Genomic DNA, 246,737 nt, shown 5'->3' on the forward strand with positions numbered 1-246,737 from the left:
GGCCCGTGAGCCATGGCCGCTGAACCTGCACGTACGGAGCCTGTGCTCCGCAACGGGAGAGGCCACAACGGTGAGAGGCCCGTGTACCGCAAAAAAAAAAAAAAAAAAATCTTGGGCTTCCCTGGTGGTGCAGTGGTTAAGAATCCGCCTGCCAATGCTGGGGACACGGGTTCGAGCCCTGATCCGGGAAGATCCCACATGCTGCGGAACAATTAAGCCCGTGCACCACAACTACTGAGCCTGTGCTCTGGAGCCCTCAAGCCACAACTACTGAAGCCCACGCTCCTAGAGCCCTGCTTCTCTTGTGCTCTGCAACAAGAGGAGCCACCACAATGAGAAGCCCATGCACCGCAGTGAAGAGTAGCCCCCGCTCGCAGCAACTAGAGAAAGCCCACGTGCAGCAACAAAGACCCAACTCAGCCATAAATAAATAAATATGTAAATAAATTTATTTTTAAAAAAGAAATAAAAGGAACTGCTAGTGGAAAAATTACTGTACGATATTAACAGTTTTTTAGATACTGCAGAAGAAAAGCTCAATGAATGAAGACATAGCAATAAAAACCATCCAAATTGAGAGACAGAAAAGACAAAAGATTGAAAAACATGAACAGAGTCACAGTGACCTATGGGACAATATCAAGTAGTCTAACATATGTGTAATTGAGGTCTCAGAATAAGAGGAGGGAAGGAGGCATGCAGAAAAAATATTGGATGAACTAAAGGCCAAATTTTTTCAAAATTTGGTGAGAACTATCAATTCACAGAACCAAGAAACTAAATGAACACAAAGCAGGATAAAAATAAAACCACAAGAAGATATATTATCAGCATCAAATTCCTGAAGTTTTCCTCCGCCATTCTGGTGTGTGCAATTGACTCTGTTCCTCACCATGTCTTCTCACAAGACTTTCAGGATCAAGTAATTCCTGGTCAAGAAAAAGCAGAATTATCCCATTCCTCAGTGGATTTGGTTGAAAACTGGTAATAAAATCAGGTACAACTCCAAGAGGAGACATTGGAGAAGAGCCAAGCTGGGTCTATAAGGGATCGCACATGAGATGGTACACATATTTATGCTGAATCAAGGTCATTTGCATCTTACCATCTCACCCTGAAAACCACTACTATCTGGACAACTGGATGTATTTTATTGGGAAAATGATTTTTCTCTGTTTTAGTTTATCTGCACTAGTAGTTTGGCTCAGAAATAAATATGTGAGAATCTTTTGTTGGAAACAAAAACAAAACCAAAAAACAAATTCCTGAAAACCAATGGCTAAGAGAAAATCTTAAGAGAAAGCAAGAAAAAAAAAGTCATTGAATATACAGGAAGAAAGAGTTACATTTCTTGTCAGACATTATGCAGGTCAGACACAATGGAAGTGCTGAAACTGTCAACCTAGAATTCAGTGAAGATACCTTTCAAAAATGAATGCAAAATAAAGATCATTTCAAACAAACAAAAATGAGAGAATGTGTCACCAGCAGAATGCACTGCAAGAAATGATAAAGAAAATTTCTCAAATGGAAGGAAAATGATACCTGATAGAAAACTGGATTACACAAAGGAATAAAAAAAAGCCAAAAGTGATAAATATATGGATAAATATAAAATACTTTTTTCCCCTCTATTTTTTTTTTTTTTTTTTTGCAGTACGCAGGCCTCTCACTGTTTTGGCCTCTCCCGTTGCAGAGCACAGGCTCCAGATGCTCAGGCTCAGCGGCCATGGCTCACGGGCCCAGCCGCTCCGTGGCATGTGGGATCTTCCCGGACCGGGGCACGAACCCGTGTCCCCTGCATCGGCAGGCGGACTCCCAACCACTGCGCCACCAGGGAAGCCCTTTAAGGGTGATTTTGAGTACATTTATTGCTGCCTGGCTTACTCCCCTCCCCCAGCCCCCTAAAGCTCAGTATCTTTTTTTTTAATTAATTAATTAATTTTTGGCTGCGTTGGGTCTTCATTGCTGCGCGCAGGCTTTCTCTAGTTGTGACGAGTAGGGGCTGTTCTTCGTTGTGGTGTGTGGGCTTCTCGTTGCGGTGACTTCTCTCTTTGCGGAGTACGGGCTCTAGGTGCGTGGGCTTCAGTAGTTGTGGTACGTGGGCTCAGTAGTTGTGGCACATGGGCTTAGTTGCTCCACGGCATGTGGGATCTTCCCGGACCGGGGCACGAACCCGCATCCCCTGCATCGGCAGGCGGACTCTCAACCACTGCACCACCAGGGAAGCCCTTCCCCTCTATTTTTAATGTCTTTAAAAGATCATTGAAAAAAAAAAAATCATTGAAGTACAGCATGGATAAAGGGGAAAAAAAAGAAATTTTACAAGGGAGAAACCTAACAAATACTACCTCTGATAGGCACTCAAAGTTAACATAAACTGTGTTGATAGTTCGTACCCTTGATGTGATGAGAATGGCTTTACTGCCATGGTCTTCCTCCCACAAACATATGACATCAGACAAATCCCAGTTGAGGACATGCTACAAGATACCTGCGCAGTACTCCTCAAAACTGTCAAAATGAAAAAACACGAACAGTCTGAAAAACTGTGACAGCCAAGAGGAGCCTAAGAAGACATGACACTAAATATCATATGATATCCTGAATAGGGGTCCTCGCACAGAAGAAAGACATCAAATAAAAACTAAAGAAATCTCAATAAAGCATGCACTTTAGTTCATAATTAAGTATCAATATTAATTCATTAATTGTAATAAATGTACCATGTTAATGTAAGATGTTAATAATGGGGGATACTGTTTTTACTGTTTAAAGTAAAATTGACTGTTTAAAGCAAAAATGTCAAAGTATTTTAACATTTATAACCAAAGTAGTAATAAAATTTATGACAAATAAAGCACAAAAGACATGTGGGGGAAATGGAAATATCTTACTACAAGTATTGTATTTGATGGTGGACTGCAATGCATTAAAATACATATGATAAACCCCAGAGCAACCACTGAAAAATAAAAAGATATAGCTAATAATCCAACAGTGAAGATAAAACGGAATCCTAAAAAATAACTCAATTAACCCAAAAGAAGGCAGGAAAAAAGAAATACAGAGAAGATGAGACAATAGAAAACAAAGAGCAAGATTGTAGACTTAACTCCAATCATATCAAAAATTACTATAAGTGTAAGTGACCTAAATATTCCAATTAAAAAGTCAGAGATTGTCAGCCTACATAAAAAGGCAAGACTCGGGCTTGCCTCGTGGTGCAGTGGTTAAGAATCTGCCTGCCATTGCAGGGGACACAGGTTCAAGCCCTGGTCTGGGAAGATCCCACATGCCACAGAACAACTAAGCCCGTGAACCACAACTACTGAGCCTGCGCTCTAGAGCCCACGAGCCACAGCTACTGAGCCCACGTGCTGCAACTACTGAAGCCCACGCACCTAGGGCATGTGCTCCGCAACAAGAGAAGCCACCGCAATGAGAAGCCCATGCACCGCAACAAAGAGTAGCCCCCATTCACCACAACTAGAGAAAGCCTGCACACAGCAGCGAACACCCAACGCAGCCAAAAATAAATAAATAAAAATTTTAAAAAAATACATCATGTTAAAAAAAAAGGCAAGACTCAACTATATGCCATCTCCAAGAAACCCATTTTAAATATAAAAATATAGAGATTAGAAGTAAAGAATTGAAAGAGATACACAATGCAAACACTAAGCAAAATAAAGCAGAGTGGCTATACTAATTTCATACAAAGTAGACTTCAGTACAAGAAGTATTACCAGGGATTAAATGGGACATTTCAACATGAAAATGGGGTCAGTTCACCAAATGACATAATGCTAAATCTGTATATCCTTAATAACACAGAACTGAAAGAATAATACAGGTACATAGTATGGAACTCAAAACAAAAAAAAATATGAAATGTTTGACACACTGACTGGGAGTTTATCTGTGAGATAAATTTCTATAAATTGAAGTGCTGGGTCAAAGTACATATTGATAAAAATCTGATGGATACTGCCTAACTGCTGTCAAGGGGAGATGGTGGGGTAAAGGAACAATTGCTGTTAGCAATAACCTAATAAGAATAAGAATAATAGCTAAGGGACTTCCCTGGTGGCATAGTGGTTAAGAATCCGCCTGCCAATGCAGGGGATGCGGGTTCGAGCCCTGCTCCCGGGAGATCCCACATGCCGTGGAGCAGCTAAGCCCGTGCGCCACAACTCCTGAAGCCCGTGCACCTAGAGCCCGTGCTCCACAACAAGAAAAGCCACCGCAATGAGAAGCCCGTGCACCGCAACGAAGAGTAGCCCCCACTCGCCGCAACTAGAGAGAGCCTCCGCAGCAACAAAGACCCAACACAGCCAAAAATAAATTAATTTTTAAAAAAAGAAGAATAGCTAAGATTTTTTTGAGTACCTACCATGTGCCATACTGTTCTCATTTATTAACTTTTTGCTCTCATGAGGGAGGCAGTCTGCCTCTCTCCCATTTTATAGAAGACTTCTGGGCTAGCAGATTATAAAAGGGAGTGTGAGTGCAGGGAGGGCGGATACTGCAAGTTATGTTTATCACAAATCCTGGAAATCTTCGCTTATACACATCTTTAAGTTTTCCTGTGTGACTGGGTAGCGAAAAATGGAGAATAGAGTAGCCAATTCATCTTCCACGACTCTCTCAGAGGATTGCTGTGTTTTGCGTTGCATTTTAGCTCTAGAGGCTGGAAACTGCCTTCCAGTACAGCTTTCTTAATGGACGTTGAAATGTGAATTTCATGTAGTTTTCATGCATCATGAAATAATCTTCTTTTGTTTCTCAACCATTTAGCCACAATAAAGTGCTTCACCTCAGTTGAACACCATACCCCTCCCTTTCCAAGATTTTCACCTCAGCACCACCACCCTGCCCCCACCCAGCTTAACATGCTTCCGTCTATTGTGAAAAGAAAATTCCATGAATGCAGAAGCAGAGACTCATGAATTTTCTTTTTTTTCCTCCTCAAGGTGCTTACCTAAGATGAGCTTTGTGATTGGAATGCAAAGGGGCATCAAACGGACTCCCAATCGCATTAGGGAAGATAAGCAGTTATCAGATGGTTTGACCGATTGGGTGGTTAAGTATTTTCCTGAGGAAGCCACTTTCAGTATTGCCTTCAGAGGAGCTTAACAAACTGGTTCTCGCCTCCTAAAGTTATGGTTGCTGACTTTTGCTTTTGCTATACTAATTGTTTTTCTGATCAGTTGTAGCCAACACAGGTTTTGATTTTACAAAGTAAAAGGGCTGGAAAATCTCCCAATTATTTTGCCCACCAAGGCAATCACCAAATCACTGAATGTGCTCGCCACTGTAATAACGGGTCATCTGTTTTCTAACATGAGAGTATGGGACAAAATAAGTTTCTTTTAGGACTTTCTTTCAAGATGAAGTCTTCCATTTCTAAAAGTAAAATTCTAAGCTGAATTGAGAGCCACTGGCAATGCCTCCTAAAGTGAAAATTCTTGGGGACTTAAAAAAAAAATTCTCAACCGCCCCCAAAACATACTAATCATTTTTAATCAACTTTTTCTTTTCTTTCTGACTACAGACATGCTCAGCATTTGGAAAAGTCCACTCACTGGACAAGTTGTAATATTCATTATAATCATAAAAATGACAAGGATTTTAAAAGCCAGATGCCAACCCAGTGAGAGAGAGCTTAACAGGACTTTTGGGCTGAGAAGCCCAGGGAGATTTTGAGTCTGCCGTGAGTAACTTGAAGGGAAATCCTGACTCCAATTATAAAGCAAAGACAAAATCCCCTCAATCCTTTCAATACATCCAACTTCTCTGGCCAAATTGTGTTCTTTCTCCTCCCCACACCCTACCCCCTCCAGCATTTCCATAAACAATATGGCTATCGGGCCAAGCCTCTTGGTCAGCAAATAAAGGCAGAGAGCTAAGTAAATTTGCTTCCCAGCAATTATTTTTGTGAGGTCACGGAGTTAAGCATTAAAAGAATACTACTGCGGATGGGGGTATTCAGTAACTGTATGATTTGTGCTGCAAAACTGACAAAAGGAGCCAGCCACTCTCCTACTTTTATACTCACAGAAATCATTGACTATGGGGTCTTTGTTCCCTAAATTCATCTAAGAGGAATCTTTCACATGAACGCCCCTGCATTCCTGCTAATCCCCTCCTGCACTCTGCTTCCCAAAGAAAGTCCATTTGGTCATTTGGTCTGAGTCTTCACCTGCAATTTATCAGGATAATTATGACCTGAAAAGAAAAGAAAGAAAATAAAGCAAGAACAAAGAAAAAAAAAAAAAGAAAAATCCACCAAGATCTTTAGCATCCAGAGCGGGAATGAGCAAACTTTTTCTGTAAAGGGGCAGAGAGTGAATATTTTTAGCTTTGCGACTCCTACAGTTTCTGTGGTGAGACTGCCCACCAATGTATGTGGAATAAAAACAGTCACCGACATCACTTAAGTAAATGACGGTGGCAGCTGGGTTCCAATAAAACTTTATGGACACCGAAATTGGAATTTCTGTAATTATGTGTCATACAAGTAGTATTCTTCTGATTGTCTCTTGACCATCTAAAAATGTAAAAACCATTTTTAGCTCATGGGTGGATTTGGTCCAGGGACTGTAGTTTACAGACCCTTGATCTAGAAGAATCTGGCCTTGGAAACCCCTTTTGGTCTGAATGAGGTCGTTCATGTTTGATGGGTCTTGCTCTTGTCACAGGCAGGTATGTCCACTTGACAGCACAGCTGGACAATGGTTTCTGGATTTTAATATCCTATTCAAAAACGTAGTGCGGAATTCCAGGAATTTAAGCCAGGAAACTGGACTTCATGCCACATACACTGAAAAATCCTCACCAGGATTTTTTTTTTTTAATTTATTTTTGGCTGCATTGGGTCTTGGTTGCTGCGTGCGGGCTTTCTCTAGTTGCGGCGAGCGGGGGCTACTCTTCGTTGCGGTACGTTGGCTTCTCATCGCGGTGGCTTCTCTTGTTGCGGAGCATGGCGCGCGGGCTTCAGTAGTTGTGCCTCACGGGCTCTAGAGCGCAGGCTCAGTAGTTGTGGCGCACGGGCTTGGTTGCGCTGCAGCATGTGGGATCTTCCTGGACCAGGGCTCGAATCCAGGTCCCCGGCATTGGCAGGCGGCTTCTTAACCACTGCGCCACGAGGGAAGCCCCTCACCAGGCTTTTAATTACAAATTAACCCATCCAAATCCTAGGAAACTTAGCATTCTGGTCAAACAGAGAACTGTCACCCAAGTGCCTTCCTGTAAACCATGTTTCTCAACCTCAGCGCTATTGATATTTGGGGCCAGATAATGCTCTGCTGTGGGGTCCATTCTGTACACTGTAGGATGTTGGCAGCATCCCTGGCCTCTACCCACGCTAGATGCTAGTTGCATCTCCCAAGTTGTGACAACCAAAATTGTCTCCAGCTGTTGCCAAATAACCCCCCGCGGGGGACAAAATCCTCCCCAGTGGAGAATCACTGATCTAAATCAACTCTGTCAGTAGGACTTTCTGTGATGATGGAATCGTTCTATATCTGGACTGCCTACTAACTATGAGACACTTGTGGGTACTGAGAACGTGAAATTTGCTAGTGCGCCGGAGGAGCTGCATTTTTAAATTTATTTAACTTTAATTATTTTAAAGTTAAATTTAAGTAGCTACGTGTGGCCAGCAGCTACTGTATTGGATGTGCTGCTCTAACTCATGACCACCGCCCACCTGCCCAACCCCAAAGTAGGACAGGAGAGGATGCACGGCTTTGAGTTAGGAGCAAGGACTAGAGTCAGACACTGATTCTGACGTTCGTTCATTTATTCCATCAACACGATTCATTGAGCACCTAAAATGTCTGGCACTGTGCTAAGGATATAAGATGAACAAGAGGAATGCAGTCCCTGTCCCTATGGGGCTTTCAGTCTAGCGATGAGAAGAGAGAAAAATATAAATTTAAGTAAAGTAATTGAAAGTCATGATAGGGGCTCTCTGCCATAGAAAAAGCAGGTTGGGGGAGGTTCTCTTTGTTTTATTTTATTTTATTTTTTTTTTTTTGCGGTACGCGGGCCTCTCACTGTTGTGGCCTCTCCCGTTCAGCGGCCATGGCTCACGGGCCCAGCCACTCCGGGGCATGTGGGATCTTCCCAGACCGGGGCACGAACCCGTGTCCCCTGCATCGGCAGGCAGACTCTCAACCACTGCGACATCAGGGAAGCCCCGGGAGGTTCTCTTTTAGATCAGGTGTTCTATAGATGGCTCTCCAAGAGATATTTAAATTAAAATTGCAATGTGAATTGTTTGACACAATACACAATGGAATAGAACAAAGGCCTAATGAATGTTAGCTGCTCTTCTTAAAAGCCAGCATTCATTTTATGACCTTTTATGACATTTCTTCCTTGCCAGGAACTCTTCTAATCCTCACAACAGTGTTACATCTAGTATCCCCATTTTACAGATGAGGAAAACTGAGGCATGTTAACTTGTTCAACAGTGCACATCTAGGATGTGATGGAGTTAGGGTTAGAACCCAAGCAGCCGAAAAGGGTATCTGTGCCTGCTATTAGATGAACTTTAGCAACTCATGTGAATTTTCCAGAGCACCCTGGGACCAAAATATACTGGTGTCAGTTTTTAAAGAGCCAGGCCTTACAAACTAGAGGTAGGGAAATAATAATAAGATGTGTTTTCCTGTCCTGGGGAAGAAGGACTTCTGCGTTCCTCATCTGTTGATTAGAATCTCCCAGCCACGGAGACCTCTATGTAATAAATTGTAACTCGTCTTGAGTGTGTGAAATCTCTTGTTTCTGGGTGCTAGGAAAAACACTGACTTTGCTGCATAATTTCTGGTGAAATATGAGGCACTGAGTCAGCTAGGAGACTCTCAGCTGAACATAAGTGAGAAATTTCACCTCTCCAGTAGTAGCCCTGAAACCTTGACCATCAGAATGAGGAGGCTCCCTCTTCTGACTGCATTCACACCAAGGTAGTCCTCAAAAGAGAGTCAATTCTCATCATTCCAGAAGTACATATTTTAGCCTAGCGACTAAAATGTATTTGTAACCCCCAAATCACACTCCCAGTTCTTTCTCGGTCTTTGGCGCACATGTGCAGAGCTGTCCAGACACGTGCTCTGCCTTCTCGGTTCAGCTCTCATACTGTAAATGGTGTCCTTTTTTCCATCCATTTAGTGCCATATTTCTCACACCCTTGTGCTTTTTGTTGATTTCATTGTTCAAAATGGTCCCTAAGCGCAGGGCTGAAGTGCTGGCTACCTACCTTTCCTAAGCTCAGGAGGCTGTGATGTGCCTTAGGGGGAAAACACACATGTGAGATAAGCTTCCCCCCAAAACCAGTACTCATCAGCAGTCACTCCCCTTCGTCCCCTCCCTCCAGCCCCTGGCAACTACTGATCTAATTGTGTCTCTGTGGATTTGCCCATTCTGGACTTTTCATGTCAATGGAATCACACAGAACATAGTCCTTTGTGTCTGGCTCCTTTCACTTAGCGTAACATTTTCAAGGTCCATCCATGTTGTAACACAAATCAGTACTTCATTCCTTTTTCTTTGTTTTTATCACTTTCTCCTTCTTTGTTTTTGTTTGTTTTGGCGTTTTAAAAATTTACCCTCTTAACAGTTTTCAAGTGGACGTTATAGTATTGTTAACTATAGGCACATCCTTGTACAGCAGATGTCGAAAACCTTTTCATTTTATATTTATTTTTTATTTATTTTGGCTGCGCCGGGTCTTAGTTGCAGCACGTGGGACCTTTAGTTGCGGCATGCGAACTCTTAGTTGCACAGCGTGCATGCAGGATCTTGTTCCCTGACGAGGGATCGTGCCTGGGCCCCCCGCGTTGGAAGTGCAGAGTCTTACCCACTGGACGACCAGGGAAGTCCGAAAACGTTTTCATTTTGTTCGGCTGAAACTCTACACCTATTGAATAGCAACTCCCTGTTTTCCCTTCCTCCTAGCGCCTGGCAACCCTAAACCTGGCAACCACCCTTCTGCCTTTGATTTCTATGGGTTTGATTACTTTAGATACTTTATATAAATGGGATTATGTAGTCATTGTCTTTTGTCATTGGTTTATTTCACTTAGCATAATGTCCTCTAGGTTCCTCCACGTTGTGGCATATGAAAAGATTTCCCTCTTTTTTTAAGGCTGAATAATATTCCTCTGTATATATATACCACATTTTATTTATCCATTCATCCATTGGTGGACATTTAGATTGCTTCCACATATTAGCTACCGTGAATAACGTGGCAATGAACATGAGTGTACAAGTGTCTCTTCAAGACCCTGTTTTCGGGCTTCCCTGGTGGTGCAGTGGTTGAGAGTCTGCCTGCCAATGGAGGGGACACGGGTTCGAGCCCTGATCTGGGAGGATCCCACATGCCGCGGAGCAACTAGGCCCGTGAGCCACAACTGCTGAGCCAGCATGTCTGGAGCCTGTGCTCTGCAACGAGAGGCCGCGACAGTGAGAGGCCCGCGCACCGCGATGAAGAGCGGCCCCCGCTCGCCGCAACTAGAGGAAGCCCTCGCACAGAAACAAAGACCCAACACAGCCAAAAATAAATAAATAAATTAATTAATTAAAAAAAAAAAAAAAGATCCTGTTTTCAATTCTTTAGGATATATACCCAGAAGTGATAGAGCTGGATCATATGGTAGTTCTGTTTTTAATTTTTTGAGGAACCTCCGTACTTTTTCCATAGTAGCTGCACCGTTTTATAATCACACCAACACTGTGTGAGAGTTTCAATTTCTCTACATTCTTGCCAACACTTGTTATTTTCTGGGGGTTTTTTGATAGTAGCCATCCTAATGAGTGTGAAGTATATCTCCTTGTGGTTTTGATTTGCATTTTCCTGATGATTAGTGATGTTGAGCATCTTTTCATATGCTTCTTGACCGTTTATATATCTTTGGAGAAATGTCTATGCAAGTCCTTTGCCCATTTTCTAATCACGTTGTTGTCATTGTTATTGAGTTGTAGGAGTTCTTTATATATTCTGGATATTAACCCTTTATCCAGTATATGGTTTGAAAATATTTCATTGTTTGCCTTTTCACTCTGTTGATGGTTTCCTTTCCTGTGCAGAAGTTTTTAAGTTTGATGTAGTCCCATTTGTCTATGTTTTGCTTTTGTTATCTGTGCATTTGGTGTCATATGCAATAAATCATTGCCTGTTCCAATGTCATGAAACTTTTCCCCTATATTTTCTTCTGGGAGTTTTATAGTTTCAGGTCTCATGTTCAAGTTTTTATTCTGTTTTGAGTTAACTTTTGTATATGGTGTAAGACAAGGGTTTATCTTCATTCTTTTGCATGTGGATATCCAGTTTTCCCAGCATCATTTGTTGAAAAGACTATCCCTTCCCCATTGTGTTATCTTGGCACCCTTTTTTTTTTTTTTTTTTTGCGGTACGCAGGCCTCTCACTGTTGTGGCCTCTCCCGTTGCGGAGCACAGGCTCCGGACGCGCAGGCTCAGCGGCCATGGCTCGCGGGCCCAGCCGCTCCGCGGCATGTGGGATCTTCCCGGACTGGGGCACGAACCCGCGTACCCTGCATCGGCAGGCGGACTCTCAACCACTGCGCCACCAGGGAAGCCCTTGGCACCCTTTTTGAAGATCATTTGACCATATAATGGGTTTATTTCTGGACTGTATTCTGTTCCATTTTTCATTCCTTTTTATGACTCCCTTGTATGAATGTACCACATTTTATTTATCTATCAGTAAGTAGATGATTGGATTGTTTCCACTTTTTGGCTATTAGGAATAATGCTGCTATAAATATTCATGTACAAGTTTTTGCATAGGCATATATTTTCAATTCTCTTGACAATATACCTAAAAGTAAAATTTCTTGGTCAATGGAAATTCTATGTTTACCATTTTGAGGAATCGCCAAACGGTTTTCCAAACTGACTGTACCATTTATATTTCCATCAGCAATGCATGAGCATTCCAATTTCTCTATATCCTTGTCAACACTTGTTACTATCCATTTTTTAAATTATAGCTACCCTAGAGGGTGAGAAATGATATTTCATTATAATGTTGGTTTGTACTTCCCTGATGACTAATGATGTTGAGTATCTTTTTATGTGCTTACTGGCCATTTATGTATCTTCTTTGGGGAAATGTCTACTCAAATTTTTTGCCCTTTTTTTTATTGAGTTATTTGTCTTAAAAATTTTTTTTTTTTTTTTTTTTTTTTGCCGTACTTGGGCCTCTCACTGCTGTGGCCTCTCCTGTTGCGGAGCACAGGCTCCAGACGTGCAGGCTCAGCGGCCATGGCTCACGGGCCCAGCTGCTCCACGGCATGTGGGATCTTCCCAGACCGGGGCACGAACCCGTGTCCCCTGCATCGGTAGGCGGACTCTCAACCACTGCGCCACCAGGGAAGCCCCAATAAAATTTTTAAGTTGCAAGAGTTCTTTATATATTCCAGATACTCATCCTTTATCAGATATATGATTTGCAAATATTTTATGGCAAAGAGTTAATCAGGCAATGAAATGATCAGATTAGTGTTTTACAAAGATGACTTGTAGGTGGCGCAGTGGTTAAGAATACGCCTGCCAATGCAGGGGACACGGGTTCGAGCCCTGGTCTGGGAAGATCCCACATGCCGCGGAGCAACTAAGCCCATGCGCCACGACTACTGAGCCTGCTCTCTAGAGCCCATGAGCCACAACTACTGAGTCTGTGTGCTACAACTATTAAAGCCGGCGTGCCTAGAGCCCGTGCTCCACAACAAGAGAAGCTACTGTAATGAGAAGACCGTGCACCACAACAAAGAGTAGCCCCCGCTCGCTGCAGCTAGAGAAAGCCCACGCGCAGCAATGAAGACCCAACACAGCCAAAAATAAATAAATAAAATTTGAAAAAAAGAAAAAAGATGACTTGTACAAGTTCATTCATCCTTAGCTGTTTACCAAGGGATAGAGTTTATAATGGTACCCCATGGATTTCTCTTTATGTTCAACTCATCAACTAGGAATAGTATGATTTTTACAAATATTAGTTGTGGCTAGAATAATGATACATTTATATGTATATGTCACCATTAGACACTGTCTTAAGCATTTTACATGTTTTAAACTCATTTAGTCCTTCTGTAATTACTCTCATCCATCCCATTTTATAGATGCAGAAATTAAGGTGTAAAGAATTTATGAACCTTGTCCAGGATCACACAGCTAGTGAATGATTAGAAACTCAGATTAGAAGCCAGGTTTCTGGATCCCAAGTCTGAGTATTTAATCACGACACTGCAGTGAGACTCGGGGGCAGCTGGGGATCTTTCTTCTCATCTGAAATCTCATTCCTAGTTTGTAACCTAAGGTAGGCTCTCAGCCTCATCATTCTAAAATTGGGTTATTTAATTAGGTAATTCCCAGTGCCTTTTTCTTCTCGAAAGTCTGTGATGCCTTGGCCACATCTCTCTGAACCAGGCGTTTAGAGATGGCTTTACAGCTCTCAATCAATCTCATTTACATCATCCCAGAGAGGCAGTTGAGTGATTTGGGGCAGTTTCTGCAGTCACATGTTCTCGGGTTCAAATCCCAGCTCTGCCACTTGGAGGCTGTGTGACCGTGGGCAAGTCGGTTAACCCTTCTGAGGCCCAGGATCCTTACCTGTGACTTGAGTGTACTAACAGCTGTGCCCCTTTTTAGGTTATTTAGGAAATTAAGTGACGTAATGCATTCACAGCACCTTGCTCATAGTTCACACCCAATTACATAATTGTAAATGAAAATAAATAATAGAAGTTTAACAACCAGCGACATAGTTATAATTGGTTTCATTTTACTAATAAAAACATTTGGGGTCAGTGACAGTGAGTGACGGGACAGTCCCAAGACCACGCTGTTGCTAAGTGTCACTTCAAGACTTTCACTCTAGCCTTCCAACACCAAATCTTGTGGGGGTTTTCCCCCATAAATCTCCCCAGAGGACGTAGGAAACAAACACAGAGTTCACCTACGAATTATTTATTCAGTCAGACTCTGGAAACACCATGAAGTCTTGCGTGACAAAATAAGTCACATACTTTTTCTCTATATTTCACTCAAGGGAACTATAAACATATGTTTTCAAGTTAAATATAAATGGTATTTCATTGAAAGGAACTATGAAAATCAAATCGGGATTGTGTGAAATACTGATATTACAATTTAATAGCAATGAAAAAATATCAATCTAAGATTCAATTATGAGATTTTTTTTTTTTTTTTTTTTGCGGTACGCGGGCCTCTCACTGTTGTGGCCTCTCCCGTTGCGGAGCACAGGCTCCAGACGTGCAGGCTCAGTGGCCATGGCTCACGGGCCTAGCTGCTCCGCGGCACGTGGGATCTTCCCGGACCGGGGCACGAACCCGTGTTCCCTGCGTCGGCAGGCGGACTCCCAACCACTGCGCCACCAGGGAAGCCCTATGAGATTTTTAAATTGAGATGATGACATATAACATTGTGTAAGTTTAAGGTGTACAACAACATGCTGATTTGATACATTTATATACTGCAATATGATTACCATCAAAGCCTTAGCTAATACCTCTGTCACATCACATACTTATCTTTTTTACGTGTGATGAGAACATTTAAGATCTAGTCTCTTAGCACTTTTGAAGTATATAATACAGAGTTATTGACCAATTATAAGGTTTAACTGAGGAAAGTTAGGAAGGGTCAATATATATTGTGATATATAGGATTTTCTTTAAAGAAAAAAAATTCCAAATGAGAAGGATATGAAGGATTAAATTATTTCCTTTTTCCTCAAATTATAAACTCCAAGATTAAACCTGAGGTATCTCTTCCCATTCCAGAGGCTGATTTGTTTTTTTGTGTTTTTTTTTAAACTGATTTATTTATTTTTGGCTGTGTTGGGTCTTCGTTGCTGCACGTGGGCTTTCTCTAGTTGCGGTGAGCGGGGATACTCTTGGTTGCAGTGCGCGGGCTTCTCATTGCAGTGGCTTCTCTTGTTGTGGAGCACGGGCTCTAGGCGTGTGGGCTTCAGTAGTTGTGGCTCACGGGCTTCAGTAGTTGTGGCTCTCTGGCTCTAGAGCGCAGGCTCAGTGGTTGTGGCACACGGGCTTAGTTGCTCCGCGACATGTGGGATCTTCCCAGACCAGGGCTCGAACCCGTGTCCCCTGCATTGGCAGGCAGATTCTTAACCACTGCGCCACCAGAGAAGTCCCCTGATTTGTTTTTCATCACTAATAGGTAACATACCTTTCTGCGGCAGGAGAAAAAAAAAAAAAACCCTTAGCCTTAAATGCAGCTTTCAGGAAGAATGTTGACTGATTAGGAAAATATCACTGTATTTATCTGCCAAGGAATCCTTCTCCTTGTTGAGAAGCAAAAGTCATTGCTTTTATTTTCTTTCTAGCAGCATCACTGTTCGGTTCCTCACCAGTGAGGAGAGAAACGTGAACAGTCAATCCCTAGGGTCCTTTGGTCCAAACTCAAGGTAAAATTGAATTCATGCCGGGTGGACCCGGCTGAGTTTCTCTGAAGTGAGCAGCTTGGCAAGGAGAATCCTCACAGGCATTTAATAAGGTTTAATGCAGCTTGTAGCTGAAGCAGCTTGGGCGTGTAAATTGCCGGAAGCACCCCAGAACTAAGGATGCGCCCTCGGAAGCTTTGTCAGGAAGGGGTGGTATCAAGGATCATAAATTGCCCTGTGGCTTTTCAGGATTTTATGAGCTCCCAGGCCTCTGGCACAATAGGCTGCAGGATGACTCTTAACACCTCATTAAGGTTGTTTTTTACCAAATGCTAATAATAAAAAGGAGCGCTAAAAGCCTGGCTCATTTTTATTCCGAATCCTCTCCTCTGGAATATAAAAAGATGTCATAAAATGGAAATACAATGGAGCGCCCACATCTTGGGTAGACTCATTAAAATGCTGGTGTTGACAGAAATCTGAGGAAGTCAAGCCTGGGCCTCTGGGTGGGAAACTGTCTTGCCCTCCTGGTCAAGGGGCCTCCAGTCTCTGGAGAAATGAAAGGCCAGAGAGGCCCATAATCCCTATATGGCTTCATCTCCAACTGCGAAATATCATTTCAGACTTTTTCTTTCTGATCACAGGACAGCTTTGCCAATGGGGCCTTTTCTTCAGCTGTCTCCAAAGTTCTTTTATTTATTGTATATTCTATGGTACCTATTAGGGCCAAAACTAATTAAAAAAAGAAAAGATCAGTGCTACAAAGAGGGGTGTATTCATAAATCCCAGGACAATGAGAAACATTATTGCATCTGAGCCCCAGAATTTGTTCTTATTTCTGGAGACTCTGGCGTGACGCAGTGCAGTAGAATTGGAGACACACTACATCACTGTCCAGCTGTGTGACCCTGGCACGGGACCTCTTCTCCCTGTGCCCTGTGTCCTGCTCTGTAATCTAAGACCGGGAGTCGCAATGCCTACCTCTGAGATAGGTTCTGAGGATTGAACAAGGTGATGCTGGTAATATGCTTGGTATGAAGCCTGGCAGACAGAAAACCCTCGATGCGTGGTACTTCGTATTCATTCATTCATGCGTGCAACATGTATTTCCTGAGCACCTATTTCGTGCCTAGCACTGTTCCAGCATCAGATGAACACAAAATCTGTACCCTCCTAAACTGACCTTTGAGTAATTGTGCTTCGAGGTACAGGAAGCTGAGGGCAGGAGGGATCTAATAGCTACTGTGCCCCTTGCAAGGCGTGAGATTCTAGGTGAATCCCTCAAGCTCTGGGGTGACAGGATCCATCAGAAACCGTGGGCCTTTTCTTGGTTTAGCCCAGCGTTTCTCAACCTCAGCACTATTGCCATGCACAATAGCTGGGGAAGAAGGGGGCCGTCCTGTGCGTTGTAGGACATTTAGCAGCGTCCCTGGCTTCTACCCACTAGATGCCAGTAGCACCTCCCCCCCAAGTTTCGACAACCACAGTTGTCTCCAGACAGTGCCACGTGTCCCCTCGGGACAAAATCGATTCAGTTTCCTCATCTCTGAGCTGGAATAACAATCTTATCTATTTCACAGATAGTGAGATGTGGGAAGGGAATGAAATAAAACCCTGCCTGGCGCACAGTAAGCCTCAATAAAGGGATGCTTTCATCTCTCACCTCTGGAGAGGTCTTTGGTGTAGCCAGACTTTCCTGTTGGTCACAGGTGCTCTGAACTCCGAGATATGCTGAATTTGGTGGGGAAATCTCACCTTGTCCTGTCTTGAGAGCACCCAGGCGGTGAGGCGAGCAGGAAGGGGTCTGCGCAGCCACGGCCAGGGTACATCTGTGAGTGATTTATTGACCACCTTTCCAACTTGGCCTTTGCCAGTGAAAAGGTCCAGACAGTTATAGAAAATTAGACTTGACTTTTGAACATGCAAACGCAGTTCAGGTGCAAGTCTGACCCTCTGGGGCCTTCTCCTGCCCTCCTGGTTAACGAGGAAAGCATGCTTGCTTCCAAGTCCTTTTTGGTGGGAAGCTTCTGGAAACCCCAGAGATCCCCATTTGTGCAGGAGGCCAATTAAGAAACAAGAGGAAAGAGAAATAGAGCAATTCAGAGCATGGGCTATGGAGACATGGATACTGTTTCAGTGTGACCTTGGGCAAGTCATTTCCACTTTCTGAGCCTCAGTTTCTTCATCTGTCAGATGGGAATCATAATAATACCACCACCCCCATTTGGTTGTGAGGATTAAAGGAGAAAAAGCAAGTAAAGAGCTATCTTTGCCTAACCCACAGTAGAACCCAATAAATGATAGCTAAATATGAAAAAAAAAAAAATGCCGTTGCCCTGCTGAGTCCCAGGTATTGCTTGTCCTCAAGACACAGAGGAAGTAGGTTGACCAAGCCACCCAGGTTTTGCCTGTGACTTTCCCAGGTTTAATCCCAGGAAATTCTTCAGTACCTGGCAAACTAGGGACAGTTGGCCACCCTAAGGAATGACTTTGAAAGTGATTTTCTGGTTCAGTGTCCTGGGTAGAGAGCCCAGTAGGGTAACACTGTGACTAGCTGGTGGTTTGGGAAAAGCTGTGAGCCCCTCACCACATGGGCGGCTCCAGGAGAGAAGATGCTTTGTTAGTTTCGAGGGGAGGTTTACAAGCACTCTTCTTGAAGGTTTAATGGTCCCAGGTGATTTATCTTATCTGGAGAGTCATTGCTATAAGGAGAAACCTGCTTCTCTGAGCTTCTGCTTTCCTTTACCATCAAACCTTTCATCTTCTCTGAGAGTCGTCTCCATCCTCCATAAATAACCTTATTACGGCCACACAAAGGCAGGGCCCTGCCGCCTGCAAGACTGGACTTCTCAAATCGTGGTTTCATAAACCAGTTTGACCAGAACGTGGGAATACTTCATAGGATCTACTGGGATATTTTAAATGCATGGAGAGATGCAGAGGCACTAGGGTGGCAGGTCAGTGCCGTAATGAGCCCAGAATCGCACACCACCTGCTCTCAAAAGTGGGGACTTAAGGAGAAGTTATCCACTGAACTACCTTCCCCTGGATGTCTCTGAGTACTTAACACAAAGAATGCCTTCCCACGGTAAAAATCCTACCAAATGAGGTAAACAACAAGGATGTTTGTATATCGTTGTGCTTTAAACCAGTACCGTCCAAAAGAACTTTCCACACTGACGGAAATGTTCTGTAATCTACCTCATCCCATGTGGTAGCCACTAACCAAAGTGACTCTTGGGCCCTTGAAATGGTGCCAGTGTGACTGAGGAACTAAAGTTTTAATGTTATTTCATTTTTTTTTTTTTTTTTGCTGTACTTGGGCCTCTCACTGTTGTGGCCTTTTCCGTTGCGGAGCACAAGCTCCGGACGTGCAGGCTCAGCGGCCACGGCTCACGGGCCCAGCCGCTCCGCGGCATGTGGGATCTTCCCGGACCAGGGCACAAACCCACGTCCCCTGCATCGGCAGGCGGACTCTCAACCACTGCGCCACCAGGGAAGCCCCTGTTATTTCATTTTAATTAATTTAATTTAAGAGCCACACGTAGCTGGTGGCTACCATATTGGGCAGTAAAGTTTTAAAATAATAAACAGAGATTTACAATAAAAAATATCACTGTGAAGCCTGTGCTTATAATTTCCTTTTCAGATCCCAAAAGTATGGAGGGAATTTAACAACTATATCAGAACAGTGGTCCTATGCTTTTGTAATGTTATGCGTGCTGGTCATATCAGAGTTACACATCAACTCAAAGTTAGGTATGAACCAGGTCCCTGGAGCTTTGCTTTGCTTTTCATACCTGTGATGGTCAACAGAAAATTTGGACGCTTAGAATGAATTAAACCTCAGAAAAATGTTTGCTAAAACATTATTAAAATATTAAATTACAGAATGAATGCATCTTGTATTAAAGATTGAAGAAAATAGTCAAACAATTAAAAAGGTATATAAAATGAAAAGTGAACAGCAATATATACCACCTGTAAATTATTTCAGGCTTTTTTTCTCCATACATTTTAAAAAATATGTGTATTTATGGAAAATCATATATAAATATATATCACATATATATATTTTATATATATAAATATATATTTTATATATATCACTTATATATATATATATTTTTTTTTTACAAAACTGGGATCAATTATGTGTATTGATCTACATCTTGCTTAGTTTAATTTTTTTTTTTTTTTTTCGGTACGCGGGCCTCTCACTGTTGTGGCCTCTCCCGTTGTGGAGCACAGGCTCCGGACGCGCAGGCTCAGCGGCCACAGCTCATGGGCCCAGCCGCTCCACGGCATGTGGGATCTTCCTGGACTGGGGCACGAACCTGCGTCCCCTGCATCGGCAGGCGGACTCTCAACCACTGCGCCACCAGGGAAGCCCCGCTTAGTTTAATTTTAATTTTAATAAGAAGTAGCTTAAAACTTTTCTGTTACAAAAATGTCAAAACCACATAGAAAAAACAGTCCACATCACAGCTCTCCTTTTTTACTCCCTTCTTAGAATCAGTATCGTTGTGGTGTGTAGTCGTCCAGATTCTCCTGTGCGTTTGTACCCATATAAAAATTCGTAGCTTTTTGTGTATTAAAAAATACATAAATTGGATCAAACTGTATATATTGTACCCTAACTTTTCTTTCTCACTTGAAAAAATGTTAGTAATACTTGGAGTATCCCCCATTCTCTTAAACTGCTTCACAGATTTTTTTGAATGTGAATGAAACAGTTTGTTTGGCTATATCTATCCATAATGGAGAGTTAGCTGGGTTCCAGTTTATCATTACTAATACCATGCTGCAACACGCACTTCGTAAACACCATGCTGCCTACATGTGGGAATAGTCCTTGTGGATATTACCCAGGAGCAGGGTTGCTGCGGGGAATGTGATCCACATTTAAATTACCTTCTCTACTGGATTGAATACTGTGCTCCTAAAATTCTTTTCCTTCCCAGAACCTCAGAAGGTGACCTTGTTTGGACATAGGGTCATGGCAGATGTAATTAGTTAAGATGAGGTCATACTAAAGTAGGGTGGGCCCCTAACCCAGTGATCGGTGTCCTTGTAAGAAGAAGAAAAAGAGACAGGGACAGAGACCCAAGAAGACACCATGTGAAGACAGAGGCAGAGATCAGAATGATGCAGCTGCAAGCCTGGGAACAGAACAGTGAGAGTATAATCTCTGTTGTTTTATTTTATTTTATTTTATTTTATTTTTAGTTTTTTGCGGTACACGGGCCTCTCACTGTTGTGGCCTCTCCCGTTACGGAGCACAGGCTCCGGACGCGCAGGCCCAGCGGCCATGGCTTATGGGCCCAGCTGCTCCGCGGCATGTGGGATCCTCCCGGACCGGGGCACGAACCCGTGTACCCTGCATCGGCAGGCGGACTCTCAACGACTGCGCCACCAGGGAAGCCCTCTGTTGTTTTAAACCACTTACTTCGTGGTTATTCGTTGTGGCAGCCCTAGGAGACTAATATACCCTTAAAATATTGACACTCCCACTAACCAGCATATACAGGTTCCTGATAGCCCTTAAGTCCATACCCTCACCAACACTGAGTGTTACCCCTCTTTTCTTTTAAGTAAATGTTTTATTTTGAAATAATTTAAATTTACAGAAAAATCGCAAATATAGTACAGAGTTCCCTTATGTCCTTCATCCAGCTTCCCCCAAAGTTAACATATTACCGTGTTATTGTGCATCTGTCAAAACTCAGAAATTAGCCCTGGTAAAATGCCACTAACTAAACTACAGACCGCATTTGGATGTCACCATTCCAAGAGCCAACCCAGCAAACCACATTGCATGTAGACTCTATTTTTTTTAATATAGATTTTCATTTACCACGTGGAGGAAAGCAATTTGAGAAGAGTCCTTCTTATCTTTTAACAAAAGGTTTAATAATCGTACATTTGGAACTATTTCACATATTCAGAGAAATGCAAACAAATAATGGAACAGATAGACCTGTTTTTACACCATCCAGATTTAATAAACATTAATACCTACAAATCCATGATTCTTTATCTACACTCACAGAATATAAAAAGCCCTGAAAACCAGTACCTGTAGCTGATGGGAGGCTATGTATAATCCTAACATTTCACCTAATTTGAAATACAGACATTTTATTGCAAATATAGCAATGTGTTTGATTACAGGCGATGCCCCAGGTTCCACGGGGAATATTGTGGATCTCTATCAGATTAGTTTCAAAAATCTTTTTATACAATTTTAAAAGGAAAAATATCATAACAGATAGCGCTAACCTTCCACCCACCTTTCATGAGCTCATTTCCCTCTATCCCTCCCCCAGGGAAAACCCCCAGCCTGAAGTTGGAGTTTCTCTTTCCTGGATGTTTTAATGATTTTTACTTACATATACTTATGAAAAGATATCATTTTGTATTCTTCACTACAAAAATAAGGCACACTTCATGAAGTTTCAGTTTTATCATTCATACTATGTCCTTTGATTAAAGTGTCAGAAATCAATAGCAAAAGGATGACTACGGAAACCCCACACATTTGGAACATTTAAAACACATTCTGAAAAAGTCGTGGCTAAAGGAGAAATCCTTATTGAATTGGGGAATTATTATAACTCAACAATAATCAAAATGCTACACAAGGGCTTCCCTGGTGCCGCAGTGGTTGAGAGTCCACCTGCCGATGCAGGGGACACAGGTTCGTGCCCTGGTCCGGGAAGATCCCACATGCCACGGAGCGGCTGGGCCCGTGAGGCATGGCCGCTGAGCCTGCGTGTCCGGAGCCTGTGCTCTGCAACGGGAGAGGCCACAACAGCGAGAGGCCCGCGTACCGCAAAAAAAAAAAAAAAAAAAAATGCTATACAAATCTTAGGGGTTGCGACTAAAGCAGTGCCTAGAAGACTGTGAGGGAATTAAATGCTTAAGAACATAAGTCAGAAAAATAGCAGAATCTTCTCAAAAAAACAGAGGAAGGAAATAATAAAAATAAAGGCAGAAATTAACAAAATAGAAAACAGATACAAAAGAAAGGATCAACGCAATCAAGAATTGGTTCTTTGAAAGTCTAAGATTGACAAATATCCAGCTAAAATATCAAGGAAAAAAACAGAACAGAACAAATAAACAATATCACAAGATGGTAACTATACATACGGCAAAGTTTTAAAGCACAAGGACATGAGGAACAACTTTATGCCAATAAATTTGAAAACTTGGATGAAATGGTTTAATTCCTAGGAAAATATAACTTGTGAAAATGAGCTCAACCTGTAGAATCAGATTTTTAAAAGAATTTAACAGGCTGATTCTAAAAGTTTTATGACAGGGCAAGTGGCCAAGACAGCCAAGGAAACTCTCATGGAAAACAACTTGGGAGAAATGCACCCGCCAAATATTAAAGATCATTTTCTAAATCTGTAGTTAATAAGACAATGTAGTATTGGTATAGGGAGAGAAAACCAAACCAGTGGGGTAGAGCAAAGAGCCCAGGAATGTAGCCATGGAAAAATTTTAATTATAATAAGATTTAATCTATTATTAAGATGATCGTGTACCTCTGTGGGGAATGAGAGTCAATGAATGGTGCAAGATAATTAGTAATCCACAGGAAAAAAAATAAAATTAGATCTTGTCCTCATACCAGACATAAAAATCTATTCCAAAGGGTGAATTTTGTAGTATGTGAATTATATCTCAAAACCAAAATATATTCCAGATGATTAAAGACTAAAATGTGAAAAGCCAATATTTAGGAGATAATATAAGGAAATATTTTTATAAGCTTGGGTTATGAAATGATTTCTTATGTAAGACACAAAAGACAATTCATAAAGAAAAAAATTGGTAAATACAACTACATTAGAATCCAATGAATTGATAAATACAACTACATCAGGGGACATCACGAAGAAATTGAAAAGATGAGCTAGGAGAAGATTACATTTATAGTTATTAGAAGATTATCCAGAATATGTAAAGAACTTCTACAAATCAATAAGAAAAGGCAAAGTTTAACTGAAAAATGGACAAAATACTTGAATGGGCATTTCTCAGAAGAAACATAAATGCCCAATAAATGGATAAAGGATGACCAACTCATTAATAATGAAGAGAATGTAAACTAAAATAACCAGGTTGGCAAAAACTAATAAATTTGAGAGCATCAAATGTTGGTGAAGACATAGGACAGGGACATCCCTGGTGGCACAGTGGTTAAGAATCCACCTGCCAACTCAGGGGACATGGGTTCGAACCCTGGTCCGGGAAGATCCCACATGCCGCGGAGCAACTAAGCCTGTGTACCACAACTACTGAGCCTGAGCTTTAGAGCCCTTGAGCCACAACTACTGAAGCCCACGCTCCCTACAGCCCATGCTCATCAACAAGAGAACCCACCAAAATGAGAAAACCGTGCACCGCAACGAAGAGTAGCCCCCGCTCGCCACAACTAGAGAAAGACCGCACGCAGCAACAAAGACCAACACAGCCAAAAATAAATACATAAATAAATTTATAAAAAATAAAAATACTCATGCCTGGGTCCCACCGAAGGGATTCCAGTTTAATTTGTCTGGGGGTGAGGCTCAGGCATAAGGATTTTTTGAAGTTTCCTGAGTGATTCTAAAGTGCAGAGGTTGAGGGAATTCCCTGGCAGTCCAGTGGTTAGGACTCCGAGCTCTCACTGCCGAGGGTCTGAATTCAATCCCTTGGTCCGGGAACTAAAATCCCACAAGCTGCACGGGGTGGCCAAAAAATAAGTAAATAAACAAATAAAAATAAATAAAGCGCAGAGACTGAGAACCTCTGATGGGAACAAATAAAGGCAAAGAGGAGAAGAATTTTGAAGAGAGTCCTGGGCACGCTACACATTGCCCACAAGGTCTGCTTTGTAGCCTGCTCTCCATTTGTCAGGTCTCATCTGCCCCTGTATCTCCTCTTCCTGAGCTTCTCACGTGGAGCTCATCAATATCATGGATGGATGAATTTACTGACTCTGAGGACAGTAGAATCACTGGGCCATTGAATCTCAGAGTTTGAGGTGACGTTAAAGGTCATGTCACCTCTTTGACATCCCCACCAGGAAGTTTTCAGCCTCTGGTTACTCCTATCAGTGGGGGACTCAGTATCGCTGAGATGAAAGTGGGAAGGAGAGAAAAAGTCAGAGAAGAGCATCCCAGGTAGAGATTGGGTGGCAAGCTGGAGGCAAGAGAGACCACTTAGCACCAAGGGCATCTGTGTGGGGACAAGGCAACACTCCTTGCCTTGTCCTGAGGAGTGTTGTTTCCTGGAATGAGGACTTTTCCAGGGAATATTTATGCCATTCCTGGAGACATAATGGCCTTTCCAGGAAAAGGAACTTCTACTGTCCTTTGATTTCTTTTCTGTGATCTGATGTGGTCCTGGCTTGTAAGTATCTCACCAACCTAACCACGACCTGTTCAGAGAATCTTTCCCCACCCTAACCTGAGCCTCAGGTCCAGGCCAGTACATTCAGAGGGAGCTCACATTAATTTAAACGAATGGTATGGGACTTTCCTGGTGGTCCAGTGGTTAAGAGTCTGCCTGCCAATGCAGGGGACACTGGTTTGATCCCTGGCCCAGGAAGATCCCACATGCCACGGAGCAACTAAGCCCATGCGCCACAACTAATGAGCCCGCGTGCTACAGCTACTGAAGCCCGCATGCGTAGAGCCCGTGCTCTGCAACAAGAGAAGCCACCGCAATGAGAAGCCCGCGCGCAGCAACTAAGAGTAGCCCCTGCTCATTGCAACTAGAGAAAGCCCGCGCGCAGCTACAAAGACCCAGCACAGCCAAAAATAAATAATAAATAAATGAATTAATAAATAAATAAAATAATACGGTATTTTAAATATTTTTACATAGAATCTTATGTTAGGGAATTCCCTGGCGGTCCCGTTGTTAGGACTCGGTGCTCTCACTGTGCAGGGCCGGGTTCAATCCTTGGTAGAGAAGCTAAGATCCTACAAGCAGTGCAGCGTGGACAAAAAAAAAAAAAAGAATGGTATGTTGGTAAAGCTTAGAGAAAGACTACTATACCTTTCTCTCCACATAAAATGTTATGATTCTTGTAAGGACCCATTATACTTATGCAAATCCAGCTATATTAGCTCGGCAAAAAACTAGATAGATCGATGGATCAAAAGACTGATTGATAGATGGATAACATAGATGATAGACAGATAGGTAGATGGTAACAATAATGACAAAGTGGACAATAATTTATAGAAGTTTTTCCCTTTCAAATTTTACTTGGCGATGCAATTTGGTCTTCTCAACAACTCTGTGGAAATCATTTATTTTTTTACCCCATTCACTGAGGCTCAGAGGTTTTTCATTGCTGAGTCCAAGGTCCCAGACCCAGAATTAGTAAAGTTCAGAGACAGCCCTGGGTCTTCCCACAGTTCTCCCCAGGGACCCACCTCCTCCCTGCTGAAAAACCAGAGGGTCTGCCATTGGGGCACAACATGAAGATTCTCAATGCACTACCCCTTTTGCAGCCCTGGAGTTGTGTTCGCAACAGAAAAAGGAGCAGAAAGACGAGAAACTGAGACATCCACACGAGGGTGCATGGGCTGCCAGCAAGTCCACAGAGGGTGTGACACAGTCGGCTAGCGCTCCGTCCACTTTTTAGCAGAAATAGAGATGAGCTCCAGCCGCCCTAAGTGATGCGCGCACGCCCCACCCACACTCCCGCTCTGCGGTCACACGACGGGCTGTGCGTGGGCGAGCTATGAGGGGCTCCCAGGCCCTTCCTTCAGGATCACGCCCTCCCTCCGCCCTCTCCCCTTCTGGAGGATGTGGAGGGGAGCCAGCTTGTACCATGGGGATGAAGGCAACACCCCAGGCATGACAGCAAGAGGGAAGGCGTGTCCCAGGCAATGGAGCTGCTAGTCCAGTCCTGCATTGCTTATATCTGGACATTGCTACGTTTGAAAGAAATTACTAACATTGTAGTTTAAACCTCTGTTATTGTGAGTCTCTGTCAGAGCAGCTAAACCCACATTTTTTTTTTTTTTTTTTTTTGCTGCGTTAGGTCTTTGTTGCTGCGCGCGGGCTTTCTCTAGTTGCGGCGAGCAGGGGCTACTCTTCCATACGGTGCACGGGCTTCTCATTGCGGTGGCTTCTCTTGTTGTGGAGCACGGGCTCTAGGCGCACGGGCTTCAGTAGTTGTGTCTCGCGGGATCCGTTGCTCCACCGCATGTGGGATCTTCCCGGATCAGGGATCGAAGGATCGAACCCTTGTCCTCTACATTGGCGGGGGGATTCTTAACCACTGCACCACCAGGGAAGTCCCCAAACCCACATCTTAAATGAATACCCACAGAAGGGCAACCAGTGTCGGTTCCCTAACTAATACCTTCATCTGACCTGGAGTCCCCAGTCTCGCCCCACCCACTCACAGGCCAAGTGATTCTCTCTATGCAGGGGTCAGCAAACTTCCTCTGTAAAGAACCAGATGGTAAATATTTTAGACTGCGTGGGCCGTACAGCCCCAGTTGCAACTACTCCACAGTGCTGTTGGAGCAAGAAAGCAGGCATGGATGACGTGTAAACAAATGGACACAGCTGTATTGCAATAAAACTTTACTTCTGGGCACTGAAATTTGAAATTTTCCATGTGATTTTCATGGGTCATGAAATATTATTGATTTTTTTTCCCCCAACAATTTTAAAAAGGTAGAAACCATTCTTAGCTCAGAGGTCACTAAAAAACAGGTAGGGGGCTGGATTTGGATGTGCTGTGGTTTGCCAACCCGTGAACTTATGCAGTCCCCTGGCCAGAGTGATTGATTTAGAGACGGTTGAGTAACCAAAGATGGGCAAACCCGAGTCAATCCTGGGATTTCTGTTGAAACTCTTGTAAAAGAGAAGCTCCTTAATTTCTTCTGGGGTTGTTGATGGGTTTGTCAGGTGTTGGCTTGAACGAGCCAGGAAAACAGATCCAGAGACTGAGAGAAGTTAGGACCTGATGATCCAGGTTGAGCCCCTGGATCCAGCCATACCTGCAGCCTAGAGGTTTATTCATTTATTTATTTATATTGTAGCAAAATAATAATAATAATGTGAGATTACACTCAATAAAATTTTAAGTACCCAGTACATTACTGTTTAAGCACAACATGGTACAGCAGATCTCTAGAACTTTTTCGTCTTGTATAATTGAACCTTCATACCCATTGAACAGCAACTCCCCATTCACCCCCTCTCCTCAGCCTCTGGCAATCATCATTCTGTTTCTATGAATCTGAGTACTCTGGATACCTTATTTAAGTGAAACTGTGCAGTATTTGTCCCTCTGTGACTGGCTTCTGTCACTTATCATTATGCCCTCAAGGTTCGTTCATGTGATAATGTACGATAGGATTTCTTTCTTTTTCAAGGCTGAATAATATTCCCTTGTATGTATTTATCACATTTTCTTTAGCTATTCATCCCTCGATGGACATTTAGGTTGCTTCCACATCTTGGTTATTGTGAAAAAGGCTCTTCAAGATCCTGATTTTAATTCATTAGGATAAATACCCAGAAGTGGGACTGCTGGATCATATACTAATTTTGGTTTAAATTTTGGTTTCATTTTTGAAGAGTCTTCATGCACCCTAGAGTTTTAATTCCTGGAGTTTTCAGTTGCATGAACCTGAACCAAAGCATTAGCCCAGAGGGGCAGTATAAGAGGCAGCTATTGGATTCTAAAGTCTGACTGCTGGATTCAAAGCCACCTTGTAACTTTGGGCAGTTTTCTCATCTGCACAATCAAAATTTACCTATTAAGGAAATATAATACTTACTGAGTGCTGTGATGTTTCTGACACAGAGGATGGTGACTAATACAGAAAAAGCCCTGCCCTCATGAAGCTTACATTCTGTTTGAAAAGGTAAGTAGATTAAAGAAAAGGAAGTAAAATATATGGCAACTTTTATAGAGATAAATGCTCATGAAAAAAGATTAAAGCAGGAAAGACTTATAGGAAGCCTGGGGGGGGTGTAAAATTGCATGTAGGGTGATCTGGGAAAAATCTCATCTTTAGATGCTGAGTTTTTTTGTTTTTTTGTTTTGGGGTTTCTTTGGCTGCTTTGGGTCTTTGTTGCTGCACACGGGCTTTCTCTAGTTGCGGTGAGAGGGAGCTACTCTTCATTGCAGTGCGCAGGCTTCTCATTACGGTGGGTTCTCTTGTTGCAGAGCATGGGCTCTAGGCTCTCCAGCTTCAGTAGTTGCAGCCCACGGTCTCAGTAGTTGCAGCACGCAGGCCCTAGAGTGGGCGGGCTTCAGTAGTTGCAGCATGTGGGCTCAGTAGTTGTGGCGCACGGGCTTAGTTGCTCTGCAGCATGTGGGATCTTCCCGGACCAGGGATCGAACCCGTGTCCCCTGCATTGGCAGGCAGATGCTTAACCACTGCACCACCAGGAAAGTCCCTAGATGCTGAGTTTTGAGTAAAAACCTGCAGGAAGTGAGGAGCAAGCCATACAGATACCTGGTAGAAAGGAACCACAAAGGTAACAGCAAGTACAAAGGTCCTGAGGCTGGAGCATGCATGGAGGCTTCAAGGAACCGCAGTGAGGCCAGTGTGATGGAATTGGAGAGAGTAAGAGTAAGACTACCAGGAAATTACATCAGAGAGGGGATGGATCTTGCATATCATAGTCAAGATTTTGGCTTTTACTCTGAGTGGGGTGAGAGCCAGGGGAGGGTTTGGAGCAGAAGAGGGATGCAGGCTCATTTGGGTTTTAACAGGATCCCTCTGGCTGCATGAACAGACTGTGGGGTACGAGGGTAGAAGCGGGGAGGTGGGTAGAGGAGGGAGGCAGTCCTACAGGGTGTTGTTAAGGTCAAATGGGTTAGTTCACGCTCAACCAGTTTTATAATGTGAAAAATCCCTGTCTGGCTTAATCTGTTTCTGTCACTTACAACCCCAAAATAAAACAGGCCCAATACCTCACATTCAAATACTTAATAACAGCTCATGGTAATTCCAAGCTTCTTTCTTCAGTCTCTCCTGATAGACACTGAGTCTCATAAGGACAGGGCCAGTGACCAGTGTCCAGGCCCTGTTAAGGGCCAGGATGAAAAATGACAGCTCCTAGAGGCTGAGGCAAAAGATGGTATGTGAAATGCTTCCCTGCCATTGAATTGTCGCCAGGGGGGAAATTTAAGAGTCAGTTTCTCCGGAGAGTTACTGCAGCCCCCAGCCCTGCTGCCGCTCGGCCCTCAAGAGAGAAACCTGGAATTCCTTTCTAGGAGAGCTTTCCTTTACAAATCCTGTTAATCTAAGGAGTCCTGTTTTCTCTATAAATAAGGCAACAATCCCCAGGGTGGCCTGGGCAGTATCCTCTCAATGCATATGGTATTTGGTACAAAATGGAGGTGAGGGAGTTTGTGGAAAGAAGCCGGGAAGATGTGGAAGAAAGCCAGAGAGCTTTTACTTTTGAAGAGCGTGATAGACTGTCACCCTTGAACCCCAATTATGCTGTTTGTTTGTTTGGTGGGGGCCCTTTGACAAAAGGCGCAGCATCGCACTCTTACTGACTGTGTTGATTAAGCCATGTTCATCCACTGAGCTCTTAGCCATCAAGAGCCCTGGGAGATGAGTGGGGATCACATATCTTCCTAAACATCTGCCAGGGCAGGGACGGAAGTTAAACAGTTTCCCAGATTTTCTCTCTCTTTTCCCTTCAGGATGAAATACTCCCTACCGCCAGAGGCCTAATTCTGTCTTTTCATCTAAACTGGGATCTCCACGGAGTCAGGGGTTATGTTTTATTTGTTTTTGTAATCTCAACAATCTGGCATAGAGCACCAGGCAAGGGAGGCACGAACGAGTGGATGATGGATAGATGGATGGATGGATGGATGGAGAGATAAGTGTATGGAAGGAAGGTAGGAAGAAAGAGAAAGAAGGAAGTTTGGAATGATGGGTAGATGCATGGAAAGGAAAAAGGAAGAAGGAAGGAGGGAGAGAGACAGAGAGGGAGGGAGGATGGATACATGGATGGATAGAGGGATGGTGAGTGAGTGAATACATGGATGGATGGATGGATGACAGGTAATAATAGTGAAATTTAAAATTTTTTATTTATTTATTTATTTTTGGCTGCACTGGGTGTTTGTTGCTGCACACAGGCTTTCTCTAGTTGCAGGGAGCAGAGGCTACTCTTCGTTACGGTGCGCGGGCTTCTCATTGCAGTGGCTTCTCTTGTTGCGGAGCATGGGCTGTAGGGCGCGCGGGCTTCAGTAGTTGTGGCACACGGGCTTAGCTGCTCCGCGGCATGTGGGATCTTCCCGGGCCAGGGCTCGAACCCGTGTCCCCGGCATTGGCAGGCAATTCTTAACCACTGCGCCACCAGGGAAGACCAATAATATGAACATTTTTAAGCCCTTATTATGTGCCAGGAAATTTACACAGATTATTTAATTTCATCTTCCCCACCATGTTCAATATATGGAAAAATAAGCTTCAGGAGAGCTAAGTCACAAACCCAAAATGACATAAAATTCTGCGTGACTCCTGAGTGAGCATGCTGAACCATTATATCCTGATGCTGAATATATGATGGTTAAATGAATGAATGATTTGTCTGCAGGCAGACTTTTCTTAAAGGATATACAAAAGCTAAACAAGAACAAAACTGATGTGTCCAGTGTTACCTTTTCCAGCAACAAACGGAAAGTTCTCTTCCCATTGCTTTGCAAATCAGACAATGGAGATTGGAGCATTAAGAGGAAAAAAAAAATATATATATATATATATATATAGAGAGAGAGAGAGAGAGAGAGAGGGGGAGAGAGAGAGAGAGAGTGGGTGTTTAAGGAGATTCCAACTTATAAGTTGTTTGTGGGCCCTTGACCATAAAAGGGCTAGAAAAACTATGGATGGAGCCGTGGTCAGAGAGCCTAGGTAGAAAGTGGATTCTTCCCCTGGTTGTCCCCATGTGACCATAGAACTCACCTGGGCTCTCCAGACCTCAGAATCCTGTGGGTCCAGTGAGTAGCATGGACTGGATGATTGTGAAGTCCTTTTCCCAGACTGTTCAGTTTAAGATTTACACTCACCCTTGGCCAGGACAGGACAGAGTCCCCACTGTGCCAAGAGGCAGTGATAGGGAAGTGACTAAGCCTGAAGCCTCCGAATCAATCAGCCTGGGTGCCTGATTCTGACTCTGTGTGGCCTTAGACTGCTGATTTCACCTCTGTGCCTCAGTTTTCTCCTCTGTAAAATTAGAGTAGACATTTATATCTTATAGGGTGGTTGGGAAACATTCTCACAGTGTCTGGCCACCGGTAACCTCAATTTAATGTTAGCTCTTGTTTTCTTAAATTTTTTTTTGCTTTGGGACGTCCCTGGTGGCACAGTGGTTAAGAATCTGCCTGCCAATGCAGGGGGCACGGGTTCAAGCCCTGGTCTGGGAAGACCCCACATGCCACGGAGCAACTAAGCCCATGTGCCACAACTACTGAGCCTGTGCTCTAGAGCCCGCGAGCCACAACCACTGAGCCCACGTGCCACAACTACTGAAGCCCGCGTGCCCAGAGCCTGTGCTCTGCAACAAAAGAAGGTCACCGCAATGAGAAGCCCACGCACCACAATGAAGGGTAGCCCCCACTCGCTGCAACTAGAGAAAGCCCGTGTGCAGCAGCGAAGACCCAACACAGCCAAAAATAAATAAATAAATATTAAAAAAAATTTTTTTTTGTTTCTATTATTCATTACAAAATTGAAGCTACATAGGTAATTCATCTTTATTTTAGAAAAAGTTATTCAAATATAGAGTTAAAGGTAAATCAAAGCGGGGGAAGTGGCGGGGGAATGCTGGTAGTGTGATGAGGAGATTGGGATTGACGTATATACACTAATATGTATAAAATGGATAACATAAGAACCTGCTGTATAAAAAAATAAATAAAATAAAATTCAAAACCAATAAATAAATAACTCAAAGCTTACCTTTAGTGCCCCATAGGCCATTACTCTCCCCAGAAATAACCACTTTGTGTATATCCTTCTAGAATTTCTTTTTACATGAATACAATCATTCCGTGTAAAGTATTTCTGCCACTTGCTCTTTTTACTTAGTTGTGAGACTTGGAGGGATTTCTGCAGGGTCGTCATGGATCTGCCTCACTATTTTTAATGCTGCATTGTATTTCATGGGTGGCTTGTGTTACAATTTATCTAGCTATTCTTCTATAGATGGACTTCCTCCTTTTCTTTAATTAATTTTTAGGTTCATTAATAATACATGAATATATTCTCTGCAAAAAAGCTAAAATATTCCAAATAGGACTAAAGTCCCCTCTGATGACCTGCTTGCCCATCTTCTTTTCCTCCCCGCCCCCATTAGAAACCCCAGCCATCCATTCGGAATGTAGGTTTCCAGGACTTTTCCAATGCATGTCCGTAATTATGCATTGTTTTGTGTTTTCTGTTGTTTTGTCTTGCAACTTGTTCTAAGTCATTCAGTAATATATGTAGAGTTTCCCAAGTCTATATAAACCTGTCTCTTTCTCTTTAACTCCCGCAGAATATTTCTTTATTCTAGCTAGAGTTTGGATATATCCCATGGCTTAATAGTTTAGTTCCCTATTGATTGACATTTAGGTGGTTTCTAGTTTTTCTCTCTCAGCCCACATCCCTATCCACCAGTACCAGGGACATTCATTCATCAGTAATTTGAAAGCAGCATATGTGATACAGAGTAACCAACCGATGAAAGCCCTGTGGTCATGGGACTTTAAACTTAGTTGCTTTTAGAATCTGGCGTATTTGTTTTCCGTCAGTTTAGACAATGTGACCTGGTGGGAAGAGAGAGGGCTGCAGAACCAAATAGAGTTCATTTCATCCTAGTCTTACCACCTCCAGCAAAGTTACTTCTCCTTCAGAGTTTTGATACCCTCAGCTGCACCCCTCATAGGACTATTGTGAAGGCTGACTTAAATACTGTGCGGGTCACCTGCCCCTTGGGGGACCCTCAATAGACACGGATTGTCACTGTTAAAATACAGCCCATCTCTTTCTATCTCCCAAAGGATCTGAGGTGCCTAGCTTAGACTTTTCATGCTGCTTTTTTTTTTTTTCACATCTTTATTGGAGTATAATTGCTTTACAATGTTATGTTAGTTTCTGCTCTACAACAAATTGAATCAGCTATATGGATACATATATCCTCAAATCCCCTCCCTCTTGAGCCTCCCTCCCACCCTCCCTATCCCATCCCTCTAAGTTGTCACAAAGCATTGAGTTGATCTCCCTGTGGCAACCTCTTTCTAAATTGACACTAAAATAACAAGCCAAAAGAAAATCTGAATATTCAGATTTCCTGCCAATTATAAATCAGCGTTGTGTGGTGATGCATGACCCTCAAGAGAGAAGGACACATCTAGGAGGCTAATTCTGACGATTTCGGGCTTTCCCCACTCACCCCAACCCGATAGTTAATAGGAGCCAGGAAGAAGCCCCTGTATTTCAAGTGCCGATTCCCGCTGTACTGGCACTCCAAACATCTGAAGGAAAAACAGTTTGTTAATTGCTGTCTAGACAGTTTATTGCAGCAATAAGATCAAAACCCAGAATCCTAATGTTTGTGGTATGAATCATGCAGACTAAACAATTGTTTTATTGCACTTACAGAGAAGTTGATTTATAACATCACTGGGTAATAAAATTCCTTCATGGTTTATCCAAAATTATTTTGCTTCTTTTACACCACTCTGTGATAATTCCACCTCTCTGGGCTGTTGAAATGTGTCCTCTGTCACATGTAAAGAGCTTCTTATCCGATGTCTTGTTGTCTTCAAGGGCCAGGGGTCCATCCGTCCCGGTAAAGCCTTTGTGAGAGCAGGCAGCCTGAATGGCGCGGTTGTCATAGCTGCATCTGCCCACGCCAAGACATCTGGCAGTCCCTGAACCTGACAACCTCTTGTTTGTTGGCAAAGGCCAATTTGATGGTTTCACCCCATTGACTAGTTCCCGGATGAAATGGACAGAACCGACCAGTTCTTTGGTGCCTCTGCAACCCTGGACTGATGCTCCCTCTGCTTGCAGCCATGTCCGCACCCTGATAGCCTGTGGAATATGAGAGAGAGAAGGAACAATCCAACCTGCATCCGTTATTGCCTCCCAAATCCCACAGCTGCCAGTGGAGCGGGGCTGCCTCGCTGAAACAGTGGCTCAGAAAGTCTAAGTGTCTCACTCAAGGTCAAATATTGGGAAGCATTTCTTCTTCAGGTTCTAAGTCCAGTGCTCTGTGACATGGGAAGCCAAGTGACTTGAGAGATTAGTATCGAATAAATTGTAATATCTTTCCTAAAGGAGATATGTCCGTTTTGCTCTTCCCTTTTTTATCCCTGCCCTGAAGACAGTAAAACTCCACAGTGAGGGGCAGCTCATCTCCAAACCCCTGGAATCAAATGATAATTTCAAAAATTGATGTGAAATTCATAGGACGTAAAATTAACTATTTTAAAGTGAACAATCCAGGGGCATTTAGTACCTTCGCAGTATTGTGCAACCACGACCTCTATCGAATGCAAAACATTTTCGTCACTTGAGCAGAAAATCCCATATCCATTAAGCAATTGCTCTGTGTTTCCCCCTCCCACCAACCCCTGTCAAGCGCCAGTCTGCATTCTGTCTCTGTGGACTTCCCTGTTCTGGATAGCTCACATAAGGGAATCCTATAACACAGGGCTTTTTATGTCTGGCTCCTTTCACTTACTGTCATGTTTTTGAGATTCATCCACATTGTAGCATGTATCAGTACTTGATTCCTTTTTACGGCTGACTAATATTCCATTGTATTTATAGCCCTCATTTTGCTTTGTTTTGTTTGTGTGTTTAATTTTTGGCTGTGTGTGGACTTTCTCTAGTTGCAGTGAGTGGGGGCTACTCTTCGTTGCAGTGCACAGTCTTCTCATTGCAGTGGCTGCTCTTGTTGCAGAGTACGGGCTTTAAGGCGTGCGGGCTCTGTAGTTGTGGCGCAGGGGCTTGGTTGCTCTGCGGCATGTGGGATCTTCCTGGACCAGGGATCGAACCTGTGCCCCTGCATTGGCAGGCAGATTCTTCACCACCGCGCCACCAGGGAAGCCCCCCTCATTTTGTTTATCCATTCATTATGTGATGAGAATTTAGGTTATTTACAGCTTTGGTCTGTCGTGCGCTGTGCTGCTATGCACATGTGTGTACACATATTCGAGTGCCTGTTTTCAATCCTTTTGAGTATTGTACCTAGAAACAGAACTGCTGGATCACATAGTAATTCTATGCTTAGTTTTTGGGGAACCACCAAACTATTTTTCAGAGTGACTGAACCACTCTGCATTCCCACCAGGGATGCATATGAGTTTTCAATTTTTCCACATCCTTGTCAACACTTATTATTTTCCATTTTTATTTTTGTGTTTTGTTTTTGTGAAGACAGCTGTCCTACTGGGTATGAAGTGGTATCCCGTTGTGGTTTTCATTTCCATTTCCCTACTGACTAATGCTGTTGGGCATTTTTTCATGTGCTTGATGGCCATTTTGTATATCTTCTTTGGAAACATCCTTTGCCCATATTTGTCCTTTTGTTGTTGAATTGTAAGCGTTTTTTTTTTTTTTTTTTTTTTTTGCAGTACGCGGGCCTCTCACCGTTGTGGCCTCTCCCGTTGCGGAGCACAGGCTCCGGATGCGCAGGCTCAGCAGCCAAGGCTCACGGGCCCAGCCGCTCCACGGCATGTGGGATCTTCCCGGACCGGGGCACGAACCCGTGTCCCCTGCATCGGCAGGCGGACTCTCAACCACTGCGCCACCAGGAAAGCCCGTAAGTGTTTTTTTAAAAATATATTTTAGATACTAGACCTTTATCAGAAATAGGATTTGCAATTATTTTTTCCCATTCAGTGAGTTTTCTTTTTCTTTTCTTTTTTTTTTTTTATTTTACCATTTAACAATAAGGAAAATTTATTGTATCACATTAACAGAGTGTGCCAAGTTAAGATGGCTCAAAAATGACTAACGTAGGGCTTCCCTGGTGGTGCAGTGGTTGAGGGTCCGCCTGCCGATGCAGGGGACACGGGTTCGTGCCCCGGTCCGGGAAGATCCCACATGCCGTGGAGCGGCTGGGCCCATGAGCCATGGCCGCTGAGCCTGCGCGTCTGGAGCCTGTGCTCCGCAACGGGAGAAGCCACAACAGTGAGAGGCCCGCGTGCCGCAAAAAAAAAAAAAAAAAGACTAATTTGGTATCTGAACAATGGATTAAAGATCCAGGTTTCCCTTCTCTTTCCATTCTGACGTCGTATGTGTCTACTCTGCTCTTGGTGGCTCACCTCACGATTGCCCAGTGTTCTAGAGCCACCCTTGTTCTAGAAATCACATGCAAACATGATGATGTCTAGAAGAAATATATTTCTTTTGTGAGTCTCTGAGCAAGAATCTCTGTTACAGAAGCACCCATTCCCAGCAGAAGTCACCTCATCCCTCCTTAGACAGGACTTCATGACATGCCCAGGCCTAAACTAGTCACGGAGAAGGCCGTCAGGACTTGGAGTTGTCTTTTTCTAGATGCTGTCCTTTGATGCGCAAAGCTTTACATTTTGATGACGTCCAAATTTATTCTGTCTTTTGTTGTTCATGCTTTTTGCGTCACGTGTAAGAATCCATTGTCAAATCCAAGGTCATGTTTTCTCCCACCATTGTTGGGGTTTTAGCTTCTGTGTTTAGGTCACTGCGTCATTTTGAGTTAATTTTTGTATGTGGTGTGAGGGAAAGGTCCATCTGTTTGGATATAGATTGCCAGATGTCCCAGCACAGATACTAAATTTTGTGGATACTCTTCAGGTGTGATTTTCAAAGGCACCTCTGAAGCCTGCAAAGGTTGAAGGACACCTCCTCCTGTGCTCTATGATTCACAATCCCATTCTCCCCCACTACAGGTCGTGACCTTTGCAGGCCACTTCACTTCAGAGCCTCCATTGCCTTAGCTATGAAAGGGAATTATACTAATAGCATATTCCTCCTGGGATTTCCTGGAGCCCCCAATAAGAGTAGGTGCAAAGTGCTTGGTGTGATAACTGAGACATGTTGGACAAAGATAGATAATTATTACTCATTCTTAGTATTAATAATTACATTATCAATAATTATATTATAACTATTGTTTAATTCCTACCACTGTTATCAAGGTGATGTGTTGAAAGGACCTTTGTCCTTTGAAATTCCAAACGCTGTTGCCTGCTAGTAATATGGAGAAGAAGTCTGAATTATCTTCCTGAAGGGAACTTGCTGGTTTTTCTGGAATAATCTATTGAAATTACAAAATACAAGGTCAAAAAGAAAGAAGAGGTGAGGCATCACTTCTTCTTAGCTTCACATATGCTTCCTTGCCCTTCATGATACAAATGGAGACTTGGCCAAACCTGGTCCCCTCAACATTCCCTGCTGCCAGCTCTGCCGTCATCTTTAGATGTTCTGGAGAGCATGTTTGGGAAATAATATAAACCGTCAAACTTTCAGAGACAAACATGGGAGAAAAGCTTCAGGATCTAGGTGTAGGCAAAGAGTTCTTAGACTTGACACCAAAAGCACAACCCATAAAAGGAAAAAATGATAAATTGGGCATCGTTAAAAGTAAAGAGTGGGCTTCCCTGGTGGCGCAGTGGTTGAGAGTCCGCCTGCCGATGCAGGGGACACGGGTTAGTGACCCGGTCCGGGAAGATCCCACATGCCGCGGAGCGGCTGGGCCCGTGAGCCCTGGCCGCCGAGCCTGCGAGTCCGGAGCCTGTGCTCCGCAACGGGAGAGGCCACAACAGTGAGAGGCCCGCGTACCACAAAAAAAAAAAAGGCTTTTGCTTTGTAAAAGACCTTATTCAGAGGATGAAAAGACAAGCTAGAGCCTGTAGAAAATATTTGCAAATCACATACCTGACAGTAGTATCCAATGTGAAGGCTCTCTGTGGTGGTGGAATATATAAGGAACTCTCAAAACTCAACACTGACATAAACATACCAGTTAGAAAATGGGCAGAAGACAGAGATTTCACCAAAGAGGATATACAGAGGACTAACATGCACATGAAAGATATTCAACATTTTTAGGTATCAGGAAAATGCAAAATAAGATCACAAGTAAATATCACTACTCACCTATGGGAATGGCCAAAAAAACAACAACAGCAAGGAAAAAAAACCACGTACCGAATGCCAGTGAGTGAGGAGAAACTAGTTCACCCATACGGTGCTGGTAGGAATGTCAGAAGTTACAGCCGCTTCAGAAAACTAGTTCGGCAGTTTCTTGAAAAACTAAACATGCAACCACAATATGTCCCAGCAAGGCACTCCTGGCATTTATCCCAGAGAAATGAAAACTTTTGTTCATACAAAAACCTGTACCTGAATGTTCATAGCCGCTTTATTCACTATAGGCCCAGATGTGCCTCAGCAGGTAAATGGTTAAACTGGTACATCCCTTCTGTGGAACAGGACCCAACACTGAAAGGAGCAAGCTCTTGATACAATCGACAACCTGGATGAACCTCCAGAGGATTATATGCATGAAAAAAGCCAATCTCAAAAGTTACATACTATATAATTCCATTTACTTCATGTCCTTGAAATGACAAGACTGTAGCAATGTAGAACAGATCAGAGGTTGCCTGGGGTTAAGGAGGTGGTCGCGGGAGTTTCCTGGTGGTCCAGTGGTTAAGAATCCGCCTTCCAATGCAGGGGACGCGGGTTTAATCACTGATTGGGGAACAAAGGTCCCACATGCCACGGGGCAACTAAGCCCACGCGCCACAACTACTGAACCTGCATGCTCTGGAGCCCACGAGCCACAACTAGAGAAGCCTGAGCGCCACAGCGAAGAGCCTGTGTGCCACAACGAAAAACAAAGATCCTGCATGCCACAACGAAGATCCCGCGTACTGCAGCTAAGACCCAATGCAACCAAATAAATAAATAAAAATAAAAAAAAAAAAAGGAGGGGGTCAGGCGGGAGGAAAGTGGGTGTGGCTATAAAACGACAACATACAGGATCCTTGTCAGAACAGATGGAAACTTTCTGTATCTCGACTGTATCAATGTCGACATCCTGGCTGTGATAATTATACTAAAATTTTGTAAGATGTTACCATTATGGGAAGTACTTGGGCTCTCTCTCTTTTTTTTTTTTTTTTTTTTTTTTTTTGTGGTACGCGGGCCTCTCACTGTTGCGGCCTCTCCCGTTGCGGAGCACAGTCTCCGGACGCACAGGCTCAGTGGCCATGGGTCACGGGCCCAGCCGCTCCGCGGCATGTGGGATCCTCCCGGACCGGGGCACGAACCCGTGTCCCCGGCATCGGCAGGCAGACTCTCAACCACTGTGCCGCCAGGGAAGCCCTGGGCTCTCTGTGTATTAATTCTTGCAACTGTATATGAATCTACACATATCTCAAAACTGAAAGTTTGTTTAAAAAACATAGAAAATATATAAATTTATATATATTTATATAAATATATACTACATAAATATATTTAAAAATACATATAGTAATGAATCTTATTGAATTGTGTTTATATGTCGAAAATGATCTAATATTGGCACTTTCGTATGGTTCAGCCTAATATTTTTTTTCCACTCAGCTGAACTGGTAGCATCCAAAACACGGTTTGGCAACTCACTTTTTCATTTCACTCCACCACGGAGAGAATATTCCATATCAGTCCAAACACAGATGCCTCCAGCTGCAGAAATACAATGCCATGTTATAGGTGACCATAACTTATTTTGACAGTTTCCTCTAATGGACATTTTGGTTGTTTCCATTATTTAGCTTTTACATACAATGTTGTCATGTATTTCCTTGAACATATATCATTTGTCATGTGTTGAATAGAGGGTCTGTAGGATAAATTTCCAGCAGAATAATTACTAGGTCAAAGGATATGTACATCTTTTCTTTTAGTAAATGTTTCCAAATACACCCCCAAGGAGGTTGAACCGATGTTTACTCCCAGCTTCCCACCCACCAAGGCCATCTATGAGAGCCCACGGCCCCATGCTTTGCAAAGACAGTGTTATCAAACTTTCATATCTGCTAATCTGATAAATGAAAAAAAAAGATATCTCATAATAATTTATATTTGCATTTTTCTTATATGCCTAGGTCAAGAATCTTCTCTTATACAGCCTACTAACCTAATCCACAGAATTCATTTGCAATCTCCTGAAGGGATTTTGTTTTATATTTCTCTTTATCGCATAGAGTATTTGCATACAGTGGAAGATTAAGAAATACTTGAAGATTAATTGTCACACCTGGAGCCAAACTCCTACCCCCCTCTGAGCCTGCCCCTCACCTCCTGAGGCTACAAGGACAGAATGACAAAGAGAAATCAGAAATGTGCCTTAAGATGAATAGCAAATGGAACTGGACAGCAGGTGGGGTCAGATTCAGTAGAAAGCCAAGTGTTGCTTTGCCTAAATTTTCAGGGATATTTTTATAGGCTTCTGGGGCACTAGATTGAAGAACCCACAGAGTTTTGCACCAGCTAAAGAAAATACAGAATTCATAAATGGGTACAAAATGTATCATTATGCTAACCGGCACCTGCCACTGACCTGGAGTCTTTCAATCCCCCCAAGAGCAAAAGATTCTGTTCTTAACAAAATCGATAATTGCACATTTAATTTTTGAACATTTCAAAAATTAAATGTATATCTATTATATGTGTATTATAGATAGATAAATTTACAGAGCTGTTTATTACACCTGGTCATTTAACACAAACAATGAGATATTCACTGAAACGCTAACATTCATTGCAAAGGTATTTACATGAATTTACAAATGCCCTGGACCTCTCTTGATCTAGAAGAAAATAGCAGAAGCTTCTTATTTTGAAAAATGCGTGGAACTCAGGCTGATAAGAAACCTTTCATGCATTCATGAATGCTAACTAGGAAGATAGTTGCGAACATTCCAGATGTTTATTCCTTTCTCTCTCTCTCACCTCCCCCCCTTGCGTGCTCCTTGATAACCAAGATGGAACATGGAAAGCTCTTTTATGAAGCTGTCCCATTGTATGCTAAGTTATGGTGGGCTCCAGACTGATCCCCTGACAAAAGTCCTTTGTTTGGGGATTCCCTCTATAAACTGGGACTCAGTGAATTATGCTGCTTCTAGGAAGCTTTCCTCGGCTGATTATATTTACCTAAGCAAGCATTATTTTCTGTCTTGTTCTCTTCTTTTTCTCAAGCATAATTCAGATCTCAGGAAAGCATGAGAAATATAAGGCAATTGCTGGCAAGACAACGAGGTATTTCCGGCTCCTCTACTCTGAAAACGATTGAGGCGTTTTTCGTAACAAGCATGTGCCACTTTTTAAAAAATTGTATTTTTCGATAGAATGTTTCCCCTGAGTACTAGGTTTGTGGGCTACGAAGTAGATGAAACGTCCTGATTTGGACATATTTTCCTTGTCTGCTGTTTCTGTTCACTTTTAGTTTTACTTAGTGTTATTTCCACAGTTGAGGGGTGGGGAAAAGAAGCATGGAAACAGCTATTTCCTATTCATTATTTTAATCCTAGAATAAGATCTTTATTGTTTTTTAAATGAGATGGGGGGATGGTTTAAGAGGAAGATTACAAAGATTTTTATTTGGGGTACTCTCTTTAAAGAAAACTAGTGGGACCTTTAAGAAAAAAGGTCGAGTCACATAAAATGAGAGAAGCAAAGGACAAAATGGTAATAAAGGGGGGGGCATTGGGGGATGTGCGTGTTCCGTTAGGACGGGGTCGGTCTCTCTTCTTCCATGCAAAGCAGCCTTCTTTTCGTGAGAAACCAAGCCCCTGGGTTATTAGATTCACAATGAGTTCCCCAGATGTAGTTCCCAGGAGTAAGGATTCTCAGAGGAATAAAGAGAACCCTAGAGGCTTCTGTTTGTTTTGTTTTGTTCTTGTTTTAGTAAAGTTTTGGCAAGGTAATGCTTCCAAGTGGTTCAAAAATCACAAGAGTATAACAAACAGTGAAAAGTCTCTCTTAACTGCTGTTCTGCAGTCACCTGTTTGCCTTCTCAGAGTCAACCCCTTCTAGTTTATTTGGTGCGTTATAATATCGGGAGATGTATTGTGCGTGCATCAGCAAATATAAACATATATTCCTTTTCCAACTTTCCTTACACAGCGTTAACGTACCTTACAGATTGTTTGGCACTTTCTCCCATGGACGACACGTTGATCTTGGCCATTGTTTCATCTCAGTACACAGAGCGCTCATCAATCTTTTCTATGGCTGCATACTGTTCCACTGTAAATGTACCTTAACCTATTTAACCGTCCCCAATTGATGGGCGTTTAGGTCGCCTTTGATCTCTTGCTATTACAAACAGTGCTGCCTTGGCTCATCTTGATGGGACGTCATTTCACACATGTGTGAGTAATTCTGCAGGGGCGGCCCTCCAAGTGGAAATGGTGGGTCAAAGAGTTTGTTATTAGCCCGTGGGTGGAGAGGGAAGACTTGAGATGTTCGTTGTTATTTATAGGGCTAGGTTTTCATGCCTTCTTTTTTTCCCTACCTTAATATTTACATTTAGGTTACCCAAATAATACATGAACACGTTCTCCCTGTAGCTTAAACCAATAAACAAACAATCCAGAAGGATACATGGTAAAATGTGAAAGTCCCCTTTGAATTCTCAACGCCCTACCCTTCACCTCCACATTCTCCTTCTCAAAAGCAATTCCCCTTCTCAGAGTTAACCACTGTGAGATAGTGCACGTAATTCCAGACCTGTCTATGCGTTTACATTTCGATTCACATACCTATTTCTGTGTAGGTCCAGATAGATAGAATACACAAATAGGTGTTCATATGGGTATATATAAATAGAAAAGCTTACCATAGTGCTTGTGAAACTTTTACGTGCTGAAAACTCACCTATGGATTTTGTTAAAATGCAGGATCTGCGGGAATTCCCTGGCGGTGCAGTGGTTAGGACCCGGCGCTTTCACTGCTGGGCCGGGTTCAGTCCCTGGTCAGGGAACTAAGATCCTACAAGCTGCGTGGTGTAGCCAAAAAAGAGGGGGAAAAAAAAGGCAGGATCTAATTCAGCGTGTCTGGGGTGAGAGCTGAGCTTCCCCGTTTCTAACAGTCTCCTAGATGCTGCTGATACTGCTGAATTTGGGTATCTTTTTGGTTTTTATTTGTTTTGTTTTTCTATAAATGAAAGCATACCTACTTATTGTTTTGGAAGTCACATTTTTTCCTGGCCAGGCCATTTGGGAAGGTAACACGGTTAAGGCCTTGCGAACCTAATGAACGGTGTATACGTATTGATACTATCAACTTTTATGAAAGAAAACCCATTTTATTTATTTATTTATTTATTTTTGCGTTACGCAGGCCTCTCACTGCTATGGCCTCTCCCGTTGCGGAGCACAGGCTCCAGACGCGCAGGCCCAGTGGCCATGGCCCATGGGCCCAGCCGCTCCGCGGCATGTGGGATCCTCCCGGACCGGGGCACGAACCCGTGTCCCCCGCATCGGCAGGTGGACTCCCAACCACTGCGCCACCAGGTAAGCCCAGAAAACCCATTTTAATTGATTTTTCAACCTGGGAAGCCTCTGAGACCTTCCTAAATTGATTCCATTGAATTCCAAGCATCAGTGGTGGTAATAGAAGCAGTTTTGTTTTATTTTGTTTTTTTTTTTTGAAGCAGTTTTCATTTGCTGATGAAAGTAAGCTTCAAATGACTTGAGAATTGTTTCTGATCGGTTCATTCTTGTATCTTGGCCCAGATAGTGTGTCTTTTGAGAATGCAACAGACACAAAGAGAGGAAATGCTAGTTTCTGGACATCATTCATGTCACTGGCCAAAACCACTTTCCACTGGGCATTTTAATTAGCATAGAGAAAACCAAAGAGGACCACAGAGTCTTTCTTCAACGAATAGACTCCTATGTCATTTCTCACCCATGCAAGGGAGGGGCGGATGGTTTGCATTTGGGAAGGTCACTGGAAGGTCGCTGCAGGATCTACAGTTGTTCTAGTTGCTTTAGCCGGAGGCCAGGGATCCCTCAGTCCTCTGCTCACCCCTGCTGTGCTCTATCGCCAAACCTCCATGCTACATCAGGAACCCATCCGTCTGCACCTCCATCGATCCCACCACTGTCTCAGCTATAGATTGGCAGGGACTTCCTCACTGGTCTTCCATCCACTCCTTTTTTTTTTTTTTTTTTTTTTTTTTTTGGCCACACCGCACGGCATGAGGGATCTTAGTTCCCCAACCAGGGATGGAACCCGTGCCCCCTGCAGTGGAAACGTGGAGTCTTAACCACTGGAGCGCCTGGGAAGTTCCTTCCCATCCACTCTTACTTCCTCCAGTGGGTTCTCCAACTGCAGCCAGGGTGGACTTGACTGAACGCAAAATGAATGAATTCCCTATGTAAGACCCCAAAGACGTGCCCCACCAGGGCTTGTAGACTGACCTCAAGGCCTTTCCCAAGCAGAACTGCCTCTTCCTCTCCAGCCTCATCACTGGACCCTCCTCCTTGCTCAGCATCCTCCAGCACCAAGGGCTTCAGTTCCTTTTACTCGCCCAGCTACCTACAGACCATGCTGTTCCCTCTGCCTGGAATGCTTTTCTTCACCCAGTTACCTCATCCTATAGGTTTCAACTCAAAGTTCCCTTCCTCAAAGAAGCCCCCTTGGACTAACCCACTCCCCCAGTAGCACCCTGCACCTCTTCTTCATACCAGTTATGCCAGTGTGCAGTGGTATCTCTCTAAATATTTGAGAGCGATTACTTGATTGAAATCCGTCTCCCTCCAATAGACTATGGGTTCCATGAGGATGGGAACCATGTCCACTTTTGTTCATTGGTGTGTCTCAGTGCTAACCACAGGGCTTGGCTTATAGTAGATGGTCATGTAATAATTCTGTTGTTCGAAGGAAGGGAGGAGGGAGGACTCATGGCACATCGGCTGTTATTATTGCTGTGGACACTCTAGCTAAAGTGACTTGGTGAAGATTCTGAGGAAGGAGGTAACGGTTTGGGGCAGATTGAGTTGAGATGGTGGAAGGGACCAGAAAGCTCAGCTAAAATGTTTCTTTGCGGCTGGACCAAAAGGAAGGATGGTGGGCAATGCTGGCATCTCAGGCTCACCTGGATTAGCACTTGACAGGGAGAAGGAACAGCCCCTGCCTGCATTTCAAGGCAATATCTTGACCTCCTGTCCACACATCAGGAAGTAAGAGTCAACCAGTCTCAACCAACCTTAAGTAACAATGTGTAGCAGGGAAGGGCACCCACCCGGGGGCTATTTGGATCCACACCAAGGTCAAATCTTATCTTGGCCACAGTCTTCTTTAACTTTGCAACCTCTCCCAGGTTACACACCAACCGTGCGTGACCTCAGCCTGGAAAGATGGTGACAGTCAAGGGTCTCACTTTACGGGCTGCAGCATAGATTAGAGTGGTCCATGCATCTATAGCACCAGGCATTGGTAAGCACTCAGGAAGTGGGATGTCCCATTGTCTGAGCCAGTCGTGAGCCACAAAGAACAGCCTGGGGAAGCAGAGTGAAAAACCAACCAAGGCAAAACTGCACATGAGGTCATTTAGTACCTCCGAAGGGAAGGGTTGGCAAAACTTCTGTTTCTAACAGAACCAACTGACCACCATAATATAGAGCCCTAAAATATGAAGACTTGATCATTTGTTCAGCTTTTTTTTTTTTCTCCCTATTTATTTGTTTTGTTCTCTGCTATATCCTCAGTGCCTAGAACAGTGCCTGGCATGTGTAGAGTTGAGGATGGAGCAAGGGAGGCCCCTTACCTTGGATGCTCTAGGCACCCTCTTTGCCTCACCCTAGTCCCCACCCTGGCCTGGCATATGGTGGATGCTCAATAAATAGCTGTCAGATGAATGAATCCAGGTATGTGGAAACAGCCAGATCTTTGAGTTGACCTCTTCTCCCAGGTGTTTTGACCTCAGGTTTGAGCAGCCTCAGGCTAACTTGATGAGTTTCTCTGATCCTTGCCTCCCAGGAAACAGACATGATGGTCAGGAAAACATCAGTGATAATACTGATATTCAGCCTTTCTGGAGCCCCCCATCTCTGTCCTCTACAGTTCTTCCCAGAACACTTGAAGGAGTTATATTTGTTTTTAATGCACCAGGACTGTGAAGTAGGTCATGTAGGCAAGTGGGAGAAGAGACAGAGAAAACTGCTTGACCTCCTTGATGAAGATAATTTCCGTGTAGATAAGGCAATAGGAGGGTCATCAATGTTTTCATCCTGCTCCAACCTGCTTGCCGTCTAATTTAGTTCTACAGTTAACCTTTACATCAGAAGCAGGGTTATGCTGTTATAAAATGTTGGGACATATTGCCTTTGCATTCCTGAATGCTTTCCTTCATTTCCTATGGTTTATTTAAAATTGTTTTTTGCCTCGCAATTTTTAAAGTTTTATTTATTTGTTTATTTATTTATTTATTTGGCTGTGCCGGGTCTTAGTTGCAGCAGGCGGGCTCCTTAGTTGCAGCTCGTGGGCTTCTTAGTTGTGGCATGCAAACTCTTAGTTGCAGCATGCATGTGGGACCTAGTTCCCTGACCAGGAATCGAACCCTGGGCCCCCTGCATTGGGAGCGCGAGTCTTAACCACTGTGCAACCAGGGAAGTCCCTGCATCACATTTTTTAAAAACTTTAAAATTTATATCTCCACGGAAGATTTTTTTTTTTTTCGGTACGCGGGCCTCTCACTGTTGTGGCCTCTCCCATTGCGGAGCACAGGCTCCGGACGCGCAGGCTCAGCGGCCATGGCTCACGGGCCCAGCCGCTCCGCGGCATGTGGGATCCTCCCGGACCGGGGCACGAACCCGTGTCCCCTGCATCGGCAGGCGGACTCTCAACCACTGCACCACTAGGGAAGCCCACCACAGAAGATTTTTTTAAAATAATTCAAATTGTTGAGTAGGTAATACAGTCACATGATCCAAAACCTGAAAAGAGTGGGCAAAATGGAAAGAGCTCCCCACCCCGCCCAACTCTTGTTCCTCCTCCACCCAGGTCCCCTCCCATCATTTCTTATAGATTTTTGCAAAATATCTCTTTGCAAATACAAATATGGATTCTTATTTTCCTCTGTTTCTTTTACATATGATAGCAGACTGTACACATTTTTTTCCCCTGCAGCTTGCTTTCTTCCTCTTGATCACATTATCTTGAAGATCATTTCATATCTCTTCCTAGGAGCTTCCTCATTCTTTGAAAGGACCACATTATAATGTACATAAATGTATACTGTATATAAGGAATTTAAGGTAAAAACTCTGCATCTGTTCCCAGCCCCAGTTCTTACTGTCTGGAGTTTTTAACTCACCACTATTAATAGTTTGTGGTTCTTTTTTTTTTGAAGTATAGTTGATTTACGATATTATATTAGTGTACAACATAGTGATTTGATAGTTTTATAGATTATACTCCATTTCAAGCTATTATAAAATATAAGCTATATTCCCTGTGCCGTACGTGACATCCTTATATCTCATTTATTTTATACCTTGTAGTTTGTACCTCTTAATGCCCTTGCCCTATCTTGCCCTCCCCCACCCCTTTCCACACTGGTAACCACTAATTTGTTCTCTGTATCTGTGAGTCAGTTTCTATTTTGTTATATCCATTCATTTTTTTATTTTTTAGATTCCACATATAAGTGAAAATGTACAGTATTTGTCTTTCTCTGACTTATTTCACGAAGCATAACACCCTCTCAGTCCATCCATGTTATTGCAAATGGCAAATTTTCACTCTTTTTATGGCTGAGTAATATTCCATTGTATATATATACCACATCTTCTTCATCCGTTTATATGTTGATGGACACTTAGTTGCTTCCATATCTTGGCTATTGTAAATCTGTGGCTGTTCCTCTAGACCTTTTTGCATTCCAAATATATTCCAATAATTGGAGAATATTTTTGTAAACATTGTATTGGAAATATTAATTTTTCTGAAACTTCTTAAACATAATAATATGTCTTGGGCATTTTCCGCCTATCTTTATCTATAGTTTTAGCTCCTTTTAACTTGGTTTTATTTTTTGATAGTGCATAGTATTCCACAGTATAACTGAAACACACTTTCTTTAACCCTTCTTCAATCGATCCGGCCAAAGATTTTAAATAATTTATTTCACAAGGAATAAAATTTTAAGCATATTATGAAGGATAAGTACAATATGAAAAAGGAGGAATTCTCTGCAGCAGTCATGAGGAAGGAATCACACTCAGTATCATCAATAGAGCTAAAAATGATAAGGATAATACCTTAACCAAGGGATGAGGTTAGCATCACAAATCCTATGACACATTCACAACACAAAGGCCTCAATAAGAAGTACTAAGAATACACTACTATGTGTAAAATAGATAACTAATGAGAACCCACTGTATAGCACAGGAAACTCTACTCAGTGCTCTGTGGTGGCCTAAATGGGAAGGAAATCCCAAAAGGAGGGGATAGATGTATACGTATAGCTGATTCACTTTGCTGTACAGCAGAAACTAACACAACATTGTAAAGCAACTATACTCCAATAAAAAAAAAAAAAAGAAGCAGCACTGAGAAAGACACATCACTTCTGTAGTATCCTTGCCAAAATTGCGTAGCATCTAATTATGAGAAAACATAAGATAATCTCAAACTAAGGGGCGTTTTACAAAATAACTGATGAGAATTCTTCAAAAGTGTCAAAGTTATGAAAGACAAGGAAAGATCAAGGAACTGTCACAGCTGCCATACGGGATCCTGAAACAGAGAGAATAAACCATCAATGGGAAAACTATTGAAATTTGAAAAATGTCTGTAGTTCAGTCAATAGTGTTGTACCAATGTTAATAGTAATATGCCAATGTTAATTTCCTAGTTTTGATCATTGCAGAGTGGTTATATAAAATATTAACATTAACAAGAGGGAAAAGTGGTGAAAAGTATACAGGAATCTTTGTAATATTTTGCAAAACATTATTTATATAAATTAAACATACGCAAAACAATACTGTATAGGCATATACATACATATGTGTATATTTAAAGATATACAACATAAATAGAAGATACAGAAAGTGGATTTGAAGGACTCATTTTAAATACACAAGGGTGGCTGTACATGACAGAAAAGGAAATGGGATTGGAGATGGAGATGAAGGGGAAAATTGTAAAATAATCTGTAAAGGGCACCAATATTCTACTTCTGTATATTGGTCCTCTGGCTACCCTTGTACATGTATGAAATTACATACACACATCCATATGTACAAAATTATACACACACTGCCCCATACTCACCAACCCAGAGCATTGCTTATAATCACAAAGTACTAGAAACAGCCTAAATACTTAGGTAGAGGTTAAGGGTTCTGACCACTTTCATCATGGTCCATCCATATGGTGAAATACTATGCAGCCATTAAAAAGAAGGTTGTAAATCTATAGGTGGGGCTATGGAATAAACTCCAAAATACACTGTTAAACAAACAAACAAAAACAAGTAAGAGAGTGTGTAAACAGAAAGGCATGTGGGTGAACATATGCATGGTTGTTGCCTGTGCATGAATTCTCACTCTCAAAAAAGACACAGAGAAACTGATCCCAGAGGGACCTGGGGCAGGGAGAATGGAGTGGCTGGGAGAGAGGGTAAGGGAGAGGGAGACCTTCTATCCCCATTACCACCTTTTGAGCCTTTTAAATTTGCTAACACATTCATGCATTGATTACATAAATAAATAATTTTAGGGACTCCCTCGTGGTGCAGTGGTTAAGAATCCACCTGCCAATGCAGGAGACACAGGTTCGATCCCTGGGCCGGGAAGATCCCACATGCCACGGAGCAACTAAGCCCTTGTGCCACAACTACTGACCCCACGCACCTAGAGCCCATGCTCCGCAACAAGAGAAGCCACTGCAATGAGAAGCCCACGCACCTCAACAAACAGTAGCCCCTGCTCACTGCAACTAAAGGAAGCCCACGTGCAGCAATGAAGACCCAATGCAGCCATAAATAAATAAATACATTTATTATTTTTTTAAATAAATAATTTTAGAAGCATCTTCTTGCGCTGAATGGAGGCATGTGATGCATTCCACTGTGTGCCCTGGATTCCTCAGAATAAATCCAAAGGCTCAGTGATAAAATGCAGACGATGATACCGGTGTGCATTTTCTTTCTTTCACTAGAGCATCCTTGGAAGAGCTCAGGCTCTGGAGCCCCCACTCCTGCTCAGTTAGCTTTGTGACCTTCAGCAAATCATCACACTCCTGTGCCCCAGTTTCCTCATCTGTGAAATGGAGACAATAGCGTGACCTTCCAGGTAGTGGTGTCGGGACGCTGAAATGAGATTGTGCACTCGCAGCTTTTAGGACTGGCCTGGCACAGAGCACCCTCCTAACGGCGCCACCTCTTCGTGTTTCAACACAGATGACTTCAGGAATCCAAAGCACTGAGCATTAGGAGAAAGAAAAAAATATGCCTAATTCCAGAGATTGTTCCAGAATCTGCTGGTGGTGGGGGGTGCCCTGGGCTCCCCCTCCTCGTCTCCGCGTGCTTTAAATAAAGAACCGAGTCTCTGGGTTTCTGCCTGAGGCCATCGGGCCAGGGCAAATCTGGGCCATTCATTCTCCCTCTTTCAGCCTGTTCCTGTGTTTACACTACCCTGTTTAGTTTAATGCACATCCCAAGATTACCCCTAATACACATTCTCAGAAATGTTTATGGAAATTCTTTATAAGCAAACGGCTTTATTTCCCTTGAGTAGCTGCAGATACAAAGCAGCGGTCACTTTTTTTTTATTGACGGGCTTTAAACACCTCGCAACGCTCCCGGCCTCCACCCCGAGTGGATCTGTCACCCCAGCCCACCCACGCTTTACATCGTGCGATACCGCAGTTCTCAGGAGCCGATGCGTGCCCATTCTAGACCGGTCCCGGCTTCCCAGCCCCTAGCCATCTTTCCAAAGCAAGAATCCTGACAGCTCTTTCAGACAGCTGATTCCTTCCTCCGCTGCTGGTTTTGTTCGGGCGGGGGTTGGGGGGGGGAAGAGGTAGCAGAGAAAGGCCTATCATTTTGTACTGGTTTCCCCTCCCCCTCCCCACACAGGTTTACTCGGTGCCTATTAGGCGCCAGGCGCTGTTCTAGGCTCTGGTGATTCAGCCATGAGCAAGGGAGTTCTCAGCTATTAGACAGAGAAATTACATTCTGATGACAGAGGCAGACCATAAATAAACAAGTATAGACATGTGGTGACTCCTGAGGGTAAGTGCTATGAGGAAAGTACTATAAAATGATACAATTCAGTGGAGGGAGCAGAAGAGCCAACATCATCAGGAAAGGATGGCCAAGGAAGACCTCTGTGAAGAGGCCATATTTGAGCAGAAGCCGGAACGGAGTGGGGAGGAAGCCAAAATTCTAGGAAGGGCATTCTAGGTGACAGGAATAGCAAGTGCAAAGGGCCTGAAGCTGGATCTCCTTGTTGTATTAGAGGAAGAACAAGAAGGCCCGTGTGGCTGGAATGTAGTGAACAAGGAGGAGAGTTGTAGGGACTCGTGAGGGAGAGGCAGGCAGAGGCCAGCTCATTAGGGCCCGGGAAGCCAGAGCAAGGAGTGGTAGAGTTTATTCTAATTTTAGTGGGAAATCATCAAGAGTTTTGAGAAGGAAAAGACATGATGGAGCCATGTTTTTTTTTTTAGTTAATTTTATTGGAGTAGAGTTGATTTACAGTGCTGTGTTAGTTTCTGCTGTATAGCAGAGTGAATCAGTTATACATGTACATATATCCACTCTTTAAAATTTTTATTTATTTATCTTTAAAAATAAATTTATTTTTAAAAATAAATCTATTTATTTATTTATCTATTTATTTTTGGCCGCGTTGGGTCTTTGTTGCTGCGTGCGGGCTTTCTCTAGTTGCGGCGAGCGGGGGCTACTCTTTGTTGCGGTGCGTGGGCTTCTCATTGTCGTGGCTTCTTTTGCTGCGGAGCACGGGCTCTAGGCGCACGGGCTTCAGTAGTTGTGGCACGTGGGCTTCAGTAGTTGTGGCACACGGGCTTAGTTGCTCCGTGGCATGTGGGATCTTCCCAGACCAGGGCCTGAACCCATGTCCCCTGCATTGGCAGGTAGATTCTTAGCCACTGCGCCACCAGGGAAGTCCTGTCCACTCTTTTTTAGATTCTTTTCCCATATAGGTCATTACAGAGTATTGAGTAGTGTTCCCTGTGCTATACAATAAGTTCTTATTAGTTATCTATTTTTTATATAGTAGTGTATATATGTCAATCCCAGTCTCCCAATTTATCCCTCCCCCCCTTCCCCCCTTGGTAACCATAGTTTGTTTTCTACATCTGTGACTGTATTTCTGTTTTGTAAATAAGTTCACCTGTACCATTTTTTTAGATTCCACATATAAGCAATATCATATGATGTGATCCACGTTTTTAAAAGACCCCTTTGGCTCCTATATAGAGGATGAGTTATAGAAGGCAAAGCCACTGCTTTGTTGAAGATACTGTGTGAGAGAGGATGTTGATGACTTGTTTTGTGATCTAACTGGGAGAGAGGGAAGGAAGGGAATAAATTCAGAATATGACGTGTCCTTGGAGGAGTGCCCATCAGGCTCACTGATGGAGTGATTGAAATGGGGATGGTGAGAAAAGAGGAATCACGAATGGCTTGAACAACTCGGCTGTTGGGTACCATTTTCCCTATGAGTGAGACTGGAAAAGGAGCCAATTAGGTAGAGGAAGAAGTCATCCAAATGGATGAGACGCTTGAAGTCATCCAAATGGAGATGGTACCTAGGAGGAGAACACCTTAGCACCAGAGCAATAAAAGCCCGCCCTTAGTCAACGCTGTTCATGTGCCAGGCACTTTTGAAGCATCCTCCCACCCATTATTTCATAACATGCTTGCTGTCATCCTGCAAAGTGATTGCAGCATTATCCCCATTTTTCCGATGATGAGATGGAAACACTGAATAGTTTAAATAACTTGTCCCAGGTGCCCCAGCCTGGATTTGAACTCATCTGTGTTGGACTTTGTTATGGGTTGGATTGTGTCCCCTCAAAAAAAGATATGTTGTCATCCTCCCCCCATCCCAGAATGTGGCCCTATTTGGACATAGGGTCTTTATAGAGGTAATCAAGTTAAAATGAGGGCATTAGAGTGGCCCTGATCCAGAATGACTCATGTCATTTGGGGGAAATTTAGACACAGAGACAGATATGATAGAGGGAAGTGATGTGAAGAGACACAGGGAAAAGACACCCATCTACAAGCCAAGGAGAGATGCCCAGGACAGACCCTTACCTTGCAGCCCTCAGAAGGAACCAACCCTGCCGACCCTTGATCTTGAACTTCCAGCTTCCACGACTGTGAGACGATACATTTCTGCTGTTTAAAGTACCTGGTTTATTACAGCAGCCCTAGCAAACTCTAATGCCCGTACTCTAACTACTGAGCCATGCTCCTCCTGTATCATGATTTCTTATTGAGCTGTCTGTCTTCTCTGCTAAAGTAGATGTTTCCTGGACAGTTGAAATCGTGTAGAGCTTGCACCTCTAGTGCCTCCTATGTACAAGGCACCTGATAGAGATGAAATATGTGGGGGTTTTGCCTACAATATTGAGCTTGACCTCTCTACAGGAAGCGTTTTCTTCCCATTGGGACAGGAAGCCACAACAACATAAAGGTTCAGGCTCCTCTAAGAGTTTGATTTCTAACCTTAATCCGATTTTAATAAGTAAGCCCATTTCAGGGTCCCAGCAAGAATGAGATGGCTCACTCCAACAGGCTAACAGGAGAGCTTAATGAAGGGCCTATTTGCAAAGGTGCAGGCAGGTGTAGAGAAGCCAGTAGGGGTAGGGAAGCACCCTGGGGCTGTCAAGAGCAGGGGGCTCTTGCCTCCTCTAGGCCGGAAAAGGCAAGAGGAAGGTGGCCAGGTTAGAAGCACCTGGCAAAAGCTGCAGGAGAGGGCCACCCCACAGGAGCTGTGCCTTCAGCAGAGGGACACAGCCACTCCCAAACCACGGCCGACCAAAGGGTCAACACCCCAAACTCACTACCTCCTGACCTCCCATCGCCAGCCCCTGCTCACTATTGTCTGAAGCCAACAGAAACCCAGATGTCACAGGAGCCAGGGACTACAGTCCCCGAAGGTCAGCCTCCTTGGCACAGAGCAGGAAAGAGAAAATGGAATATTCTGTACACTTGGGATGTCTGCAGAGCTGACGCTGGCGAGCCAACAGACCCCATCTCTTGAAAATCGTCGTATCCCAGCTGGTTATTTATGTTGCTACCCTTTTGCAAGAACCACATAAAATATTTTACATGCTTTTAAAACTCATAAATGTAATGAAGCCAAGATGTTTCAACAAATGTGCTTGACAAATCCTGCAGAAGGTTCACTCTTAGCTGACGTCAGGACCAAAGGCACATCTCACGACCCACAGAGCATCTGACATGGAAGCCAATAAATTCATCCCCTGACCCACTCAGCCCCCAAGATGTCCAAGCTGTGGTTGGACCTTGAGACTGTCTAGTCCTTCATTCACTTCCTGCCGTCCGTCTCTTGCAAATAATGACTGCTCTTTGAAAAGCGGAATTTAGCCAGTTGGAGATGCCTCGGTAAAGAGAGGTTCCTGCACTTCGTTCAGGCATTGTGCCTACAACCTCCAATTCAAGCTTTCTGAGACATTAATAAAGACGCATGCTCCTGAAACTTGGGCTGATCATCTCTAGGGGCTCAGAGTAAAAATCAGTAAGAGCTTAACGTGAAACCTGGTACATGGAAAGAGTAGCTCACTTGAGTACACACCGTGTGTACTCGATTGCAGTCATCCTCGTAATGGGTGTATAACGTATGTATTATTATCCCCATTTTACAGATGTGTAAGTGAGGCCCAGAGGGAGCTGAACCAACTTGACTGGGGCCACATAGATGGCAGACAGAGCCAGGAGTCAAATCCAGGCAGTCTGATTCCAGAGGACGCTCTTAACCTCTATGTAATATCATCTCGATAAATGAAAGGTATTCTTGGAAAAATAGGGCGGTAACGAATGTGTACGGCATGGGTTTGGGTACACGATAAATGGGTACGGATGGTATATTTTGAACCTCAGTCTTCAGATCTGGAACTCGGTCTGAGCTATGTTTCTGACACATGAGTAGGCCCAATGACTACAGCTTAGCGTACCTGCAAGGTGTCTGGCACGCTATACCAGGCACTGGAGATGCAAGATTGGGTAAAATAGATGTGGCACCTACTCAGGTGGCACCTTTAGTCTAGAGGAGATAGATCTTGGTCATATAAACTCACAAATAAGCAAAATTGTAGCTGTGATAAGCCCTAGTAGAGAGGTATCCAATTCTCCAAGGGTCATGTGTGAGGGAGCCTGAATTAGTCAGGGAGGAAGGGGAGACAGGACTGAAGACAAGATGCCTGAGCTAGGGCTCAAGTATGAGTCATTAACAAGATCAGGGAAGGCAGAGGGTTCCAGGCAGGGAGGTGCAAAGGCCCTGTGGTAGGGAGAAGATCTGAAAAGAAGCTGGTGGAGACTTGGAGGCTGAAAGTGGGGAGCTCATGAAAATTTGATGAGAGTTATGACTTCTTTTCCCGGGAGAAGGATATGCCGGTATGCACAAAATTTGTTATACCATGGCAGAGGCTTCATGGTCCCATCCACAGACCTTGGACTTCAGGTTAAAAATTGCTGCCTTAAAGAACAGCTTCATTTACACATGTAAAGGGCTCAAAAGCTTTGACAGAGAAACGATTATCATAATAACTGGTGATATTAAGTCACCTGATAAATTGAGCAAGAAGCTTCCACGCCTCCAGTTTAGATTTTTTTCAGCCACACCCAACAGACCTCAAGCAAAACACTAAAGGAATCTAAAAAATAGAGAGTGGGGAGGAGACAGAAATAATCCAGAGGATATTGAAATGTAAGCATAACAAAAGAGATCTCAGAGACCTGAAATCCCGAAAAGAGATTTCTTTGTCCCACCTTAGAACACACCTAAAACCCCACCTGGGGATGCTTCCCTTTGATTTTCCGGCTCAGAAACCAGAATCATTTTAGGTGACTGGCCTGAAATCATGCCTTAAAGCCAAGGCTGAGGAGTCTGGCTATGGAATGTGGCAGATCTGGGTTCCAATGCAGACTGGGTCCCAGCTGTGGGAACCTCGGAAGGTCACTTTACATTTCAGTGCCTTTGTTTTCTCATCTGTAAAATGGGGAGAATAGTACGTAGCACCCACCCTCTCCTCCTTCCTTTCTTGCTTACTCTGGGATTTTCTGGTATCTCTGCCAGACTAGTTTTCATCCTTCTGTTGCGGGAAGGGGAACCCCTTCCAGGGGCCAAGAGTGGGCTCTTGTCTAACCCTCAGAACTGAATTGTCCGAGGAGACACACGTGCTGACAAAGCAAGAGCCTTTATTGGGAAGGGGCGCCTGGGTGGAGAGCGGGAGGGTCAGGGACCCCAGGAGGACTGCTCTGCCATGTGGCTCTCAGTCTCAGGTTTTACGGTGATGTGATTAGTTTCCGGGTTGTCTCTGGCCAGTCTTCTGACTCAGGGTCCTTTCTGGTGGTGCACGCGTCACTCAGCCGAGATGGATTCCAGGGAAAAGGATTCTGGGAGGTTGCCAGGACACGTGGACTGGCGTCTCCTCTCTCCTTTTGACCTTTCCCGAATTCTTCCAGTTGGTGGTGGCTTGTTAGTTCCCTGTTCCTTACCAGGATCTCCTCTGTAAAATAACTCATGCAAATGGTTACTGTCTTTGCCTGGCGAGGGTGGGCGGTTTTAGTCAGTGTTTCCCCTAACACTTTCTCACCTAGCTTGCAGAGACTTTCATTCCAACAACACTCTCAGCGTCAAGACCCTTATGAATTTCCTCCCCCAAACCCTTGATCCACAACCCCAAATTAAACCAACTCTCCACTTTCTCCCTACCTAGTCTCACAAGTCCTCAAATCTCTAACTAGCTGCTCCCCAGTCCACACCCCATCACCACAAGTCATGATCTCATGCCCTTCATCGTGCGGGAAGGGGACTCCATCAGAAGGGGACACCCCCAACTTGCCCCAGCCCAGTACGTAAACCACTTATCCCTAGATGCATTCTCAGGCATATCTGCCTGGCAGTGTACCAGGCGGTGGGGCTACACCCCACCTTAGTAAACAGGACAAAGGCATTAAGAGGGGACAGATAAGGAATAAATACGAGCAAAATGCATGATACACGGCTGGACTGTGCTGGGAAACCCGAGCAGGACGAGGGCGTGATGCTTATGATAACAGGGACCTTGATAGCAGGAGGATGCCAATACCCAAGGGAGGCAGGGGGGTGTCAGGAAAGATCTCTGAAAAAGGGACGGAACTGCAGAGACTGAAGAAGTGAAGGACTGAGCCCCATGGATCTCTGCACATGTCCCAGGTAGAGGAAAAAGCGAGACAGAGGAGCCTGGTTGGAGGACTTGAAAAAAGGCAAGGGAGCAGGTGGCAGAGCAGAGTGGATGAGAGGCCGAGGAGGGAGATGGGAGATGAGCTGGAGAAGAGGCAGGGACCCACCGTGGAGGGACTTCACACCCTTGCAAGGTCTTCGGCCTCTCTCCTCCCGTTAAAGGACCTTCCACCTGAGACCAGCCCCGTCTCCCAGCCCCTCCTGACATCTCAGAACCTTCCTTACTCCTTCTCCCTCTTGAAAACTCAAGCTTTCCTTTTCCTTTTTTTTTTTTTTCTTAGTTCCTTGACCAGGGATCGAACCCGTGCCCCCTGCAGTGGAAGCACAGACCCCTAACCACTGGACCTCCAGGGAAGTCCCTCGAGCTTTCCTTTTGAATTGTATCCTTCCCTCCAACATTTAAATCTCTTCCATCTTTAAAAAAAATAATAGGGCTTCCCTGGTGGCGCAGTGGTTGAGAGTCCGCCTGCCGATGCAGGGGACACGGGTTCGTGCCTCGGTCCGGGAGGATCCCACATGCCGTGGAGCGGCTGGGCCCGTGAGCCATGGCCGCTGAGCCTGCGCGTCCGGAGCCTGTGCTCCACAATGGGAGAGGCCAAAACAGTGCGAGGCCCGCGTACCGAAAAAATAATAATAATAATAATAATACTCCCTTGCCCCCCATTCCCTTCCAGCTACTGTCCCATCCCTTTCCTCTCCTTAATATCCTCCTTATCAAAAGGCTTTTGCTACCATAGCCTCATTTCCCCTCACTTCGGCCTCCATTATCCGTGGAAACTGTCCTTACACATGTCACCAAGGGCGCTCCCTGGCCTCCTGGCCTTTATCTCTAAATACAATAGGCATTTTCTCCAGCCCTTATCGTCATCTCTCAGCAGCATCGAGATGCTCAGGAGTGTAGACAAGTCCTGCTTCCCTTCTGGAGAGAGCCCCTCCGTTAACCATCACTCACCCCTCTGGGCTCCGCCTCCTTTCTGGGACCACATCGAAAGCCCCAAGGACCTTGTCACCTCTTACTGAACACTCTCTCCCCAGGGCTCATCTGCTCCTGCAGGTTCTAAACCACCTATTAACCGGTGTCTCCCCAAGTTCTATCTCCACCCCAGATTTCTCTTTTAAGGTCCCACAGACTTCTCCAAAAAAATCCCTGCTGTGAGCCAAGCCCTGTTCTAAAGGCTGGGATTTAGAAGTGAAGGAAACAGTCCAAAATCCCAGCTTCTTTCTAGTGGACGAGACAAATAAATATGCAAAGAATACAGTGTCTGGTATGAAAATTTTCTGCTATGAAAACAACAGAGTAGTGTAAATAAAGACAGCAAATGATGGGGTGCCGTTCACTGCTGGGCTGCCCTGTGGATCTCAGGGCTTGGCACGTAGCAGGTGTTCAGGAAGTAGCTGCTGAGCAGGTATAAAGTTGTAGTGGTACAAGGAGAATGATGACATACAGAGTGTGTCATCTGCCCCACACTTAAGAAGAGTTCGGTCTAAAATATTGATTGATGAGATCAATATTTTACAAATGTTTATTGAAATAGTTTCTCTTTGTGGTGACGATGACATTTCTCATGGTTCCTCTAGTGGTCTTAATGCTCATAGTACACGTTTGGTGGCATGTACAGGGTCTCCTTGCATCCTTTGAGGAGTTCTTTCGGTTGGGTCAAGGTAAGCATCGTTAGTCTCAGAGTCAGGGGCCCTCTGGGAAGGACCGTGACTTAGGAAGGACTGGTTGAAAGTGGGGAGGGGAACAGCGCTATAGGGCAACAGGGCCGACATGCATCAGGGCTGGCAGCTGTTGTCATATTTCATGCCTCAGTATCCCCACGAGCCATCTAGAGCAGGGGGTCTCAACCAGGGGCCATGTTTGCTCCCCCTCTCCAGCAGACATGTGGCAATGTCTGTAGACATTTTTGGTTGTCGTACTGAAGGGACGGGGTGCTACTGGCGTCTAGTGAGTAGAGTCCAGGGATGCTGCTAAACATCCCATAATGCAAAGGACAGCCCCCGGACAAAGCATTATCCACCCCCAAGTTGTCAATAGTGTGAAGCTTAAGAAACCCTGATGGAGCGTTTAGATGTAGGACAGTGGGAGGGGCACAAAGGCCCTTTGAGAATCTCAGGAGAGCTTCTGGCCAGGAAAGTGCACCAGATTTGGTATACGTGGTCAGGAGGCTCAGTCATCCAGGGACCCAGCTCCTGAATACAAGGCTGAGGTTATGAGCCCTTCATTTCACCAAGGTCCTCATTTCCATAAATAATGGTGTTCAAAGTCTTGGTAACTATGTGACAATTTTTTTTAAAAAAGCAGATATTATGTTTTCCTGACAACTGAGCAATTCATTTCAAGACGTTTATTTATTTATTTGTTTGTTTGTTTGTTTGTTTGTTTGTTTTTTGCGGTACGCGGGCCTCTCACTGTTGTGGCCTCTCCTGTTGTGGAGCACAGGCTTAGCGGCCATGGCTCACGGGCCCAGCTGCTCCACGGCATGTGGGAATCTCCCAGACCGGGGTACGAACCCGTGCCCCCTGCATCGGCAGGCGGACTCCCAACCACTGCGCCACCAGGGAAGCCCCAAGATGTTTATTTATTATTATTATTATTTTTTTTTTTTTTGCCGTGCCGCACGGCTTGTGGGATCTTAGTTCCCCGACCAGGGATCAAACCTGGGCCCTTGGCAGTGAGAGCGCGGAGTCCTAACCACTGGACCGCCAGGGAATTCCCAGAGCAATTCATTTCAACATGGATTATTCTTCTATAACCAGTGAGACTTCAGGGCCAAAAAACACGAAAGAAAAAGTAGAGGAGGGAAAAAATGGCATAGAAGAAATGATTACAAATAATAAAAGAAAGGTCCATCCCAAAGGAGACCAGTCCCAGCCAGCTTTCAACCTTTCTTTAAACCTTGACACGAAGCTCACTCCACCTGGGGGCACTCCCTTTGACGAGACGGGAGGTACCTTTTCTCCTGTTGGGCACTGTCCAAGGACAGCGGCCTCATTTCTGATCTTCAACTTGCCCAAGCTCATTCCCGCCTCAGGGCCCTTGCTGTTTTTAGAACATTCTTCCATCAGCTCAGCAGCTCTGGACTCAGAGTGGTCACCCATGAACTTCCCAACTCTTGGGACTTCCTGGTGGTCTGGTGGTTAAGACTTTGCCTTCCAATGCAGGGGGTACGGGTTCGATCCCTGGTCAGGGAGCTAAGATCCCACATGCCTCGCAGCCAAAAAACCAAAACATGAAAGAGAAGCAATCTTGTAACAAATTCAATAAAGAATTTAAAAATGGTTTTCCACATCAGAACTTCCCAACTCTTGTGGTCTCCGTCTCTGGTCACTCTCTAATTATTTTACCCTTCACAGCATGTGTTTGCGTGTTGGTTACGTGCCTATTATCTGTCTTCCCCACTGGGCTCTGAGCTCCAAGAAGCTGGCCCTTCATTGTTGAATCTTGGGGCCTAGAACCTTCCTGCCCCGTGGGTTGCATGAAGGAGCAAATGGGTTACTGGCAGTCAGAGGAGCTGATAGAAAGCCTGGATTGGCTGCTTCCGAGATGTGTGCCCTGAGACAGGTTACAGTTATTCCCATCCTCGGTTTCTGCCTCTGCAAAATGGGAATAACAATACCTCTTTCTCAGAATTGTGAGGATAGTTACCTAAGGGCCCCAGCGCATTGTGTTTAATTTAGTTGGAACCCGATAAATACTGGTCTTTCCTGATAAACTCTTCTCAAAGGTCCAGCCTTCTAGAATCTTCTCCCCATCTGCCCATCCACACCCACTTCTTTTATACTCCCTATAAAAATATCCCAGAGGTATACAGGGCTTTCTGCATAGCTATGGAATTTTCTCTCAGGGGTCAGATACCGAGGACAATGGTGGATTTGCTTAGATTCAATTAGCACTCCCTGGGTTTATGCTGACCTAATCAACTCTCACCTCCAATAAAGTTTCTGAAACTGAACTCACCGCTTCTGACCCTCCCCATCTTGATATGCTCTGTCTTGGTGAAAGATGTTATCAATTCCCACCCCCACTTCTTGCCTCGTTCCCTCCTCCCACCCACTCATTCATTCATTGGTCCATTCGTTCAATAGCTAACATTTATTTTTTAATACCTTTTGGGTGACACCACCCACAAGATAACTTACAACCAGGTTGTTTTCAGTCCTATGAATTAGGTGCCAAAGATGATGAAAATGACAGCATCAGCAATAACGACTTGACATTTATTGAGCATTTCCTCTCCTGGGAGAGATTGGAATAGAATAGAGTTTGGCAAACATTTTCTGTAAAGGACCGGATAGAAACATTTTAGGTTTGCGGACCAAGAGGCAAAACTAAGGATATCATGTAGATACTCACACAAGAGAGAAAACAAAATTTTAATTGATGAACTTCCAAATGTAATAATACTTGATTATAATTTTTTTTTCAGTATAGGTTTGTGAGTGAGAAGAATGGAATTCTTTTGGAGAATAATGTTGCTTGATTGGAGTTCAAAGTAAATGTTTCTTATCCACAACGAGATGGTGAAGGTTCCCTCTGTAAAGCCCACTGTTAGCCTGCAGGTCATACAAAACCATTGTCAGGCTGGATTTGGCCTTTGAGCTGTGGTTTGCTGACATGGTCCTGAGGAAGTTGCTTAGTTCTGAAAGTTGGCCCTAACCCTGTGAGACCTTGGTTGAGTCATTTACCTTTCTGTATCTCAATCTGCTCCCCTGGAAAATTAGTCTGATAGTAATTGTAATTACCCCATAGGGTACATGATTAAATACATACAAAGTGGTTAAAACAGTGCCTGGTCTTGAATAACCAATTCCATAAACCCAGGTACTTATTCGACCCGATCTCCAGCCCCCTCCTCAATACCCCCAATATTCCTCCAGGGCCTTCTGGTCCCTCGTGGCAAAGTCTCCTTTATCCTCACCCCTTTCTCTGAATGTCCCCGCATAATTTTGCTCCAACTGACCCTGGGTTTTCCCCTGGGGACACAGCTTCCCCTCCGGCTCTCTCAAGGGGTAGCTTCTTCCCTATGACACCCAAGTCTACCAGCCTGGACTTGGGCTACCTGAGCTCTTTGCTTCTCTTCTCCTCAAACCATTCAGCCCTTGGAGACCCAGAATTCAGGTTTTCCTGTCCTCAGCCCTGTTCTCACTGCGTCCTCTGCAGACGTGGAGATCCTGCTGCTCAGCTTTTGAAGGTTTTGTTACCAGGCTCAGTATCTCACTCACCTGTAATAATTCTTGACATTTTCCATCTCTGTGAAGAAACCCCCTTTTTTTTTTTTTTTTTTTTTGCAGTATGCGGGCCTCTCACTGTTGTGGCCTCTCCCGTTGCGGAGCACAGGCTCCGGACGCGCAGGCTCAGCGGCCATGGCTCACGGGCCCAGCCGCTCCGCGGCATGGGGGATCTTCCCGGACCGGGGCACGAACCTGCGTCCCCTGCATCGGCAGGCGGACTCTCAGCCACTGCGCCACCAGGGAAGCCCGAATATAACCCTTTTGATTCCCAGCTGCTCCTTTCCTCGACCCCCCCCCGCCCCCCCCCCGCCATGAGGGATCTTGTCCACACCCCGCCGCAGTGCGCACTCCCGGGCTCAGACTCTCCTCGATTCCAATAGCAGCATCACCCCCACCAGCTCAATGTCAAGCATCTCTCTCTCTGACCCAGTACCTTTCTAGCTCAGTCCCTTGGGGACCCCAAGTCAACCAGTTCCTTGACCTTCCTGTAACCTCCACATTTACTGACTGTCATTGTTTCACTCTTCTACGCCCCTGTCCCATCCTATCAGGCTTGGGCTCTACGGTCCATCATGATACCCTCCTTCATGTTCACCTGGGATGCCACCGCTCTTTTCCTTCTTGGTGGACTTTCTGGGCTAAAACCCCATTCTGGGTGAAATGCAACTCTTAGCCCATTCTGCACCTGCACGGAAACAGCTGAAGAAGGTTAGGGGAAAACTCACAACCATGAGAACTGGCTTCTCTTACATGCATGACCCGCAGCGGGGGCCGGACCCTCCCCCGCACTTCCCGCTCCCATTCATTCTCCATCTCCCTGGAGGGCTGTTCTACCCCTCCTTTCTCTCCTCTGACACTCAGCGCTCTCTCCCCTTCTGTACTCTTGTTGGTGGAGGACTTCCACACACCCCCAAGCTAAATCAGCCCACTTATCTTGGTGTGGGCCCAAATGTTCTCCCTCTCTGCTGTTATGGGTGGACTGTATGGGACCATATCATAGGCCAACACCACATCCCTCCCCACCTCCTTTAGATCACTGCTCGGTAATTGTTCCTTTTCTCTCCTGCATTATCAAGAACTCCTCTTCGCTTGAATCCTTGCTCCCGTCCTCCAACACCTGCAATAATACCTCCCTTAAACTCATATTCCCCCTGAAGCCCCCCTTCCTGCCCCACTCCACCCTTCCCTCCGCCTATTTACCATGAAACATCTTCAAAAGGGTTGGTTCCGGCTTCCCTGGTGGCGCAGTGGTTGAGAGTCCGCCTGCTGATGCAGGGGACACGGGTTCATGTCTAGGTCCGGGAAGATCCCACGTGCTGCGGAGCGGCTGGGCCCGTGAGCCACGGCCGCTGAGCCTGCGCGTCCGGAGCCTGTGCTCCGCAACAGGAGAGGCCACAGCAGTGAGAGGCCCGCGTACCACAATAAAAAAAAAAAAAAAAAAAAAGGATTGGTCCTACTCACTACCTCCTCCGATTCCTTTTCAACCCTTTCCCATCAGCTCTTGCCCCTACGGCCCCACTGGAGTCTCTCCTGATGACTAGCCATCTCTACGTTGCCCAGGCTAACCACCAGTCAAGTCCACCTGCCTTGAAACAGCAGCACTGTGTTCAGACCGTGGGTCACACCCTCCACCATGAAGACTTTCCTCTCTGGGCTTCCTGGATGGCTCTGTCTTGCTTCTGATTCGGAGATGACTGCCCTTCTCAGTCCCCTTTGTAGGTTCCTCCTCACCTCCCCGCCTTTAAACCCCAATGTTCCCCAGCCCTCATCTCTGCCCTTGTTTCTTCCTCATCTCCCCTCACTCCCTAGTTGATCCCAACCAGTCCCAAGGCTTCAAATCCCATCTTACCCATGCAGATGGCTCCAGGCTCCTGGGTCTCACCCCTGAACTCCAGACTGGTCTATCCAACTCCTGCTTTAACGTTTCCACTTGAATCTACAATTGGTGTCTCCAACATAACAAGTCCCGAGTGAGTAATGAAGCCTCCACAGCCATATTGACTTCCCCCAGCCTTCCCTATTTCTGGATGCGGCACTCGTTTTCTTCCAGGTGCTCAGGTTAAAAACCTAAGAATCATCCTTGACCTCTCTTTCTCCCACCCACATCCAGTCTGTCAGCAAGTCCTATCAGCCACACAATCACAATATATTCCCGTCCAAACATTTCTCCCACCTTGAGCCAACCCTTCATCTTTGCCCTCCTGGACTATTGCTAGAGTCTCCACTGCCCTTTCCCCTCGAGCTGCAGTCCATCACAGCATTCAGAGTTCTCCTTCTAAAACCTAAGGGAAGTCACATCATTCCCCTGCTCGAAACCTTCCAACGACTCTTCATCTCACTAGACAAAAAGCAGTGTTCTTTTTAAAAAGGGAGGGCTATTTTACTGTGATTGTCTTAGCAGTCATATTAAGATGAAGCCTATCTAAAAATTTCGACTCTTACGTGTTTTTGGTGCAGGACAATTAAGACTTTCTTAAGCATTCTACTCGTTACCCTTTTTGAGTTATTCTTTACAACTTTGAAATGTCCTAGCAGTTATTTGGGTATCTATTTGGTAAGGTGCCACTGTGATATGACATTTAAAATAAATGGAAGGGGGGAAAAAAGAAAATAAAAAAATAAATGGTGGGAAGAAAAGAAGAGGTAATAGCAGCTTTTATGTGGGATAGATATATATAATATAGACAAACCTAGAAAAGTATACTCAACACGCTAATAATTAGGGAAATGCAAATCAAAACCACAATGAGAAACTACCTCACCCCCATTAAATGGTTAGTATCAAAACCCAGAAAGTAACAAGTGCTAGTGAGGATGCAGAGAAATTGGAACCATTGTATACTGTCAGGGGAATATAAAATGGTGCATCTGTTGTTGAAAACAGTATGGCAGGACTTCCCTGGTGGCGCAGTGGTTAAGAATCCGCCTACCAATGCAGGGGACATGGGTTCGAGCCCTGGTCCAGGAAGATCCCACATGCCATAGAGCAACTAAGCCCGTGCGCCACAATTACTGAGCCTGTGCTCTAGAGCCCGTGAGCCACAACTCCTGAGCCCACGTGCCACAACTACTGAAGCCCGTGCACCTAGAGCCTGTGCTTAGCAACTAGAGAAGCCACCGCAACGAGAAGCCTGTGCACTGCAACAAGGAGTAGCCCCTGCTCGCGGCAACTAGAGAAAGCCCGCGTGCAGCAAACAAGACCCAACACAGCCAAAAATAAACAAATTAATTTTAAAAAAAGGAAAATAGTATGGCAGTTTCTTAAACAATTAAAAATAGAATTATACACACTACTATATATAAAATAGATAATCAACAAGGACTTACTGTATAGCACAGGGAATTCTACTCGATACTCAGTAATAACCTATATGGGAAAAGGATCTGAAAAAGAATAAATATGTATAACTAAATCACTTTGCTGTACACCTGAAACAAAAACAACATTGTAACTCAACTATACTTCAATATAAAATAAAAATTAAAAAAAATAAAAATGGAATTATCATATGATCCAGCAATTCCACTTCTGGGTATATATATACCCCAAAGAATTAAAAGCCAGGTCTTGAAGAGATATTTCTATACTCATATTCATAGCAACGTTATTCACAATGGCTAAAAGGTGGAAGCAACCCCAGTGTCTACTGATGGATGAAGCTATAAGCCAAATGTGGTATATACATACAGAGGAATATTATTCCCTTAAAAATGAAAGAAATTCTGATACTTGCCACACCGTGGATGAACCTGAGGATATTATGTTAATTGAAATAAGGCAGTCACAAAAAGACAAATACTGTATGATTCCTCTTTTTGTTTATTTACTTACTTATTTTTGGCTGCGTTGGGTCTTCGTTGCTGCGCGCAGGTTTTCTCTACTTGCGGCGATCAGGGGCTACTCTTCCTTGTGGTGCACGGGCTTCTCATTGCGGTGGCTTCTCTTGTGGAGCACGGGCTCTAGGCACTTGGGCTTCAGTAGTTGTGGCACACAGGCTCAGTAGTTGTGGCGTACGGGCTTAGTTGTTCCACAGCATGTGGGATCTTCACAGACCAGGAATCGAGCCTGTGTTCCCTTCATTGGCAAGCGGATTTTTAACCACTGCACCGCCAGGGAAGTCCTTGTATGATTCCTCTTGTATGAAGTACTCAGAGTAGTCAGATTCACAGACAGAAAGTAGAGTGGTGGTTGCCAGGGCCTGGGGTGAGAGAGGAGTGGGGAGCTACTGTTTAATGGGTACAGAGTTTCGGTTTTGCAAGATGAAAAGAGTGATGGAGATGGATGGTAGTGGTGTTTGCACAGTAATGTGAATGCATTTAATACTGCTGACCTGTATAATTTTAAATTATTAAGATGCTAAATTTTATGTTATATGTATTTTACCACAATTTTTTTTTTTTTTTTGCGGTACGCGGGCCTCTCACTGTTGGGGCCTCTCCCGTTGCGGAGCACAGGCTCCGGGCGCGCAGGCTCAGCGGCCATGGCTCACAGGCCCAGCCGCTCCGCGGCATGTGGGATCTTCCCGGACGGGGGCACGAACCCGTGTCCCCTGCATCGGCAGGTGGACTCCCAACCACTGCGCCACCAGAGAAGCCCCACAATTTTTTTTCAATTGAAAAAAAAAAATTAGAGTCACGATCTCTAAGGCCATACATGTGCTTGCCCCCCATTACCTCTCACTCACTCCACTCCAGCCCCAGTGGCCTTTTTAAAGTTCTCCAAACATGTCAAACACATTCCTGCCTCAGGGCCTTTGTACTGTCTGTTACCTCTGCCTGGAATGCCCTTCCCACAGATATCAGCGTGTCTCTCATTTCCTTCATGTCTCCGCTCACATGTCTTCTTATCAGCGAGGTCTTTCCTCATTATTCCACAAAAAAAGCATCCTCTGACGTTCTCTGTTGCTTTCACTGTCTTCATAGCATTCACTTCTAGCTGACACATATTAAAGGTATTTGTTTACGAAATAGTGAGTGAGGTGACCAGGGCCCCTTCCGTCATGGAGTGACTAGTTTGCAAGGCGACTTATGCCTTTCACGATTTCATCCCATCCCAGCCCCACTCTAGGCAGAGTGCATGTATCCTAGACCACCATTTTTGCATGACCCAATAGTGTTGACATTAGCTTTTTTTGGCCTTTTTTTTTTTTTGGCCACACCTCTTGGCTTATGGGATGTTGGTTCCCCCACCAGTGACTGAACCCGGGCCCTCGGCAGTGGAAGCACAGAGTCGTAACCAGTAGACAGCCAGGGAATTCCCTTTTGCCCATTTTAGACTGTGACCACTTGAGTTTTTTCATCCTAAAATCCTCAGCACCCAGCCCAAGGCCTGGTACCTAGTGGACAAAATAATTCTTTGGTGAATGAATGAATGGCCAAGTAAATAAAATAACTCGGGACCCAAAACTATCATGTATGTTGCAGGTCTACTTAATATGATGAGATAAAAACCTTAGATAAATATTCCTGCTGTAGCCTGAAAAAATGTGTATGATGATGATACATGTCTCCCGAACACCAGTTTAAGCCAGAGGCTTTACGACAATCATTTCTAATTTTCGGGGCAATGCCACAAATAGAGATTAGTCTCCCCATTTACTGGGGGAGGAAACAAGATCTGGAGAGACTGAGACAGGCTGGAGGGAAATTACAAAGGCAGGACCCACACCCTGGCTTGTCCACGCTGCCCAATTTAAGAAATGAACTTTCAGGGAATTCCCCGGTGGTCCAGTGGTTAGGACTCTTTCACTGCTGGAGGCCTGGGTTCGATCCCTGGTCGGGGAACTAAGATCCTGCAAACTGCACAGCAGAGCTGGAAAAAAACAAAAACAAAACCACACAAACAAAAAAAACCCCCAACCCCCCAAAACACAACAAGAACAAACAAAACAACAACTTTCAGATCACCCTAAGGGTGGAAAATAGATGAAAACGTTCTTGTTCTTCCCTGGGCTTAACTCTCGTTCTGTTTCTCAGGAGTTTCATTCCTTCTCTTCTGGTGTCTGTATTTCTTCCCCTACACTTATCACCCCTTCCCCTCCCTCTCCCTCCTATTTTTCTTCTTCAGCCTTTGCTTATTTCTGCTCTTGTCTGCTCTCTTTGCTTTTCCCTCTTTCCCCCCATTTAGATGCCTCATCTCAGTCTCTGTAACCAGACCAGAGCCAAGTCATTTGTTTATTTGGGAGTCGGAGCTGAGAAAAGAAGTCAAAATCTCTCCACACATTAAAACCAAGAAAGGGACATTTTATATTCCCTTTCATGGTCAAAAGATGGTCCTTTCTTTTTTCCCCTTCGCAAAATCCATTTAGGTGTTTATAGACCAGTTAACTTAACAATGACTGTCCTTTGCTTTTCTCTCTGTGACAATTAACATTCTTAATTGCCTCGCTCTCACTGGCTCACTTTTTGCGTGTTGGGCAGAGTTCTCTGAAAAGTTTATTTTCAATTATAATTTATATTGCAGTGACAGATAGATATTTATGACAGTAAACTTTCCTGTGTGCTGGGCTTTTAGCTCTTAAAGGTTTGTTATAATAAAGAACGCTCGTGGCAAATGGACAGAAGCACCTCCTCGGTGATATTTTTTTAAAGACAAGCTCAGAATAGGTATTTTTTGGAAGGGGGAGGCAGGATGTGTGTCTGGTAGGTAATCAAAAAAAGAAAGAAGAAAAAGCAAGAGAAAACTTTTAGTAAAGGTTGCAGGGGCCAGTGCAGAAATGTTTAAAGAATGAATCACAACTGCTACAAAAGGGAATGCAGTGGAAAGCGTTTTTAGCAGAAAAATTGTTCAATCAATTGAACCTTCAACTTGTTTTTGAAAATCTATACATTTCTCCGGTCCAGTTACGAAATATGTGAATGTCCCGATAAGCATGTTTATGGTTTTACCCTTTTAGCTTGATCACTCACGTTACCCAGGCTCATGTCTTGCACAAGAGCCCACAAAGGAATAAGAGAGTAGTTTCAAAAGCTCTTGAAGGGTTGTGAATTTGTGAAACACCAACATTCATTGCAGAAAGACTCAGAACACGAGGTCTTAAGAAAAGAAATCCAAAATTTGGACAGAGCTGTGTGAACAGAAAGTTCATGGATTTTATTCTCTACAATAAAGACAACTCAAATATATAACAGGGATTGGGTAACTAGATTAAAGGTTCGTCCATGAGCGAAAAAAATTACATGATAAAACACATTAACAAAGATTTGTTTTTAGTGAGGTAGAAAAGGCTGATGATATCCTGTTGAAATGAAAGAAACAGAATGCCAAGATGTATTTTCAAATGGATCTCAACTCTGTAAAAGTTATGATATTCATGGAAGAAAGATCAGAAGAAAATTCACTCAAATGTTATCTTTCTCTCATCTGCAGAAGAAGCAGAAAAATTACTCAAATCATCCCAACGAGTGAATGTAAGATTGTATAATCTTTGAGAGAAAAGGCCAGTATGCAGGGCTTTGATTTAGTCGGGGGAGGTTGGGAAGGTTCCCCTGGAGAAGCCAAGGGGATTTTTTTTTAATTGAAGTATAGCTGATGTACAATATTATTATACAAGTTACAGGTGTACGATGTAGGGCTTCACAATTTTTAAATGTTCTACTCCATTTATAGTTATTATAAAATATTGACTGTATTCCCTGTGTTGTACAGTATGTCCTTGTAGCTTTGTAAAAAAAATTTTATTGGAGTATAGCTGATTTACAATCCTTGTAGCTTATTTTATACATAATAGTTTGTACCTCTTAATGCCTACCCCTTTATTGCCCGTACCCGCTTCCCTTTCCCCACCGGTAACCGCTAGTTGGTTCTCCATAGAAAATAAGAGGACTTTTAAAATTTGTATTTATTTATTTTTGGCTGCGTTGAGTCTTTGTTGCTGCGCACATGCTTTCTCTAGTTTCTGCGAGTGGGGGCTACTCTTCCTTGCGGTGCGTGGGCTTCTCATTGCAGTGGCTCCTCCTGTTGTGGAGCACTGGCTCTAGGCGCACGGGCTCAGTAGTTGTGGCTCGCAGGCTCAGTAGTTGTGACGCACAGGCTTAGTTGCTCCGTGGCATGTGGGATCTTCCCAGACCAGGGATCGAACCCGTGTCCCCTGCACTGGCAGGCGGATTCTTTTTTTAAATTTATTTGTTTTATTTATTTATTTTTGGCTGCATTGGATCTTCATTGTGGTGAGTGGGCTTCTCATTGCGGTGGCTTCTCTTGCTGTGGAGCACAGGCTGTAGGCACGCGGGCTTCCGCAGTTGTGGCTCAGAGGCTCTAGAGTTCAGGCTCAGTAGTTGTGGCATACGGGCTTAGTTGCTCCGGACATGTGGGATCTCCCCGGACCAGGGCTCGAACCCGTGTCCCCTGTACTGGCAGGCGGATTCTTAACCCCTGCGCCACCAGGGCAGCCCTGGCAGGCGGATTCTTAACAACTGTGCCACCAGGGGAGTCCAGATAAGAGGATTTGATTGTGATTTAGTACCTAGTTTTATTAGAAAGTGTTTTACTATTGGGAAAAAAAAAAGGATTAGGTAGTTGCTAATATGGCCTTGAAATCATGTTACCTATAGACCTGGTTTCTCAACTTCGGCACTACTGACATTTTGGGTCAGATAGTTCTTTGTTGTCTGGGGCTGCCCTGGGCTATTGTAGGGTATTAGCATGATCCTGGCCTCTACCTCGTATATAACTAGCACTCTTGTGTTGCCAAATGTCCCCAGTTGGGGGAGGAGGTAAAATTGCCCCCCACTGAGAACCACTGCCATGGACTCAGAGAGTCAACCTCTGCAGCATGTGAGTGCTCCAGACTGACCTAAAGACCCGCATGCATGGTCCACAGTGAGCCCAGCAAGGGACTGAGGGACCAAAAAACCCAGTCGTGTCAACTCTTTTATTCCTGGTCCATCTCCTCTTCAACTGAAGAAACTGCAGGAGAAATTCTCATTTCTGGAAATTCATTCCTGTTTTAATGAACTTGCTGGAATAGTTTTTTTTCTCTTTTTGAGTACACAGTTGTGGGCTTCAACTTATCAGGGGATATATTAACCGGCAAGACTAATTGGAGCTAGAAATTGTTCAGTACCAATTTGGGAGTGATAAAATGGCAACAAGCAGAGAGATATCAAAACGAGGAGGCGGGGGCTTCTCTGGTGGCGCCGTGGTTGAGAGTCCGCCCGCCGATGTAGGGGACGCGGGTTCGTGCCCCGGTCCGGGAAGATCCCACATGCCGCGGAGAGGCTGGGTCCGTGAGCCATGGCCGCTGAGCCTGCGCGTCTGGAGCCTGTCCTCTGCAACGGGAGAGGCCACAGCAGTGAGAGGCCCGCGTACCGCAAAAAAAAAAAAAAAAAAAAAAAAAAAAAAAGCACGAGGAGGCGGTATCATCAGTTAAGTGGTGATGATTGCAATTAGCCAGACTTTGCAATTATAAATCATCCCAGTAGAAGGGCTCTGGGCCAGGACACTCAGAAAAGTGGACGTTTGGCCCCATAAGAAAGCACTCCCAGTGAATTACAAGCATGATTTCTGAAGCAATTTTAGCTCAACTTCTAAATCTCTAGATTTGAGCAGCTGTTTCCAGACATATAAAGCCTTCTCTTCGAGGCAGGCAGATATCAAATCGATGAGTCCATAGCCTCCAGGAGGTCGGGCCATGTTGAGAAAAAAGCCACTCTTTATACTTCCCGAATCCAAACCGTGTATTTCCCAAATTAAAGCAGCAGCGGTTACCACATCGGTCCACTTGACCATTTCCTGGCATGAATACTTAGAGACCCAAAGGGGCCATACTTTTGCAGTGGCAGAACATGATTTATGGACACCAGCCTTGCCATTTCAGTTTTTTTCAAGCTTAAGATGCTAGGAATCCCACATAGGAGAAAAACCACACATGTAATTATGGCCCTTTCAAGTATAGGGACAACCAAGTATCTAATTGCCTTTTTTTTTTTTTTTTGGCTGCGTGGCTTGCGGGATCTTAGGCTCCCGACCAGGGATTGAACCTGGGCCCTGGTAGTGAAAGCTGCGAGTCCTAACCACTGGACCACCAGGGAACTCCCCCTAATTGCCTTCTTTTTTTTTTTTTTAACATTTTTATTGGAGTATAATTGCTTTACAATGGTGCGTTAGTTTCTGCTTTATAACAAAGTGAATCAGTTATACATATACATATATCCCCATATCTCTTCCCTCTTGCGTCTCCCTCCCTCCCACCCTCACTATCCTACCCCTCTAGGTGGTCACAAAGCACCGAGCTGATCTTCTTGTGCTATGCAACTGCTTCCCACTAGCTATCTATTTTACATTTGGTAGCGTATATATGTCCATGCCACTCTCCCACTTCGTCCCAGCTTCGTCCCTTCCCCCTCCCCATGTCCTCAAGTCCATTCTCTAGTAGGTCTGCGTCTTTATTCCCATCTTGCCCCAGGTTCTTCATGACCAGTTTTTTTTTTTAGATTCCATATATCTGTGGTAGCATACAGTATTTGTTTTTTTCTTTCTGACTTACTTCCCTCTGTATGACAGACCCTAGGTCCATCCGCCTCACTACAAATAACTCAATTTCGTTTCTTTTTATGGCTGAGTAATATTCCGTTGTATATATGTGCCACATCTTCTTTATCCATTCATCTGCTGATGGACACTTAGGTTGCTTCCATGCCCTGGCTATTGTAAATAGAGCTGCAATGAACATTGTGGTACATGACTCTTTTTGAATTATGGTTTTCTCAGGGTATATGCCCAGTAGTGGGATTGCTGGGTCGTATGGTTGTTCTATTTTTAGTTTTTTAAGGAACCTCCATACTGTTCTCCCTAGTGGCTGTATCCATTTACATTCCCACCAACAGTGTAGGAGGGTTCCCTTTTCTCCACACCCTCTCCAGCATTTATTATTTGTAGACTTTTTGATGAAGGCTCTCCTGACCAAAAACAACTTCATTAGATACGCTGTACATATCATAACATTCACCCATTATCAGTGTACATTTCAGTGATTTTTAATAAATGTATATAGTTAGGCACCCATCAGTTTGTAATTGCCTTTTTCCCCAATTGTGGTAAAATACACATAACATAAAATTTTGCCATTTAACCATCTTTAAGTGAACTCTTCAGTGGTATGAAGAGCGTTCGCATGACTGTGCGACCTCCAGAGCTCCTTCCATTTTGCAAAACTGAAACTCCACCCACTGAACAGTAACTCCCCGTTTCTCCCTGCACCCAGCCCCTGGCAATCACCCCTCTAATTTCTACCTCCATGAATCTGGCTTCTCTGGGTGCCTCATAGAAGCGGAATCACACAGCATTTGTCTTTCTTGTGACTGGCTTATTTCCCTTAGCACGATGTCTTCCAGGTTCATCCAGGCTGTAGCAAGTCAGAGTTTCTTTCATTTAAAAAAAAAAAATTTATTTATTTGGTTGCACCAGGTCTTAACTGTGGCTCGCTGACTCCTTACCTGAGGCATGTGAATTCTTCGTTGCAGCATATCTGTGGGATCTAGTTCCCTGACCAGGGATCGAACCCGGGCCCCCTGCCTTGGGGGGGCGTGGAGTCTTAGCCACTGCATCACCAGGGAAGTCCCAGAATTTCTTTCATTTTTAAGGCTGAATAATATTCCATTGTATGTATACACCACATTTTGTTTATCCATTCATTTGTTGATGGACTCTTGGGTTATGTCCACCTTTTAGCTCTTGTGAATAATGCTGCTATGAATTTGGGTGAACAAGTATCTCTTCATGTCCCTGCTTTCAGTTCTTTCAGATGTATATCCAGAAGTGGAAATGCTGGATCCTACCGTAATTCTGCGTTTAATTTTTTTTAAGGAACTGCCATACTGTTTTCCACAACGGTTGCACCATTTTACATTTCCACCAACGGTAGTTGCCTTTTAATACTCTAGTTTATTTTATTTTAAATATTTATTTATTTATTTGGTTGCACTGGATCTTAGTTGCGGCTCGTGGGCTCCTTAGTTGTGGCATGCAGGCATGTGAACTCTTAGTTGTGGCATGCATGTGGGATCTAGTTCCCTGACCAGGGATCGAACCCAGGCCCCCTGTATTGGGAGTGTGGAGTCTTATCCACTGAGCCACCAGGGAAGTCCCTTAATACTCTAGTTTATATTCAGGTCTCCAAAGTCATTCTCCAAATTCATTTATTGTGACTTCTGTGTTCTGTTACCGTGGCTAAGTGCTAAGGACATAGTGGTGAAGGTGTCTGCCCTTGTGGAACCTGCAGTGTGAAAAGTGATAAATACATAGACAATTCAATCTATAATTATAAACTTTGAACTATGCTATAAAAGGAAAGAACCAGCTTCTAGAAATCGACACTAATAGGTGAGACTGTTCTAATTTGGATGAGAAAACGCCGGTTTTAGGAAGAAAAATTTGAACTGAGACTGGAGGCTTAGTGGAAGTGGGCAGGTGAAGAGGCGTAAAGAGTAGAAGGGAAGAAAGTTCCTTGCAGAACAGAGCAGAGGTGGGATTTTGTGGACAGAGTTGGAAGGTCTGAGTTCCACAGAGACCTATACCCTTAACTGGAAAGTTCCTGAATTCATACATTCAGCCTACGACTGTTAGTACCCACGAGGCGCTGATGGGAGCTTTGAGTTTGTTTTGCCATGGATGAAATGGGAATAAGAAAGGATTTTAATGAAGCTGAAATGGGATTATGTATCCCAGATACCCTTAGACACAGTAAAGCCTCAATGTTCATAGACTGCTTGAGGAAAGATATAACAGGAAGTCGATTTCCCGACAATTTCTGCCCCGGGCAAACAGTGAGAAGGACTGGATTATACATAAACCCAGTCACCTAACCAAAGGCATTACAAAGTTTAATACCATCCTTTACAATGATCTTTTTTTTTCCCCCTGACTCTGATCACACCCAGGTCTTTTGGTTTTAGGGAATATTAAATCATCCCAAAAATTACCGTGGATTAGGGACTGGCCTTCTGCCCTGCCGTGCGCCATTTACTCCCCCCCCCACCCACTTTGTTCTAGGGTCTTACTTCACCTCCGGCTTACTAGCTCCTGGCTCATCAGTTGGAAGTAGATTCAAAAAGTGTACTGTGCCTTTCTTTTCTTAATATAATATTCATGGAAGGTTTTCCTTTGGGGAAAACTTCTCTTTGACTTTCTCCGTACAAGTTATTTCCACAGACTGTGGATTTTTCAGGACAGGCTTAATTTAACATATGTTTTCTTTTACCACAATTTTTACTTGTTTAGCTATCTTGTCCATATTCAGCTACCACTGAACGACGATCATTGGGATGTGATGAAAGAATTTTGAAATCGGGCTTAGGGATTGAGCGCATCCACTTCCTAATTAAGTTATTTCATGTCCTTAAACCTCAGTTTCCTCATTTTCAAAATGGATAAAACAATGCCAACCTCTCTTGGAAGATAAAAGGAGAAAGTGTGCATTTAGTGCAGCCTGTGGTACATACCAGGAGCTCAATTAATTATTATTATTATCACTTGGAGACTCAAGTGGCATAATTTTAATACCTTGTTCTAAGCAGAAACGGCATCGTGTTTTCACTATCACCAACTAAAATAAGTATAAACAACTATATCTTCAATTAAGTTTTCCTTAAACCACTAACATTTCTTGAGCTGTAAACCTAGTGCACATGCATTTAGATTGGTAAATTACATCTACCACACTACCTTACACAGAAAAGGTGTTGGGAATATAAGCAGATTAGTCAGTGAGGCAGGTGTTAATTGGCTTTTTTACTCAGTATGAGAATTCTAAACAGCTTCCATGTATTATTAAACCAAATTCTTACTTTTCCAACTTGGGCTGTTGACTGTAATTCTCTCTTTTTTGGTTTAGGGGACTTAAAACAATGCCAAGCATTTTCAAACAAAGACTCAAAAATTGGAGGTTAACCTTCTTTCCTTCAGTAAGTTTTATTGATGGCTATGAATATCAAAAAGATGATGAAGCTGATTTATTTTCTGCCTTGGGTTGTCCAAACACCCAGGTGAACATCTTTATCAGTTTAGCATTCTATTTTGCTTGCATTCCCGATGAGCTTACCAGAAACTCTAACAAGCTGGGAAGCTGATGAATAACTAATCAAGAAAATGCAATGCACAAATGTGGAGGAACGGTCTATAATTGCACAGTTCCTTACAATGAAGTAAATGCTAAATACACACGCATGCCCAGAGGCACCAGGGAAACACCAATCAAAGACTTAGAAGGCTGAAGATTTCATCATTTATTCAACATTTATTGAGCATTTACACCATGCAAGGCAGTTAATGGAATAAAATAGAGATTTACTGTAGAGGTGTGTATACATATAATATTATACACACATACACACTTTTAGAAAATTCCAGGCATCTCCATGTCAGGATGATGCAATCACTTTGAACTACACATCTTTTCCACAGTAAAGTCCATATTGCAAAAAATTCCGATAATGATTAGTTTGGCAACACCCAGTTACTATGACAACGCCCATTGCTGATCCATGGGAGATGTAAGAGGATTGTCTCAGTAATAAAATGATGTTATCAGACATTTATGGCTTGTGGGGAAAAAGTGCAGTCGCTCCTTGTTTTGATATTATCTCTGACTATACTTGCTTTTAATCTACCTTTTCTATATTTAGTATCCAGTCATTTTAAATTAAAAAAAAAAAACAAAACCCAAACCAAAAATCAAGGTCTGCACTGTGACAGTAAACCAAACCTTTTGAGTATGAATCCTGGAGGTTACTATTTAGCATTTAAAGGAAATAAATCATGGTGAGGGGGTAATCTGAAATTTGAAGGCCACCTGAAGAGTTGAAATGGGGTGGGAAGGTTGAATATACCACCATTTACCGTTCTTCAGATACCTCCAGACTCAATTTAAACATTTCAGTGAAAAAGGAGATGGGAGGGGACACGGGTCAAATCTCAGTTTTTTGTTTTGTTTTGTTTTTGTTTTTTTGTTTTTTGGTAGATGTAAACACTGAGCCAAAATATTTCACTGAAAAGACCTTCCTCCCCGGCTTGCGAGGATATCAACCTTACAAAAGTAATTTTTGGAGCACACTACCAAATACGCTCGTTCCAAAACTGTTACGGAAGCTCCAAGTTTTTAGTAAATACACGATCATTTTTCTTTTTCTCTCCGAGGATTCAGATAGCTGAAGCGAGGATGGGTCCCCCTCGGATTTCGTCCACGATCCAGCCAATCTGAGCCCGGATGCTAATTAGTTGCTCTCCCCCGATGAACACGCCTTTGTCGCTTGTAGGGCCGGACTACAAAGCCCAGAATGCCTCGCCCCTCCCTGATCAATGAGGTCTTATTTAAATGATCTCTGAGGTCTTGGACCCAGGCCAATCAGCTGTCAGGGCTCATGATAAATCGCAATGCATTATTGATAATAATAATTACTGGGACATGCGCGTTCCGGCCGAAGGGGGGTAAATTTCCCAACTCCAGGAATTTGTGGCGGAGTGGGCAAATAACCGCGGCTCTCCAGGCGCCCCGATGCTCGCACCATGTCGAGGCGCAAGCAGGCGAAACCCCAACACATCAACTCGGAGGAGGACCAGGGCGAGCAGCAGCCGCAGCAGCCGGCCCCGGAGTTTGCAGATGCGGCCGCAGCGGCGCCGGCGGCGGGGGAGCCGGGTGAGTGGGGCTGGGGGCGCACGCCCCGGGCGGGCAGTTTCCGGGACGTTCGCGGGACCCTCGAAGGCGCGGACTTTGGGGAGCCAACGGCTTCCACCGCAGACTGTGGAACCGAGATCTGGGGGCTCAGTTCCAGAGGAGAGCGGCAGCCTCATTCCCCACCCCCACCCTCGTTAATTTTACACTTCTCCCCTTTTATCGCTTCTCCCCTCTTGTGTAAGTTTCACCCCCAGGTCTCGCTCTTATTGTAAAATTGACCCCCAGCCTCTCCTGTGTCCCTCGTTCCTGAAATGTTCCCTTCTCCTTGTCCTCTGCCCCTCTCGTAATTGGTTCCACTCCCCTCACTAGTAGCCTCCCCCCCACTTGTAACTTAGGCTCCCCTCCTCCCTCCCTGGCGCTGCTTTTTAAAAGAAAGACCCCGGGGGTCCCCACTCTTTCCCTCACCCGTTAGGGTCTTTGTAGGAGGCTGGGGAAGGGGCGCACCCTAGGAAGACCTCCCGGGGGAGGACGATCTGTTGCACGCGCCCCTCCCGGGCCAAGAGGGGGGAGGGGGCGCGACCTCTCCCCACCCCCAGGAGCTGGGGTGCGGGCCACCAGCGCTGCGGAGGGGATTGGAGGGCCCGAAGAGGTGGAGGAGAAGAGCACAGTATTTTCCCTTTTTAAAAAAATTTCTTTTTTGGTTCTCCTCTTTTCTCCCGGGGCTACGCCGCCTGCCGATCTTCGCCCTAACCTTTCGGGGCCTGACCTCCAGCCATCTTTGATTTCCGACTTCCTAAAAATAAACCGCGGCCGGCGGGAGGGGTGTGGGCCCCCAGGGGCGGGGGTCGTGGGCGCACAGCAGCCCCGCTGGGGTGCACCAGCCTGGCGTTTTGCGTGCCTTTTCTAGGGCGCCCGGCTTTCCAAACGCGCGCCCCGGGGGCCAGAGGGGAGAGGTCGGGCCAGGACTGGGCGGTCGTGGCCAGGGCGAGCTCCGGGGGCTGACCCGGCCCACGCTTCCGCGCTGCGCGTCTTGAGGGTCTGGAGGAGTTCTGGACCCCCAGCCCGGTCGGGAGCGGCCAAGCAAACTCCTCTCTTCCTAATCATGTAACCCAGGGGGCTTTAGGAGCCAGTCGATTTCCCACTATCTCCCCTCCGTCCTGGCCCGCCAAATTGTCGCCTGATAAGTTTTTCGCGTACGCGTGGGGGGGAGGGGGCGTTTTTAACGTCCTCTTGGGCCTTGTTGGTGGCTTCTGTCCTCTCGCCGCCTGCTTTCTAGTTTCCCAGCCCGTGATGGGGGTGTGCGCGGCAACCCCACTCCGAGCTACAACTCCGATGGGAAAACGGTTGCTACGTTTTGGTTACCGTACCTTTTATTTCGGGGAGGGAATGTGGTAAATTTCCTAAATTTATAATATAATGTAAATCCCTATTTCCCCTCAAATAACATTTTTCCAGGGCAAATTAAAGAGATCTGCTTGACCGAGGGGGCGGCTGTGCGTTTTCGGGCGTCCGATGGTCAGGGCAGCGTGCACCCAAGGTCGGAGGAGGGTGGACTCTCTTTGTGCCTTGGGAGGGGGAGTGCGGGGGAGAATGGAGAGGCTTCGTTGCCTGGCCCACCTGGAACAAAAGGGTTAACCCTCTGCCCGCCCGCTTCCTCCCGAGAGGAGGGGCGAGCTCCTGGCTCTGACCCCTCCCCTGGTCCTGCTCTGACCTCCCCTTCCCCCTACCCGCTTCATTTTGGGTGGGCGCGCTGAAGTGGGGCTTTTGGTGGTGTTTGGCACCTTAGGGGGAGCTTCTTAAATTAACGCTAGCTGGAGTTTGCAATCAGTTAACCCGAGCTGGTTAGGATCGCGGGCCTTGGCTGTGCGCTCCCTCCACGATTTGGGAGGGGGAGTTGCTATTGATCGCTTGGGTTGGAGTGGACGGCCGAGCTGCGCGCAGGCGCCCCCTGGAGACCCAGCCGGGAACCTCGCCCTTTGCTGAGAGGCGGGTCCCTTCGCAGGTACCGGCTCACACCTGATGGGTGGGACAGGCTGGGGCTGGGGGATGGAGAGCGCTGGGCTGGGCTAGGCTAGGGACTCCAGTCGGTTGCTTGAGCTATCCCTGGCTGTGCCGGGTTTTCTTTGCCAAGTCTTTGGAATTCTTGGAAAGAATTCTTCGATCCTCGAATGTGTTTTCAGAGTCCCCCAGTTGCCATGATGGGACAGAAGGTAGTTTTCCCAAGTAGTACATTTTAACTGACGCATTTTGTATTTGAGCGGCCTGTATGTATCATTTTAAAAATCCAGTTTAGACTGGTCTTATTTTGCAAAGCCAATTTGAGACCCACTTATAAAGAATGTACTTTTTGAGGGAGGAAAATGAAGTACGGCAAAAAATTAGATCAGAAAATCTGCAGGTGGTCAGGGGACTCAGGCTACATACAGGAAAATTAGCATTTTCTCAAAAGAGTTTCAAATGCCCTTTGTGCTAAACTGGATTACAGCCATCAACGATTAAGATTCCCAAATTTCAAATAACTGCCTAGCCCCAGTTTCTAAACTGAAATGACCTACATTGGCGGTAAGGATTCTGAGAATAGGGCACTTGGGAGCTTATATTTTAATAGAGGGAGAGGGAAATCTTGTTGATCGAAGCGTTGGTTAATGTTGCAGGCTGACTTTCTGTGTTTCCATCTGAGTTTCTGAAAGGGGCTACAACTTGCCCACACCGCTTTTGTTCCGTCAAAAAGAAATTGCACAAGTCAATGCTAGTTGGTCCTTCAAGCCCCTGCAGCCTTCCTCACGGTGGGGAGTTGGGGAGCCATCTTGGGAGGGAGGGATAGAGTTAATGCTTCCTCTTTTTAAATGAAGTTAGGTTTTGGTAAGATTTTACAGTGAGGTGTGCATTCCAATCTGGTTGTATGACTTTCAGCTGTGTAACCTTGCTTTCTGAGCTTTTGGGTTCTTCCTGTGTACCATGGAGATGAAGCATGCTGTTTATTTAGATAGTTTCCACTATACAAGACCCACTGTGTGCTGGAAACGTGATCAGTAATTAATTTTGTTCAAAATAACAATGTTTTATTTTTTATTGTGCCAAGACGGCACTGAACTGCCAAGTTGAGATAATTCTGCAGTTTTATCTGTAGCCTACTGTGTGCCAGACACCAGGCTGGGGACCTCAACGACATTATCTGTAATCCTCGTTTTTACTCATTTCAGAGTAAACTTTAACTCCTGGTTGCAATGGCTTGCCCAGGGTTGCCTTGTCCTGTTTGATTTGAGCCTTGCTCTGAATCCAAGAAGCTGTGTTTATCGTGGTTTTAGAAGAGTTGGTTATGGGATGGGATTTTCTATCAGATGAGGGAGCTATGGTGAGTGTTCAGCTGGTTGAGTGTTATCTCTCCTCCTCCCTTTTAATTTTTGAGATGTGCCTCTGCAGGCTTTAGAATAAGAGGTCCTGGGAAGCAAGTCGAAAATAAAGCAGAGTTTGCATTTGGTGCTCTGGGCTTTACTGCCCTGGAAAAAATGATGGGAAGAGTTCAAGATATTCCCTTTTTCATCATCCTTAACCTATTGTGCTTTTGATTGTTTAAAAAAGCATCTAAAAATTTTAAAAGCTCTAAATTCATGTAAGAACTGCATCTCTGATCGTTGCCATCTATTTTTTTTCTTCTAGATTTCAAGTCTATGTCAGGCTTTGTTCTAGGGGGATCTGGGGAAGGAGGCAGCAAAAGCTCCTGCCTTCATGGAGTTTACAAATTGCTTAAAAGATGAGCTCCAGTTGAGGCGATATGGGTCGTATCTCTACAGCGTAAATAGCAGAGCTCGCACACCTTATAGCACAAAGAAACTTTGATTCTTTTACTTCTTCCTTTTCAGCAGACTTGAATTTTGATCCAAGACCATTTGGAACAAATTTTTTTGGTACCTTAATTAAATAGAAAGTTAATGGCTGCTCTAATTTGCCACCTACAAATTGAGTTAAGGGCTTGTTCCTTAAGTGTTTCCCGGGATTGCTGAATTCAGATGTAAAATTAAACTGGTAAACCAGTTTCTTTGAACTGGTTCAGTACTTAAGGACATCTCAATTTCCTTTTGTTTTTTGGTAAGCAGTTATCCTGCTGGTGGGGGTGGGGTAGAAGATGTTTATGGACTCTAGATAATCTGCTCATTGTCGTTCTTTTAATATAGGAATGGGGGGGAAGATAAGCTTGAGGCATAATGCTTTTCTCGAGATACACAGGTTTGTTTCTTAAGCATTTTCACTGGCTCCAGAATTTGATTGGCCTCTGGCAGATGAGCTTTCTTCCTATACAATAGTAAGAGTATTTTCTATCCATTTGGCAGGGATTGAATCTAAGCCCCCTGCTGGGCTTACTGCATTCTTCCAACTTATTGGATAACTAGATGCTGAGAGATAACATTCCTAAAATTCGGAGTGGGGGTGGGGTGGAAGGGTGGAAGATCTAGTTGCTGTGTAATCCCTCTGAACTTTGCTTTTTCCTTTTGGGAAGGGTTAACTTAAGCATACCCAGCAATTGTTCATAACAGAGTCGTCTTACTCTTTGGCAAATACGCTTTCAGTATTTGCCAGTGGTGGTCTGAATGTCGAAGTACTTTTTACTGCACCAGCAAACAGAGCTCCTGCTGTTTGAAGACTCAAGTGGGATGTTGCCGGTATTGCTTGGAGGCTACAGAAGAGGCAAGCCTGTGTATACAGTGCAGGCAAGCTGGTATTCAGGTTGTAAATCACTCTTGGGAACTGTTGGATCCTTCTAGGGCAGGGAGCTTAACCTTTTTTGCTCCACATTCACCCCTTCTCATCAGAATGTATTTAAATGCATACAATAAGATACATAGAAATACCAAGGAAATAAATTGCGTTGAGATAACACTCAGTAAAAGTAACATGGGCTTCTTTATGAACACAATAAAGGAGATCTAGCAGTCAGTCAGGTAACCAGAATTTCCAGTAATGCAACCGCATTGACATCATAGGAAAATACCTGCTTTCTGTTGATGACATAGGCATGGGTTCTGCAAATACCGCTGAGGTATGTCCCCCACGCTCATAATTGAAAGAAATGTTAAGTTTTAATTCAGCTGAGTGAAAATAAGGTCGCCATCTTTTTTTCCCTGTCTAATTTCATCAGCCCCAGTTTAAAGAGTTATCTCCTTTAAAACCTGCATTGTCAGTAAGGGAATATTGTCCCCAAGGGGGTGAAAATTGGTTTTTTTTTTGGGGTGGGGCAAAAATGTTTATTGATGTTACAGTGGTTTGTGGCCTTCCAAAGGACCATAGTGCATAAACAGATAATATAATATATTGGTGGTATTAAAATTTGGTGGGGGGGGGCGGTGAGTAGGAAAAAAAAGCTTCAAAAGCCTTCCTAGAGGGGTAAAATGAAAAAAAGTTCAAGAAACTGCTCTAGAAGAAACAATTATAAATCAGGCCACTAGCTTCAGTTCTCTTCAATAGTATTTAAGGCTATAATCCCTGCCCTTGTGTTTTACCAGCACGGCACCTTGAGGCAGTTATTTCTAAGCCTTAGTTTCCATGTTTGCGAATTGGGAACAAAGATGCTTGTTTACGTGGCTACGAAGATAAGTGAGTTAAGGTATAGGAGTCTGAAGTGAGTGCTTTGTTGCAGTTTGTGGAGGATGGTAGTAGTTTTGCTTTGGCCCTTAACAAGCATTTGTACATGAGCTTTGTTAGAGATTTCCAGAAGTAGAATGGCTGAGAAAAGGGGTGTAACATGCTAATTAAAAAGAAGCCAAAGTACAGAAGTGTATACATTGATTTATTTTTTTTCTGTGGTCACACTGCACGGCATGTGCCTCCCTGACCAGGGATCAAACCTGCGTCCCCTGCATTGGAAGTGTGGAGTCTTAACCACTGCACCGCCAGGCAAGTCCCAAAAGTGTATACATTTTAAAGTTTCTCTTCCACCCCAGGCCTGTGCTCCAAGAGGCAGGGACCAGCCACAGTATCTATTATTTCAAAAGTTTCCCACGTACATATTTATATCTTTATCCCCAGACACAAAGAGGGCGGAGCATGTTCTCTATACATCCTGTTCTCTACACTTTTTTTCCTCTTGAAATCAGTCTTGGGTGGTTGTCTTACAGATCAAGCATATATAATAAAGATCTACTTTATTTTAGAAGGCTACAAAGTAGTCATCCTTTTCGTGTACCCTGATTTATTCAATCAGAACCGTACTGACGGACCAGAGTGCATCCTTTTTTGTTTAGGCTGTTTGTTACTTTGAAACCTGTATCACTGTAACCTGTATTACTTTCTGGTATCACAGAAAGTAAACTCCTAACAAGGGAATTGCTGGGTGGAAGGAGAATTGCATTCAAATGATGATGTTGGTGGACTGTGCTCTGAAGAAGTTGTCTGTATTTATAGGCACCAGCCTACTGGTGTATTTCCCTCCCAAGAGAAACTCTTTAAGTTCTACTTCTAAAGTTCTCGACACATAATTGCCAAAATTGCACTTCCAGAAAGATTGTGCCCGTTTAACAACACACCCCAGCAAACACCGCATTAGAAGTCTTGGGAAAGTGTACCAATAGATACTATCTTAAGGATTCTGGGAATTGATGAATATATTTAACTTGATTCTTGGAAATTTTATTGCTTTGGAGCAGTTGTGGAGCCGGAAGGAAGGAGGTACCTACCTGCTACACTCCACACGGAAGTAGCAGGGGTGTATTGTGTCCTAAGTTAACCTCCCCACACGTCCAAACCTGACCCCTCAAGCTTTCCTGTTCCTCCTGGGGTTTCTGTGAGAGGAAAGATAGTTGCCAGTCTCAACAGAAGAAACATATGCTTAGGAGGAAGGGTATCAAGGAAGAGTTCAAGGGGACGGTCTGGGTCCTGCGTGCCTTGGTTTTAACGTTGGCTCCGCAGTTTACCACATGCCCTACCTTGGGGAAGTTAATGTCCTCTGTGCCTCAGTTTCCCCCTCTGTTAAATATAATAGTCTCTACCTCAAGAGTTGTTAATAACATGTAAATTACACCTGGTACATAGTAAGTGCTCAAAAGTTACCTATGACTAGATTTTTCGTTGTGTTGCCTTGGGTATAAGTCACATTACATCCAAGTCTGTTTTTCTTATCTGTAAATGGGGCTGATGTTAAATAGGGTTGGATGGGTATAGTGTGGAGCCCAGGGCACCTGGAGGTTCTAGTCTGGACTACAGGAGGCTCTTAGGCTGCTCATCTTTTCATCACCCCCTTAGCCCCTGCCTTGTACTCAGTAGGAGGCGAGAAGTCTTGTTAAACGAGTGAGGCTTTAAATGACTGGTACAAGGCTTATTGTGTTCCGCAGCCCTAGTTGCCCAGGTAACCAGATAAGCCGCGGAAATAGAAAAGGTGGAGAAACTGATGTTAACTGAATACGTACAGTATCTGCACTTTCAGGTCATAGGATGGTGCCAGGGTCACAGTCAGCACTCGACAAACATTGGTTAAATTAATCACATCACTTAACACAGGCATCTAACTTACGTGGTTGTCACAATTTTGCACATTTAATAGAAATCCTGAGGGGCAAGCCCACCACATCAAACCTGTTTTCCATGGATTGATCCTGACCCGTTTGCTTTCTCTTGGCTTACCCCCGACCCGCATACACCTTGCAGAACTTCTGATGATTATTTAGTCTGAAATTAGGAAAAATTAAGTCAATTTATTAAGGCCGTGCTATGGAAATGTAAAAGAACCAGTGTTTGAAAATCTGATGGAAAGTATAGATCTTTCTCGAGAGAAATACACTTTGTTGCAAGATCAGCCCCTCCCCAAATCGTTGACTGACTCCTCAGTCAAAAACCCATGCTGTTGGGAAATGTAATCACCCAAGGAATTGAGGCAAAATGGGTTAGTTGGCTTTACAAAGTGATCATTTTATTTAAAAGATAAGTGGATACTGCCTGGCCTTACCCCCATGCGTTTGTACATTTCAAATAGGATTCGTTTTAAACAAAAATGGTCACACCTTACAAACTATTCTGTAACCTACTTCCACCTAACTTCTGTCTCCACGTCAGGACGTACGGAAATTCTGCATCGTTTTTGTACTGTGGGTAAACCAAAATTTACCTTTTTTTTCCCCCCCTCTTTTGTGGCTCTAAACATTTCTGTTAAAAATATCCCTCTTCCTCCATGGATTTTTTTAAAAAAATAAGTTTATTTATTTATTTATATTTGGCTGTGTTGGGTCTTTGTTGCCGCACGCAGGCTTTCTCTAGTTGCAGCGAGCGGGGGCTACTTGTTGTGGTGGCTTCTCCTTTCGTGGAGCGCAGCCTTCAGTAGTTGTGGCGCACGGGCTTCGTTGCTCTGCGGCATGTGGGATCTTCCCGGCCCGTGTCCCCTGTGCTGGCAGGTGGATTCTTAACCACTGCGCCCCAGGGAAGTCCTCTCCATGGATCTTTGTATATGTGTGCAAATGTCTGTGGTTTGGATCTGCGCACCTGGAGTTGCTGGGTCTGAGGTGTGCCTATATGACTTCTCAGTGGTAAGGTGTACATATAATAGGTGAGGCAGGAAATGAGAAAAATAAAGTAGCTTAGAGGTTCTCCGCCCGCCAGGACTCGGGCATCTGGCTAAAAAGCACAGTCCCCCGACAGGCATTGTGACGTGCAGACTAGCAGTCACTGTGAAGGAAATAGGACCCAACTGCAAAAGAAGTCCAGGGACCGCTCATTTTCAGGAATAGAACTACCCAGAATAGGATGGTTGGTTGACTTTTGTGTAACAGAGTAGAAGTTGCAAACGGAAGGTGAGGAATAAAATCCATCATTCCCATCCCTTCCTTCCTTTCTTGGGCTTCTTTCTTTGTTTAATGGCTTATTAATCCTTTAATGGCCTGTTAAGGCATTTCTGTAGGTTTTTCATAATCAGGAAGGTCAGTGAAGTTTTTTTTCTTGGACATGCAATCTTTCCTTTTTTTTCAGTGTGTTTTTTCTTATTAATTTTTAGCACTTTAAACTTTCATTGTCCCTGGTGGGAAGGTACACTTACCACATTGTCTGAATGAGTGACTTACTGCAAGTTCACTTTCGATGGGCCCAGGATGGAGATGAGCGGCCATGAATTGAGCAGGTTTCCAACATCATTTTATGGTGGCATGAGATCCATTTGCCTTTCAAGCCAGCTCTCAGCTGGGTGAGGGCCAGAGCTCCAAGGGGATTATTTTAATGAATTGTATGCGTTTCCCAGGGCTGCCTTAATAAGTTGGCACAGACTAGATGGTTTAAGACAGATTTATTCCCACAGTTCTGGAGGGTGGACAGCTGACATTTAGGAGTTGCAGGGTTCCTTTTGGAGCCTCTGAGGGTGAGTCTGTACCAGGCCTCCTCCCTACCTTTTGTTGGCTTCCAGCCGTCCTTGGCTTATAAAAGCCACGTAACTCCTGCCTTGGCTTCACGTGGCCTGATTCTGTCTCATGTCCCTTTCTTTTCTCCTTAGGGACACCAGATACTGGGCTTGGGACCCACCCTAATTACAACTGCAAAGATTTCCCCCCCTGCCCCAAAGAAGGTCGCTGGCACAGGTGCAGGGGTTAGGATTGGACATTTTGGGACCTTATGATTTGACCCCCACTACCTAAGTGATTGGTTCATTTGAGACTCTTTGGGTGCCTGGTTCCCTTACACAGTTTTGTGCGTGTTGGGACACAGATCACGAAGACCTCTGGACTGTGAGCTGTGGTTTTTCCCAAGAAATCGCCCCACATCCTTTCTTGGGTAGAGTTCTTAGCTTTTTCTCTCTTGTCACAGGTACTCCAATGAACCCCCCAGGGAGTGGCGATGACGTGAACGTGGACGGAGCAGGGATAAAGAGGCCTCGGCGGGAGGAGACTCACATCTGTGAGAAATGCTGTGCCGAGTTCTTCAGTTTCTCGGAGTTCTTAGACCATAAGAAGAATTGCACTAAAAATCCACCTGTCCTCATCATGAACGACAGCGAGGGGCCGGTGCCTTCAGAAGACTTCTCCGGGGCTGTGCTGAGCCACCAGCCACGCAGCCCAAGCAGGAAGGACGGTCACAGAGAGGACGGTGGCAGCTCAGGGGACACGAGGGAGAAGCCGGGGGCAGAGTCCATCGTGTACTTAAAGACGGAGGCCGCCCTGCCACCCACACCCCAGGACATAAGCTATTTACCCAAAGGCAAAGTGGCCAACACCAACGTCACGCTTCAAGCGCTACGGGGCACCAAGGTGGCCGTGAACCAGCGGGGCGCAGACGCGCCCCCAGCCCCGCTGCCCGGCGCCAGCAGCATCCCCTGGGTCCTCGAGCAGATCCTATGTCTGCAGCAGCAGCAGCTCCAGCAAATCCAGCTCACGGAGCAGATCCGCGTGCAGGTGAACCTGTGGGCCTCCCACGCCCTCCACTCCAGCGGCGTGGCCGGAGCTGACTCCCTGAAGACGCTGGGCGGCCACGTGTCCCAGCAGGTTTCGGCGGCTGTGGCTCTGCTCAGCCAGAAGGCGGGGAGCCCGGCTTTGCCCCTGGACACCTTGAAGCCAGCCAAGCTACCTCACACCAGCATCCCTTCTGCTGCCAGCTCCGTGTCCCCAGGGCTGACGCCCTTCGCCCTGAAGCCAGACGGGACCCGGGTGCTCCCCAACGTCCTGTCGCGTCTCCCGGGGGCGTTGCTACCTCAGGCCCCAGGCTCTGTGCTCTTCCAGAGCCCCTTCTCCGCGGTGGCGTTAGACCCGTCCAAGAAAGGGAAAGGGAAGCCACCGAGTGTCTCCCCGATAGATGTCAAACCCAAGGACGAGGTCCTCTACAAGCACAAGTGTAAGTACTGTAGCAAGGTTTTTGGGACTGATAGCTCCTTGCAGATCCACCTCCGCTCCCACACCGGAGAGAGACCCTTCGTGTGCTCTGTCTGCGGTCACCGCTTCACCACCAAGGGCAACCTCAAGGTGCACTTTCATCGGCATCCCCAGGTGAAGGCAAACCCGCAGCTGTTTGCCGAGTTCCACGACAAGATGGCGGCAGGCAGTGGCCTTCCCTACGCGCTCTCTGGCCCTGTCCCCGTAGATGAATCCGGGCTCTCCTTAGACAACAAACCCGTCCTTGCGACGGGGACCCCCAATGTAGGGCTATCTCAGAATCTCTCTTCGGGGACTAACTCCAAGGACCTCATGGGTGGCCCGTTGCCCAGCGACCTGCAGCCCGGGCCTTCTCCGGAAAGTGAGGATGGATGCATCCTACCTGGGGTGGGGCCCAACCTTAACTCCCCGAGGGTTGGCGGCTTCCAAGGGAGTGGGACACCCGAGCCGGGGTCAGAGACCCTGAAATTGCAGCAGCTGGTGGAGAACATCGACAAGGCCACCACCGACCCCAACGAATGTCTCATATGCCACCGTGTCTTAAGCTGCCAAAGTTCCCTCAAGATGCATTACCGTACCCACACCGGGGAGAGGCCGTTCCAGTGTAAGATCTGTGGTCGAGCCTTCTCCACCAAAGGCAACCTGAAGACGCACCTCGGGGTGCACCGGACCAACACGTCCATAAAGACGCAGCACTCGTGCCCCATCTGCCAGAAGAAGTTTACCAACGCGGTCATGCTGCAGCAGCATATTCGGATGCACATGGGCGGTCAGATTCCCAACACGCCTCTGCCGGAGAATCCCTGTGACTTTACGGGTCCCGAGCCGATGATGGTCGGTGAAAATGGCAGTACAAGCGTTGTCTGTCATGATGATGTCGAAAGCATCGATGTAGACGAAGTCTGCTCCCAGGAGGCCCCTGGCAGCTCCTCGAAGGTCCCCATGCCCCTTCCCAGCATCCACTCGGCATCACCTACTCTAGGGCTGGCCTCGGTGGCTTCCCTAGATGCCCAGGGGAAGACGGGTCTCACTGGTCTTGTCCTGCAGCGACAGAGCAGCCGAGAAAATGGTTCCGTGGAGAGTGATGGCTTGACCAACGACTCTTCCTCCTCGGTGATGGGGGACCAGGAGTATCCGAGCCGAAGTCCAGATGTCCTGGAGACCACGTCCTTCCAGGCAGTCTCCCCAGCCAATAGCCAAGCGGAGAGTGTCAAGTCCAAGTCTCCCGATACCGGTGGCAAAGTGGACAGCTCCGAGAACAGCCGCACTGAGACGGAAGGTGATAGAGCTTTGGATTTAACTTAGGTCCATTCTGGGCACAGAGTCGTCCAGAAGGAACCTGGGTTGAACTTGACAAATGGAGAGTGTGGTATATGTGAAATAGCTCCCCTGTAGGGCGATTAGCCTTTCTGTGGGTACTTCTGGATAGAGGGCAATAATAACTACCTCTGTCGTAGTAGAGACATGCTTTTGTTTACGACGGTTCTTGCAAGCTGGGTGTGGACAGCGTACTTACTTTTGGTGGGTTTTTATTTTTGTGTTTGAGCCCTGTGGGGGCAACATGGGTAATCCTAAGTAAGTGCTCCAGTAGAAGAGTATTTGAGAAAGTGGGCACTGCTCTTTGGCCAGTGAGATAAGCCATAGTTCCTTGATTCTGAAACCTCACTCCCTTATGTAAAGTTCACAAATTAATAACTCTTGAGGGAGAGGAAAGAACCTAACCTATTTTAAAAGCACCCCATATAAATGGGGTGCCTATTGACGGCATTAATGGCAAAAATGGGAGAATAGCAACATCGCAGAATCAGAAAGATAGTGTCAGGGCTTACTTTATAAAGGTAACTGAATGCAGGAATTTGAACTTGGAATTGCATTGCCTGTGACTGTTGCTGATACCTTTAAAGCCAAAATAGTAACTTTCTCTGAAGTGCTGGAGTCATTCTCCGTGCAGATAAACAAGTAAAAGGAAAGCTGCTTGCAAGGTGTCAATTTCCTGAACGCTATTCGCAGGCTGTCAAACGGTGGGGCAGTTGGGGTCAAAGCTCCTTTCTTTTTGGATTGAAGAATGAATGACTGTAGGATGATAATTTGGGTTTTTTTCTTCTGTGCACGCCAGGTCGGAGCACTGGCCCACCGACATTTATCCGAGCCCAGCCAGCCTATGTCAAAGTCGAAGTTCCTGGTGCGTTCGTTGGTCCCGCGACCATGTCCCCAGGCGTGACACCTTTGCTAGCCATCCAGCCCCGACGACAGGCCAAGCAGCACGGCTGCACGAGGTGCGGGAAGAACTTCTCATCTGCCAGCGCGCTTCAGATTCACGAGCGGACTCACACCGGGGAGAAGCCTTTCGTGTGTAACATTTGTGGGCGAGCTTTTACCACCAAAGGCAACTTGAAGGTGAGTTCAAGCCTCGCAGTGCAGTCAAAAAGGAAAAAACAGAAAAAAGAAGAAGCAGACTTTCTCACATGACAACATCTCTGAAGTTGGGATTCTCGTTGTAGTCAGTGCCTGCATGAAATCGTTCAAGTCTGGAAACACAGATGATGTTTGTCTTGTATTGTAATGTAGTGTCGATAACTCCTTTACGGATTTGCCTGTGCTTTCAGACTTGATGACCACCCTGTACGTTGGTTTTTGTTTTCCTGGCCTGCTAGGTTGAAATAAATACCACGAGTTAAACATAGATACAGTGCCACTGGAGTTAAAGGAGGAAAGCCTCCAGGTTTATTGGCCTTTCTTTGAAACTGAACAGCTGGGTTCTTCCAAAGAATGTCGTGTGTCTATTGTTAGGATAAGTTGGTTCCACCTAAGATATTACCTGGGAGACTGTCCCATGTAAGGATCGAAAGTGGCCTGTGTAAGGACACAGGATGGGAAACCTGGGTTTCCCTCATGGTCCTGCCTCTACTTTGTTCCAGGCGTGTTCCTCTGGACCTCTTTTCTCTAACTAGCTCCCCAGTGAGTAGACTAGTTGAATTCTTTGTAATGAGAATGAAGGTTGAAACTTCATCTTAAAGTTGACCTAGAAGACCTCATGTTATTTTAGAAATTAAAAGTACTTATTAAAAAAACTATATTCTCTTAATATTTTAGTCTAGGTGGCAAAAATGTCAGGGGAGGAACATGGAAGTAATTTAAACTGTAACCCCAACTTCCAGAAATACAAAGTGTAAATTTATTCAGGGGCCTTGGATCAACCTGGGGAAGGTTTGGAGCTGCTTGGGCAGGTGGCTCCCGTGCCTCGGTTTCTCAGGCATGGGGATCATGGTAATGACCTCAGGGTTGCTTGGAGATTAATTGAGTTGTATGAGTGTTTCACGTGATGCCAGGAACATCTTAGTAATTTCTTGGAGTGATGAAGAGCAAGTGACGTCTGAGCCCGCTGCGATAACTGCTGACTTCTAAGCATGTCAGTGAAGTGATGTGAGAATGCTTGAAACCCAGGACCCATCACGTTCTTCAGCTCTTTATAAAGAAAGGGATTTGAAAACTCAAAAACCAGACCGGGAACATAATTGCAGATAGGAGGCTGGCCAGGTCGAAGCAGCAGTAAGTGGTAGGATCTCTTTCCTCTTCAGAAGAGTCCTTGCGTTGTCTGCTACCATAGATGAAATAACATTCATTCCCCGTGGCCTCGTGTAACCTTCCCAACTAGGCTTATTTTTCCTCTACAGCAGTGATTACTCTTGTTGACACACTTATGTATTTAGGATGTCACCTCCATCAGGCCAGGGTCTGTTTTGTTCAAAGATTATTTTTTTAACTCAAATTTTCTTTTTTTTTTTTTTTTGCGGTACGCGGGCCTCTCACTGTTGTGGCCTCTCCTGTTGTGGAGCACAGGCTCCGGACGTGCAGACTCAGCGGCCATGGCTCATGGGCCTAGCTGCTCCACGGCACGTGGGATCTTCCTGGACGGGAGCACGAACCCGTGTCCCCTGCATCGGCAGGCGGACTCTCAACTACTGCGCCACCAGGGAAGCCCTTTAACTCAAATTTTTATTCAAGTAATTGTCGATTCATGCAGAGGGAGAAGTCATCAGAGATGCTTACCCGCTTTGCTAGTTTCTCCCAGTGATAGAATTTTGCACAACTATAGAATAAATAATAACCAGGATATTGACACTGATGTAACCTACTGGTCTTATAGATTTTCCCGTTTTACTTGTACCCATGTCTGTATGTGTTAAGTTCCGTACCATTTGTTAACTGTGTAAGTTTGTGTGTTCACAAGTTGTAACCCTAGCACTTGAAACAACACTGCTATGTAGTAGGTGTTGACAAAACTGTACATGTGAACAGTGGTATGGGGAAAATTGGAGTGTGTATTCCCCACCTCGGTTGCCCTTACTTGCCTCTAGGCAGGAATGTAGATCCATGGTTGCCGGATGATCTGATTTTTTCTCCCCCCAAGAGAATAGGTATCTGTATTTTTAAAAAAAAATAAATTTATTTATTTTGGGTGCATTGGGTCTTCGTCGCTGCACCAGGGCTTTTCTTTAGTCGCGGTGAGCAGGGGCTACTCTTTGTTGCGGTGCGCAGGCTTCTCATTGCGGTGGCTTCTCTTGTGGCCGAGCACAGACTTTAGGTGCATGGGCTTCAGTAGTTGTGGCCACATGGGCTCCAGAGCGCAGGCTCAGTAGTTGTGGCGCATGGGCTTAGTTGCTCCGCGGCATGTAGGATCTTCCCGGACCAGGACTGGATCCCGTATCTCCTGCATTGACAGGCGGATTCTTAACCACTGCGTCACCAGGGAAGCCCAATATCTGGATTTTTTTAATATGAAATCTAATTTTTAAATATAAGTTTAGATAGACCAAACCCATAGGCAGACTTGACTTTGGTTTGCCCACATGCAATCCCATCTCTGTTTTGGTGGAAACCTTTCTGTCCCTCTTCCCACAGGTCCATTATATGACGCATGGGGCCAACAATAGCTCGGCACGCCGTGGCAGGAAGCTGGCCATCGAGAACACCATGGCTCTATTAGGAACGGACGGAAAGAGGGTCCCCGAGATATTTCCCAAGGAAATCCTGGCCCCTTCGGTGAACGTGGACCCTGTTGTGTGGAATCAGTACACCACCATGCTCAATGGTGGTCTGGCCATGAAGACCAACGAAATCTCTGTGATCCAGAGTGGTGGCATTCCCACCCTCCCGGTGTCGCTGGGGGCCAGCTCTGTGGTGAATAACACCGCTACCTCCAAGATGGATGGCTCCCAGTCGGCCATCAGTGCCGAGGTGGAGAAGCCAGGAGCTGCCGACAGCGTCCCCAAACACCAGTTCCCTCACTTCCTGGAGGAAAACAAGATCGCCGTCAGCTAAGCTACAGGAGAACGCACGTCGAAGGAGTAGTGCCGTGACCTCTCTAGAACTGTCCCTTTTTTGTTTGTTTTTCTTAAAGACCCCATCTCCTCCAGTTTTCTTCCTGATGTGCAAATAATGTTTACAGTTGTGACCACAACCTCAGGCACATCCTACAATCACAATGTTGCTATGCTGCTTTGCAAAAACAAACAAACAAACAAGAAAAAATCAAAAAAAAAATTCATACTAAAACAAATATAGACTAGTATTTTTTTTTTTAATTTTGGAAAGAAGCGGGTCTTGCAAAGTAGTTTTGTTACTTGCAACAAACTATATACATAAAACCTTTGTACAACCTAGAGTAACTGTTTCCAAAGACTGTGCCCTATTTCAAGTTGGAAGGTGTTGAACCACCATGGAGAAGACAACTGTTTTGCCTGTTTGGGGGGTGGGGGGAGGGGTGGGTGGGTACTGTATACTTACTTCTGCGGTGACTGTATGCGGGTAAATGGACAAGGTCTGTCGTCTGTTTAGGGACCTGTTTGGTATTCTCCCAACCCTACACCCATTTTTCTTTTCTTTTTTGAATGTACTTTTTTTTTTTTTTTAAAAGCCGAGGTTGTAGAATTCCAAATTTTTTTTCAACCTTGGAACCTGAAGTAGAATGCCCTCAAGTGGACAGATTTTAGTCCTTAGAAAGTCGGTGTGTGCGTTGCTGCTTATTTCAATACAGTTCAGTTGGAGCCCCAAGGGTGCCAAGGTCCTCCCTATGCTTTCCAGACGCCCTTCTTCTTCCTAAAACCAGGAGAGGCGAGCACCTGAGCAGGGAATCTCAGGTGACCTAATTTAGTTCACCGGTGCCTACTCTGAAGAGCTGGGTGTCCGTTCTTGAAGAAACAAACTCACAGGAAGGGCGTGTCTTATTATACACTAATAACTTCTTATACTAATTTGTACCAGAAGTTCCTTGATTGTGACTTATGCCAAGTAATTATGAAGATTTTTTTTTTTTTCTGAGTATTGCATGAAGGCTACCAAGTTGGAACAGGCAAGTCCTGGATGTGAAAGCTTTAATTTATCTACCTCATTCATGTGTTATTTTTGTAGCTATAGTCTCTATTTTCTTATTTGATGACCGCTGAAGTGTTCCTAGGTCCTGTCGTAAACCTAAGAGTTGATGTATTGGTGGGAGCAGCTGGAAGTTCAACATGTTGTGATTCTTTTTTTCTTAATCCCCCTTTTGTATATGTGATATTAAGCAGACGATGAAGCGTCACTCTTGAGGATTTAACAAGGAAGGAGAAAGAAAGACCCACATTTCTGGGTGAAGTCTTTGCCCCCTATGTGGAAAAGTGGATTGGGACTGTTCTCAAGTCTGTCTCTCGGTAATTGCACCTGACTTTAGGATCCAAAAAAAATTTTTTTTGTTTTGCCAAGTTGTGCCTTTCCTTCTGGAATTGTAAGTGAACACATAATAGTACCTGTTTACACTGTGAAGTGGATATTGTTACAGAAAATACACCAGAGGCTTTCTCACTTGTTAAGCTAATAATGCCTTGTGAATGTATGATCTACGGAGAAACCCCTGTAGTTTTTACCTGCTGATGCTGTCTGTCTGTTGGAGAATAAATTTTGGATGGTTCTTTTTTTCACCACCAGGCGTGTATGTAAGTTTTTCTGGTAGTTTCTGCTCTAAACTTGAGAATCCTGGACTTCCCTGGTGGTCCAGTGGTTAAGACTCCACGCTTCAAATGCAGGGGATGTGGGTTCGATCCCTGGTGGGGGAACTAAGACCCCACATGCTGTGCAGCGCAGCCAAAAAATTTAAAAAAAACAACGCTGAGGATCCTTAACTGACAATCGTTTCCAGCTCCCTTGGTCTCTCTAGGTCCTGGAATTGAAGCTGCACATCTGGTTACATCTGTGCTTGACCCACTACTCAAGCACACACAGCTAACTACTTGCTGGTTGGTATCTTTCTTTTTTAAGGCATTTTATTAGAGTCCTCTCCTTCTAGAGAACTTTGCTTGTGTTCACTTGTAACTGTGGAAAATTTATCAGGCCCTAGATGATCCCACATTTCAACCCATCCATACCTGGTTACACGTCACTGGGCAGAGAGACAGGTTCTGGTTTTTGTTTCTGATTTTTTTGGCCATGCCACACTGCATGCGGGATCTTAGTTCCCTGACCAGAGATCGAACCTGTGCCCCCTGCAGTGGAGTGCAGAGCCCTAACCACTGGACCGCCAGGGAATTCCCAGAGAGACAGTATTTTAATCATCTCATACTTACAGGCTGGCTGCTTAGAAGGGGATGGGCTGAGAATCACATAGGAGGTGGGATTTAATTCCAAGGGAAGAATCTTAGGGTGGTGGGAGAAGCGCTCTTTGAGGAGAGACACAAGGGCAGGACCATGGTAATGTCCTCCTGGCATAGTAGCCTCTTGTGCTGTGTTGTGTCTTTGCAAGACACGGCATCAGGCTCATTATGTAATGGATGTGGGTACCGCAGCATCCTGGAAAGGAGTCTTGACATCCAGGAAAGGTCTAGGAGTTGTGTCCGTATTGCCTTTGACCTGATGTGAGCTCTGCGTGTCAACTTCCTTTGCAGGTGGATGCCCTCCTCCCCGGGGTTTGATGTTCTTTGACCTCAACTCATCTAAATTTAGGGTAAAGCAGCCACTCTGTTGACTGAGAGCGAGATAAACCCAATCGTTTAGATAATTGAAATGGAGGAATCTAAACCAGGGGTCCCCATCCCTGGGCAGTGGACTGGTACCAATCCATGGCCTGTTAGGAACCGGGCCACACGGCAGGAGGTGAGTGACAGGTGAGCAAGCAAAGCTTCATCGGCCGCTGCCCATCGCTCGCATTACCGCCTGAACCTTCCCCCAACCTTCCCCCACCCCTCGCATTACCGCCTGAACCTTCCCCCAACCTTCCCCCACCCCTCGCATTACCGCCTGAACCTTCCCCCACCCATGTATGTGGAAAAATTGTCTTCCACCAAACCAGTCCCTGGTGCCAAAAAGGTTGGGGACTGCTGATCTAAACTAATATGGCCTGGTCCCAAGTATTTAGAATTTTCATCCTTTCTCACAATTGATGCTACCCTACAGCTAAGTTTTATGTCTTTCTAGATTCGAATGTATGAGAATTGTTTTACTTAAGTGGAAAATATGCTTTCTCCTCTCACATATTAGAGACATCTCTCCAAGGTAAAGCACATTTCTGGCTAATCCTTTTTAAATATCTGCAATAATACAAAAATGTTTAATCAGCTATTGCTGGACAGTAATTATGTTTCCTCCAGACTTTGGTTTTGATCATCTTTGTGGTCTAACTTTTCTTGAACTTGACTCCAGGGTGAATTCCTCCTTGAGGGATTGCTAGGACAAAGATTATGAATGTTTCCACGTGTGTTTGCAGTTGTTTTCGTAAGCATGTGTGTGTGTGGCTGTTTTCTCGGCCTTAATCTTTTTTTTTTTTTTTTTTTGCGGTACGCGGGCCTCTCACTGCTGTGGCCTCTCCCGTTGCGGAGCACAGGCTCCGGACGAGCAGGCTCAGCGGCCATGGCTCACGGGCCCAGCCTCTCTGCGGCATGTGGGATTTTCCCGGACTGGGGCACAAACCCGTGTCCCCTGCATCGGCAGGCGGACTCTCAACCACTGCGCCACCAGGGAAGCCCTCGGCCTTAATCTTTGAAGCCAGAAGAATAGGTTGTGAGCAGTACAGCCGCCATAGAACGTATTCTTTTAACTTGAGACCTGCCTGCGTTGTGTCTTCCTCTGTGGGTTCTGTGTATTCACAACAGTTTTTGATACTTGATGGACGATTTGAGGGAGTCCCAAAAGGCTTTTGACTTTAAGAATAAACTTCCCGTTGTCAGTTATATCTCAGTAAAGCTGAAAAAAAAGAACTTCCACCTTTCCTGCTGGCCCTCTGCTTTCAGTTGGCACGCCCAGAACCTGCTTAAAGACAAGTGTTCTGGGAAAGGATTTGTTGCGTTGCATGAGGAACGTGCATTTGCAGAGGGCCTGGAGAAAGCTTGGGAGAGGCCCACCTCCAGGTGGAAAAGTTGCACCTTTATGGCGGCAGAACTTGCCAAGAGCCCCTGAGTCAGGTGACAGTTCAGCTAAACCCTAACATCGCGGAAGGTGTTGAAAATCTGCACATTGACAGGAAGCCCTTCAATAGTTTCAAAAGTAACTCCGGTTGTTTACAACTCAGCAGATCCCTGAGCCCAAACAGGAAACTTATGTCAGGATACATAGAAAGTCCAGAAACAAAATCAGCGAGGAGTTAGATGAAACAGGTACATTTCAAATCGGGGGAAAAGAAGGGTTCATCGTGGGAACACTGGGTCTTCATTTGGGCAAGATGTCCCAGCTCAACACTTGGGCGGGGTGCCTGCCCTAAGACAAGATAACATGAAACCTTGGATATCTTGTCTGCAAAATGGGGATGATATTGGATTCATAAGACAATGGTGAGGTGATGCATTTTTATGCTCATCTAATCTGAGACATAGTACGTGTAAAATAGTTAGCCATCGCTATTTCCTGTTTAGTTCAGAAAATCAACACTATCCTAGTTGGTTGGGTATGATTTGTCCCAACTCTGGATCAGGCGGAGTCTCCTGGTTCAATCTTTTGGGACTGAGGAAGGAAGTCACGTGGGTCAGAAGCCCCCAGGCGGTGGGCAGCTCCTTTACCTTCAAGGTGATGTGGTTCTTTGCAGCTCATAACACGTGGGACATGCATGAAATGACATACATCATCATTCTCTGATTAATAAAATGTGAAAAAAGAGTAGGCTGGTGGGGTAGTTTCTAAGGTGGGTTTTCTGCGTGTCTTCAAATATAGATACGTGAGTAATGGTATTTCAGCAGTAGTTACGATTTCATTGGTTCCTACCTGTACACTTTACCCCCTCTCCACCACCGCCTTCGACAAATTACCCCAGGACATTTGGATGCTTGTGTGGTTGGAAGTTACAAAATGGCAAAAGGGCTCTCCAGGCCCTTTCTTGGTATTGGGAGCCTATGCTGAATCCATCAGAGCTATATCTGGCTAACCTTGTGACTGCGACCTTGTCTTGACGGAGACCTAAACACCACAGCAGCTAATTCATACCTTTACTTTCTTCTCTCCTTGGCACCACTGATGTTATGGATTCTGTAACCATGTAAATCATTTAAAGGGGCACTTTTTCCAGTGGAGAAAGCATATACTTCTTGTGGAGTAATTATTCTCAGTCCTAGCTATTCCCCCAGTTTTGTTTTCTTGTTTCCAAACAAAATCATTAACTGCCTAAATAAGGAATGCTCATTTCTCTTCAGAGAAAATGAGTGAACTCTCAAAGTTCTTAAAGTCTCGTAATGCGCTCAAAGAAGCAGCTGCTTTTGGTCGAGGGGTTTATTGCTCTTGGCATCCAGGGAAATTCAAGACTTTTGCCTAAAAAAAACAAAACACCAAAAACCCCCAGGTCCTTCCTTATCACTTTTCTGTGACTAATTCCAACTATTTTTGTTTTAATCCAACTATTTCTAAATAAAAGAAAAATGGAGAATTAGCTAAGCTAGGCCAAAATGAGGATAAGTAAATTTACCTCTCAGAAGTGGACTTTGCAGTCGTGGTATTAAGGTAAGACCCGGCAAAGGTGTTTAAAAGAAGCGTCAAGCTCCGCACTTCAAGGTCTAAATATGTGACCTTTCCGGGAGAAGAATGAACATCCCAAATGACTTGTGTTTCTTCCCCTCTCTTCAGCTCCCCTGTCATTTTCCACCCTCCCACCCTTTGTAAACAATCTATTGTTTTAAGGAAAGAAGTCAGTTGAAAGAAATACCAGTGTTCTAAAGACAAGGAATGGAACAAAGGATAGGAAGGTTTATTTTATCCTGAAGGGATAATTGTGGGTCCTTAAATTAAAAACAGTGAAACTAATGACCTTCTCAGGTGGTAAGTGCTGTAGGTATACCTGGAATAGAAGGGAATTGCTTAGTGTTGCCAACTTTTTATCAAGAAAGAATGATAAACAAAAGCACAATATCTCTTTCACATTGCCGTGTTCTGTTATCCACATGGCATTTTGCACTCTCTGAAATGTTTGCTTGTTTATTTTCTGTCTATCCTGTTGAAATATAACATTTTAGAAGGGGAAAATCAGGACTCCTACAAATGTAAAATGAATGTGTCTAAGATTGTATCAAGAGTTTTACAACTGGTTGAAAGGAGAATTGAAAGAACTCCCCAATTTCAGGCAATCAGGAAAGTTGAAGTGAATTTACATAAAGATGCAAAAAATGGTCAGTATCCACAGGGCTAGAATCAACTGCATTCCATTGGACAAAGTTCATTTGCATTTCTATGGAGAAGAATCATTTGTGTTACTATTGGGTTTTCTGCAAGTTAGAGAGTTGTAAGAGAGCTCAAAGACAAGGAAAGACACAGGTAACCCAGAAGAGTGTGCTAGACGGGTCATCTGGTCATCTTGCTGAAGATGACCAGTCTTTTCTTACCTCTAGGAACCAGCAGAGCCCCCAGCCCTAGGCAGCAGGGATCGTGTGTCTCTTCACTGTATCCCCAGGGCCTGGAATATTGTAGGTCCTTGGTGAAGATGACTTGAATGAATTGTTCAGGGGTGTTTTCCCTAAACTTCCTCTGTCTTTTTGGAGGTAAAAACAGTACCCTACAAACAAAGTAATGTTACTAAATCCTAGCTAGATATAGGTGCTTGTGGAAAGCATTTACAAAGTTCTTTCCCCAAAAAGGGGGAGTGGGAAGGTAAGATTAGTGTTAGAGACACAGTTTTACTAGAGATTTAGAAATGATGTAACATCACATTCTAGCCCAGTGGGTCGCAACTAGGGACAGTTTTGCCCTCCAGGGACAATTTGCAGTGTCTGAAAACATCAGTGGAGGTCACAACCAGGGAGGAGGGGGTGAGCTGCTACTGGCATGTAGTGGATAGAGATGAGGGATGCTGCTAACCATCTTACAATGCACAGGACAGCCTCTCACAGTAAAGAAATATTCAGCCCTGATGTCAGTAGTGCTGAGGCTGAGAAACTGTTTTAGGGACTACCTAAACGAATGCATTCATTCAGAGAGAATTCATTCAAGAGAGAAGATTCTAGGCACCAAAAGAACTTCTCTCCCCAGCCTGAGTTTACCCAAAACATTTTCATTAAGTCATTGTTCCTGTTTTCCCTGACTCTGTTTCACCCATTAGTGCCCCTGACTTCATGTCCTTTTACCACCAACACTCTGTAACCAGCTGCAGCCAGCTTGGTGATCCGTGAAAATGAGGGTTCAGCGTGGGCTGGACTGAGTCTCAAGATCGATTATGGTCTGGGCCCAACATCTGTTGGTGAGGTTGGGTGACCTCTGTGGGCCTCAGTCTCTCTGATTTCTGGAAACAAGAGGCTAGACTAGGTTGGTTTACCTGTCAAAGATCTTTCTGCTCCAGCTTTCTAGGGGTCAGTGGCTTCTTGGATGGGGCCCTTGGATGGAGATGGCTGTCAAGGGCCACAAAAGGGGCTGCTCCTCAGAAAGCAGGACCTGAGGTGACCATTCCTAGGACCACAGGGAGAAGAAGGCAGGGCTGGGCCCGGAAGAGGGATGCTGTGCCCCTCCTCCCATCCTCATGCCATCACTGCCCCAGCTCTGCTGCTCTCCCCACAGGCTCTCTGCTATCTCACGCAAGCATCTGGATCTCTCTCAAGAAGAGATAAAAGCCTTTAAGTGCCTCCTTTCCTGAGGGATTGCCTTGCTGGAAGGGAGTCTTTTAAAGTGTTTTCTGTATTGATTATAAAAGTGCACTGAAAGAAATTTGGAAAATGCAAAGGCAATAAAAATCGCCTCTTTTCATATGAAAATGTTATTACCTTTGGAGACTGAGGGGGCTCTTTGGTCTTTTAAAAATGTATTTACTTAAAGAAAGACATTGTAAAAGTGATACCTGTTCACGAGAGAAAAAGCAGAAAGTATAGACAAAACATAAAATTTTAAGATCCACTTGGATGTACCACAGTAATGCAAAATGTTAATACGGGAGACTGCTGGGTTTGGGGTGGGGGTGGATATGAGGTAAGGTGGGTATGGGATGGGATATGGAGCTCTCTGTACTAACTACTACAAAAAATAATCTAGTGACTGAATTATATTTCAAATATCTATCTAGAATCTTTTTGTCCAGAGACCACCATTTGATAACACTGTGGTGTTCTTTCTTTAGTTAGGAAAAAAAATAATATTCATTGTAGGAGGAGGACGAGAAATTGTAGTAGCTAACCTTGATGAGAATTGACCTTGTGGCATGCGCTGCACTAAGTGCTTTACGTGTTCCTATTATTGCCCTGAATTCTTCCAACAATCCTGAACTGCCCACATTCTCCCTCTGCGTATGCACTCTTCGAATTGCTTTATGTACATGATTGGCCCATTTAACCCTTCCAACAATCCTCTGAGGCTGGTACTATCCCCGTTTTACAGATGAGGAAACTGAGCCTCAGCAGTTTGTAAGTTGCCTCTGGTTCTACAGTTGGGAGATGGTGGAAGTGATACAGATCTCAGATGAGGGAGCCACTATTATTACTGCATATTCTAGACAATGAGGGCACAGCCTGACAAGGGTGGCCATGGGTGGGCTCCACAAGGAGCAGAGGGAGCTGGAAGATATTTGGAATCAGGATTAATAGGTACCTGGAAATCTCATGATAACTGAATCCGTTGGTCACTGGAGGGCATTTTTCCTGCCTTCTGGATCAGGAAAGACCGGGCCTGGGAGCCCAGCTGAGTTCTTTCCTAATCACGTTGCTTTGTGCAGGCCACTCTGAGTTTCTGTTTCCTCACCTGTGAGATGGGTGTGACCATTTAGACTCAGCTGGCAGGGCTGGGAGGATTAAATGTGGGATTCCACGTGTGTTTTAGGTGCTCGATTAAAACAAGAGCTCAGAAAACAAAACAAAACAAAACAAGACAAGAGAAGAGCTCAGGGCTTCCCTGGTGGCGCAGTGGTTGAGAGTCCGCCTGCCAATGCAGGGGACACGGGTTCATGCCTCCGTCTGGGAAGATCCCACATGCCGCGGAGCGGCTGGGCCCGTGAGCCATGGCCGCTGAGCCTGCGCGTCCGGAGCCCGTGCTCCGCAACGGGAGAGGCCACAACAGTGAGAGGCCCGCGTACCGCAAAAACAAAACAAAACAAAACCCCCCAAAAAGCAAGAGCTCACATTTACTCAACACCAGCTGTGTGGGGGAACTTGGATTAAAGGGCCACGATCTCTTCGGTCTTGTCTGTTACCTTCTATGGTAGTAGAGTAGAGAAAGGGGTCTGAGGTGGGTGGGGTTTGAGAGGGGACCTTAGGGGAGCAGGTGGGAGAGGGTGGGGCCTCCTCTGATGCCATAATTGGTGGGTCAGGATGTTTACATTTCCTCCACTCAATGAGCCTTTACTGAGAGTTGACTGTGTGTGTATCACGCTGTGCACTTAGCACTGTCCTAGGTACAGGACGCAAAGCAGACCGGGTCTGTTAGCCAAAGAATGCTGTTTTCCCTTCAAAGGTGCCATGCAGCAACGTCTAATGACATGCTTTTCTTGAGGAACTTCATCGGAACATGAGATAAGTCACACTTCTTGGTTTGGGATCCACTTCACCCAAGGCCCCAGACACAGACACTTGGTGGCTTTGCCCTTGTTCATCGCAAACAAAAGGCACCCGCATCCCGCATGAAATGTACTAGATGTGGCTACTTCAAAATTTCCTTTAGTTGCCGTAGGTTAGTTTACACGGCGTTACATTTTGAGGCTCTTTCATTACATATGGATTTTTAACTTCCTTCCCTCCTGCCTTCACCACTATTCATCATCTTTCTGTTCTTAAAATTTTATCGAGTCCTTGGAGAGTTAGTGGATCCAGGACACTGTGTAGGAGCGGATGTAGGTGCACGTGTTGGTCTGGGTGACTGAGAGGGTACGTGTGTCAGCCCCAGAGGTAGGTGAAGGAGTGTGTGTGAGAACGAGGGTGTGCAGGTGCGTAAGTGCATGCTGTGATTGTGAATCTCAGGGGTCCAGGTGGGAGAGTGAGGGTAGGGGATGGTGAAGGATGGTGGGTAAGGGAGTCCGGAAAGCGGAGTGAGGTAGAGCGTGGGGTCCCGGTGTGACTGTGATTCCTGGGGGCACACGTGTGTGAGGCCTGAGATCCAGGGCGGACAAAGGTGACTCATGGGCGTGAGTGTAGCAGGGTGTGTGCGTGCAGGTGTACGTGTGTGATTGTGAAGGTCGGATGCTGGTGCGGAGTAAGCAGGTGAGAATGAGTGTGCGTGTGTGTGTGCGAGGGTCGCGTGTGAACGTGCAAGGGTGAGCACGTGAGAGGATGGAGGCCGAGGGAGCGTGGCAGTGTGTGCGCGTGAAAGTGGTGTCGGCTGGGGGCGGGGATCGGGCGCGCGCGCGCACGGCGGGGCGTGGGCGGGGGGCGCGTGGCCGGGTGGGCGCGCGTGGGGGGCGCGCGGCGCGGGCCGGGGGCGGGGACACTGCGGCGGCGGCGGCGGCGCGGACACAGCCGGCCGCCCCCCGTGGCAGGCGCGGCGCGGGGTGAACGGGCGCGGCGCGTAGCTCGGGCCCATGGTGCGCCCGTGTCCGTCGGTCGGGCCGCGCGGGCGGCTCCGCGCGTGGCCCGGCGCTCGCGAGCTCGCCCCCTCGCTGCGGGCCCGGCCCGCCCGCTGCCGCCGCCTCCTCCCCCGGGGCGGCGCGGCGCCGGCGGGCGGTGGCGCGGAGGCCGGACCGGGCGGCGGCCCAGGCGGCGCGGGGGGCACGGCGGCCAAGGCGGGCGGCGCGGGCGACATGACGGACAACATCCCACTGCAGCCGGTGCGCCAGAAGAAGCGGATGGACAGCAGGCCCCGCGGCGGGTGAGCGGGACCCGGGGCTGGCCGCCCTCCTTTGTCCGCTCGCGGCCGGAGCCTGGCGCTCGGGCAGGGCGGGCCGGGCCTGACAGGTTGGCCGGCGCCATGAGCCGGTGGCCGGGCCTGGGAGGCCGGCGGGCGGGCGGGCGGGCTGGGAGGGAATTCGGCTCAGCTCCAGTTCCCGCCCGGGCTCCCGGCGCGATCGCGTCCCTTTTGGGCCCAAGCGCCCGGCTGCCTCTCACCGATGCCCACCTTCCTTTCGAAACCCCGAGAAGCCGGGCCTGCCCAGCGCTGTTTACACGCGCGTGGAATTGGGATCAGCCTTGCCTCTTAACCATTTTGTTTCCTGATTACTCCTTGTCGTTGTAATTACGATTCGGTCAGTATCAAACCTTGCTCTGCGCGTGGAGTCCTCGGAAGCCCGGATATGCTCAGTTTATTTGTCGGGGGAGGCATGGCTTCCTCCGCAGACCCGCCGGGGGGGGGGTCCCCATCAGTGCCTCCGGGTCTCAGCCCCCAGATGGCCGCCTTCCCCTCCCGGCCCCGGCTGGACCCGAACTAGTAACCGCAGGAGGGCGAGAAGGGTTCCTACTGGTCAACAGGAGACCCCCCCCACGGTTCCCCAGTTTGAGAGAAGGAGCCCCCTGGCAGGCGTAGGGGTTGCCACCTGCTGTGCCTTCCCGCATTGGCAGGCCCCTGGGCAGCCTGGTGAGGGTTTCCCTCACTTGGAGAGAGAGGACGGGAGGATGTTTTGCGCCCTGCCGTCTTCTTATTCGGAGGATGGCAATGACCTGTTGAGGTGTTAAGGGTCTGTGGCATCGCCTGCGACAGAGTTAGCTGGGGGAAAGGTTGAGGGGAGCTGGTTAAAATGCAGATTCCCCGGCCCCGCCCAGACCCGCCGATCAGTTCTTGGGGGTGGGACCTGGAAATGTGCATTTTCCGAGGCCGCCCAGGTGAGGCTGTTGTCGGGTGAAGGCTGAGAACCGCAGCTGGGCGGGGCCGGGCCTCTCGGACCCACCCTTCCTTTTGGCGTCCTGTTCTCTCTGGGCCTTTTCCCTGTGGCGGCCGCTCTTTGCGGCGTCAGTTACTTGATGGAGGGGGTGAGGAGGGTGAACAAGTAGGCTGGCTTCACCAGGTGTCCGTCGAATTAAGAAAAATGAAGAATGCTGCCAGCTGCCATTTTGTGAGGTCTTTGTCCCTGTCTTCTTAAAGTCTTCCTTAAATCTCCCGGTGAGGGGTCCCCTTTGACAGAATACAGAGGAGGAACCGAGCCCAGCGAGGTCGAGGACTGCTGGGAAGATGCTGCAAAATGCAGATTGCGCTCGGGCTCTCTGACCCCAGAGACCGACAGCCCTCCACCCTTTCACTGTTCGCGCGCGTTGTAATCCTGACTGCTCAAGGCTAAAGAACGATAACAATTAACTTGAGCCGTGAGCCTGGCATAGTGCCTGATGTAATATACACCCTCAGTAAATGTTTTTTTCCTCAGTGTTTTAATGAATTAATATGATCAGTGGACTCGAAGAGCCTCTAGTTATTAATTTGTGCCAAAAACAATTATAAAATGCCGTGTGTGTGTGTGTGTGTGTGTCTGTGTGTCTGTGTGTCTGTGTGTCTGTGTGTGTCTGTGTCTGTGTCAGGTGTCTGGGGTGCATATACGAATTAAACAAGCCCTGACCACAGGTGCATGCCTCCTGACCCTGCATTGGAATCACCTGGGCAGCTTAAACAATTACCATCCCTGCCCCATTTTAGACCTTTGAAATAAGAGTCTGGGGTGGGACCTGGCTATAAGCTGCCCTGATGATTTTAATGCGCTGGCATAGTTGAGAACCGCTGATTCAGTGCATGAGAGAAAAATGCAAATAATTATTTAAAAGTGATGATTACCATGATAGAAATATGCACCGTTGATACAGGGGCCCAGAGGGAGTGGTGCCGACAGTTGGAAAAAAAAAAAGATTTCTGTTTGCTATTGGCATGGAAGATCACTCCTTCTTTAGAATTTGCCACTTTGGAACTAATTGATTTCCTAAACAGTGACATGGATTCAAATTCAACTCATGTATCTGGAATTCCAGGTATTTGCGTATATGTTCTAGTATTTAATCTGCATTTTTAGGAGTAGCCTTGTCAAGTTGCGGATCTTGGTGTTGGGAAGCACTTTTGGAAGCACAGAGAGATGGAAAGGCTTCCTGCAGTTTAAGGTGGGGGGGGGCAGGGGGAGGTAAAGGAATAAGAAATATATTTGTGATGGGTCAGACTCTTTGCTGGGCACTTGAGATAAATGGCTGTGTTTAAATCCTCATAACAACTGTGTGAATTTTTGGAGTTAGTTTCTTCATTTTATAGACAGGGAAACTAAGATTCAGTGACGCTAAATAATGTGTTGGAGGTCATAGGGATACTCAGTGTGAGGAGGTGGATCAACTCTTTTTACCTAATGGCTCAAAGCTGTAGGATGGTTGGGGGATTTTGTGGTTAAAAAACCAAAAACATAGGTGCCACAGGTCCCAGGAGACAGAGTATAATTAATGCTGGGGTCACTCAGCATATGTCACCAAGACATGCAGTTTATTTGCTGGAGGAATCCCGTAGCCCAGAGCTCTTTTCTCTGTTGAGAAAGTTACCACATCCTGATGTTGAGAAAACTATTACAGTGGTTTTGTTTGGACACAAGGCATTTGCCTCACGTTGCTGGAAACCATTTTTCTGACATCATGTGCTTTCCTTCTGGCTAAATGAAGTTCTCCTCTTGGTGAAACACAAGAGATTTGTTAAGAGCGTGGGCGTAGGATTGGAGAGCTGGGTGCAAGCCTGGGTTTTGCCACTCACTAGCTGTGTGACTTGGGGAGATTACTTTACCTTTCTGGGGCTCATTTTTTCATCTGTAAAGTGGGAGTAACAGTAATTATGTATACCTCCTAGGATTGTTTTGAGACTTAATCCGTGTTAAGTTTGGAACACTAAGTGCTTAGTACCTCCGGGGTCTTTACTAGGACAGATAGTGATAATTAGGTCTTTGTGTAAGGTTTGCTTTGGGGGATCTCCAGAACGCTCCTTTGAGAGGAAGGACCTTTGATGGTAGGAAGTAAAGAAATATTACTGACTTCATTGCTCCTTCCTGATCAAATCCAGGAAATGATTAACTACATAAACCATTCCATCCAGGTATGTAGACGCCCTGGTGTGATAGATATTGTCAAAAGCAGCTCTGGCAGAACTGAGACTTTGCCTTCTCTTAGTGATAATTTGGGGTTTTGTGGCCAAATTGGACAAGGATGCTTTGATTTTTGATGTATTTGGACTTGGGGCATTGGGAAGTTTTGGATGAACTGGGTTAAGAAAGAGCTGACTAGGTACAGAGTCTATTTCAGCTTTTTTTTTTTATAAATAACTTTATTCAAGTATAATTTACATCACATAAAATACATCCACTGTTAATGTACAGCTCGCTGATTTTTTTACAGTAGATTTATAGAGTTTGTGCAGCCATCCCCACGATCCAGTTTTTGAACATTTCCATCAGTCCCAAAAGTTCCCTCGTGCCTGTTCGCAGTTCATCCCAGGCTGTCACTGGTCTGCTTTCTGTTTTCATAGGTTTGCCCTTTCTGGAAATTTCGTATAAATGGAATCATAAAATATGTTGTCTTTGTATCTGCCTTTTTTCACAGCTTTTTTTTTTAATTTTAAATTTTTTAATACAATTTTTAAAGGTTACTTTCTATTTACAGTTATTACAAAATATTGGTTATATTCCCTGTGTTGTACAGTACATCCTTGAGCTCATCTCACACCCAGTAGTTTGTACCTTTTGCTCCCCAGCCCCTATTTAGCACCCCCCACCCCCCACTGGTAACAACTGGTTTTGTTCTCCATGTCTGTGAGTCTGCTTCTTTTTTGTTAGCACAATGGCTTTAAAGTTCCTTTTTATTGCTTAATAGAATTCCATTGTGTAGATATACCATATTTTGTTTATCTGTTCACCAAGATGGACATTTGGATTATTTCCAGTATTTGACTATTGTAAATAACACTGCTAAGAACATTCAAGTCTTTGTATAGACATATGCTTTTATTTCTCTTTTCTACTGTGAGGTTTTTTTTTGGCTGCGTTGGGTCTCTGTTGCTGAGCACGGGCCTCCTCTAGTTGCGACGAGCGGGGGCTACTCTTCGTTGTGGTGCGCGGGCTTCTCATTGCCGTGGCTTCTCTTGTCGCGGAGCACAGGCTCTAGAGCACAGGCTTCAGTAGTTGTGGCACGTGGACTTAGTAGTTGTGGCTCGCGGGCTCTAGAGCGCAGGCTCAGCAGTTGTGGCGCACGGGCTTAGTTGCTCCGCGGCATGTGGGATCTTCCTGGACCGGAGCACAAACCCGTATCCCCTGCATCGGCAGGCGGACTCGCAACCACTGCGCCACCAGGGAAGTCCGGCAGGTGGATTCTTAACTACCGTGCCACCGTGGAAGTCCCAGACCACTGTCTTTTCCCTCCTGTGCCTCAGTTTCCTCTTCCGTAAAGTGGCGACATAGTAAGAGCCCATGTGGTCGGGCATCATGTATGCAGAGCAGATATGAGCCCTCAGAGAACGCCAGAAATTGTTCTTTGCACAGCCTGGAAGAGGGACCAAGCCTCATGCGGACTCTTGCACTGGGTAACACGATCTCCTCGTCTTTCTAGAACTTTGTAGAGAGTCTGGTTGAGTAAGAACTCTGGCCAGAAAATGGCCACAGAGGACTCGACTCTGCCAGAAGCTCTCTCAGACCTCACATGACTAAATCTGTAGTGGCAGGGCTGCTGCAGGCCACGTGCTCCTTTGCAGAGGTGCTCACGCCACGCCAGGACGAGGGTGCAGCAGTGATGTGAATTCACTGTTGATGTGGACGAACAGTGCCCGCGTAGGGAGTTCTTTATACAAATGTGTTTATTCAGTGGGAAGTTCTGAACTTTTGATTGAAGCTGTCACTTCTGATTTGTGATGTTAAAATGCCTGTCTCTGTTGACATCATGGAGGGTAGTATTAGGTATACAGTACAGTTGATTCTTATTACTTGCAGTAGTTTTGTTCTGTGAAGTCCCTGCCAGCACTGAATTAGCGAACAGTGAACCACAGCTCCTGGGGGAAATACAGGGTTAGGTTCCTGCGAGCCTTGGGTTACAACATTGCAGTCGACTGATCAGTAGAGAACCCTGTGTTCGGTATATTTCTGTTGAAAGACGTGGTATTTAAATATATTGTTGGTTCATTAACATTGAGCTCGTGACCAACAGCACTGCAGCTCATGCCTCGAAGGAAGCTTATATGTAACACATGTGTTTTTCTCCATGAGGCACATCACAGGCTTCTTGCTCTTAGGAACGCTGACAGTGCTGGGACCATTTTAAACAGTGATAACAGGTAACAAAAAGCACAGAAATGCAGGACACATGGCACTAAACAGGCCATGAAGAGGACACTTTTGTACAGTATGAGAGCGGAGACGAGAAGGCAGATCCTCGCCCCGTTCAGCCTCAGCTGGGAATGTGTGTGGGTGACTCGGATGGTTTTTTCCACTCTGAGCATGTCTGTGAATGACCACGAGAGTGCTGTGAGCATGGATTTTTGAGGTTACGAATTTTAGGCAGTAGGTGAATTGGCAAAAACAAATATCACAAATCAGAAGGATGGGCTGTATGTAGGGGTGCGTGTGTTTTCAGTGTCTTTCTGTTGGCACAGTGGACGTGGTATTAGTTTGCAGTCCTAATACCTAATATTAGGTATTAATATTGGGGGGTGGGGTGTTTTGGGGGGAGCGTGTAGGGAGATTGTGCTGGTGAATGAAATGCATAGACCCCAGCCCTTCCCCTCTCTGTGATGGAGTGGAGAGTTGCATTAACAGCTCTCTGCTCCCTTGGACGAGAACAGAGCAGGCGTTGGTAGCGGCCCATCAGGAAGTGCTCTGTGTGTCCTCTGCCAGCCCAGCTGCACTTGGGCCATCCACTTCCTGTTACAGAATCCCTGCCGTGGGCCCTCCCCTGTACTGACCAAACCCGGACCAGGTGCTCCCTGCCCATGCCAGGCACAGGCAGTGACACCAGATGTGAAATTACAAACCCAGGTGGAGATGCTGAAGGGTAGAGCGTGGATACAGGCGCCACTCTTGCCCGGGCTTCCCTGAGGAAGGCCAGTGAGCCACCTGGGTGCCAGTCCCTAAGGAAGCAGGGCGGCCATTTGACCTTGACCTCGGCCACCCATGCAACAAGTAGAAAGGAGGAGGCGGGGTGTCGAATGATCCGTCTTTGGACTTTGGGCTGTCACTTCTCAAAACAGAAGTTTCTTCTAATATCTCTACCCAGATGCACGTGATGAAAATCATTAACTAGGACTGGCCAGACTTGATGGCCACCTTTGGGAATGGACGTGAAGTGCCTGGAGCTTCCCTCCTAAAAGTGAGTGGACTTTGGTTTAATTTAGAAAGAAAAAGACTCGTTGTAACATATTTTTTGATGACTTTTACCTAAAGAGATAGAATGGTGCTGATTGTTTTTAAAGCTAGCGTCTTTTATTTATGTGACTTTGAAAGATTGATTGAGGTATTCAGAGCTTGGCCTGTGGGAAGCTTCGCCAGAGATCACTAGGTGGCTCGTGGCCAAACATTGAAAGGTTAGCAAATATGTTTATAGTTCCTTCCGTTTGTGCCAAGTGATACTTGTTTTCTCTTTGTAGTAGTGACAGGAAGATTTCTTTTAGAATACATTTCAGTAAAAAACACAGAGTTGATTTAAAAGTATGAAGTCAGTAATAGCTCGGTAGGTTTGTAGAAGTGCCCACGTCATGCCTGACATTTAGGAAGTGGTGGCCTGTGCTCATAACATGGTGCTGTTGGTCTAAAAATATAATGTTATTGTTACAAAGGGGAAAGAAAAGGGATAAGCTGGTTGTGCTAATAGATTAAAAATTCTTTTTTTAAAAAAAATTATTTTATTGAAGTATAGTTGATTTGCAATGTTGTGTTAGTTTCTGCTGTATAGCAAAGTGAGTCAGTTATGCATATATATATTCTTTTCCATGATGATTTATTACAGAATATCGAATATAGTTCCCTGTGCTCTACAGTAGGACCTTGTTGTTTATCCATTCTGTATATAATAGTTTGCAGCTGCTAATCCCAAACTCCCATTCCATCCCTTGCCCATCCCACCAACCCCTGAGCAACCGCAAGTCTGTCTTCTGTGTCTGTGAGTCTGTTTCTGTTTCATGGATGAGTTCATTTAGGTCATGTTTTAGATTACACATATAAACAATGTCATATGGTATTTGTCTTTCTCTGTCTAAGTTATTCACTTAGTATGATAATCTCTAGGTCCATTCATGTTGCTGCAAATGGCATTATTTCATTCTTTTTTATGGCTGAGTAATAACATTGTGTACATGTGCCACATCTTCTTTATCCACTCATCTGTCGATGGGCACTTAGACTGCTTCCGTGTCTTGGCTATTGTAAATAGTGCTGCAGTGAACATTGGGGTGCATGCATCTTTTCGAATTATGGTTTTGTCCGGATATATGGCCCGGGAGTGGGATTGCTAGATCATATGGTAGTTCTATTTTTAGTGTTTTGAGGAACCTCCATACTATTTTCCATAGTGGCTGCACCAACTTACATTCCCACCAACAGTGTAGGAGGGTTCCTTTTTCTCCACACCTTCTCAGCATTTGTTATTTGTAGACCTAAAAATTCTTTTTATTTTTCCAAGTTGTCCATGAAAAACATGATTTATTAAAAAATTTTTTTTGCGGTACGCGGGCCCCTCACTGTTGCGGCCTCTCCCATTGCGGAGCACAGGCTCCGGACGCGCAGGCTCAGCGGCCATGGCTCACGGGCCCAGCCGCTCCGTGGCATGTGGGATCTTCCCGGACTGGGGCACGAACCCGTGTCCCCTGCATCGGCAGACGGACTCTCAACCACTGCGCCACCAGGGAAGCCCAAAAACCATGGTTTTTAAACGATGGTTAGTTTACCCAGTTCATCTGGGACCTTAACGTTGCTTTAATCATTGTCTAAAGTTTGTGGGAGGTTTGTGGGAGAGGACAGTTGGAAGGGGCCCCATGGAAAGAAAGGCTTCTTGTGTGAATTGGAAAGCTGGGTGGGCTGGAGACTATTGCCTTCTTCCAGTTAGATCTCTGTGGCATTTGCCCAGTGCCAGGGAAGAGCCTGCTGGCTGCCCTTCCTGAGGAAGAAGACGCCTGTGGAGGGAACGGGGCCTGGTAGGCTCTCCCCCTCTTTGCTGGGCCATCTGCCGTGACACAAGATGAAGTAGGGTTTGGCCAGTGTAGACCTCAGGGATCCTCAGCCTCAGCACTATTGATATTTTCGGTTTGACAGTTCTCTGCCTTGGGAGCCTGTCCTGTGCACTGTAGGATGTTGGGCAGCATCGCTGGCCTCTACCCACTAGATGCCAGGGGCACCCTCCCCCCAGTTGTGACAACCCAAACTGTCTCCAGACATTGCCATGTCCCCCGGGGGGTGGGAGGAGTAGGAGTGGGCAGAATTGCAGCTGTTAGGACCCCCTGGATGAGTGGAATGTGTACACTCTATGAAAAGCCATGCCCCTTACTGTCCTTAAGGTGACTCATCCTGTCTTTAAAAAAAAAAAAAGAAAGAATGAAAAAAGAAGAACCTGCTGGGCAAGAGATTTATGTTTAGATTATGTTCTTAACTCTGAGTTCAGCTGCTCATTTAGCAGCTAAGGAAGTCTTGAGCTGTTGGAAGAAAGCATTTGGGAAGTGTCATGGGCTGACGTGTGTCCCTCTCCAAATTTACACGTTGAGGTCTTAACCCAGCACCTTAGCAAGTGACTGTAGTTGGAGACAGGGCCTTTAAAGAGGTGATTAAATTAAAACGAGGCCATTACGGTGAGCCCTTAACTAATCTGAGTGGTGTTCTAAGAAGAGGAGATTAGGACACGAAGAGAGATACCAGGCATGAGAGGAAAGCCCATGAGGACACAGGGAGAAGGTGGCCGTCTGCAAGCCAAGGGGAGAGGCCTCAGAAGGTAACAAATCTGCTGACACCTTGATCTTGGAGCTTCCAGACTCCCAAGCTATAAGAAGATAAATTTCCAGTGTCTAAGCCCCCCGGCCTGTGATATTTTCTTATGGCAGCCTGAGCAGGCTAATATGGGAAGCATCGTGTGGTTATTTTGGTAGGTGAGGAATCTCTCGGTGTTTTTAGTAAACCTTTATTTTAGACCGATGATGAGTTCTTTAGTGCTTTTCTTTAGACAGTCCGGTCTCAAGAATTCTCCATAAGCAAAGAGTTCTCCATGTTGCAAAGTCATGTCCACTAGAGCTGAATGCCACCCCCCACCCCCCTGCAACCTAAAACACGTGCCACATGCTCCGTAAGGTGGAGGTGCTGTCCCCAGATGTTTCCTTTTGCTTAAAGAGTTTACAGGGGTCACATTTCAGGTTGTGCTTTGGATGGTTGGTTTGTTAGTTCTTGTCACTTGGATTGTGCTAGATTAATTTGATGAGAATTATAATAGTTGCTGCCTCCTATTGTGTGCTGATTAGGTGTCCAGTGCTCTTCTAAGAGTTTTACGTGGACCATCCCATTTCATCCTCCTGACAGCCCTACTTTACAGGTGACAAACTGAAGAACGGTTTTGGTTTAGAATTAAAAGCTCATTTCAGTTTTTTTGAAAGGCTCATTTTAATTTGAATTTCTGCAGCAAATTGTATATCTCAACCTGTCTCTGTGCCCTTTCCTATTTGAGTTTTCTTGTAATGGCCATTTAGAGGAAGTGATTTTTGTTGAGGGAAGAGGAATTGTGGGTTTGTGAGCCTTCAGTGGTTTGGAGGTAAATATGTGTGTACCCCATTGTTCCTGGTAGAAGCAGAGAGCAGAAGTGATGTGACAGAGGAAAATTCTGGAAACTTCAAATTATCCCAATCACTGTAAATCCATCAGAAGCATAATATCTGTTTTCAGAGTTAGTTTCCATATTGATCCTTATTTTTTTTAATTCACTCTCTCTGTAGGAGAGACATTCATGCTAATGGCGGGGGTGGGGGAGTGCAGAACATCTATTTCTAAAATGTGTGTACTCACCCTGTAAAAGGAAGTGATTTGAATCTGAATACTTTTTAGCTTTTATACAGTCAGTCCCCATGAAAGTGCAAAGAAAATTTAAAACTGGAGAACCTCCCCCGCCCCCATCCTCTCCCCTCTTTTTTCTGTTCTCCAGATTAAAGGCAGTCAGAGGCTCTCATACAAGGAATGACGCAATTGTGTCCGGGTAAATCAAAGGACTAGGTAGTAAACAGACAACCCCACTTGTCCCACCTCGCAGGGTTTTTTCCCCTAAATAAGCTGCTTAAAAAACTATGCATATGTACACATCCATGCGTGTATATATACACACACAGGAAAGTGCACAGATCATAAACACACAGCTTGATGAATTTTCATGAAGTGAACACACTCCTGTAACTGGCAGCAGATAAACAGGCTCTGACCTCAGAAGCCTCCTCTTGCCTCCTTCCTCCCCTGCCTTGATCTATATCCTGACTTCTAACAGAGATTGGCTGGGCCTGTTTTTGACCTTTCAGTAAATGCAGTCATGTAGCAGGTACTCACTCATGCCTGTTAATTCTTGCTCCATGTTTGATTCATAAGGGTTGACCGTGTTGCATGTTTATTGTAGTTTGTTCACTCCTATCCGCCGTATGAAGTCAGAGTATGAATAAGTCATTGATCCTTGAACGATGAGGGGGAGGGGGTCAGGGGTGTCGACCCCCAACCAGTCAAAAATCCAAGTACTGGTACTGCTTGCTGTCTTTGCCTCAAAAACAAAGGAATTGATCAATGACTCACCCGAGAGCAGAAACTCAAACAGTTTGAATAGAATAAGGACTCAAACGCTAGTTCTTTTGATTTTACATGTTGTGATCTCTAATCAAACACAAACTTTTCCCCAAACTTAGTTAATTTAAAGATGTGTAAAATGAAAATACAGGTACGTTATTTATCGAGAAAAATCCACATATAAGTAAGTGGACTGGTGCAGTTCAGACCCATGTTGTTCCAGGGCCAGCTGTATTCTGTGACCCCTCTATCCCATCTCTTCCTGATGGACAAGTGGGACGTTTCCAGCTTGAGGTCTCATGAATGGTGCTGCTGTGGACCTTCCTGAGCTTATCTTGAGGACATGTATTATGTGGCTTTGTTGGGCCCTTGGGGATATTTGTGTTTAGCTTTAGTAGAAATTGATAGTTTTACAAATTGTACGAATTTGTGCTTCTCCACCCGGGAAAGTGCCAGATGCTCCACATCCTCGTCCACACTTGGTATTTGTCATTTTTCGCTTTAGCCTTCCTCATGGGAGCATAGCAGTATCACAAGAAATGTATTAAAAAATATATTTATTTGGGGCTTCCCTGGTGGCGCAGTGGCTGAGAGTCCGCCTGCCGATGCAGGGGACACGGGTTCGTGCCCCGGTCTGGGAAGATCCCACATGTCGCGGAGTGGCTGGGCCCGTGAGCCATGGCCGCTGAGCCTGCGCGTCCGGAGCCTGTGCTCCGTAACGGGAGAGGCCACACAGTGAGAGGCTCGCGTACCGCAAAACAACAACAACAACAACAAAAAAACAACAACAAAAATTTTATTTGAGAGAGGCTTCATTTTCTTGCTCTGAAGTCAAGTTTTAGACGTACAGGATAGCCACATCATGGTAACCCTGAACCTAAACGTGGCAAAATGGTCGCATCACAGCAGCCTTGCCTTTCCGACCAAGTACTCTCCTTTTATTTTTACTTTGATTTTATTTTGCCTCATGATAACTTTGCACCATAGCTCACACTAGCTCAAAGATTGCAGCCTCTGTCCTAACACAAATCCTTGTTTCTACCTTGATTCCTCCCAGTATATTCTGCAGCTTGATCTTTCTTTCCTTTCCTTTTTCTTTTTTTGCATTTCTTAGTTTTGATATTTTTTAATTGAGGTAACATTGGGTTGTAGCATTATGTAAGTTTCATGTGCACAACATTATATTTCTATTTCTGCATACATTACAACCAAACACCCTCCTCTTGAGTAGTTTTCATCATAAGGGAAACAATAAAAAAGTATAAAATTTACTTTCTGTTAATTGTAAAGTGAGTGCATGTGTATTAAAGATTGGAGAACAGAGAAAACTGATGAATGAGTTACTGGTGTAACTTTCCCTTCAAAGGCAACCACAGTTAACACAAACCTAGCATATGCTGTTTTCTTCCTGTCTTGTTTCCGTGTGTACATTGTTTGATGAATTATAACCATGTAGCACATGTGTTCTTATTTCCTGCTTTTTTGTCATTCAGCATTTTAATGTAAGGCTTTTTTTGTATCATGATGTGCTCTTTAAATGACACTTTAAGTGGCAACATATTATTTCTTTGAGGAGACACCTTTAATTTACATAACCAGGGCCCTGTGGTTTTACAAGTTGATTCTTATTGTCACTTTATAAATATAATGTATTCATTCTGAATGCTGGCCCTGCAAAGCAGAGGCACGCCAAAGACACACAAAGGGAAAGTTGAGGGAGGCCCAGGCCTGGGTTATGGTGATCTCATGTTTGCTATTTGGCTGGAGATGCTTTCGTTTCAGTCCTCACTGCCTCCCAGCTGCTTCGTGCTGCATCACTGAGATTTCTTGTGTTTCCAGGCTGTTGCATTAACTGGGGCTGAGCCTTTGTCAGTCACTAATATCCCCTGAGCAGTACTGGGATGTTTTGTGCCCAGTGATGTAACCAGGGGCCTGGGGGACCAGGGCTTGTTAGAGAACAGCCCCTGTACAGTCAAGCTGGAGACAGCTGCTGTGGCCCTGGAGGTACCTGACCCACTCAGAGCCCTCCCCAGCTCTGGGGCCCCACACGGGACTTTTTTTTTTTTTTGGCTGCATTGGGTCTTCACTGCTGCACGGGGGCTTTCTCTAGTTGCAGCGCTTCATTGTGGTGCACGGGCTTCTCATTGCGGAGCACGGGCTCTCGGCTCGTGGCCTTCAGTAGTTGTGGCTCGTGGGCTCTAGAGCACAGGCTCAGTAGTTGTGGCACACGGGCTTAGTTGCTGCAGGGCGTGTGGGATCTTCCCAGACCAGGGCTCGAACCCCTGTCCCCTGCATCGGCGGGTGGATTCTTACCACTGCGTCACCAGGAGAGCACCCCACACGGGACTTTTAAACACTAGCATTTTATTTTTTCTAGTATAAAAGTAATAGTTTCTGTTAAAGAAAACTACTGATTTCTCTTAGACAAAGGTTAAAGATGCAGTAGCTAGAATTTAAAGCCCGACTTTCTATTAACATTTAGGTATGTTTCCTTCTGATCTATAATTTTATCAGATGGCTATTGGGTGACATTATTTTCGTTGGGTTTTGCTGTTAGAAATTAGAACCTAGTCTACAGAGGCTATCTTTCTTCTTTCTTTCTTTCGTTTTTTTTAGCCACGCCATGGGGCATGTGGGATCTTAGCTCCCTGACCAGGATGGAACCCGCACCTCCTGCAGTGGAAGTGCAAAGTCTTAACCACTGGACCACCAGGGAAGTCCCTAGAGGCTATCTTGATGCATGAATTTTTGCTACATCTTGGACAATGAATTTCTGGAAGGGCTCTGCCATTTTACACCCCATGAAAGCCAGAATGGCCCTTGTTCCAGGGTCAGGATAATTTTGCCTTTTGCCTAGCGCAAACCCCCGAGATTGGGAAAGTTCAAAAAAAAAGAGAAAGAAGTAAAAACACATGCTTTCCTTTCTTTGTCGGCCACAGATCAGGCTTCCTGTTTATTAACGTGTGAGCCAGGTGGAGCTGGAGGGCAGTAGGGGCCTGTGGTCGATTGAGGACAGGCTGGCTCCGTGGTAACGCTAACGCTCTGTGGATGGACGGGGGGAACCGAACACCTCACAGTGGTGTGTGTTTGGTGGCTATGAGAGAGAACGGAGTCTGCAAGCATACAGCAAATGTTTGTTGAACGAATAAAAGGCTTTCTAGATCCAGTTTCTCTTGACAAAGCTGTGTGTAGACAACAGGGCCAAGGGCACGTCTGCTTCCCTGCAGAGGAGGGTGAGGGTTGTAGTGGGGTCGTTGGAGCCCAGGGTCACGTTCCCCTGCAGCAGCATCATTAGGAGAGGTGTGAAGTGCTCCCTGTGAGGGCCCTGCCACGCCTGAGCTGCCCTCGGACCAGCCCCTCAGCCCCTCTACCACCTGTTTCCAGAGGTAAACTCCTCCCAAGCGACAGGTGTTGTAACTTCTGGCGTCTTACAGGCGCCCTTGGAAACATCCCCCGTGGCCTTCCCGGGGGCTTGGTGCCAGAGCCACGCCCGGTGGGGCAGCGCCTTGGCCCCGGTCTCCAGGGGAGCGCGGATGGAGCTGAGTCCGGTTAGGAGGCGGGTTCCCGGTGGAGGGCTGGCTCCCCTCCGCCTGGCTTGGCTGCCGAGCACCTCGAGGGGCTGAGAGCCTGGATTCAGGCACCGCTGCCTCTGTCCACGTTGGCCTCCTCCTCTCACTGGCTATATGACCTTGGGCGAGAGAGTCCAGCTCTCTGAAAACGGGTATGATGGCAGTGCTGGGGGGGCGGCGTGTGAGGACTGAATGAGCTGATGCGTGTCAGGTGCTTAGATCCCAAGCGTGGGGCCCCCGGGAAGTACAGTAGCAGTGATAGCCGTTGTCAAGGATGACAGTGGGGTGGAGGGAGGAGCCATGCGGGCCTGGGCGGTGGCACTGGGGACCCTCCGTGTGTCCTGCTGTGTCTCTGTCATTGGGTTCCTCCCTAGGTGGTCGTCTGAACAATTCAGAGGTGGCTCTTGGAGTCTGCTGTAGTGTGAGGTCTTCAGGCGCCGGTTAAGAGCGATGGCTCTCGGGTCCACCTGCTGGACCCACAGCTGACTCTGCCCCCCACCAGCTGCAGGACTCTCAGTGTGGGAGGGGGGCGATGAGAGCGCCCCCGGAATGGGGGTCAGGATCAAGGGAAGTAATTCACATGGACAGCCGGCACACGCTGAGCGCTTTATAGCTGTTCTCGCTTATTGTCCTGGTATCTGGGGAATTGCCTTCCATGTAATCATTCAGTTCTGTTCAGTTCTCTGGCATTCTGTGGGCTGCTGCTGGGTGCTGCCGCACCAGACCTCTTCTAGAACCCGTGAGCAGATGGCCTAGTGAAAGTGTCCACATGTGAGTAGGGTCCCTGCACGCTGGGTGCCTGGGGCATGTGAAGGGATCCACGCAGAGCGACCGAGCACCTGCTGTATGCCAGGCCTGGGGTGGGAGGCGAGCAGTATCTGGTCTCTGACCCACAAGCTTGTGGCTGAGATTTAAGGCTGCAGACTGAGAGCTGTGTGCTGTTTGGGCAGCAGTGTGGGGTTTTTGGGTTCTTTTTTGGTTTTGGTTTTTAATTTAAAAAGTTTAATCACAGGGTCACATAGTTCAGTATTGGTTTTTTTCTTATAAATTTATTTGTTTGTTTTTGCTGCATCGGGTCTTTGTTGCTGCGCGTGGGCTTTCTCTAGTTGCGGCGAACGGGGGCTACCCTTCGTTGCGGTGCATGGGCTTCTCATTGCGGTGGCTTCTCATTGCGGAGCACGGGCTCTAGGCACACGGGCTTCAGTAGTTGTGGCACACAGGCTTGGTTGATCCGCGGCATGTGGGATCTTCCTGAACTACGGCTCAAACCCGTGTTCCCTGCATTGACAGGCAGATGCTTAACCGCTGTGCCACCAGGGAAGCCCCAGTTCAGTGTTAAAAGGTACAGAAGTGTGTACATTGCACACTCAGTCTCCCTCCCGCCGCTCCATTCACCTACCCTGTGCCCCTCTCCAGGCAACCACTCATCAATTTCTTCAGTGTCGTTCTGGAGAAACTTTAACCATCTACCAAAAAAAGTACAAGTATCTTATATCTATCTAGACAAACATGCAGGGATGTTTCCCTTTTTTATTCAATTATTAGTACACCTTACACACTACAACCTATTTTTTTCACTTAACAATACACCCTGGGCCTGTTCCATATCAGGACATAAAAAGCTTCTTTATTTAAATTTTTTCTTTAAAGTGGCTTAATTGGATTCCATCGAATAGATGTACTTTAAGCAGTTTACTACAGATGAGGTTTAGGTTATTTCTAGTTTGCTGTTACTAGATGTTATGGTGAATGGTCTTTATACCCATTTTGGAACATATGGAATATCTCGAAGGGGAATGGTTGGGTCAAAATGAATGTCCATTTGTAATTTTGATAGCTGTCGCCAGGCTTCCCTCCCTCAAGGTAACACTGATTTAGGCCCCTCCCAGCAGTGAAGGTGCCTGTTTGGCCATCCTGACCAAGCACAGGTGTTGTTAGGCTCTTTGATCTTCGTCATCGTGCTAAGTAAAAAAAATGATCTCTCAGTGTGGTTTTAGTTTTGCCTAGTACTTTAAAATTGAATCAGTTGCCAACATTTAAAAACTGAGTGTTTGCATCTCACAATCTTATGTTTTGTCTTTGTCTTGAAGAATTGGATGGTCTACTGTGCTGGGCTTATGTAGAATTGTATCCTGGTAGGATCTGGGGGCAGCTACTTCCTTCCCATGAGATCTGGTCTCCTCAGTGTGCCCCACCCCACTGGATCCTGTGTTTATTTTTGTTCATTTATTGTTTTCTGTTACTTTCTGGGCTTCTGTAGATTTGAGTTTGCCAGTCCTGGTCTAGAGAGAAACAGGTAAGTCTAAGGGAGAACAGAGCTGCTTCGTCTTCTCTTCGGGAATAACAGAGTTGGGTTTTGACGGATAAGTAGAAGTTGGGTGATGGGCTTGCCTGAGCAAGTCTGGTGTGGATGAGTCTTGCACAGGGGTTGGGAGTTGGAGAAAAATGAAACAGCCAGGGAAGAGCTAAAAGTGCAGAGTTCTGGAGCTCACCTGCCTTGGCTGCAATCGGTGGCTTGACTGTGAGGACCTGGGATGAAAAGGTAACAGGGGTGAACTTGAGTTCATAATTATTGAATCGTGGGGTTGGATGCAATGTGAGAGGTGTCATGTGCTCTGAGCAGAAAGAGACCAATAGGGGAAGACTTAAGGCACGAGAAATAGGGAGAGGCGACAGTTTGCATCATCCGTGACTGCCCCCTACCCCAGAGAACCAGAGTTAACAGTTTATGTGTGTGTGTGTGTGTGTATTTGTTTCCTAGTATTTTTTCCCATGCATATATCAGCATATATTATTTTTATTAAAATATAGCACAATAAATTGCTTATCTTTTGCTTGCTTTTTTCCTTCCGTTTTATCACTTGGATCTTGTCCTGCCAGTGTGTGTGTCTCTACCTTATTCCTTCCATTGTACAGGGGGGTCTTGCCGTAATGGGCATTTGGTCATTTCCAGGGTTTTGCTCTCTCTCTGTGTTGCTGCTGCTGGCCTCCTAGTGCATTTCCCGTTGGTCACCAGTACCAATATTTGTGTCCTTCTAGGTAGACTTGCTAGGTCAGAGGATCTGAGCTGTACGGTTGAAGAAGTTGCTGCATCGACTTGGCTTTTTTCATTGGTAAACAGTGGTCCCACCTTATCTGAGCTTTCGCTTTCTATGGTTTCAGTTACCCTTAATGAACCTGAAAATATGAAATGGAAAATTCCAGAAGTAAACAATTCATAAGTTTTACATTGTCTGCTGTTCCGAGTAGCATGATGAAATCTTGTGTCTTCCTTAGTCCTGCCCTGGACATGACTCATCATCGCTCTGTCCCGCATATCCTGCCGGTAGTCACTCAGATGGGTCTCCGTTATCAGAGCAGCTGTCCCAGTATCACAGTGCTTGTGTTCAAACAACCCTTATTTTACTTAATAATGGCCCCGAATAGTGATGTTGGCAATTCGGACATGTCAAAGGGAAGCTGTGAAGTGCTTCTTTTAAGTGAAAAGGTGAAAGTTCTCGACTTAAAGGAAAGAAAAGAAGTCGTATGCTGAGGTTGCTAAGATCCACAGTAAGAATGAATCTTCTATCAGTGAAATTATGAAGAGGGAAAAAGAAATTTGGGCTAGTTTTCGTGCACCTCAAACTGCAAAACTTATGGCCACAGTGTGTGATAAGTACTTTAGTTAAGATGAAAAGGGCATTAAATTTGTACATAAGGTATTTTGAGAGAGACCATGTTCACATAACTTTTATTACAGTATATTGTTATAATTGTTATGTTTTATTATTGGTTATTGTTATTAATCCCTTACTGTGCCTAATTCGTAAATGAAACTTTATCACAGGTATTTGTGTATAGGAAAAACTCCGTGCTATCCTCAGTTTCACGCATCCCCTGGGGGGGTCTTGGACCGTATCCCCTGTGGATAAGAGGGACAACTATCGTCTTGTTTCTTCTCCAGACAGTAGCATTCCTGTGGCCAGAGATACTTCAGACTTCAGTGAACTACTTCCTTCTTTGCATTCTTTCAGATCCTAGATTTTATATTCTCCTGGTTTAAAAAAAAAAAAAAGATCTAGCCACTTCCCTGTTTCTAGAACAAAGAGCAAAAGTTTCCCTTCATACCTTCCCTTCCATTCCTTCCAGTCCCCCCCACCTGCCCTCCAGGCATCTGTGCTTAACAGTTTGGGTTACGTCCTGCTAGACCTGCTGTCCAGCGTGGTAGCCACTAGCCGCATGTGGCTGTTTTCATTCATTAAATTAATGAACTAAAATTTAAAATGTATGTTTCCAGCGCTCAACAGCCATGTGTGGCTAATGGCTGGTGTGTTCGATGGTGCAGCTAGAGAACATCTTCCTCTGCACAGAAATGTTGGGGACAGTCCCGCTCTAGAGCAGCATTCTCAGACTTGGGACGGTTGGCATTTGGGGCCAGATAATCCTCTGTGTGGGGCTGTCTTGTCCACTGTAGGATGTTTAGCAGCATCCTTGGCTTCTACCCACTAGATGCCAGTAGCCCTTCCCTTCCCTGGACCTGCAGTCATGACAGCCAGACATCTCTCTAGACGTTGCCAAGTGTCCCCAGGGGCAAATTCACCCCCTACCCCCGTTGAGAGCTACTGCTGCAGACTATTTCTCTATATTGCTTTTTTTAAAATTGGGGTGTACTTGATGTACACTATGATACAAGTTTCAAGTGTACAACCTAGTGATTCACAACCTTTAAAGGTTGTACTCCATCTGTAGTTATTATATAATATTGGCTATATTCCCTGTGCAGTACAATAATATATCCTTGTAGCTTACTTATTTTATACATAGTTGGCACCTCTTAATCCCCTTCCCCTGTCTCGCCCCTCCTCACTGGCACCCTCTAGTTTGTTCTCTGTATCTGTGAGTTCTCCGTGTTGCTTTTAATTTTCCTTTACATTCTTCCTGGATCTTTCTGGCGTCAACACTGAGACTCTAGCTTCCTGGACTCCGGCTTCAGGGAAGGTGGCTACGTCATGCAGGCAATTCAGCAAATATTTACTGAGTGCCTGCTGAGTGGCACCAGGGCAGAGATGATCATTTCTTTGGGCGCCAGCTCCTTGTTGCAGTAGGTACGTTTTCCAGAAACATTGTTCCCTTGGCCTGTCCCTCGCTAATATTTGCTTTTCCTTGCATTTGGCCAGATTGTGTGAAAACACTGCACATCTGGTTGGCAGGCTATTGGCTATCGAAACCTTTGTTTCAGAGTCAAGTCATAAGGAACTCCACTTTGGTTTCCCTTTGTTTAAATTGTGTAAGCTGGAAGCAGCGTAGACGAGATTATTTCTAGCCTTACATCTTAGTCTAGTTGAATAGCCGTTGCTATTCAGGTGAGAAAATTTTCATGTTTTCTTTTTTCAATCTGGAAAAATAACGTAAGAGAAATAAGATCTACTTTTAATTGAATGCCTGTTATGTGCTAGGCATTGTCTTACACCCTTTATAGATAAAATCCTCAGTCTTCGTAGTAATTCAGCAAGGCGGGTCTTACTGTCAATTTACAGATAGGGAAAGTGGGGATCACAGAAGATGAATTGTCCAAGGGCTCACAGCTGGTGTGGAACGGGGCTGGGATTTGCGCACAGGCCCATCTGGTTTAAAAGCTGGTGTTTATTCCTCTAGCCCACGTGGTCCTGCTGTTGTGAAACTGAGACTCTTGCTTGTTACTTCTTTTTCAGCCTCTACATTAATTTCTCGCACTCAGGGGTTCTATCTTGTAGCCCATCTCCCCAGCCTGTCTAGAATGTGGGATAGCAGTTAATTTGGGAAAGTGACAGCTCAGTTTGTGTTGAGAAGCAACAGCAGGGTGACAGCTGCCACCCCACAGCTCCAGGCAGCTCCCCCTCTTGGACCTCCGGGGTGCTGACGTCCACCCCTGGACAGACGGGGTGTGGCAGCGTCGTGGGTATAAATCCAGATGTCGGGGGAGCCTGGCTGCCGCCTCTTCTGCTTTAACTGACCTGGGGGCCGGGGGAGGACTTCGTCACTTGTAAATTTGCCACCAAGCCCAAGGCTTCTACTGCAGGCCAGTAGTTCCCCAGATAGCAGGTGATGGCCCCAGGTGCTACAGTGATCCTGAGTAATTCACGGACAGGAAATAAATCACGTTGAGATGTATAGCGAGACACTTCCTTTTTCAGTTTTCCTTCAATATTTTTAACCCTGTCGGGGCCCACTTTTGAATAGCAGAAGAAACTGGCCAGCAGGCAGCAGGCTGGGGGCTGGGAGCCACTGTATCTGGAATTTAGTAACGTTTGCTTCTCATATTGTGTTGATTTTGATGTTTACCTTCTGTTTATGGCAAGTGATACTGGTTTTGCATTTATGATAGTGGTTACCTTTTAAGTTACCTTCTAAGACACATTTATGTACTGATAAGTAAAATCCAGGTCAGGAGTTCTCAACCAGGGCACAACTGGCATTTCAGGCTGCATCATTCTTTGTGGCGGGTGCTGTCCCGGGCTTTGTAGGATGTTTAGTAGAATCTTGGCCTCCTCTACCTACTAGATACCAGTAACTAACCCCCTTCTCCCTGTTGAGAATCGCTGATTTAAGGTATGCAAATTGAGGCAAACTTACGAAGTTAGAAGGTAGAATTAGTTGGATATGGTAGAAATCCCGTGTGTGTGAAAAGGGCTGAAGTTTGGGAAACTCTTTGGGCAAATTGCCTTCAGTTGTGGGGTCCACTTGCTGATGTTCCTGTGGCATTGAGGTTTGTTCAAGAGCGAGGAGGGAGGAGATGCCTTGAAAGAGCTGCTCTAAAGCAGCACCGTCTAGTAGAATCTCTGCCATGCTGGAATGTTCTGCATCCGCGCCGTCCAGTCCATAGCCACGGACCACCTGTGGCCGCGGAGCGCTGAGAATGTGGCTGCTGAGAATGAGGAATTTAACTCTTCTATTTAAGTAACTTAAATGTAAAGCTACCATGTTGGACATCACAGCTTTAAAGAGATCAGTGTGCAGACGTCAGGATGATAGACTGCAGGCTTTAGAAGCTTAGACGCGAAGACACGCAAACCAACAGGAAAGCATCTTATTAAGTACGGCCCAGCCACGTGGCAGACAGGACTATCAGACAGGAGATTTGGGGCGGTGGTTAACTGCACCCACTTAACATTGGCTTTAGCAAAGTAAAATAAAACAAAAACCAATGTACTGGTGCCTAAGACTTGAGAAGCCCAGGGAACCGACAGACCTACACTCGCCCCCGAGGTGGGCAGGAGCCTCCTGTGGTCTCTGCATCCTCCTTGTGACTCCATTTTCAGGCAGACTCTCCCTGAACAGGAGCAAGGTGGCTTCCTGCAACTCCAGGCTTGTTTTCTGCCACCTTAACAACCCCAGGGTGAAGAGCATGTCTTTTCTGGAATTTCTAGCAAAAATCCCAGCCAGGCCTCTCACTGGCCCTTTCTCTGAGCCCATCACCATGCTGAGGGCTCTGCTTGGCCAAGCCTGGATCCTGGGCTTGTGATGCCTGGAGCTCAGAGGTGGGGTTGGCCTCGGCTCAGTCAGGTGGAAAGATGGAGGGAAATGGACTTACTAAATTATAACTGTAGGCTATAGAAGAAAACTGTATGGTAGCCTAGGCTAAGGGACTGAATCTGAGGTAGGACGTACTTGGACGGGGGCCCCTCCCTAAGGCTGGGGTGCAGACCTGGTTGGAGACAGTGTAGTTCAGGCCACTGGATGGCAGGACCAGAGGTGGTCTGCAGGTGGGGCAAGCAAGAAAGCAATCCCAGGGGTACCGATGGGGTGGCAGGCACCGCTGATGGTTGACACATTGGGTGTACGATAGGAGTGAGGGCACCGGAGCTCACAGTGTCCCTGCTGGGACACTAAGGGCCACAGTGACAGGAGGACCTTGGGAGACAAACCTGGGGGTGAGGAAATCAGGGCCCTGGTGTGGAGGAGGCCTGGGGCCTGGGATGTCTATATCGAGAGGGCCCTGGGAAGGTGACCCCTGGGCCACAGTGGGGCTTGAAAGCCTCGAGGGACAGCATGTGCTGGGCGCATGGCTGGCCAGGGCACCATTCGATGGCCTCACTCAACGCACTGCTGACCCGCCCACTGTGCCACAGCCTGGAAACCACAGGTGAGCTTTTTCCTCCAGTGGTGTCCCTCCAGCGCCCTCTACTGAGAAGGCTTAGCATTTCACTGACTGTAAAGGAGAGGCAGAAAGGAGTCTGTCCACATCCCAGAGCGGGCATTGAAGGGTGACTGGGGAGCTGGGAGCCAACACATTGATATGAAGATTAATGAATGAGTGTGGGGGGCAGGGCAGCTGACGTGCACACAGAAGAGCTCCGCTTTGAGCAGCCTGAGAGCCCTCACTCTCTAGGGCCCCTAAGGACCTTTCCAATTTTATGTAATGAAGAGAGACTAGAAAAAAAAGAGCTGTGAAATAATTGCGCTGATGGGGCTGTCAGTGGCTGTGCAGGGTACTCTCAGGCTCTTAGCTCAGGATGTGGATCAGACAGACCTGGGCTTAAAGTTGGCTTCCACCACTCGGTAGTAGATGGAGCTGATGTAGCAGTAGATCTTGAGCAGGTAACTGAGTCCTCTCTGGGCCTCAGTTTATCCATCATGAAAATGGGGATGATGCTAGTACATACTGTGTAGGATGGTTGTGAACATTAAGTGAAGTAAGACATTATGTTTTAAAGAGAATACACTTCGACATCCGTAACATTTTGAGAATCTATCTTTCTCATCACCCCTCACCGCCACCACCCTAGTCTTTGCTTGCCTGGATGACGGCAACAGCTTTCTAAATGATCCTTCTGTTTCCAATTTTTTTGGTTAATGTACGGCTTGATTAAGATATAGTTCACATACCCTGCAGTTCACCTCTTTAAAGTATATAATTCAGCAATTTTTAGTGTATTCATTGAGTTGTGCAGACATCACCACAATGTTAGAACACTTCAGCATCCCCCAAAGAAGCCTCACACCTGTTACCTGTTTCTCCTTTTGCCCACGGCAGCGTCTTCTCTGCTCAGAAGCCAGAAGGACCTTTAAAAAAATGTAACTCGGGAATTCCCTGGCCGTCCAGTGGTTAGGACTCTGTGCTTCCGCTGCAGGGGCATGGGTTTGATCCCTGGTTGGGGAACTAAGATCCTGCAAACCGTGAGATGTGGCCAAAAAAAAAAAAAAAAAAAAAATCAGATCATGCCACCCTGTGCTTGTAACCCTTCAGTGATCCCCACTGTGGATGGAGTAAAATCCAGACTCCTTGCCCTGGTGACAAGGCCCTGTGTCGTCTGCCCCCTCCTCCTCCTCCGACCTCATCTTTTACCCTGTCCCCCGTGTTCCGGGCATTCCAGCCACGCTAGTCTTCTTTCCCTGCAGATGTGCGTCAGGCTGCTTCCCGCCTCTGGATCTGTGCCCTTGCGGTTCTGGTCTGCCTAGATGGTTTCTTCTTGTCACTCAGCTCACCTGTCACCCCAGCCTTCCTGACCACCCAGTCTCCCGGAGCTGCGCCCCTTCCCCACCCCTTCTCTTATCCCACGCCTTATTTTATTTTAGAGAGCTGTTTACTGTCTCTCTTCCTCCCCGTGGGAGGAGGACCTTGTCTGTCTTGCTCACTGTTGAATGCCCTAGGTGAGGACCTGCGTCCTGTGAGTGCACAGGACATTCTAGGTGAATGAATGTGTGACAAAAAGGGAGCAATGATCCCTTGTCGTCTTCTTCTTATTAGATACTCAGTAAATACTGTTGACCTAAAAGTCATTGCTTATATCCGGTGCAGGTAGAAAGTGAATAAACAAGGTGACAATCAAGGTGATTAAATGAGATCAGCTGGGGGCTAGTTACACTGGGCTCAGGTGACACAAAGTCCTTATTTTACCCTGTGCCAAATGCTTATTACCCTTTGTTGCAATGAGATTGTGAGGAAGTTAGAAGGGAAGGATCCTGTTCCAAAGTTAGGTCCCCACAGGAACTGGAATCATAGTTGGACCAGATGAGCACTTAATAAATGCTTACTGTTATGGATTTAGCTAAAAAGAAATGCACATTTAGTCCCATAGGTAATATATGTACAATGTGACGGAAGAATAAGTAGGAAAAGGCGCCCCTACTCCCTCCTTCCCAAAGGAAACCGGTGGCGTCAGCTGTCATGGAGGTTTTCTGCATTGGCAGGCATAGTCTGCACGTTATCCTCTTGCTTTCATGCAAGGAGTGGCATCCTGGACACACCTTGCAGCTCCTTCCTGATTTAGCATATCTTGCAAATGGGGCTATTCAGCGCATACAGCTCTATCTATCTCCCTCTTCAAAGACTGTTGAGCATTCCATCGTATGGACGTTCCCTGCTTATTTGACCAGCCGCCCTCTGATGACTGGTCAGGTACCTTCCAGTCTTTGCTACCACGTGCGGGCTGCCCTGAATGACCTGCCCCTGTGCACATGCACGCCTGCCGGTTAAGTCACGGAGCGTTTAACTTGGTAGCTTGCTGTGAGGAACCTTCTGCTAGGACAAAACAGACAAAACTCATAAACAGCCTGACAGTATGTCATTCTCTTAAATTCATTCTTCAGCTTTCATTAGAAACACTCAGCTCTGGGAGTCGTCATTACAGGATTATTATAGGATGGGGAGAGACTGGCTGGTCCACAGAAAAGTCAGTGACCGTGGGTAGGTATCTGCAGATTGAAGGGTGTGCTTCCGTCAAATGCATCCTCCCTCCCTCCCTCATTCAGTGCTTTGCGTCCACGGATGGCCGGCTTGGGTGACGCACACTCAAGAGCAGGAATGGGGCTGGACACCTCAAGGTTTCTGTATGTGTCTCTCGCCAACACGAATGAGTTATTAGAAGTGAAACCCATCCTCGTGAGAGCTACCACCATCCTCCCCACCCCAGCCCTAGCACTAGCTTACGGGAACCAGGATGCTATTTTGAAGAAAGAGCATCGTGTTTCATCATGGAAATTTTGAGCATCTGAGCAGGCAACTTGCTGGCTTGCTAATCTTTAGAGTCCCGATGCCCAGGGACTGTGTGTGCTCAGCTCTGCACCCCAGTACCTGGGCAGGGCCTGCCTGGCCCGTAGGAGGAGGGGGAGACGGTGGGTCTGCAGGTGACAAGTGACTATGTAAGTCATCATGGCCACATCTGGATGGGTTGCCTTCAGCTGGCAGCATCTCAAGGGGCTGGTAGGGCTGGGGCTCCTTCCTCCCAGCCTGTGGGGGTGGGTGGGGAGGTGAACAGTTCAGCCTGGGGTCTTTCCATGAAAGACCCTTAACGGATGCTCGTAATTCTCAAAATGCCTGTTTACAGCCGCTCCTGAAGGATGGGCTGCCTTTTTTTGGCACGAGTGAGGGTGGGCATGTGTGTCTCAGAGCAGCTGACTTTTGCCAGAGCCGGGCAGGTGTCCCTGGCTTCACACAGGCGACCTGAGGGCAGGCGTGCCTGGTGAGCTGCCCTCCGGGGGCGGCCCTGGGAGTCAGTTTGCCTACAGCTGGTACGCTGGCCTGTCTCCAGGTTATGCGGGGCGCCGAGTCATCATCTTGCTGGCGTGTTCCTCCAGCATGTTGCTAAAACGTGGAGCCGAGTGTGGAAGGAGATTCTTTCCCTTCTCTTTTTGTATAGTAATCTTGGTGTGACCAGCACCCTTGATAGCATGTGGGGTGCGGAGACACTGGGTTTCAGAATAAGATGGACCTGGTTCAAGGCCAGGCTCAGCTGTTTCTCACGTCTTGGTGAACTCGGGTGCTTTACTCAGCTGTCCTGAGCTTTCCTCTCACCTGCAGAATGTCAAAGTGATAACAGTACTTGTTGCTCTGTATTTACTTTTTTAACTTAAATCTTATTTTAAGATTTAACTTTAAAACTTATTTTAAAAACGAATCCTACTTTTTGAAATAACTTGGGCCTGGGGACAAAGCATCTTTGATGTGGACCACAGCTTCTCAGATGCCTCAGCTGTGTTTCCCCCTCTCATTGAAGGATGAAGCCTCGGATGGGGCTGTGGTTCTGACTCAGTGAAGATGCTTTAGAGAAAGACATTCTGGGAAGAGTGGATGGGTGTGGGCTCGGCCTTGACGGTGTGGGCGTGTCTTTCCCACAGGTGCTGCGAGTGGCTGAGATGCTGTGGTGCAGGGGAGCCCAGGCCCCGCACGGTCTGGTTGGGGCACCCCGAGAAGAGGGACCAGAGATACCCTCGAAATGTCATCAACAATCAGAAGTACAACTTCTTCACCTTTTTGCCTGGGGTATGTACGGGCAGGGGCAACATCGTTTTCTTCTTCCTACACCAGATGTATGCAGTGGTACCAGTCTTAGCAGACTGAAGTCCCTGTGGCAGATTTTGTGAACATCCCGTCTTTTCCATGTCACCTCAGCCACTGGCCATTCATCTTCCCTGGTCCTGAGCACCTGGAAGGGGGCTGCCTTCTGTCTGCAAGGCTGTGAGACTCCACTTGATTGGTTAGAATAACTTCACATTTATTTGGTGTGTTGGGCCTAAGAGTGAAAAAGATATTTTGAGGACGTAGCTTTGTTCCAAAAAAAAAAGAAAATCAGGAGGGGACTTCCCTGGAGGCGCAGTGGTTGAGAGTCCGCCTGCCAATGCAGGGGACACGGGTTCGAGCCCTGTTCCGGGAAGATCCCACATGCCGCGGAGCAACTAAGCCCGTGTGCCGCAGCTACTGAGCCTGCGCTCTAGAGCCTGCGAGCCACAACTACTGAAGCCCACGCGCCTAGAGCCCGTGCTCCGCAACAAGAGAAGCCACCGCAATGAGAAGCCCGCACACCGCAACGAAGAGTAGCCCCCGCTCACCACAAGTAGAGAAAGCCTGCGCACAGCAACAAAGACCCAATGCAGCCAAAAATAAATAAATAAATAAATTTATTAAAAAAAAAAATCAGTGCTTACATTCCCCCCCACCCCTCATTATCATGAAATACACATTTGGAACAGGAAAGTTGGGAGATAAAAGTGTAGAGAACTTTTTTTTAAAGGTAAATTTTAACACTATCATCCAGAGAGACTTTCTATTAACATGTTTGTGATTTTTTTTTTTTAATTGAAGTCACTTTTTTTTTTTTTGAATTTATTTTTGGCTGCATTGGGTCTTTGTTGCTGCACGTGGGCTTTCTCTAGTTGCGGCGAGCGGGGGCTACTCTTCCTTGCGGTGCACGGGCTTCTCACTGTAGTGGCTTCTCATTGCAGACCACAGGCTCTAGGCGCGCGGGCTTCAGTAGTTGTGGCTCACAGGCTCTAGAGCGCAGGCTCAATAGTTGTGGCACACGGGCTTAGTTGCTCCGCGACATGTGGGATCTTCCCGGACCAGGGCTTGAACCCGTGTCCCCTGCATTGGCAGGCGGACTCTCAACCACTGCACCACCAGGGAAGCCTGTTTGCTAATGTTTTGCCTAGTATTTTACTCTGCATTCATCCCTTTTGTTTGTTAAATCCATGGACAAGTACTCTGAAAACCTTGCCCCTAAAACACCTTTAAGTTAAACATCTGTTTTTATCTAGTGTGGCCTCCAGGATACACTGACTGACTTCAGAAGCAGCAGCAGCAGCAATCAGTTCGAAAGCTGGAAGAAAAAAAAAATCACTGTTTGATTTATTGAGGGAGAACATGGAAACGCAAATACCTTACACTGTAGCTTAAGGTCAACCTGAATGTTTTTTTAAGGGTTTTTTTTTTTTTTTTTTTGCGGTACGCGGGCCTCTCATTGCTGTGGCCTCTCCCGTTGCAGAGCACAGGCTCCGGACGCGCAGGCTCAGCGGCCATGGCTCACGGGCCCAGCCGCTCCGCGGCATGTGGGATCTTCCCGGACCGGGGCACGAACTCGTGTCCCCTGCATCCGTAGGCGGACTCCCAACCACTGCGCCACCAGGGAAGCCCTTTAAGGGTGATTTTGAGTACATTTATTGCTGCCTGGCTTACTCCCCTCCCCCAGCCCCCTAAAGCTCAGTATCTTTTTTTTTAATTAATTAATTAATTTTTGGCTGCGTTGGGTCTTCATTGCTGCGCGCAGGCTTTCTCTAGTTGTGGCGAGTAGGGGCTGTTCTTCGTTGTGGTGTGTGGGCTTCTCATTGCGGTGACTTCTCTCTTTGCGGAGTACGGGCTCTAGGTGCGTGGGCTTCAGTAGTTGTGGTACGTGGGCTCAGTAGTTGTGGTACGTGGGCTCAGTAGTTGTGGCACATGGGCTTAGTTGCTCCGCGGCATGTGGGATCTTCCCAGACCAGGGCTCAAACCCGTGTCTGCTGCATTGGTAGGCAGATTCTTAACCACTGCACCACCAGGGAAGTCACGAGCTCAGTGTCTTAAGTCAAGTGAAAGTTTATTTCTCATTCACGGAAATTCTGAGGCAGATCAGGCCATTCTCCTCCATCTCACAGCTACATTATCTGGAATACGTGGGCACCCACGTCTCCATGGCAGGGCAAGAGCGAGGGGCCGGACAGTGCTCCGAAGGGACACGTGATTTCTGTTCGTTGCCCAAAACGAGTCAGGGGGATCAGTGTCACTTCCAGGGCATGTGGGGGCAGTTGAAACTCTGCCAGAACCCTCTTGCCACATGGGATGAAATTCTGCTGTAGATATTGTATGACGTTGAGATCATACCATGGAGATATCCACTTATCTCACTCGTTTGATTCAGTCTTACAGCATAAGCATTTCCCACTAAAACCTCTTTAATAACATTTTGAGTGGCCTTTCCTGTACTTACAAAATAGTTTAAGAAGGGACTTCCCTGGCGGTCCACTGGTTAAGACGTTGCACTTCCACCTCAGGGATCAATCGTGGGTTCAATCCCTGGTTGGGGAGCTGAGATCCCACGTACTGCTCCGCATGGCCAAAAAATAGGAAAAAAAAAGTTTCCGACTTTCCTGTTGGCGCAGTGGTTAAGAATCCGCCTGCCAGTGAAGGGGATACGGGTTCAATCCCTGGTCCAGGAAGATCCCACATGCCGCGGAACAACTAAGCCTGGTGTGCCACAACTACTGAGCCTGCACTCTAGAGCCCGTGCTTCGCAACAGGAGAACCCACGGCAATGAGAAGCCCGTGCACTGCAACTAGAGAAAACCCGTGCACTGCAACTAGAGAAAGCCCGTGCACAGCAACGAAGACCCAACTCAGCCATAAATTTAAAAAAAAAAAAGTTTAAGAAATAAAATCTTACAACTATAGCCGAAGCCTCCAGCATACCCTCCCTGCCCGGAGGTCCCCACTGTCTTGAATCTAGTGTTTATAATTCCCACGTGTATCATTTGCTTCTTTACTTTGACAAATTATGTTTTCGTCACCCAGGTGTATTTTCCTATACAACATGTAGAGGTGTGTAAACTGTATATGTAGGTACCATGTGCGTTTTGTTCTTCTGGGGGGGTGTTTTGAAATGTCACTCATCCCCCTCTAAGCCCGCCCAGCTGCATCAGACCAACCTGAAGTGTCTTCTCTCTCCTCTCTCTCCATTCCAGGTGCTGTTTAACCAGTTCAAATACTTCTTCAACCTCTACTTCCTGCTTCTCGCCTGCTCCCAGTTCGTCCCCGAAATGCGACTGGGAGCACTGTACACCTACTGGGTTCCCCTGGTGAGTCAGTCGGGTCGTCCGTTCAGTAACATCAGAGGTTGGGCAGCACAGGTTCTTTGTCCTCCAGGCACCTGGAATGGGACTCGGCCTTTCAAGGGAGAGGACACCCTCAGGCCAACACGTTGGGAACCCCTGAGGTTTTCATGGTGAGACTCCGTTTCTCCCACTACCGGGATCAACCGTAGTGATGCCTGTGCTGCTCATTCCTTCTGTCCGTCAGCTGTTCAGCCTTTCCTTGTTTCAGCAAATATTTTTTGCATGCCTGTCGTGAATCCCTCGGTTCTAGGCTCTGGTGCACAGCGGTCATGAGCGAGGCAAAGCCTCCGACGCTGTGCACTGTGCTCTTTGAATCGTTTTCTGTTTATTATGTAGACTTTCAGCGTGCGGGGTTGACAGAGGAACAGATTCTGTGCTTCAGTGTGTATGGAGGGTGGTGGACCCGACGCCCCTCCCTCCTTCTTGTGCCGCCTTTTCTTTCTTCCTGCCTTTTTGGAAATGGTTATTGAACACCTGCTGTGCGCCAGCCACGGTGCTGGGCACTGGGGATGCAGCAGTGACTGAAACGTAGAAAAATTCCTGCCCTCGCGGAGTTGACTTTCAGTGGGGACAGATAGTAAAACAGTTGAGTGTAATTGTTTCAAGTTGTGAAACTGCTGTGAAGGTAGTAGAAGGTCGTAGGGCAAATGGGGCATCCCAGGCACAGTTAGTACTTGTTGAGCGGATGAAGGTGGGAGATGTGGAGGGGCAGTCTTAGCCAGGGTGGCCGGGAAAGGCCTCTTGAGGAGATGATGGGAAGAAAAGTAGGAGGGTGGGAGGATCCCAGGTTCAGGGAGCAGCAGTGCAAAGGCCCTGCATTCAGCACATGCTTAGAGTATTGGAAGAGCAGAAAGAAGCCCAGCGCGTCTGGGGCACAGAGAGGGTGAAACTGACATTTCCTTTCCTCCAGAGACATTATGAAATATTATTTTTCATTACACAGGGCTCGGAAGGAACACTTGGATTCTCTGTTCACAAATCTTGTTAAATTTTTCATTGGGAGAAGATTGTTAAGGTAGAAAAGGTGTTTCCTCCTTAAGGAAACAAAAACACACATTCTTTTGGACAGTAAGGATTTGGTGCACAGGCACTTAGGGAGCAGAGGAAGTGGATGCCAAGGGCCCAGGGAGCGGGATCCACACGCCATTGGTGCTACGTTAATCAAACAGGTCGTGTCAGCAGTTCCAGCCCTGGGAAGAGGAGGGGGGTTTATTTCTTCCACACAGGCGGTGGAGGTGCTTTTGGGATGTGGGAATCGTTCTTTTCTGCTCTGAGTCATTTGTGGGTGAGGCAGGACGTTGGGATAACAGACGTTCCTGTCTGCATCAGGGTGTGTGCTTTTGCACAGCGAGGGTCACTAACTCAGAGCCAGGCTGATAGAAGAGGGGGGCCTCGTGGCCCATCTCAAAGCAGAAGATGCTGCTTTGTTCCATCAGCTGCAAACATGGACGCAGAGTTGCCAGGCCCAAAAGGTAGAAACTTCAGAGTTTTACCGGAAGTACCCTAATTTTATTTAGTTTTTTAGTTCCACAGCAGTTTGCTACATACCTATCTAAAGTCAAACTGTAAGTCAGTTATTTAAGAAAAGTTAGTCTGCAATGTGTATAAAGTATCATCTATCGCCCTGCGTTTTACTGATTACGTTTTTAAAGTCTAGTTATTTGAAAGGTAATAATACAGTCACACGATTCAGGAAACGTGTGAAAAGGCACCTCATGAAAAATCTCCCTTTTATCCAGTTCCACCCCCAAAACACTGTCATTCATTTCTTTTTCCTTCTTCCAAAGTTTACAAACAATGAATAAGTTTTTTCTGGACTGGCTTCTGCCATTTACCATAATTTTTGAAAATTGAAGTATAATTGACATACAACATTGAATTTAAACATCTTGTCTTTTCCCTGCTCCCCAACGCTCCTTTTTAGAAAAAAGGTTACAAGATATACACAGTGCTGAATCATTTTTTTCTAATTTCCAGCATCTCTTTCCCTTGATTTTCAAATGTTGCTAACTCATTTACAGATTGTTAAAGCACTGTGTGGAGCGAGCACACCCCTTCCTTCTCTTGTGGTCTGTCTGCAGGCTGCCGGTTTGCAGTCTCTGCTCTGCTTGAGGCTGTACGGGTTTCCTTGGTACCTCATTGGTGCCTTCTGGGCTCAGGAACCCTCGACTGGGAGTGTGGGATGACCAGATCCCACCTCTCAAATCTTGTCTGTTGGGTTCTCCCCAGACCCCAGATCTTGCTGCGTTATTGCCTGCAAAACGCCCTCTGTTCATTTTTCTTTTCCTTTATCAACTGCGAAGGGACTCTACAAAGGGACTCATTCTTTTTTTTTTTTTTTTAAATATTTATTTATTTGGCTGCATCGGGTCTTAGTTGCAGCGTGCGGGATCTTCATTGCGGCGTGCGGGCTTCTCTAGTTGCGGCGTGTGGGCTTCCCTCTGGTTGTGGCGCAGGCTGCAGAGTGCACGGGCTCAGTAGTTGCAGCACGAGGGCTTAGTTGCCCCGCGGCATGTGGGATCTTAGTTCCCCAACCAGGGATCGAAACCATGTCCCCTGCATTGGAAGGGCGGATTCTTAACCACTGGACCACCAGGGAAGTCGCCCGGGACTCATTATTTTTGGAGAAAAATTTGAAGGAGAAGCAGCACAGCAAAAATCCCTACCTGTGCAGCCACCTCCTGAGATGCCCCATCTATGTTTCTGGTCTGTTTCCTTTCAGTCTCTTCTTACACGTGCCTGTTTTACATACACTCTAACTTACATTATAGTAAAGTATGTATTAGGTAAATGCAATTGGATCCCAAGGTGTTCGAGAAGGCAGCTGTGTGTCTCCCCCTCTCCCTGCCTTTACCATCTCAAGCATGATATCTGGTCTGTGCTCTCTCCCCTCGAGGTATTCATCTGCCCAGCCTGTCATATAAACCCATCGTCCAAACGATTTTTGGGGTGCAGACTTACTAGCACCCCTACACCCTTGTTCACGTTGGCATTGGCATGTGTGTTGGGGAGGGAACTTTGGCCATCTTTGGCATAAATTTTTCATTCTGTTAACCAAGAGTCATGTGTATGACTCAGAGAAGACGGAATTATGCAGGAGAAATAGTGGGGTTGGAAATGAGATCAGCTCTGTCGAATTCTTCCACAGTGGTTATTGGAGAGTCCCATGGACTGGAGGCAAAACAGACTGGTAGAGAAAAAAGATGCTTCACTAGAGAAACAAGAAAATGGGGCAAAGGAGAATAAGGAGCTTGCTTGAGATCATGCTACGGTGTGGAGAGGATGTGAAGCCCCACAGAGACGGACACTCATTTTCTTTTTCTAAGGACTGGGCTTTGGAATATCAGAAAAGGCTTTGGGGTGTGTGTGGGGTGTGTGTACGAGGGTATTCTTTGCAGCATGGCGTATGTTACTCAGACACTGGAAGCAAACAGATGTCCATCGATGGTTACCTGAACGCTGGTCCAGCAAAACTATGGGATGCTGCCCCGGAGTCAGGAATGACGAAGTCACTCCAGTGATGTCGACATGACATGGTGTGACTCATCTTTTTCTTTGCATGAAAAAAGTAAGTTTCAGGATAACATGGACAGCATACTCCCATTTTTATGACCCTTCTCCCCCACAAGAGGTATTTTTGCACACTTGTGCATGTAAATACATGGAGGTCTGGAAGGTTCTTCACCGCAGTTAGTGTTTATCTTTGGAGCTGGGGGTTGCCTTTTATTCTTTTTTTTTTTTTTTTTTGGCGGTATGCGGGCCTCTCACTGCCGCGGCGGCCTCTCCCGCTGCGGAGCACAGGCTCCGGACGCGCAGGCTCAGCGGCCATGGCTCATGGGCCCAGCCGCTTTGCAGCATGTGGGATCCTCCCGGACCGGGGCACAAACCTGTGTCCCCTGCATCGGCAGGCGGACTCCCAACCACTGCGCCACCAGGGAAGCCCACCTTTTATTCTTTTAAGTGTTTTTTATCTTTATGTGCAGAGATCTCTGTCTTAAGTCACCTCAGTGCGCCTCTACGGAAGGTGGAAAGGTACAGGAAACTACATAGATCAGACATGCATTCAGGGTGTTTGAAACCATTCAGAATAGAGTTGTTCCCTCCACAGGGGGAGGCCACATTGCTTCTTGGGGCTGGTGACCGAGAATCAAAATGTGGAACGCAACTTGTTGTTAGGTACTATACCCTTTTCTGTTCCTAGTATGTATTCTGTACGTTAGCACCGGTGATGCTGACTCCAGGGTCTCAGGAAATGCAATGGGGTGAACCGTGGGGCCGGGATGACCTGGAGGGCTGCCACACTTCTAAAAGAGGGCCCGATCCCGGTCCTAGCCCACGTCTCCTCTCTGAAATGACGCTCAGAATTTCCGGGGGAAGCCAGAAGGCCTGACTTCCAATGTAAGCAGCTGAATCACCTGGTTTCCCTGGGACTCTGGCTGTAGAGAGAAGACAGGTGGGTTACCAGCAGCCTCTGGCGGTCCTGAGGTTATTTATTTATTTATTTAGTTGTGCTGGGTCTTAGTTGTGGCAGGCAGGCTCCTTAGTTGCAGCTTGCCAGCCTCTAAGTTGCAGCACATGGGATCCTTAGTTGTGGCATGTGAACTCTTAGTGTGGCACACGTGTGGGATCTAGTTCCCTGACCGGGGATTGAAACTGGGCCCCCTGCATTGGGAGCGCAGAGTCTTAACCACTGCGCCACCAGGGATGTCCCAGTCCTGAGGTTTCTCACTAGCTTGTGACCCCTTTTATAGCCGAAGTTTCCTGTGATGGTTCAGAGACAGGAGGAGATGCTTGTCTTGTACAAGTTCTTCCTCTCTTTCCAGGGGCTGCCGAGAAGGGAGTTTGGGGTCAGACAAATTAGGTAGCATCTGTTTCTAGAAGACTGTAGCTGACTTCCCCTAAATCCCCTAGATTTTTATGTAGAGAATCAATTTCCCGTTCTTGGCTAAAGTACATTTTGAAATGTCTCCAACCACCCTGAGAGTCCTCTCATTTCAAACCCAGCCATGAACTCAGTGGTTCAGAATGAGGGCGGGGTGGCCAGATGGTTGAGCTCTTGCTGCAGCTTCTCTGAGAAGCTGTGTAATTGGAACAAGCTTTTTTGAGCCTCAGTTTCCTTACCTATAAAATAGGGGCGATCACGTCTACCCCCTCGGCTTGTTGGGAGGTTCAGTGAAGTACAGCAAGAAAAATGCTTCAAATAGCTCCTGACACATAGAACATTCTTGGGAAATGTTCTCATTTTAATGAAAAAATTCTGGTACTAGTGCCATTGTTCATTGTGTGGATTACGTTTTAGCTTTTGGTAACTTTTTTCTTGATAGTAATACGTTAGAGGGAGAAATTCCTCAGGTGACTGCTGAAATAATCCATAGAACTGTACGAAGACCAAATAACCTAGAATTTTTTTGTTGTTATTAAGATGCGATCTACATGCCATAAAATGCACAGATACTGTTTTCAGCTCACTGTATGTTAACATTCGTCAGCACCCATGTCAGCACCACCTTGGTCAAGACCATTCCATCACCCCGGAGAGTTCCCCCTTGCCCCTCTCCACTCGGCCCCCTCCCCAACCAGAGGGAACGGCTTTTCTGATTTCTTTCAGAATTTTGCTTTAGTAAGTCTATTTTTGACATACAACTTTATAGAAGAGTCTTAGCACCTTCAGAATTTCATGTCTGTTCAGCGCCACCACCTCTGATTTCCTTACAAGCTCAGAAAACCCCCCACTCGCATTCAGGCCTCTTTCTCAGTATCTGTGGCTCTTTAAGGACCTCCGAAGTTGGTTGGGTGGAATTTATTTCTGGACTACATGTGCAACTCTTCGTAAAGCAGTTTCTAGCTTAAGATGTGGCACGTCCCCTGGGATTGATGAGGACTGTGCGCGCGCGCGCGTGCGTGTATGTGTGTTCGGGGGTCATAGATACGGTGACTTATGAGGGGGTATTTATTTGTAGCGGGGAGGTTAGCGTCTCCTGTCTTTGTAGTGAGCACACACTTTCCATTAACATCAATGGGATTTAGCCAGGCCCATGCAGAGAGAAATAGAAACTGGAACATTTGAAAAAACAAACAACAAAAAACGTGGGTTATGGCCCAGAACAAAACAGCAGCCTGGGGGAGGGGGTGGGGATTCTGCAAAGCGGCGGGTGCTTTTCCAGAATGGGTTTTCTCTCACCTCTGTATGTGGTCTGGTTATGCGTTTTTTTTTTTTCTGAAATGTACCAGTTTTGCTTTGGCTTCAGTGTGTACTTTACATCTGAGTGGAAACAGGAGTAATCCTTTGATTGTAAAGATGTGTGGGCCTTTGGAGGAGTTTCACAGAGCAGCACATCTCTGGCTAAATTTACATAAGAGATTTGAAGTCCTTTGAATCTAACTTAATATATTGCATGGGATAAACAGTATGAAGATGAAAGCCTCAGAATTCACTACTGCTAACCTTGGGGCGATTGTGCTCTCTGCATTAAAAAAAAAAAAAAGACTTTAAAAGGAGGGGTGGCAAGTGTATTTTGTAAGAAAAAATGAATGACGGTTCTTGCCTTTCTTGATACAAGAGGAAAAATCTAGATGAAAATAGACTCTAGATATGGGTGACTCGCATGCCTGTGAGTATAACCTCTGTACCAGGTTTTTATGAGTTGGGGTATCTGACTTGGGAAGGTAGGGCAGTTTAAAATTTTCTTTTTATGAGTGTGTACTTACGCAATTAATACTTTAATATGTTTTCTTTATAGAAGTTTAAAACATTACAGGAAAGACTGAAGTCCCCATTCCATCTTAGCCCCCTACCTTGCAGAGGAATCTAACCAGTAGTTGAGGCCAGTGGAAAATCTTTAGCAGTACAGGAGAATCTTCGTTGGTGTTTATTTGAACAGTGTTAAATTGTTATGTTCCGGAAAGTTAATTTCCCTACTGAGAGGTCAATACAAACAGGGATGCATTTCACTTTGGGTCCTGGTGGACCATCTTACTGGTTCCACCTACCCAGGTTTCTCCAGAGGCAGAACATTGTGGCGGTTAAGCCTCTGGAACTAGATTCCCTGCGATATCACGTAGGAGCAAGATTATTCAGCCTCTGTGTGTCTCAGTTTCTTCACGGGCAGTGTGGTGATCTCAGCCACGACCTGCACTAAGGGGTGGAAAGCACTTCAAATGGCACCCGGCACGTGACGAGTGAGATGCAGACGTCAGAGGTCACCATCACTCAGCCCTCACCTGTGGCCGGACGGTTCTGGGGTTTCTGTGTTTTTCACTCTTAGGAACCCTGTGGTGGTGGTGACTGCGGACGTCCCTGTACACGTGTGTGTCAGTGAGAGTTTTTCCGGTGCATGAGATTCAGAGAAGTGGGTTTGCTGGGGCTTCTGCCCTTGGAATAATTAGCAGGTCCTGCCCTGCTGCCCTCAAGTGGCCTCTGGCCTTTTCTGTCCCCGGCCCCAGGAGAGGAAGGTGGCTTCCACCAGGGCTCACCCTCTCTCTGTCTCTGTGCAGGGCTTTGTGCTGGCCGTCACCATCATCCGAGAGGCGGTGGAGGAGATCCGATGCTACGTGCGAGACAAGGAAGTCAACTCGCAGGTCTACAGCCGGCTCACAGCGAGAGGTCAGCCTCCTGGCCCCAGTGGGGCCGCTTCCTGCAGCAGGGCCCCCAGTGTGTGTGTGGGGTGGCCCACAGGGTTGCAACTCAATCAGGGGCCGCTGACAGTCAGGGAGCAGAGTTCAAGGCCCGGGGCTGGCGGGTGTGTGGGTGCCCCGTGGCAGGGCAGTCACTCGTTGACGGCACCAGGGAGGCCAGCGTCTGCCCCAGGACCTGGGGTTACTCCAGCCGCATCCCTGGGCTGCCACTGCCCTCTTAGAGCCAGTCCTGTCATCTGACTTGTGTCTCATCAACCTGGAATTTAATTCTGTGTGCTTTGCATCCTCCCACACGCGTTTCCAAGGCAGTGCAGCTTTAAAAGATACTCTTTCAACATTACAAAACGAACATTACAACTTTGCAATGTGAGTTTTTAAGAAGGCACCAGACTTAATATAATAAAAGCTGCATCTGTGAAGGTTTCTTTGAAGCCATCTTATAAATCCTTAAGATGGAAGAGTGAAGAGTGACTAAATCTGACCCAAAGAGAAATTACTAGGTAACCTTTAATTTGAATTTTTGAAATGGGGGAATTTTAAAAACCTGCTCAAACACACCGTTGAGAACCCACAAAACAACCCAGCCAATGTCGACTTCTGTTTCCAACTACAAATTCTACCTAGATTTCCTGTAAGGTTGTATTCAGACTTGAGAGAATGTTACTGAAAGTTCCTCGAAGATTACTGATCCCATTCAGGGATTAATAATGTTTTAGGAGCGGCTGAGGGGAATAAAAACTGTGGTCTGCCTTCAGGAAATTGAGAATTCGGAAAGAGATAAGATAGATGCCCAAGGGAGCTTGCAGCCAGCCAGGTTGTGAACTGCTGTATGTTAAGTGCGTTAGTCTTCTGAGGAAACAGTCCGTCCATGGTTTCCGGGGTTTGAGTAGAATTTTCCTTCTCGGAAAAATGTTGCAGAAATTTATTTAACGCTCCAAATTTTTTTTAAAAAAGTATAATCCTGTGAGGGCATGAAAGTATCTTGTTTTAATGCATTGAAATAGATTTTCATAGTTGGTGGTCTTAAAAAGTTGCAAGTCTCTGGGAGAAGGGGGGATTTAGAGTTGGTATAGAAATGCTTTATTATTGCTAAACTACTGTATTTAGGACGTTTTGCTCCCTAAAGAAAGAAAACCCAGCGTAATCTTTGCAAAGGCAGGTGGCTTGGGCTTTCCATGTGGGTAATCAGAAGACCCCTCTGGAGTATGTTTTTTTGTGGTTTGTGTATATTAAATCCTCCCTTAATAACATATTCTGACTATAACATTTACAATGCTTGGCAGCAGACAAAAGCCCCATGGAGAGGGTGCGGTGGGTCTATTTAGAGCTCAGGAGGAGGGGCCCTGGGATCCCATTCATTCAGCCATCCAGGCTCCAGACCTTCTTTGGTTCTTTTCATATTGCAATTGCTTTTCCTGTGAGTGATTTTTCTGCCCTCCCCTGCAGACCCGACCCCCTTCTCAGCCCCTGCTTTAGCTTCCCTCAGTTCTTGAAAAGATCCAGAGGAGAACTGGCAGATGGCTGTAGCATTAAAAACTTGTCTTCCTTTGTGGGTCTCCTTCTGTGGCCCGTGGTTTCCATTGTCATGCCAATCCAACAGTAGGGGAAGACCTAGCAGAGTTTTGAATATTAACCCAGACCCTGGCTCTGCAATTTGTTTTGAAAGGCCCCAAAAGGCACTGAAGAAAACTGTCAGCTTGGAAAGTGAAGGAGGGGAGGTTAGTTATTTGATACCCTGTGGGGGGAAGGGCCAGAGTACGAAGCCCAAACTGGAGGATTTCAGAGAGAGGAAGAGAAAGAAGCCTTTTTTTTTTTTTCTTTACCTTACCATTCAATTATTTAATAATATTTTCTTGAGTGAGGCTTTTCAAAAGCAAAGGGAAACAGATACGTATATGTATATCCACGCAGGACTGTTTTCTCTTTTTATCACGTGGCATCTTAAAATGTACTTTTCAACACTAGTTTTGGAGTTCAAAAAAGTTTGGAAACCAAAATGCCAAGTCCTTGATCGTGAGATTATAAGCCATTATACTTATCTGCATTCGGCATCATTTCCTGTTTAATAACAGCAGTACTTGTACTAATATAGTTAAATATTTGGGGTGGGTGGGTGATAACTTCTAACTAGAAAAATAGTTGCAGAAATCACGTGGAAAACTCCTATTTGCCTTCACCCAGATTCATCGGTTGTTAAGCTTTTGTCTTTTTCATGCTTTCCCCTCACTCTCTCTAAGCCCTTGGAGAATTAAGTTGCATACACGATTCCCTTTTAACCTGTAAATACATCAACGTTTAATTCCCAGTAGGATGTTCTCCTTACATAGCACAGTATAATTACAAAATCAGGAAGTTTATCATTACATTACTGTTAATCTCATCTATACTTCTTACTCAGAATTCGCCATTTGTTCCTAAAATTTTTTTTTTTCCCCTTGTCCAGGAGCCGGGACAGGTTTGCCTTTTGCATTTAGTTGTCCTTTCTCCCTGATCTCTTCGAACTTGGCAGAGTTCTCCGGATTTCTTTATGACATTGACATTTTTGAAAAGGACAGGCCAGTTTTAGGCCAGTTACTTTGTAGCTTGTCTGTCAATTCATGTTTGCTCGAGGTCTCAAAATTAGATTCACAACAATGCAGGAATTTATGTCATTTTAAGAATGCCAGTGGCACAGATCCTGGGATGTTACCAAAGTTGTAGAGGCATTATGTTAATCGAATTGAAAAGGTTTCGAACTTGGAGAAAAAAAATTGATTTTAAACAAGTGAATTAAAAACTCTGGAAATAAGAAATTCACCATTGGGAGAAAAAAATGGATGATCTTTTTTTTTTTTTTAATTGCTGCTTCCAGTGGTTTAGATCATCTTATATCATTCGAGGTGTGTCTAAAACAACACATCAATGGATTAGTTTTTAATGTAATTGTCATAGTTTAATAAGAAGTATTTGAAGTATTTTAATATTGATAATAAAATTAGCCTACATGTAGAAATGACATTTTATTCATTCTTCAAGGATATTTGAAACTCCATCACTTTCCAAAGTCTGTGAGAGGTTTCTGTATTACAGAGATAAACTTGAGGGGCTGGGACTTTGGAAAATTAATAGTCCAGCAAGGTATCCAGGCATGTAAAGGGGATGATTACAAAATGTAACTAGTAGTTATACTTTAGTGGCATGAGTGTTGTGGTCCTTAAGTAGAATATCCCCTTTCGTGACCACCACGTTCCTGGTTCTGAGCACAGTGCCTGGTGGTTGGGGAGAGTAGTGGTTCTGAGTTTGTGCCTGGATTCAAGAGTTCTGCTTCTGCCTCCCGCCCTGCTGTGGGGACAGATCCCTTAATCTGTCAGTAAATTGGGGATAATAATAGTGCCTACCTTAGAGAGTTGCCGTAAATATAACTCTTGCAGGAGAAAAATTTAGCACTGTGCTGGGATTTGGTCTGTGCCCAAGAAAGGCAGTGCTGGTGGTATCGTAGCAGGAGTTCATTAAATATTGGTGGGTGAGTTAATGGAGGTAGGAACCAGAGGTTATGGGAGGTTACGGGAGCCCATCAGAGAGGAGCTGATGATGTCTTCCTGGAAGAGGTGACCTGCATCCTGAGTCTTCGAGGTTGGAACAGCACTGGCGTTATGATTGGTGGTGCTGAATGCAAAATGAACACTTGGGGCCTCCATTCAAAAATTATTCAAGATGGCGGCAGCAGAGCGTGAAACCAAGTAATGGCCCCTTCTGAGTGCAGGGCCCTGTGCCTTTACGGGAATCACATGCCGATGAAGTGTTCCTGGTAAAGAGTTCTCCAAAGGTCACAGGCTGGGATGGCTAGAGGCGTGGGCTACAGAACCCCAGGTTCTGGCTCTGTCTTGTTCTTCCCAATTCCGCCTTGTTTCCAGAGCCTCTCCTTCCTGGGAAAATAGAAGGAAAAAACATATTGGCCCGTGAAGACCTGAGACTCTGGGAAAGTTTATTCTGTGATCCAGGAATCTGTAATCAAGGCATGCTACAGGGAGAAGGTGGCATTGGATCTGTTTGAAAAACGCTGTCCAGATTGGGAAGCAGGAGAGAAAAAAAGAAAGATTTACCTACTATAAGCCAGCCAGGTGCTGGACAAGGTCTGGTCTGTAATTATTTTAAACAGCCTTATGGAGGTAGCTTTTACTTATGGGGAACTGAGGCTCATAGAGGTTAAGTATTGTGTCTGAGATGATGTAGCTGGTTAAGGGGTAGAGCTTGCTGTGAACCCCGGCTTGTCCGAATGTAAAACCTTAGCCTATAAGTCTAGGCTCCACTCTGTGCCTGGAGCTGAGGCTCACACTCTCCCATAGAATATCTCAATGATTGCCATGGCGTTCAGCCTTAATACATATGCTACAGAAGGGCTTCTAGATTTAAGTCCATTTTAAAACACTTCTTTTTTAATTGAAGTGTAGTTGATTTACAATGTTGTGTTAGTTTCTGGTGCATAGCAAAATGATTCAGTTATACATATATATGCATTTTTTTCATATTCTTTTCCATTATGGTTTATTACAGGATATTGAATATAGTTCCTTTTGCTGTACAGTAGGACAAAACACATTGCTGAGTCCAAAGAAATCAATCCAGCCCCCTCATTCTGAGATGAACGAAGTGTTGAAAGCCAAGTAGGAATGATGCTTTTAGATAAATAAGCATCCCCTCTCCTCCTACTTGGAATCCACATTTAAAGCTGATCAGAGACTTGAGAGGGTCTTATTGGACTTTTATGCATTCTATGACTTTAATTGTGGAGCTGTCCTTCCAAATTAATAGCATTCAGTGGCACTGCAAACACCAAAGCCGAAGAAGAGAGGGTCTTGAAGTAGTAACAGACCCAGCAAAACTTTGTTTTGTTACTTGAAAGATTTGGGTTGGGTCAGGAAAGAGTAATTAGTCAAGGAATTATCTTTCTTTATCCTTGTCCTTACCAAACCAAAACTTTAATTCTGGAGGGGGAATCTGCCTTGCTTATCACAGGTAGTAAGGGCAGTTGGATTTGCATTTTTACCAGATGAATTCCAGGGGTCTTCATACCAGGAATGTTTTCTCAGACTAACTTGTGATCAAGGGCTAAATGAAGCAAGTGGATAATTAGCCTTGAAGGAAAGTGCAAACAGAAGCAAAATTAACACAATTGCTGATGCTTCTTTCCTGCTGGGGACATCTGGGCACATGGTGAACCGTAAGTCCTAAGCCAAAGGTCTGTGCAAAATGGAGAGACTCCCTCTTAGTTTCAGCTTTTTAGCACATATGTGGTGTAAAAAACGGAACGGATATCTTTCCTCTTCTCCAGTTCTTTTCAGGTTGTTCCTTCGTGCTGCTCTGTTCACCCTTTCCCAGTTACAGAATAACCTCAAGGATCTCACTTCCATTTGAGAGTGATGTCTTTTTTTCAATTTAGTCCAAAATCCACTTTGCACCATTATTTAGGATTGCAATTAATGTGACTAAAATTTGAGGTCTAAGGACACACATGTGTTTCTTTTAGGGCGTTGTATTCCATTGGAGTTCATCAGAAGGTAGGATAGGGCAGGGAACATGTGTTCATTAACGGGGAGTTGTTTAGCTAATAATTAGCTAAACGAAAGCGCTGTATTCTTAAACACAAGTACCGTTTGTTTTCATACTCTGTTCAGACTTAGGATAACACTAAAACTGCATTATGCTTTTTTAAAAGAAGAGGGTTACAGTGATGGTCTTTTAAAAAATTTTTATTTTATTGAAGTATAGTTGATTTACAATGTTGTGTTTGTTTCTGGTGTGCAGCAAAGTGATTCAGTTGCATGTATATATATATATACTCTTTTTCATGTTCTTTTCCACTATGGTTTATTATAGGGTATTGAATCTAGTTCCCTGTGCTATACAACAGGACCTTGTTGCCTATCCATTCTATGTATAATAGTTTGCATCTGCTCAATGATGGTCTTTTTGATATTACTGCCGCAGAAGTACTGCAAAGGTCTTTACTGAGGATCTCAAATGCAGCTCAGTAAGCAAAGCATTCCCCTTCCCAGGCTTTCCTCATTAAGATTCAGAGCATTAGCTTTTACAAGTCTTAAAATAGGTCTTGCCAAACACTTTCCCATAATTCTCTGACAGATGTGAAGTTTGTTATTTCAGACCCAGAAGGTTCCTTTTATTCTTTCAAACTACTCAATTTGACTTTATTACAAATCGCTGGTGAACTGATCTATTGTTTAATTAAAAAAATTTAAAAAACCCTGAAAAAAAAATCTCAAATGCAAATTGCACTGTTATCTTTCCCAAAAGGTATTTCCCCCCTGCCAGGGGTGTTGGCCTATTTCATCATTATTGGGCACCAGAAGCAGGGAAGGGCCATTTATGTATTTATTTTAAAAGCCTCTTTTGCGTATACACTTGTTAAATTTAAACTACAGCCTTTCTTTTAAAGTTCCCGCTAATTTAAACAAAAGCCCCAGGAAGTGTCCCGTGGAATTTATAATAATATTCTTCCACCCTTTGCCTGTTTTCAAATAACAGTCTTTTCTTAGGCTTTGGGGAATGCAGACAACCTGATCGGAATATGAAAATTTCCACTTTAAACCTATGAACTCTGCAGGGTCTGCAAAGGCGTTTTCGTGTCAAGCCCAGGAAACGTACACATGCTGTAGAATTTACAACTCATCACTGTCACAGTCAGATTAGAGTTCGAGTTAAAGAGTTATACATTAACCAGGGTTAGTGCACAGAGCTTGCTGCTGAAGACCTGCAAAGGCAATCAATGTCCTGCAGGCACAATGAAAAATAGAAGTATAGCTGGAGGTGTTCGGAGGTCAAAAAATTGGCCCACACGTACTAGCGCTCCGGAATTTACTTTTTTTTTTTGGGCTGTTCTGCAGTGTGACTGAATTGTCATTTGCTTGTTTCGACTCAAGGGAAACATCTGGTTTCTCTCTGCAGTATAGACAAACTGCCCTTATTCTGAAGCTCTCATCCATGAAAAGCACGGTTTGGGCTCAATGGGTTTGCTTATGAAAGGCTTGGGGGTCCATCTCTGCAGAAACAAACAGCTCTAGTAATTGGAAGTTTGTTCCCCGTTATAAACTCTAGCTCAGAGGTGACCTGGGTGAAGTGGCAGAAGCTGAACGGGATGCATTTCTTTTATAGAAGGCGTTTTATGATTTAGGATGTGTCCGGCAGAGAATCGGCCACTTAACCTTTGAAAAATCTCTTACCCGACTTCTGTAGAGTTTCTGCAAAGATAGGTAAGAATCCCAGAGCCTAGAGGTTGGAGACTGGGTGTGACAGGGTCCAAAAGAAAAAAGAGGTCTGGGGGGCAAAGTGAGGAGTTCTGTGGCTTCGGATCTCAGAACACGGCCGGATCTTCCTGTGCACTTTATAAAGGAAATGCGAATGGGTGTTATTACTCCCGTTCAGGACCCGCTATGTAATTTGTGGGACTCAGTGCAAAATGAAAATACGGGGTCACTTGTTTAAAAGTTATTAAGAATTTGAAGATGATAACGGTAGGTCATTCACCCAAGGGTGAGGGGATCTATGTGAATACACAGGTCACATGCCCATGGGTTGGACTCTGCTTCTAGAAGTTTTAGGAATCTCTAGGGTAGATCACACACACACACACACACACACACACACACACACACACACGCACACACACACACACACACACACACACACAAAGTAGGGGTGCTTGGGAAGTATGTCTGCTAACTTCTCAGTGGGGTGTTGCGAGAGAATTTTCTTCTAACCAGATAATGGACTGTAGGGAGAGCTCCTCTCGCTTGAGGTAGGTAATAATCACTTCAGTGTGTTATTTTTCATGTATCGTATTCTCTTGCTAGGAAGACGGGGGCTCTGCCATCGTGCGCATGTTTCTTGTTCTTTTTTTGCAAGAATATTGGTAGAAAACTCAGAACAGTGGTTCACGTGAGGTTCGACATTATGTGTTTTGGGCCCTTTCCACAATTTTCAGAGTCTTGTCGTTCTGGAAGTTAATCCCAGCCACTGCGCGCTCAGCTTTTCTGACTCTGGTCCTCTTTCTCTCCTGCCCCAGCGGTGCCTCCCCTACCTACTCGTGGGCTTCTTAGAGAGGGGCGTTTCACTTGGACCTCGGCAACCAAAACCCCAGTAAACGTTGGAATCGAAATACTGGTCTCCGCTTCCCCTTCTCTTTCTTTCCTGCCGCTTTCCCTCCTTTCATTCTTACGGTTTTAATTTGCCTTTTCTCGTTCAGAGCGCACAGGTACACAGACACGTGCTAAGTGTGTGTTCTGTGTGCAGGCCTGAGCTACACATGTTTGATCACCCAGAAACGGTAGTGCGGCCCGAAAAGTCCCAGTGTGTGGGCAGGACCGTGCGTTGGCTCGATAGAGCGAGTGAATCTGAGAGTCTCCCTGTGTGGAACCTGCAAAGCTGAGGCTCATCTCCGCCAAATCCTAAAATGCTAATGAGGGAGCTGGGGCTGAGAAACCCCAGTGACCTCAGGGTGGTGTGGCCCCCGCTGCCCTCCTCCTGAGATGGAGCCAGTTACAGTAGGAGGGTTTGTCCGAGGGATCGGCCTGCTGGGTTTAGTCAGAAACTGCTCTGCAAACACAGCGGATTAAAGGGTTTTTGTTGAGGCAGAGCAGATGGACAGAGAGGCAGAGTTCAAATTAACCGATCGTAAATCAGGACCCTGCCGTGGAAGGGAAAAATCTGGGCCTGGTCACTTAAAAGTTTGAGCTAATTTAATTTATTATATCTTTTTCTTATTGGAAGAGCACCTCATGTTTATTATAAGAAAATTGTCGTGAAGAATTTAGAAAGTATTTTTGCCAAAGAAAGGGGTAAATCTCCTCTGTCCCTAGAAGGAATCACCCTTAACCCTTTTAGTATAATCTTCCTGCTTTGTCCTTGGTCTCACTAACACACACATATATCCATATGCAGTTATTATTTGATAAGAGTTATAACAGTGCTCTTCTTAGGGTTAAATATTAAGAGCAAACTTGTGAGCAGGTCTTGAAGATCAGAACACAGGCTCAGGGATGGTTTGGGTCAGGCCACCAGCATAAATTTCAGTAATAAAACCAAAGACAATGTGTAAATTTATGTTCGGGAAAGTTGGGGCGAGCTCAGGCGAAGGAAAAGCTCACTGGCTCAGGGGGTGGGGGGCACGATGAATTTACGATCTTCCCTCGAGGAAGGCTTTGATAAGCTGTCCAGAGAGAGCAGCGTATCTGTATGCATTTTTCCTGTTGCCCCCTCATTGGACAAGAAGAATTGTTCAGGTCGGAAGAGAATTCTGCGCGTGGAGCCCGCTCTTCATTCTGCCGTTTCTAACGAGCTGACTCGTAGGGCTCGCCGCCGTTCTCTGTTCCCTCTGCCAATAGATCGACACAGCGAACGCTTGAGGCTAGTGGGTCCCGAGGATGCCCAGGCGCAGGCCATTGGGTTGAATTCGTGCTTTACGAAAGCAGGGCCCTATCAGATGCTCCCGTCCTAGGTGGAGAGAGTCTAGCCGTCCTCAGAGCCACCTGCCACGTGTTTTCTAGAAGTCGTTTGTGTTCAGGAGCTGCCCTGTTAGTGCCAGGTCTTCTCACTGTTACCATGACAAAATTTAATTAAGTACAGACATTAGTTAAAAATCAAACCCTGTGGAACCTCTTAGAAAGAGTTGTTTCAGTTGAAGTCATTGGAATGCTTTGAAACATCTCATTTAGTGGTGAATTACTGAAAAGACCCATGGCATTAAAGGATGTGAAAAGTGTACGATGAAATAACTGGCGTTGTGCACTAGCTCCTAGTGGGTGAGTGTTGGGTGTTTGTTGAAGGAGTGAGTCCACGGCGGGGCAGCAGGTTCAGAACTCCCAGGTCACTCCTGCTCCGGGGCATATACTTTATCGAGGAGGACTGGGAATCATCAGTATTTTCTTCTCTCTTAGCTGAACATTTGTAAGTTAAATGGGCTTTATTACGAGACGCCAAAAACATGAAGGTTTTTATGGTGTTACTCCCTTGTGTGGGAATTTGATCCGTCACCAGAATAAAGACCCATGTCCTCCACAGGCTTATTTATGGGGTGCTGGACCACCTGGCCCCCCAAGCCCTTCCTCTCTTTCTGTTCCGGGTGATGCTTTCTCCCTTGCTAAAGGAGTTCCAGCCTGTGGCCACGCAGATGCATGTGCTATGCACGTGCGTCACTGTCTCCCATCTCATGCCTTCCTTTTTCCTGATGCTGGTAACCAGTATCCTTCATCTGGTTAATTGGGACCTCAGCTCTCCTGTAAAGCATTTGTCGATACCTCCCCATACCCCAGCCCGTTCATTCATTATTTGTCTCTTGCCTCCTTCCTGCCACTGGAGTGCGAGTCCCATGCATCCCACCCTTAGAACACCTGGCCTCCAGCAGGCATTCAGTTAAGGGGGCTTGAATGTGGAGTGAACAGTCACGAGCCTTCTGGGTGCCCGGCACTGTTCTTGGTCCTCCTTCAGTGGGGGAGGTCTCCTTTTCTGCTCCCTTTGCACGCTGGACTTCCTCCCATCCTTTCACACACTATTTTGCACTAACAGCATTTGTCTTGCTGTCTTTCTCACCAGTTTATGGGTTTGCAGACTACAGCCAGTGGTCCAAATTCAGCCCACCATCTTCGCTCGGGAGCCAAGAACACTTTTTACATTTTAAAATATAAATGTACAAAGGCTGTTTGCCTTTGGGGAGAAGAGTTGTTGGGAGAGTTGAGATTGTCCATTGGCTGCAAAACCTAAACCGTCTACCCTCCTGCTCTTTATAGGACGCGTTTGTCGACACCTGCGTGAGACTATGAGCTTTTTTTTTAGGACAAGGGGACTGTCTTGGATCTTCGAATTCCTAGAACATGGCACTTGAGTAAATGTGTTTTGAGTTGAACCGAAGTCCCTCTTTTTTATTCCATCCTCTGGAGTCAGATGAGGGTTTGAATCTTGGTGCTGACCTGTGAGACTAGGGGAAGACGGGGCCTCTCTGAACCTATTTTCTGTGTCTGAAAACTGGAGATAATATATTTTTCTGGTGGCCTTTGAGAGGAGCAAGCGAAGCCATCAGGATGTCAATATCTATACAGCGCTTAGCACAGTGTTAGTGTTTAATGTTAGCGGTTATTGTTTATCCAGATAAACATCCAGCCACAGTTATGTGATCTGATCACAATCATATAAACTGCGCGATAGAGCAATCGCAGATTTCAAAAGAGTCAGTCATTTTGGGTTATCCTCTTTCTCTCTTTTTTTTTTTTTTTAATCCTCTTTCTCTTTGATGGTGTTGAGAACTAAGTGTTGACCTTCTGTCCACGGATCTGACTCTGAATTTTCTTCCCCATTTCTGTGTGTGTGTGTGTGTGTGTGTGTGTGTGTGTGTGTGTGTGTGTGTGTGTGTGTGTGTGTGTGTGTGTGTGTGGCTGAATCTTTTATGGTGCTGATTTAGAATAGCTTCTAAGGTGCTGTTAAGACAGAAGATCTTACTCGAGTGAGGCATTCCAGTGCTCCGCAAAACGGGGATTCATTTTTGGGGCGGCCTCTGTGGTAGGTGCACCTTTTCTCGGAGAGACAGGAGGTGCTGCTGCCGGGCTCAGGGGCACGTGCTTCTGGGTCCGCAGGCTAGCAGACACCCTGCCGAGGTACGCAGACTTGGAAGGAATTCAGATGTGATATATCTGGGCCTGTTTCTTTGCAGGGACAGTGAAGGTGAAGAGCTCCAGCATCCAAGTTGGAGATCTTATCATTGTGGAGAAGGTGAGTGGGGTCTCGCGGCTCCTGACAGGTGCCGCGTGGGCGCGTGGGAGAGGGGCGTCACTGGCCCCCACTTCACGAATCCTGATGTGACGTGTGATTCGTGTATCTGGTGGCCGAACTGGACGTTTGCTTTCTGGGATTCTACCCAGAAGCTTTGCCTGGGGAGAAACATCTCTTTCCCATGAGAGAGAGAGAGAGAGAGAGAGAGAGAGAGAGACACACACACACACACACACACACACACACACACACACACACACACAGAATATTTTTTCATGGTTTCTGTGTGCTTCCAAGGTTTGATTTCCTATTTGATGTGCTTGTTGTTTTGGAGTCTTCTTTTAAACTCATCATAATAAAGTTTTTCCTAGAAGTCTGGGGGCTGCACAAGCACATAAAAATATTTGTCATTTACCTCTTGAACAATTTTGTCTCACATTTTTTCACTTAAATAACATTGTGCTTTTCTGTCATTTCATGGGGAGTAGGGGTTAAGTGAAACATGAGAACAGTCAAAAGGCCCCAGGTGCATTTTTAAAGATAGCGCTGTCCATAATGTTTGTTACTCCAGCACTCATACCTTTTCTTACTCTGTATGTTTGGGAGGTGTTGGATTTTGGGGGTGGCCCTGGAGAGTCTTGGAATCATATTTGATTAGAAAAGGATTGCATCTTAACTTGTTTCTGTAGGAAGTGAACTATGCTCTTTTAAAAGGATTAAATCCAAGAACTCACAGTTGATTTGGGGTAAAGTGAAGCTCTCCTGGGTGGCAGCTCAGAAGACCCACACACACTTCTTTATGTTATGACATACTTGCCTGTTCACAATTACATGAGGCCTGCTGTTGGCTTCCCTCTTCTTTTGAGAACGGCTTTGGTTGCTTCTTGCTACTTGACTTCCTTATTAAAATCCCACTCGAAGCCAAACATCAAGCCGGAAAATTGGTAGAAGCAGAAAGCGTGAGCCGAGCGTATGTATGTAGTTTCAGCAGACAGCCTGGAAGGAAGCCAGCTCGGGGAGCAGGCTTTGGGCTCCCGGGTCCTCTGGCTGCAATTTCAGGAGGTAATGGTTGGATTCGCCAGAAAACTAGAAGCTCTCTTTCCGAGATAAGATTTCAATAGGAGATTAGTAACGTAAGGGCAGCGTGCAAGAGTTTTCAGATTCAAAACAAAATAAATCCCCAGATCTGTCTTTGACAAAGGCAGACACTTAAAAGAGGCTGTGGGTTTGGGTTGCCCCCCTCCTCCCCCCCCCACCGAGGGGGCGGGGGCTTGGGGATGGAAACCTCACACAGGGGCATTCACAGTAACAGTCTCTCTGTTCATAACGCAGAACCAGCGGGTCCCTGCTGACATGATCTTCCTGAGGACATCAGAAAAAAACGGTAAACATCTGGGATCAATTTTGAAAATAACCATTAACCTTTCAGTGGTAATTTGGCAAAATAATCATTTGAAAATGTAACAGAAGCAGATGACCATTGTGGAGCCATGGAGGCAAATCAAGAACGTTTCTTTTCATAGAGCAGTCTTTAAAAAAAAAAAAAGGTTTTAGGTGCGCGCAGGTCAACAGATTTTGATCATAGCAAAGATAGTCGGACCCGTGCTGAATCCCAGCTGGGAAGGTCACACACAGTGGCTGTGCTTTTCCCCGCTGGGCTGCATTAAGCTCGGCCGCAGGAGTTGGCAGGACTGGGAAGTGTGTCGAACAAACAGAGGCAAACAGAAACTCCTGAGAAAATACTGGGAGAGTGTCATGAGATGGGGCGGTAGGGAAGCTGGGGGGAGAGGTAGGGGTAGGTGGCCTCTCCCCACCTTGGCTCACGAGTGGTGGGGCCGTAGTCACCCCTGCCCATCGATTTATTTGTCGTTACAGCCTATTTGCCTGAGTGAACCTCTCAAGTCTCTTGCAAGACCCCACTTCTCGCGATTACAGTTGTCTCTTGGTGTCCGAGGGGGATTGGTTCCAGGACCCCCGTGGGTACCCAAATCCACAAATGCTCAAGTCCCTTATATAAAATGACGTAGGACACTCGGCCGTCTGCACCCGCAGGTCCTGCACCCGCAGGGCAGGCTCAGGGGGCCCGGCTGCGTTTCCCACTGTGGCCGCCCCCGCTGCCTCCTGCCCTCCCCGTCGGTTGACTCAAATCTCCTTTCTTTTTATTTGTTGTTATTTAAGCTGTTTTGAGGAAACAAGGCTGTTTTTCTCTTGCCCATCAGGCATAATCAGAGATCTTCAAACGTTGGAAAAATCCGTATTTGTATCCCTTTGAGGTTGCTGCAGCCTCTTTTATGATGAACTGGATAAAAGTGCAGATGACATGAAATACTGATAATATGTTAAATCATCCAGAGAGGGGGTGGAAGGCACGCCACTAAAACAGTCTTCTTTTATTTATTTATTTAATTTATTTATTTTTGGCTGTGCTGCGCGGCTTGTGGGATCTTAGTTCTCCAACCAGGGATTGAACCCGGGCCCTTGGCAGTGAGAGTCTTAACCACTGGACTGCCAGGGAAGGCCCTAAAACAGTGTTCTTCTAAACACTGTAGCTTTGTCCTCGAATTGGTTCTTGTGTCCTCGTCAGTGAAAATGGAGTGTTATGGATTGGGGGTGCCAGATGTGCTCTCCCTTTGTTCCCCCCCGCCAAAAAAAATTAGAAGGGATCTCCTGAAAGTCCTCAGAAGTCTTAAGTGTGGTGTCAGGGAGTTCAGTACATTCTCTGTCTGATGAAATACAAAGCTGACTGATTGCTCAGACTGGTATAGGTCCGATTGAAATGTGTATCCACCAGATTTGCAGGTCGATAGTCACGGCAGACAGCGTGGTCCTTGGGGTCCTTCCCCTGTTCTGAGCAGTTTGCATGGATCAGCTCTTGAGGCCTCGCAGCATGAGGTTGGCGCTGTAATATCCTCATTTGTGCACTGGAGGAAACTGAGGCTCAGAGGGGAGAAGTAACTCCCTCAGGGCACAGCTAGGGAGTCGTGGAGGCTGAACCTGAACCCAGGAGGTCTGGTTCCCGAGAAGGTGCTTGTAACCCCTGCCCCAAATGGACTCGAATGCTGGTTGCCCCGTGCCAGCCGCCGTGCTGGGGGTATGATCACCCCTCTGAGTCCTTTACAGCAGGCTTGTGAGATCTGTGTTTCTGCCCATTTTACAGACCGGACACGCCGAGGCTTAGCAAGGTCCAGAAACTAGCCCAGGCTCCCACTGTGAGTGGTGGAGCGAGGTATTTGAACCCAGATCTTTCTGACCCCAGAGCTTATGGAGGAGATGGGAAATCGGGTATTTATTTATTTTTCCCTCTTGGTCGTTGGCCATTGATTGGCTGTTCTTACAAGTACTAGAGCCGGAGCTGCTCGGAGCTGCCACGGGAAGGATTCTTGAATTGCAGGTGAACGGACGGTGCCTCACTTCCCTCCACAGGCTCTTGCTTCCTGCGGACGGACCAGCTGGACGGGGAGACGGACTGGAAACTTCGGCTTCCCGTGGCCTGCACTCAGAGGCTGCCCACCGCTGCTGTGAGTAACTGTCCCTGCAGAAGCCCCACTGGCGCCTGTGTCACCTCAGGGCTCTCAACCTCGGGCCCCTCAGGGGCCAGACACGGGCCGTCAGGTGTGAGGTGGGGCTCCTGGGGGGTGTGGGGTTCTCGAGAGCCCCGAGTGCTTGTTGGCTTCAGGCCGTGTGGCCTTGTGAACGCAGACCTGGCCTGTTGGGATGGTACTCTTTTGAGGGAGGCTCTAAGAAACCTTGACCAGATACCTGGCATAAAAGTAAAACCCAGCGCAGAGCATGTTATCCCTCTGCTCAGAATCTCCAAAGGCATCTCGGCTTCCTGAGACTCAATCCTGCGGTCCTCGTCTCTCTGCTAAGGGCCTCACCTCCGCTTCTGGCTCTCTCCCCTCTGCCCGCCAGCCCCAGCCATACAGGCCTCTCCATCAGGCGTGCTTCTGCCCCCCGACATTTGCCCTTGCAGCTTCTCCACCAGGAACAGTCAGACTCACTCTTGGTTTTTGTGTACAAGTCCCCTTATTGGAGAGGTGTTTCCTGACCACCCTCTCCTTGCATTCCCACTCCACTCACTTCAAGGCAGTCTTCGAGAGCAGGTTTCTGTCGGTGTGTTCACGGCTGTGCGCCCAGTGCATGGAACAGTGTGTCGAACGGTGCATGGAACAGCGTGCAGGCCCTGTCTGAGGGGGGCGGCCACAGTAGTTGGAACCAACAGGCCCTCCGAGCTCTCCGGGGCCTCACACTTCCCCACCAGCTCCCTGTCACTCATGCCTTAAACTGTAGAGTGAGGTAGGGAGGGAGTCAAAGAAGAAGTTTGAACGCAAGCCACCTGGGCTGGATGAGGCCTGGGGAGTAGGTTACAAAATCACAAAATGTAATTTAAATGCCCAGAGACTGACATGCCCTGTGGGTGGTCTGAAAGGATTAAGCAGAGCGCAGAAGCTTTTCCTGGGCTTGTGGCCACATTGATTAATGCCAGTCCTTACTGCGTCCTGTGAGGAAGGGAGAGGGCAGGAGACAGTTCTGTGTCTCAGTGGAGTGAACGTCACAGTAAACGTGCCCGTGGTACTGATGATTTTTCATGGCCAATAAGATGGGAAATAGCACCATCCTTATTATTATTTGTTTAGACCAGGAATTCTAGTGAGTTTTCAGCTGTGGCCAGGAGCCCTGGGGAATCCTTGAGATGGGGCTAACCAGCGAGGGTCACTGCCGTGATTTGAGGGAGTCTGTTCAGGAGACAGTCCAGAAGAGTCTAGAATCATGAAGGTGCCCGCCGGTTCCATGGCTCTGAGTTCCTTTCTCGATGTGCACTTTGGAAACTTCACCCAGTTTCATAAACATTCGTCTTCTCCAGGCCTGGGTTGGGGTCCAGAGAGAGATAAGGTACCACTGTCTGTACCTTCAGCCTTAGTGGGCTGAAGGGGCCTAGTTGGCTAACAGCGTTTTGACAAACTCACAGATGGAAAGATTTACCTGAGGAATACGCGAGTATATTCTATTTAAAAAGAAACTCGAATTGGAGGAACAAGTGAAAAGTGTTGCTCACAGCCTCCTCCCCAGATCTTCCCTCTCTCTCCCAGGGGCTCTTGCGAATTCAGTAGTGATTTTTCCAGGTCCTTTTTAGTGCAGTTTCTTACAAATATACAACTGCACACTTGCTGGTGGAGTGTGGTTTCTCATAAATGGGATTGTGCTGTAATTATGATCCTGAAACGTTTTTCCCTTCACTTTCTGTCTGTGGGCCTCTTTTAGTTATCAGCACATAGATGCCGCATTGCCCACACGTCTGCATACGGGCCTCCTGGATGGGTTGCAGGGAGCTCAGGCCCTGCTGAGGGCGTGGCCAGTAGCCTCTACTCCACTCCAGGCCCTTGTTGCTAAGGGGCATTGTGGCCTGAATTTGCCTGACCACTTGATTTGGTTCCCCCCGCCCCGTCTTTCTTATTGTGGCAGAATATACATAAAATCGACCATCTTAGCGTTTTTGAGCGGACACTTCAGTGGTGTTCAGGACATCCACACTGCTACGCAGCCATCCCCACCATCCATCTCCAGACTCCCATCATGGGAACCCGCAGCTCTGGACCCGCTAAATACTGCTTCCGGTTCCCCCTCTTCCCCCAGCCCCTGGCAACCACCCTTCCGCTTCTTTCTCTATGAGTATGACTACTGTAGGTGCCTCAGATAAGTGGAATCCTATGGTATTTCACTTAGCATGGTATGTCCACAATTCATCCATGCCAGAGCAAGTGTCAGAATTTCTTTCCTTTTATTTTTTTACTAAAAAAATTTTTTTAACATCTTTATGGGAGTATAATTGTTTCACAACAGTGTGTTAGTTTCTGCTGCATAACAAAGTGAATCAGCTATACCTACATCCCCATATCCCCTCCCTCTTGCGTCTCCCTCCTACCCTCCCTAGTGAGTGTTTTGATTGGTATGAACAACTCTTGTAAACCAGAGTGTCGCAGAGGGGGATCTGCACTGTCACTTAGTTTTGGGAATGCTGGGTAAACACAGAGAAACACAGAATCTTCCCTTTAGGGTCTCAGTGTGTCTTGGGATATTACAGGTAGTGACTCCTAAACTGACTTGCTGGAAGGTTTCCCTCTTTTTTTCCACCTGCCCTGTGGTTTTGAGAGCTGTTTGGAAAATACACCTGCTTTGGAAAAAGAGTGGATGCTTCCTGAAATCCCTTTATAATCATACAGTGACTTCGTTTTACCTCCAAAATGTCACCCCCGTTGAACAGGACCTTCTTCAGATTCGATCGTACGTGTATGCAGAGGAGCCAAACATCGACATTCACAACTTTGTGGGGACTTTCACTAGAGTAAGTAAGCCTCGTGTGACGCGGAATCCAGCCTGGCGGGGCGCACGTCTGGGGTGAGGACCTGCTGCGCAGTGCTGACAGGTGTTTGTCAGGGAGTTGCTTTGTGCCAGGTGGGGTGACGTTCCCTTCAGAAGGCCCCACCTTGAAAGCTGACATATTGCTTCTCAGTAAAAGCAACACCACTGGGATTTTCTTCCAGCCTCTGAACAGCTCGAGTCACCTGACTGCTTGGAGCCAGTGTTATTGTAATGAACGTTAACTCTGGTGTCTGAAAGCAGTTACTCTTTCTGTCTGTTTCATGGGAGCCCCTGTCCTCTTTAATTCCTGCAAGTCCTATCTGCCAGGGTTATAATTTTTAAGCCATGTCCCAGCCTTTCAGAATAGAAATTGAATTTGAATTATTTTAGACCTGTGGGGTAATAGGTTTATAGAACCCAAATTGAATTGTTCCTGCTCTTGTTCCGGAGGCCCGAAGACTGACCAGCAAAGGGCTGTTTCTGTTCAATTTGCCTCTACATTTTAGCTCTTACCTTGTAAAATGTTTCTTTTGTGCTAGAAGCCTGCATTTCTTAAATCATGAACCATTGTTTTTCACTGGGGTGGGAACGCCAAGGATAAGCGTTTATGAGTTTGGCCTGCCTCTCCCAGCTGGGCTGTCGGCTTCCAAACGGGGGTCATCCTCTCCTCTCTTCTTGTGAAGAGCAGGCTGGAGACAGCCAGCGGGTCCGGCCCAGACCTTGGTGGGTCAGCGTGTGTCCACTTGTTCTTTTGCAGGAGGACAGTGATGCCCCGATCAGCGAGAGCCTGAGCATAGAGAACGCGCTCTGGGCGGGCACAGTCACCGCATCAGGTACGGCGCTCTTGTGGAGGAATGTGTTAACAATTTGAAAAGGAAAGAAAATCCTTTTGTGTAATGAGAATAATCATCTGTCAGTTGGGAAAATGAGCTGTCGGTCAAATGGTGTTTTCCACTTGCTCCTGCACCGCCGGGGAATTAAACGGCCATCTAATTGCCCCTCCGACGTTCGGAGACGTCTGGAGGAGAAGCCGCCCTGGCCTGTGGACTCAGCCACAGTGTCCGCTCTGGGAATAGCCCTTAATTGCCTCTTGAGATTGACGTCCTAATCTGTACCAGAAATTGGGTCAGCCTGGGTGTTCGGGCTGGAAGCTGTGTCCGCGAGGGCTGCCCAGCCGGTCCTGCCCTGGTGTGCGCGCCAGGGCCACGGGCCTGATAGAGCCTCAGTGTTTAAAACTCCAAGATGACACAGAAATTCTCTGGACCTCTGGACTCCAAAACAGAGTTTGCAAGATGACCTGTTGAGGTGCAGGAGGAAAAGATTTGAACACTGGTATGAAGCTGAGCAGAAGGGGCTCCAGGGGCTGAGCACAGCCTGCAGCAGCTGGGGTGATAGCAGTGGGGCCGCCTGTCTGTCAGGCACTGGGCCGGGCCCTTCCCTGTGTGTTTACGTGGTTCACTTAATCCTCCCAACAGTACCATGCGGGCAGGTGCTAGTATTGTCCCCATTCTGCAGATGAGGAAACCGAGGCTCAGTGAGGTTAAGTAACTTGCCCAAGGTCACACAGCACATGAAAGGCAAAGTTGAGGCTTGAACCCAGGCACTTTGCCCCAGAAGCAGAACTCAGTGTGCAGCTGTTATTATCATATGATATATGTTATATAATAATATATTGCTATTAATAACGTAATTCCACTACTGGCAGCTTTCTGTCTTTACCATGGGATGAATCCATTTTTTTCCTCCTCTCTCTCCTACCAACCCATTTTCCTCTGCTTGATGCTGTTTTGTGTTTCTTTAGTACAACAGATGCTCAGTCAGGATGCTCTATGACAAGGAGGGGGAATGACCAGCACAGACTCCAAACAGGCTGCCATCCACAGACTCACTTAAAGCCAGTGGACAGAGATGAACTCTCCCTTTTCGTTTTTTGCCATATTGCTTTTCTACTTGCAGCCTGTATTTGGAGCACAATCTAGATTGTCTCTCAATTCCCCTGGTGACTAAAGATGTAAGAAATTGGTCCTTAATATTCTGCACTGCCTGCTGCCCGGCCACACCAAGACCATGGCCATGGCCAGCCAGGGCCGGCAGCAGCCCTTTCACCTCTGCCTCTTCCTGGCCACTTGTCCACCCAAGTCTCTCTGAACTTGTTACTCTTCCTCACCAGCTTTTTTCCACTTTGAAGTCATTTGCTAAGAAGTAATTAGTTATTCTTTTTAATCTTTAATAATTTGACTGAAAAAGAATTTGTTTCAATTTGCATTTCCTAGGTTATCGGGAAGGTTGGCCACCTTTGCATATATCTGTTTTGTTTCTTCCTTTGTCAGTTACTTGTGTGTCCTTCAGTCATTTTTTTGTTATGGTCCTTATCTTTTTCTTAATCATTTGTAAGAGTTTCTCATTTCTGATGCCTAAACCTCATATCCTTTTTCCCCCATCCAATTTATTATCTGTTTTTTTTTTCTTTTTCAAAATTTCTTCTTTTTTCAATTGAGGTAAGTTGATGTACAGTATTATATAAGTTTCAGGTGTACAATGTAGTGAGTCACAGTTTTTGAAGGTTATATTTCATTTACAGTAATTATAAAATATTGGCTATATTCCTTGTTGTACAATATATCCTTGTTGCTTATCTATTTTATACATGGTAGTTTGTACCTCTTAATCCTCTACCCCTGTCTTGCCCCTCCCCCTTCCCTCTCCCTTCCCCCCACTGGTAACCACTGGTTCTCTATACCTGTGAGTCTGTCTCTTTTTTGTTATATTCACCAGGTAGTTTTATTTTTTAGATTCCATAAATATGTCATGTGGCTTTTAAAAAATTTTGTGGTGTATTTACTATGCAGGAGTTAAAAGTTACTATTTTCATTTGTCTCTAGTCTGTTAGGTGATAAATGATATTTTGTTATTGTTTTAATTTTTATTTCTTTGTGGGTATGGTTGAACATCTTTTCGCATGTAAGACCTTTCTTAATATTTTGGTCTATCTACTTTCCTTCTAGGTTCTTTTTTTTATTGACTTATAAGAATGCTTCATAGAAGAAAGGGTATCGAATTGTCATCTCTCATCAGTCACAAACATTTTCTCACAGTTTATTGTTTGTCTTTTTTTGTGTGTGGTATGCTTTGTTTGGTTGGTTTTTCCAGATAGAATTTCTCAATGTTGACGTCATCACCATTTTCATGGAAGTGGGATTACTAAGTGAAAGGGTGTATACATTGTACATTTTGATTCTCGGGGCAAACTTCCCTCTTCTGATAATCTTATAAATGTACCTTAACGAGCACCGTGTTCCGTTTGACTTTAAAATTGTTGCCCACCTATAGACATTGAATAAATATCTAACATATTGATATCCCTTTTAGAAATAATTTGTAAAGTTTAACAACTTTCTTCACACTTAAGGTTTGTTTGCATTTCTCAAAATATATGTACGGACTGCCAGTTTATGCCCTGTGCCCATTTTTCTGTTGCCGGGTTCGTTTGAGAAAACGGTTCCTAAGAACTCTTTATAAGGACAATAAGGATATTGTCCTTCTGTTTGTTACCTTCATTGCAATGACTATTTCCCAGGTGATCTCATTTGCATTTTGGCACAAAAGTTTAAAATTTTTATATAGGCAGACCTATTGATGTTCTTTCCTTATGGTTTCTGGTGTTTGTGACATGCTGAGAAAAATCTTCCCTGCTCCACCATTTTAATAGTACACCAGTGTTTGCTTGGAGTGTTTATATGGTTTTATGTTAAAATGTTTGCTCCATCTGGGATTCATCTTGGTTTAAGGAGTAAAGTTAGGACAACTAGCTAGCGAAGGGATCTTACCTCAGCTCAAACCCCAGCTCCGGACACTTGTGCCAGGTTGTGTTTGTGGCCCTGTGTAAAAAGACAGTGTGACGGGAAACAGAGACGTCACATGATAAAGCATGCACGTTGGGAGGGGGACATCCTGTGTCAAACGCCCATCTCTTCAGGTGGAGCAGAGAGAGGTGTTAAGGGAAATCAGAACAGACTGGGTTTTTTTAAAAAATTAATTAATTAGTTAAGTTTTGGCTGCATTGGGTCTTCGTTGCTGCGCGCGGGCTTTCTCTATTTGTGGTGAGCGGGGGCTACTCTTGTTGCAGTGCGTGGGCTCATTGCAGTGGCTTCTCTTGTTGCGGAGCAAGGGCTCTAGGTGCGCGGGCTTCAATGGTTGTGGCACTCGGGCTCAGTAGTTGTGGCTCGCGGGCTCTAGAGCGCAGGCTCAGTAGTTGTGGTGCATGGGCTTAGTTGCTCTGTGGCATGTGGGATCTTCCCAGACCAGGGCTTGAACCCGTGTCCCCTGCATTGGCAGGTGGATTCTTAACCACTGCACCACCAGGGAAGCCCCAGAGAGGGTTTAAGCCCTGTGTCATGTTGCACGTGGCAGAGACAGGACTGAAATTCAAGGATGCCTGTGACATACCCGTCTCCTTCCCAGGCAGTAATGTGAACAGTGCACACTTCATTTCTTGCAGTCAGGGTAGTGGTTACTTCTGGGTGGGTGGGGTAGGGGTGACTGACGGTTTGTTTGGTTAGGCACTGGTTTTGATAATATTCGATAAGAAATACATGTTTACATGTCTGGTGTTCATTCTGGTAATTTTCTTCTTTCCTTCCTTCCTGCTTTCCTTCTTTCCATGCAGCAAACCTTTATTGAGCACTTATTTATAATAATGCCAAGCTCCATTGCTAGGTCCTAGTGCTGTGGTATACCAGAAGACCCTTGTTTCCACCTTCATGGATTTATAACTTACTCTAAACTTAATATAAATTGCAGAGGAGATGGGAGGAAGTGGGAGTGAGTTCTCTGGATTTCCTCTGAAACCAGTGAGAAGGAAAGTGATTTAGTGAAAACGTGGGGAGTTTGGAAGGTGGAGGGAATGAGTGAAGAGGCTTCTCAGCCTCAATTTCAGAGATTAACAGTAATAAGTCTTATTTATCAGACACTTTTTATTTTCCAAGTGTTTTGCTTCTGTTCTCTTGTTTTGGTCTCACAACATTAAATGAGGACAATTAATGGAATGAAGAATTGAGTCTCAGAGAGGTCAAGCGACTTGCCTAAGATCACACAGCCTTGGAGAGATCATCTCCTGGGAGGAGGGGAATGGAAGGCAAATTGGGATCTTGAAGATGGAAAAAAGATTTCAAACAGTTCATCAGAAATGTACTGTGAAGTTAAAATATGCATTTTTCCACTTGTCTGAATTCTTCTCTTTGTGTTTGGCGATGTGGGAAGGGAGAGAGAGTGGCGGTTCCTGATCCAGTGGCACTGCTTGCCATGCCCTTCAGTGAACGTGTGTTTTCGAGTGAGTCTGAGGAGCTGGGCCGTTACCATTTCCTTAGCTGGCCTCAGTTTCCCCTGCTTCTCACCAAGTAGATGTCTGACTGCGCTCTGCTTCTAATGTAACCTCGGCATTAAATGCAAGCCGTTTCCTCCTGGGGCTCAACTCCAGGAGCAGCCATCAGGAGTAATCTTAATTATATGAGATTTCGCTTCTCTGTTCCCTTTAGAATCTAACTCCTGTGTCTTGGTCACTCAGCTGTTATCAGTTGGAAATTTAAAGAATTAAAAAGCTTGCCAGGCAATGCTAAGGGTCCAGCTGCATTGGCTGGCATCAGTCTGTAGAGGATGCAGTTGCCGTGGTAACCCCACACTGTGCTGCTAAGCTGAGGAGTCACTGGGGCGAAGATAGGGAAGGGGGTGGGGGAGGCCAGGGAGGTGTTGGCAGAGAAGGAGCCTGGGTATTGTGGATCCCAGTTCTTCTCAGACTCTCTGTGGAGGGGGACCAGTTTCTTGTCCCCCCGGCCCCACCCGTAATCTGTAGCAGATGGATCTGTGACCCTGCTGTGTGTGACCAGCATGCAGGTCACGCCACGTGCGTCTGATAATGCCCAGCTGGTCTGTACCCTGTTCCTTGGGGCTTGTCCCGGGATTGCAGGCTCGAACGTCAGAACAGCGTGTAGTTGCTGTCAATGTGTCGAACACTCTTCCTCTGGGGTTCGTGGTTTATCTTGTTGTGGGTGGGGTCAGAGGAGTCACAGTGTAGGTCTGACCCCAGCACCACCCTCTTCTGGAGGGTTCCGAAGGACTTGGGGAGATACCTGACCACAGTAGCCTGGCCGGTGGGAGATCCCAGCCAGCAGGTGGAGAGGATTGCCATGGTGGGCAGGAGGCAGAGGGTGAGAGTGAGGATAAGAGTGGTGAGGGTGAGGGGGGACCGCCTAGAAAGAGGGGTCAGAGGTCTGGGGGGTGGAGGGGCATGGGTTGGGAGGTCTTCAGGGGCTACGTGGGGACCGTGATGAGCGGAGAGCAGGGGCCCGGCTAAAGGGAGCGGCCGGGCTCAACATCTGCTGGTGACACAGTGAGGACCGAGCAGTCAGTGGCACCAGGTCTTCTGATTTTCCAGAAGAAGCCGGAAATCCCTATGCTTTATATGAAAGTTTCTGCATTTAAAAGTTGACACCTAATTCAAAACCTTAAGAGCGCTGAGCAGACCAAAGCAGTGCAGCTCTGTGCTGCTGGTGTGCTCCCTCGTGGCGGCTGAGGCCAGGGTTCGCATCTCCTGGAGACAGTTTTGCTTTTGGGCACAGGGGGTGTTGCAGGGAAGGGCATTTCCAGTAGCCTTTGAAGGCGTGGAGATTGCCTGGTGCCAAGTGGGGGATGCTGCCCTTGGGGGCCCCTGATATTAGGACCCTCTCAAACCCTGGATGTTGGGAATTGAGACCGACCCACGTCTGCCCCGGGATGAGTGCCACGGCCATGCGGCTGTCCCTACTCGGCCCAAGCTCGGCTCCCACCGTCCGACCATCTGCTGGGGGGATGGGCCTGCGCTCGCGGGAGCTGCCAGCTGCCCAGGAGTGGGCAGGCGCCCTCCCCAGCCCGCCATCTGCTGAGTGCCTCTCTGGAAGGGAATTGCACTGTGCAGAACGCTGTGTGCATCAAGTCGTGGGGGACCTCAGTGTCTCCTGCCAGGAGACACAGCCCCAGCGCTTCGTCTGGGGTTGGGCTCTTTTACCAACTCTGTTTAAACCTCTTTGGTGTTCCAAAAGTGAGGGGCCAGCAGAGAGAAGGTTAGGGCTTTTCTTTATCCAGCAGAGAGACCAGATTTTTTGTATTCCTGGGGTCTTTCCTGAGAGCCTTGGCAGGGCTGCCCCTTCTCATGTTTCAAGTCTCAGCTCAGATGTCCTCAACTCAGAGACAGCGTCCCTGGCCGCCCAGCACATGCCGGCAGCCTCCCCGGTCCCCTCCTGTCTGTCCTCTGCTCGTTTCATCGTGGTACCCACCTCTCTCCGTGGTTACCGGTGTCCTGCTTTCCTTCTTGACTGTCCGTCTTCCCCTCTGTGTGGAGTGTTTTCCTGGCACACACTGGAAAGGGGAGACAGATATACGTTTTTGATAGATATTGCCAATTTTCCTTCCAAAATAGGCTATTCCAATTGACACCTCAGCCAACAGCGGACATGACAGAGTCCATCCCCCCACCTCTTGGCTAACACGGAATGTTCTCAATCTTTTGAATTTATATTAATAGGATGGGAGGAAAAATGATTTATTTGGCATTTCTTTGGTTTTTCACTAGATGAAGCATCTTTTCTAATGTTAATTGGTCATTTGTGTTTCTTCTATAAATTGTTTACAAGAATTGATATCTTTTATTTTTAATTGTGCTGGGGGGAATGGAAAAGAGCGGGTGGGGAAGTTCTCAGGAAAGAATTGTCATCTGGACAGACATCCCCCAAATGCTCTAGTTACACACCGAATCCGAAAGGAATCAGACTCCCTGGGAAGAACGTGCTCTAATAAGAGGGGTGTGTTCATAAGTTTCCATAATTGTTTATGAAGTTCTAGGCACCTCTGGAAGTCTCTACCACCGTTCCTGCTATCGGAGGCTGCCGGACCCCACAAGCCAGCGCTGACCAGTGGAACTTTTAGCAGTAGGGGGAATGTCCTGTATCTTCACTGCCCTGTATGGCCGCCACTGGCCTTATATGGCTGTTGAACCTGAAATGTGGCTAGTGAAAATGGGGGACTGTATTTTATTTCATTTTAATTGTATGTAAATGTGAATGGCCACATGTGGCTAGGGGCTTTCCTGCCCTCAGCGCGGACATAGGTCTCGGTTGGCCCCGATGTAAACTTTGCAGCATCTCACAGTGTGTGGATACTGGTTTGAGAAAACCTCCTCCTCAAGCGGGTAGGACTCTTCTGTCTGTAAGCCTGCCTGTCTGTACTCACATGTCTTTGGGTCGTTTTTCTCACCTTAGGTACTATTGTGGGTGTTGTTCTTTACACGGGCAGAGAACTCCGGAGTGTCATGAATACCTCAAATCCTCGAAGTAAGGTGCGTACAGAGTCACAGGATGTGTTTCCTTGCCAGAACTTTCTGACCTGATGTAGTTGGATGATTGGCGTTGGTGGGGTGAGAAGCTAGATTTAAAAACAGGAACCGCTGACAGTGTGACTTCATTTACACAGACTATCTTCTCACGTCCGTGTATGTGCAGAGGTGTGTGTGCATATATAGATACGTACGCACAGTACATGAACATGTGTTCGTATGTACAGGCAACCTTTGGGGAGGTGATGGTTCTATTCCAGACCGCCATGTAAAGTGCGTATCACAACAAAGCAAGTTAAATGAATTTTTCGGTTTCCCAGTACGTTTAAAAGTTATGTTTACACTATCCTGTAGTCTGTTAAGTGTGCAGTAAAAGCATTATGTCAAAGAACCCAATGTACAGACCTTATTGCTAAAAAATACTTTATTGCTAAAAAATACTAACTTATCCTCTGGCAACACAGGGTTGCCACACACCTTCAATTTGTAAAAAACCTCAGTATCTGCTAAGCTCACGGCAGTTAAACAAGGACTGCTTGTAAATGAATACATAACGTTTTAAAAGCTTTTAAAATGAACTGATGAGTCCTTACTGTTTGCCACGTCTTGTGCGGCATCCTTCACTGCACCTCATTTAATCCTTACGCCAGCCTGTGAGCACAGGTGCTCTGCAGCCTCATCTTATAGAGGAGAAATGGCCTGAGAAGGACCACGCTCTGGCCAAGCTGTGTAGACCTGGCTTCGCACCCACGCTGAGCTGCGGCGGCAGGGCAAGCGGAGTCAGCTCTGCAGCCTGCCTGATGGCCCTGTTACTGCTCCCTTCCCACCGGCACCCTCCCTCCCAGCTCCACCCCTCCCCCAGTTTCTTAGAGTCAGAATATTGCAGAGTGGTCTTCTTTGTCAATGCTGTGAACAGATGCCAGGCATTTCACCCTGCCATTACAACCCCCATGACGACCTTTGTTATTACAACTATAAATGTCACCTATTTGATGTTTTAGCTGTATCCGGGGCCATGTTTCTGCGAAGTGATGGGTTTCATGAGCTGGTTCCATTTTTAAAGAATATACATTAAAATAAGTATGTAGTCATTAAAATACTAACGTTCACGAATGCAGCACCTAAAAATCAGGGGCCACCAGTGGTGTGTGCCCTGAATTTCCAGGCCATAGGGAATTAGTGCGTGGTGCGCTGCGCAGAGTCGTAGGACTGAGTCATCTTACAGGTTGCCGTGTAGGATGGTAGAGGCCACGCAGTGCACAGCATCGCTGAAGGCAGCAGTAACCCACTTATGTGATTCCAAGGCTAAATCTAAATTCATTAAGAAAAAATCGAAATCGGATTCATTGAAGTCCCTTGGATGTCTGTCAGCCTGTGGAGCCCAGCGTTCTCACCCAAAGATGTGGGGATCCATGGAGCCCACGGTCTTGCCCGAGGTAGAGGTGTTCACGGGGGAAGGACCCGTTCTCCGGGCGGGCTGTGGGTTGCACCAGCGAATCACAAGCTTCGCCCTGTGCGCTGTCCCACAGATTGGCCTGTTTGACCTGGAAGTGAACTGTCTAACAAAGATCCTCTTCGGAGCTTTGGTGGTGGTGTCTCTGGTCATGGTCGCCCTCCAGCACTTCGCCGGACGTTGGTACCTACAGATCATCCGCTTCCTCCTTTTGTTTTCCAACATCATTCCCATCAGGTAAGCAGAGAACAAGCTTGTGTGTAAGTGCTGCGACCTTTGCTTCTCTCTCTTCATCCAAAGGTCATGGTTTTGCGGTTTTGAGAAGGAGCTGGGCCCTTTTGTAGAGTGATGACCAAGGACAGGCAGGGTCAGGAGTGTAGGCGGCGCTCTGGCCGGAGCACTGGATGGGCACATTCCTCCCTGAACCATCCTTTCTGGAATTACTCTCTGCTCAAAAGATTTGGCCTTGCCCAGTCTCAGTGTACACTGGACATGCCATTTAGGTTTCATCTTATTTACCAGCCCCAGGAGGTTGGTGGTGACTGGTGGGAGTGCTGTGTTGGGAAGGATTCTGAGCCTGAGACAGGACTCACGGGGCTTGATTAGCAGTGGAAGCTTGGTGGCACATGCCAGACAATTGTTTGCCTAGCTCATTTGAAGGCTGAATAAATGGTTAAAAAAAAAAAAAAAATATATATATATATATATATATATATATATATACACATATATATATAATAAAGTAATAGATGGTCATAGTAGAAAAAAAAATTCACAGTAGCCAAAGAATAAAATAAAAATCATCTCTAATCTCACAACTAAGTGAAAATTGCTATTAATGTTTTGGGATATATGTTTTCTAGACGGCTTTCTATTTTAGAAAAAGGAGAATTTGCTCTACATAAGAATCCACTCCCACCCACCCCTTTTTTCCCTAGCAAAAGTATGTGTTGCAGATAACTTTTCACATCAAATATACTTGCACACCGTCATTTATTAGAACTGCTGTAGTATGTATTCTATGCCTGATAATTTATTTAGACCCGTATTGTTGGATGCTTGTTTCTACTTTTTCCCCATAATAAATGATCAGTAAATAATTATAAAACAAGCCATATCTCTTTCCCTCAGACTTCTAGTGCTTATAATCCCTCTCTTACACTTGATCTATTGCCCTGTATTTTGTCCTGCCCTTTTGTGTATTTACATCATCCCAGCTAGACTTTGTCTTTTTCCGAAGGCAGAGATTGTGGTTTTGGTGCAACAACGTGACTAGAAGAAGGAGATTGAACCCCAGGCTAGTGTGCTCTGGATGATGGTTTCAAAGAATAAATAAGTCTAATTTACTGCTAACAAAAGAGTGTTTGTGCTGTAATGTTGTGTATAATTGTAGTCTTTAGAGTTCTGTCTACAACAACTGAAAATCGGTGCATTGAATCTGCATACGGGCCAGGGCTAGCCAGTGAAATAGTTAGCAATTTAATCAGTTTATAGGATTATGAATGAATTTGAAGATTTCTTTTTATTGTTTGCAATGAAATATTTAAAAATGAGTATAACGGGCTTCCCTGATGGCGCAGTGGCTGGGAGTCCGCCTGCCGATGCAGGGGACGCGGGTTCGTGCCCCGGTCTGGGAGGATCCCACATGCCGTGGAGCGGTTGGGCCCGTGAGCCGTGGCCGCTGGGCCTGCGCGTCTGGAGCCTATGCTCCGCAACGGGAGAGGCCACAGCAGTAAGAGGCCTGCGTACTGCAAAAAAAAACAAAAAAAAACCAAAACAAACAAAAAAAAAATGAGTATAACACAGGGACTTCCCTGGTGGCGCAGTGGTTAAGAATCCGCCTGCCAATGCAGGGGACACAGGTTCGAGCCCTAGTCCGGGAAGATTCCACATGCCATGGAGCAACTAAGCCTGTGCGCCATAACTACTGAGCCTGTGCTCTAGAGCCCGCGAGCCACAACTACCGAAGCCCACGTGCCTAGAGCCCGTGCTCTGCAACAAGAGAAGCCACCGCAATGAGAAGCGAGTGCGCCACAGCTAAGGATAGCCCCTGCTCACCACGACTACAGAAAGCCCGTGTGCAGCAACAAAGAACCAACACAGCCAAAAATAAATAAATTAATTAATTTAAAAAAATGAGTATAGGACATAAAAAGGAATATTATTCAGCCTTAAAAAGGAAGGAAAAAAAAGGGAAGGGAATTCTGACACATGCTGCAACATGGATGAACCCTGAAAACATTATGCTAAGTGAAATAAGCCAGACACAAAAGAACAGATCATGTGTGACTCCACAGTACGAGACCCCCAGAGCAGTCAAATTCGTAGAGACAGAGAGTAGAATGGTGCTTGCTGGGGGCTGGAGAAGGGGAAATGGGGAACTGCTGTTTAATGGGTATAAAATTTCAGTGTAGGAAGATGAAAAGGTCCTGGAGATGGATGGTGATTATGGTCCCATAACGATGTGAACGTACTTGATATCATTGAACTGTACGCTCAAGATGCTTTAAATGGTAAATGTGATGTTATGTATATTTTACCACAATGTAAACCATGAATAAGGCATCAAAAATACATTCGCTCAGAGGACTACTATTTTTTCTTTTTTTAAGTAAGGCTAAAACAACTACCTTTTCGATATTTTAAAAGTATCTTAAATTTTTATATTTTATTTTGGTCCGTAACAGAATCGCTTCATGGAAATTTGATAGTGGTGTTGAATCTGTGGATTCAGCCCCAGCAGTGTGCTTCTGCAGGGGGTGATTCCAGATGTTATGGCACAAACGATGTGCATTTAGAGTCCTTGTTGAGATACAGGCAGTCTTACGTTTATCCCGTTAACCTGTGTGCTCTGGTTTTCTGACAGTCTGCGTGTGAACCTGGACATGGGCAAGATCGTGTACAGCTGGGTGATTCGCAGGGACTCGAAGATCCCCGGGACCGTGGTTCGCTCCAGCACGATTCCCGAGCAGCTGGGGAGGATTTCCTACCTACTCACAGATAAGACCGGTGAGTTTCCTGTGGCCCTCGCAGGATTCAAGGTCGAAGAAGGTGCCTGGAATCTCTTTCTGGAGGTGTTAGAGATGCATGCTGCTGCGCTTTTATTTTCTTCATCTTTTGATGATGACAGACTATTTGGTGATGATGATGACGATAGCAGCACAGCCTTACTTCCTGCTAATTATGTACAAAAGCACCGTTCTGGGTATTTATAGCCACTTACTTAATCCTCCCCCGGTGTTGGGAGTTCGGGGGTATTAAGTGACTTGGTGGTTAGGTGACTTGTCAGGAGCACATAGTGGCAGAAGCAGGCTTTGAACTCAGACAGTCTGGCTTCACGTCCTGACCTTGAAACCACACCTCAAAATACTGCTCCACAGTTTAACATCTGTCAAGTTATGAGGTTGTCGTAGTGGTTGAGAGCAAGTGTGGAGTGGGGAGACCTGGGTTTTAGCTTCCTCTCTACCATTCAGTGAGCATGGGATAAAAGAGAATCTATTGCAAAGATTCGGGAAATCAGAGCAAAACTAGGTTTCAGGAAGAAGAAGAACCAGGAAAGTTCTGGCTGTGTCAGCATCAGGACCCCTGGGATGGTCTCCTGACTTGACTCAACTCATCCTCTGTTGATATGCCCCTCTGCTCAAGGTTTAGATTCTTTCAAGATAGAATCTGATTGGCCTCGTGTATGTCACGTGCTGCCCTCTTGGCCAATGGAATGAGTCAGGCACCCTGATTGACGCTTCCTCTGGACCATCCCAGGGAATGAGGGTGATAATTCCCCCTGGAAACCTGGGGTTCTATTTTCAGAAGAAATTCTGGGATTCCAGGCTGACAAAATATCACAGGTGTCCAGCAGGAGCAGTGCTGAAACCAGTCTGTGACATATAGTAAACTCTCAAAAAAAAAGCCAAATAGCTACCATTACTGTTAATAACAATAAGAGCTCCAGGCTGTAGGCAGTTACTGATCTGTCTTGTGTTTCAGGAACTCTTACCCAGAATGAGATGGTTTTCAAACGGCTCCATCTAGGCACCGTGGCCTATGGCCTCGACTCAATGGATGAAGTACAAAGCCACATTTTTAGTATTTACACCCAGGTAAAGCCTTCTGTTTTGATACCCAAACAAGTTTTACATTTATTAACACCTATATTGAGAAGAAGTCATAATACCATATGATTCACTCATTAAAAGTGTACAGTTTGGTGTTTTTTTGTATACTCAGAGTTGTGTAACCATCACCACAGTCAATTTCATCTTCATCACCCCAAAAGGAAGCCCTGTACCCATGGACAGTCAGTCACTCCTCACTTCCCCCAACCCCACCTTTCCTTCCAAACCCCTGGCAACCACTAATGCTTCACGTTTTGAATAGACCTGCATTTGAGGTTTTTGCCCCATCTTCCTCATCCCCAGGGTTAATCTACTGAAATACTAATGGATACTGGGGAAAATATAAGAAAAAATTATTTGCTAGTAACTGGTGCCAGAAAGAACTTTGAGAACCTGATGGTTGGTTTTCCTTCAGGTTTACAAACATGCTTACTTTTTCCTTTTCCCCTGTTATGAGCCAAAACAGCATAATTAATGGGCTGCTTGTGACATAATCACGGTATAACCGATCAGCTTTAGTTCCTCATCTCTTTCCAACTCGGCAGTCTCATGGAAGAAATTATCAGAGATGATGGTCAACTTATCTGTTCCTGATTTTCCCCCCACTACAAGGTTTTTCAAAACCGGTCATTTTTTTTTTTTAGAGAAAGGTATTACTTGTAAGTGTCCTAAGAGTCCTGTAAAATGAGACCAGCGGGTCCCCCACCTTGGCTGCTCATCAGAATTACTGGCGATGTTTTAAAAACAGAGTAAAAACAAAACAAAAGACATTAACTTGGGTCTGCTATCCTAGAGATTCTGACTCATTAAGAGGACAGGAGAGTCTGGGCTCCTGTGTTTTAAAAGAAAGATGACAGTGGGCTTCCCTGGTGGCGCAGTGGTTGAGAGTCCGCCTGCCGATGCAGGGGACACGGGTTCGTGCCCTGGTCCGCGAAGATCCCACATGCCGCGGAGCGGCTGGGCCCGGAGCCTGTGCTCCGCAGTGGGAGAGGCCACAGCAGTGAGAGGCACGCGTACCGCAAAAAAACAAAAAAAGAAAGATGACAAAACAAACAAATCCCTTGGTAATTCTGAGACATACCCAGGGCTAAGATGGACTGCATTAGACCAGCTACATATCATGACACTTGTTTGGGGCAATAGAATAAAAAGGCCATGTTTTGCTTAAATTTGTCCAAATAGATAATGATTCCATAGTCAGAAGGCCAACTAAAAATGTATTCTTGTGTAAGAGTTAGAGGTGGACTGCCTAAATGCTTTGTGATACAATTATAGTCTCAACATTTAATTTTCCGGAATGTTCGTTAGCCTGCACACCTGGATTTCCGGGGTATCTCCTGAAAATGGCAGGGGAGGGGATAGTGTGGAAGTGGGGGTGGATTTTAAGTGGAGAACAGTTTGTTTGATCCATGTCACGTCATCACCTGCTACCAGCCACGAAGCCCTTGTCATTCATTCTTCTAGGCTCCCTGTGTGGGCATCGTGGCTTGTCCCCAAATGGTCCATTGTCCTTCTTCAGAGGTGGACTTTAAGACTCTTAAAAAGTCACAAGGACTTGGTTGGACTGAGAGGAAAAGCCACAGTCAGCCCCTGGTTCCTTTCTCTCTCTCTGACCCGTCTTCCTCTGTGAGGTGACGTGGTGTCCATGCTGGGCTCTGTGTGTCACTCTCTAGGGGGTTCCGGTCTTATCCAGCTTCTGTCACCTTACTGAAGCTGATGCCTCCCATGTCTGTGTCAGCCCGGCCAGGAGCTTCACCCTGGAATACACCTGCGTACCTGGCATCACCGCTTGTGGGTCACGAGGACGGTGCACCCACCATCCCGACATTTTTCCTGTACGCTTGCTTCTCTAAGCTGTTCTTGTTTTAGTAAGCACCACTCCCGTTTACCCTGTTAGCTCCGTCCAGGGATTTGGGAAGTGCCCCTGCTTCCTGCCCCGTGACCGCCTGCCTTCAGTCGTGGCCCTGCTCCCCCCAGATCACCTGTTTGGCCTTTCGTCTTCATCCCCTCTCGCTCTCTAGACAGGAACTACACTCTCCCTTGCCTGCCTGTCTGCAGTGACCCCCCTGCAGGCTTTCCCTGTTTCCCTCCTGGGAGCACAGGATCACCCTCGTACTGGCAGCTCCCTCGCAGGGTCTGAGGCTTCCACGTGGTCCAGCAAGGCCTGCATCCCCTGCTGCCACCTCTCCCGCTGTTCGCTCTCTCCTCCCGCTCACCCCGTTACGCCCCTGCCGGCAGCATTCAGGGCAAGGTGAGCAGCCTCGTTTCTGTGTCTGGGAATATTCTTCCCTCTGAACCGTCGGTCCCAGTGCCTCTCGGGCCGCTCTTGAGGGGCCAGTGTGTGGATCGTGATGCTCCTCAGCACCTGGCTGAACCCCGCCTGCCTCTCAGCCCCGTCTCAGTGGTGCTGGCTGCCGACGGGCACGGTACACAGCTTCGTAGACCTTGGGGTGCACCCCGGCAGGAGGCACACCCCTGCCTATGCTGGTGGTATTTTTTATTTTTTATTTTTTTTTGCACTACACGGGCCTCTCACTGTTGTGGCCTCTCCCTTTGCGGAGCACAGGCTCCGGACGCGCAGGCTCAGCGGCCATGGCTCACGGGGCCCAGCCACTCCGCGGCATGTGAGATCTTCCCGGACCAGGGCACGAACCTGTGTCCCCTGCATGAGCAGGCGGACTCTCAACCACTGCGCCCCCAGGGAAGTGCACTGCTGGTGGTATTTTTAAGGGCTTGTGGTATTGACAGAAGCCGTCCTTTCTCAGGATATTTGTGTAGTTCAGCTTTTGTAGCCCATTTTTGGTTTAGCACAGATAACACTGTGTAAAGTCTTAAAAGTTCTTACCGTGAACTCCTTTTTTTTTTTTTAGTTTTTATTTATTTATTTAATTTTTGGCTGCTTTGGGTCTTTGTTGCTGCGCATGGGCTTTCTCTAGTCGTGGCGAGCCGGGGCTACTCTCCGTTGTGGTGCGCGGGTTTCTCATTGCAGTGCCTTTTCTTGCTGCAGAGCACTGGCTCTAGGCTTGCGGGCTTCGGTAGTTGTGGCATGCAGGCTCAGTAGTTGTGGCTCGTGGGGCCTAGAGCGCAGGCTCAGTAGTTGTGGCGCATCGGCTCAGTTGCTCTGCGGCATGTGGGATCTTCCCTGACCAGGGATCGAACCTGTGTCCCCTGCATTGGCAGGCAGATTCTTAACCACTGTGCCACTAGGGAAGTCCTTAACATGGACTCTTAACTCATCACCCTTCCTCAGCGGAAGCTCGTAAATGGATTTGCCCGTCCCGGCCTTGGGTTTAAAGTAGCTGAGTGTGATGGGGAAAGACCGAGGCTGGTGTGCACACTCCACCCCCTGAGGCCACGTGCATCCTTCTCTCGGGATATCGAAAAGCCCTGCGGTAAACACATGACTACTTTTATGATGACAAGTACGAAGGCTCTCCTGTGGTTTTTAAACAGCTTTATTGAGGTAAAACATACATACTGTAAAATTCAGCCATGTTAACTGTAGTATTCAGTGATTTTTTTAGGTAAATTTACAAAGTTGTGGAACCATCCCCACAATCCAGTGTTAGACCACCACCCCAGATGATTCTCCCGAGCCCACTGCAGCCATTCATCTGACTTTTAGAGTTTAATAATAGGATGTTATAACAGTGTCTCCTAAGGTAGAGTATTTGGAACTCCTGGCTCAGATCGCTAGGGACAGAGACAGAATCTCTAGGAGTGGTGCGTGGACCTACAGTTTTAACAAGTGAACCAGGTGATTCCAAAGTAAAACAGAGTTTGAGAATAGCTACTGCACATCTGAGGTTCGTCCTTATTTTTCAGAATGTCCGTGTCTAAATTTGTGGACTCCAAAACAGAGTTTGCCAGGAGACCCATTGAGGTGCAGGAGGAAAAGATTAGAATGTCTATTCACATTTCATTTTCATCTTCAACATTACAGCAAAATTTAAACTTTACTAATAGCTTTAAGATTGACCCTGGGACCCCCACTCCATATATCAGATGAACTCTTATCAGGCACAGTCCTTGAGGTGTCCTGCGAAAGGAGTTGGAATTCTGCGATTGTTTATTTTCAGAACATTGAAATTCAGATTGTCTTTTATGAGTGTCCAGGTGACTGGTTTTAGGGATGTTATTTAACTAAAGTAATCTCGTAAAGAGGAAAGAGGGCAGGTGGCTTTACAAGATTCCTGCAGGGAAACTCCAGACGATCAATACAAGCCCAAGTAAACCACAAGGAAATGGCCAACACATTATGAGATAAACCCATGACAGGCTAAGGAGATGTGATGATTTTTCCTCTGCCTTATTCACTTACTTATTGGCACCTTTGAAAAACTGAGAGAGAATTCACAAACCATAACATTTACCCATTAAGTGTACAGGTCAGCGTTTTTTAGTATATTCTCAACATGGTGCAGTCGTCACTGCTATCTCATTTCAGAATGTTTTCACCAACCCAAAGAGGGACCCCCCGATCTCTTAAGACTCCCACCCCTACCCCAGCCCCTGGCACCCACCCGTCTACTATTTGTGTCTGTGGTTTGCCTGTTCTGGACATTTCAGATGAAGGGGATCAATCAGTACCTTTTGCACCTGGCTTATTTCATGTGGCATGGCATCCCCAAGGTTGCAGCACGTGTCAGCGCTTCATGCCCCTCATGACAGATATGACAGTTTGAATCTATAATTTTAAATAAGTTACATAATGATAATTTAAAATTTATCATTCTCAGTGCCCCTTACCCTGAGTATGTGTTATTTTGAGGTGTCAGCTAATTCTGTGAAATATGCTGTTTTCATTTTTATCATATCATTGTAGAATTTTGTTGTTGTTTCCTAATGCACAGTACAATATTTATACAATTTAAATATACACGTGTGGAAGGTACTTAAATTTTTTCTCAACACGTTCAAAGTATTTTGAGACGAATATTCTTTATTACCTGGAATATGTAGTCATCTATTTTATTTTACTCCCCTCAGCAAGTGGAAATATCTTTAACTTTTATTAATATATGTATCTGAACAAAAATGGATGAGTGTGGGAAGTGGGGGGCTCGTGGTGTGCTGTGTCAGAGAAGCCCAAGACCAAGAGCGCTCTTCTAGGCTGTTTTGTACATGTGAATTCTTATTTTTCAAAAAAACATAGTTCACAGTATTTCACGTATTTTGATCTGTGAACTGTGATTTTTCACTTAACGTTTTGTCTCTGATATTGTTTTAGTATTTGTTAGAGTTGGAATTTACTGAGCATTTTTTTCCTCTTCTTTTTAATGAGTGTGTTGGTGAATGTGTGCGTTTGCGGTTTACTTTCCTGCACAAGGTATATACACACAGGATGCATTCGGTTGGCAGTGCTTGCTGTGTCCCAGATAGTGTCCCTCTTGCTTTCTGCATCCATAGGAAACAGAGAAGGTTACGTTTTCTCGAGGAAGAATTTTTTGTGTTGTGTTTTTCTCTGGGACACAGAGCTTACTTTGTTTTTTACTGATTTAAAAAATTCCTAATACTTTCTTAGGGTACATTTTTTTTTTTCCTGCAGAAAAAATAAACAACATGGATAAGTACAAATAAAAAACACTGAAATCACCTGTATTCACATCACTCAGTGATAGCCAGTGTTAACACCTGGGTGTATAAAATGCCAAGCTGTTTCTCTGCCTTTGTGTCTGTGGAGACGTGTACTTTTGTTTCTCTCTCTCTCTCTTCCTTTTTTTCTTTTCAACAAGAAGGCATCAGATTTTTGTAATTCTTTTGAACTAGAGTTGAGCATCAAAACTGTAAAGTTTAAAAATATGTATATATGCCTGGGCCCTACTCTGTTCTTTAAGTGTCAGGGGCCCAAGCGTATATATATATATATGTGTATATATATATATACTTCTTAAAATCTTTACTGGTTATTCAGAGAGGCATTTCTGGTTAAGAACCACTGTTGGAATAACACTGTCCAGCTTCTTTCTTTTCACATATGTCATGATTATGATCCTTTTTAATGGTTTTATAATAGGGCCAGGACTAGGTAGGGTTAAGGAGAGTGAGGCATGCACCCAGGGAGCAAAACTTATCGAGATGGCAAGAAAACGCCATCATCAAGACAAATCATACTGTAATGTAGTACTTAAAAAACTCAAAATTCATGCGAAAAATCCAAATGTTAAATTGACAGTATCCAATTCAGCATTCGCACAGTTTGGCCTCACCATCCTAACCCCGGTTTTACGGTGGCAGTGGCTTCATGTCCGGTTCTCAGCCTTGGCATATTGACATCTGGGCTGGATAATTTTTTGCTGTGGGGACCACCCTGTGCACTGTAGGGTGTTCAGCAGCATCCTTGCCCTCTACCATCTCAATGCCTGTAGCATACTCCCCCGGCATCTGCTTTGTCACACCCTCGAGTATCTCCAGACGCTGCCCAGTGGGGGGCAAAGTCTCCCGAGTTGAGAACCCCTGTGTAATACATGGTTCAGTTTCAACGAATTGAAATCTGTTGCCTCTGTCGTGCGGAAAGCTGTGTACTGTTAAGCAGTAAACGTTGTGTTGTGTTTATGCAGTCACTTAGCGTGTAAGACAGTTGATTCACTTGGAAGTGGTAGCTCTAAGCCTGTCTCTGTGGAGGTGGACCTTTGAGGTTAATGAGTTACCAGCTCTGAGCTCAATTTGGGGAGTGAAGGGGGCCTATGGAAACAGGAATTCCTTCTCTTCAATAGTGTATTTTTACCAGTTGCAACCCATCCATCATATCTGGTAACGTTATGAGTGTTCGTAAGGGGTGATGTTTTCATTGCATTTGGAAAGAAAATTGATATTCACGGTGACTCGGCATTTAATTTCTGTATTACTGTTTCCTGAAATACAGGCTGGAGTTCTCATTGGGAAATGTCCCTGCCATGGATTATTAATGAGAAATAGAGGCCTGTTTTTTTCACTGAATCTCCATATCTCATTTGTTGGCTGGGCTGCCCTAGGATGACCAAAACATCACAAGGTGCGAGATATCCACCGAAGGGCCCAAGTCAGAGGCCTTTGTATACGGAGATCTTGATTCTTCACCCAACTTCTGACCTCACATGGGGCTATTTTGCCCTCCCTCCTTAAGAGGGCCAGTGGTTCCCCCCCAGGGAAAAAAGAGTTGTAACCTGTCTCTGTGGATACCACATCTGTTTTTATTTTCCCCTGGTATTTTTTAAGTAAGAAGAAATGTGTGTAGGTTAAAGGGCCTATGGGGAGGAGGCTAGAGATAAACACTGTACAATGTGAAACTCTTCCATATGGGGAATGTGAGGATGTTTGAGGACTGGGCCTCAATACGAATACTAGCTGAGCTCCTGGTAATTACCAGTGCCTTCATGATATATGTGGATTGCCATTTGGTGTGTGGACAAGCCTTTTATTTGCAAATTAAAAGAGAATTTCAGAATCAATGGTTATGACCCCTCTTCCCTGAAGCAGTAGGAAAGTGGAATAAGTATCAGTTTAAGAGAGAGAGAAATGAACGTGGAGATAGTAAACCACTCTGCCTGTGATGTTGGTCCAGTTCAATCACCATCATTTTCTAGTTTGTTGTCAAATGGTTCCCTGATCTGAGAGTGAGGTCTTTGCAAAACTCTGGGCTGTTTCTCTCTTTTGCCTTGCCCTAGTGTGGTTTCACCTGGAATGCAAAACCCCAAAGCTCTGTGTTATCCCACATTTGAGATATGAGTGGAAATACTTGACTTCTGTAGACAGAATCAGATTGCTTATAAAATCCGAAGGTTTGTGGAAGATGCCCTGAACTCAGCCTTTCATTCAAATCCACTGTTAACTAAAACTTGCCAGCCAGAGCAATTACTTTGTCAAAGGTCTTGTTATTGCTCCTAATGTTAAGTAATAATTTGGTCCAGGTGCTGGGGAATGTGGGCAAAAAAATGAAGACATGCATCCATGGCTAGAACATAAATTACAGAGTTTAGAAAAAATGTTCTCGATTTAGTCTCTCCCGGAGAGGGAACCTTTCTGTAAATCTTCAGTCCTCGTTATAATTTTAAAGTTCAATTCTTTATGATTAAAAGCACTTGGCAAATAATGATTCATTTAAACTGTAGTTCTGATATATTACTCTAATTATTGTTACCATGCCGTGCCCTTTGGCCTGGAAGTGAAACTCGTGTCCTCTTGACACCAGAGGTTAACAGAGCAGGAAGCCGGAGCAGTGTGTGTGCCTGCATGACCAGAATAATTTAGTAATTGTCTAATTACCTGAGGAGTATAATGCCACTGCTAAAAATAGTATTAAAAAATTAAATGAAAGTCGTTTTCTTGTTTCTCATAACCCATCTGTTCTCCATTTTGGGCAACCATGTGTTCATGGGTATGAAACGTGATTCATTCTAAAAGATCGGATGGCTTCTGCTCTGTTGGATAAAATATGTTTTTAATGGAACACAGCATTCAGTAACTTCACAAACATCTCCAGCTTCCGAGACTCAGTTGTAGAGGCAGGAAGACTATTGTAGGTCTTTTGTCCTAAACTGTGACTTAAAATCTGGAACTGATGTTGGTCGATTTTGATATTTATTTCTTCTTAGAAATGGAAAAAAAGTTCATGACAAATGAGGACATCTAACCAGTATCTTAGGAATATTAAGTTGTTCATTTGTTCAACAAATATCTGTTGCTAGTTACTACGGCCCTTGGTACTAGAATTCAATAGACAAGCTCTCTGTTCTCATGGTCTAACGGGAGAATTATCAGGTAAAGGATTCAGTTTTAGCCAGTGGAGACAATAACACACATGGTAATGTAGAAGCGTGGCTCCCAGTGGGGTGGGCACAGGGGGCAGCATGGATTAGGGGGCTCAGGGGAGGTGACTTTGAGGAGGAAACATTGAATGGAGACCTGAATGATGAGGTGGAGTGAGCTAGCTCTGCAGGGATGTGGGAAACAGTGTTCTAGGAAGTGGGTCCCGTAAGTGCAAAGGCCCTGAGGCAGGAAGGAGGTTGGACAGAGAGGCTAATCAGGTGGGTCATGGGAGGGCACCTGAGTGTTTTTTATTGAACACTAACTCATAGACTGTTGACAAGTGGTCTCTCTCTAGTGGTCTTAATTTTTTATTGTATTTTAAGGCAGTAGAACCCCTTTATTCAAAGCTAGGCCTTCATGGTACCCGGTGTGTAACAGAGATGGGTATGGGGTTGCTTGTCCTCCACGTTTGATGGTGCTGAGTGGGTTTCTCGGGATTTCTCTACTCAGCACGTGGGGTGAAAAGCACCCCCTAGCCCACTCCTCCCATTTGCGGGAAAAGGGCAGATGCCACTTGCTCAAGGTCACACAGCTGTTCACACCCACCCGAGAAGCAGGCTCAGATTTCTCAGCCTTCAGTACTCTTTTTACCTTGTTGCTCAAAACCTTTTCCCCACCTTAACCCATTAGGAGGCCAAGCTGTGTGTTGAAAGGTATGAATGAAGGAACGGATGAGGGCTGTGTAAGCAACAGAACTGCTTCTTAGACAAGAGTTAGGGTCCATGGCCAGTGTGGAAGGCAAAGCTTGAGTACATTTAAGTTTACTCTTGAAAATCTACCCTCAGTGGACTTCTAGGTACCATTTTGCAGTGTGTCCAGCCAGCCAGGCTTCTTTCTGGTTGTTACTGATATGCTCCCCGGACCTGCCCTTGGTTGCTCGTTACCCCCTAGAGTCCCCATCCATACTGTTGAATTCATTTTTTAAAAAAATTTATTGATTTTTGGCTGTGTTCGGTCTTCGTTGCTGCGCGTGGGCTTTTCTCTCTAGTTGCGGCGGGCGGGGGCTACTCTTTGTTGCGATGTGTGAGCTTCTCCCTGCGGTGGCTTCTCTTGTTGCGGAGCACGGGCTCTAGGCACGTGGGCTTTAGTAGTTGTGGCGCATGGGCTTGGTTGCTCCGCGGCATGTGGGATCTTCCTGGACCTGAGATCGAACCCGTGTCCCCTGCATTGGCAGGCGGATTCTTAACCACTGCACCACCAGGGAAGCCCCCTGTCTTCAATTTTAAACTGAGAGGAATGTCCATTTAAAACAGCAGTTCTAAACCGGGCATGATTTTGGTCTCCATGGGCAATTGGCAACATCTGAAGACAGTATTGTTCTCCTGTTGCAACTGGGGGTTGCGTCTGGCATCTAGTAGATGGAGGCCAGAGAAGCTGCTAGCCATCCCACTGTGCATAGGACTCTCCCCCTGCCGCCAGCCCCAACGGAGAATTATCTCCCTCAGATGTCAGCAGTGCCGAGGTCCGGACGCCCTGGTCTGAAGCAGCCACATCACTTGAAGTGTAATGGTGCCCCACTTGGTCAGAGGCCCCCAGCACCACCCAAAGGAAGGCGCGTTCCCAGGTCCCCAGGTAGCATCACCCACATTCACCAAGCTGTCGTTTTTTCCTCGATTTATTTTGCATTTTTGTTTTTGGCTGAACGCCCATGACCGGATCCCTGACTCGCACGCCCTCATGGCAGTGTTACTGGAGATACCCCCAGAGTGACGTGTGTTAGAGCAGCTGAAAGAGAAGCAGCGACTCCGCAGGGTCGTTCTTCTTCCTTCTCAAGGTCCTTCCGTGTCTCTGGTCATCTTCCTCGTTGGTTTCCTCTTCTCCTAGCAATCCCAGGACCCGCCCGCTCAGAAGGGCCCCGCGCTCACCACCAAGGTGCGGCGGACCATGGGCACCCGCGTGCACGAAGCCGTCAAGGCCATCGCGCTGTGCCACAACGTCACCCCCGTGTACGAGTCCAGCGGTGTCACCGACCAGGCCGAGGCGGAGAAGCAGTACGAGGACTCCTGCCGTGTGTACCAGGCGTCCAGCCCGGACGAGGTAAGCCCCGGCATGCGGGATGCCCTGCCCATTTCCCACCTGCTCCAGGTGGGGCCACCTGTCAGGGCAGCAGGTTCCGGGGCGATGCTGGGCCGCTAGGGAAACAGGCTGGCAAATGCCTGCAGCCCTTGATCTTCCTCTAGAAGGAGTAGCCTTGGACTTGAGATACATCCTGAGTCAGGAAGCAGCGAGAGATCTTGTTTGTGGTTCAGACGGGCAGCGCATAAGGGGCACAGGTCCCATGAAACCACATTCCTTTTTTAAAAAACAGCTTAATTAGGATATAATACACATACCATACAATCGCCCGTGTGACAGATACATACAGGTCAGTGGTTTTTTTAAATAGTATATTCACGGAGTTATGCAACCATTACCACAGTCGATTTTAGAATCGATTTTTGTGACACTTTTGTCAACCCAAAAGGAAGCACTCCGTGCCTGTATTCCCATAGACTCCCACCCTCCCTCCCTCCAGCCCCTGGCAACCACTGACCTACTTTCTATCTCTGTAGATTTGCCTGTTCTGGACATTTCATACAAGTGGAAAGACACACACACATTTGGCGTCTCACCTCTTTCACTTAGCGTGTATTTTCAGGATTCATCCACGTGGTAGCGTGTGTCTATATTCATGCCTTTTTATGGATGAACAATATTCCATTGAAGGGATAATACTGTGTTTTGTTTATCCAGTCTTTGGTTGATGAACATTTGGACTGTTGATACATTTTCTATGTGTATATATATATATATGTGTGTGTGTGTGTGTGTGTGTGTGTGTATTTTCTTTGGGGGGCTATTGTGCTATGAACACGTGTCCAGGTTTTTGCGCAGACATATGTGTTCATTTCTCTTGGTGTACGTGTAGGAGAGGGATTGCTGGGTCACGTTAAATTTATGTTTCGCCTTTTGAGAAACTGCCACACTGTTTTCTGAAGTGGCTGTGCCGTTTTAAATTCCCACCTGCAAGGTATGAGGGCTCTAGTTTCTCTGCATCTTAGCCGACACTTGTCATCGTCCCTCCTTTTGATTCTCGCCGATCTAGTGAGTGTGAAGTGAAATCTCATTGTGGTTTTGATTTGTGTTTCTGATACCAAAGGTTAATAACGTTGATAACGTTGAGCATCTTTTTATGTGCTTATTGGCCCCTTTATGTATCTTCCTTGGAGAAATGTCTATCCAGGCCCTCTGCCCACTTTTAATTGTGTTATGTGTCTTTTTGTTATTGAGTTGTAAGAGTTCTTTATGTATTTGAGATAAAAGCCTCCTGTCAGATATATGATTTCCAAATATTTTCTCCCATTCTGTCTTTTTGTTTGTTTCTTTGTTTGTTTGCGGTACGCGGGCCTCTCACTGTTGTGGCCTCTCCCGTTGCGGAGCACAGGCTCCGGACGCGCAGGCTCAGCGGGCGTGGCTCACGGGCCTAGCTGCTCCGCGGCATGTGGGATCTTCCCCGACTGGGGCACGAACCCGCGTCCTCTGCATCGGCAGGCGGACTCTCAACCACTGCGCCACCAGGGAAGCCCCCATTCTATCTTTTATGTTCTCGATGGTGTCCTTTGAAACGTGGACGTTTTAAATTTTGATAAAGTCTAGTAAGCCGCATATTTTTGTATCTAAGCATCAACTCTTGCTAAAGCTGAAAGGATTCGTGTAATTCTGTGTTCAAGAGCATAGGACCTGGTAATACAGTTGCCTGTGTAGTGTTTTCTGTAAGAAGCCCCTAACTGCTTTTTCTCTCAGGGTGCCATATGATAGGAACACCTTTTGTGTAGGTGTAGGCAGAGCACTCCCTGGCCCAGCATGAAAATGGTATCATGTCCTTTGCCCCCTGACTTGAGTGTAGTTAAGACACAGTCCGTGTTTTACTAGTCTGTTAACATTTTGTTTTTTTTCTTTCCAGTCTTCCTTCCTTTTTTCTTTCCTTAAAAAAAACTTTTATTCTGATTATGGAAGCAATTTTTTGTAGTGTGGAAAATTTGGAAATTTCAGAAGAATATAAAGAGGGAAATGGGTTATTTTCAACTTCACTCACAAAAGATAACAATAGGTAACTTCCCTTGAGTATTTGGTACACATCAGGTCCTATTTGACGTACTGTGTATTATTCATTAAATCTTCCCAGCAACTAAGAGGTACTATGATTATCCCCGTTTTCAGAAGAGAAAGGTCAAGGACAGAGAGATTAAATACTTAGCCTGAAGTTCCTAGTTTTTTGGTTTTTTTTTAAGAGTTCAAAGTATAGTGGCTTTTCTTTTCTCTTATTATTTTTTAATTGAAGTATAGTTGATTTACAATATTATATTAGTTTCAGGAGTACAGCAGAGTGATTTGATATTTTTAGAGATTATACTCCATATAAAGTTATTATAAAATATTGGCTATATTCCCTGTGCTGTACATTACATTTTTACATCTTCCCTGGATTTTTTTTTTTTAGACTTTTTAATTTTGAAATACTTTCAGATTTTTGGAAAAGTTGTAAAATGAACGCAAAGAAGTCCCCTTTACCAACACTTTACTCAGATTCTTCAAATGTGAACACGTCTCTGCTTTTGCTTCCTCTTCACCTTTGAAGAGTAAGCTTCAGGCGTGATCCCCTTTTATTCCTAAATATTTCCTAAAAATACTTTCCTAAATATCTCCCTACAAAACAAGGTCATTTATCAGAATCAGGAAATTAACGTTGATACAGTACTGTTATCTGACTTGCAGATCTTATTAAAATTGCATCAGCTGTCCCACTCACTTTTTTTTTTACAAAAAAAAGAAAAAAGTATTTTCCCCAGATCAGTAGCCAGTCCAGGGGTACACACCACATTCAGTTGTACCGCCTCTGGTGTCTCTTTTATTTTTATTTTTTAAATTTAATTTTTCTTTTTGGCCAAGTCGTGTAGCATGTGGGATCTTAGTTCCCCAACCGGGGGTCGAACCTATGTCCGCCTGCAGTGGAAGCTCGGAGTCATAACCACTGGACCATCTGGCGTTTCTATTAACCTGGAACAGTTCCTCAGCTTTCCTTGACCGTCACAGCCTTGACTCTGTTGAAGAATACAGGTTATCTGTTTTGTAGAATGTCCCTCAGTTTGTATTTGTCTGACATTTTCTTATGATGTTGACTCAGGTTATGCATTTCTGGCGCTGTCCTCGGTGCAGGGTATCCGGAGACGCATGGTGTTGGCGTGTCTAGGTCTCGGAGATGTTAACTTAGGTTTCTTGGCTAAGGTGGTGTCTCCCAGGTTTCCTCCTGGTAAAGTTGCCGTTTTCTGTGGCTGACTTATGTTACAGCACCAGTCCCGTAAGTGACAGGGTCGGGGCTTTAACCCAGGGAGTTTGTTTTCAGAGCCCAAACTCTTAATCCTTTTACTAAACCATTTTTCAGAAACCACTAAATATTAATTTTTATTCATTTGATATATAGCCCCTCCACTAGGTTTTCATGTATTTTTTTCGTAAAAAAATGAGCATTTTAATATAGTTACGGGTTTTGCCTATATTTGTTCTTTTTTCACTAATATTTTATCATACCTGATTCTCAATTTTCTCGAACATTACACAGTTTTTCAGATTCACTGCCTACGGTATGGACCCTAATATCTTCAACTGTTCTCGTATTATTGGAATTTAGGTTATTTCTATTTTTGAGCAACAGTGTTTATAAACATTTGCAGTGAGTATCCTTACACTTGCTATTTCTAGAAATGGTGTGACGGGGTTCATTAATTCACCAGGTATTTTTGAGTGCCTCCCTTGAGCCAGGCACTGTGGAGTCTACGTTAAACAAGGCAGCAGCTCACACCCCTTGGGGCGGCAGGAGTGAGACAGTTGCCTGAGCGGGTTCCTTATCCCCACTGTGTGTCTGTGACGTGGGACCCACAGGAGGGTGTTGTGAGGCCCTTAGTATGTGGTCAGTAAATCCTGTGGGTCAAACTGAATGAGTATGTTTAAGGCTCATGACGTAAATTACCAGAGTGCTTCCCGGGATTTTTTTTTTTTTTTTTTTAACCATTTTACTCTTCCACCAATGTTGCAAGGACTCCCAGTTATGATGATGATGATGATGATTTTTGTTCATTTTAAGAAGGAGGGACGGGCTTCTTTGGTATGTGAAGTGTTTTGGAGGTCTGGACTCATCTGAGAATATCCGTGAACCAGTGGTTGATGTGATCGTGCGGGCGGAGGTGGGGGGAGGGTGGCACAGTTAGAATCTTTTCCAAAGATCAGAAATGGCAGGACACTTGGGTGTGTCTTTCCCTGCCCAGTCTCTTCCTCCTTTTCTGGGGCAATGGAATGTGTCCCCTGGGAGACGACGCCTTCTCATCTGCTTGGTGTTTGTGGAAGAGCTCAAGCTGTGAAGCCCAGTTCCTCTGTTGACCACTGATATTTGAACCAGGCTTTTTAGGGGTGAAAAATCTGGTAACCCTTGGCCAAATTCGGAGATGGGAATTGTGTGCAGAGAGAAGGGGGAGGTGGGGGGTAGGTGCGGGTGAGCCTACTGAGACGTGTGCCCTGGAACCGGAAGCTGGTCATATTTGTCACCGTGTCTTAACCAGGGTTCGTCTGCTTGATCTCGCCTTTCCGTTTCGGAATGGGAGGATGATACCATTGAATGGTCCATGTGAGAAAGGACCAGATTTTTGGTAGTTACGGACTGGGGACCAGTAGCTTGTGGGTATTTCATAGCATTTAAATTAAATGTTGGTGATCCGGTCAGCACTTGTGCCTCTGGGCTCCGATTGGCTATTGACATGCATATATGACGGTCTTTAATGCCTGTCCCACACCCCTGGTTCCCACTGAACTTTGATATATTTGTTTTAGGGCTGTGCAAAGATTTTTCCATGAAGGTAAATCTTCCATGGAATGCTTTGTGCTTTTCAGCTCCTTTTTGTTAAAGAGAAGAGCCCTTTATCTCTGCTGTCCATTAATTGCCTTTGGATTCAGATTTGTTTTGGTTTTCTAAGATTCTGAATAGCAGTTTGCTTTTTTTTAAAAAAGGGTATTTTCTTTTGGTCTTTGGTGTCTTCACAGAGGTCGGTGTTACTTTCTTGGTTTCCTTTTCCCCACAGCTTTCTTTATTTTTTTTATTACACAGTCATTTCATGTTTATGATAGAATATACGAAAATGTAGAGAAGAAAAAAAAGTAAACCATCGTCCTACTAACTGAAGGTATACCCACTGTTAATATTTTACTCACCAGCCTTTTAAACTACTTCAAAAGATGCGTACCTCAAAATATAAATCTGTTTATGTAAATATACCGTCTGACAGAAAATAGGTTAAATCTAGTTCCAGTGCAATCTTTCAGAAAGCTGTACTGTTTCCAGATCCCTGTGGGATTCCACGTAGGAGTGGCTGGGTCTAGAATCCTACCTTTGAAATTCTATATCAATAAAACCTGGCTGGTGCGGGCAAGGTCAGTTGATGGAATACATACAGAAGCCAGTATCCTCTTTACGTTGGAGCTCCTGGAGTAATTTCTACCAGTTGGCCTAGGATTCATTTCCTGTAACAGAAAGCAGGATTTCCTAAATTTGTTTCCTGTGCACATTCCGCCTGGGAAGCCTTGAAGTGTCTGTATTCAGCTATTGATTACAGCCTGGGGGGCACTGCCCCCACCCCCCCGACCCCCCGCCTGTACAGTAAACTCCCAGGGGAAATGAGACAGATGTAATCTGGCCAGAGAGAAGTGGTCCTAAGATGCTCGGGCGAGCAGGCTTCAGCCCTGACAGCATCCCATCGTTTGCAGTATATTTGGCAGTGTTGGGGGGGGGGGGTCACCGTGACACAACTCTTAACGTGTCCTTCTTGGCGTGAGTGGTCATGGAAGTGCTCTCCTCCGAGCAGATAGAATCCACCCGGGGACCGTTCATTTGTCTAAAGAAGTTGGTAAACATAACCTGTAATTTTCACTAGGTAGTGTGATAACCACTGTTCATGTTCGGGTGCAGAGTTACCCAGATTCTTCCTGAATGTGGGCATACATGTAGAATTACAGTTGTATGTTTCTCTGGTACAGAATCACACTCTAGTACAAGGAGGGAAGGAGGGTGAAGTGAGTTAAGTCCCATCCTTGAGAAAGCCAGATGGTTTTCATGGTCCTGTAGGGTTTATGTGTGCGTGCGTGTACGTGTGTGCGTGCATGTCGGCACGTGTACATATGTGCACGAGTGTGGGTGTGAACACGTGCACGTGATGTGTGCACGACTGCTGTTGGAGCGTGTGTGGCGTGTGGCTGTGCATGGGTGTGTGTGCGTGTGTGTGAGTGTGAATGAAAGTGGCCTGCTGTATGTGGCTGTGCCTTGAGTAACTCAGTGACTTCAGAGCCCTTAGTTACAAGTTCTGAGTAATGTGTGGGATGTTCTGTGTGGCCACCCCTGCTCAGGGTGCAGTGCGGGAAGTCTATCTCCATCTTCCCCTGAGGCACCCCGCCCCCTCCTTTCTCACAGTCTTTACACAGGGCCCCTCCCCTGACCTCTGCCTCCGAGCTGCCCACTGTTTTCAATATCTGAGTACTTTGCAGAGATAATTCTTTGCATACGTTAGAATTTTCCTCACCCTTTAATTATTAACCTATTTAAAACATTTAAGAGCACAATTGTAAATTATAGATAAAGTTTTGCACCTTGCTTTGCGTTGCTCATCCTTCCAAAGCATGTCCGTGTGTGTGGTGTCGCTGTGTGGGACGTCAGCTGAGTTTTGCTAAAATGTTGGGTTGCTGTGTGTTCTGTCATCTCGCAATGGCATTTCAAGACCTTCATTACCACTAATTTTTCTGAAAGATGGGGGCATCGCACTACCCCTCCTTACCCCGCAGTGCAGCTGCGGGTCGTGTGTCACTGCCAGGGCGGACTTGATTAGCGGTGTGATTTTAAGCTGCACTCAGCCTCCTCGTAGGTAAAGAGGGGCTGATACATCACACGGAGCTCATGGCCCTTAGAGAAGAGAGGGAGCAGTGAGGGGAGCAGTGATGCTGCCAGTGGTAAGAAGGGGTCACCTGTTGCTTATCTGCTCTGTTCCAGGCACCGCGTTACGGGCATCCCTTACCACCTAGAATTACTGTGATCGTGCTGTTTGCAAATGAGGTATAGATTGGCTAAGGAATATTCCCAAGGTCACACGGCTGGCGAGATTAAAACCCGCAGCCCATGTCCAGAGGTGGGGCTCGTAACCCCACAGGACCACGTCCCTACCCATGGCATGATGGCTTAAAAGTGCTTTGTCAACTCACAAGTGTTGCAGAGAGTGAAGCACTTGCGTTTGGGGAGCTCAGGGTGGATACTGGGTGAAGTTCCAGAGTGTCCAATTATTTTTAACCGACTCCGGTCCCCTTGGGACACGTGCACTGAGCCAGCGTTGTGTCTGGGATCTCCAAAACTCAGTGGCACCTTTTGTGTGTGTCCCTTCCCTCTTTTCTCATCTTATAAGCTTCCGGGCTTGGTGATAATAACCGTCTTCTGCCAGACCCCAGAAGCCTACCTTCTGAGTGTCTCGCCTTCACCGTCCATCTCTTCAGGATCCGGACCTTAGAAGGGAAAACCAAAAAGGATGTGTTTCTCCGCTAGTCCACAGTAACCTTGAAATGGCCCCCTTGCAAGTGGCCGTGAGAGCGTGGGCGAAGAGCGAGTGGGTCTCTCCTCCAGACGTGAGTCTGTAGATGGAGAGCATTCCTGCATCCATTAGAATGTCAGAAGCTGGGAGTAATGCAGACAGGGGTGATATAAGAAAAAGGGGTATACAGTGAAGGTACAGCTAATCTAGAAGCAGATTTTATTTTTAGTCCCCCCCCCCCCCGCACTAATTATAAGAGTAACATTAGCTTGTTATAGAAAAAGAAAAAAAATTACAGGAAAGAAAAGCCAAAAATGTTCTGGTGTTTTTCCTACCTATTTCTCTTCTGTATATATATGATGTATGTTCGATGACCTTGATTTGTTCCCTTGCGTTATCCCTTTCCGGTAACTATCTATAGTAAGAATATTCTTAGTGGCTGCTCTATATTCTGCAGCTTAGATACACCACAGATTATTTTCTCTGTCTCCCAAGCGTAACATTTAGGGGGTCCCCCACTTGTGGCTGTCCTAAATAATGTCATGATGGAGAGCCTTGCTCATTCAATCTCTCTGTACATCTCTCAGCATGCATGAAAGGTCCCAGTTGTCTCATTTTGCATTTTCTTAACGCTGTTGCAAAGAGTGAGGATAAAAACCGTTGGGGAAAGGTAAGCCCGTGGCCTTGAGGGGGGGCCGGCAATCTCCCGTCCCTTTGCAGCCTTGGGGTTTCTTTTTCCTCCATAACCACATCCCTGTGGGTCCCCTGAATGCCTCCTCGTGTCTGAGCCTCAGCTCCAGGCTTCAGACAATGCCAGCATTCAGATGTGTGCACGATGGAGTGTGGAGTGTTGACCCAGAGAGATTTAGGAGGCTGGTGGGGCTCTACCATCCCGTTGCCAGGGCCTTGGACCTGAGGGTGAGGTCAAAGAACAGCGGTCGGGAACTTAAGGAAAAAATCCTCCATCAATGTTACGTATTAACCACTGGGGTAGAATTTTGAAAGAAGATTCTGGTTGCTCAGAAGATAGGGGTCCTGTGTCAGGCAGGACTATGGGGTTTTGGGGGCACTGTAGAAAACTGTCAAATGAGCCTTCCTTGGTATTAGCTCATCCGCGGCCATACATGCAAAAGTCCTGTCCCATATCACATTAGTATTGGGCCAGAATGGACTTAAGTAAATAGTCGTTTCTAAGTGGCTAAATTTTTATGGAGATGATGCCATTCTTCCTTTTCAAATACTTGTTTTTAGCAGAGTTAAGTCCCAAGAGGCTGGATTTCAAGTATAGGGTCAGGAAATTCGGGTCAGGGAGCGGCCTTTTGTTCTACCACCTTGTCCACTGATGCTTAAAAGCAGCAGGCGGGGGCTTCCCTGGTGGCGCAGTGGTTGGGAGTCCGCCTGCCGATGCAGGGGACGCGGGTTCGTGCCCCGGTCCAGGAGGATCCCACATGCCGCGGAGCGGCTGGGCCCGTGAGCCGTGGCCGCTGAGCCTGCGCGTCCGGAGCCTGTGCTCCGCAACGGGAGAGGCCACAACGGTGAGAGACCCGCGTACCGCAAAAAAAAAAAAAAAAAAAAAAAATGTAGCAGGCTGTTTTTTGTTTGCTCCATGCTGTGTTTAAAAGAAAAGCAGCAATATTTAAAAATCACTCAGTGTTCTATAAAAATCAGCTTCTCCTGAGAAAGATCAGATCTGGAAAGACTGGGCCCAGTTTTGACCTGGCAGCAGTTAGCCCCCTTCCCCAAGCCCTGTCCCTAGGTGGCCGGCCCTGCCCCGGTCCGCTGCCTGCCCTGCTCCTGTTGGCATTCAAACCTGCAAACCACCATGTGGCCCATTTTGGAAGCTATTTCTTAATAAAGTAAAGAATACCTAGGCCTGTGGGTGTTTATAAGCTTGAAAGGCCTGGCTTCGGGCAGACTGGCCATTCTTTGTAAGCCTGGGTGTTTATCTGATTGAATGCCCCCGAAGAACCGTTTTAATCAGATAGCAGATTCATGCATGTTCTTGTATTTCATATGCATCCTGCTTTTGACAGGAATTCAAGGCTCTTTAGCCTGTCTGGCGTAATTCCCAAGCACACATTCCCAGGTACAAAGAGAAGATTATTAAAGCTTGTCACAGGTGGTTTATTGCTGACCAACAAATGATGAAAAAGCCCTTTCATGGACAGCTCTGACAAGAATTCTTCAGATGGGCTTTTTTTTTTTTTTGGAGGCGGAAGGGTGGAGTAGGAGGCTCTTTTTTTAATTTCCTGACCCAAACCAGACGCACAGCTGACTCGTGGAGCCCAGATCTCCCGCTCTGGCCCTTTCTTGGTTTCTAGCATTTGCTTTTGCCTCTCATTTATTTGTTCATTCATTTACCTTTTACGAGGTTTCTCTTTCTGCTCTTCTGACCTCCGGGTAGTCTGACCCGAGGCCCCCTGAGACCCCAGCTCCGGCTGTTAAGGACAGCGAGACTCAAGACCCTGAGATTGGGGACTTCCCTGGCGGTCCAGTGGTTAAGACTCCACGCTTCCACTACAGGGGGGTGCGGGTTTGATCCCTGGTCGGGGAACTAAGATCCCACCTGCGGGGTAGTGCAGCCGTAAGAAAAAAAAGACCCTGAAATCCTTTCTGATTTGGCAATACAGGATGATTCTTTTGAATTGAAGCTCAGACCCTCTAGCAGAAGCAGCCTCATTTACATCATCTTGTTTCAGGAAGGGATTGAGTTGCCCACCTGACCGCTGAAATGTTTGTCCCCGCTGCTGTTGAGAATGGTTAGTGAGCTCCCCAGTTCTAAACTGCTCTCTTCTCAGTAGGACCTGGGGGATTTTATATGTTCTGGTAGAAAGCAGCTTTAAATTAAAACTGACTTAATGTTAAAGTCGGAATAAGGGAGTGTAAGGTGAGAAAGAAAGGCCCCCCTGCAGGGCTCATATCCTGTTGGAATCAGCCCCCAAGAGGACTTGTGAGGTTTTGATTAGGACCTTGGACCCAAGGGGTGGGAGATGGGAGGTGGGGCAACCAGCACAGTCAAAGTAGGTTCCTTAACTCCCTTGAGGGGTTTGCTGTAGAAGAAAGTATGGTTAGAAGATGTTTCCATTCAGCTGTAATTCATGCTTCCCCGGGAACACTTGTCACTGTTGATCATTTCAGATTCATGGTGCAACTTCCCCTCCAACACAGTCCTGTGGGGTCTGCAGCAGGGGGACCCAGGCTGGCCAAGGCCAGAACTGCCTCTACGGCCCTGAAAGCCACTTCCCGTTCTGGAGTTTCAGATCCTTTCTTGATTGAAGTTAAGAACAGGCTTTGGGGGAATTAGTGTATCTCCTTGAAGCCCAGTATTACAGACTCTTCACATCTTTTCAGAGCAATTAAATACGTTTTTAAGGGGTGAAACAACAGCTGTTTAAAAGCAAGGATGAAAAACTCTTTTCCCTAGGAGTCGTGTTGGAAAGCATCCGAAGAAGAATTTCCTTTTTCTTTGTTACTAAACTGGTATGTAGAGGAGGATGTCAATTTAGTCAAGCTACGTACTTGTAATAATCTCGTATTGTGTTGGGATATTTATTTACTTAATTAAAATTAAAAATATGAAAAATAAAAGATGGGGCTTCCCTGGTGGTGCAGTGGTTGAGAGTCCGCCTGCCGATGCAGAGGACACGGGTTTGTGCCCCGGTCCGGGAAGATCCCACATGCCGCGGAGCGGCTGGGCCCGTGAGCCATGGCCGCTGAGCCTGCACGTCCGGAGCCTGTGCTCCGCAACGGGAGAGGCCACAACAGTGAGAGGCCCGCGTACCGCAAAATAAATAAAAGAAGTGCGCGTACACACTAAAATATTTCAGTAGTATATAGAGAGAAGAGTGAAGTAATTTCTCTTCATGTGTATCATCCTATAAGCGTTTTAGTGCATGTACCCAACGTTTTTAATATTTATATGGATGGGATTTTTAAATTTATATCAGTGTTTACTGATTTGTTCATTTTAAACTTGGAAAGAAGATTGTTAGCAGATAGGACAGGCCATATTGAAATTCAGAGTGATTAGATGAAACAACTATATGAATGAGTTTCCAGAGACTTATGGAAGTCTTAGCAAACTTAGTTAGTAGCAAAACTAACAAACTTAGTTAGTAGCAAAACAAACTTAGTTAGTAGCAAAACTACAAACTTAGTTAGTAGCAAAACAAACAAACGAAACCAAACTTGATTAGCCCTTTCTTTTGGAGGTGGAGGTCAGTGGGGATTAGGAGGTGGGCACCTTTGGGGGCTGTTACTATGCCTGCCATGCCCCCCGTCAACTTTCTAACGGTGACAGTGAGTCGGGTGACCGGGCACACCCACTAAGGATGCCCTGATGTGTGTGCGCCCGTGTTTAGAGAACAGGCATCTGGATGGCCCGGGACTGGCACTCTCCCTTGGGCTACTTGGGTCAGCTAGACACAGGATTCGATCTCATCTCAGCCTGTGGTAGCTGCCCGCCGAGAGCAGCTCGCCTGGCCTCCCTGACTCTGTTTCTTCGTCCGTCGGGTAGAGCTGCTTGGTACTTCCTGCCTCCATGGGCTGTGCTGACAAGTAAACACGATGACCTTGTGGTTCGTACGCTGTAGGCTCTTCGTACTTACCCCTGTCTCCCCCCCCCCATGGTGCAGCCCCCTTCCTGTGGCAGTGGCGGTGAGGGCTTGGTGGTCTCCCCTCCCCAGCTCCCCCTTCTGTCCCCGCCTTTTCCACTCCTATTTCCTTCTTTCCCTGAAGACCCCAGACCAGATTCATCTGTAGACGTGTTCTATTTTCTTCATGGGCGTTTAAAACGTGCAGCTTAGTGGCTTACATTGAAAAGTTAGAGATCTCAGGGACAAGGTCAGATTTCTGGTTTTTCTTGAGAAACTGGAAGCTCTGGCCACCCTGGGTCCGCATTCCCGCGGGGCAGCCTCCTTCAGAGGGGGCACTGGCTCCTGCCTGCCGCAGTTTCCACTGGTCTGGCCCCTGTCTTGGAATTTGCATCCTCCATGCCTTTGACTGGAAGTGAAGCAAACCTTGCTCGGGCTGTGAGAAGATTCCAGCTGGTGACAGAACCGTAGTCCTAGGAAGTGTAGCGGGTGGTGGAGGGTTTGGCTGTGCACCAGGTAGATCCAGGTTCCTGCCTAGCCGGCCGTTGCCCCGGAGCATCACCTCAGGCAACTTAATGAGCTTCCGTAAGCCTCAGTTTCCTCATCTGTACAGACCAGTGTTCTCCCCCTGTCAGTACTGCCTGCCATGTGGGGTGGGGTGATTCTTTGTCATGGGGGCTGTCCTGTGTGTTGTAGGATGTTTAGCAGAATCCCTGGCCTCCACCCACGAGATGTCAGTAGAAAATATCCACCCCCTCCTCAGTTGTGAAGCCAAAACTGTCCCCAGACGTTGCCATGTGCCCCTTGGGGGGCAGAGCTGCCCAGTCGAGCACTGTTGTCGATCCCCTCCTGGTTGAGTGTGTGTGAGTTTAACAGGGAGCCTGGAGGTGAGTCGCCCCACCCCGGCATCGTGCTCCTGGCTTCCCCATGTTTGTGGTTGGCCTGGTGCAGCTCCTTCCAGACGTGATCTCTGGTTGTGCTGATCCTTGAGTGTGTGCGGTTCTCTCTGCCACAGCTCTGGCGCGTGGCCTGCTTTAGGGCCCAGGAGAGACGGCAGCTCTGAGCGCAGAGCCCCCGCAGGCCTAGAGGGGCGGGGGTGGGGCTGTCACCGGCCAGCATGACCTCCCCCAGGGATGCAGGCCCTGCTCAGCCTCACCTGTCTCTGCTCCCCCGTCCACCTTTATGTTCATTTGCTTGACCTGTGAACCAGGATCCTCGGCTGTGTATCTGACCTTCGACCCTTGTCACATTTAGGTGGCCCTGGTGCAGTGGACCGAAAGTGTGGGCTTAACACTGGTGGGCCGGGACCAGTCTTCCATGCAGCTGAGGACCCCTGGTGACCAGATCCTGAACTTCACCATCTTGCAGATCTTCCCTTTCACCTACGAAAGCAAACGCATGGGCATCATCGTGAGGGTGAGTTCATTTATTTAAAATGGTTAAAAAAAAAACCCAAACCTGCCTAAGTCTGCTGTGTATGTCCCTGTGGCTGGACATTCTTTCTTACCCCTTTCTTTACTGTATTATTGCCTGTCGTTCAGACTAACAAGAGGATTTAATTCCCTCAGAAGAAAGAGAATTAGTTCATCAGTTGGCAGATCTCGTTTAGCTGCTCAGCTTTTGGTTAACCCACTTCCAGAGTGAAAGGTCTAATGAGTGTAGATTGAGCATTTCTTGGTAATAATACATTTCTCACTGTATACTCTTTCGTTTAATTAAGTGTTATTTTCTATTGAGGTGACATTCCCATGACATAAATTAATCATTTAAATGTGTAATTCGTTGGCATTTAGTACATTCACAGTGTCTTGCATCCACCACTTTCCTCAAGTTTTGAAACATTGGCATCACTGCCAAAGGGAACCTTGTATCCATTAAGCGGTCACTCTCCATACCTTCTTCCCCGTAGGCCCTGGAAACCTCCCATCTCCTTTCTGTCTCTAGGATCTACCTATTCTGGGTATTTCATATAAATGGGACTATACAATATGTGACCTTCTTTTCTGTATCTGGCTCCTTTCACTTAGCACAATGTTTTAGAGATTCATCCATGTTGTAGCATATATACATACTTCATTCCTTTTTATGACTGAGTAGTATTTCATGTTGATTATCCATTCATCCATCAGTGGACATTTGGGTTGTTTCTACCTTTTGGCTATTGTGAATAGTGTTGCTATGAACATTCATGTATAAGGATTTGAGCATCTGTTTTCAGTTCTTTTTTTTTTTTTTTTTTTTCCGGTACGTGGGCCTCTCTCTGTTGCGGCCTCTCCCGCTGTGGAGCACAGGCTCCGGACGCGCAGGCTCAGCGGCCATGGCTTACGGGCCCAGCCGCTCTGCGGCATGTGGGATCTTCCCGGACCGGGGCACGATCCTATGTCCCCTGCATCGGCAGGCGGACTCAACCACTGTGCCACCAGGGAAGCCCTGTTTTCAGTTCTTTTGAGTAGATACCTAGGAGTGGAATTGCTGGGTCCGTTTCCCAGTTGCTGGATAATTCTATCTTTTAACTTTATGAGGAGTCGCCAAACTTTTCTACAAAATGCTGCACCATTTATAGGGTTGGCCAAAAAGTTCGTTCAGGTCTTTCTGTAAGATGTTACAGAAAGACCTGAACAAACTTCTTGGCCAGCCCGATACATTCTACTAGCAGTGTATGAAGCTTCTGGTTTCTCCATATCCTCATCAGTGTTTGTTATTTCCCCCTTTTTTTTTTTCATTGTAGCCGTCCTAGTTGCTGTGAAGTGGTATTTCATTGTGGTTTTGATTTGCGTTTTCCTAATAGCTAATGATGTTGAGCATCTTCTCATATACTTACCACTTGTATTCTTCCTTGGAGACATGTCTGTTCACGTCGTTTGCCCACTTTTGAAGTGGGTAGCCTTTTATTGTTGTGTTGTAAGAGTTCTTTACGTAGTCTGGATACTAGACCCTTATCAGAGATATGATATACAAATATTTTCTTTCATTCTGTAGCTTGTCTTTTTGCTTTCTTGGTAAAATTCTTTGGATGCGCAGAAGTTACTAATTTTGATGACGTCCAATTTATTTTTTTCCTCTGTTGCTCTTGACTTTGGTGTCATATCTGAGAGTCCATTGCTAAACCTAAGGTCATGAAAATTTACCCCTATGTTTTCTTTTAAAAGTTTTTGTAGTTTTATCTCTTTAGATCATTGATCCATTTTGCGTTGTTTTCATATATGGTGTGAGTTAGGGGTTTTAACGTCATTCTTTTGTGTGTGGATGGAGAGTTGTCCCAGCACCGTTTGCTGCAGAGACTATTGTTTTCCCACTGAATAGTCTTGATACCCTTGTAATTAGACATTTTCGATGATTTTCCATTCATACAGTCCCAAAAGTTATTGGAAAAAAGTGTCGTGATCACTCAACATCGTCATTTTGGCATTAATATTTCAGATTTTCTTTTTATGTTTTTTGAAGCTTTTATTGAAGTACAGCATACAAAGAGAAAAGTGCAAACCTCAGGAGTGTACAGCTCAAGTGTTAACAAAGTAATAAACACAGAGTCACTTGCATCCCGAGCAAGGAACAGAATCCCTCCCACCATCACCCCAGCAGCACCCTTGTACCCCTTTCTGGTTACTGCATCCTTCCTTCCCACAAGGATATAACCACTGTCCCATTTCTACCACTGACTGATTTTGTCTCTTTTTGAACTTTATATAAAGGAAACTGTACAGTAGATACCCTTTTGTGTTTGAGTTCGTTTGCTCAAATTTATATTTATGTATTGATCCACACTTTTGCATGTATTATAGTTAAAAAATTTTTTTAAAGAAAACATTGTGCATTCAATTGAAATCCCATCTGTCCTTTCTAGATGTGCTTCATCTTCAGTCCTACCCCAGGTTTATCACTCCTGTGAATTTTAAAATACTATTATCAGACACATTGGGTATAAATAATATGTATTATGGTATTCATGTTTTTATTCTCTCTATAAAGTGTCATTGTAGTATGTATATTATTATTCCACATACTAATTTTTGTTTAACATTTTACAAAAAGCTTTATTTATGTTGATACACGTAATCCCACTTTATTTCTCTTAGCTGACTTGTTGTATTGCATTGTGCAAATATACCTCAGTTCCTTCCATCTGTTGCCGCTCCCTCTTGATACACGTTTAGGTCCTTGCCACTTTTTTTGCCGATAGAAAGACCGCTGCCATGTGTAGCCTTGTCTGCTGCAGTCTCCACTGTACATATGTCCGTGTTTTTCTGTGGACTACACCCAGAGGTGGACTTGCTGGGTGGTAGAATATATACATCTTTAACTTTACCAGGTTTTTTCAACTTTTTCTCCAAAGTGCTTATGCTAATCTTAGTCCCACTGTTTTTCTGCATCCTCACCAACACTTGATAGTGTCGGACTTTTAAAATCTTGCCAATCTGAATTAATACCTTGTTTTCCTATTTGCTCTTTTACTCACACTTTCCATTCCGGGAAGCCTGGAAGCCCTGTGTTCATAAGCCACTCTGCTCAGTAGTTCTTAAACCTGGCTGGTAGGGACGTCCCTGGTGGCATGGTGGATAAGAATCTGCCTGCCAATGTAGGGGACACAGGTTTGAGCCCTGGTCCGGGAAGATCCCACATGCCGCAGGGCAACTAAGCCCATGTGCCACAACTACTGAGCCCTGTGCCACAACTACTGAAGCCAGCATGCCACAACTACTGAAGCCAGCGTGCCTAGAACCCGTGCTCCGCAACAAGAGAAGCCACCACAATGAGAAGCCTGCGCATGCACGGCAGCGAAGAGTAGCCCCCGCTCGCCGCAACTAGAGAAAGCCTGAGCGCAGCAACGAAGACCCAGCATGGCCAAAAATAAATAAAACGAGATCTAAACAAACAAACAAACAAAACCTGGCTGATCATCGGAATTAACCATAGGAGCTTTAAAAATTGCAGACTACTTTGGTCCCAGTCCTATTTTGGTATTGAGATGGTTCCCTGGTGTTCTTAAAGGTTCTTCACATTGTTTGGCTCGGCTGGAGAAAATGCTGCCCCAGATCATGAGAATCTTTGGAATACGACTCTCTCATTCTTTAAACAAATGAGGATCCCCTCCGCTCTATCTACACAAGTGTTTCATGCCTTAGGGGTCAGAGTTGTAGATTCTATTGTAGTAAATTAGTAATAATAGAATTAGTAATAGGAGTAATTAGTAATAGTACTAGCAGCATTAGTAATAGGAACAGAGTTAGGAACAATAATAATAACAGAGGTAACATTAAATGGTGCTTATTGGGTGCTAGTCACTGTTGTAAATGATTTGCATAAAACAACTCATGTAGTTCTCATAATACCATTGCAGTTGGCATTTAACAGAGGAGAAAATTGAGGTATAGAGAGAAGAAGAAACCTCCCTAAGTTCATATAGTTAGAAAAGGTGGAGCTGGGCTTCTACCCCAGGCTGTCTGGCTTCCAGGTCATGCTCTTTATCGCCAGGCCCTGGGAGTTTGGGTGTGATGAGAGGGATGTGGGAAAGCTCACAGAGCACCCACAGTAATGTTGAGGGTAGTGTGTTAATTACGCATGGCGTTGTGACAGATTATCCCGCATGTGATGGCTTAAAACGACAGGAAGTGTTATCTGACAATTTCTGGGGGCCAAGGAGTCCAGGTGCAGCCTCGCCGGGCCCTCTGCCTCGGGATCTCTCATAGGCTGCAGTCATCCAAGGTTCAGCCGGGGCAGGATTCACTGCCAGGTGAAATCAGTGTTGTCAGCAAGAGTCAGTTCCTTGCAGTTGTTGGGCTGAGGACTTCAGTTCTATACCAGCTGCTGGCCAGAGGCCACCCTCATCCACTGCCCCACAGGCCTCTCCATAGACCGGCTCCCACATCAGCTGGCTTCACCCAAGTGAGTCTGTGAGAGTGTGAACAAGACAGAAGGCACGTCATCTCAGAACCGACCTCCCTTCACTTTTGCCTTATTCTGTTATTAGAAGCAGGTCCCTGGGTCCAGCCCACCACTTGGTGGGCCTGGATCACCCAGGGGTGTGAACACCCCGGGAGGTGGGGAAAGTGGGAGTCATTGAAGAGGCTGTTTCTCCAGGTAAAAGTTAGAAACAGCTCCATGAGCTGCAGTACTGATGGTCCAGTGACGTACGGTACGAATGTGCCTTGAAAACGACACATTTTAAGGGATTTTTACGTCCCCGGTGCCAGTAGTCTTAAGACTCTACCAGACATATATCCTTGGCAGTTTTTGAGTGGGATGGGGGCTTTTCTTCCCATGCAGCTGCTGCTTTTCCCACTGGTCTGTACCTAGCCTGCCCCGTGGCTTTTAAACCGTATCTTGAGTGCGTGTCTGATGTCAGGAACATCCACGGCCTGGAAGCAGCCACATGAATCCTGTGGGTGGGTGTTTCCTGGGGAATTAGAGTCGTTATCTACTATAGAATTGCTTTTATTTTGTTCCAGCCTTTATTTTTCCAAGTTCTAGGGCCATGGACTATGCTGGAGTCATTTGAGAGTTGAATCATCATCAAATAGTCCCGATATCAGCCGTTCTAGAATAAGTGGGCTGAGTGCGTCACCCTTCCTTTAGTTGCAAAGGGCTATCATTCCCAGACATGCATCACATTTTATGAGATGTGACCCCTGTATCTTCCCACAGCAAGAACGAGATCTGTGTCTGGGAGTATGGGATACTGTTGGGTGGGCAAATCTATCATTACTTTACAATAGCGCTCCACCCTTCCCAGATTATATTTTTAAAAAAATCAGCATTGGGAACAGATAAGTATGTATAGAAGGGGATCAGAACCTTTCATCTGTATTTTCATTACCCAAAGACAAGCACTCTTGCCTTTTCAGGGAATTTCCCTTCAGTTTTTTCTCTAAGCATAAATGAGGGTAAACAGCCGCACACAATTTTGTAAAACTGGCTTCAAACTCCACCTAAAGCTTCCTAAAGCTCCCACCCCCTCCACTGAATAATAAGTGTAGTGAAAATGTTCTCATATTATTAAAACATGATTTTTATGATTTTAATGTGGGCATGGTGTTTTGCTGAAAAAATGTAGCATTACTTAATCAAATATTCCTTCCTTGGATACTTAGGTTGTTTTCCATCTCTCACTACTAACAATGAGTCTGTGCACATCCATCTTTGTTAGGCTGTCTTTAATGTGATGCATATTATTTTGCTAATATTTTTGTTTTCTGACCTGTCTCCCTCTCTATCTTTGGTTTTGCAGGGTGCAAATCCGTGCCCAGGGCTGTGGAGCTAGCTCTCCACTTAGCACGGATCTCACTGTTCTCCTTTCGCGAAGTGACTCTCATCCTGGGGCCATCTTGCCCCCAGGGGACATGGGGACACATCTGGGGACATTTTTGGTTGTTGCAGCTCAGAGGGTGGTGCCACTGGCATCTAGTGGATAGAGGTCAGGACAGCCTCATACCAAAGAACGTTCCAGCCCCAAATGTTCATCGTGCCTGGGCCGAGAAACTCTCTTCTGATGTGGCCATCTTTTCTGTCTGTTGTTTGAAAGTAGCTGCCCAGTTACCTGATGTGAGGAAGTTTTCCCTCAGTTATAAAATGGTTCTCAACCTGGTTTAATGACGGTTGACAGTTATAGTTTTGTTCTCACCTGGCTCATCAACCCTCTTAAACATGTGTGAGCTCATGGACGGCTCTGTGCGGCGTCTTCCTACCCTCACCAAGCAAGGTCTGGTCTTTCTGTGAATCTCTCTTCTGAGAAGGTCAGCGAGGTTAGAGAAGCCGGTTTCGTCGGGGCTTGCGTGTTTGTCTCTGTGTCGCCAGTTTTGTTTTTGTTGTGTTACAAGATGTTCCACTGCCCTCCCCTCACCCTTCCCCCTTGGCGTGCTGAAGTCGGATCACTGGTATAGATCATACCCTTGTCACTGTCTGAATAAAAGAGGCCTTTGAACAGGTGCCAGAGTCAGACCACAGTGGAAAAAGATGAGGCCCCCAAACAATGCAGCACAACCAGCAGATCTCTGTAAATTTAGAGCGTAATCTTGCCATAATATGGGAACGAAGTAACCTTGTGATGAACTTGGTGGGAGGAAATGACTAACGGGAGGAGACAGTCGGCACAGTATTTATATTGGACAAGATGTCCGAGTTCTCTTGAGCCCCTTCTGGAGCAGAGGAAGCTGGGGAGGGGGACGTTATTTCCCATAGCAGCGTTTGGGTGAAGGCGAAAGGAAAAAGGAACCTCAGATGCTTTCATGTTCAGACCCCGCTGCTGTCTTTGGCCCGAGTCACAAGCAGGCATAGATGCAGTCCATCAAAGCAGCAGCCTGCAGTTCTGATGCTTTTAAAGTGCAGGTGCCTGTTCGTGGCCTGTGGGTGCTTTTATGAGTAAGCATGTTGTTCTAAAAGATTGTCCGTGATCAGAGGCGTTCGGAAGTTACTTTAGTCGATGAAACTATACCACTGATTTGGCCTTGGGTATTTATTTCCTATTCAATGAAGAGCTTACAGGCATGCATTCTGGGCTTCCTGGGGCAGCAGAATTTAGGCACGAGGTGGTGATGGCCGTGCTCACTTAGCCTTGCCCATCTCCATTGCCTCCAGCCTCCCTGCGATGCAGGTCTATGAGGAAAGAGTCGTGGGATAAGAATTGACGATTTCACCATCATTCCTTAAAGCCAGGGTTTCTCAGCCTCAGCACCGCTGACATTTGGGGCGGGATGGTTCTCTGTTGCGGGGACCGCCCTGTGCATTGTAGGACGGTTAGCAGCATCCTTGGTCTCCACCCACTAGATGCCAGTAGCACCTCCCAGTTGAGATAATCAAATATGTGTCCAGACATTGTCGGAAGTCCCCTGGGGGCAAAACCACCCCCATTCAGACCCCCAGCTTAAACCTTGTTTTCTACAAACAGTGCGACTGAGGGTCTTGAGGAGTGACTGTCACCCCAACAGGAATAATAACACTGGGTGAGCATGTTCTGTGGATGTTGGCCCTTTGCTACCTGCTCTACGTAGATGATCTCGTTTAAGCCCCAGCAAGCTATACGGTAAGAGTTGTTAGGGTCCCGATTTTACAGAGGAGGAAACTGAGGTCTAGAGAAAAGAAGTAGCTTGTCCAGGTGCACACAGCTGGGAGCTGGTACCGGGTCTAAGCATCTGATGTCTGTGCTGTGATGTCACCCTCTCCCCAGAAAATCTGGTCAGTGTGAACTGAAAATCTGGGTACTTTGCTCTCTAGCTAAGTCCTCAGGTAGACGTAAGGGTCCCACGTTGTCTAGAGCAGTAGCTGTCAACTGAGGCAATGTGTCCCCCAGGGGACATTTGTTAATGTCTGGAGACATTTTGGTTGTCACCAAGGGGATTGCTGCTGGCATCTAATGGGCTAGGGATGCCGCGGGAGATGGTGCCATGCAGAGTCCAGCCCCCTCACGGCAAAGAATTCTCCAGCCCCAAATATTAACAGTGCTGAGGCTGAGAAACCCTGATCTCGAGAATTATCTTACTTCCCAACTCTTTCTGGTAGACCACGTTTTGGCAATACCGGCAGCCCCGCGTATAAATTTAAAATTATCTTACAGTGTGAGGGTCAGTCTGTTCCCGTTAGAATAGTAATGACTGTAAAAACAGAGTTCTTCAATCCTTTTGATCTTGCTTTCATCATTTAATGATTTTCCAAATGCTTTGAGTTTTCTTGTTTTCTGTGGCCTTTGCCCCAAAGTGAGGCTCCCCTCTCACTTTTCATCTTCGGCCAAGTGAGAAAACACTGGCGTCCACTGAGTACACTTTGTGCGGCATCTCTCGTGGGAAGCGGCCACTGGAGCGGAACCAAGTGTTCCTCTTGGGTGTTCATTCCTCCCGGCCCCCCCTCTAGGATGAATCGACCGGGGAGATTACGTTTTACATGAAGGGAGCGGATGTCGTCATGGCTGGCATTGTGCAGTACAACGACTGGCTGGAAGAAGAGGTAAGCATGACGTGGGGTGTGGAAACGGGGCCTCGGATGCGTGTCCTGGAGTCTGTCCCTTGCATGGAATAGTGAGGTGGGTCCCTGCATGCGTTTTCTGGGGCTGTGTAACAAATCACCCCCAAACGTAGCAGCTTAGGAGGACGCGTGTAATTTCTTACGGTTTCTGCGAATCAGCAATCCAGCCACAGCTTGGCTGGGTCCTCAGCTCAGGGTCTCTTCGGCTTTGGTCAAGGGGTCACCCGAGGCTGGGGTCTCATCTGAAGGCTCAGCTGGGGCGGGACCCCCTTCCCAGCCCACTGGGAAGTGGTCATGGGCAGGATTCAGCTCCTCAGTGCCTCTCGGCCGGAGGCAGCCACGTTCCTTGCCATGTGGATGAAACAGAGAGAAGTGAAACAGAGAGATGAAACAGAGAGAAGTGACCTTCTTGGAAACGACCTCCCCTCACTTTGCCACATTCTGTCTGTTAGGAACAAGGCACCGGGTCCAGTGCACACTCAGGGCAGGTGAACATACAAGGGTGTGGGTACCAGGAGGCGGGCATCATGGGGCCCCGTCACAGGCTGCCTTGTCCCAGATTGTGACGTGGGAATTGGCTGCAGCAGGGAGGGAAGGAACTCTCCAGTCTGTCAGGCTGTTTCTGTTTCATCTCCCATCTCCAGGCGCAGAATTCACATTTTATGTTCAGTAATATCATATTTCCAATTAGTGAGTAACAAACCCAAGTGCCGACAGGGGCCAGGCAGATAACTCAGGTGAATGAAACGGGCCGGGATGTGTTTCCTGACAGCATCACACTTTGTGCGTTGAACGTGTTGGAATATTCTTCACTTGACAGCTATGTTTCGTGGGACCGTGTGGAAACAGCCGCCTTTCAGTATCACTGGCTGTGGTCATTTGGGAAAGTGCTCTTGTCAAAGGTTCAGTTTTTCCAACGAGCCTGAAATCCAGATTAGTCTGTGAGATCTTACTGCATTGACTTAAATTTTGAGCCCCCTTTGGAAGGTTTGCTGAGAGAGACTGCTTCAGGGGAAAGCAGCGTTCTGATTTACCATTGCACTGTCCCCTCGGGAGGGGCATCCACTTCAGCCTCCAGCCCTCCCCAGAGACAGTCCGGGATACAGAGCCCTCAGTGCGGCTCTCCGCTGACCAGGGTTTGCTTTTCAGTGTGGAAACATGGCCCGGGAAGGGCTGCGGGTGCTTGTGGTGGCGAAGAAATCTCTAGCAGAGGAGCAGTATCAAGACTTTGAGGTCAGTGGTTCTGTGACTTTCCTTTTACTTTTTAGCCCCACTCACCTCCCCATCTTCCCCTCCCTCATTCTGCTCTGGCCAGACTGACGTCATTTCTGAGCACACCAGGTTCTTCTCTCTGCCTAGTACTGTCCTCCCTCACAGAGTTCCAAGGCCCCCCTCCCTCACTTCTTTGGGTCTCAGCTCAAATGCCGCCTCCTCTGAGAAATCTTCCTGGATCCCCCATCTAAAGCAGCCCCGCCTCATCACTCCCCGTTGTCACCCTGTTGAACTTTCTTCACTGTATTTATCACCAGCTGTAATGACTTTATGTACGTATTTTCACATTCTTTTTTTTTTTTTTTTTTTGCGGTATGCGGGCCTCTCATTGTTGTGGCCTCTCCCGTTGTGGGGCACAGGCTCCGGACGCACAGGCTCAGCGGCCATGGGTCACGGCTCAGCCGCTCCGCGGCATGTGGGATCTTCCCGGACCGGGGCACGAACCCGTGGCCCCTGCATCTGCATCGTGGCCCCTAAACCACTGCGCCACCAGGGAAGCCCTCACATTCTTTTTGATAGCTTCTTTCTGGAATAAAATCTTTTTGAGAGCAGAGACTTTATCAGTTTGGTTTGCCCTTGTACCCCAACACTTACGATAGGCATTATAAACCTTTTGAAAAATATGAAATGAAACATTCAAATTTGAAATTGTAAACCTTCTTGAAGCCCTAATTTTTTTAAGCTGTAAAAGATGTTGGATTTGAACTCGATCATTGACTTTCACTGCCAAGGCTTCCAGTATAAATATGTCTTGTTAATTGTCATCTCATCCCATGGATTGTGTGTTCCTTGAGGGGGAGGGTCCTTGTTGTACCCCCAGTCCTGGCACAAAGCTGAATGAATGTGTTTACACGTGACTGAAGGGGAGAGAGACCAGGTTGGGGGAAAGGCTTCTGCGGCCCTTGTCCTGCTCCACCCAGAGAAACTGTGCTTGGGTCTGTCACTTTTATGTGCTTGAGTTCTTTGTAAAGTTTTATTTAACGAGAGTTCTAGCCCTGATAAAATTCTACCTTTCTTTCAGTTTTAAAGGCATATGCTTTGTGACTGCTGTATCTTTGTTAACACCGTAAAGAGGGGATAAACAGAAGGGTTGGGTCGATGGGCTTTGGAAGTAAGACTTTGTCTTTAGACAACCTGGTGGTCAAGAGTTCTTGGTTACAGAGCATATGCTGTGTGGGGAGAAGCTACCGTCTTTTGAGGTCTCGAGTTGTACTAATCCTTGTAAAAACCCAGTGAAGCTGGGGCCGTTACTGCCTCTTCGGGGAGGAAAACAATTGAGGCTCAGAGAAGTTAAGTGACCTGCTAGAAGTTGCACAGCAGGTGAGTGTAGAGCAAAGGGTGGAGCTCCGGTCTGTCCAGTTCCAGCGTCTGGACTGATAAACTGGGAAGGAGGCTGGAGGTCTCAGTTTCACCCCTTTGAGGTTCACCCAGGTGCTGGGGTCCCTGCCCTGTGTGGGGGATGAGACGCTCCCACTGCCAGTTGGTCCGCCTTGCACCTCTCCATCCTAAGTGGTGACAGTGTCCCCTGGTGTGTCCCAGGCCCGCTATGTCCAGGCCAAGCTGAGTGTGCACGACCGTTCCCTCAAAGTGGCCACAGTGATCGAGAGCCTGGAGATGGAGATGGAGCTGCTGTGCCTGACAGGGGTGGAGGACCAGCTCCAGGCGGACGTGAGGCCCACCCTGGAGACCCTGAGGAACGCCGGCATCAAGGTAGGGTGAGCCTGCCTGGACCCACTGCTGAAATAGGTTGCCACATGGCAGTGACTTCCAGACTTAGACCAGTGATCCCGTCAGCGGAGGGTGAAAATTAGAGATGGGGGGAGGCGGGGCCGAGGATGGAAATAGTGACAGGGAACCGGGCTCGGACAGTGACCTGTAGCCCTCCCATCCTCGACAGCTGTGGAAGACGTCTTGCGTGTCCGCGCTTGCTGCCGGCTTCCCCTCTGCATGCCGGGCTCCATGGAGACAGGACCGAGAGCATCTCCTTAGCTCTCAGGACCAGCTGTGTCCCGCGCATTTGCGGTGTTTGTTATATTCTTGTTGAGTGTCCGGCCAGCCAACCAATCTGTGTTTTGGTCTGGGTAACTGAATGACCACCCAACAGAGTGACCATCTGCCCCAACGAACTGCCGTATTTACATTGTTGTTTGGGGCCAAAAAGTACATATCTGGTAGTTTAATCCGGAGACGCCAGTAGAGGGCGTCTGGGGAGCGGGCTCCATCTCTGCGGACCCAAGCAAGGGATTAGCAAACTCATCGGCTAGAAGCTCCTGAAAATACGTAGGTTAAGCTGCCTGCCTCTGCCAAGAGCAGCTCTGGGCTGCGTCCTTGGGCCCGCATCTGGCGCGAGTGCCCGTGAGCTGAGCGGGGCGATGTCAGCAGGACGGATGAGGCCTGGGCCTCCGTTTCCCACCTCATAAAGTTACTCTGAAGGAACAACGCACAGCACTTAACAGGTGCCCGGCACGGTGAACACTCGGGGAACCTTTGTGGTTATTTTCTTTCCTGCGCTTCCCCTGCTGCCAAGATATCCTTTGTCCGATGACTCTAAGGCCCCCACCCCACTTCCCCACTGGGAGCAGAGGGAGCAGAGGGTTAATGGGTGAATCAGCAGGGTAGGAAGCACATCCGTTTAGACTCTGAAGACCTGGGTTCTGGGCCTGGTCGGGACAGGAACTAGCTCTGTGGCTTTGGGCAAGTCACCTACCCTCTCTGAGCCCGCCACACTGAGGTGCACAGTGCTCAGTTACGAGGCGAGGAAGGACCTGGCACGTTTACTGTCGGCGGTTTAGTTAGGGTTCAGCCCCCTGAGATTGCTCGGGGGCATCCGGCCACGTAGAAAGACCCTGTGGAACGTGACAAATCAGTGTTTCCTGTGGGACATGGAAGTGACCCCTCGTCCATACAGCCTTCCCCTTCTTTGAGATTATTTATTGCTTTAAGAAAAGTTTCCGGAACGGGGATTAGGAGGGCAGAGGCTGAGCTTCACGACGTCTACTGCAGCACGTGGCCAGTTTTGCAAAAGTGCCACACCAACTTTTGCTACCACCAGCGGCAGACGCCCAAGGTCTTGAAGCCCTTGAACTGGGGCCTTTCCTGTGGTTCGTTGGGGACAGTGTAGGCCTCAAGGAGGTAAATGGAACGTATCAAGTTCAGCTCGATGTGTTTGGAAACTCGGCTGACACAGGCGACACAGGCTAGCCTCAAACGCTAACCAAGGGGACCCCTTCCATGCGGTAATTTCAGGTTTGGATGCTGACGGGGGACAAGCTGGAGACAGCTACATGCACAGCAAAGAATGCACATCTGGTGACCAGAAACCAAGACATCCACGTTTTTCGGCTGGTAAAGCGTTGTCTGCTCTGGGGCCCTGGGGGGTGATGCTGCCGTTTGCCCTGTAGCCTCATAGCCTCGCTTGGACCCCTGGGTGGGTGGTGGCGGGAGCTCACGTCGTTGGTTTGGGTGGGATCACTGAATGACCCAGGCGAGGCTCAACGATTCCTGCCGGTGGTGGTGCAGGAGTGCCTGGTTACCGCCCCATGTTAATCTGTGTTCTTAACCCGGTGCTGGCTGTGGTCCCTTTGAGGAGCTGACGGGAGTTAGGTGTGATCAGCGTGAAGGATGCAGATGAGCTCATACGTGTGAAATTGCACATACAAGTCTGGGATTTCCCTGAACCCTTCAAAGCCAACTCCTTGGGTAGGAAATCAGTTCCAGATCGCAGATACTGGCCTGTCTTCCCTCCTGAAGGAAACCCTTGAGGAACCTTTAGAAGGAGGCGTGTTGGGTGGCAAATGAGAATTCCCTGCCCCGGTGGCCAGCACTTGGCCCAAGCAGTGCGGGCACAAGGAGCTGCTCCAGGGCTTGAGGCCAAGGACGGTGATTGGCCTTATTGAGTTGGGAGTTGGGAGGGGCACTAGGTCCCCTCTGGGGCCAGATGTGGTGGTCCTACTTATCTGTCATCAGAGCTACCAAGCCAAACAACTGGATCTAGATGTTTTGGGGGTCTCCCCCCATACCCCTGCCTTTGGTCTATAGCCCATTGAAGCTTTATGAAATCCAGCAGTTTCGGGACTAGCACAACCAGCATCGTGTAGAGACAGATACAGTGGAGCCTCATTATGGATTCTGTATTTGCAAATTCACCCACTCGCTAAAACTTGTTTGTAACCCGAAAATCAATACTCGAGGTGCTTTCAGAGCCCTATATGGACGCATACACAGCAGTGGAAAGTTTGAGTCATCTGACAAGTGAGTTCCTAACTGAGGTGGAGAGGAGCGACGCTCTGCCGTTTTTTAAAAAATTTATTTATTGATTTATTTTTGGCTACGTTGCTGTGTGTGGTCTTTCTCTAGTTGCAGCGAGTGGGGGCTACTCTTCGTTGCGGTGCACGGGCTTCTCATTGCGATGGCTTCTCTTGTTGCAGAGCTCGGGCTCTGGGCGTGCGGGCTTCAGTAGTTGTGGCACCCGGGCTCAGTAGTTGTGGTACACGGGCTTAGTTGCTCCACGGCATGTGGGATCTTCCCGGACCAGGGCTCAAACCCGTGTCCCCTGCATTGGCAGGCGGATTCTTAACCACTGCACCACTAGGGAAGCCTGCTCTGCCTTCTTGTCTCAGCTGTCAGGCGGACGCAAGGGTCCTTTTCAGTCTACTCAGTGCCACGTTTTTTGCATTTTTGTGGGTTTTCTTGTTAGCAGTTTCACTGTTTAACATGGCCCCCAGCACAGAGCTGGGAACTGACCATATCCCTGAGTGCAGGAAGGCTGTGATGAGCCTCCCGGAGATAAGCTTCCTCCAGGCATGAGTCATGGTCCTGTTGGCCATGAGTCTAGTGTTAATGAATCAATAATAAATATTTTTTTAATTAAAATTTTTTTTATTGAAGTGTAGTTGACGTACAATATTATATGTTTCAGGTGTGCAACACACTGATTCACAGTTTTTAAAAGTTATATTCCATTTATAATTATAAAATATTGTCTATATTCCCTGTGCTGTACAATATATCTTTGTGGCTTATTTATTTTATTTTAAAATTTTTTAATAGATCTTTATTGGCATATAATTGCTTCACAATACTGTGTTAGCTTCTGTTGTACAACAAAGTGAATCAGCTGTGTACATACATATATCCCCATATCCCCTCCCTCTTGAGCCTCCCTCCCACCCTCCCTATCCCACCCCTCTAGGTGGTCACAAAGCACCGAGCTGATCTCCCTGTGCTATGGGGCTGCTTCCCACTAGCTGTCTGTTTTACATTTGGTGGTGTATATATGTCCATGCCACTCTGTCACTTCGCCCCAGCTTCTCCCTCCACCCCCGTGTCCTCAAGTCCATTCTCTATGTCTGTGTCTTTATTCCTGCCCTGCCATTAGGTTTATCAGTACCTTTTTTTTTAGATTCCATATATATGTGTTAGCATACAGTATTTGTTTTTCTCTTTCTGACCTCAGTCTGTATGACAGACTCTAGGTCCGTCCACCTCACTACAAATAATTTCGGGTTTTTTTATGGCTGAATAATATTCCATTGTATATATGTGCCATATCTTCTTTATCCATTCATCTGTTGATGGACATTTAGGTTGGTTCCATGTCCTGCCTATTGTAAATAATGCTGCAGTGAACATTGTGGTACATGTCTTTTTTTGAATTATGGTTTTCTCAGGGTATATGCCCAGTAGTGGGATTGCTGGGTCATATGGTAGTTCTGTTTTTAGTTTCTTAAGGAACTTCCATACTGTTCTCCATAGTGGTTGTATCAATTTACATTCCCACCAACAGTGCAGGAGGGTTCCTTTTTCACCACACCGTTTCCAGCATTTATTGATTCTAGATTTTTTGATAATGGCCATTCTGACCGGCGTGAGGTGATACCTTGTAATTTTGATTTGCATTTCTCTAATAATTAGTGATGTTGAGCATCTTTTTATGTGCCTCTTGACCATCTGTATGTCTTATTTGGTGAAATGTCTATTTAGGTGTTCTGCCCATTTTTTAATTGGATTGTTTGTTTTTTTTGATATTGAGCTCCATGAGCTGTTTGTATATTTTGGAGATTAATCCTTTGTCCATTGTTTCATTTGCAAATATTTTCTCCCATTCTGAGGGTTGTCTTTTCATCTTGTTTATGGTTTCTTTTGCTGTGCAAAAGCTTTGAAGTTTAATTAGGTCCAATTTGTTTAGTTTTGTTTTTATTTTCATTACTCTAGGAGGTGGGTCATAAAAGATCTTGCCGTGATTTATGTCAAAGAGTGTTCTTCCTGTGTTTTCCTCTGAGAGTTTTATAGTGTCTGGTCTTACGTTTAGGTCTTTAATCCATTTGGAGCTTATTTTTGTGTATGGTGTTAGGGAGTGTTCTAATTTCATTCTTTTACATGTAGCTGTCCAGTTTTCCCAGCACCACTTATTGAAGAACCACCATTGTATGTTCTTGCCTCCTTTGTCATAAATTAGATGACCATATGTGCGTGGGTTTATCTCTGGGCTTTCTATCCTGTACCATCGATCTATGTTTCTGTTTTTGTGCCAGTACCATACTGTCTTGATTACTGTAGCTTTGTAGTATAGTTTGAAGTCAGAGCGCCTGATTCCTCCAGCTCTGTTTTTCTTTCTCAAGATTGCTTTGGCTATCCAGGGTCTTTTGTGTTTCCATACGAATTGTAAAATTTTTTTGTTCTAATTCTGTGAAGAATGCCGTTGGTAGTTTGATAGGGATTGCATTGAATCTGTAGATTGCTTTGGGTAGTACAGTCATTTTCACAATATTCATTCTTCCAATCCAAGAACATGGTATATTTCTCCGCCTCTTTGTGTCATCTTTGATTTCTTTCATCATTGTCTTATAGTTTTCTGACAAGTCTTTTGCCTCCTTAGGTTGGTTTATCCCAGGTATTTTATTCTTTCTGTTGTGATGGTAAATGGGATTGTTTCCTTAATTTCTCTTTCTGATTTTTCGTTGTTAGTGTACAGGATTGCTAGAGATTTCTGTGCATTAATTTTGTATCCTGCAACCTTACCAAATTCATTGATTAGTTCTAGTAGTTTTCTGGTGGCATCTAGGATTTTCTATGTATAGTATCATGTCATCTGCAAACAGTGACAGTTTTACTTCTTCTTTTCCAATTTGTATGCCTTTTATTTCTTTTTCTTCTCTGATTGCCGTGGCTAGGACTTCCAAAACTATGTTGAAGAGGAGTGGCAAGAGTGGACATCCTTGTCTTGTTCCTGATCTTAGAGGAAATGCTTTCAGTTTTTCACCATTGATTATGATGCTTTCTGTGGGTCTGTCATATATGGCCTTTATTATGTTGAGGTAGGTTCCCTTTATGCCCATTTTCTGGAGAGTTTTTATTATAAATCGGTGTTGAATTTTGTCAAAAGCTTTTTCTGCATCTGTTGAGATGATCATGTGGTTTTTATTCTTCAATTTGTTAATATAGTGTATCACATTGATTGATTTGCATATATTGAAGAATCCTCACATCCCTGGGATAAACCCCACTTGATCATGGTGTATGATCCTTTTAATGTGTTGTTGGACTCTGTTTGCTAGTATTTTGTTCAGGATTTTTGCATCTATGTTCATCAGTGATAGTGGTCTATAATTTTCTTTTTTTGTGATACCTTTTTCTGGTTTTGGTATCAGGGTGGTGGCTTTGTAGAATGAATTTAGGAGTGTTCCTCCCTCTGCAGTTTTTGGAAGAGTTTGAGAATAATCTGTTAGCTCTTCTCTAAATGTTTGATAGAATTCGCCTGTGAGGCCATCTGGTCCTGGACTTTTGTTTATTGGAAGATTTTTAATTACAGATTCAATTTCATTACTTGTCATAGGTCTGTTTATATTTTCTAATTCTTCCTGATTCAGTCTTGGAAAATTGCACCTTTCCAAGAATTTGTCCATTTATTCATGGTTGTCCATTTTATTGGTATATAGTTGTTCGTAGTAGTCTCTCATAATCCTTTGTATTTCTGCCGTGTCAGTTGTGATTTCTCCTTTTTCATTTCTAATTTTATTGATTTGCATCCTCTCCCTTTTTTTCCTGATGAGTCTGGCTAAGGGTTTATCAATTTTGTTTATCTTCTCAAAGAACCAGATTTTCATTTTATTGAACTTTGCTATTGTTTTCTTCATTTTTGTTTCATCTATTTCTACTCTGATCTTTATGATTTCTTTCCTTCTACTGACTTTGGGTTTTCTTTGTTCTTCTTTCTCTAGTTGCTTTAGGTGTAGGGTTAGATGGTTTACTTGAGATTTTTCTTGTTTCTTGAGGTGAGACTGAATTGCTATAAACTTCCCTCTTAGAACTGCTTTTGCTACATCCCATAGGTTTTGGGTCATCGTGTTTTTGTTGTCATTTGTCTCTATGTATTTTTTAATTTCTTCTTTGATTTCTTCAGTGATCTCTTGGTTATTTAGTAGTGCACTGTTTAGCCTCCATGTATTTGTGTTTTTTTACAGTTTTTTCCCCCTGTAATTGATTTCCAGTCTCATCACGTGATCAGAAAAGATGCTTGATACGATTTCAGTTTTCTTAAATTTTCCAAGGCTTGATTTGTGACCCAAGATGTGATCTATCCTGGAGAATGTTCTGTGTGCACTTGGGAAGAAAGTGTATTCTGCCACTTTCATGTGGAATGTTCTATAAATGTCAATTAAATGTATCTGACCTATTGTGTCATTTAAAGCTTGTGTTTCCTTATTTATTTTCTGTTTGGATAATCTGTCCATTGGTGTAAGTGGGGCGTTAAAGTCCCCTACTATTATTGTCAGGGTTGTTAGCATTTGCCTTATTTATTGAGGTGTTCCTATTTTGGGTGCATAAACATTTATAATTGTTATAGCTTCTTCTTGGATTGATCCCTTGATCATTATGTAGTGTCCTTCCTTATCTCTTCTAACAGTCTTTATTTTAAAGTCTATTTTATCTGATACAAGTATTGCTACTCCAGCTTTCTTTAGATTTCCATTTGCATGGAATATCTTTTCCCATCCCTTCACTTTCAGTGTGTATGTGTCCCTAGGTCTGAAGTGGGTCTCTTGTAGACAGCATATATATGGGTCCTGTTTTTGTATCCATTCAGCTAGTCTGTGTCTTTTGGTTGGGGCATTTAATCCGTTTACATTCAAGGTTATTATCAATATGTATGTTTCTATTACCGTTTTCTTAATTGTTTTGGGTTTGTTTTTGTGGGTCTGCTTCTTCTCTTGTGTTTCCTGCCTAGAGAAGTTTCCTTAGCATTTGTTGTAAAGCTCGCTTGGTGGTGCTGAATTCTCTTAGCTTTTGCTTGTCTGAAAGCTTTTGATTTCTCTGTTGAATCTGAATGAGATCCTTGCTGGGTAGAGTAATCTTGGTTATAGGTTTTTCTCTTTCATCACTGTAAGTATATCCTGCCACTCCCTTCTGGCATGCAGAGTTTCTGCTGAAAAATCAGCTGATAACCTTATGGGGATTCCTTTGTATGTTATTTTTTGGTTTACCCTTGCTGCCTTTAATATTTTTTCTTTGAATTTAATTTTTGTTAGTTTGATTAATATGTGTCTTTGTGTGTTTCTCCTAGGGTTTATACTGTATGGGACTCTCTGTGCTTCCTGGACTTGGGTGACTAATTCCTTTCCCATGTTAGGGAAGTTTTCTACTGTAATCTCTTCAGATATTTTCCCAGACCCTTTGTTTTAATCTTCTTCGTCTGGGACCCCTATAATTCGAATGTTGGTGCGTTTATTGTTGTCCCAGAGGTCTCTGAGATTGTCCTCAATTCTTTTCATTCTTTTTTCTTTATTCTGCTCCTTGGCAGTTACTTCCACCATTTTGTCTTCCAGCTCACTTATTCGTTTTTCTGCCTCTGTTATTCTGTTATTGATTCCTTCTAGTGTATGTTTCATTTCAGTTATTGTGTTGTTCATCTCTGTTTGTTCTTTAGTTCTTCTAGATCTTTGTTAAACATTTCTTGTATTTTCTCAGTCTGTGCCTCCATTCTGTTTCCGAGATTCAGGATCATCTTTACTGTCTGAATTCTTTTTCAGCTGGGTTGCCTGTTTCCTCTTCAATTATTTGGTCTTGTAGGTTTTTACCTTGCTCCTTCATCTCTGACATATTTTTTTTGCCATCTCATTTTTTTTTTTTTGATGAGTGGGATTGTGTTCCTTTTTTACTTGTTGTTTGGCCTGAGACTTCAAAAACTGGAGTTTGTAGGCTGTTGTATAGAACTGGGTCTTGGTGCCGACATGAAGACCTTCAGGAGACCTCATTCTGGTGAATATTCCCTGGGGTCTGGGGTTCTCTGTTAGTCCAAGTGGTTCAGACTTGGAGCTCCCACCACAGGAGCTTCGGCCCAACCCCTGGCTCATGAAGCAAGATCCTGTAAGCCGTGTGGGGTGGCAAAAAAAAAAAAAGAACAATAACAAAGTAAAAAATAAAATTAGACTAGGAAACTAACAGGTATGTTAGAAAGAATATAAAAATAAAAATATGGATGAAACAACAACCAGAAGGTAAAACAGAACCACAATAGTAAAAAAGAGGAGGAGAAAGAAAAAGAAAAAGGTGGAAAAGGCCTTGGCTGTGGAGGGTGGGGCCTAAGCAGGGGTGGGGTTTGGGTGGTGGGCAGGGCCTATGCTTAGGACCCACAGGGCTGGAAAAGGCCCTGGGGGTGTAGGGGGTGGGGCTTAGGCTCAACAGAACAGAAGGGGCCCAGGTGTGCCTCCTGCCTCTGGTCTCAGAGGGTGGGGGCCCCACCTGGGAGCCCAGCAGGGCTCGAGTGGGTGGGGCAAACGCCCTCTGCTGCTCTCCTCCAGTCCCCAAGGGCCTCTTCCGCCTGCCTCTCCTGTTCTCCCCTGGCCTCCTTCCTACACCCCCAGGACCAGTGGGGCCTGGAGGGGGCCTCTGAGGGCTTAGGACCCGGCCTCAGAGCAAGGCAGACTTCCCTGGCCGATTGGGCAGGGGAAACGCTTGGTACATCCCATCCCTATCCGAGCCCCTGAGGGTCCCTTCAGGCGTGGGAACCCCTCCCCCCTCTCAGCCACCCCTCAGGGGCGTTGGTCTTGTCTGGCCTCCACTTCCCCCCCTCAGTCCCCTCACGTCTTACCGGTTCGCTTGAGCATTCCTCCCATCTCTTGGGGTGTTGAGGTCCCCCACCAGCGTCCAGCAGGTTCCCTAGTTGTGGGGAGACGCAAACTCTGCGTCTTCCCACACCGCCATCTTGACTCCACCAGCCCCTTATTTTATACATAGTAACTTGTACCTCTTAGTAGCTTGTAACCCTATCTTGCCCCTCCCTGCTTCCCTCTCCCACTTGGTCACCACTAGTTTGTTCTCTATATCTGTGGGTCTGTTTCTTTTTTGTCATATTCACTAGTTTGTTTTATTTTTTAGATTCCACATATAAGTGATATCATGCAGTACTTGTCTTTCTCTGACTTATTTCAACAATACATATTTTCAAAGATGTCTTTAAACAGAGGCACATAGAAAATGAGGTTATGTATTGACTGATGGATAAAAATATTGTGACCAGAGGCTCATAGGAGCCTAGCTAGCCCTGTACCTCCCCCAGGAGCAGTGGTTTAAAAATCGCTAATTCAGTATTCACAGCAACTTTCCAGAACATAACTATTGCACATAGTGAGAACACACTGTATGCTCTAGAATTCAGGGGTTGCAAACTATAGCCCATATGCCGGCCACCTGTTTTTGTAAATAAAGTTTTATTTAAACACAAGATCGACCCATCTGTTTACATATTGTCTGTGGCTGCTTTGGCACTGTAGCGGCGGAGCTGGGTAGTTGTGACAGACTGTATGGTCCCCAAAGTGTGTCATATTTAACAGCTGGTCCTTCTTAGAAAAGCCCCTGCTAGATGCCTGGCTTCCAAGGCCTGCTCTGCAGTGGATGGGCTGTGACACGGTAGCCAGGCTAACAAATCTTGCCCTGTGTCCGTTTCCTTAGATGTAAAGTAGAACTATTATCATCATGCACCTCGAAGGGTCCTTGTGAGAAACAGATGGGGTGAAAATGCTTGAAAAGTGCTTATTTGGACAGTGCCTGGCACAGAAAGAAAGCACAGTGGCTTTGTGCTCTTATTTTTATTATGTGGGTCACAGCCATCCTGCGGGAAGTGCGAGGGGATGGTTGGCGTACAGGCCCTCCGGATTCCCACAGAGTCATAGCAAACAGGATCTAATTCGTCTCTGGCTCTGGGGGCAGGAGAGGGGTGGGGGCCCGGGCCGGCGGCCATGGTCTTCACGAGGCTGCAGGAAGCCACTGTTTGTTGTTCCACCAGCTCCGGAGAGCAAGACCTCCTTCATCCTGTCTTTCCTTCCAGGTGACTAACCGCGGCGAGGCCCACCTCGAGCTGAACGCTTTCCGCAGGAAGCACGACTGTGCCCTAGTCATCTCCGGAGACTCCCTGGAGGTGGGCACGGGTAACCCCGCCAGCAGGCTCCTCCCGGGAGCTGCCGTGTGGGAGGGGCCTTGGCCGACGCACCACCTCTCCCTGACCCCGCCAGGTTTGCCTCAAGTACTACGAGTACGAGTTCATGGAGCTGGCCTGCCAGTGCCCGGCCGTGGTCTGCTGCCGCTGCGCGCCCACCCAGAAGGCCCAGATCGTACGCCTGCTCCAGGAGCGCACGGGGAAGCTCACGTGTGCAGTAGGTAGGGGCTGCCGCGCCTGCGCAGACGACCTTCCCCAGGCGCGCTTGGGTCCTGGTGTTCAGGTTCCCAGGCCACTTTATTCGGGCCGTGACATTGACACCCCCTCCCCCTTTGGCCCTATTTTTGTTATTATTATTATTTTTTAAAGTATTTTGCTTTGAGAAAGAGTCGAGAAGCAAGCTGAGGGCTTTCCTCCTTAGCTTGCGCTTCCTTTGCCGGTGACATGGGACACAGCAGTGCCTGGGGGCTAAGACCACACTGCGGAGAGGAATCTGGGTCCAAACTGCTGGTTTTTCCTAGCTGAGGGTCCCGGAGGGCTTCCTTCCCCCAGCTGAGCCTGTCTGCTCATTGGTGGAAGGGGAGAGTAACAGTGGTTCTCTCAAATGGTGCTTAGGAGGGTTCAGAGGGGCAGTAGCATTTAAGAAGTGCTCGCTGCACTCGCAGTCAGCGTTCCCTACGTGCAACGTCGGTGATTGCTGACAATGGCGAGACACCCACACCTTGGAGGCAGGGCGTGCGGTGTTGTAAGTGCCCACGTGGCATGGACACGGTTCCCTTGCTCAGTGACTCAATGGCCAGGACCCTCAGCCAGTCACCTGGTTCCTCTGACTCTCAGCTCCTCTGCCTGTAAAATAAGAACGTGTTACTGCAGGTTGCTGGAGCGATTAAGCGGAGCAGAGCAGAAAAGACACTTAGCATGCAGTGAGAGGCAGCACGTGTATGATTATTTGAAGTAGCAGCGAAAAGCAAGGTTATTTTTCTTGCCTCTCCCTAATCTCCTGGCTCTTCTCTCTGGTCTGGGTGACCCGCAGGTGATGGAGGCAATGACGTCAGTATGATCCAAGAATCTGACTGCGGTGTGGGTGTCGAGGGAAAGGTGAGCCCGTGGGGTGGGGGGCGTGTGTGCTGATTTCTGCCGAGTGGTTGTCGTTAGGATGTGAAGTGGTTGTGTCGTTAGCTGGGAGTTGCTCCACCAGCTGGAGTTTCATTTTCCCTCCAAGACACAGCTTTAACGCTTCTGGAAATTCTAGATGACAATTACAGAGCATAAGGAATCATGTACCACAATTACCTGGTATTACAATCTGCAAGTCACAGATCCCGATCACTGTTACCTTACAGACAAATGCTGAGTCTTTGCTTGCCAAAACCTCATTTTTTAAAGTGTTTTGCTACATTCTTAGGGTGCAGCGAATGTACTTCAAACGCTTTCCTGGGAGTGTTGAAGCATTAGTTATCACACTGTGGGGTGATCTCTTGGGGATTATGGAAGAATGTGGCGTGGTTTGCCCCTCATTAAATTTACTTATTTTTAAAATTTATTTATTTTTGGCTGTGTTGGTTCTTCCTCGCTGCACGCGGGCCCTCTCCAGCTGTGGCGAGCGGGGGCTACTCTTCGTTGCGGTGCACTGGCTTCCCACCACGGTAGCCTTTCCTGTTGCGGAGCACGGGCTCTAGGCACGCGGGCCTCAGTAGCCGTAGCATGCGGGCTCAGCAGTTGTGGCTTGCGGACTGTAGTGCACAGGCTCAGTAGCTGCGGCACACGGGCTTTGTTGCTCCGTGGCATGTGGGATCCTCCCAGACCAGGGATCAAATCCACGTCCCCTGCATTGGCAGGTGGACTCCCAACCACTGTGCCACCAGGGAAGTCCTGCCCCTCATTAAAAGGCTAAGTTTGTGTGTTACAGTATAGTAGTTTTCCTCTTTCCTTCCCTGTCAACTGTGTGCCAGCCGTGTATAGTTTACCCTGCCCTCTCTCGTTTGTGATCTTGCGGTGACTGTAGGCAAGGAGACTGGTCACCACGTTTGTTAGCACAGTGTGTAAAGTAAGAGTACAGAGGCCGAGAGTGAGGGCAGGAGATGCTCCCTTATGTGTTTCCTTCCATACATTCCTGCATTTGGAATTTCCAAAAATGTTTTTTCTTTTCCACCTTTTTTCTTTTTTTCCCTGGTTTTCTGGTTCTCATCCAGTTGACAGTTACTTGAAATTGCAGAGTTAAGTGATCCTTGAAGGAGTTGTTATGTCTGAAATCTGTATGGATTCCTTTAATGCAGGTTTTAAGAAGCACACTTGAGTTTAGTAGATGGAATTCTTTACACGATGCTGATAGTACTAAAACATTTTCCCTTCTGTTCAGAATTATATTCTGATTCCTTTGGTTTTTGGAGTCTAAAAGTAAAAAGTGCTCACTGTAAAAAAAAAAAAAAAAACCCGAAACAATTTAGAAATGGATAAAGTGTATCCTTTCTTTTAGATGGCGGTATAAAACTAGTAACATTGGTTATTCTTCCAGAATTTTTGTCTATTTCTATACTAATAGTTATGGGTATATATATAATATTATATATACACACACAAATACATACATATGCATACACACATCTTACACATGTATATACAGTATTTCCACATAGAATGTAAAATTTAAAACGTTATACTATGCTTTTTTTAAACGCAGCTTGCCTAAATCTGTTACATCTTAGATTTCTTTATACATCAAAACATGTAGATCCACCATTTTGTACGTTGCCTGGACCTTTTTCATTTTGAAAAATGTAACTCCTTCAGAAAAGTTGAAATAGAACAGTGAGCACCTGTCCGCTCTTCGCTGTAATTTCCCAGTTGTAAACAGTTGCAGGATTCTCCCTCTGCTCTTCCTTCCCCTCTCTCCCGCTTTCTCAGAATCAGCTGAAAGTAAGTTGCGGATACGTTACCCCTAAATACTTCAGCTTGGATCTCTTAAGAACGGGTATATTCTTCTACCTAAGCAAAATAACAGCATCACCCCAAGTGTAACATGGATATGATAATGTTATGTAATATTCACGGTCTCATTTCCCTAGTTGTCCTCAAGGTGTTCAAAAAGATGTCTCCATGAAGCAGTGAAGGGTCGCGCACTGCATTTATTCCCGTGTCTTCATGTCTCTTCACTCTTCTTTAATGGAGAACACTTCTCTCCAGCTCTTTTGTGGGGGGAGGCGGTGTGTCTCACGACTTTGATGTTTTGGAAGCATTTGGGGCGGCTGTGGAACCTCCCACGATGTCTGTGGGTCGGATGGATCTGATTCAGGTTCTGCGTTTTTGGTGTGAGGAGCACATAAGGGGAGTCGGTGCCTTCCTGTTGCGTCGCACCAGGAGGCTGTGATGTCCATCTGTCCCATTAGTGGCATCCGTCATGTGCCTTTTAAAATTAGAGAATCCCATAATATGGCTGCACTAGAGATTATTTCCAGTTCTACGAACATGCAGAGCTGTATGTTCGGGAATGTTCAGTTTAGTATTGTTGGTAGCATGAGCTGTGCCCCCTCCCCCGTATGTTTAACTCTGAACTGAGCTGAGTGCTAAATGCCTATCTGAGAATGATTCTTTGCTTCTGATACACATTATGGGTTGGGCCTAACCCCCAGGGCTTAATACTAGATCTGTTTGACCTCCCAATTATGAGTATCTGCGCTTATGAATGTTTTTTATTTCAATAAATTCCTCTTTTAAAATCAAATTTAGACTCAGACCACCAACCGTGTATAGCTGGAAACCAAAGAACCTCTATATTGAAGTTCTTCAAAAATCTCCTTACAGTTTCTTGCTTTTTCAATTCCAAAAAAAAAAAAAAGTGCCTTGACCTCTCGTGCTCCTGACGGTGCCCAATTTTGTCGGATTTTAGGAAGGAAAACAGGCTTCGCTGGCTGCGGACTTCTCCATCACTCAGTTCAAGCACCTTGGCCGGTTGCTCATGGTGCACGGCCGGAATAGCTACAAGCGCTCGGCCGCCCTCAGCCAGTTTGTGATCCACAGGAGCCTCTGCATCAGCACCATGCAGGTGGGTGGGCAGGTGCGCACGGCTGTGTGGTCGCCATGGACCTGAGAATCAGTCTCCACTTGGGAGCTGTTTCAATGCCCCCCCCCCCCCCCCCCCCCCGCCACCACATGCGGTAGAGCTTGGAGTGGTAGAGCTTGGAGTGGCCGCTCCGAAGCCTTCCTGTGTTGGGGGCGAAGGCTGTGCTTGCTGTGCGGAGCCGATGTGAGCCTTGCCAGGGCTTGGCACGAAGTGGGCGGTAGTGTAAGTGACCCGGGTGCTCATATTGGGGTGAGTCGTCATCCTCAGTTTGCCAGAGGCAAAGATGCAGAGTTGAATGCCGAGTGAATACTCCGGCCCTAAGTTTTCCACATGCAGAAGCAAGGACCTACAGAGAGCAGCCCCAAAAGAAGAATGACTTGCTTTTCTTGAGTGCTTCCTGTACCCTGGGCGTCAGGCTAAGTGTTCACAATGCCGGCTCACCTGTAGTCCTCACTGTAGCCTGTGCCCATTCTGCAGATGGGGAGGCTGAGGTCCAGTGTGGGCAAGAAATCGGTGCAGTGTCTCTCAGGGATTTAGTCTACCCAGGCAGGGGATTCTGGTACCTGTGCTCTTAATGCAGGTGTGCCCCTCTGCCCTCCATCCACAGGGCCAGCTGCTGCTTCCACATGCAGGGGGGCGCTTAGCGAGGGCGGCGCAGCCCAGGGCATCTCGCTTCTGCCTCCGGTGCAGCCTGGCTGGGAATCCAGCGTAGTTATCCCAATCGTCAGTCCTCTCAGGGAGTTACATCTTGCTTTTTCACAAAAGGATTCTAGAATGTGTAAGGTATTTTCCCATCTTCTCTCTCCCCAGCTCCTTCAAAGTCTGTCATCAGGCTGTGGCAATGAAGTTGTATTAGGAAGGAGGCCAAAGGGAGGGAAAGGAAGCATTTTGGGTGTTGAAAAACTATTGGCTGACCTTCCTCCTTGGGCGTTTAGGTGAAAAATACCCCCAGTTAAGTGGTGAGAACCATAGGCCCGGGACATCTTGGAACCCATATTATCAGGTGTCTCTGAGACCTTGAACAAGTTACGTTACCACTCTGGGCTTCAGTCTTTCCACCTGTAAAGTGGGCATCAGACTTCTCTATCACTCCATCCAAGCATCTTGGCCCTTGCCCCTCAGACAGGGCTACTTTGAAAAGCAGAGAGTTTTATAAGGCATCAAGTGCAGAAGGCGTCCTTACCATTATTAATAAAAAGCAAACAGGCTAATGCGTAAACCTAAGGTGATGTTTTAATTTGTGGGAAAGGTGTTTAATCATGCATGAAAGACACCCTGCCTTAAAGGGTCGAGTGGTGCTGCCTGGTGTACATGAGAATTCACCCTCCCCTGGCTCGTCCACGCCTTTGGTGGGGTGGGGTGGGGTTATGTTTTCAGGATCGATTGCATTTATGAGTGAAGGAGCCTTACAGTGGTTTTCATCAACACAGTCTAAACGCCAACAGCTCCTACGGTTCATCAGACCGCATCTGTACTTTTATCTTATGTTAGCTCATCAACTGAACTGGATAATGTCATGGTTTTAATCACCGGGAGATTAATCAGCTTGTCCCTGGGCAAACACACAAAAGCTGGCCTGGATGAGCTGACTTCTGAAATGCCTGTATGTTACCGTGAACATCGATTCAGAAAAAAAAATTCTAGCATGAGGAATTGTTCTTTGTGCTGTAGAAAAAAAAAAAGCCAAAAAAACGCCCTTAACCCTGTCCACTGTGCTGAAAGTGACTGGCTGAGAGCAAGTCCGGTTCCCATTGCACCTTGACAGTGGGCCCTCAGATAGACGAAGACATCGCACTTCTATTTTCCACAGCGCTCTTTCCAGGGTGAAGGCGTTATGGTCAGTCCGGCCCTTTTAGAGAAAGAGGCTCCTGGTGTTGCTCTGTAAAACTGAACACCAGGTTCTTGACGTCTTTATAACCATCCTTCCTGTGCAGTGGCCCAGCCTGGGTGAGAAGTCATTTGAAAAACGGATTTCACCTTTCAGTTCTGAGATCACGGCCGGGTGTGGCCGGGGCTGCCCGTGACCGTGGCTCTAGGTGCCACCTGTGTTCTGAGCTCTGCGCCAAGCCAACACCCACAGCGGGTGATAAGGGGAAGGGGTCTCGGCCCCACGCTCTTTTGAACCACTAGCCTGGCCCAGCCTTTGCCTCCACGTTCGGTTTTTAAAAAGCCTTTAGGCAACAGTTGTCCCTGGCCTCCTGTAGGTTTTATACTGATAGAAATTAGCTTTGAGGTCACTTTGCTTCTGTTGGCCGGTAGATGTTCAGAGAAGGAAGTAACAGAGCATCAAGCCTGATTTTATCTCCCTAGCCTCCTTTTCACTGCCAGTAGCTAATATTTCCCAAATCCGGAAGCAGACATTTCAGTAGGGGTTCGTAAATATCTTTATTGCTTTTGTCTAATTGCAAAAATAGCAGGTTGTGGGCTCTTTGTAAAAATTTCCAAGAAGAGTGAAACATGTACTATGAGAAGTGAAGCCTTCTCTGCGGTCCTACCCTCCAGGGAAACTGGTGCATATCCTCACAGCGGAGGATATTTTCCCCTACCTGTTTCCAATATGTACACCAACTCGTTTATCGATTGTACACCCAGTGAGGTGGTAATTCTGAGCCGTCAGGAGTGTGGGCTCTGGAGACAGAACTGGGCTTGAGTCCCGCAGGGCCGTTTATGTGCTCAGTTTCCCCTGCTGTAAAATGTAAGGGATATTAGGACTTGATCTCATGCGTTCTTCTGGAGATTCACTGAGATCAGATACAAAGTATTTCCAGGTCCAGCTTGTGTAACTTAATAAATGTTTGCAGAGGAGCTGAGAGTGGACCCTGGAGCTAAACTCTCCGGTGTGACTCTGTGCTCTGTGCTATTATGAGCTGTGCTATCTTGGGCAAGTCACTTAACCTCTCGGTGCCCTACTCCCCTCATCTGTAAAATGGGGATGATGATAACAGTACCTCCTTCACAGGGTTGCTGTAGTAATTAAATGAGCTAATATACTTAAAGCACCATGACCGTGCGGGTGTAAAATAAGTGCTTGGTAACCGTTGGCTGTTATTTTTCTGATACAAACACAAGGGCTTTGGTCATGGTTTTTGGTAACATCCTCCTTTTTCCTCGGCACAGGCTGTCTTTTCCTCCGTGTTTTACTTTGCCTCCGTTCCTCTCTATCAAGGATTCCTCATCATTGGGTAAGGAAGTCCAGGCAAGGTATTAATTTTTAATGAAACCTCCCTAAAATGCCACAGAAGAAGGAGGAAGCATCATGTGAAGACCCTTCAGTCCCCAAGTCGAGGCAGGTCTGGCAGTCTGGTTTAGAACCTTCTCGAATGAATACGTTTTTGAACTGGTAAGCCCTTAACCAAATTGCGGATGCAGAGTCCGATCTGTTCGTGGTCCATTCATACCTGATGGTTGAAGAACGCTCGCGCACGAGAGCCTGAGGTTGTCAGCTGATCGAGACACCAGGCAAGAGTGAAGCTTCAGACTGTGATTTCTTAGGAAATCACTGACGGGTCTTAGAAAAAGTGGAAGGGGCATCTGGAAAGTACCCTCTCTGCCATGGCTGCCCATAGTGGACCATCCTGCTGGTGGGTCTCTAAGGCGGCCAGAGCCTTGCTCTCTCCGGGTTACCCCTGATAGAGCTTGGCCACTGCGTGCCACTGACCTGTGAGGCATGCTGTCCCTTGGACAGTTGCTACGTTTGCTATCAAACCCACCCCCCGTTCCTGACCTGGAATTTAGGACGTTCCTTTTGACCTTTTGAGAGGATGTGCTCAGTCTCTGAATTCCCCGGGTAGGTGGAGTTTGGTTACCACATGCCCTAGATAGAGATGCTGGCAGGGCGCTCCCCTGGTTACCAAGGTGGGAAGCACAGAGAGGCCGGCTGGTCCCAGTGGAGTCTTAAAAGTATGTCTTCCATCTTCTTATGTTCAGCCTGAGAGTAGGCACTGGAATTCTGCCTGCTTCTAATTGGAAAAATGGCCTGTCCTTTGTCAGGTCCTGGAAGAGCGGCAGAACATGCCTGAATAGAACCAGGGGTTCCCTGAGCCGTGCTCCATGTGGCCCCCCCCCCCCATGATCTGGTCCCCTCTTCCCTCTTGGTTCTCATCTCTTCGCTTTCCCCCTCACCCACTCAGCTCCACCCAGACTGGCAGCCTCGCTGTTCTTCAAACAGGACAGACACGCCTCCACCTCAGGGCCTTTGCACTTGCTGTTCTCTCTGCCTAGGATGCTCTTCCCTCGCATATTGGCATGGCCTCTCTCTTACCTCTTGTGGGTGTTTTCTCAAATGCCCCGTCTCCTGTCCACCCTCTCTAAAATTGCACCGCCCCGCCCCATGTCTCATTCCCTCTTCCCCATTGTATTTCCCTCCTCAGCACTTTACCTCCAGCACACGGTATAGTTTACTGAATTTGTTGTTTGACTCACCGACGAGCACGGAAGCTCTCCAAGGGCAGGCGTTGTGGTCTGCTTTTCATCTTGAATGTCCAGTGCTTCGAACTGGCCCTGGCACACATACCAGGTGCTCAGTACGTAGTAGTTGAATGAGGGAAAGGAAATTGGGCTCCAGAGGCTGGGGCAGCACATGGCTCGTACTCCACTGGCTGCATATTACCTGCGGTGATTTTTTTTCTCCCAGGTACTCCACCATCTATACCATGTTTCCTGTGTTTTCTCTGGTCCTGGACAAAGATGTGAAGTCAGAAGTTGCCATGCTGTACCCTGAGCTCTACAAGGATCTCCTCAAGGTTCACGGAGCCCCCTCCCCCTTCCTTCCTTCTTCCCTCCCTCCCTCCCTGTTTCAACATATTTCACACGGACCCTCCATGTCTGATGTGAACACGCTTGAACTGGTGGCTTTGTTTTGAGAGGAAGGCGTGGGAGTATATGCCTTTTCTTAAAGTACGATACGCACATGTAAAGAATACTAAACTGTACAGTGATATGTCAACTTTTAAAACAAACCTCCTAATGCCTTTTCAAAAAGCCCCTGACAGTTCCATTTTGTAGCTGCAGCTTGTGTCTGTTCCTGGAAATGCTGTTGTGTACAATCCTGAAAAATGTGTGGGTGTGATTGCATTTGTTGGTCCTCAAGGGTTGTTTGATAAAGAGCCGATTTATTGGGTTGGCCCAAAAGTTCATTCGGGTTATTCTGTAACATCTTACGGGAAAACCCGAATGAACTTTAGGGCCAACCCAATATTTCCATCTAATATCAATTCTCTTTAAAAAACGTCGTTTCTTTAATGTATTTTGACGTGTGTGAGCCACTGTTTTGACGAAAATAGGCAGGTTGCCTTGTCTGGTTGGTGGAGGGTAGCCTGACGGTGGCTCGTGCCCTGGGTGAGCCCCGCACGCTAGCCCGCTCTGTCTTCCTCTCTCTCATTCAGGGACGGCCGTTGTCCTACAAGACATTCTTGATATGGGTTTTGATCAGCATCTATCAAGGTAAGGATGGGTGAAAACACCTGTTGTCTTATGCTCTGGCCTTGGCCCCAGGGTCAACTTCACCATTCTCTCGTCTGTAGAACAAAAAGAGAAGCAGCTGGAATGCCGAGATTGCAGTAAGGAGTGTGGCCCTGTGTCCGAGGGAGCCCCCTCCTCGGGTTCTCAGGCCTTGTCATCAGGCACAGAGTCACACGTGAGGTGGTGCTGTCCGCTTAACTGAGACAAAGTCAGAGCAAAGTACAACTAATCCTAATCAAACCCTGCTGGGGTGTTCAAGTCATTGTAACAAAAAGTGGTCGCTTTCTGGAATGTTCCGATACTTTTTCTGAAGTCAAGCTGTAGTTCTTGAACAACATATTTACTTCTGTAGCCTCCAGAGAAGGTCCCTCAGACGGTACAGGCTTTGTGAGATGACTTACTGGAATATGAAAAGGAAATGTCAGAACCTCTCTTTGTATTTATTTTTTCCTCTTTTTAGAACTTCTGTTGTCATGTATGTTTTATAATGTACCTGACACATTTGCACAGTGGTCCTGCTACCTCTCTATGTCTGTCTGCACAGGTACACGTGGATAATTTACAAATCCACATCATCCATTAGGGATTCATTCTTAGTGTTTTTTTCTGATGGGATGTGTGGTCAAAAAGTGTAGACCGTTGAATTTGTTAGGGGGCTAAATTATCGTTGAAACAATTTGAGGGTTTTTTTTTTTTTTTTTGAGAAGTATAGCAAAGTGACATGTATGTAGCTGGTTGAAGAACGCAAATCCTGCATGGAAGTTCATAATAACAAGCAGTGGTGCTTCACTGCACCCCCTGCATCCCCAGCACTGTTGTAATAGGCCGTCATTTGAGGAGTTTTGGGGTTTAGGGTCTCCTGCTCTTGAGCAGGAATCTCACGTAGCTAGTGCTTTTGATCAACGTGAGACATTCCCCATTGAGTTCCCGCAGTTCTGGATGAAAATGCACTTATCTGGACCCTCCCCCACTTTCCTTTCTCTCCTCGGTGCAGGTGCGTAATTCTTTGAGGGTCTCTCTTGGTTGTCCCTATCATTTCTTTGTGTTTGGGGGCAGGGAGGGGGGTAAAGGAGACAAAGCATAGCATTTGCCATCTAACTCTTCTTAAGTGCGCAGTTCAGTAGTGTCCCATATGTTCACGTTGCTGTGAAACAGATCTCCAGAACTTTTTCATCTTGCAAAACTGAAACTCTGTATCCATTCAACAACAAACGCCTCTTTCCTTCCTCCCCACAGTTCCTGGTAATCACCATTCTACTTTGTCACTATGAATGTGACTACTTAGATCCGTCATATACGTGGGATTGTACAGTATTTGTTCTTCTGTGGCTGACTACATCTGTCATTTAAAATAATACACAAAAACTTCTATTTCTTGTTCCACCCAATCCAGATAGTTGCTCTCTCTGCCTCTTTTCCTTTTTTTTCCTCTCTATCTCTTCCTCTCCCTCTCTATCCAATTATAAACTCTCTATTAATAAAGACACAGACATAGAGAATGGACTTGAGGACACGGGGAGGGGGAAGGGGAAGCTGGGACGAAGTGAGAGAGTGGCATGGACATATATACACTACCAAACGCAAAATAGATAGCTAGTGGAAAGCAGCCGCGTAGCACAGGGAGATCAGCTCGGTGCTTTGTGACCACCTAGAGGGGTGGGAATAGGGAGGGTGGGAGGGAGACGCAAGAGGGAAGAGATATGGGGATATCTGTATATGTATAGCTGATTCACTTTGTTATACAGCGGACACTAACACACCATTTGTAAAGCAGTTATACTCCAATAAATATGTTAAGAAAAAAATAAACTCTCTCTTATATACAGCCAAAAGGGAACATAGGAAAACTAGAATGTGATGCCTGTCTTTCAAACCTCCGTAAAGTACCACTCATTAACCTCCTTTAACAAATGATACCTTTCATGTCTGAATGGGAAAAACAAAAGGAGTCAGATGTGAGTGAGCAGGATGAGCCTTCGGTGGGGAAGGAGGGGAGGCGTCGGCTCCCAGCAGGGCGGGCTGCGTGGGCAGCAGAAGCCCCTCCCCACCCAGACTTCCCTCCGCCTTTGCAGGAAGCACCATCATGTACGGGGCGCTGCTGCTGTTTGAGTCGGAATTCGTGCACATTGTGGCGATTTCCTTCACGTCGCTGATCCTCACGGAGCTGCTGATGGTGGCCCTGACCATCCAGACCTGGCACTGGCTCATGACGGTGGCCGAGCTGCTCAGCCTGGCCTGCTACATCGCCTCCCTGGTGTTCCTCCACGAATTTATCGGTGAGACCCCCCCGCACTTAGGGCCCGCCCATCAGGTCCAAGGGTCTTACCAGCAGGCCTTGGTACTCAGCTGCCCGCCCTTTGCTCACTGGCGTCCCTTGGGACAAGTGGCAGTTGAGAATCAGCTTCTTGGAACTGAGGCTGGCGGGCATGATCTCAATGTAGAGTGTTTTCTTTAAAACCACGCCGTGCCTGCCGGCTTAGAAGGGGATTCGTTCCGTCCTGTCAGGACCTAGTGGGCTTCTCCAGGGAGCTGGTCACTGTGCTGGGCTCCGTGGAGCTATGGAGATGGTGAGAATCCAGAGAGTAAATGACAGTCCAGCAGGACTTACCAGTGTTATTAGCTTGAGAAACTGCCTTGTCGTGAAAGCATCTTCTATCACGCCTCTTCCTTATCAGTAAACGCTCTTTAAGAAGGTTTTGATAAAGGAAAAAGGAGCATTCCCGTGAAAAGTGAAGTCTTAGAACAGTTTCACACTAGTTTGAAAAGTCTCTCTGAATAGGTTTTGTGAGCACCTACTGTGCGCTCAGTGGCTTGAGGCCAGGGAGTCACAGAGGCTTAGAAGATGCAAGCTCTGCCCTCACGAAGCTTTGGTCGTCACCTTAGATGTGGACCAGTCATAGGACTGGGCCCAGGGTTGGGGCCCTGGGCTTGGCACTTAGTAGGTGCTTACTCAGTGCCTGCTGCATTTCCCCCAGCCTGTGCTCAAGAGGCAGGGAAGGCGGCTGCCAGGCGTCCACTCCCGGTACTGTTGAAAATCACTAGCTATCGCTCCTCCGTTGCAAAAACCTCGGAACCGCAGGCCTGACTGTGTGGCGGCAGGAAGGGGAGCTCCCCGCCCCTCCAGGTCACACTGTTCCTGACGAGGGGTCTCCGCCCCGCTTTGCACCACCCTCGGACCCGGCTCTGGCTTCCGTGACCATTGCTGAGGCGAAGGGGAAAAGTTGCTGGGAAGAACTGTGTGTTTGAGCGTCACTTTCTGCCGGGTTTAGAAAGAAAAACTCCAGCTGTCAGATTCCAAATCAAAAACACTTGGAAGGGGGATTTTTTTGCCCAGAGTTTTCTTTTCCGAGTTGTTGAAAACAGCATTTCACGGAAGGTCTGGAAGCTCCAGAAGCAGGTCAGAGAGAGGAGGAGAGAGACAGGGAAGGGAAGTCAGGCTGGCAGCCTGGGTGCTATCGCCCGCGGGAGAGAAGCCTGCGTCCCCTCCGATGGCCCTGCCGCCCCGCCGGCTCTGGGCGGCACGTTCCCGCCCGCTCACTGCTGTCTTCTGTTTGCTTGCAGACGTGTACTTCATTGCCACATTGTCCTTCTTGTGGAAAGTGTCTGTCATCACTCTGATCAGCTGTCTGCCCCTCTATGTCCTCAAGTACCTGCGAAGGCGGTTCTCCCCTCCCAGCTACTCGAAGCTCACGTCCTAGGCCGTGCACTCGGGAGAGGGCCCCGGTCTCCGCACTCTCCTGGCGGACAGAGTTCAAGTTGCATTTCTGTTAACCACCACCCGTGGATTGTGCAGTGGTGGCTCCCACGTGCAGTTCTGATAGGAAGAGGCGCTGCGCTTCCACGGAGCCCGACACCGGATAAACAGGAGGATGGCGCCTAAGAGGGCCCCACACGGGGGTCTGAGCTCCTGGTGATTCACAGTCGAGTGAATGTGACTGTGTGAAAAGCAGTGACTCAGCCGGGAGGTGTGTTCGTGGGTCACTGTGCAGGCTTCCTTATGGCTTGAGTGTTGTTGTCATGTGATAAAAGTTTCTGTCTAGTCGAAGACGGTAGAGGGTTTTTTGGTTGTTGTTTTAAACAATCCTAATGTGTGTACACTTTTATGTCGTTCTGCTCTTAAAAACCTGGTTTCAGAGAAAGGTAAAGCTCTCAGTATAGGTTTTGGGGGAAAAGACGGTGACATTTGGTAAAAAGTTAACCAGACAATAATCTCAATTTGGAAATGCTAAATGTCCTCTCTAAGGCAGCCCTGCTTATCGAAACGGCACTGGATTCCTAGGGTTACAGAAAACCACGTGAGAAGAGAGCAGAAGAGAGAGAGAACCGTAAATCCGGTACGTTATCCTTCCTCCAATTCAGCATCTGTGGCCTTGGAGTTAACATCACCTGTCACCTCGTAAAAGAATTTCAAAGGTGTTGTCTTGCTTTGTTCGGATCTGGTAACAATTACAAAGCCTGTGGCTATCTGAGGACACTCTGAGACATTTTCAGCAGAGTTGTTTTAGCAGGAAACGTGCCACTGAACGGCCCCTAAATGTGTCGACAGTGTGACAAGAGACTCAGCTAATTCTTTAGGCAACGTAGCACATGTGACTCAGACCCTCTGAGTCTGAAGTGGAAATGAAAGGTCAGGGACTGGGGCTCTTTACGTCCACAGAAATCTGTTTCCTGTTAGGAGGAATTACTGAGGACACGGTGACAAAGGCAGAGGCGTCTTAGCACGCTGCCATTCATCAGTGGCAGCTTCGAGCGAGGAGCCCCGGTGGAAGGAGGCCCGGGCTGCAGCTCTGGGGTCTGGGCTCCGTTGCGCTGCCTACAGATTTCAAGGGGAACTCGCTGGAAGGCAGCCAGGAGTAGAGATTCCTCTCCCCACCAGGGTGGGGCCCACGCATGTGTGTTTCCTATAAAGCTGGGGCTTCTTGTTTCAGGGGAAGAAGAGCATTTTCAAGCGCTGGATGTGGCCCGGCAAAGCTTTCTTGGGTTTTCAAGTCTCTCCTGGCAGAAGCCACATGTGTGTGCCAGAGGATTGGGTTGGTGGGTCTGCAAGAGCCGATCGTGCCCGAGATCTTAGATTTGTGGTTAATTCTTTATGAGTACATACCCTCCAGCCCTTCAGCCTGGTTCTTCTTCATGTGCTTCAGAGCTGTAAGTTATGGCTACCACTCTAGGGTAAGCCTGCTCTTGGAGAGCTGGGGACACGAGGCCCTTGACTTTGGAGCACTCGATAGGCTCGTGTATTTCTGTTGCCCTTTTAAAACTTTATAGAATGACAGTAAGTTGCAGGCGCTGCGCAATTGGCTATGACGTCACTTCTATTTTAGTTTCAAGATTCTGCAGTTTTGCAGGATTTTTCCCGTTCTGTCCCAGCCATTTCTACCACATAGAAAACATTTACGGGAAGTAAATGTTGTATTGAATGAATGGTTATTCAGGAAGGGGATCTTTGTCCAAAACTTTGAGAAGGGGCGAGCAGGTCTGACGTCTTTGCTGGGTGATTTTATGTGATTTCAGAGGTGGAGTGAGAGGACGTTGTGCTCAGCGTTTTTGTACCTGTCTTCTTGGAAATCAGCCTGTATAACTGGAAGTCTAAAGGTACTTCTACTCCCAGCTCTCAAATCCTGAACTTGACCTTGTTCACAGACAGGTGATGGCTCCTACAGGTAGGTCTCATGGAAATTTTTAGAGGTTTCCAGCGGTGACAAGGAAGGAAGATAGTCTCTTTGGTCTTTTCCTTAATTCCCAGTTTTGATCGAGGTGCTTGGGTTGACTTTGAAAGTCAACACCTAAACTCTTGCTTGGCATCTGGGAGGGAGAGAGCGTCCCGGAGGAGCAGAGGAAGCTGTGCCTGGAGGTCGCAGGTGCGTTTGTGCCGTCAACAGACCCCCTCGTTCTGCCTTTCGACCGTACCCTGGTGGAGGCGGCCAAGGGTGAGAGGGACTGAAATGCAAGTGGGGACCGTGACCGTGTTGGAGAGCCACCCTGCCAGGGGGCAGCCTGCTCCCACCGCCTTCCGGGGTCCGGAGTGTCTAGGAAAACACACGTGTGCTTCTCAAACTCTGGAGACCCACGTGGCGGGAGCCACGAGTCAGCTGAGTGTACACGATCCTGACGTGCGCACATCAGCCCATAATCCCAACAGAGGATCTGCGTACACAGGCACTTCCCGTGTTAGCTTAGCTGTGGGGAGAAGACAAAGACACAGACAAGAAATCCAAGCCATTTTAAGGAAACTGCTGAATTCCTAAAAAGCATAAGGATTCCGTTCACCAGTCTGGAAGGAACTTGGGAAGCACCGTTGACGCCTTGGAGGTCCCCTCGCCTTGGAACTCGGTGGCCCCAAGTCTCCGGCAGCCAGAGGCCCCTGGCTCACCATCAGCGCTGTTTAAACACTTCCCTCAAAGTGAAAGTTACACCTCCCCCTGCGCTTTGACAACATTAGGTATTTCTGTCAGAGTAACTTAATTTTATTATTTGATGATTCTTTTCATTATATTTTTTGGTGATGGTTGTGTGTGTGGGAAAGCGAGGAATCTGTTTGGTGTCTCTTTTTTCCTCCCTTTCTCTAGGAAAATGACCAGACAAGTGTCTCCATCTTGAGTGATCTCTTGCATCTGCCCGTTTCAGTGCTAATTGGAGAGTGTGCACACGCGTGTGTGTGTTGCTTACGATGCTCCGTGTGCACACACGTGTGTGTGTTGCTTACGGTGCTCCGTGAGACCAGCTGCACTTATTTGGGTTGCTCGGGGCGGAGGACTTCACCCTAAAGCGACGAAGGGCATCCCAGGGAGCATCTTGAGATGGGAGCAGACCATCTGTTTACAGCCACCTGGAGCTGGGAGGCCCAGAGCTGGGCTTCCTCCCGCTTTCAGCTTTATTATAGCCAGATCCCAGACTCACTTCCCTTAAGTGAAACCCTTTTTCGTAGCAGTGATCTTAAATACCAACATCTGCTTACCCTTTCCTCCGTATGTTTTCCACTGAAAATTTAGGTTATGCTGACAGTTTTTTTTGGTTTTTTGTTTTTTGCGGTATGCGGGCCTCTCCCTGCTGTGGCCTCTCCCGTTGCGAAGCACAGGCTCCGGACGCGCAGGCTCAGCGGCCATGGCTCACGGGCCCAGCCGCTCTGCGGCATGTGGGATCTTCCCGGACCGGGGCACGAACCCGCGTCCCCTGCATCGGCAGGCGGACAGACTCTCAACCACTGCGCCACCAGGGAAGCCCTGTGACAGTACTTTTGAATGTATTTTGGGCTTTTGTGCTCATTGGAAATTGACACGATCATGCCTGTTTTTCTTTCTTTAGACTTTTGCTTTTATACTTTGTTTTGTTTTTCCCGGGGTGGGGATAGGAATGCCCTTGCACGTTTATGGGGCAGCGTTTTAAACCTGCGCCAGAATTGCAGATGGGACCTACGTGCTCTTCTGCTCCATCTTACTTACGGCCAACGCCTATCAGCCGTTGTCACCTTGGATCTTTCTGGTGTGTTTGCAACGTGTGTATGTGTGAGTATGTGATGCCACCTCAAGTGTTTTGAAGACATACTTGGTTTTCACTGCGTTCAAATCCTATCACTCACAGTTTCGTTTTTCATTAAGAAATATACAAGGAGCTTTGCAAAGACAACAGACTTTATTTCTCCCCCCTTCTTTTAACATAAAGCTTTTTATTCGATTGTTTATATATATGTCTTAGGAAATATTTCCATTAATTAAGTCCATTGTGTCTTGGAAAAATATCTATATTCTGCTCTTGGATGGAACCGATAAGCACGTGAGCAGCACTGCAGTACTTGGAGATGCTCAGCGTCTTCTCACGCCAGCGCGGCGTTCCTGGGAATCTGTCTTCTCCGTCACAGTATGGTTGGAGACACAGTCTGTTGGTGTCGCTGGGCGATGTCAGTGAACAGTGTGTTTGCTGGGGGGCAGGTGGGGAGGGGGCGTGGTATTTGCAAAAAAACAAAAATTGTGGCTCATTTATTATTGTGTTGCCATGGGGCTGACTGTGAATTCCTCCGGGACTCTGACGTCCTCATTAGTAGATTATCTGTAATCCTCATGGCAAACACTCACCAGGACAGCGTTTTCTGATTAGAGGGAAGTGATAGTACAGAGCTTTAATTTAGCAGGAGCTCCTAGACGATTTAAATGCTTGATCCTGTGATGACACACATGCGATCCTGCGAGATTCTGAGCGGTTCTCTTTTCATTGTCTGCCAGCGTGGCCCGTTGCTGTTGCTCAATAAAACTTGTGTACTTTATGCCTTTGGGGAGCATTTTAATTTGTGCAAGGACGTGAAACTCTGGTGTCAAAATGAGAGCTTGTTATTATAATGCTATGTTGTATGTATCTCATGGTACATAATATGTAAATAGCTTTTTCTCCAGGTAAAGAATATTTTAATTTCAGCAAAAAAACACCCCAAACCCATGCATTATTTATTATTCTGTACTGTTGTCTATTCCAGATGTTAGAATTTCAAAAAGTGATCTATATAAAACAAGCGAACATATTATATGATTCATATTGTATTTATACACCCAGTCTTTGATTGCTTTGTATAGATTTTTTTTTTTTATAATCAAGTGATAGAAGATTTAGGAACCCAGTCACTTAAGTTTTAAGGAAAAGAGGTTTTTAATCTATTGTATAGGATACAGAGGACATGGTATTTTATTCATCTAATCCGGTGATTCTCAGCCAGAGATGACTATGGCCTGCAGGGGACATGGGGCAATGTCTGAAGTCACTTTTGGTTCTCGCAACTTGGAGGGGTGGTGGTCTGCTGGCATCTAATGAAGACTGCACAGGGCAGCCCCGCAGCAGAGGATCATTCAAACCGACGTCAAAAGCGTTGAGGTTGAGAAACCCACATACAATCTGCAAGCGTCAGTTTTGCCGTTTGTAAGCGTCTGTCTTCGTTTCCAAAGGAGCCCAGCAGCTGTAAACTCGTCTCAAGAAGCTGATTATACACCCAACTGGCCAAATGTTTTAATTAGCCGCTCTTTGCAGTGCGGGCTACTGGCTTCCTCTCCCTGGCTCTCCGCTGAGAGGGCCGTTCTCAGTTTATGGAGTCCAGAGGAGATTGTACATTAGCTGTGCGTCAGTCAGGAGCGGCTCCCCGGGCACGTGGAGGACGCATGCGCTCAAGAGCAGAGGGCAGTACTTTTCCTTAGCCGCGTGCCGTGGATGTAAAGTCTTCAGACCGCTTTTACCTGCTGTGAAATTCCATGAATGTGCAGACACTCCTCCATGCGAGCCGCTAGGGGGAACTTGAGGATCAAAAGACATTTCTTGTTTCCTGTTTTCTCCAGCCTGGCGGGCCCAGCATACCTAACTGTTATGTTTCAAGACGCTGCTTTCATAGCTTCAGAATTTATTTCATGGCCAGCGGCTCCGTTAAAAACAGACATTTCTTTTTATGTTGTTGACCAGACTATTTTGCTGGACTTAGCTTGGGGAAAAAAAAGAAAAAAGAAAAAAAGATGGGGGCGGGGATGAGATGAATATTTATTTGATCTCAGATATTTGCATTTTTGAATAATTGGCAACTGGGAATCCTTGCCCTCCGCACTCTTCAGGCTCATAAGGTTTAGAGACGAAATGTCCCAACACCTCAAGTACTTTAACTGTTTTTGTTATGAAACTTTTCAGGGTGACATGAAACCCTGCAGTATTTGTGAGCTGATCTGTAAATGATGGATTTGCTCACCTCAAAATAGAACTGTAGTCGCTCCAAACTTTCCACAAGTTGGAGCACAGTAACAGAATTCATTCAGGACTTGCTAATTTCCTACTTTAAATGGGTTACATAACAGAACAGTCCCTCCTTTGCGCCTCTCAAAACTACCCTTGAAGTGATGGTGAAATGTATCGTTAAAAGCTAGAAATAGCTTTGCTAAACTCTGGGAAAACGATGAGTTTTTTTTTTCTTCTTCTGATATCCCCCCCCCCTTTTTCATCCAAACATTGCATAATGTTAAAAAAAAAAAAAAAGTCAAATCTTTCCGTGGGATTTAATTTCGTTCTCCATGTGGCTGTGGTTGGAGGGATAACTTAAGTACTTTGGGGGCTGGCAGATTTTTGGAGGATCACGCACTCCCGGATCGGTTTTCATCTGAAGCCTTAGCAGAGAAGTATGCCCGATCCTGGGGTTTCTCCCCTTCCCTCCTGCTCCCCCTTTTGTGGATGAGTTATCTACAACGTAGCATCTTTTCAGAAGGCCTGCCTTCTCGTAAGAATGCCAAAGCAGAGCCACCCTCCACTTTCCCTATTGAGGTTTTGATTTTGAAATGGATTCCCCTTAAAATTTGGGGGTAACTGAATCATATGTGAAGTCACCAGCCCCACACCCTATGCTCGGTGACCAGCCAGGTCTCATTTCTTAGAACTCAGCCTGCAGGTTCTGTTTGCTTACACTGAGAACTTCGTGTTCCTAAGCCTCTGCTGTTCATTTTCAAGAGATTTAAGAGAAGAACATTTTTTCTTTTATTGGGTCCAGATAAGCCCAGGAATATTTTTTTTTTCTTCAAGGAAGATTGCAGAATCCAGAAGGAGGGATGGGAGTTGTGTGGAATATGCTGATGTATTCATTCATTCATTCACTAAATATTTACTGAGCACCTACTGTGTGTTGGGTACTGTTCTTCGGGCAGGAAGCAGCAGTGGAGAGCGAGAGGGACAGTTCCTGCCCTTCATAGTGATTATCTTCTTGTGTGTGGGAGAGACCGTGGACGTACAGATACAGACTCTAATGTCCTCTGAAGAAAGCAGGGAGAGGGAGAAGAAGAGAGTGATTATATGGTTAAAGTGTGGATAGAGGAAGTGATGGGGGTCAGAGCAGGGGCCTTTGGGATGGACCACTGGAGCAGAAGCCTGAAGGATGAGAGGAAGGGAACTGTGGGGAGCTCTGGGGGAAATGGTGTTTGGGCAGCAGGGTATGCAAAGGCCCTGGGGTTGGAAAGGCTGGGGCGTGTCGGAGGAGCGGAAAGGCGGGCACATCGCCGGAGTGCTGAGACCAAGAGGGAGGTTGGAGGAGGTGAGGGCGGGGCGGGGAGGCAGGTAGGGCCTGCAGTCCATGGCATTCAGACTGAGTGCTGTATGAGAACCAAACGAGCGTTATTAAAGTTGGTCCACGAACTATGTCAGAACCTGAACTCTGTCCAAGGGGCCCCAGTTCACTCTCTCCCTGCTACTCACTGACCCATCCCTTCCTGTCTTTGTTTCCACCTCTGTGTTCCAAGGGGGTTGAGGCGAGACCCCTCCCATTGGAATCAACCCACTGCCATGCCCAGTATTTCTGCGTGACTTTATTGGCATAAACGACACTAACTATTATATAAAGAGGAGAAGAAGGCGGTCCTTGGATGAAGTTTCTTCTTGCTTTTCCAGCAAATACTACAAAGGGTCTCTGTTCAGCCCTGCCTGGGGCACAGTGGGCAGAGGTGATTGTTCTTGGGCGAGCCCTGGAAAGCCGGCCACCTCCGACTTAGAAGGTGAGTCTGGAGGGAGAACCAGTAGAGAAGAATGAACTGGGTCACGTCCTTCGAAGCTGCCACATTTCCAGAATATGCCCACTTGGGTCGGATTTCGAAGAGGAAGCGCTTTGCAGTCATGAACTGCGTGCGGGAACCCAGGCTGTGTTCAAATTCCTCCTGAAGAGAGAAATAATAACGAGAACAGGCTGTGGAAAAGAATGTAGTTAGTGTCTTAAAGATGGGCAAATACTCATTCTCATTTGTCCTTTTATGTGAAACAGATTTTGTAGAAGGCAATTGGAGTAGCTAACGACATCCAGAGCCCTGCTGATTCGAGTGGGGCCGGGGCCGGGGGCTCCAGTTTGCCCAAACTACTGATCAGATCCAAGGAAAGAGGTGAGTTGATTACCCTGGAAATCGCACAGGAATTCTTCAAAGACGTGGCCAGTAATTAGCATGTAAGATGCTACTCGCTGTGCACAAAACTTAGCATAATTTTATTAGGCAGCTCATCACCACCAGAATTAGAGAAAATCAGGCCAGAAGAACTCCCGCTAGCCAGGCTGCCTGATGCAGACGTGGAGACTTTTGCTCTAAAATGGCTTCATACTTAAGGGAGACGCTAAGAGAATGCACTACCTTTCTTCTGGGCCTAATGGTGGGCGGGAGTAGAAATGAATGCAATGACATTTTAGGAGACGGGCTGGAATTTGGCGGGGGGCAGGGGGAGGCAGCAGAGGGCGCCGTGCCATGGCCCCAGCTGGAATGGAGACAGACTTGGTTTGAATACCCAGTCCCACACCTACTGAGTGATGTGGGGCCGATTCCTTAGAGTCTCTGAGCTTCAGTCCCCTGCCTGTTTTTAGGACTGGGAACACCACCTGTGAGAGCCAGCAACGGGGCTCATGGCACAGCTGTTGTCATCCCTTGAGACCTCTGAGGGAGGGCGGGCTGCAGATGGAGGGAGGCCGTCTCCCCGATGCTCGAAGTCCTTCATGGCGATGGGTTCACGTGCATGTTTTTTCCGAACACTGAGGTCACCCGTCTGGACAGAGTCCTTGAAAGAGTTCAAAGTTTGGGCACAGAGGCAATACCCCACCTTGACTCTGCTCACCTCTCCTTGGCTTTGCAGGTGGTTTCCCTTTAAATTGCCCTGCTCTGAGCGGCTCCTGTTCCCCGCCGCGTGGGACAGGAACCTGCCCACCTTATGCTGGACTGGCCTGGGCATCCCTACCTGGGGCTTACACCCCTTCAGGGCTGGGGGTAGATGTAGCCAAAGGAGAAAGAGGACGTCCCTCAAACTCCACTGACTCCGCAATTTGGGATGGAGACTGAGAGGCAGGCAGTCATTGAATTGGCAAATCATTTAACACATTTTTTTCACATGAAAACAAATTCATGAATAGAGCAGAAGGCAAAATCTGCTTGAGTTTGAAAAAATAAACCAAGAGGCTTGAGAGAAGTGAAGGGGGAGGGGGTGACTGGAGCCCACGTGGGTGGTGCTTCCTCACTGGCTTTGCTCTCAGGGGATGTGGAGAGGTGGCTTGGGAGGAACTGACTTCCGGTTTTGTCCTCAGCCAGCCCAGGACCTGGCCCGTGGTGACTTTGAGTTTGTTTTCTTATTCTGGTAAAATATACACAAAGTGTACCATTTTAACCATTTTAAAGTATACGGTGCGGTGGCATTAAGTCATTGAATTTTCCTTTTTTTAAAATTTTTATTGAAATATAGTTGATTTACAATGTTGTGGTCATTGAGTTTTAAGAGTGGATTCTGGAAGGTTCAGGAACCTGACTTGAAAAAGTGGGCCTTGCTGTGTCATGGCATTTTGCGGTTGCAAAGTGCTTTCCCACCTGCCCCTCATTCTGTGATTATGAGGTGTTATCATCTTCATTTTGCAGATGAGAAAAGCATCATTGAGAGAGACTGAGGGTGAAGCAGGGTCACGTAGCAACACAAATATTCATAACGCTATTTACAGTCGCCAAAAAGTGCAAACGACTGCTCAGCGGATAAACAAAATGTGGTCTATCCATACTGTGGAATGCTGTCCAGCCATAAAAAGGAATGAAATACACACGCTACAACATGGATGGACCTTGAAATTATGCCGAGTGAAATAAACCGGTCCCTATAGGCCACATGTTGTATGATTACATATTTATATGAAAAGTCCAGAAGAGGCAAATCTATAGAGACAGAAAGTAGATTACTGGTTGCCTAGGGCTGGGGGAGGTCAGAGGATGGGTGTGACTTCTGATGGGTAGGGGGTTTCTTTTGGGGATGGTGAAAAAGTTCTAAAATTAGCTTGTGATGATGGTTACACAACTGTACACACACTAAAACACAATTATACACCACATGGGGTGAATTTTATAGTACATAACGTAATAAGTCTGTTAAAAGGCAAACCCTACCAAACTGTGTCTAGAGCAGCTGCGCTGTTTTTGCAGTAACACATGAGTGTTTCAGTTGCTCCACATCCTTGGTAGCACTTGGCATTGTCAGTCCTTTTGTTTTAGCCATTCTGACAGATGTGCAGTGGTCTCTCTTCATGATTTTTAATTGTATGTTTCTAATTGTCGATGACATTGAACATCTTTTCATGTGCTTGGTTGCCACCCACATGTCTTCTTTGGTGAGGTGTTCATGTCCCACCCCCTCCCCCTGCCCCCCATTTAAATTAGATTGTTTTCTTACTGTTGAATTCTGAGAGTTCCTTATATGTTCTGGATAGAAGTATGTTGTTGAATACGTGATTTGCAAAAAATCCCCCCCCCACCTGTAGCTTGTCAATTCATTCTCTTTGTTGTCAATATTTCTCATACTAGCCACTGTGGTGGGTGCATTGTGCTATCTCATTGTGGTTCTCATTTGCATCAGATCATTTCTTAGTCTGGTATGTGGGGTCTTGGTTCAACAGCAGCTCTGGTTCTATGCACAGTGCTTCACATACAGAATGTTTTTGAAGAGGGGGAGACGGTCGTTATCTTTCCTACTGGTAAGGTTTTAAGAGATACAGTGACTGGTTCAAGGTGACACAGCTCCGAGGTAAGAGGTGGGGCGAGGATTGGAACCCAGGTCTGTGGTCTTAGAGGCAGCTGCTTTTTTGGAGCTATACTCCGCTTTAACCCTCAACTTCAAGGCTCCCAGTAAAAGCAACAGCCTGAGTCTGTCCAGCAAGCTGCATTCCTTTATGGTATGTCATGAGAGGTTGAGAAATGTCAGTGAAGATGACGAATGCTCTGTTTATCTGACTCTCATCATTCCCAAGGACCCTCCTTACCTCCGTTCCTGACATAGCAGTTCCCAGGGAATTGCCACATTTTCTAGCTGCTGTCATTGTGGTTGTTCCCACCTTCTAATTATGAGCAGAGTCAGCCCTGGGATGGGGTAGAGGCCTCGAGTCATGAGTCATTGCAGGGATATTGTCGCTGGGGAAGAGAGCCCCTGGGCTGTCTGGAGGCACCGTTCGACATCCACGAGCACCTACTGGGAGCCAGGCAGCTTCTAGGCACTGAGGATGTGACATCCATGGCGCCTGCTCTCTGAAGTACCTTCTGTCTTAGATGGAGAAACAAACAAGCA

General features: G+C 46.1%; 2 protein-coding genes and 1 pseudogene across 5 annotated transcripts; all 3 read left to right on the top strand.

The window, feature by feature from the left end:
• The first annotated feature begins 893 nt into the window (after positions 1-893).
• LOC307198755 (large ribosomal subunit protein eL39-like) lies at positions 894-1,046 on the top strand (annotated as a pseudogene). The gene has a single exon. The product of its transcript is annotated as a large ribosomal subunit protein eL39-like (transcript).
• Positions 1,047-77,954: 76,908 nt separating this feature from the next.
• Positions 77,955-96,569, top strand: SALL4 (spalt like transcription factor 4). The gene is made up of 4 exons (XM_079943739.1): positions 77,955-78,818; positions 88,572-90,908; positions 91,746-92,026; positions 94,532-96,569. Exons 1-4 carry the CDS (start codon positions 78,689-78,691, stop codon positions 94,949-94,951), a joined length of 3,168 nt encoding a protein of 1,055 aa, XP_079799865.1. The 5' UTR covers positions 77,955-78,688; the 3' UTR covers positions 94,952-96,569.
• Positions 96,570-105,478: 8,909 nt separating this feature from the next.
• ATP9A (ATPase phospholipid transporting 9A (putative)) lies at positions 105,479-242,287 on the top strand. 3 transcript variants are annotated; one of them, XR_013831626.1, is made up of 29 exons: positions 105,479-105,844; positions 132,329-132,473; positions 135,701-135,814; positions 143,345-143,453; positions 155,181-155,239; positions 156,572-156,623; positions 158,663-158,757; positions 161,502-161,582; positions 162,357-162,432; positions 169,888-169,964; positions 171,491-171,651; positions 174,281-174,423; positions 175,399-175,511; positions 186,138-186,350; positions 199,753-199,914; positions 208,339-208,431; positions 209,599-209,682; positions 211,261-211,431; positions 212,968-213,066; positions 222,047-222,136; positions 222,231-222,375; positions 223,188-223,252; positions 226,041-226,196; positions 229,332-229,396; positions 230,848-230,956; positions 231,599-231,656; positions 233,747-233,950; positions 235,236-236,008; positions 237,186-242,287. XR_013831626.1 is itself a non-coding variant. In XM_079945247.1 (29 exons), exons 4-29 carry the CDS (start codon positions 135,776-135,778, stop codon positions 235,370-235,372), a joined length of 2,856 nt encoding a protein of 951 aa, XP_079801373.1. In that variant the 5' UTR covers positions 105,720-105,844; positions 112,171-112,263; positions 132,329-132,473; positions 135,701-135,775; the 3' UTR covers positions 235,373-242,287. The 3 variants fall into 3 exon arrangements, 2 of the variants coding, with proteins under 2 accessions (XP_079801372.1, XP_079801373.1); XM_079945247.1 differs by adding an exon at positions 112,171-112,263 and having other exon boundaries at positions 105,720-105,844; positions 235,236-242,287; XM_079945246.1 differs by having other exon boundaries at positions 235,236-242,287.
• The last annotated feature ends 4,450 nt before the right edge of the window (positions 242,288-246,737 follow it).

This window comes from Stenella coeruleoalba (genome assembly GCF_951394435.1).
Source record: "Stenella coeruleoalba genome assembly, chromosome: 15".
NCBI lineage: Eukaryota > Metazoa > Chordata > Mammalia > Artiodactyla > Delphinidae > Stenella > Stenella coeruleoalba.

Excerpts from the sequence above, each read along its gene's own strand:
- SALL4 (XM_079943739.1), top strand. The coding sequence starts at position 78,689 with ATGTCGAGGCGCAAGCAGGCGAAACCCCAACACATCAACTCGGAGGAG. Across the intron at positions 90,909-91,745 it reads CAGCCGCACTGAGACGGAAG|GTCGGAGCACTGGCCCACCG; the intron begins GTGATAGAGCTT and ends TGTGCACGCCAG. Across the intron at positions 92,027-94,531 it reads CCACCAAAGGCAACTTGAAG|GTCCATTATATGACGCATGG; the intron begins GTGAGTTCAAGC and ends CTCTTCCCACAG.
- ATP9A (XM_079945246.1), top strand. The coding sequence starts at position 105,558 with ATGGTGCGCCCGTGTCCGTCGGTCGGGCCGCGCGGGCGGCTCCGCGCG. Across the intron at positions 143,454-155,180 it reads CAGCCGGCTCACAGCGAGAG|GGACAGTGAAGGTGAAGAGC; the intron begins GTCAGCCTCCTG and ends GTTTCTTTGCAG. Across the intron at positions 223,253-226,040 it reads GTGTGGGTGTCGAGGGAAAG|GAAGGAAAACAGGCTTCGCT; the intron begins GTGAGCCCGTGG and ends GTCGGATTTTAG.